Below are 261395 nucleotides of genomic sequence, written 5' to 3' on the forward strand. Positions count from 1 at the left end.
GGTAACTCGCCTTCAACTGTCTCAGTCAGAGAGCGCGGCTCACAGCTTGGTGCTAGCCGTGCTCAGGCCTCAGTGATCTATGCTCACCTCAGGTCAGCGCTCACTCAGGCTCTGTGCTGAGTAGCAACATTCTGACTGTCGATCGCTCGGTGGCAGAGCGCCCCGTTACGTCCACACCAGAGCCCGTTGTTCGAGCCCAGTCCGGGTGCCTCGGGCTCGTTTGTGGTTCCGGTGCGGTGCCTCGGCTCGGGAACGTGAGAGCCGTGCTCCGGTACCCACAGAGCTGACGGAAACGGACCGGTGTTCTCAACGACTGAATCTTAGCAAATGAGTCAAAACTCTTGATGACAAACGTTTATCTCCGTAATGCTCTTGTGTACTTTCCCTGATGGGTGTTAATTGTTTGATACGAGTTCATATCATAAAATTTGTCCTGTCTGACTGATAGTCTTTATTTATTTGAAAATAATCACGGCAGAAGCTTTCGTAGGGGAAGTTGGGGCAATGCCGGGGTTGGGGCAAAGCCGAAATTCGAGATATTTCGAAAACCGTACGACATGGATGCCACCTGTCAGTGATGCTCTGAAGCTTAAGTGACTACCAATTATCGCATGTTTGTTACCAGTCGTCATTCGGAATACTTCGGCTGTGAGGGCGCCAAGAGCGTTTTCAAGGTACGTTTCCTTTGTACTACATGCGTCTTCGAAGCTGCATTTCCTACTCATTATGCTACCGTTTGTCTGGCCAATTCGGTCAAGTAATCTTCAACTTCAGCACGTCTTTGCTTAAGTGTGCTGCCTATTTGAAATTTATACAGCACGTTGAAAAGTTATGGGCCTGCAAATGAAAGTATGGCTGGCTGGGGTAATGCCGAAAACGTGAAATTACGCGCGTTAAAGCATGCTACGTGAACTTTACCGCTGTAGAATAGCAACGCGTATTTTTAGTCACACAAATTACACTTTCAACCGACACAACGGCCTGTTACCTATAAGGAATTATTTACCTGGCATTTTCTTATTATATCACACAATTATAACTTCCAGTGTGCACCAAGCGTCCTCAAGCTCTTAAAACGCGTGTCAGCTTTGACGAGTTCTGGATAAAATTTGAGATAAAATAGCGAAACATCAATTTCGGCATTCCCGTAGATCATTTCTCCCATTTTCGGCTTTCCCCGCAGTCCGGGGCAACGCCGAAAAAGTCACTTCTTTGATATTTTTAGTTTGTGCGCTTAACGGTATGCGAATTCATCAAATGCGCCTGGTATGTTTGAAAGGCAAAAGACTGGCCTCTCGAATGACGCCAACAAGAATAGCTTATGTTGTCTACCTTGCGTGCTACGGGCGTCAGAAAAAAAAGTATTCGGCGTTCCCCCAACTTCCCCTACCTTTCGAGTCCTCGGTATTATTTGTTGCTACAACGTATCATATATTCGTGACGCAGCCCCGGCAGTTGCATCCAGAACAAAGCCGACCACCAATTATACTTGACCATCTGTCCTCGCTGGGGGCAAACAACTGCAGCAGTTGGAGCAGATGGCGCCGCGCATTGGCCACGTGAGGTGACAGCTGATCGCCACAGTGCACGCTACCCACCCGTGCTCTGTGCACAGTGCCCCTCGGAGACCGCCCGTGGGCCAAGGTCACGGTCAGCCCGGGGCAGACAGAAGCCCGCCTCTCAGTACCGACCGCAGACGCCCTGTGATGAGGGGCGGGATGGTAACGCCCACTTCCGGGCCTCCCAGGCGGGGACTTTGACGTCAATCGACCTGCACACCCAGGAGCGGCGGCCCACAACTGCGCACTGCATGCTCGGTGTGGTTTTGTCCTAGCGTGTGGTGTTTGCAGCTTTGCATCAGGACGGCGCTTTTCCATTTCGTCAATGTCTATGAAACATAATCGTTGGAAATGTTCCACCTGGCGGACGCAAGTCACGGCAAGTCGTCTTGTTACCAACCGAGAGGCAGAGCTACGAGTAAAGGCCGAAATTGTCTCAGAACGGATCGCATTGGCGGAAGCTTTGATCGCCGCGTGCTGCCTGGCTCATCTGTAGTGCTAGTGTGTCACGTGACGTGGGCGTCACTCGTCACATGACGTCACCGGGCAGCGTGCACGGGCTGACGGCGCGGCCCGTGTCCGTGTTTGACTGTTTATATGTCGCGGGCGCTGGACACCCCTTCCCCGCCCCCACACGGCCCCTACCCCGCTCAGCGCTGCTCCACCCTCCGTGTTTGGGCATATGTCGCGGCCAGCAGAGCCGAACCGGTCACATGACCAACCGGCCAGAATACGAACTACGTCACGTGACCGGCGTGCCTGGAGACCACGTGACCGGCCTGTGGAATGGTTTTTGCTGGCGGCGTGTGGGAGGGGGCCGGTGTGCTGCTTTGGAAGGCTATCTCCGCTCGCTGGTCGACCGATGGGCCTTATGAGATATCGAATCGTAGCCGCTGCCGACGTATAAGGTGATACCTCAGGGTCAGGTCGGCCCGGGGCGGGGGTACGACGGGCCGACCGGCGCCGCTCGAAAGTGACGCGTTTCACTGGCGGCGTGACGCTGCTTACGTCACGGCCGGTGGTCGGAGCTATCGCTGCGATCGGCGGCACGGGCCTGTCGCTGCCGAGCCGGCTCCGTCGCCGCGTGGTGCTCGTACCGGTGCGTCCGTGCTTCTCCGAGGAGTTAGTGAGAGCGCCCGTCCCTCCGTTGCCGCCGGTGGTCGCTGAGAGACTGGGAGAGGCCAGCGCGCGAGGCGCGTGCCCGCGGCAGCCGGGTCGGCGGCCTTGAGCGGCTCGAGCGCGCCTTTTTCTCGCCAGGTGAGGCAGCCGCCGGCACTGGACGGCGCGGCGGGTCGGCCGAGCGACGGGAGAACTGGTTGTGGTCGAGCAGTCGTGCCACCGAGCGGCCGATCGCGAGCGCGCGCTCAACACGCGTGGAGGAGCCACCGGCGGCAGCGGGCGACCAACAGCTGACTCAGTGCTCGCGCAACGGGCCGGCGATCGGTGTCGGGTGCCGGAACAGCTGGATCAGCGCGGATTACTGAGGGGATCTGAGCAGCAGCGGCTGGCGAGACGGCGGCAGGTCAGCCGAGGTCGTGATCGAGCGAAGTGCCTGTCTGCGAGGACACCTCGCGCTGTGCGGTGCGGTGCGGCGTGAGAGTGACCGTGTGAGTTCGAATCCCATCAACACCACCATGAGGATCTGCCAGTGCAGCCAGTGCCGGCGGGCGGGGATGGTGCACCTGTGCACACAGCAGGGTCAATCGGCGCCGCGCCGCCACTGACCGCGACCCGGCACCATGACCTGGCCCGCGCACCAGTGTCATGACAGTGGACAGGGCGGTGCGCGTGGCCGGCGAGACGCTGCTGCTCTGCGCCATTTGTGCGGTGTTTGCGCTGCGAGACGCCGCTCGATGGACCAGCCAGGTAAGTGTCAAGGCTGTCTGGTTCGGCCCCAGCCTCCGCCAAACCTCACTGGGTCATATCGACCGAGCGAGCGCCTCCGGCAGCGGCGGCGTTTGCATACTGATGGAAAGTGTTGATCCCTTTCGCTAGGTGCCGATATAGCGCATCGACTAGCTCGTTATCCTCTCGTAGTGGCGTCTAGGTGGTCGTTTCGATCATCCGTGTTATATAATTTGATTTATCGTCAGACACCAACAAGTTGCCGATGCGATGAGATAACAGGATTCCGAGAACTTGAGAACGTAGATAGGAACCCTCAAAGTTCACGGCTATCTTACATGGTTACGCCGTATTTGGCGTGAGAGCTAACAGGTGGTCGCCACTGGACAAGCTCTCTGTCCTGTGCCAGCTCAGCGAGCTGCGTCAGCTCGGCAACCAGCGGGGGCGGGGTGGCTGATGTCACCGGCCGGTCTACTCCACCCGTGCCGCCGGCGTCGCGGCCTCTCCCTCTGCCGACCCGCCCAGGTCGGCCTTGGTCCCCATCCGCGTGGGTCAGGTGCCGGCTCGTGGCTGTATCCCCCTTCCATTGGTGCCCGCGGGTCTCACGAGTCCACGACTGGGCGGCCGTCCAGCCAGACCTCTCCACCATCCTCCATGATACCCCACTCCACCACCCTGGCGCCACGTTAGAAAGTGGTGGTCGTCCGGTCTGGCGACGTTGCGTGGGCGACGTCGTGATACCGGGTTTCCCGGCGGACGTCGTAGCCCGTGTCCTCATGGGTCCGGCGGGGTGGGCGGTTTCGACTGAAAATGGGTATCTACTACGCCGGTGCCGCGACGGCATCGTGCGGTGATGTCCATGTTACTTACACGGAAGACTTGGCAAGATCTTGTATTGTGGTAAATTATGGGCGACGTGTGCTGCACAAATCTGATGTTGGCACTTTCATTCACTTGATTATCATTTGAATCGCTAGTCAACAACAATACTGAAACATCGGCATCCATTCACTGGGTATCCCCTTCTCTTGTTCTTAAGCTCCTTGCTGCATGCGCCCCACGGTTTGAACAGTCAGTTATGTCATTCTTTTGCTTCACTCTCCACGCCCTCTGTCTTACTGGAAAGTTTTGGACTTCAACACTCAGCTTTTTCTTCTCTAATCCGTCTGAGCCTTTCCACTCCCGCCGGTAATGTGACGCCGTTCCGTGACGACACGCCGTTATGCGGCCCAGCGTCACGCTGCCGTCCCGTTCTCCGTCACGGCGCGTCACCAAGCGTCCGTGGATCCCGTGCCGGCTGCGGTGGGCGATGAGCACGGTTTCACCGTGTCTTGACCGCAGAATCTGTATATTCCGCCGAGAAGCTCATGGTTCTGAGCGCGCCGCCTGGCTGGGGAGAGTTCTAATGAGCTTTGGGGATCCCTGATGAGGTTCTGGAGCTTCTTAATGAAATTGAAAGAGTCCAGCTAAGCTCTGGCGAGCTCTGAGGGATGTTAGCTGTCCTGCATGGTGAGCTTCGACCGGAATCTCCGTTTTGATCGGAGCCAGCTCGCGAGGTGTTTGTTTTGGGTGTTTCCTCCTGATAATCCCTTTCATGTTGTTCATGCATGAAATGCTGAAATGGACAATAGGATTTCGACACGAAAGCTGGCAAGACCCTTCTTCCGCCGCTTCTGTTCGCGGAAACCCTGTCTACCACAACTCACAGGAGCTAAGTGTATTGTTAGTTGCAAGCAGTAGGTAGCTTCAAACATACCGCTCACATGGCGTGCTTCCCTCGATTCTTAATGCATGGGCCAACTTTTAGCAATATCCGAAAGGGATCAGACTTCTTTTGCGGTGGCTGATAGACATTTTTTTTTTTCACTGGTTCAGCGATGGCGCTCACCGACACTGCTAGCACGCACTTGTGTCCTCTGAGTCAGCGGTCAGTGAATGAGAGGAGCTCGGCATTTTATATGCCTACAATCACGGTAACTACTCCAGGGGTTGGGCGTCCGATCTCTGCCCTGATGATCACACTGAGTGCTGTGAGGGTGAACGACTTGGCAGCATCTGCTTTTACTTTTAACGCTTTATACAAGTGCAAAATCAACGGTCGCTAGCTGTTGACAACAGGCCGAGCTTCACCGAAGTATAGCTATGTATCGTGTTGTAAAAATCAAGAGAAACGACGTTCTGCGTCGTCTTAGCTCCAGTACTTTCTGAGGACATCGACCCCCGTAATCCTTTCCCGGTCCCCTTGACGTGTCCCTGACTGATGCGCCACAGACTGGCGGCGGTTTTACCTCGAACGGTCCGCTGTGGTCGTCCCCTCCCCACTCACTGAGTATCGACTGGCTTTCTCTCTCTATCGACCCCTCCGTCATCTGTCTGCTATGTTGGGTTATCGTGGGAGCTGTTTGCTTGGTGTTGCTAACTGGCTTCAACTAAAACGGGGCCGTTCTTTTCACCTCCAGGCATTCAACTGACGGTACGGCTATGACTGCGTGCCATTACAGCCATGTTCTTTGACAAATCTTGTTAGATCTCCTCTAGTCTCAGGATCGCTAGGGTACCTGAAGTTTGACATTAGACAACGACTTAGTTTATTTACTGGTCGATGTGCATATCAGTGTTATCTGGCTGTCATTGGTCGTCATTTGTTAGGTGCTAGAACTCCTAGCAACTGATAGGAATTTGACCCTGAAACGATGGACTACACTGAAAACAATTTAACCCAAGGCCCGCGAGTAAACCGGTGTTTTGCAGGTACCCCTATCCGCAACCATTTTTAACCACCCTCCCAGGAGTACAGTAAGGTCCCATTGCAGTGTAGTCGTCCCTGCTCTCAGCGGACTTGTTCGCTGACAGCGGTTATATCCGCTCAGATCAAGTACGACTACACCGCAATGGGACCTAGCACTACTCCTGGGAGGGTGGTTAAAAATGGTTGCGGATAGGGGTACCCGTAAAACACCGGTTTACTCGCCAGCCTTGGGTTAAATTGTTTTCAGTGTACGATTTCGATTTTTTTACGGGTGGAAACGTAACTCGTAGGATATCTTTCGCCATCTTGTCTGCTGTTCCATTTACTTCAATGAACGACGTCAGGTTCTCGTGTTCCAAGCCTTGCATGTTTGTCTGCTGATCTTCCTGTAGGCGGCTGCCGACAATGGTTTAGGCGAAGGGAGGGGCCCAGGAAGGGAAGTGCTCGAAGCGGTGCGCAGCTGCAGCTCCCCTGGCACCCAAACGGGGAAGGGGGTAGGTGGGCCGCTCTGGAGGGGGCAGGGCAACTGCGGACGACGTGGTCGGACCGGCGGAAGCGTCCAGTTCCGTCCGGAAGCCGCTGTCGGCGGCGGGCTGCGACTGGCGCTGGGTACGTACGCTGAGCTGGGACTGGTCGGTCAGAGCGTCCACAGCGGGGCCCAGTGCAGCGGTATAGGGCCCGCCGGGGCCCGGTCCGGCGCTGCGGGTAGGCGGCGTCACCGCCCGGCTCAGGACGCCGCGGGGACGCGCCAATGCAGATTGTTCTCAGAATGCTGTCCGGCCGAGTGCAATCTGCATGCTTCCATGCCGTTATGTGAGCTCCCTGCTCCAATGGATTGCGGTGGTCAGCCCGTGGCGTTAGACTGGCGTTGGTATTTATCAACATGAAATGTGGCCGCAAATGCCTGGCAATCAACAGGTCCCCAGAAAACGGCGGGACGTCGGAAGACCGTCCCTGCTAAGAACCGTGCTGCTTATGCACTATGCAGGCACCTGATCGGTCAGGTGATCTGGTATCTGTTTTATATGCAACTATCCTGTTGAATACGAGTATAAGCGTTGCATCCATTGGCACGTTGTCCTCTTATGGACACTTTGCGCCTTGACAGATCGGGTTGGGTAGCGTTGCGAACTCATCGGTGCCATACCTTTAACGGGATTCTGTTCCACGTGGTTCCGGCAGACGAGTTCCCTTCACGATGATTGAGTGGGGAGGCGACAGACCGTAGATAGCATGGAAATTCATACCGTTTTAGGCGACAAGACAATTTCAAATACAAGACAAGGAAACCTTTCATCGTTGCGCTGCGCGCGCTAGCTAGGAGTTTAAGACTTGCGATCGTTACAAGTTCAAAACTTCGAGGTCTTTTGCGTGCTGCTTACTTTTATGGTTATCAGATTAGCACAATGTCATGCTGAACTTCCGAGGGTTTCGCCTGATTTCTGGCAGTCGGTAGAATGGACGGCTAGTTTTCCAAGTACCGAGTGGTGATTTGGGCTGTATTTTTGTGCTCACTGATGTAATTACATCATCTGCGAAGACTGTCGAGACATGCTATGGAGTATATGACACTTGCACGAGTGTCAATCAGTCACGGCTAAATGCTCATATGTGTGGGTTTGGCAAACATTTAACGCCGACGCAACCAATGAAACAAGAAGGTGGAACGAATAAAGGTTCATCGCCCCCGCCGCTGTTCCGTCTGTGCTCTAGGCGGAGGTTTGCCGGTGCAAATGGGATGTTTACCTTACCATTTGAGCCGGCGCGCCGCTGCACCGATACAACGGACGCCGCACGCAGCGAGTCTGTTTGTGGAGCCCGGCGGGCCTCGCTCCCTCCCTCCTCCGAGCACACCTCGCCGCCCGGCCGGTCTGTGTGCCGACGGTGGGTCCGTCACGGCTCCGGCGGCCCGTGACGACGTCACGTGCGTGACGGAGCGTCACCCGCCCCGGGGCACTCGCGCCGTAAGTCTGCTCACACCCGCACCTCGGCCGTTGCCCGCTGCTACTGCCCTGCTTTTGGGGTTAGTGATACGCGGTCGAACGCTAAGTGGACATATAGGGTGCATGACGTCTACTTGGCTCGAGTCGGTCTCTGGGTGGCGCGGGTGACCGAACTCCAGTGACACATTAAAACCGCTGATCGCCACGCGCACGCACGGGGTTCACGCCCTCAGGGACGGCGCTCGATGCAGGTCGTCGTCCGGGGTCTGCTCCATCGGTCAAACGACGCTTGAAATGCGTCACGTTCGTCACTCCGAGCCGCCAGACTGGTACGTCGTGACACGCTGACGATAGGAGGTCGCTCCGTGCCATTTGCTGGGTGAAGTGTACGGAAAGGTGCAGGATTGCATAGGTGCATGTCTGAATGAAGAATGGAGATACGGCAGCGAACTGGGATGCATGGCGGTGTGATATTGCAACAAAGGCTGCATGGAACTATTCGAACATGCACGATTCTTTGTGAGAGCCCAAGGCTGGATTGTTTCACAAGTCATTGGTTTGCAGACTGCACCAGTAGGCTCTGTAGAAAGAACGTGGACGTCTGAGGGTGCATTGAAGTGCACAAGATCGCACGCAGAACGTTAGAATATGTGGCTACGCCGGTGCATTATATCGTGGTGAGGTGCGTGAGCATTAAATAGAACGTGACTGAGAGTGACACATTACGTTACTCAGATATATGCATCTGGGTGATTTTATTCCGCTTCCTTGGTTACCGGGACAAATATGCCACCTAAAGTTAGGTCTCCACTATCTACCATGCTTCCCCGGTGACAGTATTCCCAAACAACGTCATCCGTTGCATGCATGCTGACCATGTTATGATGGCCGACACGCAAGTCGTAATCGTTCGCAAATTGGATTGTGTCCAGGGCTTCTCCCCGTATCTTGCCATCAAACGGCGGTGCGGGTTATCGGGTTTCGATTTCATTTCCGTGCCGTGCAGTTTGCTCCGGTCGCGGGGCAGTTCACCACGTGCACGGCGCGTGGCTGGCCCTGGGGTGCGTTTTACCGCTGCACGACGGCGGCCAACCGTCTGGTGGCTCCCGCGACTGAGCGCCGCCGCCGCCACGTGTCGCCGTCGACGGTCATCGTCGCGCGCAATGGTGTGACGTAATCGTCGACATCGACGCCAACTTTGAGAGCGGGAGTGACGAACACGGTTGCTCAATTGAGCACCGTTACCTTTTTCATTCCTGTAATGGCCCCAGTCATCAATCCTCGGATCCAGCCAGTCTCAGTTCTCCTCCAGGATTGCCCGAAGATTCCAAATGTCTGCTTGAACCCACCTCTAGGAATTCCGAATCCCCCGGTGACTCCCGGGGGTCCAGTTCACCGGAATTGTCCGGGACTCCGCGTTCGGCCGGGGCCCGCTCATGAGAACCGCTGATCGTCGGCTCGCATGCGCCTCCGTGGGGTCGATTTCGACGGTCGATGCGGCCCGGTTTATAGTCGCCGTCGACATCAGCGGCGGCGGCGGGGCAGTCTACCGTGGCCCCCGGCGGGGACAGGGTGCTGTGCTGGGGGAGTGGTGTGGTCAGCCTTTGAGGTTGGTGGTGTGGTAGTTATGTAGAGAAAAGCACGGAGAAAAGGATGGGGGGGGGGGGGGGTTAGGATTCGAACGCTCAGTGGGTGTTAACAGAGCTCTTTCTTGCTGCGGTTTTTATTGGTGGTGGTTTTATTTAAAGTTCTTCATGTCATTCGTGGCTTATTTGAGCTGTGCTCTTTTGGTAAACATTTGGTTTTTGTCGTTGACGTCCGGTCCCTGACAATCCTCACCGTCGATTGTGTTTAGTCAGCATTATGCGACGACCTTTTTCATTTGTCTCGCCCGACTACGCTGTTTATCAGCACTTTGCCCCTTCCTGTCGCCACTTCTCAGTCAACACCCTCTGAGCGTTCGTTTCCCTCCCACTTTTACCACTTTTGTTTTTGTAACTCACTTCATTATACCCTAGAGGCTCCCACATTTGCATTGGAGCGCAGTTTACTCCTGCTCCACCACTCATGTCGAAGTGGCGACGTTACCGTTGCCTAGCAACGTCAGCCAGCGTTCGTTGGCCCTCCGTTGGGGAGACTGGATTCTGTACCACCGAGTGACATCGTGCGACACTTCTGGCGCCTTAGAGACGCTCTGTCCGCAATGCGACCGTTCGGCCATGACAATCGGTGGGGCAAGACTATATGCGTCGCCGAAAGGGTCCGGATGGGACCTTTGATGCCACTAATGAACGAACGTATGTAGTCGATGTGTTCATTGACGGCGGGCGAAACAGTGACAGTCGTGAGTGTCGTGACACCACTCAGGTGGCTGCTCAGGTCACGGCTCAGGTCACGGCTCAGGTCGCTGCTCAGGTCACGGCTTAGGTCACCGCCCAGGTCACGGCTCGCGTATCAGCTGAGATCACGACGCAACTCACTGAGACGACCTCCAGATGGCACCCTGTCCTCGTCGCCGCACGGAGGTGAGAATGGATTTGGGACGGTGGGATGTTGCGTCTTTAAGTATTGCTTGAAACCCTGACGACTTGAAGTCCTGTTGCTATGTGGGACCCAAATGCAATGACATTCTCTGGTGATGGATTTGTCAGTTGGAAACTCGAAAGCCATTTAAATGACGGGTAATTTCCTACGCGACCGTCGGCTAGCCCGCAGGGAGCCAGTGCAATTACAAAACATGACTCCTGTTAGCATTCAATTCCGGCGCAAATTGCCTCTGTGCCAGTCTGGACCCGGCCCGTTAAAAGCGTAGGTAGCACCATCAGTTGCTGCCAACGCCGCCGATTCGGTCTGTCAGGGGCACTGACGGATCTTCCTACTCTGCTGACGGATCCTCTTGCTCCTCTGACAGATCCCTTGTCCATGTGACTCAGTGTTCTAAAATTGGATATTGGTTGGGTGTGCCGATGAAGAAAAAAAATCCTAGGATGAAAAAAGAAAGTAAATAACTGCAGTATTTTTGCAAAATGGTGTAATGCCAATTTTTATGCTAACTGATAAACCAGGATTTCATGTCAGGATCTTGACAGGGTGTGGAACAAAAGGATATGGGTGCATCAACTGTCAAGTGACAAGTGAACTGGCTGTTGGGAATACATGAAACTCTTTTCAGAGATGAAGTTAAGTCGGTCATTCATATTTTAGGGATGAAAATATTTTCCCCATTACTGTTAACGCCAGACCCCTTGAGACCCTAATTTTTCGCGATTACTTTTAAATGCGTGAAGGAATTTCAACCAAGCTCAGGACATGGCCGTTTCAAGACAGGCCGAAACTTTTACAATTTAGATATTTTATCGCCATTTCAATATTTCAGGCACTTGTCATTGACTCGTAATGTTAAATTTCGAGCAAGATTTTCATCCGGTGTGTAGAGGCTATCACCAGTCAGTCTGTGATACGTTATGACGTCACAGCTAAGCCCCGCCTCTGTGGTCTTGGCCTGCGGCGGTTTCGGGCCGGCGCGCGGTCACTCTCGCTGTGGCGGGGAGCGGGGACGGGCGACGGTCGAGCGGTGCCGAAAGCCGGCGGAGTTGTGCGTAGCGTCTTGGCTGACAGTGCCCAGAGAGCGACATGATGACTAAGGAGTCATAAATGCTCAATGCGCATTGCTTCTACAATGCTGATATGTTCGCTGATATTTTTTTTTTATATAAGCTGCATATGACGGGCAGATGGCATATAACTGACATAAGGTTAGGAAATATTCACCTGTATTTAAAGCCTATGGCGTTGCAGATAATGCGATAATGGGATGTCGGATGTCACCAAGTAGCTGCCGATTTGTACATCGCTATGCAACCATCGAACAACGCAATAATAAGTTAATTGCCTGAGCTTCACATCATACGGCTCGCTCGTATTTCAAACAGATACCCTACATCGAAAATCGTATTTGTTAGGAATCGTTAACGTTTGTTCGAAACACGACTGAGTAGTAGGTTGAGGAGTGATGGTCCTCTTGGTCCTATATATACAAGAGTCAACAAGAGCCTAACATTTACTTGACCGTCTGCTGCAATTGACTCATAGCACGTGAAGCGTCAGCGAAATTCATAGTCCTTCACAGATGGCAGGGGTGTCGTTTGTACAGAGGTCGCTGATGGGCACGGGTCAATGCCGCAGTCGTGGGCGGAGCCTAATGTCATATGACGTAGAAAGCCTCTATCCAGGATGGAAAAACAGTTAACATTACGAGTCAATGACAAGTGCCTGAAATATTGAAATGGCGATAAAATATCTAAATTGTAAAAGTTTCGGCCTGTCTTGAAACGGCCATGTCCTGAGCTTGGTTGAAATTCCTTCACGCATTTAAAAGTAACCGCGAAAAATTAGGGTCTCAAGGGGTCTGGCGTTAACAGTAGGTGTGATTTGCCACCAAAAGGCTGAAAAATGAAACACTGATGTGACTGATGTGGGTCCTGAGCGCCTCTTCGTCTGTCTGTCTGAACAGCACCAGTCCCAAGGGTCCCTCCACCACCGCTTTCCTCGGGTCATGTAACCAATGCCAGTCTATTTCCCCGCCGGGTCATGTCAGTCACGTGATCACTGCCGTGACCTGGTGCCACACCGGGGGCGTCCGGAATCGTTCCGGAATCGCTTGGAATCCGGAAACGCCAGCTCCGGGGTGGGCCAGGGGTGGCGCGGAATGCACCGGTAGTCCGCTATCGTCACACATGTCTCTAGTATCTTGGATTAATGACTCCAGCGTGGGAAATGGGAGCACGCGACGGACTGGTGGCGCGTTTAGGTAGATTTATGAGCGCCCAGGTGGAAATAGCGTCTTTCACACCTCGTTTGGCTTCCTGAGATGCACCCCGTGCCGAGGGGTGTTTGTGTAACTGGGTCTCGTTCCGGTGACGGACTCTAGCGAGACACGACTCTGGCGAGACACCCTTCCTGCGGTGGCACGCTGTCAATGTGACAAGCTGTCGTGGTGGCGCACCGTCCGTCACGCTGACTGGTACTGCCATCTGTCGGTGAATGTTGGAATGACGAGTAGAGGTGGTCGTATACCGTTCTACCCTTCTCTGCCTTTGGCTTGGATGCTAAGAAAAAACTATTTCTATGGCAGGTCTCACTAGGCTGATTTAAGCTTTGAAGGAGAGATGGGAGCACTTTTTATAGAAAATCTCGCCAGACCGGCTTTTTTATGTGAGTCAACTTTGGAAGAACACGAGTTTCACGTCCATCGAAATTCGATATGGTGGCGTCCCTTTTGCAGGCATTTGCTCCCCCGTACGCATTTCTGCGCCCTGCACTTTCCCTCCGATAATGAACACCATGCTGGCGATCCCCCTCCCGTAAGATTTACGACCGCGTAATATGCAATATGGATCCCCGTTACAGTGCACGCAACTGTGATTTATGACTGCTAATTTAAAGTAATATGCTGTGCACGCATATCTATATCAATGATGCAGTAATGCTCAACTGCCTGCAAAAGCTGTCATGAAATATTGTTTCAGAATTTTGTTCAGTAACGGATTTATGAACGGGACAAATGTACTTGTTCACCGATCCGTTATACAGATCCGTTGACGGTGCCCCTACCGTGGCGGATCTCAATCTCAGGCATCCTGTGCAGTGTGCACTGTATGTACTGGCTCCGTGGTGTGTGATCGTGCACCCATTGAGAGAACCGAAAGGTGTGCTACCGCGCTGTTCCGGGTCAATTGAAGCCGTCTCCATTCACCGCCGGCGACAGGCCGTGACCCTGAGGTATCCCTCGCACATCCGTGCTGTTCTATAGTGAGTGCTGTCATGGTCTATGTCAGGGTGTCAGGTGCGTCAGGTGCTTCAGACAGCCACAGCTGCGGACTAACGCGGTAGGTGTGATGATCAGAGACGATCTGGGTGGAAGCGTCGCAGGAACTCTGTTGCCAAGGAGTGCCATGGACTCTGTGGCACTTCAATCAGTGTTTAGTGTCATTCCACGGGATATCGATTCCCTGCATTGGATTCGGCTCGCCAATGCGAAATCGAACTGCCCTGTTGTGATGGTTTCTAATTCCGTTACTGGATTGATTCTTGATTCTCAATATAAGACTGACTAGTCCCCTGGAAAGCCGAGTATCTGGAAGTATCTGGAAGTATAGTTATCGGAAGTATAGTTAGAAGTATAGTTATATAGTTATAGTATCTCCTTTCCAAGTATCTGGAAAGGAGATACTTGCTTATCCAGTAGTCTCACGACCGTTCTATCTCGGTCCGTCCTCAGAGACTCCCCGTGACCCTGTGACCTTCCCTGTGCCGACGCCCTGTGATTGCTCTGACCTTCCATCTGGAGGCCTCAGTACTCAGTGACCTCGCCCGGCCACCTCTCCCAATCACAGTCACTGGCCCCTGGTAATGGCGCCCTGCGGTCGGCGGGTGGTGCCTCTGATGACGTCAGCCGAGAGCATCTGATGACGTGAGCGGCTCTGCCTGAGGCTGGACTGGCAGGCTCCTCTGCTCTGCTCTGTTCTCCTCCAATCGCCTTTGCTCTGCTCTGCTCTACTCTGTTCTGTTCTGCTCTGCTTTGCTCTCCTCTCCTCTGTTCTCCTATGCTCTCCTCTCTTCTCCTCTCCTCTCCTCTCCTCTGCTCTCCTGTGCTCTCCTCTGCTCTGCTCTGCTCTGCTCTGCTCTGCTCTGCTCTGCTCTGCTCTGCTCTGCTCTGCTCTGTTCTGCTCTGCTCTGCTCTGCTCTGCTCTGTTCTGCTCTCGTCTCGTCTCGTCTCGTCTCGTCTCGTCTCGTCTCGTCTCGTCTCGTCTCGTCTCGTCTCGTCTCGTCTCTCTCTCCTCTCCTCACCGGTCGCCTGGTGCGGTCTCTCGACACAGCACGTGCCCACAGCTGGCTACCGGCAGGCCCGGTGGTCGGGACGGCTCCCCACTGCCTGCTGATGGATAGCCCGACCCTGCCCCGCTGGTAGCGCCAAGGTCACCACGCCGCTGTCCCCCGTCCATTGTGCGTCCCGGGAATGACTGGCCACGGCTGACTTAGTGACTACAGCACTGGATGTTCTCTTTCTTTGCTACCATTCGTCCTGGTTTCTATGCTTTACCTGGCTCAGCACATGGGGGCACCCATACCTCCGTAAATACATTTTGCCTTATTTATCTTTGTCTAATTGCTCCATCCCCTTCTTCGCGTCCTGCGTTACATCTCGCCTCTCGGGATGTTTTCTATCCCACCACCTCACACATATCACTCCCATCGCCCCCTGTGTACTCTTCGTCTGCTATTTCGGCGTCCGTGCGCGCGGCGCGGTCGTCGGGGCTCGCGCGGTCCGTCCTCGGTGCGTTCAGTCGGTGCCGACTGCCGACCCGACGAGGGTGCTGCCGGGACGGGCTGCAGGGACGCCGAGATGTGGGCAAGTCGCTATGACGCGGTGGTGAAGTGAAGGGAGGTGCAGACTCTGAGGATCACGCTGGCGGGCTTCCCGGTGCGGCGTCGAGGGGTGCGCTGGCGGACCACGGTGAGTCCCTGCGATGTTCTTTTCGCACAGACTTATTGATAGGCCAGACCATACCAGTCTGTTGGAATGATGCTGTGGATAAAATAATCCTTCTTTGATGATACTACTTCGTTGTGAATTTATTCCTTGGGTCCTAACTCCTGACGTTGACACTTGTTATGTGTCAGTCCTTGTTCACCTCACGGCGTCTTCACTCGTCCATTCCACGCTGCCTCAGTGCGTTTCTTCTCTCGGTTCCGGCCTATTGGCGACTACCGGCCACGGGCCGGCGAGCAAATCGGCTCACGGAAGCGCCACCTCGCCGCGGTGGTGGGCCGAGCGTGAAGAAAAAACAGGCTGGCACGGCGCACGGTGTCGGTAAAAACGGCCACCACCTGGGCAAGTCTACGCGGAAACAGGCGGCGGGCAACTGAAAGGTAGCACAAACGGGCTCCTAAAACTTCCTGATGATGAGTTGTATCTTGAATTAAGTCGAAAAGTGGCGATGAATGGAGTTTTCATTTAGATTTTTACTCTAGCTTCGGAGCAATATTTATGGTTCGATTTAATAAGTTCAACTGTGAAGGAGTTTGTGGGAACGCATCGCCGGCCGTGAGGACCGTGAATCGATTGTCATTGTCGTCGTCGTCGACCGACAAGTGTTCGATGGGGGGGGGGGGGGGAGAGGGGAGAGGTGTACGCCGGCATGACGGGCTGTGGGTCACTGGCACTTCTCGAACACAGCCTAGGTGACCTTGCTGGGTTCAGCGTCGTGGATGAAGGTTTAAAATAATTTGCTCGTCTGTTGTTTCATTGTAAGAAAACAATCATGTATTCTCGACTTGACTAAAGCGTCTGATTAAATTGACACATCAAATTGCATGACCTGTTTCCGACTCGCACATGAACCTCGGAAAGTCAGGAACGGAAATACCCCTTTCGCTGCACTACCATACTGAGCGTCAAACGTTCCCGTAGCACGCGGCTGATTGGGGCCATGTCGTGGCTTATTACTGGACTTGGGTCGGCGGTTCAGGAGGGGGAGTGGGGTGGGGGGGGGGTCTCGTTTCCGCAGTCAGTGTGTCGCCACTGACGTGGTCAGCGACCGATCGACCCGCCGATTTGACCTGCCGACGACCGCGCGACTGCCTCGTCCAGCGTCCCGCGGTGGACGCGGGGTGTGAATGACGGCCGGGTGTCACGGAATCGGACGATCGGATGGCCAAGTTTGTTAATTTCCTTCATTCACGCAATACTGAAGGACTGGCGCTGGAAATTGGCCCCATCAGGGTTTCATGATTTAGCTGAATGGCATGAGCCATGAAATTGAATATCGCACTTATGTCACATGATATGCGTGAGCTGTCATTGGTTTTGTTGCATGCGTCGCATTATCATGTGCGTTCATAACAGGGTTCAATGCCTGTGAATTGGGTCAGTCAAGAGGCAAACATATCATGCTCTCATAATTTTTCCTCCTTCCGTTTAAGCCAGAAGTCTCTCTTTTCCTTTGATGAATGTGACGAATCCTACTCGACATTTTATTATTTGTATCGCATTGTTCAAGCTACCATTCTCAATTTCTGAACCGGTTTTGTCAGCGCAGTAGGCACCTATTATTAGGTCGCTTCTCAACAACAGCCGGACACAGGGACGTAGGAGTTGCATGTAACGATGCGATGGACCGGAGTAATTACTGCGAACCGGTGGGATAGGCCGGAAGCCGCGCCCGCCGTTCGAGGGCTGCCCCTTACGGCCCATCCTCCGATGTGAGATAGTGAGACCAAGTCTAGGAAGGTCATGCGAGAGCCTGGTCCATCATTTGCGCCCCAGACAGACCCGTGATTCGTGAGTCCGTGACTCACCGGGTCGTGACCGTGGATCGTGACGGGAAGCGGTGTAACAAACCACACAAAGGTGATTCACGGTAGGGTGAAATCGATTTTGGAGACGCTAATCCGTGAAGTGCAGAGGTACGGCTTATGTGCCGATGAATTAGTGATGCGCTGAGCAGACGACCAATGTTAAATTCAGCATTGATTTTAGGTTGAATGTTAATTGGGTGTCGTGTCTGCCGTTGTAAAGTCAGCATTTGTTTCTCGTGAATTTTAATTGCCTGACGATAAGTACTGGTGTGAAGGTCCGACATTTTTTAATTGTTCAGAGCACAGAAAATAGTACATAGTTCTTTTTGAAGTAGAACTAAACTTACTTTTTTCGGGTTTTCACCATCCAGTTTTATGTGGATTGTATAGTGAGCTACGTTCTCCTATCTGAAGCAGGCTCTGAAATGTTTACAAGTACTTTCAGATGCTGTCTAAGCCGGGCGAAATTACGATGCCGCACTTGTTATCTTCTCTCGCCATTACGACTCAACACATTCACCCTGATCACGTGACACGGCTGATTGCTACTGCTCCCAGTCACGTGACGCCATTGATTGTCCGCGGATGATTGGCGCTGTGCGGTTTGGTCCAGTGACGTCAACACGGCACTGTCAAGGTCACGGCGTGTTTCGGGGATCGTTAGTTGGGCCCTCGACGTGGCACGACACGCGGGCCCGGACACGACCGCTGGATGGCGGTCGACCGCCGTCATATTTTGATTATGGGTCGGTAAATAATCCACGGGGTGTCCCCTGGGACGCCGGCACGGATCGTATCGATGACGTACTGTCATGGCGGCCGGGGTCGGTAGTCTGCTGCATCTATCGGCGCTCTGAATAATCCAAACTAGACCATGGCGATGAGGATGGTCCCTGGAATCGGGTGTGTTTTGGGAGCCGGTCAGTGGAATGGCCTGACGGATTGTCTCGAATGTGTCGACTGTCAGCCGAACATTGTTACATGAAACAGGATAAACAGAACTTCAAATATCGCTAGTCTTTGTTACGTAAAGACTATGACCCATGCTTTTTTGTGGAGCGATAGCAAAAGAGGTTGTTTAAAAAGGCCTTCGGTATTAGTTTATTCCTCAGATAAGATGAAAGAAGAAACTCGGTACTGTGTAAGCCATGCTGGATAAAACAATCGGCCCACAGTTCTGTGACCTCACAATTAGCGCAATATGTTTGACAGTCTGTGCAGTGTGCAGCTGTATACATGGGCGCGGGAACCGGGGGCAGGGGGGGGGGCAGCTTGCCCCCCTAACTTTAGGGCCGTGGGGGCGGTGCCCCCACAACTTTAAGACGGAATACCGCACTTTTTTGCACAGCAAATGTTTTCTTTTTTGTTGAAAAAGCCAAGAGATGAAAAATAAGTGGCCTAAAACCGGTGAGAAAACTAGATTTGGGGGTACCCTAGGTTGATCTCTATCATGGTGTGCCCCCCAGTCTGAAAGTAGTTCCCGCGCCCCTGGCTGTATAAACCATCACAGTGAACAATTTGCTGTGCCTCCTGAGCTCCGCATTCATCTCCCTTCTTATGGACATGGTGGACACACCGCTCTAGCTCGTGGCCGTATCTAACCCTTCCTGCTGAGGTTAACGCCCCCGCCGTGGCAGCCGTACTACGGTTTGGGTTGTAGGTACGGCTTCGGCCCCATGGTGTGCTACAAAACCTACTGTCCACGTTGAGAATTGATGGATGAATGTTGTATCCGGCGCTGTTTTGGACCAATGAAGTAATACTAGTGTTTACCTACTCAGTTTGAGTAAGCGTCATGTGTAATGTCCATTGTGCCCTTTGTAGTTTGCCGTCTGAGGTCTTTATCTTTCTATAGTTATGTGTTATTGTGAGTGACCCTGACACGACATGACACGTCGATCCCACCCACCTTTGCTTTCCCTTTCACTATGCGCGCTGTCCAGCCTGACAATACTGTAGCCAGGCCTGCCTGTTTGGGGTGCGTAGTGCGAGCTCTGGTGCGCATGCGTATGCAGACGTCAGGTCGGCCTCGGCAGGCTGTCGGTCACATCTGTTGTCAAAGCACGGCCACGCAGAGTTCAAACGACCCGTTGAGACCCGTCCTGTAGGCAGGGCTGAATGCAGAATGCGGTTGGAGGGATTGGGACAGGGAGGCAGAGGCTTGGAATGGAAGCTCTCCTTAGGCAATGGTAGGTGTCGGATGGCGTTCGTCTGTGGGGCACCGTAAGTGACATTTATTAGGTTAGGATGATTGCGTCAATTTGATTAGATCACGTGTTTTGCTGACCCTTTTGTTTTTGTGGGACCCTTTGAAACGGTTTCATTCTTGGCATGCCAAACATATCAGGAGAAAGTCGTGACTGGGGTCAACAATCGATGTGGTTTTGCGGATGACAAAAAGCCAAATGACGAAAGATTACAGATTCTGCGTACTCGCAAATTGCTGTAATTTTGCGTTTGCGTTGTTACCTACGGCTGACCACCGCCTTTAGTGAGTGAAAAATGATTCTGATATATCGATGCTGAATGATGCCGTCTATGTAATCATGCCGCTGGTACAGAGAGGGTTGGTGAGCTGGTTTGTGGGCCCGTATCGTTACCGGTCCCTCCCTCGCTCCAGGGTGGGGTCAGGTGACGATCGGTAGGGGTACAGAGGGGCTGGAGAGGGAGGGAGGGGAGGGACAGCTGCAGAGGTGAGCGAACACACCGTGAAGGTCGCTACAGGGGCGCCAGGTCATTGTCACGGCCAACCCGTCCCCTGTCCTGCCTGCCTCGACCCGGCTCTGGCTCCTGTGCCGACCCGTATCCTACTGAGACATGCCTGTGTTGCCAGTGCATAGCATAGACCTATGCTATGCACTATGTGATACCTGTATCACCAGTCCCGCATGTTACAAGTAAGGTCAAGTGATGTCGGTGGTTGCATCAGGACGACCTTTTCCAACAATTGCAGCGGGGTGACACGTTGTTGCCTGCGAATGAAATTTTTGATTTGTCATAGTTGGACAACAATTTATTTCACTTGCATGTCAAATGCATTTCAGCTAACTGTGAGGCTATTATTGCGAGCGAGCTCGTAATTACTTTATTTTTCACGCCTTCCTATTGCCGTTGGTCACGGTGCGACCCTCTCGTGACGTAGCCGCCGGGTTTCCGGCTGGTTAGCTTTGATGAACGCGCTCCACGTGCCACCTCTGGCCCCTGACCCGAGCATCGCCCATCGGTGCCCGAGGGGCCGGCGCCGCGTCCCAGACGACGCTTAAAGCGGCCGTTACATCATTACCCCGAAAATTAACGGCCGGCTAACGGCTGATCACCGTCACCCTTTGGCCCGGCGCCGGCCCCGGCTCCTGTTCCGCAACAAACAACTTTCTCACAGCGGTGGGTCTCGCGTTACACCTTGTTATCCACTGATCCTCGGTTTGATAGTGACTTATATTGAGGCGATTCTAAAGGAGAATGACTGCGGTCGGCGCATCTGCCCTGCGGGTAGACGCACGATGGCGGGGGTGACGGGTGAGCGGGGAGGCTGATTGTGATAACTGTCTGAAAGGATGGCAAGATGCGTGCGTGGATCATTACAACTGACAGGGATCACCTCCAATGGCCGCTCGCCAGCTGCGGAGAAAGTGACGCCCCTCGCAGCGCGGCCTAATGGCCACCCTTGTTGGACATGGCGTCTGTGGATCCTCTCGCACTCTGAAGTGCTCGCTCGTCTATGAGAGGACGGGCAGACGCGTGGTCAGCTATGGAGATTCGCTCTTGTGAGGTGTCCCTTCCTGCCACTCAGGTGTATGAGCTGCCCGGCTGTGGCGTTCGAAACATGTTTGTCGATCTCCCGCGTGCGTTTGTGGGTGGCGCGCCTGTGAGCTGAAGACCATCTCCATTACCGCGCGGCGTCGGTCGAAATGACTCCCAATAGATTATCATTCTCGGTATTCTCTTTTTGGCCCTCATCGTTGTGAATTTCTGCTGAATTCTGGCGGCGGCGGTGCTGCGCCGCGCTCGGTCCGCGTCGGTTTAGTGTCGGCCATTTTCCCACCTGGAAAATCGTGATTTGAACAAACCGGTAAGGTTCTCTGTTCTCTCCTTACTGTTACGTCTCTGTTTTGTTAATTTGCTTCTTTCTCCATCAAAAGTTTCCTTCATACTCGTTTCTTGGGTGTGCCTCCTGTGAGATCTCGTTTTTTCAACCCTCTTCGTGCGTTTGGCACGCTTTTTTCGGCGCATTTCCAACCATCTACATTCTCTAAACATGGCCCCTCCCCTGTCCCGCCCCCGCCCTCCCCTGACCCGCCCCCTCCTCGAAGATTCCTCTCCGGGCTCGCCTGGTCGAGGCTGGGAGCCGCTAGATGACGTGCCTGACGGGCAGTCGTTTATCATCCTGACTAGTCCTGATCGGTCCCTCCAGGGTCTGTCACCGTTTCGAATCAAACGAGAACTCGACACCTTAATCGGCCCGGTTGTCACCGCAAAGGTAGTCCGATCGGGATCTCTTCTAATCCGGGTTAAAAACAAGGCTCAGGCCTCGCTGGCCCTTTCGATCCAGACTTTCCTCGGCAACGAAGTCGCCGCCAGCCCTGCCACCAAACTGAACTCGGTGGCCGGCACTGTATTTGCCCCATCACTGAAAAACATGGACGAGACGGAGCTCCTACACGAACTGCGGCCGCAGGGGGTCACCCTCGTCACTCGACTCCGCTCGCGTGGCCCCACCCCAAACCCGAGGATCAAAATCCACTTTCTGGGCCTTACCTGCCCACCGGCTATATACGCGGGATATGAAATCTTGGAGGTCAGGGAATGGGAGCCCAGCCCCCGCCTCTGTCGACAGTGCGGCAGCTTCGGCCACAACCAGACGACCTGCAGGTCAAAGCGACTGAACTGCCTGAAGTGTGGCACATCCGGCCACAAGGTCGATGAGTGCGACCGGGACCTCTACAGGTGCGGCCACTGTGGTGGCCCGCACCCAGCCTGGGATCGGATGTGCCCCGCATGGGAGTACCAAAAAAATAAGCTCAAAGCCAAGCTGGCGCCACCACCCCCGCCCCCACCGTTCCCGCCGAGTTCCTACTCGGAGTCAGGTGCCTCTGAATATCCGGCGCTCTCGTCCTCTCCACGCAGGGCCTCACTCACGGACACCGTACCGAGTCGCGAAAACCCGCCGGTCCAGAGTCGCACCCCGAAAGCCCCTGTCCGTCGACAGCTGAGCGCGCCCGAGGCTGTGGAGACCCCCGCGTCTGAGCCGGAGCGGGTGACTGAATCGCCCCTCAGCCCGGACGGAAAGCAGACGGAGACGTCGGCCGGTCCTCCGGCTGTCACCCCGGGACAGGCGCAGTGCGACCGCGGCGACGACGAATCGGTTCCAAACAGCACCGGCAACATGGTGATGGAGTCATGGGTCGACAGTATCGTGGACACAGGGGCGGACTTAGACGTTTCTGACACAGAGACCGTCTCTACAATCGTGGGTCCGGTGGCCTCTCCGCCCGCCGACTTAGAGACGGATGAGGCCGCCCCAGCGGCGAGCCAGCATGTAAACGCAGACACTCAGCATCCGCGAGCCACGACACGCGCCCCGTCCCCAACCCCGTCAGAGGGGATGAAGACCAGAGCCGCAGCGGCGGCTGCTCGTGAAAAATCTGTTTAACACTCAACACACATAAAACATGCATCGATCTGATGAATTCGTCCTCCAGTGGAACACTTCCTCTCTAGTGAGCCACTGGGGCGAATTCAAGAACTATATATTAAATAAAAAACCGTTGATAGCCGCCATTCAGGAGACCCATTTTCTGGACTCAGATTCCTCTAATTACAACTTTAACATACGTGGATATACTTTATATACAAATAACGTAAATGAAAAACCCCGCCGAGGCGGCTCGGCCCTTTATATTGCTAATAACCTCTTGCACCACGAAATTCAGCTCCGCACCACGCTTAACGCGGTCGCAGCTCAAGTCAAAATAGCGCAACATGACCTTGCCATCCTTTCCCTGTACCTTTCCCCAAGCCACCGCTTTTCCTCCTCTGAACTCCGCCAATTGTTTGTCCAGCTTCCCCACCCCTGCCTAATACTAGGAGATTTTAATGCCCACCACAGATCCTGGGGCTCAACAACGAACAACGCGCGCGGAACACTAATTGATAAGATAATGGATTCACTTGATCTCATTTGCATTAACAACCGCACACCCACTTTCACCAGACGCAACCAAGGTCAAGTCATACACTCCGTCATCGACTTGGCCTTCACAGACACTAACACCGCGACACTTTTCACTCAACACGTCGGAGATGATACATTGTTTAGCGACCATTATCCCATTCACTATCAACTTAATGTCCCTTCAGGACAAGCCAATTTTACATTTCTTCCTCGTTGGAACTTTAAGAAAGCTGATTGGGCCTCCTTTCAAAAACATATAGATGAACACACTCCCACCCCTCCCCCTGACATCAACACCTTTTTAAACGTGATTCTCGCTGCTGCTCACCAAAATATTCCCCATACCCACCCCCCACGTGAAAACAAAGCTGCCCCTTGGTGGAACGCTGACTGCAATCGAGCTGTAGCTCTGCGGAAGCGTGCCTTACGAGTCTTTGACAAATGTATTTGCGATTACCATGAAAATGCCCTCCGGAAGGCCCGATATGATGCTTCACAAATAATACTTAAAGCAAAACAAGAAGGATGGCACTCCTTCTCTAACAGCTTTAATAGATTTACTCCCCTTTCTAAAATCTGGTCGCTAATTAGAGTTTTTTCGACAAGGCGCAGCACAACTTACAAAATTCCTCATCTCTACATTAACAACACCCACTACACCACTCCCCTTCAAGTTGCGACACAATTCGCCCAACATTACGCACGAATATCTTCTGCTCAACAATACACACAAGTACAACATGACAGCTTTGACACAACACTCGACACCCTCTCCTTCGACTCAGCAAATACTGAAAATTATAACAAGCACTTTGACTTGTTCGAACTTAGACACGCCATATCTCGATGTGGTGAAACGTCGGTAGGGCCGGATCAGATAGCCTATCCTTTCTTCAAAAACCTTTCTGAATCCGGCCTTGAAAACCTTTTGATAGTAATCAATAATCTATGGGAAAACAATTTGTACCCCGAGAGCTGGAGAAACAGTACCATCGTCCCCATCCTCAAACCCTCCAAACCACCCTCCTCCCCCTCTAGTTATAGACCTATATCCCTAACCAGTTGCGCTGCTAAATTGACAGAACATATGGTCAATGGACGGATTAGGGCATATCTAGAAGGTAACTACCTCCTCTCTCCACATCAAACAGGATTTAGGTCCGGCCGCTCCACGGCAGACAATATAGTCCACCTCATTGATGACATCCAGAAGGGCTTCCAAAATGACATGTATACATTTGCAGTTTTCATTGATTTTCAAAACGCCTTTGATAAAGTAAATAAACAAGCCCTTCTGATCAAACTTCATAAGACAGGTATTCGCGGCCACATGGCCCATTATATCTCTAATTTCCTCAAAGATAGAACATTTAACGTACGATGCGGTAACACATTTTCTCCCAATCTTAATCAGGATCACGGCCTCCCTCAGGGCAGTGTCCTCTCCCCAACCCTCTTCCTTATTATGATTAACGACCTTTTTCAAAACCCACCTAGTAGCCTTAAGCATTCTATTTTTGCCGATGATGTGGCCATTTGGGTAACGCGAAGAAACATTGACTCGGCTTTTGCCTCCGTTCAAAACGCAATGGAGGATATTCATAGCTGGTGCGATAAATGGGGCCTAGTCTTGTCGCCCAGCAAAACAGTAGCACTTATATTCTCCCATAAGTCCCGTTTTAAATTTGATACCGAACTTAAAGTAAAGAACCAAACTATCAAATACGTTAAAACGTTCAAATACCTCGGCATCACACTAGATAGTAGACTCTCCTTTAAACATCACTTTGAAGACGTTAAAATGCGTTGCACTAGGCGCCTCAACATACTTAAGTGTATAGCAGGAAAGGATTGGGGTGCTGATCGCAGCACCCTCCTTAACCTATACACTTCCCTAATCCGTCCTATCCTGGATTACAACAGTTTTCTATTTGATGATATAGCTTCTAATCAGATCGAATCACTTCAAGTTATACAAAATAAGGCCCTGCGTATAGTTACAGGAGCCCAATGCACCACAAATATCAAGGCTCTCCACGCAGAATGTAATATTCCTCTTCTCTCTCACCGCCGTAAACTCCAACTCCTTCGCTTCTATGCGCGCACTTTCTTGTCCCCTTATTCGCCTTCGCACCGCATTGTCTCCAATCGATATACGGACGACCCTCCCACAACGGCCCAACTCAAATACCCGATAATCGCCTATCGCATAGAAAGGACACTCAGTGATTTCCAGTTGGATTTTCCATCTATTTTTCATCGGCCACCCATCTCTTCTTTCTTTCTGCCAGCCATAGAGAATATTGCATTCCTGTACGCAGAGGCAAAATCAAAAGTCACAAAAGAAGAAAGCATTCAACTTTTCTATGAGCATAAAGAAGAACATAAAGACTATGCATACATATATACAGATGGTTCAGTTTGTGACGGGAGGACGGCAGCCGCTGTCACATCTGACCATCATAACAAAACAAGTAGGCTACACGACGACCATAGCATATTTAGTGCTGAGTTGATAGCCATTCACTCAGCACTCAAATATGTCTCATCGAAAAACATAGAAAAGGCTGTGATCTGCACAGACTCAGCTTCATCGGTAAAGGCAATAGCTCACAGAAAAATGGAAAAAAAACGAAATCGTTTATAAAATAAAAAAGATGATTATTGGCTTTACCGATGAAAACAAACACGTCATTCTCCTGTGGATTCCGTCCCACGTTGGAATACAGGGGAATGAAAAAGCAGACAAGCTAGCCAAAGAAGGTCTTCATCTCCCATCTCGAAATCATCTCGCTCTCCCCCTTCCGGATTTTCTGTCTTCGCTCTTCCGTGCCTTCCAGAGATACCGCCAAAAATGCTGGATAGATGATCATACACCACATCTCTTCTCCATTAAACCGAAACTTTGCCATTTCTACTCTTCCCATCAAAACACAAGGATCAAAGAGAGAGTCCTAGCCAGGCTCCGGCTCGGCCACACACAACTCACCCACAACTACATCCTGGATAGAGCACCTCCACCCATATGTCACCACTGCCGCGACCACCCACGCTACACCATCTCACACTTCCTCCTCCACTGCCCACACCTACACCAACACCGCAGACATATAGTACAATACATTAACACACATGGACTCTCTCTCGACCTTCCGACTCTCCTGGGCGACACTCATCCGGATATCCACGACCTTCTGTTCGTCTTTCTCGCCGACGCTCGGATCATCAAGAGCCTTTAGCGTGTTAGGGCCGCGGCTGCCGCCCCTAAAACGCTAATCAGAGCCCTCGTCTCCCGGCTCACCCCCAAACTCACACATTAATTAATCGCGGTTACAGGGCTTTTTCCCTCGCGCCGTTTTGGCTTAGGTGCGAGGTTTTTGCCCTTTGCGTTAGGCGTCGGGTTTTTTATTATTTAGGACTTTTTCTCCCGACCATTACACCCCACAACAAGGCCCCGCCGGGGGGCTGGAGCCTAGAAGGTCTTATACCTTGTCAGTGCGATGAAAGCTTCCCGGCTCCATTACACTGACACCAGCTCACAAGTGTTCATGTCTATTATGTATTGTTAATAAAAGTCATTCCCACTGTTGTGTTTGCGACTCCAGACATCTCGGCTCTTTGGCTATACACGTAAGTACCTCCCTTAGCTTTGATTCCACATTAAGGTAGGATCCCACGTTGTTTTTGCTACCGGGTTCACATAAACCGGTTTAACGTAAGACTTGCTGCCCGGCGAAAATTGCCGGAGTAACTGCCCCCTGCTCGGGTATGGCACTAGGCCGACCGAGCAAAAAAAAAAAAAAAAAAAAAACCAATAGGCTGGCTGTCAATGGCCCGGTGTCATTGACTCCGAGTCCTGAGTCAAGTGGCGGACCTCGGGGACCGCTAGATGGCGGGAGCTAACACTAGGTCGTCTGACCCTATGTAAGTCTATTTTCGCTGCCCTTACTTGACGTAACGATTGTGTGGGCTGCTGCGGTGGTTTCGGACAAAGGCAACAGTGCTGGAACTGGAGTGTTTCTGCGGAGTTATGGCAATCTGTCGTAGTTGAGTAAAGTTTGCTTGCTTTTAATAAATTGCACCAGTGGTGTTTCAATAATTTATCGTACAACCGTACGAAGGAAATTCTCATAATTTTTGTTCCTGCTTTTAACCCGGAACTTCCGGTGCGGCACGCGACTTTGTGTGCTTCTCCAAGGCCCCGGTGAATTTTAAAACAACGCCGTCACGCTAATCCCGGTGGGAGCGTATCGTTTGGAGCCGGATCCCTTAGCAACTGAGAACCGACTAACGAAGGGGTCGAGATGAGACCACATCAAAGCAGACTTCTCGTCTTATCGTGAGAGGCATACTAGCTCCACCGGACTTGGAGATTTTTAGACTTGTTATGATTGGATCCAGGCTGTCTAATCGGGGTCGGATTTGTTTTGGTTTGCAGCGTAATTGAAGCTTGCAAAGTTCAAAGCTTTCATGTGATAACAAAGCTACCGTTCATTACTAATGCTGCATGCGAGTCATATGGGTGGCAATGAACAATTTTCTTGCACATTTCTTGTCATTTCATATTGAACTAATTATATTTTAAAATATAGGTATTAATCACAGCTACCCGGGTGACCTGGCCCATCTAAACGGCTAAGTTTATTCTTGCCGTACTACTTCACATGTTCTACCCTAGATGACCTGGCCAGAATGTTCCATTTATTCTGGCTGTTACTCTACTAACCACAGAGGGCCGCAGAGGCTAGGTCGTGTTCATTGTTGCCACATTCATTGTAGACTAGACCGCTGGCTTTTACTGCGTACTACGTCCTTTTCGACTACTTACAAACCGGTCCTTGGGGTATTCATTGTGTAACACAATAACAGCCGAATTAGCGACAAATTCTCTGGGTCGCAGCTGGTTTGTCTCAAGCCTGCAGGGTATTGTAGAATTTTAAGAGCAGTGTTGCCCGTGCTAAAAGCTAATGAAATTGCCTTTTCATCGCGAATTATTGTGAACCAATGGGAAAGAAATGGGCAGAAGATGCTGATTACTTGCCATTAGCACCACCCGTTGCAGTATACGACCTTGGATGCTGTATTTAGAATATAGCGTGACAGTTGGCGAAACCCCGCCTCTTTCCGTGACCAAGTAACAAGACTGATGTGAAGTCACGCCGTGTGCCGGGGCCGGACGCGTGACCTTTGTTTAGATGACCGTTTGAATTTGATTGGCGGGCCGCGGCTGCCGTTACGGGAGGGCGTACTGTGGCTCCGATCGGGTCGTGGTGGAGGGGATGTGGTCTGTGGTGCTGGTTTACGAGAGGGACTTGCTCTCGGGTTCCCAGTGCATGCGAATTTTGGCTTGAACACGGTGTGTGGTGTACCTACGTGCTGGACGGTGATCGCTGTTCTCAGTGGTCTGTGAGTGGTGAACTTTGGACGTTGGACGACGGTCCGCTGACGGTGGATAGTGGACGGCGGCCCAGAAGACGGTAGACGGTGGACGTTGAACGCCGATTAGTCGGTGGTCGTGGATTTGTGTCTGGTACGTTCTGTGGATTCAATTGGTGACCGTTCTGAATTCAGCGTCTTGAGTTCGTGGTCGGTGGCTTGGATGCCTCTCGACCTTGTATGTACATCGACACTACGTACGGTCCGCTTGCCAAGGCTGGCTGAAAGGTGAGAAACAATGTAGCCGTGGTGACAACTGGCGAGCATTCATAGTCTGGTGTTTCCTCCCTGCCAATAATTATGTCTATTTTTACAGCACTCTGCTGTGTTCGTAAAGCCCAGGTGAAAAGTCAGATTTATTCTGTTAGCTGTATGCCATGCTTGTGAACGTGAACAGGAACTTTTGGCACAGTCTTATCGCAAGAACCCAGTAAAGGAATTGTAATGCAGGGTGCTGCTTTTCCGAAAAGATGTCTTCGCTTTCCTATAAATCCTAAGACCACGCAATTGCAAATGTGCCGGGTATTTGTTTCCGGTATCGCTACAACTAGACTCATTCCATTGGAATGCACGTCCGCTCCGCTCGGCACCACTCTCCTTTCAGCTCCGACCCTGTTCTACCCGCTCCATCGTTCACCGTCAGCTGCTGACAATGCTCGCGGTATGACGCGCGTCATTGGTGGGCGCGCCCGTCTATTGGCTATTCATCAGTCCCATTGCGAGCGGACGGAGCGGGGTCGAATACGCCCTGAGCTCGTGCACGTGCTGTGTGTGCTACCTGTGAGCGAGCGAGTACGCAGTGCGCACATTGGGCAGTGTAATTACACATCAGTCCCCAATGAGTGATGGGCACAAGTGTGAGACTGTGTCGCTCGACGATAGACAGACGGTTGTCACCGGGGACTGGTGACGGTGGTGACGATGGTGGAGGCTGTGTGTGGTGACTGGTGACCTTGCCCTGAGTCGAGGACGCATGGAACGCTCCCACGGTATGAGCGATTGACTGAGTAGATGGATGGCTCTAATGGGTATTGGGTAATGAATGGGCGCTGTGCTTCGGAACGCCGTCTGTCATTTGGATAGTGGAACTTGGGAGGAGGGTGTCCCAGTGGACTGCTTGGCTTCGTCCCTATCCTGATAGCACGATAAACTTTTAGGTTATCATTCCTTTCTTAGATAGGTCCTTGACCGGCGATGCTACAGCCAATCCAGATTTTCGTGGTGACTGTCAAACTAAGGACACTTAACGGGGACACAAACAAGGAACACTGATTTACTACGTTTTCTTCAATATGATGTTTTAGATTAGAGTGATAGCTCCCATGTCAGTGCCGCTCCATTTCGGGACCTGAGTGTCCACTGTCCATCCACTGTGCAACTCGCGGTCAGGCTTCTATCCACTATCCTGCCTGACTCATATAGTCCTGTCATGAGCGCCAACCATGCGCTATTCACCCAGGGGCGGATCCAGCCGATCCGTTTGGGGAGGGCAAAAGTTTAGCCGACCATCGGCGACCCCGACCCACCACCGCGCCAGTGACCAAGTTAGGTACTTCTTAACGCCAGTTACACCATCTTACCGTAAGATGGTGTAAAATGTCTTATGTTAACCCGTGCCCAGCCGCGCTAGGGCTCCTGGATTTTCACGCCCCTGGGGGATGTTTGAACACCCAATATCCCTTCTAACTCGGCTCCTGGACCACGTAGCAACACGCAGTAGGCGGCGTTTGAAAGAGTGTCAAACATAATGACCAAATTACCCCAGTCACTTTTAAGGTCAGGTCAGATGTCAGATCACCAGAGCCCATCAAAGGCCAAATCCCGATAATGTTTAGGTCCAGTTTCGACAATTTTTGAAGAACTGGCGCATAACTCGGAAACGAATAGAGCTAGAGCGCCCCAGAAAAGCTAATTTGATAGCACTGTTACTGCTCTTTCTGGATAATTCGCTCAGATTGGACCTAAGATCAACGGTTTAGCCTCCAGGGGAAACTGTCATAATATAGGTATACTATTTTTACGGGAACGGATTTTCTGCGATTACTTTTGAATCAAACCTTGTGCGATCTTACTTTTACCGGCATCGTGTTCCTCTCGCGAAGACGCGTCGAATGAGTTATAATTTGATCTTAAAAAGTGAACTTACAACTTTGACATTTGGTCAAGTCATGACCATGGAAAAGGTCGTGTTGCATATCAGTCGATCCGTATCGTAAAGCTGAACACATTTAAGGTGTTTCTATTGCTCTAGAATGCCTCCAGCAGAAGTTATTAGCGAATTACTGCAAACTATTGCATATCTTTCGTGACCTGAGATGATCTCAGGGACATAAGCTAGGAGGGGTCACGGGTGCCATTTTCCGGTTCACTGTGTGCTGTTTAGGTTGTAACTCGGTATTGTTAAGAGTGACGTTTCTTGTAAATTTAGCACGAATGTTTGAAAGGGCGGATTGACGGGAGCCGGAGCCTACGCTAAGCAGAGCTTGTTGCGAAGAGCCCGACCCCTACCGTCCGATCGCGTAATTCCGGGTGGCAGGAGAATTCAGTTGAACGTTTAACAATGCCAATGTTTAACGTGCCCTTCAAAGCCGGACACAGCCTGTCCCACTCCTGACTTTGACTGGCTGCGGCTGCTCCCACCAACCTCAGACCATCCCCGTCAGGAGTCTCAAATATCGAGCGCCGGAGCGACTCAAACCCGGGCTCTCACTACCGGGAGTCCATTGCTTTACCAACTGAGCTACCGGACAGGAGGTTTGCCCCAAAAAAGGTGCCTTTCAATTTTCTCTTATTGACTTATAGTGGAGAGGTCGCAAAAATGACCTAGCCCTAGGTCATCGATATGAAAATCATGTGACTAACATTTTGTACATAGGTACTGTCACCCTTATTAACTGCTGAAAGTTTCAAAGCGATCCGTCACTCGGTTTAGCTATGGCAAGCATTGGAAATGTTTTTAGGTTATGTCACTTGACGTGCAGCTATAGTGACTTCGTGACCTTGAGAGACCTTGGTCTGACATTTTCAGAACATATGCAAAAAAATAGGTATAAAATGGCGGCTAGGCACGTCGCCGTTTTTTACGCGGAACGCTCCACAGCAATGAGGCTCCCAACAAATGACAAAACTGTGGATTGCTTAGGTAATTTCGAATATAGGGTGGTGGGCGTCTTACCCGACGGCCGACTGGGCATCTTGCCCCGTGTTACCCCACACCATAGCCATTGGCCACACTGCATATGCTTATGCTGGCATTCAGTTCAGGGGGTTCAATCTAATATCAGCATATCGACCCAAAATATCAGCAGCAAGTGGTCAGCTCCTTCCTTCGGAATGGCCGTCACGGACAGAAGCCCTGCTTTTCGTCCATATAGGCACCGACGCCGTATTAGATTTGCTCATCGCTACATGCTTTGGGAGGGGCAAAAAGATAGTCTTGCCCACACGATTTGGCTTTGGGGAGGGCAAATGCCCATTTTGCCCTCCCCTGGATCCGCCACTGTATTCACCCAGCCCGGTTTACGGTGTTCCGGTATGTGTGCACGACCTTGGCCCGGTCAGGTGCGCTGATGGTGCTCGGTGCGGGTTTCCTAGTGCCCACTATGGTGACGGCTGAGGCTAGCGAGCGTCACAGGTAGCTGCGTTTTGTCGCGCCTAGCAACGTCATCCATCACCAAGACACATCACCTGAGACACCTGTGTGACTCCACATGGTGTGTCACTCCGTGTGTGGAGATACGCCATAGTGTCAGTGTCAGCAGCAGTGCTGTCAGTTGGAACAACCTGACACCGAGTCTGCTACCGCTGCCACTGTTTGTCTGTCACCCTGCCAGTCACTGCTGGCTGTGTGCGTCTGTTTTCAGTCCATATATGGCACCCATCCATCCTTGCATGGCACCCATCCATCCTAGTATGGCACCCATGCATTCTAGTACGACACCAATCCCTCGACTCGTATATCCAAACCAGTATGTGCTGTCTTCCATGTGCGCCATATCCCTCCACTTACGGACACCTACCTGCGACTGTGTCGTGCCTCTATGTGCCAGCGAGCTGCGCTCAGCACCTCACATCATCTCCTTTGTCTTTGTTGCCGCCCAAGCGCGCAGTAGGGGGTCACCTGTTTATGGGATGGTGAGGTGTGCTCTCCGGGCGAACGACCCCAGTAAAGTTATTACGGGGCCGCAACAAATGGGTGAGGATTCTTGCATATTAATGACGCAATATAAGCGTAATTACAGTGTTGCATGTGGTAATATAGCAGGCCATTGTGGAGGTCACAATGCTCACGCGAGTTTTTGTTGTTATGTTTGTATTGCGACATTGTAGCCGTGGGTAAAACATTGCCTTTTCTTCTCCAAAATGTGGCGCCATAGGTTACAGAATAATAGACCAATTCATTAAGCCAATTAGACGAATTAATTAGTCGTTTTTATTGACGTTTGCTCCTGTTTTCCGTCACGCTTTCCTTTACCACCGTGCGGGTTCTGTTTTGAGTGGAATTCAACCACTGTATCTACCTTGTTTAAGAGGTCCTATAACAACACGCAAATCGTTTTCGAAATGGCATTCGACTGGCTTTCATTTGGATTTTCGCTTGGTGGGCACATATTGATTCATGATTAATTACTATTAGTTGATTTAAGTTTTTAATTGATGCACTGAGTGGCGTCGGCAGTAGTTCCTCCAGCTCTGTTGCGAAATTTTACCGATTTTCCATCCCGCTTGACGCACATTTTGCGTGAGTTTCTGCACAGCCCGACTCCTGTGACTCATTGGCTGCGCTGTCCACCTGACGGGCTGTGGGCTCGTTATGAGGGCGTGGTCGAGCCGCCGTCACCCCTCGGTCCCTCCCCAGCGCATCTGCACTCTGTGTCTGTGCGTGGCGCGCCGGCTCCGACACCATGGTCAGACGGGATCGATGGTCCCCCTCGCCACCTGTCTCCGACACCCCCCGCCCCGGTGGGGCCCGGTCGGGGGAGTAGTGGGAGTAATCCGATTATGGCCCGGCGGCCATCGAAGTGGGGGAGAGGACACTGTCCGACTGCATAGTGGTCTTGACGTGTTCATGCCTTTAGCTAAACTGATGGGCAGAATGTCAGGGAGCTACTAAATTTGACAAGCTGCTTGAATTTTAATCTGGAAGATAAACATGATATTATTTTAACTTGATTCAGCTGTTGTCGATATTATTTGAATGTTTGGCAAATTCTAACTTTCATTTTTCAATCACCTCATGATGCAGCGAAAAGTAAAGAGACCTTTCCTAACCGCCGTCTGCCCCCAAGCTGTTTTTTTTTTTTTGCACACCCACCATTACTGTCTGTCCCCGCGGGTCATTGTCATTCTGGCACAGTGGTTTTACGTCTGGGTACCGCCACAGCTGTGCGCTTTATTCACTGTCATATGGCACCATTGAGCTCGTCGTTATCGTTAGCATCGAGTCTGGGGCGTTGGCCCAGTCTGCGGATTGGACAGCTGGCCTGGGGACAGCGCTCGCTCCCCCGACAGGTCGTAATGGTCGGCACGGGGCCACGGTCGTATATTGGTCCCGTATGTACGGAATTGGTGTCGTTGACTGGGCGAGGGTAATAGCGCAGGGACAGCACGCAAGGCTGGTGTGCTTGCGGAGGAGGATTTATGGGGGTACTTTCGCGGAATACGCGGATTACTGGAATATGCTCATAGGCTCGACTCTCTTCCATCCAAAGACATTGTGTATGTTTAGCGTCCGATGGTCACTCGCTAATGGTAACTGATAATCGGTTTCCTGATATGTACGCAAGGATTGAAGGAAATGGAAATACGCCAGCATTACCGACTCGGAATCAGTGACTAGGCTTCACAGGTTGAGGCCTTCGGTCGCAGCAATTATTATTACGGGGACCATTCCTCATTCGTATCGTTGGGCCTAGATGACAGTTCTTCCAGCTCCCGGCTGCCTGTTCCACCGACAATATTTCATAGTCTCTGCTGTTTGTTCTGTGGATGCCGACTCCCAGCTATGTTTGCTCGTCGGATGATGCCACCGCGGTGTCTGATGAAGGGGTTGGAGATGATTACCTCTCCGTTCTCGCTCTGAGCGAGTTATAATGGCAGCGCCGCGGGGACCCTCCGGTGGGCCCCGGGTCCCCGGTGGTACACGTCCCGGCCCCGGGGTCACCCGCGGGCGGCAGACTGCCAACTGATAGCGGGTTCAAGGAGACCATTTAAACCAGACGCGGCCAACCGGAACGTGATTTAAATGTGCAAACACTTGAGGAATATATGAGTTTAATGAGCTTCATGAAGTCATCTGCTGATTGTTACTCGGCTTGTTTTCAGGCTGAGTAGGTGCTTTGTTAGGACTGATGTCGAAATGCGTAAATGCAGGAGTGTTGAAGCATGCCATTCTATCTGGTCGCTCCTGTCACGCCTCTGGTTTGTATCGAGAGGATCGCTGATTGCCGTAGAGTGGTCATCTCGGTGCTGTGACGGCAAAGCTCTGTCAGCTGCCAATGGGTCGCGCGTCGACACTGACTGGGTGTGGTCATGTGTGGTCAACACCCCAAATCATTACAGTCAGTTTGACGTAAAATGGTGCAAATTGTCAGCTGGCACTTGTTTCTTGTGCGTAAAATGCTTGACCCAATGGCCCATTGTATTATTGGGGTCAGGGATGGCATCGCATATGATTCGGTAAAATACCATGGAAATGGCAATTCATTGCATTTAGCAACAGCTGCTGACGTGTAATTTTTGAACCATCATCGCTGCCGTGAGATGATGTTTTTCGTACTCCAGCGTAGATGGGCAGCCATACGGCTTCCACGGTTGACAGTGATGACATCCGTCATCTTTTGCAAACTCGTTAAAGATTTTGGGCTGTACGGGGATCTTTAAAATCTTTAACGAGTTTGCAAAAGATGACGGATGTCATCACTGTCAACCGTGGAAGCCGTATGGCTGCCCATCTACGCTGGAGTACGAAAAACATCATCTCACGCTCTCAGTCCCAGCGGATAAAAATTACACCTAACATCATCGCTGCCATTACAACAAGCGGGGTTCAAACCATCCGATACGATGTGAGTGCCCTATACCCAGTAGCCCACCGCTAGCTACCGTGACTGTAGTGTAGTGATCTATTGAAGAAAACAACAACAGCGTGATCTCACAAACGGACACTTGCCGGTCCCCTTCAGGCTTTAGATACCCAATGAGATCTGTTGCAGACGTTCTTCAACTTGACTCAGTGGACTGTATAACTGTGTGTGTGTTGACGTCTCGCATCATTTGGTGTGGCGACCGGGGCCTGACAGGATATAGGTTGATATGGTAATGAGACGAAATTGGGAATTTGTAATATAAGAAGTGGATGCTATATGAATGGATATAATTTTGGATCAAGGTTTAAGAGCACTCTTATCAGAGCGACAAAGTAACCCTCTTTACAGAGAGCATGTTAAGACCTAAAAGGGTATGCAGAGCCCTCTTTTCAGAGAGACAAAGGAACCCTCTTTACAGAGAGCATGTTAAGACATAAATATAGAGCCCTATTTACAGAGAGACAAAGGAACCCTCTTTACAGAGAGCAAGAGGTATTAGGAAAATAAGGAATCAGATAGGAATGATAAGTAGACCCGGTCACCGTGAAATAGAAGACTGTGCGAACTGACTGTGTGCCACTCTCCCGTGCTCTTATCCGCCGCTGCACTCCACTCTTCACCATTCACAAACACAAGATTCTTCCGAACTGGTGAGTATTGCAGATGGCGAATAGGCGATGACAACACAGTATCACTGACAAGAAGAGTTGGCCAGAGAGAGCGAGGCAGTGCTCTCTCGGCGCCGAAAAGTAAAGAAGTGAGAGCGAGGGTTGCTCCCGCCCCGTTTATGTACTGGGTCGGGAGGACACAGATGGTGACGGAAGTGATGAAATAACAAAGAAGCTACACACTACACAGCGTCCTGGTAACCCTACCACGCGGTCGGCACATGTCGGCCTAACGGCTCCGACTCGCCGGGGACACAGTTCCACGTGCGACGCCACGCCAGCCCACCCCCTCCCCCCGGGTCAGTCCCTCCGGTAACAGCGCATCCTTTCATACAACTGCAGCTGTAGAACACGGTCGCAGGGAGAGAGGAGCGTCCCGTCACCCGATCACTGCCATAAACTCTCTCGAGGACGGCCCATCTGCCGGCGGCATGGCAGGGGGATGGGGGCGGCGGCGGCGTGGAGCGGCGCCGGCCGGGATCACGAGTCGGCCCGGCCCGGCAGCTACGATCAGAGCCGAAATGAGCCGCAACACCAACTACCTAGTGCAGTTTGTCGGCAACATCACTCCCCCCTGTGTTTAGATATGCATTCTAAACACACACACTAAGGAGACGACAAACGTTCCGGCACATCCACTAACTGCATCTCATCACACCGCCGTCACTGCTCTACGGCGACAGCGGCAGTAGTCCGCTCCTTGAAGACGTTCCGGCTAGTCGCCGCCCTTCATTACGCTGGCCAGGATGTTTGACTTCACCTCCTCCATGTCGTCCGTCAGCGGTGGCGGTGGCGCTTGCGCCGGCCAGTTCTCTTCGTCGTCGCTCAGGAACGCTGGGCCGCTCAGCCACCGGCTCTCGGAGGTGATTTCGGATGCAGCCAGTCCCCTCGAGCAGTCATCGGCCGGGTTCATCTTTTCTGGGACGTGCCGCCTGGTGCCGCTGAAGGTTCTCTTTCCAGACGACTCCTGAGGTTTCCTCCGTTGCAGCCGTCGGCGCACCCAGGCGGAGGCCAGATCGCTGGTCGAAGTGCCTTCCAGAACTTCGTGCCGGCTGCTCCTCCATTTAGTCAGTTTGAACCCCTCATCAGAGAGGGCTCGGATGGCTCCTTGCTTCATATGCTTGGCGGTGTCCACATCCGTGTCATACAGCAAGAAGTCATCCATGCAGAAGCTTTGCTGGATCTGCTCGGGTTCTCTCGGAGGCGCTGTCCATCCTTCATTCCAGTGCTCTTGGGGCGTTTCTTTGAGGACATAGTTGGCGATGCCTGGTGACGATCGAGCCCCCAGCAAACCGGTTTTATATCGTCCTTGACTTCTGATTGTGCTCTCTTCCAACGGTTTGACCACTCTTTCTCCCTCCTTTGACCTGGATTTAGTCTGGCAGCGCACAGTCCCGAAAGGCTCGGTAGACTGCCCTTGACTGACAGCAGCAGACCGCTCGTCCTCCTGTTCCGTCAGCAGCAGCTTCGTAGACATGACTTGGCGCAAGCTACTGGGAACGGTGGCCGAGACCGATCCTGTCAGTGCCCATCCGAGGTCGGTCTTCACTGCTACTGGTTGATTCGGGCGCCCGACACGCGTCTCTCTTTGCAGGACTGCTTCTAGGACGTTCGCTCCGATAAGTAGTTCCACTTGCCCACCGTCGTACTGTGGGAACTCAAGTCCGTGAAGGTGTTCACATCCCTCGAGCTGGCTTCCTTTTACCACAGGGGCTGTCAAGTTGAGAGCTGGAACGGACCACACTTCAGGGATTTGGATGTCACTCTTCCTTCCATCAGGATCCAGTGTGCTTATGGTCAGTGAGACGCGCTGCGAGGGCTTCCGGACGCCACTTCCTTCCACATTCTGAATTTGGAGTTGGCGACAGTGTCCGGTGATCCCAAGGTCGCGCAGAACGTCTTCACGGCAGAGGGATGTTTGCGTCCCGGTATCGAGCAGCGCCAGAACCTCTTTCGAGCCTCTGGTGCCATGGACTTGGACCCGAACTACCTGAAGCAGGGTGTCCGTCTCCTCGTTCAGTGAAGCCGCCACGAACGGCGCGCTGTTACTGCCTTCTTCCTCGCGAGGTTTGTCGGGTACCGCTTGTCCTTTGTTGCCATGAAGCAGGGGATGATGCTTGAACTTGCAGCCTTCGATACCGCACCTTCTGGCCACCCTGCACCTTCGGCTCCAGTGCCCTTTGCCGAGACACGAAAAGCACAGTGTCTCAGCGCTTACGATATTCATTCTTGCTTCGGTAGTTTTGGCCTTGAACGTCGGGCAGTCTGGGAGCTTGTGCGTGTCCTCACACACCACACATGCCCGTCGGGATTCTGGATCTGCCGAAGAAGTGACGCCTGTCGCGAATGCCGACTTTCTTGCCGTCCCACCGTCCCTGGACTTGGCTGCTTCTGTCCTGTCGTGTGTCACAAGCTGGCTGCCGGAGTAGCTAAGGACATCGACTTCTATCTTCAACCATGAGCTAAACGCCTCCAGGGTGGGTCGCACTGGTCGGAGCCTATGCACTTCTCGGCCCCACTCTCGACCAAGCTCGACTGGTAGCTTCTCCACCACTCTTCTCAAGTTTTCGCTGCTCGCTAGGTCGCTTGAGTAGCCCAGATTGCGAAGAACTGTCACCGCGTTGTGGACGACTGAGTAGAATTGCTCCATGGCTGGGAGGTCCATGAGAGATGGCGGGGTGCAGGTGAAGACCTTCCGCAGGTGGGCTTGTATGATGTCTTCGTCTCTGCCGAAGCGTTCCTGCAAGGTCTTGAGAGCCTCCTGGTAGAGTTCCCCGTCGAAGAGCATGCCGTTGATTGCTTGTGCAGCTGGTCCTTCTACCGCGTTCTGAAGGTGTGCCATACGCTCGGAGTCTGACAACGACGGCTGATTGTGCACCAAAGCTTTAAACAGTCCAATCCAGCGTGGCCACTCTTGAGCGCTTCCTCGGAACGTCGGCAGGGTCAGACGTGGGATGCTCTTCACAAACGCCGATTGTTGATGAAACAAAGGCTGTTGCTCAGAGCGTACCTCTGTCACCCAGTTAGCGGGATGCTGTTCGTTCTTGCTGCTCGGCAGCTTGGCGCTGTTTGCGGCTGTCTGCTGCTCAGGTTGCAGTGCTCTGCGTTCTTCAAGGGGTGGCGCTCTACGCTGAGGCGGGTCGACCATTGCTGGACCCTCTTCCACCTCGCACTCCCTCAGGGCCAGAGCGACATTCTCGCCATCGAAATCGTGCCGTCTCTCCCACTCAAGGTCGCTCTCAGCCGCCTTGCAGAGACGTGCCTTCACAAGTGCTCGTTCAACCTCTTCCTCCATAGCCTTCTCCTCCAGCATGTCCTCTTGCTCCTTCAGCATGTCCTCTTGCTTCCTCAGCATGTCCTCTTGCTCTTTCTTCTGCCTTTCTCGTTCCTTTCTTGCCCTGAGATGCTTCAGCTCGAGGGCCTTCATCTCTGCAGTTATTTCAGCCTCCCTTGCCACTGTTGAGGCCTTTGAGCATTTTGAAGCCCGGGACCCACTGACCTTACTTCCGTCTCGCCGTGGAGCGAGCGACATCGGCTTCCCCTCTGTCACGGACGCCGAGCAGCCTGAGGACTTCAACTTGATGGCATCTTCGATAGCCTTGACTGTTGAGGCGTGCCTGGCAGTCATCCGGGTGGCATACTCTTCTGATTCTTCTATCTCACTCACTTCCTGCACTTTCTCCGCATAATCATCATTTATCTTCAGGACGCCGTCCAGCGCCGTGTTCAGGGCCTCAAGCCGCTTCCTTAGTTCCTCTTCGTTCGCACGGCAAGTGATTTGTGTCTCAGCCGCGTTACAGGCACGGGTGAACTGGGCGGCCTTGCGGCCACGCTGCAGCTTCAGGACCTTCAGCTCACTGGTGGCTGTTCCTTCCTTCACTCCGTCATCGACCCTGTTCTGCGGCATCGCCTTCCCGTTGCTTTCTTCTGTTGAGTCTTGAGGCGTCAGGGCTCCCAACTCTCCAGCAGCACGTCCATTCTCTGCTCCAGCGCCGTCGCCGCTCCGTAGCATCATCTCTCTGTCTTCTCCCTCCTTTGAATCTTCCATTAGTCTTCACTTAGATCCTGCAGGGGGCGAGTTGATACCACTTGACGAACACTGGCGAGGGTTGCTACTGCGGGCTGTGCCTCTGGGCCTCTTCCTCTGACTTCTCACCTCTGGCCGGGATCATCCGGCCCGGAGGACCAGAAAATGTTGCAGACGTTCTTCAACTTGACTCAGTGGACTGTATAACTGTGTGTGTGTTGACGTCTCGCATCATTTGGTGTGGCGACCGGGGCCTGACAGGATATAGGTTGATATGGTAATGAGACGAAATTGGGAATTTGTAATATAAGAAGTGGATGCTATATGAATGGATATAATTTTGGATCAAGGTTTAAGAGCACTCTTATCAGAGCGACAAAGTAACCCTCTTTACAGAGAGCATGTTAAGACCTAAAAGGGTATGCAGAGCCCTCTTTTCAGAGAGACAAAGGAACCCTCTTTACAGAGAGCATGTTAAGACATAAATATAGAGCCCTATTTACAGAGAGACAAAGGAACCCTCTTTACAGAGAGCAAGAGGTATTAGGAAAATAAGGAATCAGATAGGAATGATAAGTAGACCCGGTCACCGTGAAATAGAAGACTGTGCGAACTGACTGTGTGCCACTCTCCCGTGCTCTTATCCGCCGCTGCACTCCACTCTTCACCATTCACAAACACAAGATTCTTCCGAACTGGTGAGTATTGCAGATGGCGAATAGGCGATGACAACACAGTATCACTGACAAGAAGAGTTGGCCAGAGAGAGCGAGGCAGTGCTCTCTCGGCGCCGAAAAGTAAAGAAGTGAGAGCGAGGGTTGCTCCCGCCCCGTTTATGTACTGGGTCGGGAGGACACAGATGGTGACGGAAGTGATGAAATAACAAAGAAGCTACACACTACACAGCGTCCTGGTAACCCTACCACGCGGTCGGCACATGTCGGCCTAACGGCTCCGACTCGCCGGGGACACAGTTCCACGTGCGACGCCACGCCAGCCCACCCCCTCCCCCCGGGTCAGTCCCTCCGGTAACAGCGCATCCTTTCATACAACTGCAGCTGTAGAACACGGTCGCAGGGAGAGAGGAGCGTCCCGTCACCCGATCACTGCCATAAACTCTCTCGAGGACGGCCCATCTGCCGGCGGCATGGCAGGGGGATGGGGGCGGCGGCGGCGTGGAGCGGCGCCGGCCGGGATCACGAGTCGGCCCGGCCCGGCAGCTACGATCAGAGCCGAAATGAGCCGCAACACCAACTACCTAGTGCAGTTTGTCGGCAACAAGATCTATTGAGATTTACGCTCACCGCTGCGTACTGCGTAGTGAACGGGACACATCCGGGACCTCTGAGATTCCCGGCCTTCCGAGCGGTTTTGTTCGTGGGTCTCTTCGGGCCGCACTAATGGCGGTCATTTGGGTCCCAAACGCGGTCCGCCACCGGCCAAATTCCTCACGTACTGTGGGCTTTGGGATGGAGCTGACCGTCCTCTACTGCCGCGCCATCTGTCGTCAGCGCCGTAACATGAAGTGTCTAGCTGGATGGGAGATGGCTCTGAGGTCGACTCTTGAACACGGCTCAGCCAGGGCTCGACCACCTGGCCTGACCGCAACGAGTAGGCCTCAGCCTTTTTGCGACTGGTCGAATGCGTGCTTACTGCCTGCTTATCGATACATTGTTGGTCATTGGCATGCATGGCCCGTTGCGCTATAAACATCAAGCCGTTTTCAACGAAGACGGTTGCTGATCTTTCAAACCATCGACCTTTGGTTGGCACGACATGGGTATTTAGTATTCTTCTGCGAAGGACCATATAAATAAATGTCTCACTAAGAACGTTAGTGTTATGGTATGCTAAGTGGTATTTCTTCGTGAACGATGCATTTTATTGCTCTGAAGTCGAATGAGCACCTTTAGGTTACTAATGGTTCGTCTGTGCTAATTAAATATTTCACAACTTCGTGGTCATTCATAATACGGTTCTTGTACGCTCGGTATATGTGGAGTTTTAGCTTACGTTTGAGGCGATTTCTCGCTGTTAAAGTCACGTGCCAGGACTGGTGCATTCTGCACGGCCTCGCTTTTCCAATGAATGGGATGTCCAGTCCAGGTACCATCGGTCGATATCGACTGTCAAACACAATCCCATTTGCTGTGGCACTTCCATGGTTTCCGCTCGTTTTATGGCCTCTTCAGGTGCCGGTGAGGCACGAGTGGTCACGTTTTACGGGGTGTGCCTCTCGTGCCACTCCGATCCACAATCCTCCCGGTCACGTTCTCTCAGTACCAGCCCGTCTCCGAGCTATTCCACCTTCCCGTAAAGCTACTCAATCATCGATAAATACGCATAATGAATGTATGCAGTGCGTCTCCTCCCTTCCAGAGCGCCGTCGATAGAAGATGGATGAGACGGTCAAATCCCTTCTGGCGGGCCACTCGACGATTACCCGTGCCGGGCCGGCCATCAGGCTGATTATGAAGTCAAATTATGCCGGCTGTGGTATGTTTTGACGGGCAGCTGGCGGCTTCTCCGTGCCTCTCCGGGCTCTAGGAGGACCGCTCTGTTTTGTTCCGGGATGAGCCAGACGGGAGATCGATACGGATTTATCGCTGGTAGCATTCTTTAGTGGAACTGGAATCACGGTTTAGCATTTTTTTTCTTTGACGAATTTTGGATTCAATGTGAAAAATCTTAAGCGGCCACAGGATAAAATGTGTTGCGGTGAGGAGAACTGACCTCCCATCTTACGGATGCCTTTGACCTGGCATTTACCTGACCAGCCAGTGAGGACCCGGTATTTAAAAGTCTCTCCTGTTTGTGCCCTACCACCGGCGAGTGTTTACCCTGTCGAGTCGGGGCGGAACGAAGCCGTAATGTGCGGTGTGGCGACTCGGAGGCATCTTCCCCCTGTGGGGGATCACCGTGACGAATCTGGTAACCCGTGACCCTCTCCTCTTCTCTCCTCTCCTCCCGACTGCTCCTTGTGGGTCTGCGACCTTATCCGGCTAGAGGACCCGACCCGGGACGGTCCCGCATGTGGAGTTCTTCGTTAATCGGTGACGGAGTGGAGGGTCGGGCTAGTCTGGACTCTGAAGGGCGTTTTCCGTGTTCGGTGAGGCCCCGGTCCGCCTCCTGTCAGTCAGACGAGACCAATGTCTCCTGAGGCAAATTCTTCTGTGTGGTTCCCGAGAAGAGGTTCTGTTTCTAGATGGACGGTTAATCTTTTTAAGTGACGGTGTGTGGTCTTTTTAACTTCCGCACAGTTCTTTTGGCCTTTTCATAAGCTGAAATTATTGAATCACCAACCTGTAATTTCCAGACGCAGCTTGTGGATGCCAAGAAATTAGGAATCAGGTAGCTTTGTTTCTGCATTTATGTGGATAGAATTCAGAGACAACACGGACAATCGCTCATGTTTAGATCATTGCATGACTAGAATTACCCCCCCCCCCCTACGCATTTAAGTACCTCAGTTGTGCGCGGGCTGAGTATCAAAAACAGGCCACATAAAACATGGGTTTGATTTAATGAAAATATGAAACATCAAAATAAAATTCGTAACGTGACAATCTCTCGCAGCCTTTTGGTGTTACTTTATCGTCTTTATTGCTTCATGGCATGACTTCTGTCAAATTTACAGCGCCATGCAACATCCGCCATGACTTCTCCACAGTTAAACCCTGGCTTTCAACCCGCGATGTTACTCTCATAGTCACTCTTATGTCACTCCCCGTGTCACAGGTCACCCACCGACACTCGCACACCCCACCCAGCCGCACGCCACGAGCTCAGATTGCCTCATGAGAAAGTGCCAGCTCAACAGCGAAAGTCCCTAGATCAGCCAGAGCCGCTTCGATCATGATGAGCCCGTGGTGATGCGACCTTTAATATCCCAGGCGTGGGCTTTCAATTTCGGTTTGCTCCCGGTGATAACGGTTATGAATTGCTGGCTCCATGCTTTCGTCGATTCGATCGAATGGAAGTGTTTTACGTGAAACGTTCTGAGTAATGTGGTCATGTTCTGTCATGACCCCCATTATTTCGAGCTTATAACCTGCGTAATAGCTTAAATTTCATCCACGTGTGTGGTGAGGTAGGATCGATCAACGTTTGATCATTCCCCTCGTGCCTGAGGTATCGATGAAAAAATGCAGGTAACAACTTTTCTAACGATCTATCAACTCGTTTCTCGCTTCTCTCGTAGTTACCCAGTGCTCGTGCCCTGCCTCAGGGCACGAGTTAAAGTGTTCGATCGTCATTTCTGATTTCACACTCGATCCACCTTTGTCTGTGGTTAGCCTGGGGCGGTTGAAAACCGGAACAGCGATCCACCGGGTGACCGATATTGATGCCACTTTCCAGTCCCCCAGCGTGACCTGGGCCCTCGTCATAAGTCCTGAAACGTGATCTTATGTGCAACACACGCATACTTACACTCCTGCACGGATTGTGGACTTTACGTTTTTGTGGCGCTATTTCTGTCGCCGTGTGCGGTTGATAAATGCAGTGTGACATTGACTTGGACAGGTGCAATATTGCAGCATGACAAAAAACTACATACGCTGTAGCAGTGACTAGTGAGTTTTTCTGTCCATTGCTGTTTCTCAAGTGGTTGATCCTTTCTGCTGTTTGATGTCAATGGTGTGTAACGTTCCCAGTAGTAGCTCGTCTCTCACTGCGGTCAGGTGACCTCCGATGCAGCTCACAGGCTCAATGACCAACTTTGTGGTCACTCCAGGGCGCCCCTTTCCCCTGCGCACCCCAGGGCACCTCTGCGGGCCGGTGGGTCACTCATGACCATCGTGAATGAAGGCTGACCCCCCGAGCCCCGCCCGGCCGACCCGGGTCGCCGCGGGTCAGGTCGGGACTGGTCTGGTCGTTAGTCGTGGTCAGTACCGTGTGAAATATTCATCTCCAGCCGCGCCGTGACGGCTGCGCAGCTGGGCGTGGGCGTGAGACGGCGCGCGTGGCGCATACTTTCCTGACTGCCACGAGCGGGGCGGGGGGAGTTCGCACCTGGCCCGGTCCCCGCCCGCTCAGAGGGGTGCGCTCCGGGCCGGGCACATTGGGTGGTCCTGTCTGAGGGTACGAGGTGAAAACAACGGGGTCTGGGCGCGGTACGACGAAAGGGTTTGCTCTGTTTTGGTGGATGTTGACATTCGCAGAGCGGATGCCTGAGATTGCGGTAGGCGTGGCCCCTGGAAACCCCGACACCCAAACAGCCCTGCTGCCTGTCTCCTGGACCTAATTTGGCCTCTCAGGGTCTCTCAGGGTCTCCTTATCCTCCCGTCTCCCCTCCTTTGGCTATCAGACGACGCCCTTCGGCGCGCGCACGACGGCCCGGCGGCCAGCTGATTTCGCCTCCCTCCCTCCCTCCCTCTCCTCCCTATCCCCCACTACCGCCGACGCCGCCGCCGCCGTCACCCGTCAGTAGCGTCCTGGTGTGCGTGCTGGGAGGGCGACGGCCGGACCGCGCAGCGTACGACGAGCGGTGTGGACCGGAGGAGCGGTGACGAGTCGCTCTGGAGCTTTCGGAGGGAGTGGTGACCCCACAGTGCCTGTGTGGTAGTGTTGTGGGAATGCCACTTTCGGGACGAGCTCGATCAGAGTGAACGGAATAGTTGAGACAGACGCGAAGTGGAGAGTTAGCGCGATATTTGGGGACACGGATACGGGAGCACACTCGGAAAAGAGAGGGGCCCCTCCGAAGACGCTCACTGAGCTGGAGTGATAGTGAGGACAAAAGGTCGCCCTAACAGCGCAGGACCCGCCGGAACTCGATTACTTCCGGTGACGTTCACTGATCAAAGCTGCGCTTTAAATTGTGATCCGCGTGTTTCAACCGTGAGGACGATTCTAACGGAATCTGTGACGCTGACGGCGCGATGGTGCGAGGCTCCTACGGTGGTCGGTGGGACCTCCGTGCCTGACTTCCTACCGTTCTAGTCGCGTTTTTGTCGCCACTCGGCAGCTGCTGACTCGGCAGAATCATGGAGGCCAAACTGATGACGGTGAGTGAGTCAGAGCCGCGACTCGCAGAGTCAATGAACGGTGGCCGTGCTGGGGATGGCCGTTCTCAGCGGGAAGCCTTTCAGAAGGGTGGGTCGCGGTGAAGCGGTCTCGGTCGTCTCAGAACTACATCGGGAGGAATGCCATTTTGTGAAGCTCGCCTTCTCATTCATTGAAACGGGTAGTCGTGACAGGGTCTGTAAAAAGAGAGGACTAGCGAACCTTTTGCTATGGTGGTGACCAAATCGATTGCATTCAGCGTCATTAGGCGAGTGGGCGAGCTTTGGTGTTATAGAGCTCCACTTTTACCACCACGTTCTATTGCAATATTTATTTTCAGCGACAATTGGTTGCCATGGTGGCATTTTAAAGTTCCACAGTGCACTGTTTTGGAGGTGATTCGGTGGCTTGTCTTTATCGACAGCCATGTAGGTATTTCTTTCATACTTTGCGCCAGACGCTATTGGGGTGGTGACCCTGGCCGGTGACAGCGACACTGTGCCGACTAATGCCTGCCTTTCGCTAGACGGCACGCCTCGCAGGGCTACTAGGTGACACATTAGGGTATTTTTAGCACCTCAGCCATCGATATCCTCCCCCATGTCATCATTTTCATCGTTACACATTGTTGTGAAAAAACTGGTCGATTCAGCGGTATGCCAGCGCACGCAAACCGCATTAGCACAAAGCCACGGTCCCTCGGTTTGCACGTGAAATACGAGTTATCAGCTCCTCCCCTACTGGACAAAAAGTGCCCTCTAATGAAACGGCGCACCTCAGGTGGCAGGGGGCGAGTTATGACGTGCGGTGCGGTTTGAGCTCGGTAATACCACCTCGCCCCCGACTGCGAGCCTGAACGTAGCTCCCAGCCGAGAGAATATCGGACCAAAGGGTTCCGACTCCTTGCGCTCGTGGAATTTGTGCCTAAAGAGGCATTTCACCGGCTCTTTGTTGATGCGAGTGTCTATTATTGAATATGGGGTTTTGTCTGCGCTTTTACTGTCCTTTCTCTTGTTCCCATAATTAATCCATCATGGGGCGCTCTGAGCTGCCTGCGGTTTCCAACGAAAACGTCTGCCGTAACAAAGTCTGCATGCCTTCAGTGCGTTTTGATTGTTCCGCTCATATTTTCCGTGAGAACAGAATCGTTTCGTCAGCCTCATCTAAAGACAGAGAGCCTCAAATTGAGTGGCAGACACAGTCTACTACATATGAAGCAGCTGCTGAGACATTTCGCACTTTGTTCTCATAGAGCTGTCCTATCTTATCGTAGCTGAAGAAGAATGCATCTTATCAATATTCAGTATTTAGTGATAGCTGTGCTGCAGCCTGCATGCGTGTCGAATGATTAAACCAGTTGGTGTTTGGCACACGGTTTTGCCTAATCTAAGACTGGATTACATCAAAACCCCCACTCCTCTGATCCTGAACAAAGATAACATGACACATGTTCGCCAATGGAAATCGACAGGCCAGTGGATTGTCTAGTGTCTACGCTATCTTGAACGATGAAACCGGATGTGAACCTCTGTTGCACTTGAAACCCCGCAGTGAAACTGCTGTCAGTGTAACAAGCACATGAAGTCAGCGAGTATGCTCACGTTGAAACTGCAGATACGATCGGCGGTTACACTTGAAGCTCGCCATTAGTCCGGTAGCACGTCCTGAACAGTTTCTCTATTGAAAGTGGCGCTGCCGACCTGAATGCTCAACGAGAAAACATGAAGTACATGCTTGACGAGGGAACGATTTTCAAGTGTAGTTGTGAGGATACGCTCATATTTACTACATGCATTGCTAGCGTCACACATTAATGCAACAGTGGTTTGACTGTTTTCAAAGTGTGGCAAGCCACGAACGGATGCGACGTACTTTGTAGAGAGCCGGGTTTAATCGCATTTTTGGGATCTCTTTTACTAAACACAGTAGTTTTAAGCGTTTCCGATCATCACTTTAAATCAAGTCGTCAAGCTGTTGAGTTACTCATTCTTTCTTGTCAATTCGCTTGATTGCTCACCTCCCACGCTGTCACCCGCTCCGGTAGCGGTGGCGGTCGGTCTGACGTCACACCACTCAGGTCCTATCGCCAACATCCGATAGTTAACGGGTGAATACCTCCTTTATCATAGCGCATTCCTTTTCACCCTCCCCGTCCACCCTTCACCTCCCTCTCCCACACCCGCCTCTCTTCCATCACCTTGTTCTCTTTCACCTCCCTCTTCCATCTTCCCCAATCTCTTGCTCTGAATACCTCCTGGCCTCCCGCTTGTCTCGGCGGCGCCCCGCACACTGTCGGCGCTCCATTACGGGTGTTCTGGTCGGCGGGCGGCGGTGGCCGGGTCAGGTCAGGTCAGGTCACACGGCCGCTAATCGTCGCTGGCGTCGGAGCACCATCGATCATGGTGGAGCGGCCGGAACGACGGAGAGGCGACGGTGCTCCGGCGGGCGGTATGCCGACAAACCTGTGCTGGATGAGATGTTTTGGGGACGGCGAAGATCTTGCTCTGGTAGCCACTGATTGGAACGTCTGAATTAGTGGTTCCGCTTAAGGATTTATGTGTGGGGAATAAACGCTGAACTTCTGTGCTTAGCTCTCATATGATGAAAGGAAGTTCATTTCAAGCGACAACATATCATCTTTTAACTTAGAAAGCTATTAGTTGTGATACATGGTTACCGTTTGTTCCTGATGGTGCTAGCTGTTTTGTCATCTTTCGTTTTGGTGGACTCTTGTACCCACTCAGTCCGACCCCATTCTCGCTGTGGCGTTTCTCACCACATCTCATACTCACCTCCTTATGTCCCGTGACCAAATGGCGCACCACATTTGTGCCCCCGAAACGGGCCACTGCCCCACAGAACACGTGTCTTAATTGGTGTGAGATGACAGCGCTGCCAATTGCTGCCAAATGGACAAGACATGGACGGTAACGAGGTTGGCGGCCCATTTTTAGCACGTTTGCTCTGTGTGCTGGGTGCTAATGGATCTCAGTTCGCCGGTGCTGCTCTGGCACTGGGCAGAAAGACGGTCTGGGGAAGTGGAGCACCTTTTGGCCGAGCGGCGATTGATGACAGAACTGGCGCACGCTGTTATTGTGGCGCAGATCCGCCGCACTGCGACGTGCTCCCAATGTCCGCGCGTGGCCTGTCATAACTTACATAGTTGCGCCGATGTATAATTTTCCTGTCGTACTTTCCTCGGTGGCGGAATTTATTGGTGATCTACTGATCATTAGGGACAGCATGACGTGTGCTGGTGCGTCTTCCGCCGAAATACGACCACCTGACCGTTCTGGTCACCTAGGATATGTGACCATCTGACCTGTTCATTGCTCACGGACCCGTGACCTGACCTTCTGACGACCTGATGACTAGACTGGGCTCTCTGAACAGGTTTGCGATCCGACCATCTGGCTCACTTCAACTGCAGTACCTGTCTGAAATCATTTTGGCGCACTAAACCTTTCGACCTTTCCACCTAATGCACTGCATTTCCATCTGCCTTAATCCCCTCCCCACAGGCCGCTACTGCCGCTGAGGGTTCGCTGTATGATGGTCCCCGTCCCAATAATGACGTCCCAGCTAATGGCGCTCATCAGACAGATGTCGGTACAGGTGAACAACAGACCAGTCACTCAGTAAGGAGGCGCACTGTGATGGACCCTGACAGAGAGACAATACAGCGGGCGTCAGGGGGTTTGTCCACTGCGGTAGCAGAGAGCCGAGGTAAATACCGGGTGCGATAACTGCATTAGCGGTAGTCAATCGCCAGATTGTAAGGGTTTGCTCCGGATCTAATGATGATACCGAATGGATTAAGAGCGCCGCCGTTGTACTTGTCTACATGAAACAAAAACTGAGCCCATATTAAAATCAATTGGTAAATTACCTTAGGTACCACAGGAAAATAAATCTTACCTCAGATACTCGAACACCATATACTTGGTCCCGGCGTTGCTTTTTCACATGCCAAGGGAATATTGCTGTCGCTTCCATTGCCGACAGTTGACACGACCCCGGCTGGGCCGTCCCACCCACCCTGACCTGCCCGGCCCGTTTAACCGCGGCGCCCCGTCGCCAGAACACCGTTCTGTCGCCGACACATTGATTGTTTATCGCCTCGTCCTCGCGGCGACAGTGCCGAAAATCGCCACCATTATAACTGTTTCGGCTGTTTATCGTTTTCGAACGAGCTGGCGCTGGGAAAAACTCGAGCGCTCGTCTGCGGGTAACGAAGGTGCATTGAGCGAACGCCGCGGTTCTATGGAACGGGGCGAGAAACGGGTGGTAAACAGAGATATAAACATGAAGTGAATGTAACTGGGTCGGTTGAACGGTGAACGACGGTGGGTCGACGACGCGACGAGCCATTCATCGGTGTAACGTGTGCGACGAACTGATGTCAGCGTGTTCACTCAGCTGGAGGAAGGCTTTCGTCGCTCGTTCTAGGAGTGTGAGCGACCGATGGGTGTGAGTTGACCCCAATGAGGGGGACATTAGTTGCCGATCCGCCGCCGGGTGTCGTCGCTGCTGCCGTGGGACTCTGACCTTTCCCGACCCGGTGGGAACGCGGAGGATTGTTGTCATCACCTCAAACTCTCGGATTCTGGAGCACGATTGACGATGCAGTTTCGAGCTTCTGTTTTCTGACTCCTGAACAGTGGCTGCAAGATACACATGGTGATTTATGCGCCCTTTCATAATTGTTTCCAGCACGATGTTACTCACTCATACCTTCCTAATTTTTTTCCCAGCGCTAGCATTTCTTTCCTCACCTATTCAAGCATGTTACTTATTTCAAGACAAGTAAGCCTCGTGAGTCTGACGCCACGGCTATAGGCTGGCTTTGAGACTGCCCGCTGTCTGTGACCACGCTGACCTTCGCGGCTGTTTTGTATTCCAGCCAACCCGAACCCGCCTCCTGCCATCGCCCGTCATCTCCCGGTCCCTGGGAGGGTCGGGGGCGGGACGATCTTCCCTTCCATCTCTGGGCATCCGTCGGGGACACTGTTCCACCCACTACCGTGACCCGTCGCCCACGCGGCACCCCAATCTGGCAGGGTCAGCGCAGCCCGCCGCTCCGCCGCCTTTGGCAGCATCTCGTTACGTCCCGTACGTCACGCATCCGCTCTTCTCTAAAGCGGGCTTAATTAGCTCACTGGGTGCCGCCTGGTGGTGATGAATCAGCGAGAGACGACCTCCGGGCCACACATTGTCCTCTCGCCTCGACCTCCCAGTAATATGACCCGGTGTGCACATATTGTCCCTGGTATGACCTCCGATAGTGGGGCCACGGACGCACGCAGCGGGCTTACATAGCGCGCACTATGTGGCTAAATTGGCCGACGCACCGCGCAGATAACGATAACGGTGATGGGCTAGTTGCATTCACCGCAGGAGGGAAGTATGGCGGAGATGACCCGGTCAGGCATATGAATGGAATTCTGATGAATTAAAAACCAGCCTTAAAGCTGGTTTTGACTCGTATCTTTAGAGGAATTTTCGTTTTTTTTTTCGTCTGTTATAGGTTGAACCGTTTTCCTGGTTGTCAGTCCTTCATTTCTACCGTATTTCCGTATCCACACAAGGGTTTCTACCTGACGATACCTATCTCATCGTTTGTGGTTCCAGCATGATATTTTCGTTACCGCCATGATGGGATTATCATCCCTCGCGTGGAAGGATATCACTAGCGTGAGTACAAATCTCCAAACGTATGCCAGTCTGGTATTAGTTCTACTTTGTACGAACGTGCCTACCGCTGCCGGTTTAATTTATGATCCGAACTCATGACTGGTTGAATTTACAACGCGCACCCGAGCCGTGGCCGGGCTACCGCTTCATCATCCAGGCTCGGACTCGACAGACACCCAGGGGTGCTGTTGCTTCTCTGCGGCGAGAATAACCTCGTTACGGGACGACTACAATAGTCCTGAGAAGCTACTTCATTTATATCCAAATTCACCGCTCGGCACTTAATGATATCTGCTTCCAGAACAAGCCAATGCGCACTCGTGGTTTGCTGCCTATCCGGTAAGCTATGCATTTCAGCTTCTTATGCTCTAAGGCTAAGCCTTTCAGACGCTACTGCGTAGAAACGCCGAAGGTCGCTGCTTCCGAGCGCCCTGATAACCATGCTATCATCCCCATTGCACATAATTAGCGAATGTTTCGTCCTTGCTTGGTTCCACTCCTTCCGTGCGTCCATGAGCGACAGCGGACGCCAGTCGAAGGGTCAAACTGTGAGCTGGCAGCTCCGTCCCACCCAGTCTTTTGGGCAGTCCGAGACCAACGCGATCCGTCTCGGCCTTTGTGGTGGTCGTGACCGGGGCTCACGTCTCCCCGATGGCTGTAAGGTGCGACCCGGCTGCTGCTTGATCAACTCAATCACCGACAGTTGCTCAAAGAGGCGGGCTCACACGGTCGGTACCGCACGTTTTCCTTTAGGCTGCCCAACCTGACCTGACAGTGTGAACAACCGTGCTCTGTGCCATCGAGACAATGTCGAAATGTCACGAAGTGGTCGAAGATACGGAACTGTTCTCAATCGCCAGATCACTTCTTCACCCATCCAGGTCAGTAGGAAGACGTGGGCATCGGTACCGGATTCAACCGATACTGGAGCATTTGGGTCCCACGGTGCCGCACGAGGCTCACAAAAATACCAAGCTGAGGCTGACATGTTTATTTTTGTTTGTACTTTGTACGGGAGCGTACCGTTCCCAGTATCAGTCGGACACTGAAATTGTCATCAGTTTATCTGTCTTTCTGTGTGATATGTTACTGTTAGAGATAAGGTAATATGGTGGAATATTTCTGATCAAAGTATCGATTGAAAATGTGTATCCTGATCGAGTCATGATATAGTTGTCAGAAGTTGCAGGTTCTTACATCCATGTGTGACACCAAAACCATCCATACTCAACAATGAATGGCGACCTTTTCGCGATCACGATCTAGAGCACAGAGCTTTCACCACACCTAATTATAAGATCATGCGGTTGAATCAGTGATCCTGTTTACCAAACCTGGATTGGCTGGTAAAAGAAAAGGCAGAGCTATTTTGTTCTTCACTTTGCACGGTGGATGCCTCGATTTGAATGAAATCCACGTGAAAGTGAGAGTTCCTTTGTGAAATTCCGTGCACCGGACCGTATTGAAGGCCGCGTGGAGGACCCTCTTTGGGTGCTAATCCTACCTGTGTCCTCTGGCTGGACATCTTCTGCATGCACTTTGCTTCGTCCCTGCACCTCCGTATACGGCTAGAAGCTATTATCTCTCAGTTCCGGCACCATATTTGACGCCGCCTGGCCCGGTCATCCGATAGGAGAACACGGCTTTGCAGACCCGCTGCCTCACTGCGCTGAGCTGCGTATGTCTGTGTTGTAACTACGGTTGGTGGGTAGCCTGATGTACCATCAGTACAGCCTTCTTGGTGGTGGATAGGAAACAGATTCATTATCTTGTCAGTGAAGGGGAGTGGAAGGGTGCCCCGCTGTGAACGCTAGATCCGCTGAGTTTCGACCGGTTCCCATCCCCTGAACATGATTCCGACATGCTGCGAGCGGCCACAAACAGATTGTCAGTCGGACAAACATGTTCGTCATTGCAGGAGGCAGCGCTCGTAAACGACGGTCCATTCACGCCCCGAGTTTCTCCCTATGAAAGGCGTTTGATCAACATATGCGTGTGCCTCGTGGCCTGTCCGAGAAATGGAAATGAGTGAATGGTGAATGTCAAGTGGACGTTAATTCTCGACGTTTGTCACGTGCGCCTGTCCAACTGGCGCCACTTCCTTGAGTTACGTGATTTCCAAGAGCGGCTTGACTCGACCCGGGTCAGCGTTTCTTGCTTAATTCGAACGATGACTTGAAGCCACGCTGTGGCCGCTGCGCGGGGCGCCTGGGAGCCTGCACGCATGACACACATTGGCCGCGCTGTCCGTGGGCGAGGTGACCCCTGACCTGTGCGGAGCGCCGCTGACCGTCTCCAGTGGGACCTCGGCTCCCAGCGCGCCGGTGGTCCGGTCGCCACCGCCGCAGTGCCATTACCAGAGGTAATTGATTGCTGCCACCCGGCCCGGCAGTCGTGGGCGGAACTGTGCGACGCCTCACCGTTAGTGGGTGACCGGGGCGGGTCGCCAGGTCGGGTCTCACACACACCGCTCGAGACAGTTGCGACGGCAGGTGGCGGAGGGCGCGGTCGCCCGAAGTCTCACTAGGTGATTTGTGAGGACGATTTGCGTAAGTGGGATGAGCACAAAACGGTGCGGACATTCAGATGAAGCGGTGCTGTGCGATGCGGTGCGGTGGGCTGTGTTTTACCGTGACCTCTGCGGGCAGTGGGTGCGCTAACCTCGTCTGTGGGTCACCGCAGGTCGATTGCGGTCGCCAGCCAAGTGACAGGGCATGGTTGGGACATGGGTCGGGGTGTCTCGCTGTTCTGACTCCCCGCTGTTTTGCATTCACCGTGCGGTGACCACCTGTTGGCTCGATTCGATCGCGACAGCGACACGACTTATTCAGCGTCGTGGCTGCACATCCCAGAACAGTAAAGCTCAACTGAATCCATTCAGAAGCTGTCCCCTCTCCGTCCTACACCTGTTCCTCCGAACCTACGTCGGGCCTGTCTGATTACCTCACTGTTCCCTTCCCCGAGTTCATCTTAAGTGCCTCTCTCACCGCTGTCGGGATCCTCAAACGCTTCGGCACGTCGGTGGCGTTTTAACTCCGCAGTTCAGGGCCGCGTGAGACACCTTTTGTCTGACACCGCTCAGGGACAGAGCGGTGATGTCGGACGCCTGGCTGCTGACCCGTGACACGGTGTGGTTTGCTGCTAGGTGGTTCTCTGTCCGTGAACTCGACTGTGGGCGATCGTGATGAGGCTAGAGCTGTTTGTTTTTGGCTCCACTGAGCTGTCAAGCGCGGCAGTCGACTACTTTTGGTGTTAATGAAGGTGTTAAGCGAGGGTAGAATCAAGTGCGTGACACGCCGTTAATCCTTCCGCAGCTACCTTGACATTCTTGTGAGCTTCGTCACGACTTTCACGACCCGTTGCATCATTGTACTGTCGGCTGCATCCCTTACAATGTGAGTTCAGTGCGAATGGATGGCAGGGCTGTAAAACTTCACACCCAGTTCTGGAGACCGCTTCTGGTCTATTCTGGTGATATATGCGTCCGTCTCGCCCTCGCCAATCTGGAAGATCTGAATCTTCACCGTCGAGATTCCTGTCAAAGATTCGCCCGGCGCCGCTGTCAGTCGTCTGCGTTTCGGTCGACAGTATCGTTGATCTCAGTAGAAAGTTTGGTTTTGTGCCTTTGCATGTGTGTGATAACTGAAGTAGAGAGTCGTAGTCTGACCTGCATCTCCGATAATGCAAGATACGTTTGACCATGCCGCCGACCTTGCTGATCCTGATAACCTAGGTGACCTGAATAGTACGTTGCCTCGACGCTGCCTGAGAGACAGCCAACATGGTGTCAGTGTTGCTTCTGCAGTGACCTGCGATTTCCTCCGTAACTGTTCATTTTCTTCTCTAACCACCCTCTCTTTCTGTGTGTTACAGGAGCTGGACCGGGCGCTGCGCCGGTGGCAGCGGGCCGCGCCGGCCGACTCTGAGGGCGCCGCGGTGGCCCCGGCGCGGCGGCGCGCGCGCTGTCGGCCCCGGCCGCGTCACCAGCGTCTAGCGTGGCACCTCTGGCGCCAGCTGCACCGGCGACTGTGTCGACGCCAGGCGGCCAGGCAGCAGCGACGCCAGGCGCAGGCGCACCAGCAGACTCGGTGAGTGTTCCGGGGGTCCACTGGGTCGGGCAGACAAGACTAAGTGGAGACTTGAGAGGCGATGACTAGAAGTGAGCCTGAGGAACAGATGACTGGATGGAGGGGTGAAGGTGACAACGAGGTACGGTACGAATTCGAGACGGATGGAACAAGATTGAGAACGCTGCTTCCCCTTATCTGGGATGGCGGCGCTTGGGAACAGCTGAAGCTAGATGATGAAGCTATCAGTGCTTACTACTAAGGATAGGCATGACGCCCGTGTAACGGCCATGTAATGTGGTATTTATGCGTAATACCCTACTTTGCATAATTTGTGGCTGTAGCGCTCGGCTTTTGTGCGTGACCGAACACCTAAATTAGGGCCGATTTCGGTAGGCCCTGCTTACAAAGCCGCAGGACGGTGGCTTTCCAGAAAAGTACCTGATGACTGATCGTGATAAATCTGCGGGGTCGCTACCAAATACGGCGCAGCAGAAAGACGATAAGATGTGCCTGGCTCGCATCCAAATTCGCCTATTCGATGTTTGGCTGGCGAGTGGCGAAGCTATCCGATGCATCATTCACTTCGACGGAACGCTACTTTATGGTTCTTGCGACCAACAATGTCACTCCTGTACCGAACCGGTAAGTCAGCTCTTGCGCAATGCGACTTCCGTCGGCGATGACTCATTGTTGACTGCGCGGTGATTCGCGCATTCCTTGCTTTCTCTGAAGTCGCTCTTTCGCTGTCCTCCGACCTCGCGGTTCCGGGTTACGTTTGAACGATATTGCACTCCGACCAAGCCGAAACAATGCCGGCGACGCCGCGCTGATAGCTGTCCGTAATCAACTCCAGGCGGACTTGAGTTGCTGTGTAATGACAATGCCATGCATATTAGCAGCTGTGCATTGTTCGACGCTGTGACAGTCATCTGTGACTGTCTGGCTCCATGTCTGCAGCAGCTGCAAACGACTGGGCCTGGAAAGTCATTTACTCGGGGACTTTGACGCCCGACTGTGAGGTAACACCAAGCAGACGCTGGATACTGCAATTCGTCAGGTGGCGCTAACCCGCCGACGTCTCCGGCCGGCAGACACGTGACTTGTGACGTCAGATTTACATGGCTGCTGACGGGCTGAGGAGGTGATTTATTCCCCTGTTGAGATTGTTGAGAGGGAGTGGAGATGGACAGTGGCTTTGCATGTTTTATTTCAAAGAAATGCTGCTTTTGTTGGCATTGCTAAGTTCTTATTTGTATCCTAACCTTGGCGGTGGTAAGCCAAATCTCATTGGCAGCAGCCAATCCGCCTCATTTAACGCTTGTGCAATTTCTTAAGTGGCTACACGGCTCTTCACTCTCATGGCTTTGTAATCGGCACTCCTAAATCCCAGAGCCTCTATGCCGAAACGACTGAACCCCATACCCTCCGCGCTGGGTCCCTTGCTGATCCCTCCCCTGTCCTCCCCTCCCCACCGCACCAGTCATCTCAATTGAACAAACACCGCTCGCTCAGCCCCGTGTCATCGGCCCGTTTCCGCCGCGATATTGATTCCTGTGCGGCTGGCCCGGGCCGTAGGACCCCATGGAACGCTCTCCAATGAACTCATCAGTCGGGTTGTCAGCCCTAACCCGATGAAACCCGGCCGATCAGCTCCCCACAGGCGGCGCAGGTGACCCATCTGCACCCACCAGGCATCCCACCACCAGAGTCCAGAGACAATGACCCATTGCCCGGCGTGACGGTACGAATCACGGCCGTTTGATTCTCCGGTAGACGATACCGGAAACGAACGCTCGGAGTGAGACGGCTGGTTGGCGCGAGACTTCGTTTTCCACGACATTGATATGTCAGTTTGAACGCATTCGAACCAGTGAAGTAAAGACGCGAAAAGCGTAAGCGAATACCGTTAACACGAATAACTGAAAGTGCGGTGGCGGTCAGGTGTCTGCACGTGACAAGTCACGTTTTTCGACCACGTGCGCTTGCAGTCGTCCACATTCTCACATTATAGCGTCACGTCAGATCGCCCTCAGGGTCATCACAGGTCACGTATTTGTGCACCATGCCAACGTTCACTGGCCATGCCAACACGTCACACGTCACGTGACTCTGTGACGTCACCCCCGTCACCGGTCGACCAGACAGGTCGTTGGGCTGGGGCGTAGGGCGGGGCGCCCGACGTGGAATGCACCTAGTCAAGGACGCCCTGGCGTCGCTCGACTATCTACGGCGGCTCGCTGCCAAACTTGGGGCCGGGTGAGGTGATCTGGACTGATAGACCGCCGCCCTGGGTCGATAGACCAATGGTCTGGACCGATAGACCGTCAGCCCGGGTCGGTGGACCGGCGGGAGGTGTATATGTGAGGTGACGCCTTTGCGTGATATGGTCTCGGGACCGGCGATATGGTCTTACGGCACAGTGGGCTGATACTGAGGTGGACGACCTGATGTTGGTGATGAAGGTGATAATGGGTGCGTGTGGGGCGCCCGACACTTCAAGATGGGGGGCTCTAAGGATAATGGTTGTGATTCTGAGGTAGCTATTGTTGAATCGGTGCGGCTGCTTTCCAGTTGAAGTTCATTTTGTTCCAGAATTCCTTTATCCTACTTCATGTGATATTCGTCCTTTTAGAATGCCAATATTTCAGGTTTAAAGCATGATAAACTCTGCCCTTTTCGCGAAACATTCTTGTAATTCATTTTGCATCTCCTCTGCTATAATAATTTCAACTATCCTATCAACTTTCCAATTTCCAATAAGCATAATTCCTCCTTCACATAAACGATGACGAACACTTTCGATGATGTTGATTCTATCTCCCTGCATTACTCTTCAATAACCGCCGTCCTTCGTCCCGACTTTCCCATCTCCTTCATCCCTGGAATGAATCGTCTCTGGACCGCTTTCCGCCCACCTGCATTAGCGTCCGACGATTAAACCGAGACCCGCGCCCTCCCGCTGCGCGTGCTCACCGGAATGTCGTTAGCATCCTGACGATCCACCCGCTGACGATGATGCATGAAAAACAATTACCAGGTCTCCTCGGGCCTGTATCGGCACACTGGGACTCCTGGAGAGCCTCGGGTCATCCCTTGGCCTGGTGGGGTTGATACCCGCGGCACGGTCGACTGGCGACAGTGGAGTGACTCCGGCTCGGTTGCGCGTGGTGCCCGATCGGCCTGCAATTCAGCGCTGAAGGCTGCGGTGGTTTCAGGCGCTGCGGTGCAGCTGTTCTCACACCCTGCTGGGCCCGACGGTGGCGGTGCTGAGGGATTTCTGGGTCAGTGGGCGGTGGCTGTCGCTGTCGAGCTGTCGTACAGCCGGCGGTGGGTGCTGGGGAGACAGGAGTGTGTTGCGATGGTGATGGATCGGCTGTAAGTGCGGCTGATGTCGCCAGTAACTGCTGCTGACTGCTGGTGTTGTGGGATCGTCGATATTTCTGGTTATAGACATGTTGGAAACAATATGTCAGCAATCTCTTTGTGCACACGGCTTTACAGATTACATTCACTGCACTGGCTTTACACAAGGCTTAACAGTTCACAGTCACTGCACTGGTCAGTGGCCACTGGTCAATGATGCCGCACGGTTAGCTTGTGTGCTTTGACTGAGTCCCTATGCGCTTACGCTGCCTTCAATAGAGCCGTTGAGAGGGCGTCGTGGGTCCGCCCGAGACAGTCGCACCGCTCACAAACGGTTCTCTGTTTGGGCGCGCACTCGCGGCCTCACTGTCCACTGCTGAGCAAGCGGTCCATTCAGTTGAAGGACGACTTCACTGTTTCAGTGCGGCACACAGCGTCAGTTGAGATGAGCGCCACAGGGGTGTCTAGAAGGGACGGCAGACCCCCGTGGTGTCTCTCTCAGCACAGAGGGAGGGTGCTCGAGACCCTGCAGGCGTCGGCACGCGCCCCATGGTCCGGGTGACCCTCTCAGTGGGCGGAGGGACGGAACAATGGGTGGGTGGTACAGACTCAGACTGTCTCCACCCGTTCACTAATGAACAGAATGGGTGCGGACGTGGACACACCCGTTCCCGTCCGGTATCACGCTGAGAACTGTCTACTTCTGTCTTCTTTTGTCTGTGTCTATATTTATCGCTGTCAGCACCACTTTCGTTTGCTCAGTGAATCGCTCAAACGGAGACAGGTCTGACGTTTATTAAATCCGTGACGTGATGCTATGCCGTTTTTATCCTGTAGAGAATTGGAACTGCAAGCTGGTCATTTTGCCTTATCAGGACTTCATGTCTTTCGTCTTTTAGTGGAACTTTGAGGTGGGGAGATTTAATTGTGTTTCGGTTGAATCGTCTCCTCATGGAGCTTTCTGATTTTGATTAAAAGGGGGCTAGCTTGCCTGCAAATTTAACCTTAATGGAAGTGACATGAGGCGTCTTAACCCTCGCACGACCAGGCCATTTCTCATAACACGAACGACCAGGGGGGGGGGGTTGTTACGACCCCCCGGCGTTTCGAAACGGAAGGTCGTAGAGCTTAGCGGAAAAAACCAACGGATTGCTCTCAACGAGATCTCGCGATTGGTGGTATATTTTTTGGTCCCAGGTCAACATTTGACCTACTTTTGACCGGTCAAAGGTCAAATTTTCGGAAAAATAGACTTTTTTCAACTTTCGGCGGCGATTGCGGCAAAACGGTGGGAGATATCGACTTGAAACCTTCACTATCGTGTTCCTTGATCAATTCTCTATCGTTTGGTATGTATTTCGTTTCCCTAGCTCTAAAAATGGCGCGTTGGGAGCGCCGGAAGTCGGCAAGGTCACAGTCGGCGGCAGAAATTCGAAAAATAAAAATGTAAATTTTTGAAATCTGATTGTATTTTTGGATTTGGGAGGTCCATTTGCTCCCTATAGAAGCTAATATTGCTGCATATTCCCATTGAGGTGACAAGAATTAGCAAAATAGTGGTTCGGGCGCTTTTCAAAAATAGTACCGGACGCTGTTCCTCTTGTGACGTCATAGCTCCGTGACCTGACCTGACCCGGTCAAATTACTTATACCATATGATAGCCAATACTTGCCCCAACATGCATGGGAAGTTTCATCACGATCCATCAACCGATGTCCGTACCACCGGCAGGAAACCTCGGGCGTCGGCACTCAGTTTGTGAAAATCCGGCCGGAGGCTGTACCTCTTATGACGTCATAACTCCGTGACCTGACATGACCCGATCAATTTTTTTTCGGCAAAAGATGCGCAAAGGTTGCCCCAGAGGGTATTGAAAATTTCAGCCCGCTACGACAAGCCGTTTAGCGTGCACTTCGAAAAAACCTCATGGGGGGGGGGTTGATACAACCCCCCTAGGCGTTCTAGGGTTAATCCAGCTAGGCTAAACGATCTCAGTACTGGCGACCACCCATCTCTTGTGTCGGTTCGTACCGTCTGAGTACCGTATCGTCACTCACTGGAGGTTTTACCACTGCCCTCCAAGGGACATGACGCTGTTTTGTGGCCGGTCTTACACCCCTGCGTCGTCACTGCCCTCGTAGAGTGGCTTGTCGGTGTGATTAACTCTTGAGACTGTCAATGGCCCTTCGTGATCAGCGTGGTGTTGAGTAGTCCGGGTTGGTCCCCTGTCGGTCTGTGTGGTCTTATTTGGTCCGATCCGCCCTGACGTATGCCTTGCGCCTGTTTTGTTTTTCAACGGACTCGACGTTGAAAAGCCCAACAACATACCTATCACGTGACTGGCCACCATCGTCGCCTCGGTGGCCAACGCGGTGTCACGTGACCGACCGCCACCGCCGCGTCCGGTGTTCGGTGTCCAGTCACGTGACCGTCTATATTGGTTGCACGTGACGGCGGCCCCCAGCTGGTGTCACGGCGTCACGCGCAGCTGCGTAACGGACACGCGCGGTGACGGTGGTCGGTCTCCGGGACGTTGGTTGACGAGTTGAACGTGAGAAACCGATGACCCTGTTCGGGATAGCTGCTCAGAAAGGTCACGGTTATGTCGGTACACAGGAATCTTCAACTTGTGTAGTTACCATTGAAGTAACTAAATGCCCACCAGCTTCACTGCATTTGATGCATTTGATGATGCATCTATTTCATTCCCTAGTCTGATCACTAAGGTATCCTTCCAGCATGTTAGATATCTCGCCTTTCAGACGCACTTCGTTGCCGACCCTGGGGCAATGTCCGGCTCAGCGGGAGCTTGGCTTAGCTGATGTCCGCCTACCTTTACGTCGACCCTGGTCGTCAATCATAGGACTAATTAGCGATTCAGTTGGTCTGAGAGGTGAGTGGCAGTCGACACTGTTTTCAGCTGCTCTGTCGGATGTCGACATGTCAGTTTGTTTCGCTTAGGCTGGTGATTAGCATGGACATCAAGTCGGTCCCTGTGACATCAGGTGATGGTCGCTGAGGTTCGCTCTACATACAATATGGACCGTTTCTATATATGATAACAATTTTGAGTGGCATGCTTCGAGGCGAAGAGCCACTGGAAGGAGAAATCGGCTAACCCTTTTATGGCCTCTGTTAGCTCTTTGAAGTGTCCGATCTTTTATGCTAAGTGTAATCACTCCTTTCGTTCACTGCCCTGCTAATGTGTGAGGGTTGTAATCGTTCCCACTGCAGGTGTAAAAGCGTCGCTAAGTACCTTTCCTTCCGTTGTTCCCACTCCAAAGTGACATCTTAGTGCTTCTCTCTCACTGTTCGCCCGGTCAGGTGTGAAGCCCAGCGAGGCCATGGAATGTCTCTCCGGTGTCGAGCCCGCCAATAAACCCTTTTTTGGCCCGTCTGTGGCTGTGACCCTCTCTCCTCTAGCCGCCCTCGCCGTGTCCCCGTTGTTCCACCTCCGCGGGTGCCGCTGCTCTCCCGGTGGTTTTTGTTCCATGTTGTGCTCCACCTTGGACGCGACGGGTCGGCTGGTGCGTAGGTTTGAAATATGAGGCGACGACATATGATCCGCCTACACAGTGGAGACATGACACATGATCCAGGACTCCTCCGTGCTAGATCGCTGACCCTCGACTCTCGATGTTTGGACCTCGTCACTCGTCGGGTATTCCTCCAAACCCCTCGAAAGCTCCGGCCTCCGAGCTCCTCGGCACAGCTCAGTGGCAGCCAGAGATCAGTCATCTGCTACTTCTGTCATGTTTAATCCGCTCCATTCCTCTCAGCCTAAGCGGGGTGTCAGGAGTTCGTTCGGAATACCACTCAATTGTCAGCTTACCCGTAGTGGACGCAGTGACATTGACAGGCTTTCTCGTCAGATGTGCGTTACGTCGGGGCTTCCTTTTGGATCCGCTGCGCGACTGACATGCGCCAAGTGGGATGTTCAGCGGTAATTGGATAGTCTCTACCGTCGCACTGAGCCTTCTTCAGGGACACGGGCACCCGGGCCCGGCTTTCGCCACTTGAAATACGGTCCTCCTCCGCCTCCTTTTTGTCGCTTCTCGTCGCATCGTATGGCTCATACAAACGAGTTCTTGCGACCGGTATTGTCTGCCTGTTACGTCAGTCATGGCTGCCACCGTTGGTACTGACAACGGGTTGGGCGTCATACCGCACCCTCGCCGCCAGCCGGCGAGCCCCACCGGCTACCGCGGCTCGTCCGCCGGCCCGCCAGCCGGACCGCTTTCGTTTTTACGGCGACCGCTGACCGGCGCGGCCGCCCTTGAAAGCGGCCATTGAAACTGGCGCTGCTACGTCCAATGTAGCGCACTGTCCGCCGCCGGCTCGTTGGCTGGGTGGGCGCCTCCGAACGCAATCAACTCTCCTCAGCCGCAGACTGATGCCCCGAGGCATTGCCAAGTGTCGAACGATTGCTGCATAGCAATGCGCGAGGCATTGCCAAGGTTCGTGCGGTGCATGGTGCCGGTTGGTGCCGGCTGGAGCGGGAGGTCATGTGTAGGGATGTGTGCGCTCTAGACACTAGAGTCTACGGTGGGGAGTGCGGAAGAGAGTGGGCGAAGGATGGGACGCCTTGAGAGGGATGCAAGGTCAGTGTCTTGTCTATGTCATGCAGCAGAGATGTGTGGACGATTAGGCTCTCAGTGTCGTGAGCAGCGGTAAGCGTCTTGTTACAGAGCGATAGGTCTTCATGAAATGTCAGGGCCATGGACCTGTTAACTTTTTGAATTAGCGGCAGATAACCAATCTTGAAATGTTCTGACTAAACTGCAGCACCTTTTCTTCAGAGCAGGCAGAGCATCATTTTCTATTTCATGTTCACCTTCCTGATCTGAACCTGACGTCTGAAATAAGAATGAACGTTTCTCCTGCGTTGCGTAGACTCATGACGCAGCAGCGGTTTGACAAACGAAGTCCCTGGATGGTCGTGACCCGCTCGGAGACCTTATCAGCCCGGGTCTCGCGGAGCTGACCCCTGGGTCACTCCACCGAGCCGGGTCATCACCGTCTGTAACAGCGAAACTTCTGAGCCACCTGAGGAGCCCGCTGTTTCTCTACCCCCCCGTTCTGTTACCTTCTCTACGAAGCTGAACTCCACCCACCCCATCCCAACGGGACTCCCAGCGACAAACACCCCGCATTGTGCTCCCGTCATGTCCGGAGACACTGGCTGTCGTTTGCGTCAAAGGGTCGCCTGAACTCGCCGCTACAGAAGACGCCCCCGACACTCGGCAGGATGCCGGCACCAATGACCCGCTCTGTGGACCTGTGCCATTGAAGATCGCCATTGACTATTGCGGGCCATTGGCCATTGCGCACCATTGGCCGTTCGTTCGATACCATTGACCGGTCCTGCCATTGTTGTCCACCGTGTGACACGGGCGCTGATCCCCGGAAGGGAGCGGCGCTCAGACATGTTTACCTGCCGTTTATATGGGATTTACGTTGTGCCCGAGCCGTAGGCAGGCTCAGTAGCAGCGGAGTTGGCGGTAGCGGAGCTGGTGGCGGGAACGGGGCGGCCTGGAGGCGGATTACGTCTGACCCCGTGGTAATGGGATGACGGCCTCGGGAAGGGGACGAGCTGTTGGACACGAGCTAATGGAGCGGCCACCCGGTCACGGCAGTCACTCCTTCGAAGGCGCTAATGGACGCTGATTGGACGGTCGGTTGTCGTAGATCACGGACTAACCCCACGGATTGACTTATTAGGATTAATCTTACATCATGATTTGTTCTGTGCGATGTCATGTAGAGCTACAAATGCTGCTGACACTGCTTTTTGTTGTTTTAACCAGGGATGCGGAGCCGTGGAAATTTCAGACGGCTCCGGCTCCGGCTCCGGCTCCGGAGAAAAAATCGGCTCCGGCTCCGGCTCCGGCTCCGGGTGAAATGTTATGGCGGCTCCGGCTCCGGCTCCGGCTCCGAGTAAAATGGTCCGGCTCCGGCGGCTCCGGCTCCGGCGGCTCCGGCTCCGACTCAGTACATCCCCTATGCAATCAATTAAATACGGGTGGAATAAAAATTGGATGGGTTATACGCGTTACTCTTTGCCATGACCGGCTCATCGCGTCCCCGCGCAAACGCACCTCGGAGAGAACTGGCAGAACAAAGGACTAGGAAGCGATGGCATTGGAAACGCAGTCGCCGCGAATCGGAGTTCACTGAACCATCGTAAGCTGACACCCGTCTCGGCTGCATTGGGGGGGGGGGAGGGGGGAAGAGACGGTGCTGGGAGTCGCAATCCACTGCACTGGCTTCAAAACAATGGCCGTCGCCTGATGACCGGTCCTCATGTTCTGGGGATGCAGTAGGCGTGGGGGGGGGGAGGGGGAGGAGCAGACAGGAAGTTGATTGCGTACTGTGGGATACTGGGGATATTCGGCTTTTTCATTCACTTGATGGCCCATGACGTACCTACTTACCATATGTTGTACTGTCTTGTACTGTCAAACCGAGCTAGGTCAATTATTTTTTTCCTCTTCAAAAAATAAAAAGGAGCCGGAGTCGCCCTCTTTTTTGGCGGCTCCGGCTCCGGCTCCGGCTCCGGGCTATATTGTTTCACGGCTCCGGCTCCGGCTCCGGCTCCGGGCAAAATATGCCGGCTCCGGCGGCTCCGGCTCCGACTCCGGCTCCGGCTCCGCATCCCTGGTTTTAACTCTTTGCTATCAAACATTTCGTAGGACGTCACTTAGTAACAGCCTGTCACTTTTATGCTCGGTCGGTTGTGTTAAATCTATTCGTGATTAAACGATTCGTGTTTGATATCGCCCTACCGCTCGAGTCCTTATGACTCGCCACCAGGGGCCCTTCAGTCACGTCGTCACGACCCATCACGACACGCTGGTCGGCAGCCGACCTGACCCTCGTGACCGCGTGAGCCGGAAGCGAGGTCGCCGCCTCCCTCGGTGCTAAACGTCCGCCCCCGCCTTCGCCGCCCCCACTTCCACCCCCGCCTCCTTCGCCTCCGCCTGTTGTGATGGAGCGCCACTGAGTACCCCGGACAGTTGTGGGTCAGAGGGGTCACTCAGCGAGTTACCGAAGGGATGGATTGTGTCGGCTGCTGTTTGGCAGCTCAGCCGGTCAGTGGGAGGGGTGTGTCTGCTCCGCATGCCTGCATAAACGGCGGCGCGCACGAGAGAATTCCCTTCGGGAGGGCTGACGGGTGCCCACCAGCGCAGTGTCGCCTGCAGCGGCACGACGCGACGGACGCCCACAAGCTACCGGAATGGAAGCCCGCGGGCGACACTATTGACGCCCACTGGCGGTCATTCTAGGGCACCCATAAGCCTCATAGCTCTCTGAGCGATAGGCTAGTGAGTAGCCGGCTGGAATGCTCGTCTGCATCCCTCGTCTGTGCTCCATTCGAGCCGCATGCCGTCTGCCGCCCCTGAGGGCGAGTGATGAACTATGACGGATAGGCTGGGAGGACCGCCACTGCACATATATACGGGGCCCCCGGCTGCCAGTGGCTGGCCCGTCCTGCTGCCAGAAGGAGGGCTCTGGGACAAAACAGCAGTTGGTATCTGGCGAAGGTCAGCAAAAAGACGGCTAATTACGGCATTTAAGGAGAGATGTGGAGCGTTCTGGACTAAAATGTGGAGCGGCTAATGTGCTGTGGACCAATCCTCAGCGCCTGGTGGCCACGTTGTGCAACTGTTGTCCAGTTGGAGGGAGTGCCTACTCCTTATGACTGCGAGAAGCTGTTGATATGGTTATTGCCCATGTAACTTCGGGGAAAGACTGACGACTAGGCAGCGGCTATGCTCGTTCCAAGGACATGGGTCGTTTGATAGTAGCATCGTTTTTTCTACTTTTTTTTGTTTCCTCGCTAGGATGAAGTTCAAGGTAACCAGCTCCTCATATCGTACTGATTAATCAGTGATCCTACCACAAAAAGAGCTAGTTGTCTGGCATGTTTTGCTCCAGGAAAACTTTCGATCTCCGGCTCGCTGGTCCAGCAGAAGTATCGTACCATGAATCACTAGCAAACTGCGATCGCATTCATCACTAGTGGAGACGAGAGGGCATGAACCCATGGCAGTGGCACCGCGGAATAACTTAATCCCTGTGGGACTCGAGCAAATCACTCCATAACTAATCCCCTCAGGTGTTGACGCTCCACTGCACACGCACACGAATTAAAGCGCCCGTGGCATCATGCGTACTCTGTGCGTAATTCAGATCCTACATCCGCGTCATTCACCTCACAAATCCGCCGATCGTTCTCTTGTTATGCTCCGCGCCCCTGGCGTTCCGGTCCATGCCTCCCCCCATGTGAGTTTCGTCCTCTGCTGCTCGAGGCTGCAGGCTCCTACCCATGACACGACTGTAAAGCCGGCATGCACTCAGGGCGCTGCCATGCGTGACTCTCCGACGCTGCTGTCGCTCGCGCGCCTCGGTCGGCTGCCGATCAGTGGCTCGAGGTCCGACCATGGGGCCCGTCAGGTCCGGCCCTGACCGTCAGGGGCACAGCGGCCAGGGCCGGCCCCCGCACTGTCCAACCGTCCGGCCGGCGGCGGCGCGCGGGCATTCCTGGCAGCGTGGCGGCGTTCCGGCGCCGCCGGCAGGGTCGTGAGAGCCGGGAACAGGTTCTGACGCCGCGTGCAGCGCTGCACCGCACCGCGCCGGAGCCGGCCAGTCGTACCGGCCGCCGCGTCCGGCCCGGCGGGTGGTGAGCGCTGTGTGGGGAGCGCAGAGACGGGTGGAGCGAGATGTGCGTGAAATGGAGCTGTGGGGACGGAGTGGGGACGTGCGTGATGTGCTGAGGTGTGCTCGATGAGAGGAGCTGAGAGATGCGTTGGGGATGGTGACAGGTAAGCTGTGAAAGACCGCCTGAAGGTCTCGACTTCCAACATCCCTTTCTCAGTAGAATGTCATCACCTCTTTCATGCAGAAGTGATGATGCTAGAAGCACTGCTCTGCCGGTCAACTCCACGCCGGTCAACTCCACTGCAGTGCTGACTGTTCGCCGTCACCTCACCGATGAGTCACCTATCGCGGCGCCCACTGAGCGTGCTCACGTGCTCTCGCCACTGCACACCCACGGCCCGGCCCGGGTCACGAGGTCACCTCTCGTCGGTCGGCGTGGCTCGTAAATGACCTCCTGGGTCTGATCGGGCGTCATATCGCCACCCCAGCCGTCAGTTTCTCCATTGTACGTTGTTCGATCGTAGCTCAGTGGCACGGTCAGATCGGGTCCGGGTAGTCACGCCCGGTGTGTTTCTCCGGCCGGACGGTACCCTGCGGCGTTTTTCCACGTGGGATGTCTTCTGTGCTGACCCCGGATTGCGATAAGTCGACCACGATGGGCTTTGTTTGAGCCGATCAACGTGCCGGCTCCTGGCAGGAGGTGGACCTGGACTTTCGTTTCTCATACTGGGCTTTTCTCATACGGCGGCGGCGGCTGCGCGAAGGGAGCGCCATGATTGTATCACCGCGATGGCTGGTTAGCGTCGGGTCACGTCACGCGGCGGCCGTCACGCTTTTTGTGCGCCGTGATGGACGATGGAGCGTGACTCGTGACGTGAGAACCGCAGACGGCTCTCTGCGCGCGTATAATGATCACCGGTCCGCCCCGATCGCCGTCCCTGTTCATTAGAGGTGCGGGCACGACGGCGGTGTGAGCGCTGCGCGTGAGGGCGCGCGGTTGGCCGTGGGACGTTCACCTGTGGTCAGTACGGCCAATGGGACAGGTGTGCGAAGTTCACGGCAGGTAGACAAAGTACTTTGGAAGCTTTGTGTTGTGTTGGTTTTGTACCAAAGACGTTTATAGCGGGATTGATATTGTGAGACTGTGATATGGTCTTGGACAAGGAACAGTGCACTTTCTGCAGGTAGGCATTGTTTCTTATTGGATTAGTCGGCAACCACTATGAACGTCAAACCCCTTGAGACCCCACTTTTTTGCGATAATTTTTAAATGCGTCAACTTTCGTTGACAATATTCTGGCAATGTATGTTTCAGAACCTGCCGAAACTTTTATTACTAAGGTATTTTGACGCCAAACGATTATGGAAGGTACTTCTCATTCACTCGTAATGTTAAGGTCAATTCAGGCCCGGGCAGAGGCTTGCGCTCGGCCACACTCGAGCCCCGCCACCAGCGCCATCTGCTCTAAATGCCATCTACCAGCGCCCGCTACCGCTACCAGCTACCGCCCACCATCAAGCCTGAATGGAGCGAGAGACGCGAGTGACCGGTCGCCGGGTAAGGAGCGCCGGAGGGGTAGGGCGGAGCTTAGCGCTGACGTCATTACGTGGCTCCGCCCCATGAACGCGTAGCCTCTACCCAAACAGCAGATTCGTTCCGTGAAATTTAACATTACGAGTGAATGAGAAGTACCTTTAATAATCGTTTGGCGTCAAAATACCTTAGTAATAAAAGTTTCGGCAGGTTCTGAAACACACATTGCCAGAATATTGTTAACGAGAGTTGACGCATTTAAAAATTATCGCAAAAAAGTGGGGTCTCAAGGGGTTTGACGTCCATAGTAGTGAAAGTGCAGTGCTGAACACGCCTTTGTTTTTCCGTTCCCGTGCTGCCAATCTCACCACAATGTCGCAGGCATTGGTCATTCCGCAATCGGAGCTGCATGGGCGGCATGTATGAACTGTGCAGTGCGCAGCCCTTGTCCTGACGCACTGCACAAACAGTCGACGACGGACTGAGCCGTATCGCCCTATCGCCCTGCGCTGTCTGTAGATAAGTTCATCCGGGCCTGGCGATGATCTCATTGTTATTAATATTCGTCATTGAAACAAACACGAACGTCCAATGCGCTTATCTCTGGTCTAAGCTCACCTATTTTTTTAACTCATTTGGACTTAATCTTACCGATAAGAAGTTTTAGGCTTTCAGAACAAAAGCAGGGAAGAAGAAGGTTATCTTGGAAATTATATGAATGCGATAACCGTTCCCCCGATTCAATTCCTCACAAGTTTCCGGCATGTCTAAGCATCAGAGTGGATGGCAGTCATCATAATTCTTACCTTATCCTGATATAAAAATGGTTCTTATCTGACAAAATGCGCTATTGAAGGACCATAACATGTTTACGCCATATCTTTATTAGCTGCTTCAAACATTCAAACCACGTTTTCCGAGTGAAATCAAATCGTTCGGCTGTTTTGCCACGATTTTATTGCCTTTACCTGCCCCATTCGAAGCAGCGGTTTCAGGGTTGAGGTTCCTTGGTTGGACGTGAACCCTCGGTCCGACATCCGACTGCTGACTCGCCGCAGCGCTGATAACGTGTCTGCCCCAGTCTCGGTGCCATTACCACTATCTTATCGGGGTGGAGTGGCCGAGTGACGACATGCGGTGACGAATGCGGCGCTGTGGCGACGGCGGCGCGGCGCGGCGTGGCCTGACTTGGCTTGGCGTGGCGTGGCTTGGTGTCCTGACGACTGCGATGGCTTGTCTTTGCCTTTTCTCTTGAATTTCAAATTGGCAAGGGTCGTGTTTCCACTTTCATAAGGTTTATCAGCTACAGTGAATTTCTCCAGAACTCTAGGCGACGATTGAATGAGAGACCTTATTTTTAATCCATCAGACTTTGGTCAGACTCAGCTGCCAGACTTTGGTCCGGCTCAGACTTTGATCCTGTCATTCAAAACACTGCCTCGTGAGCACATCGCTGCGTTTGGTTTGGATGTGATTGTATTCCCTCAGTGTGTCAGCCGATTATTACGTTCGTGGAGATGAGATGATGTGAGGGCTTAGAATAGGAGATGGGTTACCTCCTCGGGCAATCCATCCTCCGCACTTTCTTCGCGGAGAAAACCAACCCCACCTCACGCACACCATCGCTATAATCATATCCACGACGTTTTGTCAACCATCTCGGCCAATTTTGTCTGGCTAGCCGCCGGACCTCTATTCGCGTGTGATGACCCCTGGACTAAAGTCGGTATCGCGTCTCGCGATGGCCTGGCGCCCTCTGACAACGTGCTGATGATGTCACCTCGTGGGTGAGGCGCTATCGCATCCGTCCCACCTGATAATTGTTCCACGCCGTGACAACAACAATTTGGGGAGTGCCTGAGGCGACACAGGGACCCGGGTCATTTTCACCGACACTTAGCCGGTCAGGAGTCTAATGAAGCTGATGATTGGTGTGTGGTGACACAGGAAGCTCGCGCGGGAGGTTGTACGCGGACAGAGTGCGTGCGGCTGTGGAGTGAGGCGTTTTTGTGGGTGACTCGTGACTTCTGAAATCACTCGCTGAAGACTGTCTGTGGCGACGTGGCGTGCCAGTGGTTGTGCTAATGCATGCAGATTACTGCCACTGTCATTAACTGAAAATCATTCCCTTCCGAGAGCCGTTCAATTAAGGGCTGCTTTTACCATTCAAAGTAGCCAGTTTCGTGTGTGTCTTCATACTATTTAACTTAGAAGAGAGATTTGAAGACCTTAAAGGGACCCTCCCACCTTCAAAAAAGTTAATGAATTGGCATAAAAGTGATGTCCCTTGGTTCAGAAAGAGCGGAAACGAATATCTACCAAATTTCACCGAAAAATATTCACTGGTTTTCAAGATATTAGGCTTTTACTTTTGTTTACTTTTTGGGATCTCCCCTGTTACTAGCGACTTTATTTGGAAGCAATAGTTTGGCAGCCTTAAAATGCGGCAGACGTTGCGCGCAAAGCAGCGTATACCACCACGTGTTAACGATGGTTTTAGTCTAAGATTTAAAAATAGTTAGATCTCCGCTGACGTCACAAATTCTAAGGGGGCATTCCAATGCATTAGCCCCTTAGAATCCGAAAACTGCAAGTTTGAAATTCCATATCTTCGAATTAAAGCATTTTTCGATGTTGTGAGTGCCCAAACCGGTATTTGCAGGCCATGGCCACCAATTTGGCTATCTCAACTCAAAACTAATGTTAAGGTGGGAGGGTCCCTTTAAGTACCCAAACTGAAGTGTCATTCACTTACCTAATGTTTTTCAGTAATTGGCATTTCCAAATTCCTGGCGCATACAAATGCCTAAATTTCCATCGGATATCTGGATAAGTTTTCTTTTGTATCACTGCTGTATAATGTCAAGATAGGTGGCTCTCACACCGACACCCCTGACCTCCACTGACACGTTTATGTCCCTCTTTTCGGCAGGTGCGTCTGGGGCAACTGCAGTCCTCCCCCGTGGCCCCTGAGCCTCACCTCCGACTACCACAGTGACGGCCGCGAGACACCGGCCACCGGCCGCTCCGCCACCCTCCCTCCTCCGGCCGACGCCAGCCTCAGTTCCGCCTACTCGTGGGACGTCCAGCCGAGCCCGCGCTCCCTGCCCTCCTCGCCACCGCAGGAGAGGGACCAGGAGAGTCCCGCGGCGCGCTCCGACGGCTCTTCCTCCTCGTCTGCCTGGAGCAGTGTTCACGAGAGTGACTGCGAGTGCTCGCTGCAGCTGAGTGCGCTCGCAGTGGGAAGTGTCGGTCAGGGTGCGAGGCGCAGGTCGGTGCCGGAGCGCGTCTGCCGCCGGCGCAGGACACACGCGCGGCGCGAGACGCGGTGGCCACGGTGCGATACGAGTAGATACGACGGGTACCGATCCTCCGACGAAGATATGGACGCCGAACGAGGTGAGTTGGGATGGTGGGATGAGGTGCGGGCTGGACGGAGGAGGAAGTGTCAAAAGCAATGTTGGAGGGTTGAGCGATGGCTGGCTGGACTACCGAACAGCAACTTAGAGCGTGTTTATCCCATTAAGGCACTAATTGCCCGTCGGATCCAGCTGCCTTATGCTAGCCATATCGGAATTTCGTCACCCTCATATGCATGCGTGCTGTAAGAGTGTGTACGTACGCCCCTGCCCTGCCATCGATTCATCACCCTACAGCTCCCCACTGCCGGCTGTCGGCGGACATCCCCGCACGCTGGTCAGAATTAGCACCCATTTGTCGGTGATGCGTCATCGTGCGTCATCCGACGGACGGATGACGCCAGGAGGGGTTGGTGAGGGAGAACAGTGGCGTGGTCCGACACACCCGCGGGTTGACAGCAAAGGTCAGCCAGCACGGATAGTGATTAGAACAGGCCACGGAATTCACTGCTGTTTTGGTGGCACAAAGAATCGTGATGCATGGGTGACGTGTAAGCATGATAAGATTCATGGCTATATAAAGCCAATCAAACGACTTTTGACTATCTACTTCGTTTTTTATGTCTATTAAACGTTGTCACCTACTCTTTTCACCCATGCTCTATTTTAATCCGTTCACGGACCTGGGACCCTCGGCCTTTCTTATCAACACACCCCGGGGTCGTTGCTCGCTACTGCAGATGGCCTCGATAACTCTCCGGGGTGTGAAGACGGGCTGGGCGCGGTGGAAGGAGAGGGAGAGGTGTGCAAGGGGCATGCTGGTTGTTGATCTTGGTCGCTGGAGCGGAATATAATAAGATAGTGGAAGGCTGAGCGGAGAGACGTATGTTGGATGGTTCTTTTTGCCACCAATTGAGGTTTTCAAGGAATTTCAGACGACTGTAGGAAGTCCGAACTTTCTCCATGTAAGACAACCCACGCTGCTGCTTTGTGTCTGAATTTATCAACCCTTCAACTGTCATAAACTCTTCACGACTTTCATCCTGTGTTGTCGCACAAGCCCGAGGTGTCATTCACCGCGGCTTGTTCATGAATAATTCAGCCCTCCTTTATGAACTGGTCCCAGCCGTTACCCTCCCCTCGGCTGAGTCTGATTGCCGGATAGTCGCCGTGCTGTGTCGCGATGGTCCGCCGACTGTTGAAGGGCGATGTCCGTGGACATTCGGCTCGACGGACGTCGCTTGTCGCCCCGAATCTGTCCGGGTCGTTCCAGATCTGTCAGTCCGTCTGTCCACCGGCACAACGCGGCGGGGGCCCTGGATAGGTGACCCATTCACCGGTGTCAACACCCCGGCACCTCGCGGGTGTGAATGGGTTCATCCGGTGTTGCGTTAGTTGGGGTTTGTTGTGTGACATAAGTGGGACACGGAGCGAGAATAGTGTGGTGCATTCATGGCACTCATGACGTAAATGATGCCACTTTAGTATTCAGACGGCTCTCATTGTAAATTTGCACCTGTGCTGCGGGTGTGTTGCTCCAAACGAGCGTTCATGTCTGAGTTATTTTCTCTTTATGGGGTCAGTTCTATCCCATGTGTACTGAATATTATAATATCCAGGCCCGATATCATGTCGGAACAGTCTATTAAGGTTGTCGCAACAGACTCTCACATTCCTACCACTGGAATTTGTTCCCTCTCGCCTGTCTGCGCGTTCCTGATTAGTTTATCGGTCTGTCCGAGCGGGCAGTGCCGCCGTGTCTTCTCGATACGCCTGCGATCGTATCATCCTCTGACAAGGTCCCGCCTCTTCGTGCCGTTTATCTCACTCGTGTTCGGTAATGTGGCTCTGACGCCTGAGCTGGCTCCTCGACCTATGGCTACGCACGAGAGCGAGATATCAGAGGTTTCCCATGGGCGCTTCTGTCCGTCCGTCCGATGGCGGTCTAAAAAGGGCCACTGCGGGTGATGTAGAATGGTTCGGGGAAGGAAGCATCGCCGGGTATCTGTGGTTTTGGGCCCTGTCGGATCGCGGCTCTTTTCGTTGAGTGAAAAGTTAATTTGACATGCTAATGACTGGTCGATCTAGCGGGGATGAGGAGAGAATCTTCGTCTTTTGACCTATATCTATGGGTAAAATGGAGAGGGGCGGTCGGGCCTGAATGCGAACGACGACCGCACTGACGTCGTGAGGGTCGAAGGTTTCTTCAAAAGTCCGCAAAACCGAACGAGACCGTCTTTCGTCAAAAAGCGGAGGGCACCCTCATCAGTAGGCATACCGGTTGTTTTGAAAGCGTCACTGAGTGGGCCCTGCGACTCTGAGGCCGCAATTATATGTCGACAGACCGAGCGGTGAACTAAGCGGCGGTCTTCTGTGAGCAGCGTTCTCATGGATCCACGTTGAAAAGCTATTTGGCCGCTTCTTCGGCGACGATAAAAGGTGATAGTGCGTGGAAATTATTCGGCAGCGCAGGCAGCAAACTTTGTGCCAAGTCCGTACTTGTCACCAGCCAGGAAGCATAGCTGGCTTTGTAAAGCGCTTTGGCAATATTTTGGCCGCGTTTGGCAGCATTTCAAGCCCTCAATCTGTTGCGTTATCAGCGCAGTGACGGTGGTGATGTCGATGTCGATTGTCGATGGTGCTTTTGATTTGATTTGTCACAGTCAGCTACTGTGGACCGCACGCACAAATGAAAACGTCCGGGCCGGAGTTTGTTCCACTTTCCTGCTCAAAAGCGGCGGTGTTCGGCGCCCGCTCTCCGCTACTGCGTGCGGAGTTTGGTAGCGACAGAGGCGGAAATGCGTGCCTGCCATGAGTTTGCAAGTTTGTCGGCCTGCTGGCAATTGTGGAGGGTGCTACTTTATTTGCCAGTTGGTCTAGTTTGGATTCAGTTTGTATCTCCTCGCTCCGGTTTTCAGATTGTGCTGGTCGGTACGATCATAGCGATTTATAGGCTAGTTTTATTGATATTAAACAATTTCAATATGGTAACAGGTGGAAAATTGGGCGAAAATTCAATGCTGCTTGCAGCTTGATGCTTTTTTATTCGCTCTTTAATGCTACGACTCACTGGGTAAATTTCGTGCGTGACATTCCATGAACACCCAGGACCAACGACGATTGGGTCTCCGTCGTCATCCCTGCTGGATCGGATCTCTGGTCCGGGAGAGCGCCCCACATGTAACGGACCGGCCGATCGCCACCTGCGGGAGGTGGCGGCTCGCATCAAACCGCGTCCGAGCCTCAGGAAGCCGGCAGCTGGCAGGTGTCGACCGCCGCCGCCGACGCCGACAACGACGTTATGTTCGGTGGATGTGCGTGGGTCATGGTGGCTACGGGCTGGATGTACTCGTAGTATCCATCATCAGATTTTCCCGGTAGGGGCCAGGCAGATGACCGACGTTTGTTCACATTTGTCCTACTCCACCCATGCTGCTGTCCCATCATCGTCGGCTCTATCCGTCGGGTTCCCCTGTCCTCACTATCCCACTTTGTCTAGTTCGGCTGTCCGACTGTCCAGTTCTGCTATCCGGCTGTCTCGCTGTCCATTCCTGCTGTCCGGCCGTGCCGCCGTCCGCCCATGCTGCGGCCGCCCGCGCCAGAGGTGTGAATGGTGGGTGGACGTGCACGGCCTCGGCTGCCAGGGCCGACACCGGGACCATTGTCCACCGTGGACAGACAGTGGTCCGCTGCGGACAGACCGGCGGTCTGCGGTGACGGGGACCGCACGCTGGCGGGGACCGTTGTCGGTCCTGGATGATGGCTCGTGCTGTCACTGACGCTAAGTGACAAAACGCGCTAAGTGTCAGGGGAGTGAAAAGGGAGGCAGCTTTTGGAAATGTTATGGAGCTTGACTGGTAGGCGTTGTTTTTTTTTGCCCGTATTTCTAAAGGGTTCATGTTCCTGCGATTTCGGAAGATGAGGGGTTGTTGTATTCTGTGCCACTGCGGTATCTCTTGTCCGTATGAACAATGCTTATCTTAAAACATTGTTTTGTCTTTAAGGTTAGCTTTGTAGGCATGTCCGCCAAGACCACCGAGATGTCAGGATAAATAGAAGCCATGCGCTGTTTTCATTTGAGGGTACACTGAGCCGTTCCGATACCAATCCAGACAGGATCTCATCCACTGTGCCGTTAGATCTTATTGTTTCCTGTGTGGCGGCGCCTCTTACGAGCGTTCCGGCTGGATTCCTCCTGAAGCTTTGTCTGGTCAACAGATGGTGTGATGACCAGCTTAACGCAGTTTCGGACGAAGTTGTTCGATAGCTCTCCAGACTGGATCGTGTCGTATCGAGTACGGATACGTCAGCCATTTAACGGTGTAGTCAAACGTAAACCACTATGGGACGTCAGCTACTCGTGGGAAGCTCTAATTGCAGTTGCGTTTGTGTATAAATTGCTAGCTTTGATCTAGGAGGAGCTTGAGCAGGCCTTTATTACATAAATGGCCATATATTTTCATTATTTGTCAGCATCGCTCCGGTGCAAACTTACAGCTACCAAGTCTGAGCTCCACACGGCATAACGGACCCATCACTTCTAAACTTTGCCCTAGTTTTCCTCAGCCTACGAAGTTTGCATCTGCTGGCTGAATTCATATAGCCTGACTGACCTTTCAAGCTCAGCATTCCATTACCTGGAGGTCGGGCTGCGTCACGCTATTTCCAGAAGCTGTGCACTGAAAGACACAGCGTTAGCAATGGCGGCAGTAGCAACGGCTGCAGTGGTGGCCGGCCGCAGCTGCACGCGACGGGCCGCAGCGGATCTGATTCAGCGGCGCTGCATATTTAGTGGCTCTGTCGTAGGAGCGGGACGCTGCCGGTATCAGTGAAGGGATGTCGTCACCACTGGGCCGTCGTGACCAGTCGCCTGACCAGTGAATGTATCCGCAGCTCTCTGGAACCGAGAGCGGGAGAATGTGAAGAGGCTTGTGTCCTCGTTTTGACTCCTACAGTTTAATACTGTTACATTGACAGAGTTTGAGTGAGAGGGAGCCGTTAGTAGCGTTACCAAGTGCACTCGCTTAGAGTAAGATGTTTGATATAGGGGTCTTTCTCTAGACCCGAAGCGGAAGTACCGTGCAATTGGAATCTTCCTGAGGGAGGTGACGAAGCTGAGGTCGGTGTGAAGTGTGACTCACGGTCGCGGAAGGTGTCTCATCCCGTACCTATTCAGTTGCTGAATCGCAGCAGCAGGTGAAAAGCCTGTTGCACAAAGCGCAAAGGGATGACGACCGGGCTCTCTGGTGGTTTGATTCACTGCGAAAGCCTGTTCAAGCGTTAACTGCACACCGTAACACGAACAATGTGCTAAATCCACACGAAGCGATCTATGCTGACACCTGCTCTAACCCGCTAACCGCGGGTGTGAGAACCCGAACAGGATGTGCTGGGGACGTGCCTCGATTGTTGCGAGTCAATTGGGTGCTCCGTGCGGACGGAACCCGTACCACCGACTGCTGACGTGACCCGGACGCTGCACAGGTCGTGGTTGTTGTGCCGGCCAGGATGGGGTTGTTGTGTGAAAGGGTTTGTTTGTTGTGCTGCATAGCGATGCTTGCTGACTGTCCGGTGGTTGAGGTACTGTAGGCTTGCAGTGTGATATGGAAGTGTTCAGATAGGCACGTCATGCTACGTGATGGGTATTGTTCACTTGCCCGAAAGGTCGGTCGATGCTAGGCGTTGCCGATCCACGTTACTAAGCCGTCACATGACGAGTGGATATTTAAACTTCTATCGCTCGTACGATGCACGGCTGACCTGGCAGCTGGCTCCGATCAGTTCAGTTCATCTGACAACTAGTTAAGCTCAGTTTAGATTACCTTATGACTGTCTCAAAACTCAGTCCAGCATACCTGTCACCCGCCAGACCTCCCTGAACCGCCCAAAGCCAAGCTTCCACATAGCGGGTCTCTCGCGCTGGCGCTGGCCTCTGGCCAGTATCCCAGTTCCGGTCGACACGTTTTCGCACGTTACCCTCGCCTGGCATCCAGCTGCCACCGACCGCACCTCGCTCGGCTGGCCACGCCAGTTCCAGGTGCGGTTTCTCGGGCGGAGACTTTCGTACAGACCTGGAGACCGGTGGGCGGTGGCCGTGTCTGACCGGTCTGGCTAGCTATCCTGTTGGGAGCACCAGAAGTTGGGCATGTATTTGTTGGACTACCATCGCGCTGCTATAAAGACTTCCCTCTCCTGGTATGTACGTGTCTATCTTTACTGTCCCTCTCGTGGGGCGAACTTTGCTGGTGATGCTCCTCCCCTCCTCGTCGACCGGGCCTGGCTGGATCGCTTCCTTACTCTCGAGGCGGGATCTGCTGTTTATCCTCCCCTCTTCACGGTTCAGGCTTAGCTGATGAGTCCACCAGTCCTTAGAGCTGAGCGGTAGACAGGAGGAGAGATTTCCTGTGTGCTCTCGGCCGCAGAGTGAGGCGTCTCGCAGGGGTGATGTTCTGGCCCACCTCTGTTTCCAGAGGGCGTGGCGTCGCTCGTCCTCGGATTGCCAAAGCATGCCGTCCATCCCCAGGCGGGTGAGGTCTTTGTGCGTAGGTACTCCGCCCACGATGTTTATGACCTGGATAGTGCAGAGCGAGCTGCGGAGTCGGACCGTGGTGTTTTGTGCAGCTGTTTGTCGCCGCGTGCCTGCTTGTCGTTTGTCGTCAGTCTTGAGACGAGTGGGAAGAGTTTTTGTGCTTACCTGACGAATTGATTGTTATTCCGGTCACTGATTGGTGTGCCTTTCTGTAATTGAATTGTAGGGCGTCTTACGGGTGGGAACTGTATGAGAATGTCATGCTACTCGCGGTATTTCTAGACTAATGCTGTTTGGAATTGGCATCACCTGTTCGATACGAATGTAAATGACATATTCAGTACAATGAAACTTGTTTTCCACGGCACTAGAGTTTTCTGCTGAGGATGATCAATCACATTTTCCGTCGATTTCCCTTATCGGACACATTATCGGCGAGTTATTATTCATTTCTCTGTTGGTTTTGGTAGCCATGAGGTGACTCGCGCTCAATTGTGGGAGTTTACGGCGTATATCTAGCACGTGCTCCATCATTGGGCGTCTACCACGGACCACGATACACGCTGGTTTTCGACTTTGAACTATGTTTGGTACTCGCGGGTAGATCGAAGTTATCGATTAGGCGATCTTTACTCTTGGAACTGAAACTGATAATCTCTTCCTGTGGCGAGTCATCAGGGTCAGTTGAAAACAAAATGGAGCCGTCTTATCGATTGCCGAAACGCAAGTACCCTGACATTTGCCTTTTTTAAAACAGCAACACGTGTCGATTTCGTAAAAGCCAAGAGAAACACATTTATAAATTGTTTTACTGCCTACAATTGTTTTACTGCCTATGCTTAAACTCAATTTGTGTACGAGTGAGTGAGTCATTTTCTTTGCAGCCTTGCATCATACGGTTGGCTCGAACCCTGCGACGGAGAGTGCAGAATGCAGATCAAATCTGCGCTCAACCGGACGCGTTCAATTGCTATCACTTATACCATGAGTCCCACTTGAAACCGGAGCTCATGCCCCGGTAGACCAGATCCGTCCAACGTACCCCATCCGCCTACCCTTTCCGATCTCATCATGGTGTCTACGCTTGTCAACTCAATCTTGAAGCGTTGTTGTCAGCAGGGCTGCGGAGTCGATGGATTTTCGGCGACTCCGACTCCGACTCCGACTCCGGCTTTCAAAAACCAGCTCCGACTCCGACTCCGACTCCGGGCAGAATTGTCGACTCCGGCCGACTCCAACTCCCGACTCCGACTCCGCAGACCTAGCAGGGCTGCGGAGTCGATAGATTTTCGGTGACTCCGACTCCGACTCCGGCTCGGGTTTCTAAAATCGACTCCGACTCCGACTCCGACTCCGGTCACAACTGTCGACTCCGACCGACTCCGACTCCGACTCCGACTCCGACTCCGACTCCGCAGCCCTGGTTGTCAGTCCCTTATCAGAGCTACCGCTATGTCAAGCCATTGCACAGTGGGGATTTTTCCGATCTAGCGCCTATTAATTCAAAAAATATTTTTTGGATTTTTGTTTATTTTTTGTGTCAGTAGGGCTAAGAAATGTCTGAATTTTTCATATATGGCATTGTTTTATCTGTATGTCCACAGCAAAACTAGGAAAAATGCGCCCAAAGTTCACACTCATGCGTGATTACTCAATGGGCTCAGCAAGGCCCGAAAGTATAGCTCAATTTCATTGTCCTGTCCTGTTGGTTTTAATCTTGCGAGGTCTTAAAGTTGCATATCGTCTGAAAGGCACCTTTATTAGGAATGGAATGGCAAACAGAAAGTATGCCACAACCTTACTAAGGTCACAAAAATGCCCTTTACAAAAAAACCTTACAGACACCATATTGAAGGAATGGTATTCTAAATAAATGTAGGAAATCAACAATGTTCTCCACACTTTTCCACTCCGAAATATATCCTATCGAATTCGCCACTTTCTTCTGCACAAGACAACGCCTAGTTTGGCTGCCGAAACTTGCCTGAACACGGAATATTCACATTAGAGTATCTTAACACCCCACTCGAGGAGCGCTAGGGCAAACAGCACGATATAGGTATGTTCCGGACATAGGCGAATAATTTTACTTCGTGATTTATATGATGCATATTTTCTGAGACACATTCATTAGGAATAGGATGACAAGCGTAAATTATACATACCGTAACCTTATTAACCATCGCACTTGTGGGGAGGGGGAGGGGGAAGGGGTCGGATAAAACCCCATGGTTTTCCGCAAATTACTCGCGCAAAAAGCGGCCGATCGCGCCGAAACTTTCGGTACCCTCGAGATCATCAATTTTACATCTAACCTAAAAATTTCATGACTCTGACCCAACTGACCTTTGACCTGTGGCATATTTCTCGAGACCATGTTTGGCCGGAATCGCGATTCGGCGTATGCCAGCTCACATTATCCGCGGTTTCCAGTCTTTTTGTGGTTTTAAACGCTCAAATATGTGAAATGATGTTGGTGCCATGCATAATGGTGGGAGTCAAGGTCACGTGAAGGTCAAGTCAAGGTCATTGACCTTTTGATGACCTTGGTTCACGTTTTCGAGTTTTACTTGTTTCTAGGGTAGTTTTTGGTGCTGATTTCGATTTTAGCAGCCATTTGAATATTTACAAAGTAGTTCTAGTGCCTTCGTTCCATGTTACGAAGCTATCAGTAGTAGGTGACACTTCTATGGATGGCCGGCAGGACGCCTACTAATTGATCTAACCTGACCTGACCCGACATGGCCTAAATGCATAAATACATCGTCTGTGATCAAAACTAACATGAAATTCGTGATCAGCACCCCAAAATACCCCATAACACCCTAACTTTGCGAAGTTTCAAGAGGTCTCGATTTCCCAACTTTAGTTGGGTCATTAAACTGACTTGGAAAGTCAGCTTATGACCTTGGACTTTGAAATTGGATATATTCGGCCTAATTTCGTCATAGGCAGCACGCTTGACTTTTCCGCGAAGCTCTAGCTTGATCAGGGGCCAAACGGCTGAGCGGGGGTCCAATTGAACCCCCTATACTTTGGTGATTATGCACATTTACAGGTAAAATTCTCACCAGGACACACCAGCCAACATCTGTGCACAATCTGGCTACAATTCTACCTATGGTTTGCCCTCTACGAATAAATACGTGCTAGATCGGAAAAATCCCCACTGTGCATTGCACCAAGTATCGCCGCCTTGCACCTTTTACTGTATTCGCACTAACTTCCTCCGCCACTTCACTCCACTCCACCACCGCCGTCCCACATCGCTACTCCTGCCATCACCGTCCGTATCTCACGGGTCCGTTTACCTGCCCCAGAAGCAGTGTTTGCTCGCTGGCTGCGCCCCCGTGGGTCGTTTTGTCGCTCGGCGGCACTGGGCGGGGGCGGGCCGCAGTCGAGCGGGGCGGGGACGGGCCCGTTTGTTGCGGCGTCCCAATTCGACTTTCGCCTGGCGCGCAGCGCTGATGGAGCGTGTGCAAACAATGCGCCTCGACCGCGTTCGGTCTTCTTTGAACGGTGCTCGGTCGCTTCGGTAGAGCCGTGAGTGCCGTGGTAATGTGCCGCCCAGCGGGGGACGTGCTGAGACGGGGCGAGGTGGAGGACAGGATAGGTAGGGCGGATCGAGACTCGGCTGTGAAGGGACCTGATGGAACTTCATCAGCATAGAATTGGTGCTGTCGCTAGGCTGTATTGGTTGGTCACTGATGTGGCGTAGCTTCGGTAGTGAAGTAACATGTCACGATCTGACTCGGAAGTCCCTATAGTCCATTCTGGGCACTGATTTGCCACTTTCATCGCCCACCGCCCAGAGGTCGCCTATTCACTGTCACGTGCAGTTCTCAGTTCAGCATAGATCACAGCTCCCAGGCTGTGCCTGATTACTTCCCACTTGATTTCCCAGCCGGTGAAGCAATCATCCCACCAGCTTCCAATCACCTTCCTTCCTCCAGACTCGGTTGGACAAGGTGTGAATGTGCTGGACACGATCCACATTGAGCTGAGCTTCATTGTAGTACCGGTAACGGCCCCATAGCGGGGCGGTGGCCGCCCTCCGGCGCTGACCCCGTGAGAGAGGTCACTCGAGCGGTGTGATAGTGACACAGTTGACGGATAGCCACGGCGCGGGTCGGGGATTTCGGTGTTTTTCTGGTCAATCTGCTGTTGCGATAGTGAGATTGCAACTCATGAGATCCGCCTTTTCACTTACAAAAATCGTGCAGCGATTCTTGCTGGCGTCTGTTGGTTTGTTGGCTGCATTTTTGTGTGGTCAAGTGAGCGTACTACTGTCCTCGAATGTGTGAGGATTACACGCCTCTCTCACGCTGCTGCGTGAGCCTCTCATTAGTACTACCAGTGGTAGTCGTGTCACAATTAAGCCAAACACCGCTATCCCCTGATGGATCATGTAGACATAACTGCCTCATTCCATTCCGTCGCTGGCAAATTGTGTCACAGACAGACAAATTTCGCCGGCGCCGGTACTAGCGGAATAATTTTGACGTCAGTCACCAGCGCTATAATTTTGCCGCCTGATACGACTGATATGCCGGTTTTGTGTGCTCATTTTAGAGAAAAGTGGTATAAGCACTCGGTAAACCATCCACGCAGACTGTAAAGCTTCTTATCAGTCGGCTGGTGCCTGTGGTTATTCTAGCGCAGTGACGCCAGTGTTGCCTCACTGGTTATGGTTGAACTTTCATGAACGGGCGAATGCAGTTAGTCCGAGCTGGGTTTGTTCCGCGTCTGTGAAAAGCCGTCCGGCCTGACAGCGTGCTTTGCGATGCGTGTCTTATTTCTGAGAGAATTCGCAAAACGTGCGAACTCGGCTGCTTCTGGTAGCGATTACAAGCTACTGTGCGAGTTTCTGCGTCATAATTTTTCGTGTGGAAATGTTGAACGCGATAAGGATAATTAAAAAGTGATCCTTAGATTGCTGCATGACTCGAAGGGTTTTGGACGAAGTGAAACTCTGATTTGAGACCTAGGTAACAAAGCTCCGTGTGCTACTTTTGCATTACGCACACATTTCTTATCTGTAGATTATCTGCAGTGCCGATAGTGGCTCTCCTGATCCTTTTCTCATTGATAATTTTTTAGCGCTACAGCTGAAGAAGCCCTTCGTTTCTGTACTTTCCCTCGTATTTCACTGTCCGGAAATGATCCTATTAATTGACATTTCCCTGCCTCTGAATCCTTCAGGCTTCTTTTAATGAGGTGAATGATCTTTTTATGACCTCTCCATGGGTGATTATTTGACCTAAAGACGTGCTGACATCTGAGTAGTCAGGACGCCATAGGGACTATAGGAAACCGGTGCTGGTGAAAGCATGTGAGGCGTCCGCGTGATTCTGGACTGGATATTCGTGACTTCTGCCTTAGACCGACCATGGCCGTGATCATGCGATTTATGAAATGGGCTTCACTGAAAGCGTTGAAGTTCTTGATTTGGCTTCGACGATTTGTTTTGCAGCTGTTGCTATTTTCGGAGATCTTCACATTGTTTTGACAATGTTGTGACTCACCGTGTTCGGTGAACATTCAAACAAATTATTCAACAAACAAATTATTCATTCATATGTTTTTATCTGATAGGAATGCCTGTACAGCCCTCAACTCCACAAATTTATCTCCTCCAGTCACAGTGCGTGCCTTTCACAAAATGGCTAAGCATTGAGATGTAGTCTTTGCTGTTTACGAGTTGCGAAGGAAGGCATTGCCGATTTTGCTTACGCTCGTCACAGTTACACAGGAATTACGAACGTATGCACTTTTTGCCAACATCCAATACAATGTGTCGACTGAGGACTAAGTTCCCATGGGACCACCCTGAAAACAATCACTGCTCGTTTGTCGGTGTGCCCCGTGATGAAGCAATCGGGGCTGTTTTGTCTGCCGGGCCGGGCCTGTACGTGGGATTACCGCATGCATCATACGGTGTAGTAATTACTGTCTCTGTCCGGCCCGACCCGTGGGGGGAGGGCTGCGATTCATTTGACAACGCGCTATTGCGTGCCTCGCAGCCTTTGTTGGGCGTTGAGTACATGGGAAAACGCACAGCGAGGCATGCGTCTACGTGTGTAGTCTTGGATTATGAGGTCGGCGGTGCGCCGGCGGCCGTACTCGATAATTTGTTAGAGAGATTCGTGATAAAAGTACAATGCCTTCGGTCACAGATTATTGATTGTAGGTGGCCTCAATTGTGATGTGATTATGGCAATCATTGGTACAAATAGTTTACATTGATTCTTCAGAATATTTCATGAAAAGTTCAGCTTTATGATTTCAAGTGATTCTCATTCATGTCATTCTTGAGAATTGTTCGTTTGTATCGGAATTCAGCAGCGTTGTTATGTCAGCCACCTTGGTGGCCGCTCTACTCAGTTCAGGCCCATTTCCACAGTAACTCTGGTACTGAATTTGGTGTCCGGGCGGCGGTGGCTTCAAGCGTGGTAGTTCTATTGACCCATTCATGGGTGCAGCAGTCGCCGCCGCGGTCTGCACCCATTTCCGGTCAACACCGGAAGCGGCTACAACCAAGGCCCGCTCCAACTGATGGTCAGTCAGCTGATTCCATGACGGAGTTGGGTAGGTTAGGTTAGCGCTAGGTGAGACAGTACAGCACATGTTGAGGACTTGAGGGTAGACTTTTTTTAGATTTCCTTGATCTTTTTTCCGATGGGTGTTCCGATGGAACGATGTCATCGACCTCGTCGTCTTCGCTTAGGCGAAGATGTGCTTTTCTCAATCACTCTCGCCTTTCTATTCTGTAATCAATTCGAGCAGCAAGTTTCAATGACTACGCTGTACCGGCCAGTTGCCATGATGTCCGAGTGTTCACCATCTGCCGTGTGTTTCCTTTCGTCTGAACTACATAATATCTCCACTGGGTGGAGACACTGATCCACACAGGTGAGAGTGACCTGGTCACGTGTCACCCGTATCCAGTCCGTGCTGTGGGTCATGTGACCGGACCGGTACGTGATCGGTGCCGCCGCCGACCCGCGGCCGTCGGACGTGATGACGTGTGGCCGCTCTCGATGACGCCGGCAGCATGATGACGGCGCAGAGCGTGCCGAGACACGGCGCCAGGGTCTGATGACGACGGCGGGAAAGGGGTTGGCGACGGGGCTAGCTGACCTCAGCAATCAGTTTAGCTAGCAGGATGCCAGAAATTGTAGACCAAAGGCTTGCTTTGATCAATCGGCGGACTTGCTAGCTGAGTGGACTGGAAAGGCGCTAAGGCGCCTTTCAAGTGGTACTTTGAAGCAGAATGGCATCATCGCAGAAAGATTGAAATATCTGCCGCATTTAGCAGCTATTATGTGGTATGGCTTTCTTCCTTCCATGTCCACTCAGCTAGCGACTGCTATCCTACTCTCAGGCACAGCGCACACCTCTCTCGTCTATGCCCGTCCTCCAGACGTCTCGTGCGACACCCGACACCTGTCTGCTCCCCCTCCACCCCCCCCCCCCCCCACCGAGGAGGCAGCTCTCAGCCAGTGTTTGTTTGGTGTCTGTTCGGTTTGGCAGCGGGAAGGTGTCCGGTGAGTGGCCCGCTGGGACAGCCACACGACTCTGTGAGGGCTGTTGGCGCACTCCCATGGTGGTTGTGGAAACTAAGGGACAGACCTCAGCCGCTTGGGCAGTGGCTCATCTCCAGAGTTCTGGCTGGCCTGCCCTGTGCGCTGCACGTTACGCTCAACTTTCGCTGGCAAGAGAGGCCTGGGGAAGTTGCGATTGGTTACAATCGAACGAGATATCTGCATCTGGCGCAATTGTCTTAGTAGCAGAGAAAATGTTTGATCCAGCTTGTAGTGTCCTCTTATAACGGTCTGCGGTGTGTACTCGTGTTGACACCACATCGTACGCGCCTGGATCACTTTCACTACGAAACGTAAGACGCCTTATTGCATTCCTGGTATGTGTTTTAGAGGCTCACGGCCTTCGAGTGCAGGCGCCCAATTATTTGTGGCATTGCATGGTAGCGGATCCATGGTATAGCGGTCTTAGCAGCGCTAAATCTTCGTGTGTGGTTTTGTTGGACTGGTTTACCTACAAATGGCCAAGGATTTGTAAATAAGTTTCTTTGCTGTAAGCGGTGATTGCTTGATGTATGCCAAATACCCTGGAATGTCGATTTGTTTTGTATTGAGCAATGAATATAAAGCCGACTGCATTATTCTTCAATAAATATTTTCTAGCTTACCTGTTTCCCGTGTTACGTTACCTGTGAGTATTCGCCAATCTATTCGGCACGAAAAGAATGATCTAGGTCAGATATCATCAAACCCTAAGTGACCGCGTCATCGATCCGCGCGAAGCGCGGTTTCCCTACCACGTGCTATCACGCACATTTCGCTTCTCTCCTCTTCCCCGCAGTCCAACGCCCTTCCACTGAATACCTTCCAAAGATGGGCGCTTTGTCGGGTCTCCCAATGACATCAACAACCCACCTGTGCCAGTGAAACTGAGCGCTGCCTCAGGACGCTGATGCTGCATCTCGGTGACCGTCCCTGCTGGCCACTTTCGCAGTCCGGTGTCACCGTCTGTCGGTTCATAGACGTCGCACGGTTCTCTGTTTAGATCAGTCACGGTGGAGCTCGATTATCGGTCAATAAACGGCACGTGTCGGCGGGCGGGCCAGGTGTTCGTGTGACGTCTGGGAGGGATGCCGCTGCTGTATCAGCGTAGGGTATGTCGGTAGCGATGCCTATGCATACTCACCGTCTCGCCTACTCAGAAAGGAGCATGGAGCGGTAGGATGGGCCGGTGCTGCTGAAGATTGTTTCATTGCTATCAATATTCACAATCGTCGGTGAAGGAGGGTCTGAACGGTCAATGTTGTTAGTGAATAAACACAGGTAAAGACATGGGTGCTAAAGGTTTGCTTGGCAATATGAAGTTCTACATGAGGTGTAGTTTAGGCGCCGATACCCCATCGTGGGTCCCCTCGGCCACTGCGGGTCCCCACCGCGGGCCCACGACGCGTGCGGGACCCCTAACCAACCATTACGCAGGCGGTGTCACGTAGCACGTAGTGCGTGGCGTCTGGTTTCAGGCACAGCCCGTCCGTCGGACGTCTGTTCCGCCGATAAACGGATGCAGATTGTCCGTGAAAGTGACCACCGTCCGCCGGCGGGCGTCGGCCAGCAGACCCGGCGGGCGTGGTGGATCCAACCGCCGCCACCTGCGCTAAATCGCAGACTTTCGGCGGCGGCGGCGGTCTCTTCTAATTTGGGTGACGGCGGCAGTTGAGATGCCGCGGAAAGATCGATCGGGAGATGACCAGGTGTACTCCGGCGGAGCGGCCACCGAGCTACCCCGGGCTCACTTTCATGGGACGCTCATTATCCCCCGCTGGGGAGACTCGATCGGGGTGCAGACTGGCCCGCTTTCCATCGGCTCGACTGATCGACGGGATCGGGTCGATTGCATATCGCCCGCCCGCTGCGCGAAGGTCGATTGCCGGCGAGTTTCGATTATCTTGTCTGATTGTCTGCCAGATAGGAGGCTCAAGTGGAAAGCTCCTAGTTTTTGTTCATGGCTCATTGATACGTTTTAGGTCTTCCCCCTCTCACTTTTTTACTTGTTATGTCGACAAGACTTTCTTCCTTACAAAGATAGAAATGTCATTACTTTTTATGCACGTAAACGTTTCACCCTACATGCTGCCATGCACTGCCCCGTTTTATTTATTGTTCTTAATTGCGCTGACAGAGCCACCATTTAACGACTGACATGACATCTCATCTGTTCCAGGACCGCTCCCGGCGAGTTTTCGCCACCTGAAAACGCCGGTGAGCTTCTCGATGTCATCCCTGCAGCCTGCCGGGTTCCACACTCCGGAGACGGCGGCCGTGCGGCTGCGAGCCGACCGACCCTACAACAGCCTCTGCAGGAAACGGTAAACACCCCGGGGTTCAGGTCAACTTCTGAGGTCGCTTCCTTGAGGTGGCTTTTTGGAAGATAGTTTTGACGTTTCTGTCGACGTTTCTGGGTGTCTGTTTAGGTGTGCTTTTTGTTTTGTGAAATTGTTGTTCTACCATTCTCTGATTTTAAGAACGTCTCTTCCTCTTCTATTTCTATTGTCCGTTTCCTTTGTTCCCTCGCTGCCGAGTATTTTCATTCTGTCGATAATCCATCTCCCGTGTGTGGGTTGCGGTGTTTACCCCCGGCCGTATGCCGCAGCGCGCGCGGTAACCTGACCGGCCGGCCGTGCGCTGGAGGATGTCAACATCCGCTCTCCCCCACCGCCGGGTCTGCTTTGTCCGGCTGCCGCGCTCAACCTCAGCCTTTGTCGCGGCTCCAGCTGCTTGCCCTCAACTCCAGCCTGAATCTAGGCTCGGTTGAGTTACATTTTTAGTCAAACCCAATCATGTCCAGTTCCTTATAGTCGAAATTGATGTGAAAATGATCCAGATTAAAATCCCGATCCAGAACGATTAAAAATGTCCAGTTCCATGTCATTTGTCTAACCATCTTCTGTTTCAGCAATTGCTTTCACATTTTTTATTGAATTGCAGGCTCAAGTCCACTGCTAAGGGCATGCTAAGCCATAACCATAGCAGTAGGCTACTCTTCATCCGTAATACAGTAGTCTATGCCATAGCCTAGACAGCCAATCTCAGCTCCTCCCACTCCCCTGTCCCCTGTCTCACTGTCACCGTGCCTCTGTCGTCGCGTGATGCTTCTTCCGGCGGTGGGCGTCATTCGTTTGCTTGTGTTGGCCGTCTGTTGGTCTCTGGCGCGTGCAGCCTGTCGCGTCTGCCATCACCACTCCGCCGGCTGCGGGGGCGTGTCACCCCCGCTGTAAAACAGACGCGTGTCGGCGCTTATGTCAGTCGGTCTGACGCCACCTGAGAACCTGTTCGACGATGTCGCGCACAGGTGCCGACGTCCAAATGTCAGACCAATTAGGGGCGTGTTCTGTGTATGTAAGTGGCGGAGCGACTGGTATGTGCTTTGGGTGAACAGTTAGTCGATGGGTGCCCGGAATTCTGGCTGGGAATGTGAAGGTATTCGATGGCCAACGGACTGACTTAGGAGACGGAGACTCCTCATTCCAGATGGTTGAAAAGTCAGGAGGCATGGCGAGGATGTCAAATGGTCGTCAAAGACTCATGTCTAGTCCAATGAGCTTGTTTGGCTGTGATTGATAGGAAGATCTTTATCAAAGCCTGGAATCCACTGCCCAATGCATGCAGCTCATGTTACAGCCAATTAAAGACGAGAGATTATTGTTGATAGGCAGATGTAATATGATGCCTGGATGCATATTTTTAGATAAATCACTGTGTCACGAATTGCATCTTAGTTTTGTCCAACTAACATTATCGATGTACAAAAATCGTTTCACCACGCCGAGATGTCAACTCTACCCCGCTCCCCTGCGCAGCACCCAGTGCATGACCTGACCTGCCGTGTGACCTATGTGACCGGCAGGAAGGAGCGCAGCACGGCTGACCCGTCCCACCGACAGTCGTGGGGCAGTGAGGTCAGCAAAGACTCCTTCTGGGAGGCACTCGAGCCCAGCTACGCCTTCCTCATGGCCGACCAGCTTATCGAGTCCTGCAAGGTGGGAATATGAGAGTCCTGAGGATCATAACTCCTCGTAGGGACTTGGAAACCCGTGGGGCTAGGCTTGGATGTGTTTGTGAGAGATTCATGAAATGATATTTAGAATTTAAACGAGGAGGGAGTGGGACATTGGATGCATTTGGGACGGGCCGGCACATTATGTTTCTTAGGTGGGCGACGCCCATGTGTAAGAATGCTGCGCGGTTTTTTTGACGGTCCTGCGACTGATATGCTAAATGAGACAGAACCAAGGTATCCAATGAGCCATCAGCCGGTGACCGGGACCGGTCGCTCCTTTGAATAGAGGGCTACCAGATGCTAGCTGTCAGTCGCTGATGCTAACATACGAGTCTGCCATTATGCAAAGACTTCGTGTCAATTATGTATTAACTGGGCCCTTTGCAATTCAATAAGTCTTCGATAGTCTATTAACGTGTCTGCGATGCTGGCATCAGCCAGTAAATCATCGAACTACCTTCAAGAGCACTCCCTAACGGCGCTTCATTTGCATTCGTCAGATGCTCCCTCAATGGCCTGCAGAGGCTGCAACATTCAACCCTCTCCCATCATGCATCTGAGCTCTGCACCTTACGCGCAATCCTCGCTGCTCCTTGGTTCTGTCCTATTCACTGTCGTCCTTTCATTTATCTCCCGTCACTGCACTCCTATTCATTGCAGTGAGATACTGCAGGAGTGAGCATTTAGCAGCGCTGCAGTCTGTAAAGGAATGAAGGGATGGGAGGGACGCAACTGGGGGGGGGGGGGGGGAGGATCTACCTGATGTTCAGGTGGCGCTGCTGTCAGGCCTGGAAGCCGTCAGTTTACTGAAACACAACCCTTCTGGGATGTCTCATGTCTCTAACATCATGCCTTACATTTCATCGTCAGCATGAGCTCGTGTGTCTTATTAGTCTGTCCACGTGCTCACCGAAGTGAGAATGTCCCGGCGATGTGACCCTGGGCCCTGGGGTGATAAATGAACACCAGGTCAGAGGGCGGAGGGGTGCGCCGTCTCCGGGGGCAGTCTGCCGTCTAGACGCGGCCTGCGGTTGCCTAGCAACGGGTGACGTCACGGCGGACTCGGGCTGTGACTCATGGTTCGACAGGGAAGATCTTGGGGAAGATCAGGGAGGGGCTCTGTTGATTGTTGATGTGACCAGTGGATGTATCAGTATGTACCGTATAGCTTCCTTGTTTGGGCTTGATATCGCTGTGCTGTATGTATGTACTATCTTTGTGAAGACTCACCTGGATTTAAGAGGTACTCATGGGTAGTTTTGTGATGTCAAAAAGATATCAAATGGTCAGATGGCTGCAACTGACTTCCGCCTGGTACATGCCGTTAGTCCGTATGTATTAGGAATGCAAAACATATTGCATATGCACATTACACCTTCAGGCAATATGCAGCTGTTATTCACTGTCCAGAGTGTTCGCACTACTGTTTGCTACTGTCTAGATTAGGAGAATAAACATCCAACCAAGTAGTTCTGTAAAGCTACAAGGCACAGTGAAGCGACCAATCCCCGGTGGTCTTTTCGCAACAGGTACCTGGAAGCTCAGTAGTATAGTTTTATGTTGGTAGTACAAGTCAGTGCAATGAAAGGAAAATTGTCGTTTGTGGGTGGCTGCTTTCAATCAAGCTTTGATTGTTGTGCAGTATTTTTGTGTGTCCCAAACTTCCTCAGTGAGGGATTAATGTCTTTTGTTCATGACGTTGCGCAATTTTCAGGGCTGTGCGCTGTGCTATGCAGTGTGACGGCGAGTAGTAGCCACATGCTTCGATTAGTTATGTTGACTACTTCCCGCTGAAGCTCACGATACATCTCATTCGCTGATGCCAACGTAGTTCAGCCTAGTCTCTCGTTTTGTGCCGTCCATTGTTTCCCAACTCTAACGACACCTTTCGGCTTTTCCTGCATCAGTTGTTGACCTTAGGACCCTGTGAAGTGCTGCAGGGCGTGTAACAACCATTTAGCCGCTGTTTGACTCCTGTTCAGTCACTTCCTTCCTGTCAACTGTGTGTAACGGGCGGTGCTCTCTCTCGCTCAGTGTTTGCGGCTGTCGGAGTGTGAGGAATTCTCCCGTCGGTCGATCGGTCACCCTGACCGTTCTGCCCCCGTCCTCCCTGCCCTCTGCTCTGCCCCTCGGCTACCGTCAGCTGTATTTGCGTTTCGGTCCGTAATTGCCATCCATTCCTCACACCCAAATGCCGGTCGAATGTTTTGTTCGCTCCCCATTGCGGGCCAATGGCCTCGTGAGCAGACTGGTGTTTTGGGACTACAAGCGCGCCACCCAGCAGAGATGTGGATAGCTGGGAGTGTTCAGGCTGGTGGATAGGTGGCGCCCTAAGCCAGCTTCAATGGAGCCTAGCACCGAGGACGCTGTCCTACACTCTAGCGTTGGTGTGACCCCCGCCTCACCCACTATGTTATCAGTTGGCCAGTGCCGACCTAACCTGACCTACCCCTCCCTTTCCCCTTTCATGAGGCCAGCGGCGACCTGACCTGACCTCCCCTCTCCCCGTTTCAGGAGGCCAGCGGCGACCTGACCTGGGACGCCACCGACGTACCGGGCATGGACTCGACGTGGTCATACGGCGAGTTCATGGATCAGTACAACGAGCTCTACCAGTGGCTGAACGAGATCCAGGTGGTCATCTACAGCTCGCCCAAGAACATCACCGATCGCAGACTTCGCGAGGTACGAGACGGCGGGCTCAGAAACACCCTAGAACGCCGTATTTGAGTCTGTGGATATAAAAACATGTCCGTAAAAACGGGTTATATGTAAGCCACGGCATATATGCAATATGCATGACCTTTAGGCATATCCATACTAATAATGCTAGGGCAAGACTGGTTATACCGGTTATTGATGTTAAACTTCCAAATTTGTTTGTTTTTATTTCAACTTTGTTTTGCATTGGCCATTGCTTATTCCCAGTGCGTTGTGTTTTTACTGTCTGATCCCGCGCGATTGGAGCAAGCCATCCGCGCCGCCATGTTTGTCCAAATCTCACGTAGCGCTGGGATAGCACATGACTAACGACTTGGTGTCACTCCTGTTATTGATGAGCCCCGTCAGACTGAGACCTTGAGCTGTCAGGGGTGGTTTAAATGCCTGTCTCTTTTATTAAGACTCCACTCACTTGGTTTTTCACGTCTAGCATTCAACTCGTGAGAGGCTTGAATGGTGGAATTCGTGCAGTGCAACTTAATAACGAGTTGGCTTTTTCAAAGTGACTGTTAATTTTTGAAATTCTAGCAGATGTTTGAGAACTTGTATTGTTCTAAAGAAGCTTGGACCGTTTGTCGAAAGACCACACAACAGTGCCTCATTTAGAAAAAAAAAACATGCGAAGGGAGATCAAGGCTTCGAGAGGATTACAGTTATAGTTGCACGGTTTGACAACAGAATGGAATGATGTATTGGAATATGGCTCGGTTGTCGAGCACACTGGTATCGGTGTAAGCTAGGAGTTCCCGAGTAATTTCTTTTGGCAATATAAGAGGATTGTGCTTGATCATGTCGTGACTCAAGTTGATCACTATCTTGACGTTCCACACAAAAAAAAAAAATATTTGTTTGCTGGTATCTTACCCAATTTGTTCCTGTTGACCCGTCGGGAAGGAAACAAGCGACGCTGAATCACTTTCTGAGAAGATATCCTTGACATTTGACAATGATTGGAAGCCACTTTTCTGTTGCCGTTAAGGCTCATCCAGCGAATACCACCGCCCCTGAGAGACTTGAAGAAGGCATGCGGTTCTACAAATACTTATGGTACTTAAATGTGGTTTCAGCGATACTTGTTTAGCCTGGCTTATATCCAGAAGGTTAGCTATATCGGTATGATGCGATGAATCACCCTCTTTCCTTCCATCTCACTGGTAAAACTTGACCTATTCTCTTCTTTATTTCCCATAATCTCGGTCATATGAGGTGAAGAGGCAGCGACCCACCGCTGTGAGACTATCACTGAGATGACCTGCAGGCTGCAACATCCCCATTCGTCACTGATTTGTCGCTTTTCTCAGATCCATCGCCACTTCTCTGACCTTTCACTCTCCACTTTGACCGACCTCTGCTGGTTCTTCGCGCTAGCAACCCGCGTCTTTATTTTTTTTTCATCATGCTCCCCGAATTGTCCAATTTGCACCTATTGTCTCTCCCTCAGAGGCCTTTGATACAGGACAGATGACCCTGAGAGGCTCAGAAAGGGGAGGGGAAGGCTGGTCCTGGGAATGGAGCTTTCCTACCTTTACTCTGACATGACGGATGTCGGATATTCTGTGACCTCTGCTACAGACTCAGCCTGTGTCTGTGCCCGCCGCTATACCCGCCTATCACTTTCGAGTATCTCTAACTTTTCTCTCTCGCCCACAGTCTCACATGGAGGAGATTCAGCGCAAGTCGTACCGTCGCACTCTGTCCCTCCTCCCTATCGACCCCTCTCTGACCTCTCTCTTCCTCTTACAGTCTCACATGGAGGAGATTCAGCGCAAGTCGTACCGTCGCACCCTGCTGGCGGAGCAGAGCTGCCGACTCCAGAGGCGGCAGCCGGAGCTCCGAGAGGAGGTCCAGTGGAGGCTGGCTCACCTGACGGCCAAGTGGGACACCCTGCTGCAGTGTGTGCGGCCGCCGTCCCCGCCCCCCGCGGGGCACACCGCAGACCCGGACATCGCCGATATTGGGCCAGGTGAGAAACACCCCGCTCCCGCTCCCTCCTCTCCGCCGTCACCGCCGCCAGCGGGGCACACGGCAGACCCAGACATCGCCGATATAGGGCCAGGTGAGATACACCCCGCTCCCCCCCTCACCGCCGTCCCCACCCCCAGCGGGGCACACCGCAGACCCGGACATCGCCGATATTGGGCCAGGTAAGATACCCCCCCCCCCCCCCTCCCCTCCCAGTGGTTCATACGGCCGACCCGACATCGCATATATTGGGCCAGGTGGGATGAAGTAACGATGCATCTGTCAACTAAATGATGAACCGGACGTCGAGCTTGTTGCTAATCCAACTGTAACGCAGATGCGTTGCATTTTTTTCATCTTTCATGCTGAACTGCAAGCTGTGCCACAAGCTGAAACACGGCCATCTGCGAGCGCCGCACAGACACGGTCAGCCGGCTAAATCGGCTGTGATACCCTCTCTCCATCCCAGCTGGCGTCCACACAGACGGCGCAGTAGGCTCTGACAAACAGGAGTCCTCTATAGATGACCACATGACCCCACTTCATGAGAACCCGGATCTGAAGCCAACAAATAGCATACCGAAACGCGCCATTCTGCCAGCCTCGAGCCATTAATCAGTTTAGCCTTTGGAAAACAAGACTCTGTCCCACGCTCGGCACCCCGCCAGAGAACAAGGAGAGGGGAGTGCAGACCGGCCCTGATTTGAACCAAAACAAGAAAGGGGAGCGGAGACCGACCCGGGTTGTACGAAAACAGGATGAAATGGAACTCGGTCGCCAACGACAAAATATAGGACATCTGGCCGGACCTGACTTCAAAACAAGGGGAGCAGAGGGCCAGGCCCGCCACCTGGCGCCTCAGGCGCCGTGAGCGCCGGCGGCGAATTCCACCCGGTCGCTGCGTGAAAGGGTGCGACTGCCATGGCCGGAGGGGAACCGAACTTTGTCAGCAAATCACGAACTTTCGAGGGCGGAGCCGAGTGCAGCTTCTGAGAATGGAGGACGGAGATTGGACAAGGTGATGCTGCCCGGCCCTCTGAAGTATGACGTCATCATAAGTATAAGTTGATGAAACGGAACTGAAAAGCTCTCTCGGACGACGCATTCCGCGCTCTCTGGTCCTCGCTCTCTCGGACGACGCATCCCGCGCCGGTGGCACTCTCGGCCCACGTCTCTCGTCTGACATCGCGGACAGCCCACGAGACACCAGCGGCTGGCATCACGGCGCCGGCGGCGGCTCTGGCCGCCGGGCCGGGCGCTGGACGGACACGACCATCATGTCAGCGACTCCATCTCAAGTAAGGTCACGCGGTGAACACGGGTGCGCACCTAGTCCCTAAAATCCTTCAAGTAACCCCCCCCCCTCGTTACTGCTATGTGAGCCACATTATATTCCCCTTTTTAGGTGTCGTCTGCAATGTTTTAGGCCATTCAGTTTAGGTAGTTAAATTTATTCTTGGGACTTTCAGTCTAGGTAGCTTAAGTTCACAATTCGATTTCGGTAAACTATGTAACTGTGCGCGTGGCGCGAGACGCGTGCCGACGTGGACCCTCGTCCGGCGCCCCGTGGTGATTAAGGCGGACGGAGGGGATTATACACCGTGGGGAGTCTGGAAAGGGACGGGCGACTGTGTACCGCACCGCGCGGCTTGTGGGGCTCAGTTGATGGGCGGCCTGGGCCCAGAATGTTTCTTTTAAATTTGACGTGTAAGGGAATTTAAGGTGTTGCGTCGGAGTATGTAAATAAATGGGACTTGTAAATATTGAAATACGAGTGTGAGTATAGTGCTGAAGGGCAGGGATCGGAGGATGGAGCATAAAAGGCCATATGCCAACCCACAGTCGGGAAAGAGGTCATTTCCAAGGTGTCTGGCCAGAGCAATTTACAACGATCAGTTTTCTTTATCTGTTTGATTTTACACAGTGCACACAGGGATTATACGGGGAGCACAGAACACACACAGGACCTCCCTAGCCTAGCCGATACTGGAGCTTCTCCGGTTGACTCCTAAGTGCCCTTGCCAGTGGATTTCCTGGCACTCCATCCTCCCCAAATTATCCCACGGTCCAAACAATAGCGATTACACACAACATACACAGGACCTCCCTAGCCTAACCGATACTGGAGCTTCTCCGGTTGACTCCTAAGTGCCCTTGCCAGTGGATTTCCTGGCACTCCATCCTCCCCAAATTATCCCACAGTCCAAACAATAGCGATTACACACAATACACACAGGACCTCCCTGACCTAACCGATACTGGAGCTTCTCCGGTTGACTCCTAAGTGCCCTTGCCAGTGGATTTCCTGGCACTCCATCCTCCCCAAATTATCCCACGGTCCAAACAATAGCGATTACACACAACACACACACGACCTCCCTAGCCTAACCGATACTGGAGCTTCTCCGGTTGACTCCTAAGTGCCCTTGCCAGTGGATTTCCTGGCACTCCATCCTCCCCAAATTATCCCACGGTCCAAACAATAGCGATTACACACAACATACACAGGACCTCCCTAGCCTAACCGATACTGGAGCTTCTCCGGTTGACTCCTAAGTGCCCTTGCCAGTGGATTTCCTGGCACTCCATCCTCCCCAAATTATCCCACGGTCCAACAATAGCGATTACACACAACACACACCGGACCTCCCTAGCCTAGCCGATACTGGAGCTTCTCCGGTTGACTCCTAAGTGCCCTTGCCAGTGGATTTCCTGGCACTCCATCCTCCCCAAATTATCCCACGGTCCAAATAATAGCGATTACACACAATACACACAGGACCTCCCTGACCTAACCGATACTGGAGCTTCTCCGGTTGACTCCTAAGTGCCCTTGCCAGTGGATTTCCTGGCACTCCATCCTCCCCGAATTATCCCACGGTCCAAACGATAGCGATTATACACAACACATACAGGACCTCCCTAGCCCAACCGATACTGGAGCTCCTCCGGTTGACTCCCAAATGCCCTCGCCAGCGGATTTCCTGGCACTCCACTAATCAATTTACCAACGGTCCGCACACAAGCAACACACTAGACCTTGTTGCACACGAAATATATGTAATTTTATTCTACATGGACACTGCAAGGGATGGAACCGGGGAGATAGATGATGCACGTCACGCCCCTGTGCGTGGAGAATCCACCGACGCGGCCATGGGTTAGGAGGGAGATGAGACGCGAGTAGAGACGCGGACTGTACAAATAGAAAAATCGGGTTTCCCGAATGGCGCTAAACTCGGACAGACCCCACTAGATATAAGGCCTCGATTGAGTAAGCCCTGGATGCGTGCAATAAGTCGCGAAATTAAACGTGAGGATGAAGGCGAGTCGGGCACAGACCGCCGAGGAGGGTTTCAAGAAATGTTACCCGGTCAGCCTCGTGTCCTGGCTCGGAGGGGACGACGGGCTGTAGTCTGTCTAACCTCTGGCTAGCGGGACACGGGACCAGTGGCCCGATTGTTCCGGCCCAGGGTAGGCCTGGGTGATAATTAAGGTCACGTGGGCCGTCGCCTGGGATGTGTATCGGCGGGTGGGCCGCCGCGAGATGACGGTGTTCCGTCTCGGATTAACAGCCTCGGAGGCTGGGCAGATTTTAGGCTGCCGGGCTGGCCCGGAAGCCCTGAACTATGACTGGAGCGAGATGCGGTCATCAGTATCACGGATGGACCTTAGTTACCCAGCCCGGTTTCAAAAAGATAGGTAGGCCCGCTATCGGTCCCTCAAGTGGTCGGCGCGGGACGTCATTTGAAGAGCGACATAGATAGTTTCGGAGGTGGTTAGGACCCCGGGCGTCTTAGCGAGGGAATCGTATGCCGCCGGAAGAGTAATGCCCCGCGAAGGAACGTATAATGCCGCAAGACGGGGGTGAACATTAGATACCGAGCATTCGAGTCGGGTGATCGCAGTCAGACGGTGCTGGCCACCCGCAGTCAGTCGAGTAGCTCCGGCCATGCTCTGGTCCTTTCGAATAGGTCTGTGACGACAGCTTAACTACCAGCCACGGATAGATAGGGCTTTGGACGCCTATGTGCTGGTAGTCGACGATGTGTGTTGAGTGCAGGATATCCCCGAGTGGACCTGCGTGCGTGGAAGACGCGTGTCGTCTTTGTAGTTAGCCGACGAGAGCTAACCTTTTTTTAGGTCGCCGGGTTGGCCCGGAAACCCTGAACTATGGCTGGTGCGAGATGCGGTCATTAGTATCACGGGACTGTACACGGAGAGGAATCGGAATTCCTAAATGAAGCTCAGCTCGGATAGACCCCACTTAAATAGTAGGCCTCGCTTGGGTAAGCCCTGGATACGTGCAATAAGTCGCGAAGTGAAGAGAAAGGATGAGAGCGAGTTGAGGATCGATTATTGAGGATGAGTGCATAGCCGACGAAGGCTAATCCGTTCGGTTGCCGGCGCGGGCCCCATAAAGCCGTGGCTATACGGAGACGATGCAGGCAGCCCGGAGGGACCTAGTGACCCCGCCCGGTTTTAAAAGATAGGTTAGGTCCGCTATCGGTCCATTGAGTGATCAGCGCAGGATGACATTCGATAAGTGACGTAGGTAGTTTCGGAGATGGTTAGGACCCCAGGCGTCTTAGCGAGGAGACGTATGCCGCCGGTTAAGTAATGTCCCGCGAAGAAACGTGTGATGCTGCAGGACGGGGGTGAACATTAAATACCAAAGCATGCGAGTCGGGTGATCGCGGTAAGTCGGTACTGGCCACCCCGCTGTCAGTCGATTTACTCCGGCCGTGCAGCGGTCATTTCGGTTAGGTCTGTGACGACAGCTTAACTACCAGCAACGGATAGATAGGGCTTCGGGCACCTATAACGCTGGTAGTCGTGGATTGTGTGAAGCCAACGGAGGCTTACCCGTTCGGTCGCCGGTGCTGTTCCAAAAGCCGTGGCTATACGGAGACGATGCAGGCAGCCCGGACGGACCTAGTTACCCAGCCCGGTTTCAAATTTTAGATAAGCCCATTGCGGGCCGTGGTACGCTTAGTTTTCGTTTTATTATAGGCAATTTGGCATAAACTGGTAGTCATGGATTCGTGTAAAGCCGACGAACGACTAACCCCTTTCGGTCGCCGGGGGCTGGCCCGAAAACCGCGGCTATACGGAGACGACGCAGGCAGCCCGGACGGACCTTAGTTACCCAGCCCCGGTCTCAAATTTCAAATAAGTCCCCCGCGGAAACCGGACTACACAGTGCCCTGCGAGCCGTAGTCTCGGAACCGCTGGCCGAAGACATTTTTTTTTGTGTAGGTAGTTCGACATGGTGATGGGACGGACCGCAATAAGTCACGTAACGCGAAGGTCGAGTGCCGAAATATGTGGTGGGTCGTATCTCTAATTGTGTAGCGTGAGCATTATGAAGCGTTTGTCTGATGTACGGAACATTGTGGTTATGAAGGGATAACGGTTAAATGACATTTAAGGCCAATGACTCGATAACGACTTTGCGCGCGCCCTAGCACCACCGGGGGAAGTTAGGAAAAAGGGGAGGGACCGGAGATGGTCAACTCTGGTAAATTACGAGGTATAAGTGGACGAATGACATGGTTGTAAGGGGATGGATAAATGGACGAATGATTGATACATATATCTGGTGGGAGATGACCCTCAAGCTAGGAAGGGCGCTGTTGTTTGAGAGTGGGACTTTTTGTTAAATAGAGTTGATTTTCTCTACCAATATGATCGAGGGTAATTGATTAACATTTATCATTATCTCCCATTCCCTAACCCTGGCCTATGTGTTTCCGATGATTGATCGCCCCGAGGTAGAGTCTGAGTCGGAACGGGTTCGCGAGGGGCTGGACACAGAGGAGGGCTTCTAGGAGCGCGCCGACGGAGCTCTCAATAACGAAAGACACTGTCCGGTTAGCTTGCTCTCATCTCACTCCCGAAAGACACTGCCCGGTTAGCCCCGCAACGCCGCGAAAACCCGCTACAGATTTGGCGTTCCCAACGTGGGGCAGGATCAATCAAAGGAAACACGAAGTCGGTGGAGGAACGTGCATTGCCGAACCCAAAGCGAAAATTTCAGAGGAAATGCGAGCGTGAGTGAGAAAACTTATCAATGCATGTCTTAGCTAGATGCAGTGGGAGCTGGTCACTCAGTGAAGCGTTACTCGGGTTAAATTGATTTGACTGAAATCAGAAAGCGTGGATTGCTGGAGGGTGTATATATCTGAATGGAGTGTTATAGGTAACTCGAGAATCAATTTTAAGTGACGGGCGAGCGGGCTTAGTATATTTTTTTTTTTCGGCTACAGGTTTACTAACTAAATTTATGTGGCTCACATCTAGCGAACCCTAACCTTGAGTGAAATCCCGTGATCCAAAGTTAGAGTAATCACACCGAGGATGCCATTTTAACCCAATTTTTAAGAGATTGTACCCATCCTATACCAAAAAGGTGCAGTGACCTATGTGTGACCCGTTGGACTGACCCGCCTCTGGAGAGAACTGACAGGAGACCGGCAACCGTCCACGAGCCGTTCTCCGCGACGGAAAACCCCGTTACAAAGCAGGCAGTCATGTGTGTTGCCGAATCCGATGTATATAATGAAGATACGACTGAGCGCGACGCTATGAAGGTATCGAATGTTGTCGAATGAAATCAGGGCTGAAGAAGGCAAGAATGATAAATAAGACGCGTCATATTGAAAAAAGGTGACGGCAGAGATTGAAGATGATCGAGGTTGTTATTGAAGTAATATGAAGAACAGTAAAGTGAAAGGAAGGAAGGCACACAGCGGAGATTGACGGCGGAAGAAAACAAAATGAAGGAGACCGATGAACACGATGCCACTAATACTGAATTACAATGCAGACCTGAAACCACAGAAGGGAAACAACAACTGAGAAGAAAAAGATGAAATGTTTTGAAAATAATGACATCTCGCGCATTCTCTCCTCAAAATACGAAAGTGGGGAGAGCAAGCGCGCAACAAGGAGTGACGAGAGACGCCGGCACAAAATGCTAGTCATCAACAGCAGACTGGCTGATGCTGACAACCAGTACCAAAGGAGACTCAAAATGAAGACAACGCCTGAAATAAATAACAACAGAAGACCGGAAGAAGGAGGAGACACGAATAGGACCAAAACTACAATGTTGTTAGCAGCTACCATCGCACGTCTATGACGACAAAATCAGACGGCAACCGGAGTAATGGTGACGACAACTACAACCATGGAACATCATTGGCACAACCGTTTGGACAGATCTGAATGTCGCCAGATTCGACCACGGACCACAATGAACAGCCGTAATGGACCGGACCAGCCTAAGAGCCGATTTCTGGCCGCCCGCTGCACTGGAAGGTGGTAATCTGCCCTTCCATCAAATGCAGGCGGCTCCCACTTCCCAGGCTTGGAGACCGACTCATGAGATGTGCTGCAAGTCGGAACGAAGGGCTCATCATCACAGCCAAATAACCGTAGAGCAGACAGCAAGGACAACAGGCCTGGACAACAACACCGACTACATCCGTTCCAGCATCGGCAGTCAAGGTGGGCTACCTCTCCCGTGACTACCAGACCAACTGGGATGCCGGCGGCGACCAGAGCTGTGGCCCATCTACAACAACAGCCGCAAATCATCGGAAAGGCTGCAGTGTAGCCAGTAGCCGCGTCTGCCGCTGGATGTGGCAACCAAACCATCATCGGCAGTCTACACCAGAGCGCAGCCTCTGCGTCCACCAGACCAACAGAAACAGCTCGGAGGTGCGCTAGAGCCACGTTCAACCCAGGCTCAGCCACAGACGACGAGTTCTGGGCCGATCATAGCCAGCCCTGACAGCTCACCAGGGCAGCTGCGTTCGACATCGATGGTCGGCGAGGACTACGACTACAACTACGAGACTGGGGAAATCCGGAACTGGGACACGACTACAGCAGCAGCCGGCCGGTTCGAGACCAAATCGCGGACGACCGCCAGTCCGTCATCGCGGCCATCCCGGACCGGAGCTGTCGTGGCTCATGGAGCCACCATCAGGTGCCGTGCTCACTTCTTTGGCATACCACAATCTGCACCGGTATGTTATCGCTAATTTGATCTGAATTATAGTAACCAAATGTAGCAATGTTATTTTTGTAATGTCATGTGTCGATTATTTCAATGGTTTAATTCAATTTCCATAGTTTGGCGCGCTAATTATTTGATGTGTAGTTGGTGGTGTTTTACGGGATAGTACGTGAGTGTTTTAGTTCTGGAAATGTAAGGATGGCCTGAAATACTGTGCAATGACACAAAAACCCGCACTCCTTATGTCCCAATCATCCAAGCTCGTATTATGCCATCCTCCCCAACCGAACACTCCTGTTGAAATAGCTACCAATCCTTTAGAAGACGGCCACCCGCTCTCGTCACAGAAGTCACCAAGAAACACGACGAAACGGCACCAAATAGCACGGCAGAAGCGGGCTCTCAAACGTTTAGTCGCGGGGCGCGACTATAAAAAGAGGTCTGAAAATGTAACGCAGATGCGTTGCATTTTTTTCATCTTTCATGCTGAACTGCAAGCTGTGCCACAAGCTGAAACACGGCCATCTGCGAGCGCCGCACAGACACGGTCAGCCGGCTAAATCGGCTGTGATACCCTCTCTCCATCCCAGCTGGCGTCCACACAGACGGCGCAGTAGGCTCTGACAAACAGGAGTCCTCTATAGATGACCACCTGACCCCACTTCATGAGAACCCGGATCTGAAGCCAACAAATAGCATACCGAAACGCGCCATTCTGCCAGCCTCGAGCCATTAATCAGTTTAGCCTTTGGAAAACAAGACTCTGTCCCACGCTCGGCACCCCGCCAGAGAACAAGGAGAGGGGAGTGCAGACCGGCCCTGATTTGAACCAAAACAAGAAAGGGGAGCGGAGACCGACCCGGGTTGTACGAAAACAGGATGAAATGGAACTCGGTCGCCAACGACAAAATATAGGACATCTGGCCGGACCTGACTTCAAAACAAGGGGAGCAGAGGGCCAGGCCCGCCACCTGGCGCCTCAGGCGCCGTGAGCGCCGGCGGCGAATTCCACCCGGTCGCTGCGTGAAAGGGTGCGACTGCCATGGCCGGAGGGGAACCGAACTTTGTCAGCAAATCACGAACTTTCGAGGGCGGAGCCGAGTGCAGCTTCTGAGAATGGAGGACGGAGATTGGACAAGGTGATGCTGCCCGGCCCTCTGAAGTATGACGTCATCATAAGTATAAGTTGATGAAACGGAACTGAAAAGCTCTCTCGGACGACGCATTCCGCGCTCTCTGGTCCTCGCTCTCTCGGACGACGCATCCCGCGCCGGTGGCACTCTCGGCCCACGTCTCTCGTCTGACATCGCGGACAGCCCACGAGACACCAGCGGCTGGCATCACGGCGCCGGCGGCGGCTCTGGCCGCCGGGCCGGGCGCTGGACGGACACGACCATCATGTCAGCGACTCCATCTCAAGTAAGGTCACGCGGTGAACACGGGTGCGCACCTAGTCCCTAAAATCCTTCAAGTAACCCCCCCCCCCTCGTTACTGCTATGTGAGCCACATTATATTCCCCTTTTTAGGTGTCGTCTGCAATGTTTTAGGCCATTCAGTTTAGGTAGTTAAATTTATTCTTGGGACTTTCAGTCTAGGTAGCTTAAGTTCACAATTCGATTTCGGTAAACTATGTAACTGTGCGCGTGGCGCGAGACGCGTGCCGACGTGGACCCTCGTCCGGCGCCCCGTGGTGATTAAGGCGGACGGAGGGGATTATACACCGTGGGGAGTCTGGAAAGGGACGGGCGACTGTGTACCGCACCGCGCGGCTTGTGGGGCTCAGTTGATGGGCGGCCTGGGCCCAGAATGTTTCTTTTAAATTTGACGTGTAAGGGAATTTAAGGTGTTGCGTGGGAGTATGTAAATAAATGGGACTTGTAAATATTGAAATACGAGTGTGAGTATAGTGCTGAAGGGCAGGGATCGGAGGATGGAGCATAAAAGGCCATATGCCAACCCACAGTCGGGAAAGAGGTCATTTCCAAGGTGTCTGGCCAGAGCAATTTACAACGATCAGTTTTCTTTATCTGTTTGATTTTACACAGTGCACACAGGGATTATACGTGGAGCACAGAACACACACAGGACCTCCCTAGCCTAGCCGATACTGGAGCTTCTCCGGTTGACTCCTAAGTGCCCTTGCCAGTGGATTTCCTGGCACTCCATCCTCCCCAAATTATCCCACGGTCCAAACAATAGCGATTACACACAACATACACAGGACCTCCCTAGCCTAACCGATACTGGAGCTTCTCCGGTTGACTCCTAAGTGCCCTTGCCAGTGGATTTCCTGGCACTCCATCCTCCCCAAATTATCCCACAGTCCAAACAATAGCGATTACACACAATACACACAGGACCTCCCTGACCTAACCGATACTGGAGCTTCTCCGGTTGACTCCTAAGTGCCCTTGCCAGTGGATTTCCTGGCACTCCATCCTCCCCAAATTATCCCACGGTCCAAACAATAGCGATTACACACAACACACACACGACCTCCCTAGCCTAACCGATACTGGAGCTTCTCCGGTTGACTCCTAAGTGCCCTTGCCAGTGGATTTCCTGGCACTCCATCCTCCCCAAATTATCCCACGGTCCAAACAATAGCGATTACACACAACATACACAGGACCTCCCTAGCCTAACCGATACTGGAGCTTCTCCGGTTGACTCCTAAGTGCCCTTGCCAGTGGATTTCCTGGCACTCCATCCTCCCCAAATTATCCCACGGTCCAACAATAGCGATTACACACAACACACACCGGACCTCCCTAGCCTAGCCGATACTGGAGCTTCTCCGGTTGACTCCTAAGTGCCCTTGCCAGTGGATTTCCTGGCACTCCATCCTCCCCAAATTATCCCACGGTCCAAATAATAGCGATTACACACAATACACACAGGACCTCCCTGACCTAACCGATACTGGAGCTTCTCCGGTTGACTCCTAAGTGCCCTTGCCAGTGGATTTCCTGGCACTCCATCCTCCCCGAATTATCCCACGGTCCAAACGATAGCGATTATACACAACACATACAGGACCTCCCTAGCCCAACCGATACTGGAGCTCCTCCGGTTGACTCCCAAATGCCCTCGCCAGCGGATTTCCTGGCACTCCACTAATCAATTTACCAACGGTCCGCACACAAGCAACACACTAGACCATAGGCGTAGGAACAGGGGGGGCCGGGGGGGCCATGGCCCCCCCACTTTCGGAGGTGGGGGGGCCAGCAATGTTAACTGGCCCCCCCACTTTTTGCTGACTTAAGTGTCTGTCTGTACCTAGGTACCAGTGCTACCACCCGGTAACTTGACAACAATTTAGCTTGCCCTTTAATGAAGATTCCCTTTTGTTTCTACAGCGTTATTGACAGCAATTTCCTTCACTCAATGAAGGACACCATATCAGAGACAAGACTGTGGGTCCTGGTGACAGCATTTTGTTGAATACCAGGCACGGGACAGCGAGCACTGAGAAGGTATAAGACAATACTAGCACGGTGCAGGAGAATGCGTATACCAACGACCAACGCTTGACCGGATCTGCTTGGGGTCGGCATAGTTCGTCAAAGGCGCACTAGCTGGGGGCCAGGGTGACCATGCCCCCGCCTCGGCTCAAACAGGCTGGGGGCCAGCAATGTCTGTATCTGCCCCTTCCCTTCCACTTTCAGTGCAGTGGCGGTCGCAGAGGGGGAATCAGGGCCATGCCCTTCCCCCCTCCAAAGGCTAATCAGGGGGCCATCATATCATTTGCCCCCCCCCCCCAAACAACCAATGGGCCCCCATGGGCGTATGGGGCTCTGGCCCTTATTCGATTGTCACGAGGCTCAAGAATCCCACGCTAGCTATTAACAGCTCCCAAGCCAGTCTTTGAGGGTCCTACACTGATCTTGGAGGGCACTTCAGTGGCGGTCAAGCGCCGACATCGACCGCTGAGAACCCACATTGACCTCATTTGAGGGCCCCTAAACCGGCCTCAAGGGCCCAGTCGGCGTCTGAGGGCCTCACACCGGCCTCTGGTGGCCTCATTTCTGTCTCTGGGGTCCCAAGACTAACCTTTAGGTGCCTCTGAGGGTCCTGCACTGAATTCTGATTTCTGAAGACCCGATGCCGGCCTCTAAGGTCCGCATCGGCCTCTGAGGGTCCATCTTGGCCTTAGAGGTCCAACGCCGGCCCATGCCGGTCTTTTAGGGCCCCACACTGACCTCTAAGGGCCCATGCTGGCCTGTAAGGACCCGTCATTAGCCTATGAGGGCATAGTACGGGATTCTGAAGACCTGATGCCGGCCTCTGAGGCCCATCTTTGTTTTTGAGGGTCTTCTGCTGGTCTCTGGGGTCCAAACCGGCCCATGCTGGTATTTTAGGGTCCCACATTGACCTCTAAGGGCCCCGCACTGGATTCTGAAGATCCTATGCCGGTCTCTAAGGGTCCGCATCGGCCTCTGAGGGCCCACCTTGGCCTATGAGGGCCTTCCGCTGGTCTCTAGGTTCCAGGTCCCGCCCATGCCGGTCTGTTACGGCCCCACACTGACCTCTAAGGGCCCATGCTGGCCTGTAAGGACCCGCATTAGCCTCTGAGGGCCTTGCACTGGATTCTGAAGACCCGATGCTGGCCTCTGAGGCCCATCTTGGTTTTTGAGGGCCTTCTGCTGGCCTCTGGGGTCCAACACCGGCCCATGCCGGCATTTTAGGGTCCCACACTGACCTCTGAGGGCCCATGCTGGCCTGTAAGGGCCCACATTAGCCTCTGGCCCAATTCGGCATCTAAATGTCTCATCCTGCCCTTTGCAGGCCCTGTACTGGTCTCTGAGGGCCTCAACCCTCACCGGCCGATGGGGGGGGGGAGGATGCCGCCCCTCCATAGTTTTTTTTTTCGCGATAGCTCCGAACACGCCGGTGATAGAGAGCTGAAGCTTGGCATACCTGACCTTTGAATCAAGCCGAATCTTTTGACACCAACCGCATTTTCGGGTCAGATCAGGTCACTGACCCATGAGGTCATAAGTGAACCTCTGCACGGTCTTCAGATGTCGCAACTTCGCAACGCCCTCACTGCCAGAGGAGATTTCACAGGGAAATGAACCTTGGAGGACCTAGTATCCATTAGGAGTCTCACAACTTGTACATCTCGGATTTTTCCTAAGGTCATTTTCGTGACCTCACCATTAGGTATAAGTCAATGGGGATAAACTGAAAAAACTTTTTTTCAGTTTATGGGGATAAACCAGAAAACTTTTTCTGGCGCCGTAAACGATCTTCAACTATCTCAAGTACACTGAATCTTTCATGCACTCCTTGCAAGGTTCGATGCGTCACTTTTGCAATGTTGACCTTGCGCGACGTCATTTATGAAGTTATAAGGGTCATATAAGTTTGTCGTCAATAACTACCGATCAAATTGAGCTAGCGAGTCGGGGAAGCCATCAATAGACTCAGGAAGACCTGCCGAATCGAATGATATGCGACATGACCTCCTTCGACCAATTTCGTGACCTGGGGGCGCTGACCTGACCGTGACCCGTGGTCAACACCCTCAGTTTACCTCACCCAAACAAAAAGTACATCATTCGACGCGCCTGAGAGAGGCAAACACGATGCTGGCAAAATCGCGGCTCTGCGGCCGTTTTTTTTTTGCGAAGTTATTCACCAAAAACGGAACCGTGCCTTGAGGCACTTGACCTGACCTCAGAGGTCACCGGTTGACCTAGAACCTTAAAATCGGGTATCGATCTCTGCGTCTTGTAACGGCGCACACGCTCGTTTTTCCGCGACGCGCTAGCTCAACCTGGGGCGCAACGGCGAGGGGGGTCGTACCCGCCTCCCGCCCCCTCGGCTGGCGCGTATGTAGAAAACCTATAGGTCCGGTCCGGCGAGGGTTAAACTGGCCTCTGATGGCCCAGACCGACCTCTAAAAGTCCCACACCGGCCTCTGATAGTCAATCAGCCCAGTTGCAGTGGTCGCTGATATAAAACCTCTTAAAAACGTTATAGGTCTGGCTGAGCCTAGCTGGGCCGTTCATGCTGATTTTTATAGGTATATTGAAAAGACTCGCTTTGCACGTTTCACGCTTACTCGTAATGAAAAAGTTGCTGGATGCCTCTGGAATTTGCATGGGTGCCAACGGCTGCGGAGGACAGGGGAACGCGTCCATCAATTTGAGTTTATGGACGGGAGTCTCCCTGAAATTTTAACCCATTTTGTTTTTGTTTTTGTCTCGATTTTTTTATCTCTGATCATGTTTGCGAAAACAAAGTGGCCGAAATCCGAGGAGAAATCGGATTTTGGGGGTAGGTTAGGTTTTGGACCTCTGGGACCTTGGCCCCCCCACTTTCGAAAACGTTCCTACGCCTATGCACTAGACCTTGTTGCACACGAAATATATGTAATTTTATTCTACATGGACACTGCAAGGGATGGAACCGGGGAGATAGATGATGCACGTCACGCCCCTGTGCGTGGAGAATCCACCGACGCGGCCATGGGTTAGGAGGGAGATGAGACGCGAGTAGAGACGCGGACTGTACAAATAGAAAAATCGGGTTTCCCGAATGGCGCTAAACTCGGACAGACCCCACTAGATATAAGGCCTCGATTGAGTAAGCCCTGGATGCGTGCAATAAGTCGCGAAATTAAACGTGAGGATGAAGGCGAGTCGGGCACAGACCGCCGAGGAGGGTTTCAAGAAATGTTACCCGGTCAGCCTCGTGTCCTGGCTCGGAGGGGACGACGGGCTGTAGTCTGTCTAACCTCTGGCTAGCGGGACACGGGACCAGTGGCCCGATTGTTCCGGCCCAGGGTAGGCCTGGGTGATAATTAAGGTCACGTGGGCCGTCGCCTGGGATGTGTATCGGCGGGTGGGCCGCCGCGAGATGACGGTGTTCCGTCTCGGATTAACAGCCTCGGAGGCTGGGCAGATTTTAGGCTGCCGGGCTGGCCCGGAAGCCCTGAACTATGACTGGAGCGAGATGCGGTCATCAGTATCACGGATGGACCTTAGTTACCCAGCCCGGTTTCAAAAAGATAGGTAGGCCCGCTATCGGTCCCTCAAGTGGTCGGCGCGGGACGTCATTTGAAGAGCGACATAGATAGTTTCGGAGGTGGTTAGGACCCCGGGCGTCTTAGCGAGGGAATCGTATGCCGCCGGAAGAGTAATGCCCCGCGAAGGAACGTATAATGCCGCAAGACGGGGGTGAACATTAGATACCGAGCATTCGAGTCGGGTGATCGCAGTCAGACGGTGCTGGCCACCCGCAGTCAGTCGAGTAGCTCCGGCCATGCTCTGGTCCTTTCGAATAGGTCTGTGACGACAGCTTAACTACCAGCCACGGATAGATAGGGCTTTGGACGCCTATGTGCTGGTAGTCGACGATGTGTGTTGAGTGCAGGATATCCCCGAGTGGACCTGCGTGCGTGGAAGACGCGTGTCGTCTTTGTAGTTAGCCGACGAGAGCTAACCTTTTTTTAGGTCGCCGGGTTGGCCCGGAAACCCTGAACTATGGCTGGTGCGAGATGCGGTCATTAGTATCACGGACGGACTTTAGTTACCCAACCCGGCTTTCAAATTTTAGATACGTCCGCCGCGGAAAGCCCGGGCTACTGAGTGCCCTGCGAGCTCTAGCTCCGGAACCGTGGGCTGGAGTGTGTTAGAGATGCTGACTGACCACTGGCAGCAGAAGGTAGGTCCACGCGTGAGTGGCAGTAAGACAAGGGCTGCGTACGTTGTTGCAAAGGTTTACCGGCCCATGCTGTAAGTCCATTGTTCGCTCAACAACCTGCGTGCGTGTGTGTTTATTATTTGTGTGTAGGTAGTTCGGCATGGTCTTGGACCCGCTATAAGTCGCGTAATTCAAGGGCGGAGTGCCGAAATCTGTGGTGGTTCGTATATTCTATTCGTGTAGCGTGAGCATTATGAAGCGTTTGTCTGATGTACGGAGCATTGTGGTTATGAAGGGATAACGGTTAATGAAATTTAAGGCCAATGACTCAATAATGACTTGCGCACGCCTTAGCACCACCGGGGGAAGTTAGGCAAAGAGGGAGGGATCGGAGACGGCTAACTCTGATAATTATGAGGTATAACTGGACGTATGACAGAAGTGAGAAGGGATGCACGAGTGGAAGTATGATTGTTGTGTATATCCGGTGGGAGATAGCCCTCAGCTAGGAAAGGCGCTGTTGTTTGAGAGTGGGACTTTTTGTTAAATAGAGTTGATTTTCTATACCAATATGATCGAGGGTAATTGATTATCATTTATCATTATCTCCCATTCCCTAACCCTGGCCTATGTGTTTCCGATGATTGATCGCCCCGGAGAATGCAAAGACAGAGTCGGGACGAGTTCGCGAGGGGCTGAACCGAGAAGGGCTTTTACGAGTAGAAGCGCACCCACTAGGCCGATTTTAACACCCCCCACTCGAGCCAGCCCACCTGCTGAGAAGCGACCGCCCGGTTAGCCCCGCAACGCCGCGAAATCCCGCTACACAACAATCATCCATTTCACAATTTAATCGCGTTCGTGTAACACTTTTCGTTTCGGGTTATTGTAGAATTCCATATTTTAACATCATTAAGGACCGTTTTCTCGTGCGATTGGTATGCCCCATTTGCTGTCATAAGGCAGCTGACCTTGTGATGTCCATGAGATATTCGCATCCATGACCCACTTCAGTAAGATTCGCTAAAAATGTTACAATTCGATGCATCTTACCAGATATCTGAGTGTAGTGTTCAATGCATTTCTTCCGCTGTATTTGATGAGTCATGTGACTGACAATCTCGAAAATCCTTGGACACTTTCGATATATTTGTGAAAAGCGACAACAAAAAAGATAAAAGTATTTCCGGAAAAATAGTTTGATGATTAAGGCACATCTGTATTCGTGGTTATTGTCATGTTCTATGACAGTTCATGATAATTGACATGATGGTTTCATCGTTTCGGTACTTATCCCAGATGGCATTCGAAGATTCCGGGATGTGGTTAAGCAGAATCTATCGATCACATCAGCTGAAAAGATCGACCCAATTTCTGACTGTTGAGTTATTTGTCGTATCCCTAGCTGGCTGATTGGATTTCAGTTTATGTTGCCTTCATTATCAATTTCGGTAAACCGATTTTAGTCGTGCCATGCGGCTTTTGCTGATGATCGGCTTACTCCGCTCATATTTCAAGCATGCTTTTGGAAGACTCCACCGCCTCAAAAACAGAATGTTAATGCTCTTTGTGACATTTGTGCGGACCCATTCTAAAGTGAATCTGCGGTGAAGAAGTGGCTTGGACAGGAAGACTGATTTTCGTTTTTTGTGTGCTAGGTATTACACCAATCCAAACTTGGATTTCCTTCCCTCCACTACGTTCATCCTGGATCTCGTCAGCAACGCATTTTGACCGCTATCAATCTACGATCCGACGTGGCTTAAACCTCCCCGACTGAAAAAAATGTCGGAGTCTTGACTCCCGGCGCTGATGGGGACGGTTCGCCGAGCGGGGGCGGGGGCGGTTCACCGGGCGGGGGCGGGGCGGCTGCTCGACTGGTTATAAATCCCGTCTCTGTCCGGTCGGCTGTTGTCTGGTCGGATCAGCCACCGCTCTCTGATCAGCTCCACCATGAGATCGTGTATGGTTCGGAGTGCTGCGCTGCTGCTGTGTGCGGCCGGCTCTCTGGCCGCGGTGGCATCCGGGGCAGATCAGCCCAGAAGAGAGGTGGCGAAGACAGCAGGAGGGCTTCGAAAGGAAGTGAAAGAGACCGTGGTCAAGGATGCTGTAGCTGAGGATGAAGAATCTTCTGAAGCGTCGTTATGTGACCAACGCAGCTGTCCCGGTAACCGCGAGTGCCGCGTGGTGCGCGGACGGGCGCACTGTCTCACGAAGCGCACCTGCGCCCGCCTGCGGTGCCGATACGACCAGGAGTGTGTCACCGGTGAGGGCCTGGTGCGGTGCGTCAAACGCCGCTCGTGTGACAGCGTCTCCTGCCGCGGCGCTGACCGCGAGTGTCGTGTTCTGGGCGGCCTGGCGCGCTGCGTCAAACGTCTCACCTGTGCCGATTTGACGTGCGGCTTTGGGGAGACCTGTGCTACGACCAACGGTACGGCGGCATGCGTCCCGAGCGTCGCCTGCCACGACCTGACCTGCCCTGACGACCAGGAGTGTCGTATTGTCGGCGGGGAGGGAGCGGCGCCGAGCTGCGTCAAACGACAAGACTGTGAACACGTGCGGTGCGCGCCCGGGCACACGTGCCATCTCTTCGCCGGTGCGGCCAAGTGCGTCACCACGACCACGTGTGCTGACACCACGTGCCGATACGATCACGTGTGCCGCGTGAGGAACGACCTAGCCGGATGTATCCCTCGTGCCGGCGCAAAGTGCGGAGGTACTGTCTGCAAGCCGGGCTATGAGTGTATCCAAGAGCCCAACGGCGAGTCTCACTGTTCCTCGGAACTGAGTTGTGTCGGTGTGCAGTGCCTGTCCGGTCAGCAGTGTGTCAAGGAGCACGGTGTGCCGCGCTGCAGGGCGTCCTGTGAGGGCCTCCAGTGCGGGCCGCGGGCACACTGTGAGGTTAAACTGGACCAGGGTGTGTGTGTGGAGTGTGACCTGCCCTGTCCGCGGGGTCAGGTGTGTCGGCTGATCGACCCCAATGTTATCTCGGATCTGTTTGTGGCGGCGCCACCGGAGCCCACTTGTGTACCCATTGGCGACTGAGGGGGATGAGGAGTAGAAGTTGTGAGGACGATTACTTGAATACAAATATAGTTAACTGTGGGCCACTGTAAATAAATATATTTTGAAGATCTATGCATTATGAAGCCTGTAAATATGCAATAAATAAATATCTTATGTACAAGGAAGATCGGAACTATTATTTTTAGCTGATGGACACCTGAGCTAAAATAATCAATGCAACCATCGTTCCGCCCATCTGACCCCATAGGAGCACACATTCCCTGCTTCGAGAACGCCGCTTGCTAAATAGCCATAGTCTATAGTTATACATACATACGTTCGGACAGACCATCGTCACATGCTTTGCTGTTTGATTCATCATATAGGTATGCAGACGATCAATGTGCCCTTTATTCATTTTCTATATTCCAACTTTATAAGTTTATATCACAACGTTTTTTATTTGATAACCTACGCAAATCGTGTAAAAGCATCGATCATATTGCTGAACTAGCGCTATGCTATCTGCTGTTCATTTCTGCTGGTGCGCCATTGCGCGAAGACTCGACTGCCGTCAGCTCGCAGTAGCTACTTTCCAGCAGCTTAGACCAATCGCCCTGTTCTCTGCAGCGCGGGGAACATATCCTGTTGACGGATATCAGCAAATTTCACATTTATTATACACCGCAATGGGTGTATTTCTCTTCAAACTCCGCACCATTAATGAAGATTAGCGTGACAGTTTAAGGTGTGCCGCCCTGGGGCGCGTCTTCACCGCAGCAGCTGCAGGGTCCCTCAGACCGCGGAACCCGCTTCCTGAATATCTTTCACTGGCCTCTCCTCCAGACACGGATATTTGTGTGAAAACCGCTGCCAAACGACTGTGCAGATTGAGCCGGTATTAAAGCAATGGGCTGTCCGAGCTGCTGATAGCCTTCTGACACGGTAGCTGAGGAAAATAAATGACTGTTATTATCGTTAATATGGATGTGATGGTGTTTAATGTTCCTAGTTCCTACATGTCTCATGTCTTGCATTTTTAAAGGATTTTCAAAGAGGTGTAAGGTGACCTTGAGGTTAGATTGGAACAGGGGGATTTACGGATTTTTCGGTTATCACCGCATGCGCCAGTCGATTTAGGAGCGCCTTTGGTGTGTGCCGCTCATCTCCTGTACAATTGGGTACTTACATGTTGAATGCCATTCACCTTCCGTGCTGCGTATGCCTCCCTCTCTGACCGCCCTCTCCCTCTTTCCCCGCTCTCTCCCCGGCAGACATCGCTCACGAGGTGCGGTGTCTGGAGCAGTGGTTCCACCACATGGACGGTCAGCTGGGGCCCATCAGCTTCAGACTCGACCTCAGGTCAACGCAGGAGGCCACCGACAAACTCAAACAGTATCAGGTACGGTGTGAGGTGGAATGGTGGCTAACTTAGGGTTGGTTGGGTGCACATATGTATTACATAACGTCACATATTATATAACGCCACATATTATATAACGTTTACGGTCAGCCCTACTGACTACTGAGGGTGGCGGGTGGCAACCTCTACTGAGTTGGTTGGTTTGGGCTGGTTGGAGATGCGAAGGAGATAGACATCGCAACAAGAGGGAACTTACCTTTCAGGTTTGGATAGTGTGTTGAGTTAGCTGTCTGTTGTGCAGTGCGGTTATCTTTGACAGTGCCCCTGGAGCCGAGGTGGTGTACGACCGCGATGGTGGCGCCACTAGTCGGTGCATTGTGTAGGGTCCATGCTGGCTGCTAGCGACACCTCTCGGTATCAGAGGCTACCCTGAACTGGAGCCTAGGTCTTTGATCACCAGGTGGTAGGTGTATTGATAATGGCGTGGTCCAACGGGCTCACTCGCTAGCCTTTTATTAGTTGGGTCGTGATTGCTTTGCAAGTCTCCTAATTTGCGTTCGAGTATCTCACAACAAAATGTGGCTAAGATGTAATCGATCGTGATGAATGCGATACTACTTAGAAAGAAGTAGGTAGAGAGGGGCCAACGTTCGATGATACGTTTCGCTTGTACCGACGACCATCACTCTCACTTGTTGTTTTTTTCACCATCACTTTTTTATCTGTGTGTGTGCGTTTTATTAGTAACTACCTAAGTTATTCATATAATTCCGGTAAAAACCGCTACATGGAAGGAAATGGTGCGGGGTGAAATCCACTGTACGCACCCAATCATTTGATTCCACAGTAATCGTTGCTTTGATTATACCGAACCCACTACAAAACTCCTCAAAGCGAATCGGAATCGACCGTAGAACACCGTCTTTGGGCTCCCTCTACCATAAAACATCGATTACAAACTAATACACGCTTTTTGTTTCACCCACCCGGGCTATTACGCGCCGGTATGGCGGTACGCTTTTTCTACTTCCGCGTTCTGTTGTCGGCTGAAAGCAGCCACGTAGCGCGAACCACCGCGCGATGCCATCAAATATGCATCATAATGGGATTCGTGATGGACGTTTGTAATTCTACGGCAAAACAACGGAGCCCACGGCGGGCGGTGGTTCGAACTTCGAACATGTCCGGCCAGAGGGCTGTGTGTTTTGATCGGACCCAAACACGAATAACAAACTCGGGGCTGATGTTGGGTGGTTTATAACGGCTACTGGTCGTCGTTGGTAGTCGCTGGTCAGTATCGAGCTGCCACTTGGTTGTAACGGGTACCTTGTTGCAGCATGTGCTAGCCAGCTATGCAGATGGATAGTCTTTTGTTGAATTTGATTCGGGCTGCTCGCAAGTTATTACTTGGGATATTTCACGATGAGATGACACGAGAGTTCCTCCTTTGCTGCTTGCTCATTTTTATTGTAATTGTTACGGGACTCTTCAGGAATGACATAAACCCTCTGCATTCCGGATCTTTCGTATTACACTTTTCCCAGTTTCACTTTTTCATCTTTCACCGCTGATCCTTCTTCTCCCATGGCCTCCTCAAAATTCACCACCTAAACCAACATCTCACCCAGCTGGAGAGCCGCCCCAGTTCCATGTTTGCCTAACCCCCACCTGCGCACACAGCTAATCAGGCTCATCATACCTCCCATACCTCTCCTGAGTACCCTAATACCCGCCGCGTCCCGCCTCTATCAGTGCTGAGTAGCGTGTCGGCGCTAACCTGCCGGCGTCAGGTCACTTTCGCCGTCTGTCAGTGCCCCGGTAGTGGCCGAGCTGGGGTTGTTATGGTTGTCACTGGGTCTGGTTGGCGGTCGGTGGGGAGCGACCACCCGGGTGATGTGGGGTGGGGTGGGTTGGGGGGGGGGGGGTCACCAGGTCGCCTGAGCTACATCATGCTGGTGTGCTGTGTTGGCTTGGCTGATATAATATGGGGCAATGAGAAGCCAAGAAGCATTGAACAAACTGGAGCTTTATGCGTCATGGATCTGGATGGATATATCTCCGCCTCTATCCCCTCTCTCCCTCCCTCCCTCTCTCGCTCTCTCTCTCCTCCCCTCTCTCTCTTTTCTCTCACTCCTCCCCTCTCTCTTCTCTCTGCCCTCTCTCCCTCCTCACTCCCTCTTTTTCATTTTCCGCTCTCTTTCTTCGCTATCCCAGTTTTTGCGTGCTATTTGCTCGTCTCAAGATTTAATCAGTTTGACAGTTCTGATCCCCACCAAGTGCCCGACTCGTCCGGCTGAGACGGGTTTGAGTAACGACTGGTAATGTCTCGGTGTTACTTCCTCGTACTAAGTAGCTTGTAATGACGCACTGAAATGGAGTAGACAGAAGTCACTAAGAATAGAGCATAATTGACACGGGGAGCTGTCTTGTTATGAGCTTTCTCGTGATTTTAGAAAGTGGCCGTCAATGACCCGAGGAGTCGTATTGTGGTCGTCAGAACAATCCTTTGATTCACTTACGTAACTCCTAATCGTCGGGAAACAATCACGCGCGTGGAGGGATACTACGATAGCAGCGCACACATTGCGATCCTTGAGAGAAAGTATGGTTGCGCTGTAGGGCACTCTTTGGCCCATGAGATCCTCGATGCCCGATGGCATCTGTTATTTTCCGCTCTGTCTATGCACTTAAAATTGGACGGGTTTTGATGCTCCGATAAACCAGGCTCATGCCCTCAGATGTCAATCATACTCACCATCGTCCGTGGGGTGGCTTTGTGAACCGTCACTGGTTCCACTTCGCTCCAGATTTAGAAGAGCTCAGCCTGACAGCCAAGGTTACGTCGCTTCCCGCGGCCTTGTCAAGCGGGCTGGACAAAACAACATCGGCGAAAATATCCCGAAAACACCGCTCGGGTGGCGCCGCGAGCAAAATTAGCGCCGAGAGCGTCACGGCGTGACCAGCAGGCGTCACGGTGTGACGGTGGGCGTCACGCCACTGGCCCGTTACCGACGCGCTCCGTGCTAGGGGCGTCGGCACTGAAGAGGGCACGTTCTAATCACCGCGACAAATCTAAATCATGATAAGGAATACGGCTAGATTGCGCTGATTGTGACGTATTGTGGCGTCACGCCTAATTAGAGATAATCCAATTACTTGGGAGCTTGGAGCTGTTCAATGAGTTTAAAAACGGCACTGGAACAGGATGTTCAGCCGTAAAACTAATGCAACGGACGGCCTGGTCACGCTTAAATACCTCGTGGAATAATGACTTCCTGCTCTCCCTTCCGTGTTGCATGTAGGTATCGTGCACGATGCGGGACAATCATAGCTGTTTTGTGGCCGGTGGTGGGCTGCGTTTCACGCCGCTGGGGGGGGGGGGGGATGGGGACAGAGGTCGGACGCCGTGAGTCAGGGGCGGGGCCACGAGGGGAGAGGGGGGCGCGCGTCCCGCGATGCACGCTGCATGCTGGAAGCGGTGGATGCACCGATGGGGGTCGGACGCACCGCCCGGCCGCCTCCCGTAATAGCAGCGTGCCCACGGACTGTTTGTTTGTATAAATCACATGGCTGTCGTGTGGCTGAGCCCGCTCTGTAATTTTCGCATTAAATTTCCATGCGAGGCGGGCAGGGACGGCGGCCGACAGGCCACGCCGCCATGTCACTGCCGCTCGTACTCGATGACACAGTGCTCGAAAAACGCCCCCGACCAACCCAAATTAATCAAATATGATCCGCACCCCCGCAAAAAGCGGACCACGGTGTTTCATGAATTTATCATTGCGGCTTGGGACCGTAGAGGCATGGCCCGTGGCCCCGGCGGACGCTCCATCGCCCCGGCTCCGAACTTGGCGCATTGTGTGTGATTGTGACGCACGGTATAAAATTACAGCGTGGGTGCCGGTGACCGGTGCCACGTGTCGGGACTTGCGCATTCGGCGGTGTTGTGTTTCGAGTTGCCTGGCAGGTGGTAATTGAGCCCAAACTAATCCAGCCGGGCAAACTTTGCAATTTGTGAAGGTATTGGTTTGGGTAAATTGAAACAAACACGCGATACTAGGGTGATTAGACAGACAAATAGTTTGATGGAATATTGTGCATCTGTTAGGACATTTGGGAGAATTTGAGCTGCTATTTCTGGCATTTAGGTAAAGTGCAGACAGCGTCGTGCTGAGTTGTGTGGCGAAGTTATCCTTTTGTCTTTTCTTTCCAATTATGCTCCTGGACTTCGGTAGTGTTGAGCTCTTTCTTGCTTCAAATGTCATGGTCATCGCATGCAGATTGCAGCCCTATTGTTCCTTGTGCTCGTAGATTGAATAGTTAGTTATGCGTCAGCTGCTTGCAATGTTTCCTAATTTTCTTGTTTTCTACAGAGAATAGAGCTGTCTCTGCCAATTCCCGGCGAAGGTGCATGTTTTCATCGTTGCTTGAAAACATGCTTGGATTATTCACTAATCCCCACACGGTTTAACGAGCCTGCCTCCACGGGTCGTCCGGGGTTTTCGGATGTTCTTGTGGCCGACAAGCACAAAGCCAACCTTTCTTGGACTATCGGCTTACCTCCTGTAACAATACTGGGTCGGCCTTGACTGATCTAAAGTCCGATAACTATGTTATGTGGACCGTGGAGCTCTGGAGAACTTGAGCTAGCACCAATTAATCTGGTGTCGAAGGTTATCTTTTGAATCTCACAAACAAGCTGGTGCAGGTTTGCGTGAAGCTACCTCGCTGCCGTCAGTCAGGCTTACTGAAACTCAATTGCAGAGTTGCAAACACTTTATGAAGAGCAATGCAAAGCTGAGGAAGTTGAACATCAAAATTCCTCACTATATAATTTTACAGGTTCAGCATCGCATGATTTTGAGGTACTTAAACTATTTTTTTTTTACCTCTTCATGACTAGAAAGGCCCACACATCTTCTCGACGTCTAAACTTTGTCGAGCTCTGCCACGTCTCCAAACGTCCCCCAGTCATGCCGTGATTTTGAAGCCGACTCCCTCACATTTCACATCACCAAACTTTCAGCCCTGGCTCCCGCGACGGTCGGTGCCCTCTACCGCGTCACGTGGTATATTATGGGCGCGTTTCACGGACGCCTGATGTGCACGGGGCACGTTCCACCGTCACGCTGATGTCACTGCCGCACGTCACGCCGTGTGACGCTCTCATCGCTACAGCAGTGCTCGGCTGTGGTGTGTCGCCGTTATTATCTTGTCGAGCGGGTTTCGCCGGCTAAGCTGAAAACCTGGAATAGTTTTGGGGGAGATGTATAACCGGTGCAGTGCACATTAGAGTCGTATTTTCACCGTGACTGTCAGTTATAGCTTCAGACATGCTCCACTGCACCAGGCAGTGCGCTCAGTTCTACAGCCGCCACTTTCTCGGTGGTTCATTCCTTCAGCGGCCGTTTCGACCGTGTCCTTGTGGTTTGTTCCACATCCCTGTGTGATGTATTGCTCTGTCGATGTCGAATACCACACTTGCACAACTGATAAAAACTGTCCCCGTTTTCCAGGTGAGTCCCGGGCTGTTGCGAATGGCTGTTCTGTGCTGACGTATCAGGTAAGTCGCACGCTGCGCTGGCTTCTGTGTAATCCTCCGACCAACCCACCGTGCCGGGTGCGGGGGTGTCTAGTTTCACCTCTGCAGTCCACCGCTCCGGTAGTGGGCGTATTTCTCGAACACTCGAGCGTGTAAACTGACCGGACCCGGTCAGTGCGGGTCGTCAGAGCTGCTTATAGTACAGCCGGCAGAGCGGGTAACAGCAAACACAGCCGGCCAATTTCTCCAATGTGCGCCGGTCCGTCCGGCCTGTCGCCGTGCTTCCGACATGTTCTGTCGTCTTCAGTCTTATTTTCGGTTGTCGCCTGTCATCAACTGTCACTAGCTGTCAGTTGTCTCTTATTAGCTGCGCTTGAGACCAGCTTTCCTTCATGCAGACAGCCTCGGCACCATTTGATTACCTCACAGCGACAGTTGCTGTGATTTTGCTGAACCCTTCCACTCCTTCCACTTCTTCGTTCCCGCCCCAAACAGACCATCAATGCAGCCACTGTATGTCGCTTCTACCGGGGGGGGGGGGGGGACGCTTAGAGGTCCACGGCAGGGAAGGGACACAATACTTTTCCCCCTCCCGAAGTCCCGACCCCCCTGGAGGGGTGCGTTCGAACATTTGCCGCGCGTCACCGGACAGACGCCCGACTAGCTGACCAACAGCCCCGACTAATTGAAATCGCACACACCATCAGCGCTGCCTTTCCGGCACCGCGGAGGGGCGGGCGCGTCGATTTCGACAGGGGTGTCGCCACCGATGGTGGAGGGGGCTGCTGAATCGACTGATGTTGGCGTCAGCGCCGCGGCAGCGATGGCGGAGGCGTCATCAGCGGTCAGGCCTGACGGCAGGAGGTTAATGATGTCGCAGTAATGACGATAGGTCGGTGATTGAACGGGAGGGCTCGGCGAAGGGTGGTGGGCGTGTGCTCAGTTATGGATAGCAGGTGGGACAGGGCGGGCGGGGCGGGTGGGGTAGGGTGGGAACGGGTGCGATAGATGGGGTAAGGTGGGAACAAGTTCAGGTGGAAGGATGGGCTCGATAATAAAGAAGAAACGGGACCGGCTTTATCAGGAGGTAAGCCTGAAATTTTTCGGATGAGAAGCTAGGTGAAATTTGCTGTCAATTGTTGACAGGACTTGCAGCTTTTAAATAATCACATAAATTAGTATCGAAGGAGACGTCCGGGACTGCATCACAGGTTTCTGACTGCACTGCTGTTTTGGCAGGCCGTATATTACATTCTTGCATTCGTGCATTGTCGTAGCTGACCGAATCGTGGAGGCGTTATTTTTGGGTGACGTCATGAGGTGAGGTCACCCAGGCGGTAATCCGGTAGTTTGGCGGCGGTGACGTCATGCTGAGGCGGTCGTAGCCTTTGTTCCTTGGCCAGGAAAGCTGTACCGTACCGAAACTCTCTCTGAATTCCTATCATTGACCCAGCTTTTTATCGTTTTGTCCGTGTGGGTCATTCGCATAGCGCACTGGATTTCGCTAAAACAATGTTGCTATTGTCGTGCATGCACTGAGTGCAAAGACGAATACTTTTGTAGATGTTCTCATTGGATTACGATCTCTTAGACGATGTGGTCTGCTAAAAACTGTCGCATTGTTGCTGGAACACCGTAGATTTCACGCTTTTGTAAGATCGCCCTTTGATAAGACTGACCACATCCGACGATGCTATAAAGATGGTAAGAAGCAGAGTGAGTATCCGGTTCCCTACAACACACGTGTGGCCGGTTTTATCTCCTGAAGAGCGCAGGTGTGCTCGTGTGAGACGTTGATGTCTTTCTTGGCGTGCTGTTAGTCTCTTGTGCGTCGCTGAAATCTCTGAGGACCTCATCTTCAGATCCGTCTTGTGGCGGCGCCTCTCAGCAAGTCATCACGCGGGACACAACTGCGATAGGTAGATGACGTCATGAGCCGTGCGTCAGCAGCTATCGAGCGTTTTATCGAGTCAGGTTTTGGTGATTGTAGGTGTTTTGTTTGGATGGTTTTCATGAGTTTGTACAGGTGGTGGTATGGCGGTAGTGTGCGAACACCTGCCTAAAAAGCGTTTGTGTGGTGTGTGGTCGGCTAGCTCAAGGCTACGGTTTATTGTTCGAAGGAACGTGAATGGGTCCAGCGGCATGCCTGGTGTGAAAACATTCGAGAACATTCTTGACCTTCGCACCCTGTCTGTGATAAGGGCCATCGGGTACCCAATTGTGCTTGACGTGTTAAATGGATAAGTGTATTCTTTGGTGTTTCGATGATACTTAACGAACGGCTCCCATTCCGACATTTTAACGTCGCGTCATGAGATGAGTCTGCATATTGACAACTCTCGGTTCTCAGACTCAGTTACCTGAGGTACCGAATATTCTGTCGAGACCACCTATCGAGGTATTCCTACTCGTAGCTCCTGCCATGCGCCGCAGCGCGGTGGCCTTCATTCCCATCTCCCGCAGTGAGTTGCCCCCAGCGCTGCCTGGGGCTATATCGCCATACGGTGACCGCTGGTGCTCTGATAGTTCCCGTCACCCTGAGATCGTTTGTCACAGCCACGCGGGCATTCACGGCCCGGGCACCCCGCTGTCCGAATCCCTGCCCCCGTCCCTCGCCTCCCTCCCCTCCCTCCCTATACCCAGCCATGCCAGCGCTCCGGTCGCACACATGGCTGTTTGAACTCCTATGCCGCGCCTCTGTGGGCTCTGCGGTGGCACCTGCACTGGTGCAACACTGCAGGTCATGCTTCGGTGGGTGACGAGAGCATCTGTGGGTCTCTGTGGCGGGCGAGAGGGGGAGGGTGACTGCGCCGGTGAAGGTTTGCACTTTCAGTTCCTGGTTGTGGCTCGGGGATAGTTTGCGTGTGTTCACGTGCGGGGGTTGTAGTGTAACCACCGAGTCACGATGCATTAGCCGAAAGGAGTGCGGTGGTGAGTCAATAGAGAGGTCTTTGTGTGGGTCGGTACAGTTTGCACCAGTTGCGAAGTGAGCCGAATTCTGCAGCCCGTTATTGTCATGGGCTGTTGGGCCATTTCTACCGCTGCACTGCTGGTAGTCCATTATGATATTGGTGGAACGGTTCAAGAACTCATGGTGAAGGTGTGATAGAGCTTCAAAGGTCGTTTACATGACATAAACTGGCTCATTTTTGGACTTCGAAATAATACCTCTGTTGGATATTGTGCAGAGCTTGCTGCAAAGCTAACGTTTCCTCTTGTATTGCCATAAGTTCTGCTGTTCCGCTGCAGCTGTACAAATGTCGGTTGTCATACCTCGGCTGGCTTATGGTGAAGGACATCTGATTGTCACGCCTCAACCGACAACTTCTCGTAAAAGGTGTGTGCAGGTCGGATTAAGATGAAACTTTTCCTTTCGTCGTGTTCCGCAGTATATCCTGTTTTGAACCTGCTGCTTAACACCTCGCTGATCATGACGTGTGTCGGTTAGACTCTGATTCTTCCGCTGTGTTTCCGTCGTAACCACATGTCGGAAATATATCTTTGGCACCATACCGGGTATCATCTCTTTGCTTATTTTCTCGTATGTTACCGCGGTAGTCGGCCCCCGCTGCGCTAGCCTGCCTGTCCTGTCCGAGCCTGTCGATTCGGACGACCGTTGAGCCGGTTTCAAAATCTGCTGACGTGTGCGAGGCGCAGCCCCCAGCAACTGTCACCGTTTTCCCGGCGTGCTTCCTGTTCAAACCAACCGCCGAGCTTAACTCACGTATCTGAGCGAGCTGTAAAGATAGGAAATTAAGCGTGAAACTGTCGGCTGTTTTGGACGGGGTCGATTTAAATCGGTCGTCCTGTGTCCGGATGTGTTTTGGAGTGATTTGCAGGGAGGTAGATAGGGTGGTAGAATAGCGCAGAGCCCGCTATCGCCGGCTGACCTATCATTACTGCACTTCACGGACTGTTACTGAGGGTACTTACTGTTAACGCCAGACGCCTTGAGACCCTAATTTTTCGCGATTATTTTAAAATGCGTGGAATGATTTCAACCATATTTAGGAAATAGCTGTTTCAAGACCAGCCGAAACTTTTTCTTCAAATACACTTTGTTGTCACTTAAATATTTGTGGCACTTGTCATTGACTCGTAATGTTAACTGTTTTTCCATCCTGGATAGAGGCTTTCATACGTCATATGACATTAGGCTCCGCCCACGACTGCGGCATTGACCTGTGTCCATCAGCGACCTCTGTACAAACGACACACCTGCCATCTGTAAAGGACTATGAATTTCGCTGACGTTTCACGTGCTATGAATCAATTGCAGCAGACCGTCAAGTAGGTAAATGTAAGGCTCTTGTTGACTCTTGTAGGTATATGGGACCAAGAGGACCATTACTCCTTAATCTACTACTCACACATGCTTCGAAAAAACGTTAACGATTCCTAACATACGATTTTCGATGTAGGATATCTGTTTGGTGAAATACGAGCGAGCCTTATGATGTGAAGCGAAGGCAATTAGCTAATTATTGCGCTGGTCGATGGGTGCATAGCGATGTACAAATCAGGAGCTGCTTGATGACATCCGACATCCCATTATCGCATTATCTGCAGCGCCATAGGCAGGTGAATATTTCCTAACCTTATGTCAGTTATATGCCATCTGTCCGTCAGTTGCAGCTTATAAAAAATAAAACAAATATCAGCGAACATATCAGCATTGTAGAAGCAATGCGAATTGAGCATTTATGGCTCCTCAGTCATCATGTCGCTCTTTGGGCACCGTCAGACAAGACGTTACGCACAACTCCGCCGGCTTTCGGCACCGCTCGACCGTCCCCGCTCCCCGCCACAGCGCGAGTGACCGCGCGCCGGCCCGAAACCGCCGCAGGCCAAGACCACAGAGGCGGGGCTTAGCTGTGACGTCAAAACGTATCGCAGACTGACTGGTGATAGCCTCTACACGGCGGGTGAAAATCCTGCTCGAAATTTAACATTACGAGTCAATGAGAAGTGCCTGAAATATTGAAATGGCGACAAAATATCTAAATTGTAAAAGTTTCGGCAGGTCTTGAAACGGCCATGTCCTGAGCTTGGTTGAAATTCGACCATGCATTTAAAAATAATCGCGAAAAATTAGGGTCTCAAGAGTTCTGGCGTTAACAGTAGACGAACCCCACAGGGGCTGAACAGACGTACCCCAGGGGCTGGACTCGGAGTGATGATTGCTGATGGCGCGGTAGTGTGGCGACTTACCCTGTTCGCACACACGCCAGTTATGATTGGGGCACGGGATGATATGCGATTCTTCATTTGTCAGCAATTCTTCCTAAGGCATTCGTATTGCTCCCCTATCTTGACTCCGTGCGTTGGCCTACGTTATGGTCTGCTGCCTTCCTCTACCCCTCTTTCTGTCCTGAAGCATTAAGGTAAGTTCGGACAATGCCCCTGACGCTGCGCCCCTGACCCTCCCATGCCTGTAATCAGCTCAGCCACGCCCTTTCACTCTGTCACGCCCCCTCCCCCTGTGTGACACCGCAGCATGATGTCATACAGGCGTGGTCGGCGGAGCCCGGTTTAACCACATGTCCGCTGTCCGTACAAACGGACGTAGGGTGTATTTTACCGAGGTGACTCGTTATTTTATGGCCCACTCAGCGCTGTTTGTCATTTCATGGAGTGTGTGGATTTTAGACGGTCTAAAGTACGAGGCCAATGACCGTGCGGGGGTTCGTGACCAAATAGGATGCACGTTTTTACCGAGCGCGGTTTTTGTGTTGTTTTATGCTTGCACGTGCGTGCCATTTTGTTGTTACGGTTGGTTTCTCTGGTCGGCGTCTGTTTGTCAGGGCCATACGCTCATGATATTAAATATTCGAGTGTCTGTCGTGTGACTGACAAACATTTCACATTGCTCAGGAAGGGCAAATTGTCTAGGAGTGCTGTATAATTCACGCTGATGTGCCATTACCGAGATCCATATGTTTCCTCCGTGCCATCAACTACTGATGTTGAGTGCTTTATTATTCGCCGGAGTGGCCGACGCCGTCCGCTGAAGGGTTCACTGCCCCGGCTGTCCATGAGCCGGGCGCGTGCGGTCAAAGTTGGCTGTCGTTTGTTTCAGCCCCCGCGGCGTCCCCGAGGGGAGCTAATTAATGCAATGCAGATGATCGATAGTTGTGGCCGCTGCGGCGGGGCAGGGCAGGGCTGGCCCGGCCCCCATGGCGTCTCTCGTCGGGCGAATGATCCCCATGTGGTGTCCATTGCTGTCGGACTGTGCGGGACGGAGACTGGGCGAACGGAGCGGTCAGGTCAGATGAGGTCAGGTAGACAGACCTCAGTGGCAGGTCAGGTGAGGTCAAATGAACACACCGGCCGCAGCGGTAACGAAGCGAGCGACCGAACCTCGTTTCGTGGTGGTTTCGGAACGGGTGTGGTAGGTGAAGATCGTGAACTGCTGAATGGAAATAGGTAGCGCAACGCTGGGTCCCAGGAACGCAAACCTCCTTCGGTGAGGTCATGAACTCCTCGTGCGCGCAGTGTACCGAAGGCTGACTTATTTAAACATCCAGGCCATCACGAAACCGGCGGCCATGTTTCCAAATCGCTGAAGGCAGCCGCCTGTGTGTGTGTTGCACAATGCCAGGAAATTAGTGTCTGATTGGTATCTAACCACCGGGTCTGGCAACCTCCTTCGTGGCAGTGCGTGATTGTTTTGCTGCAACGTCTTTGTTCTGGCCCGTTCCAGTAGTTTTTGTTAACGCAGGTTTGTGCCCGCTGTTTGCTGCTGTGATTAGTTCGTGGGTGTGGGACGTCGCGCAATGTCCCGGAGTTGCTTTTAGGGCTGCGTATCCAATCTTGTCCTGTCTTGTTTTGTTGGCCCGTTTGTATGGCACCAAAGTAAATATAAAATGAATGAAGGTCACGCACCATCACAGGTTCTCGGCCTGGTTTTGTTGAAGTACCGTCATCACACTTACTGCCCATCTGTAAACATGCCTGCCTACCATCGTCTCACTACACGCCGTACACAGGCCTGTAAACCTCTCATTCGACGTTCATCACCTTATTTCACGACCATTGCCTCCGTGTGGACCGTTGTCTCGTGCGCATGCGCACTGACCCGTGACGCACAAACACGTCGTGACCGTGTCACGCCCAACGCCAACGGTGGATGGAGGTCACTGGAGACCGTAACGCTTGTTTCGGACCGTGCCGAGTCAGCAGTTGAAACTCCCAGCCGCCGCGCCGTCTCGTTGTTTCTCCTGGCCGCGAGCCGACGGTTTTTGCCTTCTCCAACTTCCAGAGGTCATGTATGTGCGCGTGGTCCGCGCTGCGTTGGAGCCCCGTGGCCATGAATATTCCATTCGTCGATGAGCGGAGGAACATGGCTTAGTACGCCGTCCCCGACAGTCCGTACCTGCCGGTGCCTTGGCCGACCTTGTAAAGCGCTGTTTCCTGGACTGTTTCCTGTATATTATTCCACTAGTTCTGGCAAGACTGTATCGGTAATCGGCTCGACTATTCTGCTGCTGGGGAGGTATCTGCTCGTGAGAGCGAGGCAGGCAGACTGACAGACTAACATCAGTCGGCAGTCTCTGTGACAGACGCAGGAAGCGGCTCCCCGCTGTCGGACAGACGTGGACACGCTCCCCCGCTGGTGAGCGAACCAGGGGCAGTGTCAGCCGAGACGGATGAAGCCGTATGTCAGGAGCTCGACAGAGCTGTCGGTGGAAGGCTCGGCTGGGCTGGCCTGCGAGGTTTGCCGCAGTTGTGCTGGTTGGTATTTCCCTGTTGCTTTCTTTAGCCTCGTGGCCCGCCACGTGCTGGAGACTGCCACTGGATAGCCGCTGGGAAAATTCCGAAATTGGTGGGGAGATCGGGTGCCTCTCAGAGCCTGAATGTCTCTCCGAGCCTCTCGTGGCAGCCCTCCGAACCGTCTCGCTCGTGCGCGCCCGCTCCTCACGGCCTCGTTCCGCGGTCTGTCACTGAATGGCCGTCTTCATGCCTTGTGGGAACTGCGGTCTTCTATTAACGAGGAGACAGACGCCAGGAAAGTTTTGTCAATGGACCGCGCTACCTTTGTTCCATGTGGAACAAATTAGTGGCTTCGAACTCCGGAAATTATTCTCAGCCGCTCGTGCGTCCCACAGGGTCAACTAGATGTTTGGAGAGTTGTGGTTTCCGGTTTTCGGATTGCTGCTCTCTTCCGGTAATTTATGATGGGCACTGACTCAAATCGGTTGACGCCAACAGGGGGAAAGTATCGACGGGGTTGTGAGGTCATATGGCTTCATATACGACTGTTTTGTCACTGTAAAGTGCAGTGGTTTTTTGCAACTAAACTTGTCACCGCTGGACGGATAATAACTTGCCGTATAATCCCCTTGTCTTTGATTTTTTTAAGGCGATATTTCACTGTATTGTAGTAACGTGATAAGTTATTAGCTGTCCCGATTGGCCCTTTTCAAGAGATTGACGAATCGTGAGGTTGTAGCGGCGTTGGAGTTCAATAAGTGGCTTTCACTGATGCCTGCCGTCGATAACAAGCGTGGCATCGGTCATATCATTATCGGCTTGTCTTTCTGTATCTTTGCTTCTGATTGTTATCATTATCTGATCTAATTCCTTTCATTATGATTTAATCAGTGTGATATTTAATTACGCTGGATAGCTGAGGTGTTTCCAATTTTTTAGCACTTCCCGGCTCGCCTGCGTATTCAGTTCCGTCTGAAGAATTCTTCAAAGTCTTCCTAAACCTGTTTGTATGATGTCGAAACGACTGCTTTTAATCGAAGTACTTATCGCAGCCTTTCCTTGTCTGCCATTTCCTTTCCTGTATGCCATAGGTATCTCTGTTTTGAGCATTTGCCTTTTGACGTCAGTGTATCCTTGTCCTTGAAAGGAAATAAGTCTCAGTTTGTCACCTCACCTTATTTGTAATGTGATCTAGGAATTAAACACCTAAGCCTGGCATATAACCAATCCGTGTTATGTTACTACTTCATAGTTCCCTGTTTGTTCATCACTATAAGTCGTTTGAATTTGCAGTTTAAATAGCCCGTCACTGATTCGTGCTGCCGATTTGTATTTAACGGTATTCTAACGACATTTTCGCCACAGTCCAGCCACCGTGTCTCCGGGGTAATTTGCCCGCTGGATTATGAATCAGCCTTCCGTTCACGCCCCTCCCTTTAACCGCCGCTCAGTTACCAGCGTTACCGGTGTGGTGGGTAACGGTACCGCCCCGTTCGTGGACCGCACTATGGTCAAAACGCGTGCACCGTATATCACCACATCCGGAACGCAGTGCGGATGTCACAGGTCGCGGAACATCCATCTGTTCCCGTGTCTGCCGTCCACCTCTGCTCAAACCAGTCTTTGTCCTCGCGTCACTTCGTCTAATTGTGTCAATTAACCGGAGTAGGGTGCCGTACCGGGGCGTATGTCGTCTCATACGTGGTTTGACCTCTTTTCGTCCCGTTCTACCCACTCGTGTGGCTACGTCCGGTCCCTGTGGGGCTTCGCGTGGGGTCAGTGTGGCCTCGTGTGGGCCGTTGTGGGGGATGTTGTGGGGCAGTGTGGTCGGTTTCGGTCAATGTAAGGTGACCCTTGGTCGTCAGCTCTGTGTCAGGGTATCACAGGACTGGCCTCAGTGTCAGGTCGATGTCTGGCCTGTGTCAGGGCTTTGTCAGGTCGGGGTCACACAGGGGTCAAACCCGTGAGCTGCAGTTCGCCTGACCGCTCCTCTCATCATCGTCCACACGCACGTTCCTTCACTTCCGCTAACTGACCCGTGCGCTTGCAGCTCGTTACTTACATGTGTGCACTGTGCGTGCTACGTATGCCCAGCCCGGAGGTCCTTCATCAACTGCTCAGGGCGTTGACGAGCGGCCGGGCAGGGCGGCAAGTTGCAGCTCCAGTGCAGAGCTATAGCTCACTGGATGGAGATGAAGCTAAGCTTCGAGCTGCAGCCGGAATGACAATTTGTCAAGCTGTTCTGCTGCTGCGTGCGTCTTGGTTAGAGTTCTGTTTAGCCAGGCGTGGCTGACTCAGATACGCTGTGCAGAACCTCCAGCAGGACAACTGGAACAAATTGGTATTTGGACGACCTGTTAGCTCTGCAAGATGGAACAATGGGTGGAGCGTGATGCTGTTTAATTCAGTGAATGACTCATTGTATACTGTCTGCATCGAATTGGGTGCTAGCTTCATATAGTTACATTGACCGGGAACTCTGTGTGGCGTTTCTCAGTATGTGTAATATAATATTAGTTTCATTCCTGACCACGCCATAAAATCGCCTTTGTGGTACCGAGCTGTCCTGTTTCAAAGCTAATTATCTTGCGTCTTACTATGTTGTGGGGGATTATGCATGTCTGGATTACGGCACAAGTGTTCGTCGAATTATTTATTCATTCCGAAATTCCATTTCGGTCGTAACTCATGCAGTGCAGCATTCACGCTCAAGGCTCACGTTCAAGCTGCCAGGTCACCTGGGGAATGCATGTTGACTAGTTGATAGCGCAGAAACATTTTTGCTTGCGTACAAAGCTCGGGGCTCTCCCAGGTGAATCGTCAGAATCGTTCCACCAAGGGTCGAGTCACCGAGTATCATGGCCACCGGGTACCGCGGTCACGTACAGTCCACCGGATGTCGTCAGTCGCAGAGTGCTGGCTCAGGTGTTCCGAGCCCTGCAATATGCCACCGTCATCATGACTATGCTGACGCCGCTGATGTGCTGACGATGATGTGGCGACGCCGATGCGGCAGCGCTGTGCTGACGCCTGCTGATGTGAGGCGCTCAGCAACGTTACTTCCTCCAAGGCTCTGACACAGCTTGGCTGTGTTCTGGAGAGCCTGCTTGGCAGTGTCAGCGGTATTCGATGGCCTGTCAGTAGCGGCGTTGGTCGAGGATCAGATAACCTTGTCGTTCAGCTCCCTGGCCCGTCGTCGCTGCCCTTCCTGGCCCTCCGTCGGTCCCTCTCCGCCTCTCCGTCCGTCCGTCCCTCCGTCCGTCGGTCCGTTGTCACTCTTTATTGGCCGCCTCTGAGGTCACATCTGCTCACCAGCTGCCCAGAGTGTGTGGCCCAGAGAGGACCTCTGAGAGGGGTGATTGTGAACCCTGTCTTCCCTCGCAGCTGCTCCGGTGTTCTGTTCGTATATCGCACGCCGCCCGGCACCATTGATTACGCTGGCCTCAGCGCCTCTGGCGGCGGGGGAGGGAACTACCTCCGCCGGCCGCGGTGGACGGCCGGCCGAGCGGTGCCGCTGCCAGCGAGCGGGCAGTTTGGTGCCAGGTGTGCTCGCGGCTGGGCCGTGAGGTGGCCCGCGGTGCGGCGGAGCGTGACAGCGTGCTGTGGCGGCCAGTACAGTGGCGAGACGGACTGGCCAGTGCGAGAACTCGCGTGGCTGCGGACGCCGCCGGCTGGCATCCCGCCGAGTCTGCGGAGATGACAGGCATGGCGAGACGGCAGTGAGACGAACCGGGGCCGGAGCCCACTCGGACCCGCCCTCCGTGCAGTGTGTGGCTACTGTGTGGCACAAACCCACGCGCAGTATACCCACCGAACCCGACCTGACCCGACCCGACACGACGCAACGCTGTGCACGACGTTGACCATCCGGCCGGCTGGAGCATAACCTCAGGTAGGTGAGCCGTTCGCGGTGACCTTGGCGCTGGCAGCGGTCGCCCGACCGGCTGTGCGTCACCTCCATACCGTCTTGTCCGGTTCAACCCACCGTGGCCGAGGTGGTGGGCTGGGTGTCAGGGGGGGGGGGGAGGGTGAGGTAAGCAAGCAGGTAACTCGCCGTCCGCCGCGCCGGCTCGGCTAGATTAGACCTCGCTATCTCGCGAGGTAAAAATACGCCGGCGACCAGCCGACTGGCGATTTACCGGAGGTGTCCGCTGTCGCCGGGTCCATATTACCTGAATTGTCGGCGGTGACGGTTGGAATTGTTCTGGGAACGGACATGGGAGCGGCTGGTGCGCCGGTGTTGAACGGTATCGGCCGGCTAATCTGAGTCACGGAGGGCGGCACGGAGCGCGACACGGGATACAGGCAGAGGACGGGGACATTGTGCAGGACTCCGCGCACCGTCGAGCTACCTGTCCGTGTCCAAACTCGGACGTGCTCGAAGCCGGTACGTGCTGGAGACTGGACGTGACCGAAGTCGAGACGTGCTCAGAATAAAAGCGGCTGTCGAGCATCAGAATATATTCGAACACGCGCTGAGAATGAAGTCTTGCGAGTTATCAGAGACCATTCGCACTTGACTTTCATTGTCGACTCACCGAGGTCTGAAACATTCGGTGAAAAGGTGACTAAAGGTCGCTGAGGCGCGATATTACCTTCGTAAAGAACAGACACAGTAGGCGGTTATTTCCATCTCGGTTATTTTTATCCTTGGCAGTCCGGCGAGCCGGCTGGCCATTGATCGAGTGAGGCTGTTACTCGGTGGATCTTTGCTATTTCAACCAGACAAATGGCGACAAGTTTTAACATCATAGTTATTTCTACGCTGCTCTAAAAATAGCATGCCATGTATCTTAGGCATGGATACCGTTGGCTGAACTGCCAACCACCAACGGTGACCCGAGGTGTGGTGGGACCACCGTAGCCGAAATGCCACCCGACAGTGACCGCATCTCAAATCATCCAGTCAACAGCGACCGCCCTGGTGACCCCTGCTGACCTCCGGAGACCACCACGGGCCGTGACCGGGCCGGCAACCGGTGTCGGTCACCTATCGGTCAACGGTCGGTCAGACTGCGGGCGTGACCGTTTCAATAGCCCGTGCCGCTCCCCACCACCACCGCTGTCGGTTTCAGACCGTTACCGTGCACTGGTGCCGTGTGTGAGCGACGTGCCCCGATCGCTGAGGTGGGGACGGAGGCTGTTCGGCTGTTCACGGCCTCGGGTCACGCTCAGAGTCCCCGGTGGACGGGTGTGTGTCGATGTTTGATGATTGTCGAAGCTTGTTGTTTGTTGGAGGGGTCCAGCTAGCTGCCTTTTGTCATGAAACTCGCGAAGGGTGTAAATGTCTTTATTTGTTACTCCTGCCGGTCGGCTGTGGCTCAAAGTTCGGTGGCCGCGCTATGTTAACTGCTCGCTCTGCGTATTGTTTTCACGGCCGATTACTCGCTCGTCCCTGCGTAAGTGGCACCTGTGTTGGTCTTTAGGGGAGTCCCACGTGGCCTGCCGCACTTACCACCCCCAAATGGGCGGAAACAATGGACTGAACCACTGCTGGGCCCTGTCTGACTGGACCAGACCCCGAATTGGGTAATGTGTGGGCGGGGTGAACTCTTGATTTAGAGCCCATTTGGCTGGGATTACACACCACTTTTCCCAGCACTTAGATGTCAGGCGAAATCTTATATCCACCAGCGAAAGTTGAAAGAAGTAGTGAACTTGTATCGGGGCTTCGACGGTTATGTGCCCTCGCCCCACAACGTGTTTTTAATCATCAATGAGCACCGCTAAAATCGCCCGTATGGCTTTACCAGTGCAGCGGCCGGTGTCTGATGTGTGCTTATTCCGCTCTCTGATGTGTCTGCCACGGAACTGGCGGGCGGCCCAGACACTCCAATAACATTGCCGAGCTGCCACCGCACCCTGTATCCTCCTTCCGCCGACCGCCCGCGCCGGCCGGCCTCTGATGCTAGTGCGTGGTGCGTCTTACGACATCACTGCGTAGGCCGATGTTTTGATTTTCTCCACTTTGGCCGTGGTGGAGTGGCCCTGGGCTCCCCAGGGACGAGCCCCGCTGTCGAAATACGGGTCGATTCAGTCATAAATGGGGTCCGTAATCAGGGCGATCCTCCGTGGCCCCGTTAGGGCTTTGGGACGGCCGCGGCGTCTTTCTCACTCCGACCCGCCTCGCCTCGTCCGTCCGTCTGTCCGTCCGTCCTTGCTGACTCATTTCGTCCACCCTGGACCCTCCTGTCTCTTCGCTCCCGTCCCTTCCCATTATTCACTTTTACCAGATCTTGTTCTCCTCACCACTTCACATTTCCTGCTCCACTTGAAAGACACTCGTGACACTTGCGAGTTGCGTGCTCTGAGCCCAAGCCTACCACCCCGTTCCCTGCACGTCGGAAGTTCGGACTCTACTGCTTCACCTGTACCAGGTCGTGTCAACCTCTGAACTTCTCCAGTGTCTCCTCCGTCGTCCTGTTTGTGCCACCACCCGGGCGTCACCCGACACTGGAGTGGTCCGTGACATTTGAGAGCGCTAACTCTCTCCGACTGCTCCTAATGGACTTGTGAATTTAGCGACTGTGTGTGTTCACAGCGGGGATGCTTTTGGGTGAGACCATATCCGGATGCGACGCTGGGCCCTGGGGTGATCTCATTGGGCAATTTATCAGTCATTTTGTCAGTTAACATTGGCGAGCGTGTCATTGCAATGGCACGATCATTTCCCACGAAGAGTTATTGCATGATGCGTCATCATTTCGTTATTATTGTCATGCGCTTGCAGTGATTGTAGTGCGATTTGCTATGATAATCACCATCCATGTTCCGCGTTTGCAGAATTTTTGCAATTATGCGATTCCCGACCTCAGTTCTCGCTTTCCCACCTTACCGGGAGGGTTGGTGACGACACGGTACTCCACTGCGCTCTGTCGACACGCCGAACGCACCCCGTCGACACCCGCGCACCGAACGCACCCCGTCCACTGATACCGCTACATTATACATGCGTGTCTGTCGACGCGCGGTAAATGAAGGTGACAGGGAACACGGGGAGCCGGACAGCGACCATCTGGCCTCGCGGACACGACCAACGGACACGCGGACACGACCGGCGGACACGCGTGGAGGGGCGGCGGACACGGGGACGGGGACACGATGTTGGACACGCGGACGGGATGGGGTGGTCTGGTGGCTGTCCCCGGACACGTGTCAATATAATTATTACAGTGGTACGGTAGGATTCCTGCCGCTCCGATCGTGCCAGTGGCCTGTGCTGGGGAAGGCATGCGGGATGGGTGGGAAGGGTGGAATTAGGGTGGAGTGGTTGGCGGTGGTGAGTCGGTCCGTGACTGACGTGCGGTCACAGTTGGGTGACTACGTCTACGCCGAATTTCAGTGATTATCTCTACACCTGACTGTTATTTATAGTGACCGGAACATTGCTGTGTTATGTGTCGTTGTAAACTCAACACCTTTACGGGCACCAAGCTACTACCACCACCGTCCTGTCGCCTCTTATAAGCCCTTGCCGACGCTACCCCCACTTTGCTTCCTCCTCCCAGCTCATCGTCCCAGCCCCAACCCATGCTGCCTAAGTCGTGATGGATGATACCCGGGCGTTGCAGGGCGTCATTGTGTGGGGGTGTCGGTGGATCCCTCTCCACCAGACCAGTCCATCATCGTCTGTCGTCACTGATGGTGGTCCCTCGCTGGTCTCCAGTGGTCCCCAGTGGTCCTCGCTGGTCCTACGGTGGTCCCCAGTCCCCACAGGCCGGGGCGTTAATTACAGACAGCTCGCTAATCCAATCGCAGCTGATTGAAATCGCTTACAAGTCCCGTGGTCGGAGGGTCGATGTCCATTGGTGACACGCATGGTGAGAGGATGTCTGTCCGGCGCTGATAAATGGGGAAGGGGAATGGTCGGTCGAGTTAAACAGGATTTCCGGTTCTTGTGCAGGCGTGGGCTCACTTTGAACTGAATTGAAGTGGACGTATGCTGTCTGGTGACATGGGAAAGATAATGACATTAAACCGATCAGGAACGCTTTGACACTTAGCTCGTCTCGATCATGACTCTCAGTCTAGTTCGGCAATCGTGGGCTGCGCTCCGATTTCCTAGGTCAGGGTCGCCGACATTTGGCATGACCGACCAAACAACAACACACCGGGCGAGTGAATGACTGGGCTGTCGGTATCTGACCCAGCTGGCCCATGAGCTGACAGCTGTCACGATCTATCACCTGTCATGGACTGTCACGATTTGTCACCCCTCCCACTCACGTGGAACTGCCGTCGAACCGGTCAAGGCTGGCACGGAGCCCGCTGGCTCGCTGGCAAACTGTTGTCTTTATGTCTCCGCCATCGTTCCTGGTATCTGACAAACGATATGGAAGGAGACGTCTCCGCTGATTGGAGCCGATAACCGGTTATCACAATCCACAGAGGCAGTCACGTGGTCCGGTATTTGATTGACGTGCCAATGCGACGCCGCGGAGCAGCTAATGACGGGAAGTGGCCGCCTCTTCCCGTCGCCGACAGTTCGCCACCGGCTCAAATTGTCCCCTCCGGCGACTGGCGAGGGCCCCGCCCAGCTCCTCTGTGTGTTTCGGTGTCTCTGGCGGCTCCTGTGTACTGGATTCCTGCCTTCCGCCCGGGTTTGAGTCGTGACCCCGTCAGGGCAGCCAATTTATAGCGGCTCTGAAGTGGAAGGAATTCATGACGGTCGTCCGCTCTTTGTCTTAGAGATAACAATGGCAGCGCGGCTTGATAATGAATTGTGCTGCTCGCTTTTGTGACCCGGCTCGTGAGCCCTGGATTTTTTGTCTTCCGGCTCGGGTTTGACCGGTGTCGTCAGGGTTAGGTACTTACGCTGTGCGAGGTACGAGGATGGATGGTCAGAGATAGGATCTGTTGCCGTTGCGTGTCTCGTGTTTCGGCGCCTCTCTGGGCGGGCTGGCGTTGGTGCCCACCCCTCTCGTTAGCGTCCTCCCCTGCCGGCTCCGCCCGGCCAGTCTCTCGATAATTACCATTATCTAACGACAGCCGGTGACGCCACACAGCTTTCCTCTTCCCGCGCGTCGTTTGGCCATCCCGCAGTCAGGCGCACTTCCGGCTCCGGAGAGTGGCTTTCATCCCCCGCCCCCGCCCCTGCCACAGTTGTGTGCACCTCGCAACCCCTTCCAGCGGGGCGTACAATGGTCGGAGTGGGTATGTCAATTCCAGCGGCACGCGGCAGTACGCCGCTGGTCAGTCCGCTTCCCTCTCATCCCGTCCACCCCAACTACGATCCGGAAAAGGGGAATATACCATACACACAGTGCGCCCATCGACGCGTTCGCAACCGGCAATCGCCGACCGCTGGCCCACCGCCGGTGGGCTGCTGACTTTGACAGACTGAGAGAGAAACTCATTGACGCGGAGAGGAACTCAGTGACGTGGGAGGAAGCGGCATCATTGGGCGGTAACGTCCTCACATCCGGCCGTTCCGGCTGCCTGAGGCGGGGCCGACGGCCTCAAACTGCCCGAGTCTGAGGTGACAGCGGCGGTGGAGGCGAAGACGGCAGCAGATGGGTGGTTCGTTATCCCATCTCTGGTGCTGTGCCCGAATTATCTTGTTTTGAGATGCCCCGTGTGCGTCTGGAGAGTAATTGCAATCGCTAACTACGCCCGAGGTTCAGGTACACGTTTGAAGCGTTTCTTGGACAGCTGAAGAGGGAATTGTGACAAAGCGGAGACAGGGCGGAGACGGAGCGGGAAAAAGGCGGGGACTGGGTGGAGCGGAAGACAGGCCGACAGCTGGTGTTTTGGGAGGACCGGCGACTGCCAGGTGGTACAGTCTAGTCATCAACCCGGACCACTGGGTAAGATTGGGGCCGACCAGTTTCGGCGAGCCGGTACGAGACAAGCTAAAGGAGCTAAAAGAATTATTCTACGGTTTGGAAGGCAGGAAGCTGCCAAATGTTAGATGATTATCCGTTTCTCGCACATGAATCCTGAGTAGTATTTAGGATAACATACCACACGGAAGTATATCCAACTACTTAGCCTGTCGTGACCCTACCGTTACGTTCGTGACCTCGCCGGGGTCAGTCGTCACGCATGGCGTTAAGACCGCGTCACGCATCGCTCACGCAGCTTGTCATGCGTGGCGTTACATGCGTGCTATACACGGCGCATCCAGCCGTGCTCTGTCATTGTGGGACGGTCCCGCACCGCTCCTGGTAGACACCGTGTCATTACAGCAGCTGGAGGGCGCGTGTGACCTGGCATCCGATGCGGGATGCCAGGTCACAGCGCGAGGCGACCTGCATCCGATGTGGGATGGATCAGCCTCTAGGATACATGGAGAATGACGAATGTTGGTTCGAAGTTCACGACTCTTCATGACTAGAGTCGACGATACGAGTCAGACCCCGTGCTGGTGCAAGTTGGAGCGAATTTAGGCGAGTCAGCGACTCGGACCTGACTCGACCGGTTTGACCAGAGGAGCGGTCCAGAAGGAGTCAACCCACAGTACCAAAGTGAGTTGGAGAGAGTCGGCGACTCAGGACAGCATAGTGGTGAGTCAGAATGACTCTCAGCACTGTCGAGTCGGCTAACTAACGGTGAATGCTTTGTGGCCGGTCTTGCCGCGCCTATGTGTCCAACCTACCAGCTGCATCATACCTGTACGCTTGTTTGAACGTCATGAGGTGCGGCCGACGCCGGAAAATCCTGGCCCGGCCCGGGCCGACCGGCTGGTCAAGGCCTGGTCGGCCGCTCGCCTTGCTGCGTTCCCTGGTTCGCCTCGCTGCGTCTAGGCCGAGTCATGACAGCCGAGTGTGATAAAATGCACAACTGGTTCTGGCGTGACGAAAGTTGACGCTCGCCCAAGGAGGAGCGAACTGAAAGGGACGTGTGCAAGGTCTGCAGCCTGGCGTGTTGTGATATTTTGGGTCGAGTAAGTTCTTTGTTGTGACCAGTGACGCCTGTGCTGGCGATGACTCATCATGTCACCTGGTAGGTTTGATTTTGGTGCACGGGACAAGGCTGCCCGCCCTGACTCATGCTCCCAGACTGCTATCGTATCAGATAGCTGGCCAGGACGAGGGTGTCTAACGATAGGACACGGCGTGCCTACCTGCCGCCGCCCCTCCGTTGTATGTAGGTGTGAGTTCTGTTTGACCTGACTGGGAGTTGGGACTCTCACCTTCGGCACCGGATCTCTCACCTTACCCCGCCTCACGCCAGGTCGATTGGTAACCTGATCTGGTGAGGTCAGCTCGACCCCAAATAGCCGCCACCAGCACCGTTTTGATTGAAGGCTATCGGCGAAATTTGACGTAATAGACGCCCGCCTACAGACCCGCCATCGGCGAATTAAAAAGATATCGAGAGGTCAGCGACCCACCTCTGTAGAAGGCTGTCAATTCGTGAGGTCACGGAACCTGTGTCGGGATTTTGATGACTGAGAAATTGAGACCGTTTGAAAATATGACTGTTTGCAAGGTTCGTGTATTTGAAGTTTCTACCGTGAGATGATATGAAATGATACAAACTTATGTCAACCTAAAAATTTAGGAGTCTGTTCAAATCACATCGGGGCGATACACATCCTGGCAGCTCAGTTTTCGCTGCTTAAACTCACGACGGCATGCAGCACATGCCATTATGTCTCGACCCCACCCAGGTCCGCCGAGGTGCCGCCGCGGCCCGGATGTGGCCCCGCTACGGTCACGCCGCAGTCCCACCCAGCACCGCGATTCCTGCGGTCGGCGCGCCGCCATCAAAGACGCGGCCTTCTCATGGCTGCGGGGCTCTTGACTCCTGGTTTTCTCACAGGTGGAGGAACTGACGATGGTCGGTACTTGGTCGCGCTTGGCTTCACTTCCGCGACTGGTGTGAGCTGGGGCGGAGAACGGTACTGGGTAGCCGCTCACAGGAGAGGGTCGGAGGCGTGGAGGGAGGAGTAGAGGGGAGAGACGCTAGATGCTAGACCATGCATATGCTGGTAGAGAGATCAAAATGCTGGAGTGATTCATAACTTACCGCGTCATGGGTAGCAATTACAACTAGCAACTTGGTATCCCGGGCCGATGGTGAAGATAGCGTCGCGGAATTCTATGCAATATGACGCTGCTAACTGTACACTGTACATCAAGACATACGCTGTGCTGTTTGATGGACTGAGAATGTCTTTGGCTGTTATAGTACCGAGTCTGACTCTGAACATAACAGATGGCATGTGTCATTCGTTGCCGGCTTTTATCGCAACCATACTCCGACGTGCCTACATGACATCAAGCACATGATGCGCAGAAAATTTTACTGCACATCGAGCCACGTCGACAATGCCTATCTCCTGACGTACGCGTTGAGTGATGCCGTATTCTTGCGGTACGATCAACCAGCCGTGGGGCTTATCCATCAAATTCCGACGGCATGCCGAGTCGACCGTGGTCGTCGTGATGGGGGCTTGTCACGGTCACCGCACCCAGTCCCAGCCGAGTTTCTCCCGGCGTCGTTCGGGTTTACCTCCTGCGGTCTGTGCGCCAGAGCAGAGCAGAGAGTTCGGAAAATATCGACACTGGATGGCGCCTTCTCGCCCGGGTGAAACGCTCCGGTTTTGTCACCGGCTTTAGGTCGGTTTTGCGTTGGATTAGACCCGGCGGGGCCGTCGTCATGCTGTGATCGACACGGGGAGTTCGGTTTTTCGGTGTCATTGAGAGATTGGACGCGTCGATGCCTCGTTAGGGCGTTTGTCAGCGGCCAACAGAACGATCCGAAGCGGGCGCTGCTGCGATCCCCTCCCCAGGATGTCGTAATCTGTGCGGGCTGATAACGACCCCAATGTGGCGAGCGAGAGGCGGTATCTGTCCGCCTATCGTACTATCTCCTCGTCATTACATTAGCCATGGAGGAGGCTCCTCTGGACACAACCGCCACCCCGAGGCAGTAGTGACCTCACCGCACTGACCATTCACCACTGACCGGAAGAATTAGTCCCGTGGACGGCTGTTTCGTGATCGGCTCGGCGACGTGCTCGTGATGCTGTGTGGGCGGGGTGTGTGGACTCACAGCGACGCTGCAGCGTCACCTAAGGTCACAGAGGCGGCGTGATGATGGAACTGTTTTGAGGTCGTCTTCATATGCCGCGCCCGTCCACGGATGGTTGATGCTTGCGTCGTGACATGCGGTCTACTCGAGGATGATGTTTTCGATTTGAGTTCAGAGTGGAGGAGCTTCAACCGTGGGGTAAATTCTCCGTCCGACACGTCCCTGATTGACTATTCGAGACATTAGCATCGGGAGCGCGTACTGCTGATGTTATTCCGTAAACATACGAGGCCGCTGCTCCATATGTGCCCGAAATATTTCTGTTAATTAGTCGGACACGACGTGAAACGTTCACTATCGCCGATAGCGGTTATCGGGGCAAGACCGGGAGAACAAGGTCCATACCTGGCGTCCATCGATAGGGCTCTTATCGACAGCATACTCTGTTTGGACAGCCACCCGCGATACGTCGATAGCGTGCTTCTGTCGGCGTCGATAGCGTCTGACCCGTGTCTCGGTTATTGGCGTCATGCCCGCCGATGGGGAGAAAGGTCACGTCGATGTCACGATGCCCCCGGCGGAACGGTCGGTATTTGAGGCTCGCGAGGTGACACTCGCGCCGTGACTGTCTGATGACAGGCGGGTGACAGGTCGGTCGGATGACACCGGTCGATGAAAGCTCAGGTCGTCGGTGAATGGCTCGCGCCCCCGGACGTCGGTAGGACGTGACGGTGTGGATTTTACTGACGCCCGTGATGTCATAGATTAGCTACTGTCTGGGCCGGATAGAATGATGTGTCGATTAGGACAAGCCCCGCTTTGGATGAGATGAGATAAAACGGCGCCTGATTTGGACATGCGTGGTGCCTCACTTCCACATCGTTCGCGTTCGTTCAGGTTCCTCTGGTCGGCTCATTTCTGTACGGCTAGATAAGGTAATCAGGAGCCGATCCTGTACACGAGTCGCGCGCAGCTGGCCGTCACCTGCCGCGCGTTTGGATGGCGGCGAACAAAAGTGAGTCTGTCTCGCCCGGGGGCCATATGGCGCCGGTACGTGGGACCGTGTTCACGGGACGTGTGATACTGTGATGGTGACTGATGGTAGATGACATCTACCGCTACGTGCTGCTCGTTCTTCCTACCTGCTGCTGTCGCTCTCAACTTTCAGCTATTTGATCGTATCTTCATACGAGTATATTTCGTGGTACTGTTGCCACCTTTAAAGTGACATCGCGTTTTATTTCTGGGAACTTTTCATGTCACCTTTCATGTCAGCCATGGCCAGCAAGCCTGAAGTCACCTCAAGCATCTACACTCTCCAGCCATCCTTAGTATCCACTCCAGCTTCCATTCAATCCACTCTTCCCTCGCCCACTTTCCGTCACGTCCCCCTCCCGTCCCCGTCTCGTTCCCGTCTCCAGTTCCGATGGGAACCTGTCCCACGGCGGCCGCTCACACCCGTGTGCCACTGCGGCCCTCTCTCACGCACCACTCGATAAACAGGCGACACAAAAAGCGGCGATAGCGGCCGTTTGTCCCGGCCGCGACTGTGTGCGGCACTCGACACGCTCTCTGCCGCGGTTGGTGTGTTTCCAGAGCCGGGTTGGACTGCCGCGCTCTCGTGAGTTCTGTCTGCACCTGGGCGTGCGCCGGTGACCACAGAGAGCCGGTAATGGTCGGTTTTCTCTCCGATTACCGCCGTGTTGTTTATCGGGCGATGAAAGAGGCCAGGCTCGTTGGTGCTCGCTCGACTGTCGGCGTTTGGTTTCATTAATTCCCGTCTGATTGGGGTCTGTGCGCACCCGGTTACCGTCGGTAAGTCACGGCACCGTTACCAACTGGGTGCGGACGCGGAATAAGGCTCGTTACCCCATGAGCGAGCCGTTACCCACGGTTGTTAGGGTTTCCAGGCACACAAGCAGTGCTGGTCCAAACTCAACCCAACCTTTGTCGGATATTGTTTCTTGCAGCCTGACTGCCCCAGTGTGAATAACAGACCTTCACCTCAACCTACCCTACCCTCAACGAGACTGGACTGAGTCGCTCTTTCCCTCCCTGTTTATTTCGTTGAGCCTCCAGATGCGGCTCAGGGCTGTTTAGGCAGCTGCCGGGAAGTGTTGTGACCAGCCTGTGAGTCGATCAATAGGGGACGATTGCTGGCTTCATCTGCTGTGACACGAAGCAGGCTTCAAGCCGGCGCTCCCCGGCGCACAGGAAACTGTTGGTCTGGTTATTGAAGACGGCCGGTGAGATGGTGCGTCAACGACGACCTATGTTGACCCGGCGTGTGGGCTTACAAACGAGTGCCCTCCTGTGCCTGTCTGGGACCAAATCAGCCCAGCTTTCCAGCGTCTGAGGTCAGGTGAAGAGGAGAGCCTGAGCTGGCCTGCCGTCACCTAAGTGGCTTTCAATCGCCGACCAGCCATAACCCCCGTGTGGTGAAAGCATAATAATCGGTGAACCGTGGCTTTTCGGCCTTGCGTGAGGACACGCCTGGCGGTCCATCATTAAACTTTTCCCGACGGTCGTTCGGGAATCAATTCCGATGGTGCTGTGTGTGCGCTTCTAGCTGGTGAGGTCACGCAGGGCAGAGAGGTCACGCGAGGTCACAGTGCGTCGAGTCACACCGCGGAAGGTAGCGAGACCTCTGGCCCGCTGTGATTGGTCACATTACCGCTGTCGTCATCACACCGCAGCCAATCGGAGCCTGAAGCGAGGTCAGCAGGTGCGACGACGACGGTTCAGAAGCCCGCTGTCCGTGACTAGCAGTTGCCAAGCGCATTTGCATCCTGGACCACCCCGAAATGCTCAGTCATCGCCATGATCACCTCCCCATCTCCATCCTCTCCGGTCGCCGCCCCAGGGTCCGCTCTGGGCGGGGCGGGCCGCACACACTGATCCCGGTAATGACCTGACCAATACGGGCGGCCCCGCCCGACCGCGCTGTGACCATTCAGGTGTGATGTTTGTGTCCGGCCTGTGATGGCGATGTGTGGGTGTTTGTCATTGGACCCGTCCGTCGCCTGGTCACTAAATCCGGGCGGTGTCCCGTGAAGTTAGTGAGTCCCGCCCGAGCGGGGCGACGATAGAGATGCTGTGGGGGTGGGTGTGACAGTTTTCTGAGGAAGTAAGTGATGTGCGCCCGCCTTGAGACTGGCTACTGTCCTATGGAAGCTTTAGGTGGCTGACCTCACATCTCGGGCACCGCCCATTGCGTATTGATTGGATATATCTGTTATTGGGGCACGTCTGTGATTGTTTTGGTACTGCGGTAATGACAAAAGCGTGTCGCCCTTCGCTTAGCCGGCACGATGCGGTTTTGGGAGGGATTGGGAGGCTTTTCCGCTGTGCGGGGAGATGATCAGCCAGCTGTTCGGGGATCATGGTGATTTAATTTTCCCTCAGCTTGGCGCCGTCCTCCCGCAGTCTGAAAATTAAAACACCATCGCCGGCGGCGCTTGCGTGTCGCTGGAAATTAATTAGCAGGATGGAAAGCGGAATCGTTCGTTTCATATGCCAGCAACGCAGCGCACTGACATGTCAATGACCTCCTGATTAAGCCATTGAAATGTGATCTACTGCTCGTTTTCTGTCCCTCTTTCTCTTTTTCTTATCGACCTCTTTTTCGTTCACTCGATCAAATATCTATCGCTATCTGATCTATGGATGTGTCTCGATGGCTTTCAATAGTGTCAGTTTCCTTTACCCGACACATCTCACTTCTGCCCGCCTGTGGAGTTGCGCGCCGTCTTGGCCGCTCTGCATTTCCCGCACTCACCTCTCCTTCCCCGCTGAGACGCTGATGTTGCCGTCCGGAGACGCCAGACGCTGAATCAGACTAATGAACCACCGTCAGCCGGTGTTGGACAATGGACCGGGCCGGCCACTGCCGCTGGTATCCCCTCCGGCTGCTAAAGACCGCCGCCATACGGGTCGAGTCTGCGGGCTGAGTGTGGCAGCCTACCGCCCTCATGGGGCGAAACGAGGGCCACTTCTCTGGATCGTTCCCTGGGTCCGATCCGGAGGAGGTCTTCTGTGGGGGAGGGTCTCGAGTGTTTGCGCTAGGCAGACGACTGCCGGGCTCGTCTGAAAGGGCTGCGACTGAACAAACAATCGAAGAGTCCCCAGGCCCTCGGAGAGTGGTGCTCTCGTGTTTCGGGAGAGCCCGTATTCCCTACTTCGGTTCTTGTCTCCGTGGGGATGTGGGTAGCAATGGATGTTCGTAAAGCGTTCGGCGGTCATTGCCTGGTGAACGAAGCGACGGTCTAAGTTTCGGTGAGCGCAGTGGACGGAGAAGTATGATGGATTGCGAGAGATTATCAGTGACAGAGAACAGAGAGCTTATGAAGACAGTGGCTCGGGAAGGATTCGGCCTTTCGTGTCCAGTTTGTGGACGATTGCGGGATGCTGGATGAACTACACGAAACCGGCGTTGGTATGGCAGAAAAGACTGAGTAGGTGGTATATTCTTCGATGCCCGGTCGGTGGGGTGAGTGTCTGGATCAGGTCAGGCCCACATTGACGCGCTAGTCACGTACCCGTTTGATGGTCAAACGCCCGAGAGAACATCCCGATAAGCCTTCTGAACTATATTCCTCGACCTTGTGGTGGGTGAGATAGCTGTTTATGGATAACCCTGATTTCCACATTTGGTTTGCCTCGTGGTGAGATACACGTAGGACGCATGGCTCCCTGTCTTAACGTCTGTATTGTTAAACAAGCTCTCCTCCTGTCCTACTTCATACACTCATTAACCGTCCCCTCGGGGACCTGGACTCCAACCAAGGCCGACTCTTGCCCCCGAGCAGTGTGCCGTGAGAGCGGGTGGTCGCGGCCCGCCCATACTGCGGTCACTGGTTCTATGCCCGGGGCGCCTCCGTACCGCCCTTAGTCCGCCGGTCTGTCCGCTGGCACCTGTGTGCGCGTGCGCGTGTGCGTTGTCCGTCTGTCTGTCTGTCTGTCTGTCGTCCCTGTCCTGTGCATGTGTGGCACAGCTGGCCCACTTCACCGCGCCGGCAGCGCGTAGCTGATGTCCCTCCTAGCCCCACTCTGCTCCCTGCGCCGCTCAGAGAGACACTTCATTACCCCATGTCACGGCGCGGGCCCGACCCGACACGGAGAAAGTAAACCGGTAATCAGATGGACGGCGACCGACGCGCGCGCCATGCATCCCACAGCGCGACACGCATAAACCGACAGCGCCGGATGTCGGACCGGCGGCGGACGAGTGCCAGACGACGACAGACAAGTGTCCGTAACGTAATGACGGACTGACAGAGGAAGTGGCAGGGACGATGGAGCGGGAGAGAGTGGAGATGTCTGGTCACCGGGGAGGGAAGAGGAAGGATGACAGAGGAGGGCGCCGGAAGCGGGCGTCACGGTTCGGAGCGCTGGAGGAGGGGGAGAGAGGATGGTGCAGTGTTTATTCAGCTTCCTGGGTGGTGGTCAGTGGTGGAGGAAGAGGAAACGGGACGAGGGTGGGCGGAGAAATCGGTAATAATGAGGCCTGTTTAGACTTCGAGGGCGTCAGTGCGTTTCTGAATGTGCGTGAGAGTGCGATATGATGAGGCAGGATGACGATTCGGTGACAGGCATGACTGCTATCTCATCAGCGGCCTTCTGAATTCCGCATCCACACTTTCATCCTCGCTATCTGTGCTGGCGACTGTGAGGGCTCTCGCACACACCTAGCGAAAGTTGAACTTGCACGCATCTACCTTGACTTCATCGGTATAGTGACAATTACCCCATACACAGAGACCAACGTACATACGCCTCCCTGTGTCGCACTGTCGTTTTCTCCTGTAGCCCTGATTGTGAGTTACGCTGCGCTCTGTTACCCTGTGTTCGTTGCCGGGTCGTGTCGTCCCTGATTGCCATCTCCCAGCTCGTGCCTTTCACATTACCTCCACCACTCACAAACACACCCCACCTGTGTGTCTTCTGTCCCATCGCAGTGGCACAGCGTCGCGCGCGCCCCTTTGTGCGCTGGCTGCCCGTGGCCGACTGTGCACTCCATTGTTGTTGGGTAATTGGTGGCGCTTTGTTCTGACGTCCGTTGTTTCGTTCTGTTTCAGGTGAGGCGCTGCGAATGGTGGCAGGGTACGCCGGTGACAGTTGCTGAGCGGTAACGTACCATTGAAGGGGAGGCCGGGTTCAGGAAAGACAGGGTTTAACGTAGACATCCACGATGGATGCTTTACAACGGATAAAAATAAAAAACAACGCCATGGGATTAGATGGAAATTCTAAGGAAAGAATATACTGACTGTGGTCGGATGTCTCTTGATATCAAACTGTGGGGTTTCATGGGACAAGTAACATAATTACTCTCACACACTGTGTCTTCCTATTATTACACATTAATTACCAGCACCGGTGTCGTCTGCCAGGTGCTAGGCTATAAATAGAATAATTACACCGTATTAGTACGCCTCCGACGTTGCCAACCGTGCAAATTGGGGAGTTTTCGGGTCAAGGAAGCGCATGCAATCATGACCCGGGTGTGCCATGCAAGGTCGTGGATCAGAGGTCGATGATTGCGCAATGCATCATCACCAGGCTCAGCCGAGACCGGCTGGGTCACCGCTGGGTCACCGGTCAGGTCACCAGTCACCGCCGCTGCCCAGGGCCGCGTCACGCCGGTCGGCAGCCTTCCCGTCACGCGCGTCATTCGCCGTGCATTGTGTCTGAGCGCGTGACGATAATGACGGGGACCACCGGGGAGGGCGGGAGTGCCGACCGGCTGCCTCTCGGACCTCCCGCGAATCACCGCCGCCAGCTGAGACGGAGTTGTGCAACACCGAGAGGCCTCCCTCCTGTGTGCGCACCACGTGCGTGCTCGCCCGCGGGCGTCGGTAGTGGCCGGTGGAAGCGCTGGAGGTCGGTGGAAGTCGGTAGTTTCCTGAGGCAAATCGCTCACGTGCAACGAAGCGCAGCGGCGTGACGAAAGGTCCGGAGAGTTTTTGTCGATCACCGATCGAACCACGGCCAGCTGGCGGTGAATGGGATTTAATTGGCCGAGTGTTTCTGCGTGTGTCGGTGTCTCTCGGTAGTGGCCGGCACGGCTGCTGTTTTTGGTCGAGGGTTGTTTTTGTGGCCGCTCCAGCTGGCCGGACACGTTTAGGGGGGATGGAGAAGGGTGACCAGCTGCCGCCTCCGGCGTGTGGGGAGCTGGGTCCGACATGGACACACCACCTCCACGCCCAGGGGAGTTCACCCCGATGTTCCCTTGTGGTTTACATAACCCTTTTAGTCGGACTACCGGCTACTGCTTAGGCTGATTATGAGCTACACCGAACGTACTTAATAGATATTACCCGTATCGATTCCTTGTCAACGCGAGTCTGGTAGAGCCACTAAAGGGTTTTCGGCTTCGAACGATACGCTTGACTCTAGAGTCAGACACCAATGTAAGGTGTCCCTAAGTGTGTCAATCGGGGCTGAATATCACACGCCCTTTGGAAGCTGTATGCCCGCGGCGTGTGTGTTGGAGTGCTCCGGCACGACCTGGCTTCACCCGGCAACTCGGCCCGTCCTGTCCGCTCCGTGCGGCGTCGGCCGGGCTAACGAATGGCACCTGAGCGCGGGCACGTTTTTCCTGGCCTTGACGCCTGTGGTGGAGCGCCACCTCAGCCCTAAATGCCCGCGGGCGAACTTACTTTGCCCTTGAACTGTACCCTGGGTAACATGGCGCTGGTCAGACCATGCATTTGCCCTGTGCTGTTATAGCCTGGTGCGGTTGACAGTGAGGCTCACTCAGCCACGCGCTGAGAGCTACCAGGGATCACCGGCCCCCATTTGGACGTCGGTCTCTCTGTGTGCGCCCCAGTGCCGCTCGACTCTGTCGACTTTTTGCCGCCCCTGCGCGGCTGCCGCGGAAGATAATGAGTTGCGGGGTGCTGCGGCCGCCGCCCGCGGCACTCTATCGATGTTTGTAGCGGCCGCGGCGCCGGCGGCGCCGGCTGATCCGTCCCTGTCCCAGCTCGGATAACGCCATGCGGTCGGGATCCCCGCCGCGCGCCGAAGGGGTGGGAGGCAGACGGAGGATTACTGTGGGCGCACGCTAAAGGGTTAGGCTGTGCTGTGCCGTCCTATCCCATGCCACGAACGTCCGTCCCTTCCCTACCCCTCTCATGGCATCACATCCCATGCCTCGTCTCGTTGTCGCGTGAAATAATCAATCGCCATCAGCCCGCCAGCTGCAAAGTGTAGCGTCGAGTTCCGAGCTTGCTGACGCAGAGAGCAGCGTCGCCCGTTAGATGGCACGCAGGTCCAACCCAACCGGCGTGCATAATGGCCATCGTGATCGCCCGCTGCGCCTTTGTTTACGGTCCTGTGTGTGCACGTCGAAGAGGGTAAACACGCGAATAAAGTCGGTACCCGGATACGGTCAGATGACTGGCTCCGGAGGTGCGCTCGGACCTCCAACTGCGCGCGGTCGTTAGAGCTCGGTGGAGCTGGTGGAGCCTCGGTGAGCGCCCTTAACCTCTCCGCCAGGTGTAAATCCTAGCCTGGGAACTGAAGTCATTTGGTTGATGCTTGACAGTTGCCTTGGGAATGGAGAGCCATTTTGACTGTGATGGTTCTGCGAAGAAATGATGCCAATACGCCATCGAAGCGTCAGTCATTCACCGAAAATGGTGCGCTAGGCTGAACCTAAGTGGGGTAATGTCTGTAATGATATACGACGTTCTTGTGTGGTCGTTTTTTCTACGTCGCCTTCGGTAATAACTGTACCACTGCTGCGGGGGTCTGACTGAAGTTTTTGTCGTTGACCGCGGCCACTGTTTAACAAACACCCGTCGTCCCCAAACTACCGACATTGATGAGTCAACCACTGGGCGGAGGCAGTCATGGCGTGTTTTATGATGGCTCTGTGGTGTTTATAGACGCACTAGGAGCTACTGAGATACAGAATGAGGAGAGCAGAGCTTTCGTATATCAGCCGTGCAGTGATCGAGCTAGAGCGCAGGGAAGTCGGCTGCTTCTGCCGATCTCTTATGACTGAGTTACCACCCCGGAGGAGTGGGGTCCATCTGTCCTGTGGGCTACGTCTGGCGTCGTTTGTCTCTTCAAGTGTCTGTGTGCGTCTGACGGTGACCGAAACTGTCCGGGGGGGCCGGGAGTGTCGGTTCTGGCGTCTGGTGCGCTGTGCCGGCTCGTTTGAACTACGCTGTGGTTTGTAGGGTGATAAGAAACAGACCCCGGATTTGGTGATGGTGGACGGTTGGAAGTTCAATGACGCGACGAAAATTTAGATTATGTGTCATTGGCTTATGAATGGGCAGCACACTTGAGCTAGAAGTGAAAGCTGAAGGATGTATTTCGATCGCTTAGAGTAAGGGTATGAATCTGAATCATTCTCTATTCTACCTGCCTTCTTGGTCGCACAGTTTGACCTTCCGTGCTGTGGTCTGACCTTCAGTACCTGGGAGTGGAGACGTTCAGCGCTGGGACAATTAGCTGGGAATAGGTCATGTCGTGACTATGTCTCGGGGGTCAGGAATTGACGTGTGTTCTCACCGCTGTTCGTGAAAGGGTCACTTTGAACTGGCATACAATGTGGGAACAAGACGGGGACACCGAAGTAAGTCGGTACATAAAACAGGAAACGAAATAAATAAGAAACTTTGTTCTTGGAAACCATTGTACTCTGGCTGGTGCCAGGTTTGTTGAGATTCCTCGGAGTGAACCATACTTGGCGAGAGTCGTGAATCGGTAAGGGAGGGGTGCACACCGATTTGTTTCTCGCCGGAAGTAATGCCAGCGTCTGGAACCATAGCTGGCTCTCCGGGAAAAGCATCTGTCTAACTAGGTGTTTTAATGTTGCGCCGCTTACTCGCATTGGCTATCTGAAGCTGAATCTGCATGGCGTATTCATGGTGAGTGCTGCATGGTGAGTTCAGCCGACCTCAGGCGAGCTAGTGTGCTAAGCTGCAAGAGATCGATCCCAAAGAGCCCTCCTGGCAGGGTAGAAATCGGACGTCATACATGTGGCGGTGCGATTTCGGTTTTTGGTTAGCTTGTCTTGACGCCTATTGTGTTTAACACTAGTGTTTGGTGAGAAATGTTGGCGAGGTCCTCCGGGCATTGCGTCTAACGTCAAGCCGACAAAAGAGCGTGAGTCGTTACCCTGTTCTAGGTTAGCACCTCTGTGCTAATTTGATACTGGCAAGGTCACGCCCTGTAAAAATACCCGTACAAAACAGCTCACCTGTGCGTGCTGAAATGTGCGTATCGTTGTGTCACGCTGAAACGCATTAACGCGCAGTCACTCAGCTAATTAGCACGTCAAAAAGTCCGACCTGACAGGCCTTCAGCCCGAGCCTACAGGCCTTCTTACTCGCCTTGCTACGTGCCTGGTCATTGTGCGTTCCGCAGCTCGTTTTTCGTCTCGGTATATGGCGCATATGAAAAGGTATCGGCATCGTTGAGAGTTCAATGTCGACATAGTGGTTCCACTTGATGAAGCCGTGCCAATTTCTTTGCTTCGCTCATTCGCTCGTGAAATTATAGAGTTTACTTTCACCGTGACATTAAGAGCTTCCGCAGATGCTTCACATTGCAGCCTGAGACGTGCGAACTACGCACGGTGTAGCGAAAGTGAATGTCCTTTCTTTTTGTTCAGCAATGCATTGCGGATGACTTTCCAATCGAAATGTGACGCGTCAGCTTTTGGCTCGAATGTTGTGCGGAGCTGTCACAGCAACCGTCACAACAGTTGGCGGGGACTTGCTTGCGACGTCAATCCGCCCGTTCAGCTTTTGTTCTTGTCATAGCAACCGCCACACCTGCCCGTCTAAAACTGGCAGTGAGTCGGAAAACATGTTATTATCTGCACGGAGTTGGACGCATATCGACCGTGGGTGTGTCGCCCAGGTAGCACAGCCCGGTTCCCGACTTCAAAGGCTGCCGCCAAGCCGCTCCCGGCGTGACCTCAATGCAGACCTGACGCTAACCCGATACCGCGACGTCGTTCGACGCGCCCGTCGCCCGACGCTGCCGATGCTTCCGTTACGTCTGTCAGCCTCGACGCGCCTTCAGAGGCAGACGTGACCGACTTTGTTTCACGCAACTCAGGCGTGCCACATGCGACAGTTTTCGAAAGCTTGAGTGTGTTTCGGAATTGCGTTTTATGATCGTCGTGACAGTTTGTTGAGTTCCATTCCTTTTTGCGTGATGATGTGCAGGTAATTGCCTACGCCTGTGAAGTGATTGAAATTTGTAGGACGTGAAATAAGGTTGAAGTCTGAAGAAGTAGGATATTGTGCCTGTTTAAACTGCGGTTGGCACTTATTCCATTTGCGACTGACTGACGGACAGCAACAACGCCTGATAGCGAACCGTCGTCTTACCCTCACCGTAGTCCGTAGCCCTTGTGATTCTTCATCCTGCTCGGTTCTAACCTTTCGTGACACTGACTGCTGACTGACTCCTGACAAGGAGCCATCACGAGGCGCCGCCGAACCCGTCGATTGTGACCCACACCGGTGCAGCGCGCCCGTCCAACGGTTCGGCGGCCGTCGCTCTCACGACCATTACCCGATAATGGGTCTCCGGTGGGCGGCCGGCGGTGGTGGGCCCTGTGACGGCCCCAGCCCACCGCGACCGCAGCGCCTCGGGGGATTTAGGTCGGAACTGACGGGATGGGGACGATCGCGGACGAACGAGGGGTGCCCAATCGTGATATTGGGTCGAGTGGTGGGTTCGAACTCTGAGCTGTGCCTCTAGCGTTTGTCAAGATGAGCTCGGGGTGGAAGTCAAATGCTGCTGTCTCGCTCTGAGGCATTCACTTATGCAGCAAAGTTGAGGTTCGTCTTGGTGTCAGCTTATGCTGACGACTGCAAGCGACCATCCAGCTACCGGAAGTTTCTCGCCGACCGTACAGACAACCAGTGACGTGTCAGGTGATACTGCAACGCCGCAGAGGGACGCTGTCTTCCGTCCGACAGCACCATTCCTCCGTCCCCCGCGATCTGCTGTCTCGCTGTGCTCCGCCTGTCATTCTTCACTGACTAGACCGCGACTGGTGCTGCACGGAGACTGCTGATCGAATTCAGACCAGCCACACCAAAAACGGATAACCAAGGCCGCGCTCGCCTCTGAGAGACACTCAACCGGTCGCGATCAGCAGCTTGGGGACGCAAGTGAATGCTGGTCAATGGCAAGAATGCGCCATCATCATCGTCGAGAGAAGAAGCGGCATGCCCGTCGCCATAGGGAACCTGGAGTCGCAGATGTTGCTGATTGCTCTCTTCTGCCACACCAAGCCCAGTAACGGTTCGTCTTTTTCTGGGCGGCGACGGAGCGCGTAGATCACGACACGCATCTGTCTAGCTTGGTCACACGGACGGCGGCGCTTATCGATTGCTGGTATCATCGGACCGTTACCCGCAGTGGCTTGCTTGTCATCTCCCCTGTTTCTTAGGTCAGCGCAACTTAACTAGTCTTGTGTACTGATGGTCGTCTTAGAAACAATATGCTTTGATGTAGAGGCGCTCGTCTGACAAGAATATAGCCTCCAGAACCGGGTGCTTGGGGATAGCCTGAGGGCTCAATCACACCCCAAATTGTTCCGTTGAATCACACCCTAAACCTAAACCAGTCTCCTCCACTCTCGATGCTCGGAATTTGATCGCCACTTGAGCCGGCGATTGGCCATGTTGTTGGCGTGAGATGGGAGCCCATCGTGCGGGAATACCGCTTAATGACAGGTGTCGGCGTGATGGTAATGGACGGGATCGGCGTGAAAGTTGACCCGTCTTCAGTCATCTCTCGGAACTCCCGAGTGGATAATGGCAGAGGCGTGATCTGCTCGAGCTGTACATGTGTCTCAGCTCCTCCGTTTGTCTGTGTGGGCGTTTGTTAGTTCTACTTCGCTGTCTTTTTTTCGTCTCACGCATGGCCGTGACTTAGCGAACAGTGGTAATCTGTTACCTCCCATAGCGTTCTAGATCCCATTTCCTTGTCATACCCAACACTTCTCCAACTAGTCCGATAACCCCAGCGTCAAGATTCGACGATGAATGGAACCTCCTGCTCCACAATGATCGGACAGACAGTCGATCGGTCAGCTGGTCACGGAGGAGCCCCATCCCCGCGGCTGGAGCGGGCCGGCGATGGTATCGGGTGCACCCTCCTCGCCCGGGCGCCAGTGGGTGACCGATGAGGTGCCCACGGGGATTGCTGGGGTGATGGGATTGCGGAAGGGTGCGTGGACACCCTGGGCGAGAGTTAACCGCTCCATGGAATCGACGGAGCCCCTGCTGTGAGCGGATAGGAGGCGGCGGTGTATTAACATTCCGCCGCTTTGGAAGGAGAGGAGCGCACTGGGTCATACGTGGGTCGGGAGGCAGAAAGGTCATACGTGGGTCAGGAGGGAGTGGGTCACCGAGGCTGTGAGAATTGTCTGGGCTTATTGGTGAGCTCGGCCGGATCGAGACTGCAGTTTATTGAGAGTTTCAGACATAGCGTCACTGGGGTGGCCGACAGCGAGAAAAAAAAACTCGCTACCTCGGCTACTTTGTTCAGTAGCGCCGCCGACGGTCCATCTTGTCTCGCCTCCAGATATCCTGTCAGGTGCTCCCGATCATACCTGGGTAATCTCAGCGTTTCGATTCAGCTGAGCCGGTCCGCACAGTCGGTCTCGCCCGGGCGTCACCCCATATTTGGTTTGGACCGCATTTGGCGTCGGGAATCTGACTGCATTACCGACCACCTTGTGACGACCAGTCCGCGAGGCCTGTCACGATACCGTTATATCCCATTCGTTCAGAAGCCGAGGTCGAGCCGTGTGAACTCCCGAGAGCGACCCGTGCGAGGCCTTCGGTCCAGTCACGACTATCTCGGGTGGCCTGAAGGTTTCCCTTTCTTTCACCGAGTGGCTGTACTGTCCCTGACGTGGGCTGTCATTGAGCTCGAAAGTATTGTGGACACAGAGGCATGAAGGCTGGTTGGTCTCATAGCGGGTGTCGTTTTAGAGAGCCAATCTCCGTTGAAATGTCGTGTCATGCATGTGTTTTTGGTGGACACGCGTGCCTTCACGGTTAGCGTGTCCGCCAGATAGTGGTGTCAATCGGAACTTGAATCTTCGGAATTCCGATTTTGTCCAATGTCCAATTCGGAATTCGGTTGGACAATGGCCGCAAGCTTTGGACAACTTTGGACAATCGCTTGCTACACCTCAACATTTTTAAAAAGTAGTCGTGTTTAACATTGATTGGCTGTTAGAAAGCTCAGCTTTCGATATGATTAACACTTTTGAGCTTGTAACGGTACATGAAAAGCAAATTAAATAACAGTGTTGAGTGTAAACTATTGCGTAGCTGTCGGACATCTTTGGACAAATGGCTGGCTTGGACATTTTTGGACGGACAATCGACGTAAGCATTGGACATTGGACGGACTTTGGACATACGTTTTCTGAAATTGACACCACTACCGCCAGAGTCTTTGTTGGTATGTGAGGCTGTTTTTGCTTTTGCGCTAGACTGCGGAACATGCGATTGGAGTGTTTCGCTCTAGTGGTTGGAATGTTAGGTGCCACGTTGTTTTCTAATTATTCTCTAGCAACCATATCTGTTCAACATATTCTTCTGAAGGTTAATTAGATCTGTCATTTAGTATTTTGTATGATTTCACGTGAAATTAATGCACGTTCTCATCACTTGCGAACGGCTTTGCCGTCCTAATCCCTGAAGCCGAAGTCGGACTGCGGTGGGAGTAACTCTTCAAACGGATTCCATGTGCTTCTGTTTGGGTTAAGCCTGATTCTTATTGGGCTGTGCTGCCAGAGATGTCGGACAGACTTCTGCAGCCAGCATAGCACGCTCTGCTCTTGCATGTAAATAAACACGCCGAGCGATGACAACCAAGCATAAGTACCGTACCGACGTTGGAACTGCGCGCACCGACTGATGTGGCTGTTCCGCGTACCGTATCGTACTCCGGTTGAGATCCGCCAAAGCATTTGTAGGCTGTTAGCGTTGCACGCTGTCTCTAAGAGTCGTGACCATGCTGGGATTACACTGGTGATTAAGAGAACACTCAATCACAAAAGCAAACAAATCACGTGCTGGTGTCACTAAGAGCCATCAGTCATCACCCCGTGAATCCGCAAGCCATTAGCCCACCCATGCCGTCACCGTGTCCCCATTGACCCCCCTCTAACTGTGCCCCTCTCCGTGCCCTCAGGCGCTCCACGACGAGGTCAAGTCGCACCAGCGGATCGTGTCGGGTGTGTGTCGCCTCTGCGTCCAACTGGCAGAGGAGGGTGGCCGCAGGCGACTGGTGCGCGTGGCAGAGCGACTCGACACCTCCTGGCAGCAGATCTACCTGCGCGCCTACGAGTGGACCTGCCACCTCGAGGGGCTGCTCGAACAGTTCAAACAGGTCAGTTCGCGACACCGGGACTCGACGAAATGGGCAACTTCGGAACGAGTAACGACTCGTTTGCATTCGTAATCGCGAAGCAGGCGGCAGGTGATGATCTTTTCCAAATGATTAGGCTTTCTGAGTTTCTGGAATAAAAGCTACCTGCGATTTACGTAATTCTCTTTTCTGCATGCATGGCCTCTTCTCAGATTTGCAATATAGTGCGCAGTATGCTGGGAGCTTGGCTGCAAGCAGTTTCCTTAGCATTCTTAAGTCGGCTAGTGTTTCTGTATCGGTAACAATGCTCGATCCATTGTCTGAGGTGGTGAGAACCGCAGATAGGATTGAGGACTGGTCCCGGAAGTCGGTATCCAGACGTCTGAGAACTGAGCGGATAGGATTGAGCGCGGCTCTGAAACTAGGCCGAAGGCGTGTCCCTCCCCGGCCGGTCGACATGTGTCTGTCTCGGTATGATGATGGTGGTGGCGGGCGGACGGTCCTAATTGGTTTCTGTGTGAACTGGACTGTGAGAGTGACGGACGCGAACGACAGACAGGACTCGGATAACGCACAGATCCGATCCAGATTCAATGTGTAGAGAGCGGATCAATCAGGTCGGTAGACACATCTGTGTGTGAACGGACAGCGTCGTCTGTTTGGTCTACTTTGTTGATCTCTCTTGATGATGCACTTGTAGGTATTCTCGTCAAGCTCACAAGGTCATGATGTAGCTAGGACTCATCATCTAGCTTCTAGTCGACATCATAAGTCGTGAATTTTCCGTCCGTATCCATCGCTTTACCAACCACTTGGCGTCGGTTTTCAATCAAACGCGAAACGCTTAGCTTACAGTGTAGTTATAATCACCCTATCTATATCTGTCTGTTAGAAATATCTATCTTTATGTGCAGCAGATGACATATGGGTGAAGAAATCCGTTTCACCTTATTGGGCTCGTGGAACCTTCTCCACCTGCCTCTCCTTCTCTCCGAAGTGCATTTCCATCGCTCGATCGCTTGCAGACTGGCATCTGGATCGATCTGGAAGTCAAATCATCAGCGCTGTCGTCCTGTTCGCTACCTTGACCTCGTCGAGCTGCCTCTGAAATTAAACGAAGTCGCTCTCTTTCGGCCGCACGGCCGTCCGTGCCACTCTGAGGACCAAGTCGACTGCGTGACGGGGCCACCGCGGTCAAGTCCCGGACGTGATTTGGCATTCAGCAAGACGCCGAGTTATTTCGCGAGGGTGTGACACGCCGCTAGCGATGACGCTTAACCTCTGAACCCTGGAGGAGTTGGGAGTGTCCGCTGTGTGATGAATCGACAGTGGATAAAGGACGATAAACTTGGTGCGTGTTGGTAATCTTTACAGTCGTAGAGTGTGACAAACAGCCTTGCGGTACCGGAAAACATCTGTCCCATCGGTTGACGCGTATTTAGTTCAGCATCAGTCACCATTCCATGAGCAGCAGCCGTGACACCATACCGCTGCCGGTTTTTGTTGGTCGTCTGTGAACAGCGCCGCTGTGCGTCGCCGATTCACATAATTCATGTGGGAACGCTCGGGACTGGCAGCTCGGAGAGCGGGTCGCCGGTACGGCCGGCGGGGCCGGGTCGGGTCATTAGACCCCGGGCCCGGGTCCGTGACACGTGCCGCGCCGGCTGGCACCTGGGTCGTGTTCCGGCCGGCGCTGATCCGCGCGCGCTGATTACGCCCGTGCCGCTTTGTCCAACCTTCTGTCGTGATATGGCGCGGGCCTTTGATCGAGCTCATTGTACGCCATTGACGGCCAGCCACCGTAAAGTTCCCATTAGCTGTGCCCGCGGTGGTGCATAAATCTGCTGCCTCATGCGACACACCAGTTACGGACAATCTCCGGCGCGGTGGACGGACTAACCCGCCGGCTAAATTTGGGGGTTTTGCAAGGGAGTGTATTGTGGCCGCCCCTAAACATGGTGCACGCTTCGCGGGGTAGCTATAAATCCGGGGCTTACATCGCCTTTATTGAAATCTAGTGAGCAGTGGTGCCCCCACCTGTTTCCCGGGGTCAGATTGATGGCCAAACGCAACCAGTGCACTGCGTAGACAAACAGAGGGAGAGGGGAGGCCCCGGCGCTGTTCCCCGCGTGTTTCCCTTGAACCACCGGCTGCCAGCGCGCACAGATGGGGTAAATTGTGACGGATTGTAACCGGATGAAGACAGATGGATCGTGGAGGGACGGGCGCCCTCACCGCCCCTCGGTGGCCCGTCTCAAGTGGCCAGCGATGAGGGTTGCCTCAATTGTGCCCACGTCATCGTCGGGGGGTGCGTACCAAGTGGCCTCGACCCTCTGCATTGTACGTTGACCACCCCTCTCTGCTTTAAACGGCCACTTTTTACTATTTTTCTATAGAAATATGGCGCGCTCATTGATTTTTCAGTACCTTCTATTTTTCGTTGATTCTTCCGATCTTTGGTACCGATTATCGTGTTGTTTCCGTGGCCGTCGCTGTACCCTGCCACAGAGTGTAACTATGCACGATCGCGGGTTAGACTCCATCCCTGAGCGGCACCGGCCGCCCGAGGCCCACTCCACAGCCCGTGGTCGTCTCGCGGCCCTGTTACAATCAGGTCAGAGCACTCTGCTGCGTCCAGTAATGAAGGCCCCGACTCCCGGCGGGCGGCGCGGAATGGGTTGCGTGCTGCGACCACTGCGGAGCTGCCGCCAGCGTTGGCGGGTCCGCAGGTGGTGCTGACGCAGGCTATCATGCTGGCGGAGGCTGGCGGCGTTGGCAGCTCCAAAAGCTGTCATCAGCGGCCTTTGCGAGCGGCGCGTTAGCCGGGCTGTCGTGTTGGGCGGGCCGGTGAGGTCACGCACCTTTCCGTGCCCCATCATAGTCCGCTCGGAGTCCGCCGGGGCAGTGGGTCAGCACGGTGCCTCGTGAGTGCGCCGTACGTGCTGATGGCGTCACGGTCTTCCTGGTCTTCCTGACGCGGTCTTCCTGGTCTTCCTGGTCTTCCTGGTCGCAGGATCGATCGGCACGCCGTGGGCATGAGCTCGGCGATAGAGAGCTGCGTTTGATGATATCCGAGAGCGAGAAGATGAAAGCCAGATTGATTTGTGCCTGGCCGCGACTCCGTCATTGTGTCAATGTGTCCCACTTTGCGGCCTCGCCTCGGGCATACGCGTAATACGTATGCATTTTGTGGCCGTGATTAGTTGGTTATAGCGGTACTGAGATCATTTCTCTCGTGGTTTATTCAAATGAGTGAATACCGGGCTTTCGTTGGCTGTTTTACGTCTCTCTCACAGTTCTCTGATATCCGTACGTAGCCTGTTTGTTGTGTTATGTAGGCTGTTCTGCTACTTCGCGCTTTAAGCCTGCGTGCTCGTTTTACCAGTTTGTCATGGTTTTAAAGCCGTTTTGTCCTTGTGCTTTGCGTTTAAGTCCCTTACTTTCTCAGATTTCACGGATGTGGTAGAAGTTGGCCTCGTTCGACGCTTTCCTGATGTGCTGACTTGGCATTGAATCTACGAAAGCATTGAGCCCTTGCTGTAACACTCTTCCTTTTGTCCAGTTGGCGAAAAATAAATGCAAATGAATAATTCCTCTTTCGTTTATGTATCACTTTTTTGCTTAAACGAGCCATTACTTGCACATAATGTATGGGTGAAGCCTTATTTATTTGGCAATAGATGTGAAAAATTGTCACGGCTCTGTCGGCCCATCAGCGCTAAAATAGTAGTCATGACTTGCGCCCTTCAGGCGGTTCATATTCAGGGACCTCCCTCACTGGTGACCTCGTGGCTCCACCGACACTACTGGCTCCTCCTGGGAAAGGTCACCGCTGCCCTCTGGCCAGAGCTGCGGTCGATCAGCTCCATGACCTCTACGCTCTGCAACATTGTCATGACCTCCGTCCTTAACCCTACTGATGCATGCTTCCGCTGTGTTTGGGCGTTTCCATTCCATAATTTCCTGTTCACACCATCGGTCAGGCGCCAGTGAAGGCGCGACTCGACTGGCTGTGCGTTATGCGTGCTCCACACGCACTCTCTGACCACTAACGATCGAAAAACGAGTCCGTAACGAGCTACCTTCGGCGCATTCGAGTACGTGAGCTAACCACGTGAGCTTACCTATGGTGACTGACTGGCTGCACGGGCATGGTTACGTTTGGATATTGTGTTTAGAGCACAGTGGAGGCTGGATTTGAAGGATAAAAAGTTGATCCTCATTGAATCTTTTGGGATTATCCTGGAGGAGTGCACTGTGAGTCAGTGGATGCACGTCTTGAACATGACTGGGAACTGCTCGGACCTCAGAATTGCTGTCTGGTCCGTAGTTGTTAACGAATAGTTGTCCGTAGTCTGGTCCGTAGTTGTTAACGAATAGCCGCACCCGCGAGGGCTGTTCGCCTGTTGCGGGCGGGTGGGAAGGTCAAGGAGGCCCGCCGTGCGCGTCTCGTTACTCCAAGGTCAAACGGTGGAGCCGGTCGTAAACCCAGCCTCGATGTAACGCCTGTCACCCGTAGCCCGCGGACGAACTCGTTTTCTGACGCTCCTGGGGTGTTTGACGGATGTCAATCGAGATTCAAAGCAGTTGGGGCTGAAATGGATGTTGAGAATTTGCATGTAAATAGGGCAGAGATGACCTTGTGTTGGGTAGGATCAGGGTTTATAGGAAATCTATGGAGATGTTTCTGGTACGCCTGACAGTCCAAGCGATCTGCTTTTCAAAAAAGTATCTACGCAGTATTCTTTCCTTTGAGGTTTTCAGTATTCTTACCTCAATGAGTGCGTTAATTATCCCATTTAAAGGTGCAGCTTTTATAGCTTTTCTATCCCGCTTAACGATAACACAGTATCCCCGCGTACCACGGGAACAAAAGGTTCGAAACTCTGTGTGCCTTTTGACGGGTGACGGGGCTTCAAAGCGGGACGATCTAATCAGGAGTCGTTAATGCGCCTCCTTTGATACTGGCACCGTGTGTTGTCCATACGACCGCAGGAAAGCGCCAATGAGGTCAAACGGTGACCTCAGAGATATCGCTTTGTAATGGACGGGAGGTCACGGCACGCATGGTTTCGCCAGGGGACGCAGTTTCGCTAGAAATTTACGCACGATGTCGCAACGTTGGTTTTCGTTCGCGGAGCGAACTTTCTGCGTTCACTCACCGCGCGGTTTCTAGAGCACGCACAGTTTCGTCAGGGGGTCCTTGGAAGTTGGAGGTTTTGAGGTCACTTCCGCCAGCTGGCATGCGGAGACTAGAGCACCTTTCTCACTTATTAAATCGTCAGCGCCGTTAATGGATGACACCCTCATCGGATGGGCTTTGTTTTATTAATCGTAACACTGGTGAAAGAAATAAGAGAAATGGATTGGCGCTTACAATTTTATCATCCTCGTGTTTTCCACATAACCAAAAGCATCCCCAGCTCCCTCGCCTTATACCATTCCGCGATGCCATGTCGCGACTCAGTCTGATGCCTGACACGCTCGTGCTCCCGTCTATACCCGTCCCGTTCCTCTGGCGCCGGATGTTCGCTGCGGGCCGGTCCGGCACAGCCCACCACCCGTGTGAGACCACTCACTCATGTGAGACTGCTCACCTGGCTCACCTGGCCATTCGATTGGCTGCCGCCGGTCACGTGGTATCGATCCAGTGTGGCGTCATGTATCGGGCGAGTCATGCGGAGTGGGATGGGGTCCGCACGCCCCCTCGGCCTCCCGTGCTAAACCCGCCCCCGCGTGCCGCCCGGCTTTTAATAGCCACCTTAACGGCGGAGACGGTAAGGTATGTTGACGGATCGGATAGGGACGCACGGCGAAGTGAGGGGAGAGAGGGGGAACAACGGGAGGGGGAGGGACGGCGGGAGGCGCATGGCCGCGGGGAGGCAGGGGCGAGAGGGAAGCGGAGAGGGACATGCCAGGCGCCAGTCGACAGAGGGCAGCGAGCGCGGCAAGACGTGCAGCAGTGATTTTTTTTTTCGCTCGTGGGTGTGACGCGCAGGCAAGGGAGCTATGGCGAGACGTTCAGTGTTGATCAGTGAAAGAGATGGGAGTCGGCGAGATCGACAGCGGGGGATTCGCACTCGGCGAAGGAGGTTGGAGGCTAGAGGACCGGCAGCAGGTGACCCAAGGGGAAGGGAGTCAAGAACAACAGGTAAGGGGCCATGAACGGCTTGTTTTTTCTGTCTTCCGTTGCCCGCCACGAGGGACCGGGATCATAAATGGCGTCTGAACCGAGTGAAGGAGCGCAAGGAAATGCCTCAGGCGCTGACCGGGCTGACGTTAGGTGGTATCTGTTGAGGTGTCGTTTTTCTGCTGTGTTCAGTCAGGACGGGAGCTGACCTAAGTTTGGACCTCATTAATGTTCGAGGACCGATTGTGGTACTTACCTACTAATGTGGCGCCTGCAGGGGCGGTCAGTGGCGAGGTACATACGTATGTAAGTACCTCGCAAACGCACAAGTCAGGCGCGTATCGCGGCTAGCGCGCCCTGTAGCACGGACGCAGCCTGTTTGCCTACAGTGAATAGACGCGGGTCTATGGGCCAGCGGCGTCGCCGGCGGCTAGCCCCTTCGGCGGAGACGAGGGGTGGAGGTCCGACAAACAGCCCGTCTTTTGGGTCAGCAGTGTCCGATGGCGGCGGTCGGGACGGCCGGTTCACAGCCGAGACCGGAGATGATGTTTAGTTAGGACGGCGGCGCAAGGCCGGGACAAACGGGCAGAGGGGCAGGGACAGGGAGCGAAGGAGCGGGATACCGTCTGGAGGGGAGGTGGGGGGGGGAGGGCAGGCAGTGACTCACCCGGAGGAGAGGGGGAATCACTGGGTTTGTGTTCTACTGACGTTTCACCGAGTGGGTGTCACACCGCAGGGTCGGGAGTGTCGGCGGTGTGGCCGGGAATGATCGGGCCGGAATGGACGGGTGGTCGGCCGATGTGGCCGGGTGGTCGGCTGATGCAGCCGGGTGGTCGGCTGATGCAGCCGGGTGGTCGGCTGATAGAGCCGGGTGGTCGGCTGATGGAGCCGGGTGGTCGGCTGACGCAGCCGGGTGGTCGGCTGATGGAGCCGGGTGGTCGGCTGATGCAGCCGGGTGGTCGGCTGATAGAGCCGGGTGGTCGGCTGATGGAGCCGGGTGGTCGGCTGATAGAGCCGGGTGGTCGGCTGATGCAGCCGGGTGGTCGGCTGATAGAGCCGGGTGGTCGGCTAATGCAGCCGTGTGGTCGGCTGATAGAGCCGGGTGGTCGGCTGATGGAGCCGGGTGGTCGGCTGACGCAGCCGGGTGGTCGGCTGATGGAGCCGGGTGGTCGGCTGATGCAGCCGGGTGGTCGGCTGATAGAGCCGGGTGGTCGGCTGATGGAGCCGGGTGGTCGGCTGATGGAGCCGGGTGGTCGGCTGATGCAGCCGGGTGGTCGGCTGATAGAGCCGGGTGGTCGGCTAATGCAGCCGGGTGGTCGGCTGATAGAGCCGGGTGGTCGGCTGATGGAGCCGGGTGGTCGGCTGACGCAGCCGGGTGGTCGGCTGATGGAGCCGGGTGGTCGGCTGATGCAGCCGGGTGGTCGGCTGATAGAGCCGGGTGGTCGGCTGATGGAGCCGGGTGGTCGGCCGATGTGGCCGGTTGGTAGGAACGGATGATGGTATGACGGTTGGTATGGCGGGGGGCGAGGGGTAAGCGCCTAGCGGTACCGGCCGGCCGTGTCAGTGTAACAGCCCATCACCGATACATCAACCTGTCAGTCAGTGGGATCCGCCCACACGGGGACTGCGCGACCAGGAGAGAGAGGGGTCTTATTCATGACAGACAGCGGGGCACCGCAGACGAGGCGACGGCCATCATCGTGGGTGGCGCGGCCTGCTGGACGCACCGCACACACCGCACGCAGCAGTGTGCGGTGCCCGTGAACACCCCTGTTCACAGACGAGAGAAGAGGAAGGACATGGGAGGTGAGTGAGCATGACTGGGGGTAGAGTGTGGTTGGGTGATTCGGCCGGTACGGCCGCTGGTGAGCCGGGAGCGGTCGGCTGGTGAGCCGGGAGCGGTCGGCTGGTAAGCCGGGAGTGGTCGGCTGGTAAGCCGGGAGTGGTCGGCTGGTGAGCCGGGAGTGGTCGGCTGGTGAGCCGGGAGTGGTCGGCTGGTAAGCCGGGAGTGGTCGGCTGGTAAGCCGGGAGTGGTCGGCTGGTAAGCCGGGAGTGGTCGGCTGGTGAGCCGGGAGTGGTCGGCTGGTAAGCCGGGAGTGGTCGGCTGGTAAGCCGGGAGTGGTCGGCTGGTGAGCCGGGAGTGGTCGGCTGGTAAGCCGGGAGTGGTCGGCTGGTGAGCCGGGAGCGGTCGGCTGGTAAGCCGGGAGTGGTCGGCTGGTAAGCCGGGAGTGGTCGGCTGGTGAGCCGGGAGTGGTCGGCTGGTGAGCCGGGAGTGGTCGGCTGGTAAGCCGGGAGTGGTCGGCTGGTGAGCCGGGAGTGGTCGGCTGGTAAGCCGGGAGTGGTCGGCTGGTAAGTCGGGAGTGGGCGGCTGGGGAGCCGGGAGTGGTCGGCTGGTGAGCCGGGAGTGGTCGGCTGGTGAGCCGGGAGTGGTTGGCTGGTGAGCCGGGAGCGGTCGGCTGGTGAGCCGGGAGTGGTCGGCTGGTGAGCCGGGAGCGGTCGGCTGGTTAGCCGGGAACTTTTCCGGTCGGGTCATGACCTTGACCAGCAGTCAAATTTTCAAGTTAACATTTAGGAGTTAACTTATGGTCTGTCGACTCGTCTCGACGAGAGGAGTACGATGCTTGCAAAGTAATGTCGTGGCTCTACTGAGTCAAGCTGGTTGGAAAAAAAAAACATTTTCTGTAAACCAGTTATTTCGTTGTTTTTTTTTTGCCCTCTAGAGGCCTGACCGTGGGCATGGGGGTCAAATCTGAGGACGCAATCCGGAAGGAGGGTTAAAAGTGCTATCGAATGCGCTCTTCCGCGGCGCTGTGGCTTTGTTGGTTCTCGAGTTATGTGCCGCTGTTACCATTTTTTTCCAAGTGTTGAACAACACGGAGGTTACAGCGCGCTCCTGAAAAACCGCGACGTCACCGCGAATAGGTGCGCACGGAGGAGGAACGTGCGTTTCTCGTTCCGGGTAGTTAGCGGGACGCGACCGGCTGGACGCGGCGCGACCGTGGTGGCGGCGCGAGTCGCACGAGAGGGCGAGCAGCGCGGTGGGCAGCTGCCGCCGCCTGGCAGAACCCGCGGCGCGGTCCAGCAGAATGGCCCTCAGCGGGGCGGCTCGGTTGCCCCCCCCCCCCCCAGCGTTTCCACCCGCGCCGCTACGTGACAGGACAATGGACAGTGACCGCGGCCGAGACACGCCCCGGCGAGGCGGTCACTCGGGTAGGGAACTGACGGTCGTCGCGCAGGTGTCTCGGGGTCACACTCCCTCCCCCCGACCCCCTGGGGAGCCGATTTGGGAGGAGGCGGGGGAGACTGGCCGATACGTCGGCGCACCCTCTTCCGAAGAGGAAAGGAAGGGATGGGACAAGGGGCGCTGATCGCCGGGATAAGGCAAGAGGGGCAGAATAAGCTACAGCGGGGAGGGATTGGGGACTGCAGGGGCCGTGCGACGCTTGCAGGGAGTATGTGAGCAAACGGCAGGAAAGCGGCCGTAGTCGTTTCGGGGCTTGCGAGTTGTTGTCTCGCGGCCGATTTCATATCTTGGTAATATCTCACATCACGTGGTATTTTACGCCCCAAGTAACAACACTCTCGATGCCTAATATGCCCCAACTGTATGTCTGCGTGCTTGGGTTGCAGTTCACTTTATCACTATGGAAATCATAGCTAGTAACAGAATACGATAATACCATTCAGCTTTCAAAAGAGAATAGGCGGAAAACGGTCAGATATTTTTTTTTTAGCCACCTTTATGGAATCGACCGCTGATGGTAGCTTACTGCGAAGGCGAAATGTATTCCGTGCAAACGCGTTCCGGGCATCTTCGGTCTGCACAGGAATGTAGCTTCGGAAGTACGACGTCACGGTAAAATATTTTGCCGCAGAACGGCATGAGAGCAGTAATCGCCACGAAACTCGAATGCGCAGATCGCTCACGAGGGCGCAATACAACACATACAATATAGTGCATACAATGCATGCATGACAACCTAACCGGCCCGGGAGGACTGCTAGAGCTGTGCGAGGCTTCTAAGGAGCCCGTCAGGAGCGGGCAGCTGTGGCCTGACCGGGACCGGTGAGGGTCTGTCGGGGGTTATGTGGTCTGACCGGGATCATGACGGCTGGACAGGAGCCGTGGGAGACTGCTGGAGCCGTGCGGGGCTTATAAGGAGCCCGCCAGCGGTGGCCTTATCGGGGTATGTGAGGATCTGTCGGGGTTTAGGTGGTCCGTCTGAGACCAGAACGGCTTGACCAGTGCCGTGGGAAACTGCTGGGGCTGCGAGGGGCTTGTAAGGAGCCTGTCAGCGGGCAGCGGTGGCCTGATCGGGGCCTGTGATGGTCTGTCGGGGGCTAGGTGGCCTGACTGAGACCAGGACGGCATGACCGGTGCCGTGGGAAATGCTGGGGCTGCGCGGGGCTTGTAAAGAGCCTTTGAGCAGCGGGCAGATGTGGCATGACCGGTGCCGGTGAGGGTCTGTCGGGGGTTATGTGGCCTGACTGAGACCTTGCTGGCATGACCGGTGCCGTGGGAAATGCTGGGGCTGCGCGGGGCTTGTAAAGAGCCTGTGAGCAGCGGGCAGCTGTGGCCTGATCGGGGCCGGTGAGGGTCTGTCGGGGGTTATGTGGTCTGACTGGGACTAGAACGGCTGGCCTGGCGCCGTGGGAAACTGCTGAGGCTGTGCGGGGCTTGTAAAGAGCCTGCCAGCGGTGGCCTGATCGGGGCATGTGAGGGTCTGTCGGGGTTTAGGTGGTCCGACTGAGACCAGAACGGCTTGACCGGTGCCGTGGAAAACTGCTGGGGCTGCGCGGGGCTTGTAAGGAGCCTGTCAGCGGGCAGCGGTGGCCTGATCGGGGCCTGTGATGGTCTGTCGGGGGTTATGTGGTCTGACCGGGAACACGACGGCTTGACCGGAGCCGTGGAAGACTGCTAGAGCTGTGCGGGGCTTGTAAGGAGCCTGTCAGGAGCGGGCAGCTGTGGCCTGACCGGGGCCTGTGAGGGTCTGTCGGGGGTTATGTGGTCTGACCGGGACCACGACGGCTTGACCGGAGCCGTGGAAGACTGCTGAGGCTGCGCGGAGCTTGTAAGGAGCCTGCCAGGAGCGGGCAGCTGTGGCCTGACTGGGGCCTGTGAGGGTCTGTCGGGGGTTATGTGGCCTGACTGAGACCATGCTGGCATGACCGGTGCCGTGGGAAAGGCTGGGGCTGGGCTTGTAAGGAGCCTGTCAGGAGCGGGCAGCTGTGGCCTGACCGGGGCCTGTGAGGGTCTGTCGGGGGTTAGGTGGTCTGACTGAGACCAGGACGACTTGACCGGAGCCGTGGGAGAACGCTGGAGCGTGCTGGGCTTGTAAGGAGCCTGTCAGTAGCTGGCAGGAGGGCGCCAGTGGCCCTTTCCGGGGACTACGAGTCGTTTGTCCTAATGGCTGCATCACTGCGAATATGTATGCATTTCCATGCGCACGCGCACCGAGCTTCTCGGGCCAGAGCAGAGATGGAGCTTCGTAAGTACACGTCTCGGCAGAATATTTGATGCAGGTTGCCATGGCCGCTTTTTTTCCCTCGTGACCCTGATCACTTGATAGGTAATTGTCGCGTACAAAGGGGGGCGAATGCTCGCGTCTCTCTCTCTCTCACTCTCTCTCTTTCTCCATATCTCTACTTCGGCAGGGACGTAAGAGAAGGAAACGGCCGGTGACCTCAGACGTATGTGGGGCCGAGGGTCATGTGTGTACGGGGACCGTGGCATTAGTGCGGCTGGCGGGTGCCGCGGCCGGTGGCCACGAATGGTGACACCAGACGAGTTGTCCGTCGGGGGTCACGATCGGTGTCATCAGGTATGTTGCGCAACTGAAGGTCACGCCCGGTGACGCCAGGTATGTGGTGCATCTCAAGGTCACGACCGGTGAATTAAGGTATGTGGGGCAACTGGAGGTCTGACCGGTGACTCTAGGCTGCGGGGCAGTCGGAGGTCGTGACCGGGCGACCTGGGAAGGTCAGCTGGAGGTCAATAATAGTGACCCCAGACGAACGGACGGCGCGCGGCCGGAGGTCATGACCTGTGACCTCGGGAGAGTAGCCGGCCGGTCATGGCACGGCAGGCGGTCACAAGGGGCGACCGCGGGCGCGTGAAATGGCGGAAGGTCATGACTCATGACGGTGACCTTAGGCAGGAGGTCGGCGGGCATGAAGCGGCGCCCCGGGTCATTAGTCGGACCGCAGGTGTGCGGAGCAGATAACCTCTGGTGACCTCAGGTGAGTAGGCAGCCGAGGTCATAAGTGGGATCTCAGGCGGGTGGCGCGGCAAAAGAGGCATTGGGTCGTTCCTCCGGTTTGGCGGGTTTGGCGGTGTGGTTCTCTCGAGAGAACTCGTCAGCGGGGGATCGACCTTACATCAGCCAACTATGTGAACGTGATTACCGTGCAGACCGGACCGAGGACGTCAATAGCCACCTTAACGGCGGAGACGGTAAGGTATGTTGACGGATCGGATAGGGACGCACGGCGAAGTGAGGGGAGAGAGGGGGAACAACGGGAGGGGGAGGGACGGCGGGAGGCGCATGGCCGCGGGGAGGCAGGGGCGAGAGGGAAGCGGAGAGGGACATGCCAGGCGCCAGTCGACAGAGGGCAGCGAGCGCGGCAAGACGTGCAGCAGTGATTTTTTTTTTTACCTTCTTCCATGGAGTTCCTAGAACGCTATTTCGTTTTTCTCGTTAAAGGGGAGGGGCCGTTGTGAACCCGCAGGCGGTGTGGTTCTCTCGAGAGAACTCGTCAGCGGGGGATCGACCTTACATCAGCCTCAAAGCGCCGCTCGCCCCCCAAATAATGAGCGAGGTGATTGAACCGGCGGCTGTTTGAGACCGGAGGGGAGGGTGCGAGGGTGGGATGTGCCGATCGTAACGGCCCGGCTGTTTTTAAACGCGCTGACAGGAGGCCGAGGATGAGATCGATTACCGGTCGATGCGCATCACGCCCCGTCACGCCGCGTCACGTTCGGTGGGTAACGGTAACGGCAGGAACTGGGGCATGGTGGCGGAGCCGTGACGCATGACACCTGGTGCCTCCGTGATGCCTCGGTCTGGTTGCAGTAAGCTTGTGTCCCTTTCAACAAAGGCAGGTCCTATATCATTTGTGATTGAGAGAGCGTTGTGCGAAAGATAAGCGAATTTCTGTTCCGCGAGGGTCGCTCGAACTTTGGGTCTGCAGTAACTAATGAGGTTTTCGGTCAAACAAAGACCAGTCTCCCTCTGCTGGAAGCGTTGCCCGTGGTTAGTCACGAGGCCTTCGGACGCCCCCTCACCGCTCCGCTCCCCTCAGTTATTCCCTGATGACCTGTCAGTCTGTGAATCCCTGCCGGTGTCAGTCATCAGCTCCGACCAGCCCCGGCTGTTCTGTCCAGTCGCTGTTCTGTCCGTGTCTGTCAGCGGCTCCTGTACAGTCCCAGCTGCTCCCGTTCGCTCCCAGCTGCTCCTGACGGCTCCGTTCTCGCCAGTTGTCCGGTGGATCCGGGTCGGCTCCCACGGTTGGACGGGTTTCTGATGTGTGGTGGACTGAGCGGAGTGACGAAAGGCAGAGGGCGGGAGGGTTACCCCTCTACTCTGTCCACGACAGGCCAGTCGGTTCCTGAGGGGCTTCTGACCGGCATCGGTGGCAGGGTGATATTCGATCGGATCGCCTCGTTTGTCGCACTGCGGTTGACCGCACGAGGGATTAAACGACGAGGGGTAGGTCGGGAGGATTTAGTAGGTAAGTGCATAGTAGGTAAGGAAGAGTCACTAGCTCAATTTTCACTAGCTGTTTTGACGTGGACCCTTGGGGAGGAAGGTTAACCAGACATGGCTGGATGTTCAATGTTCATGCTTGGACTTTTGTGGATCTATATTGTAAGAGCAGCGTCTATCATGGACCTATGACGTCTTCATATCGTCACAAAGGGAGGTCGTGACTCCGGGTGACTCTGGTCCCAGCCGACTTCCGCAGTTTCTCCGACCCGGGCTATACGTTCCCGATCTGGGTCGTGCAGTGCAGTGAGACGGCTGCAGAAAGCCAATGGGACTCACTGGCAGCTGAGGAATGGTTTGCGTACTGCGCTATGCAACAAAGCCCTGGTTGATTCGATTTTTGAGTGTGTGCAGCGTTAAGAAAATGTCTTACAGTGGTTAGATTTTTTACCGACTTTGTTTGGAGTTTTCTCTCTCACGAGTAGCGTTGGTCCATTTTCCGCTGCGTTGCATGCACTTCGTAATGCGATCTTTATGGACGCATTGCATGTCTGACAATGCACTGTGCCTTACTAGCTACAAATGAAAGTGGGACAGAAATGTGTGTTATGCGAGACAGGTCGGGTTATGGACAACTACCTCCCCTTTATGCCTCGCTGGGAAGAGCCACCGAATTCACATGGTGGGAACCGTACTTACCTGCTGTAGCATTAGACTACCATGCGGAGACAGCTCTGGTTATTCCTGTTCGTCTGGTCACTCCCGGGGCTGGAGCAAAGGATCAAGGCCGGATGGGGATGATCCAGTGAAACTCCGTTCCTCCTGACCTGACCCGCACCGCCGCCGTCAGTCGCGTAGTGGCGAGGCATCGGTGTGGTGAAACTTCCAACCTCCGCCCGGGAGCGAGACAACACAACGGTAATATTGCGCAGTCCTCCAGCTCCTTCCACACACAGCACGCGCCCTTCCTGTCCCCCAGTCCAGAGTCATTCCAGCCCTCCAGTCATTCCAGCCCTTTCCAGAGTCGTCCGGTTTTTGTGCTGTGTCGTGTGAATGGAGCGCTCTTCTGCAGATGTGGTTGGAAGGGAGTTGCGACGGTTTTTATCCGGTGATGGGTGGCGCGTGTCACTTCATAACCCCCTCTCTCCCCTCCCTCCTACCCCCTCCTCCTCGTGAGGTCCTTGTCTCGACTTTGTGGTAGGCGTCTACGGAGGAACACAAGGCGAGTCAATAATGCGCACGGAGCCAGTGGACACGGACAGTGGACACTGGACACGGTGCAGGTCGCTTCTCGTCTGTCAAGTGTCAGAAGTCCCTGAGGGAATGTGTAGCCACTGTCTGACTTCCATTTTGTTTCACGATTTCTTTGCTTCCCCTCTGCAGATTGGATGGTCACCTTCCTGTAGTTTGGCAATGGAGTCTTGAAATCTGATTTACGAACTGCAAAACTTTCCAGAACAAAAGCAGCAAATGAGGTGATCTCTCTCTCTCTCTCTCTCTCTCTCTCTCTCTCTCTCTCTCTCTCTCTCTCTCTCTCTCTCTCTCTCTCTCTCTCTCTCTCTCTCTCTCTCTCTCTCTCTCTCTCTCTCTCTCTCTCTCTCTCTCTCTCTCTCTCTCTCTCTCTCTGTCTCTCTCTCTCTCTCCCTCTCCCTCTCCCTCCCTCCCTCCCTCCCAGCACTACCATCGTGGGAACCCGACTGCACCCTGGCCCGTCCTGTGATCGCTCGGTGTGCCCTCCGGCACTGCCCTCTGGCGACAGGGGGCGGCACCGCTCGGTCAGTGACTGAGCGATGGCTGGTCCCCGGGATGATCTATTGGGTGTGATGTGTGTAAGGCGATGAGCAGAGATGGTAAGGGAGGAGGGATGCCCTGTATTATTTGCATGTAACAGTTGTGTTGGTGTAAATGGCTGTAGCTTGGGATGCATTTATTGCAGTTGTGTTACGCTGCAAGGTAATGTAGTTCTCGGAAACGTTAGATGAGGCAATCGGGGCAGTTCAGTTGTCTCCGTGTTAAACAATGTAATTGTTAACAAAGAGGAAATTTGGGGGAGGGCAGCGTCGGTTCGATGCTGGAAAATTCAGGGCTGACGGCGAAACTGCTCGCGGGTACCTACATAAAACAATTACGGTCCTGCGCCGGTGTCGGGTACCGACCTGCGTTAGTGTGCGTGCCAGGGCCCGATCGGCTCGTTTGTACACGGGGTGGGCGGGACCACGACGTGTTAGTAATAAGCAGGCGGAATTTAAATTCGTGACCGATTATCCCTTGTTTACGTCGACACCAGCGCCACCAGTGGCAGAAACGTGAACTACCGTCCCAAACAGGTGGACTTTGGGAGGGCGTGATTGTGGAAGGACCGACCGTGACAACTGCACGTGTCGGGCATTTTCTGCGTGTTTCTTTGGCGTCATCTCCGTCCCATCTGAAAGCCGCTCCGAAGGCCATGGTGTGAGCCCGGTACAATGGAATCCTCAATGGACCACGTCTCTACCAATAGACGCTGTTCTCGCGCCCTGGGCCGGGGCCGGGGGCCTGCTTTGGTGTATGTGGGAATAATTCCTCGGCCGTCCCGTCGCCGCTGAATGCCTCAGAGATCTCGTTCAGACTCTCCGGACACCAGTGGCCAACCAGACGAGCTAATAGACCGCGAGATGAGTGTTTATGGCCCCCGGCCACACGCGGCACGCCCCCTAATGACGTGGACTAATGACGTCATCGATCTGGATCAGCTCCAGGAATGTTGTGGCCATTCAGGTGTGCCGACAAATGGTCTGACGGTCCGCCCCTTTCCTTTTCACCGGTTTCCTCACTCCTCCTCGCCTTCCATCGACTACCGTTCTCTTTCAATCGATTACCATTTTCTCTCAATCGACCGCCACTCTCTTATCGACTTGTCGGGTCGGCTGAACCATTCCAGTGGTGATTTGTATCGCTGTTCTGGCATCCCGCGGTATTTGGTGTGCCGTGGATGCGATTGAAAAGAAAGACTCGAGGGAAGAGGCTTTTGGGGCTGTAGTCCGCAGTATAGTTGAACCAGATATGGTATGGTATGGGCATGGATTGGGCGACTGAAATGCATTCGGTCATTGTGTTTTATGCCGTTAAAGGGACCCTCCCCTTCAAAAAAGTTTATGAATTGGCATGAAAGTAATGTCGCTCGGTTCAGAAAGAGCGAAAACGAATATCTACCAAATTTCACCGAAAAATATTCACCGGTTTTTAAGATATTAGACTTTTACTTTTGTTTACTTTTTTGGGATCTCCGCTGTTTCTAGCGACTTTATTTTAGAAGTGCGGCGTTTGCGGCAGATGTTGCGCGCAAATAGCATACCACCGCGTGCTACAAAACGTTTTAGTCAAACATTTAAAATCGTTAGATATTTGTGCTGACGTCACACATTCAGAGGGGTATCCCTAAGCATTAGCCCCTCTGAATCAAAATGCTGCAATTTTGAAATTCAATAATTCCGATTTAAGGCATTTCTCGATGTTGTGAGTGCCGAAACCGATAATTGTGAGCCAGACCCATTTTGGCTATCTCAACTCAAATCTAATGTTAATGGTGGGAGGGTCCCTTTAAAACCAAGGTTTATAACGCTTGCCTACCAACTGCCGAATAAATGTGCACACAGATCGACGGTGTCCTAAAACCACTAATGTGACTTAAAAATACCTTCGGGCGCTGATGTAACTTCAAAGAAATCCGCGCTAGCTATGGATTCACTTCAAAGAAGGACCAAATGAGGATGACATTTTATCCGAGTTTCCAGGTAGCCGTAATGTTGGTTAATTATGTTTCACTCTTTCTTGCGCGGTCTGCGCTCCGTGGAAATTGGCCATAAAAGATGACGTAATCGCTACCTTTATGGAGTCTAGTCTTGTACAGGAATCCAAAGAATTCAAGCTCATTCTTTTGTTCATATTAGCATAGGACTTTCTTTTCACCTGATTTTACCACACCCTTCTGCGGGAGTCCACTTGTCAGCGTCTGGTGACCTGTGACGACACTGTCCGTGACGTCACCGGTCACCTGACGGACGTGCTACCGGCACGACACGCTGTAATTATCCTTCCGTCACAGTATGTGACGGAGCGTCACGCCGCGTGACGGCTCCATTCCGGCAGGGCTGCCGGCTGTGACGCCGGTGACGATGTCACGTCAGCCGCTCCGTTTCTGATGGCGTTTAAGGTCTCAGGAGACTGAGAAAACCAACTCTACCTTACATAACCAACTTTGTTCGCATTTTTGTTAAGCCTTTCCAGCTGCCAACGGCTGAACCCAATTTATGGCGTTTAAGTGCTGGATGTGCTGCTGTGCTGTGCTTTGGATCTGAGAATGGAACAATGAATGTCCTTCTTTCGGCAAAGGCCGTTTATTCCAGTTACACACATAAGTGTCAGCACAAGTTACGATGCCAGATGAAAATTGGACCAAACCAAGCCGTCCCATCTCACAATGCCCAAGCCAACCGTCCATCCAGTTCCACGCCAGCGCCGATGCCCTTTTGTGTCAGCCCTCTCAGGGGCGTGTGTTGTCATCACTGGGCCGGGGACGGTGGCACGGCACCGGTGACAAATCGGTGCCTCCCGCTGCGGCAATCATGGTCCCCAGGGGACAGAGCCCGTGGCTGCGGCTGCCGAGGATGGCGGATGGAGAGCGCTGCCTGAGTGGCTTCCGGTCGTCGTGTCTCTCCGCGGGGGGTGTATGGGGGACGCTCCAGTCCGGGGCTGTCTCCTCTCCTCTCGGTATGCCGTTTGGGTCGTTTGGTGTGTAATGTGTTTGGAGAGAACGCCGCTCGAGGGCATTTATTGGATCTATTGATGTGGTAGGGCCCGAACTGACTGGACGTTGTCAATGCAGTGAAGGGGAACGTGAGGGGACAATAGATGATGCTGGCCTTTTCTCTCGACTCCTTTGTCAAAGCTGAATGTAAAGAAGGGCTCCATGGGTAACTTCAAAGACTAACGAGGATCAATATTCCAGCTAAGTATGGTTAGCTCCTGTTCTATCTTGGACCTGTATCTGCCCTCCCGGGTATGGTGTTCCTTATACTGACCTATGACCTCTCTGTGCCCTCAGGGTACCCTGCCGAAGGTCGAGGACGGCTACTCCGCGGACGAAGACGAACGGGAGCCACTCAGCAAGGTCCGACGACTGGGAAACTGTGACGAGGCGCAGAGCGTGCACTCCGACACCGGGTCCTTCTTCGAGGTGAGTTCAACAAAGAGTGAGAGTTTTCATGTTGGCTTTTGAGTTGTCAATTCGGCTGTTTGTTTAAGGGTGCATCTGTTCTTCTAGTTCTCATTTGGTCAAGTTTTATGTGACATGTTCCCTATTGTGTTGTCAACTCGGCTGTTTGGTTAGCGATACATCTGGTCTCCTCGTTTTCACTTTGTGAGGAGAGTTTGACGAGAGTGACACAGATGATGCGGGGCGTGCGGTAACCCACCGAGCGCTGAATTGCAAGAAACGCTTTCATGAGCTCGCATATGAGTTCATTGTGAACCATACAATGTGAACGTGCATGTGTACTTTCTGTGAGATCTTTATCACAGTCGCTGGCGTGGACGGCCCGTGAAAGCCGCATAAATGGGCCTTTCGACATCGAAATGGCTGTCAGCTTCACTCTCCCATATCATGGGTTCGCTGCATACGACACTCACTATCACTCTTCCACTCACTATCACTCCTTTCCACTCCGTCCACCTCAGGCTGTCCACTCCATCCACCTTGTCCACTCTTGTCCACTGTTGTGTCCACCTCAACCCGTCCTGTCCACCCCTTCCCGTCAACCCCAGCCCGCCCTGCCGTGACAGCTGCCCACCCAGCTGTCCCCACCCCTGTGTTGACGCCGACAGCCGGGCCACCTCCATTCTCTGTGTACTCTGTCGTGTTGATTGGCCAACACTAATGGGTGCAGCGTCATCTTTTGTCGTGATGGGCGGCGGCCAGTCGGTTGGGAGATGTGGGGAAACTCGGCGCCACTCTGCGTCTCCTGACGGTCGTGTTGCGCCACTTATGTCTCTCGCTCGTCACCGCGGAGTGTCGATCATGGCGTTACTCAAACGCCGCGCGGCGTGTTGCGGCGCACTGTGACGGCATTGCGGCGAAACTGGCGCGAGATGTGATGGAATCGGTGTTTTTAATGTCTCAGTGGGATACCTATATGTTGCGCTGACCGAGATGTCGTTCTATTGCGATGGAATGTCGTGTTGTGATGGGTGTGGTCCACAATGAACAAAGCCTCTCTCGGCGACCTCAGTATCGGTCGCGTGGGGACTCACGATCGGAATGCGCCGCGTTTGCCTCTCTCGCCGCCCGCTCTGCAGCTGGTGATTGAGCGGGATGTTGCGAAACGCCGGCTATTTCCCTCTGGTGCCGATAATACGGCGCAGGCCCGCCTCTGCAGGTGTGTTTATATTCTGCGGCGGAACCCGGGCTCGGTGCAGGTCACAGACGCCCAGATAAGGCGGTCCTGTGGCGAGGGGAGAGATGTTAGGCATTAGCAGCGTGGGAGGGTTCTGATGTCACCAATATTTACAGTCTGCAACGGGATGGGAGCGGTACCATGTTGTGCTGCTGAGGGAGCAGTGGAGAAGAATCGGGGTGGTGCTGGTTTTCAGATGTTTTCGGTCCGGTCTGCATCGCCTTGCTTCTCGAGAGTGTCTTTCTCTGACGACTGACAGGCATTTTTACGTCATGTCACTTTTTGCGATTTTTTGTGAATTGTGAAAGATTAATCTCGTTCTAGAATAAAGGGTATTTTTGTATCACTATTGAAGCTTTCAAATTGTCGTGCGATGCTATTGCTGCATTGTGCCATCGGTCGTGCGGCTTCGTTTCGTGCAGTGCGTGTGTCGTGTGCTGTGTCGTGTCGGACTGTGCTGTCGTGTGTCGTGCCGTGCTGCCACAGGTACGTACGCTCCTGCAGCCCCGTCCCATGAGGCGTGTCGCCGTGCACGTGCAGTGTGAAAGCCGGCTCTGTTCCTCACGCACAAGGCACAGTCGACTCTCAGGCGTCTGGCGGAGCGCAAGGAGCAGATCGTATAGTTACAGTTAGAAGCGAATTTGAGCGTGGTTTACATTCGTAGAAACATAGGAAAGGAAGTAAGCGAAGCATCAGAATGCTTCCCAGTTCAATGGGACACAGTGACACATTACCTCTGTGACCGAACATATGGCAAAGATAGCGCGTGTTTCGCCATGATAGTGCCTTTGTTTATCACGACGACGCTAAACAAATGCTAAATCGAAAGCGGGTCAAACAGCGAAAGTGGCGATTGGTGTGAATTATGGTAGTCTCGTATAAGACCGCTACAGCAGCTGGTAGTACTTTGACCGGCTCCTGACATGTTATCTTCAACCTCTAGGAATGTCCCATCATTCATCATTCACCTCATTTATGTCAGGCGTATCACAAGGTAGCTATTTAGGTCCATTACTAAATACCGACCGATTTATTGTCGAGGCATCGTTTTAGCATCACGGCGTCGCAGGTCGTTGCCTCTGTGACTCCCAAGACACGTCTATGATGTGGTTGTCTAGTCCGATACTGATCCGTTATTGATCGCAGAAGGCCGTTACGTCTGAAAATGCTTTGTTTGTGATCCGTTGCCCGACAGCAAAGCTCGGTCGCATACCTTTGCTGAGTTATTCAGTGCAGGGCTCAACGGGAATGGCTGCTGTGACCTGCACTGAACTCGGTTTGTTTATGACTGACATAATTTACCCAACTCAATAAGTAGCTGGAAAGTGTTGTGTTGTGCTACGGTAAGTGTGTTTTGTGTTCTAAAATTGCTCTACCAGGAGGTTTGTATGGCATGTCGTAGCTCAGTACCTACGATTTTCCCTGAGGGCCTGCTTGGCTTTTGTGACCACAGCTTGACTTCTATGCCTTACTTTCTGACGTTTATAGCAGCTATGCACATAGACATAACCGTCCTGCGTCGTTCCACCACTGAGTCATCCTCTGCTCATCCTGCGTCTCACCCGTCATATCCGCACTATCATCACGGGAGACGGGCGTTTATTTGGGCGTGTCGCCGACGGCCGGCTGGAACCCGCCTGCTGTCACCGGCGGGACTCAAGTGTCGAGAGGACGGGGATCTGTGTGTGGCTGACTGTGCGCGCGCTGATGTCAGTGCCGGAGGCTGGATATGGTGTGATACAGGCTACCCGATGTTAGTGCCGTGTCAGCATCAGATTCAGCTTGTTTGTACCCTCCTGCCTGCCCCGGGGCATACTTAGGCGGGTGGCTGGGCAGTGCTTTTAGATGCTACCTGAACATTTGCATTTATATATACCTATTCTTGCCTTTTACCACACATCGCCTCTATCTGTCTTTTTCGTTTGCCGTCTACATCATGTTGTCCCCCCACTTACCACAGCCTTTTTCTGCACCCTGCCTGTCTACGCCTACCCGCCTTTCCCCCCTCTCCCGCTTCTCCCGTCTACCCGCCTTTCCCCGCCTGTCTCCGCCTGTGCCCATGCTCCGGATGGCCCATCACCGAGTGTCAGACGGCAGTAGCCCGTCTGACGCAGCTTTTTGTCTCAATTTGACGCCAATTAGGATGTGTCTGTTTTTGCGGAGTGTTTAAGCCGGCCTGAGCACCAGGGAGCTGACAGCCTGTCCGTGCTGGGATGGATACCCTGGTGTGACTGATGAGCGAGATATATCGCGCCGCTGTTACATTCAGAAGGCTGGCTTCTGCCAGTTCTGTCGACTTATTCAACGAAATTGCTGTATTTCAGCATTGGTACACTTAAGCTCTTTGTGTATGCCTTTTTGTGATCATGTATGATATGTGTATTGTTTGCAATGTTCAAGCACGAGGTTGTTTGGAGATTAATGAGTCATCTGTTGCATATTTGCGAGCTGGAGGTCACATTGCGAAGAGCATACAGATCTGTGTTCAGGGTCCACATGGCCATTCGTTATCAATGGTGCATCTGTGCAGTGTGTACCGAGCAGGATCTATGGCCGAATGTTTATGATATCGCTGCATCTGAAGTTATGGCGATCCCGCCGCCATGCCTCCACTGTTTGCCGGTTGTCAACAGTGGTTCGGTGGGCGGCGCCGGTGGGTCGGGCTGTCCCCGATCACGGGTGCACCTGTCCCGCCACGTGTCCTGTCCCCTCCTCCCTCTCTCTGTCTCTCTCACACTCTGCCGCTCACACTTGCGGCAGGGGCGCGCTCAGCAGGAGACAAACCCGAGCGCCGAGGTGGGGTGATCCGGTTAGCCACGCGCTCAATGGGGTTTGATTCGGAGAGTAAAAACAGCGGCGCGCAGCTGTCGTGTTCTAAACAGCAGATGATGACATGAGAGATTGTGGTGCGTGGGGTTGTGGTGGCTGTCAGAGGCGGCGATTTTGTCATGTTTTGTGGTGGTAAATGCTGTCCGTCTGTGTCAGTGTCTTGTGGTGATTGTATGTTGGTAAACTACTGGCTGTGTTGTTGAAAAGTGTGATGCTGACGGGGTTATTGCCTCCGTTCCAGGACGACTACCTGCCGAGTGTGTCCGGTATGAGGGTGCTGGAGCAGGCGGCGCCCGCCAGTGGGCCCGCGTCACCGGCCAAAAGCATGGAGCGAGAGGTGCTCGACCGCGGCTACTCCTCCGAAAACTCCGGCCAGTCGAGCGACTCGAGCGAGGGCGCCGGCGGCGTGCCGCTCTCGTGCGGCGTCCGCCGCGCCGCCGTCAACACCTCCAACGTCCGACTCGAGATCGTCACCGCCGACGGCGCCGTCTCGGACGACGCCGACGACGGTTGCCGTGGCGACGAGTCGGCGTCGCGACCGCCAGGCGGCAGCAGCGTCGCCGGCGGCGGTTCCGACGCCGACGGCGATCAGTTCAGCTCGCCGCAGCGTCCGGCCGACAACTGCGCCACGTTCTACTTCCGACACAGCGACACTGAGTCGGAGCGGGCGCCGCGCGCGCGCCGGCCCGACCCGCTCAGTTCGGACCTCGAGTACGCCAGTCCGGCCTGGCCCGAGAGCGACTCAGACTGGCTCAACAACTCGGGACTGGACGACAGTGACCTGGAGCAGATCGGATTCGCCACGGCAGTGGAGATCCTCTCGGAGCTGGGCGAGCGGGACGCTGCCGTGGCTACGGACGTGGAGCCGGGGTCGGGCGCGGCGGCGGCCGCGGGCCAGGCCGGCCGGCCGCCGCCCCCGCCGCCCTGTGACAGCGAGATCCACCGCCTGGTGGAGCGGGCCGAGAGTCTGGTGCGCGCTGACCTGCGCCGCAGCCTGCCGCCGCTCGAGCTCGACCGCCAGGTGAAGGCCAAGGGACGGCGTGTGCGCGAGTGGCTGAGACGGCAGCACGGACGGCGAGCCTGTGAACCGGCCGGAGCGGCGGCGGGAGCAGCAGCGGCCGCCGTGGACGTCAGTGGACAGGTACGTTACCTCCTCTCACGCTATATGTGACTCCCTTCACCACCCGCGCATGCTAACTTCTAAGTTCTATCACGCCATTAGCGTATCTTAGGTGAATCACGATCTTTACCGAAGAATGTGAACCGAACCGAGGAATGCGAGTCCAAAGCCGCCGTCCTTCGGTCACACCCCACCCTTTCCTCACTGCCACCTTCGGCTCTGTTCTCCCGGTCCCTGCCCCTCCCTCTGTCTCTTTTAATCGTGCACAGCTGCACCGACTCGCCCGCGGCTCCTATCCGCTGCACGCCCCGCCCCGCCCCGCCCGGCCCGGCGGCGCTATCCGGTCTGATAGAGGTTTTTGTCGCTCCGGCTCCGTCGTTGTTTGGTGTGCTCCCCGCTCGCCGGCTGGCTATGTTTGTGTGTTCAGCGGGGTGGGGGGGGGGGGGGGGGGAGCCGGGGCGGTGTTTGTCGCGGGGACGGACGCGTTATTGCACGGATGGTGTTTACGGGAAGGTCAGCGGTGCTGACTGACTCTCGTGTGCCGTGGAGTCAGTCAGAACTGTGAACGACGAGCGGTGATGGGAAGGGGGACAGAAGCAGCATTGAGGCGTTTCTAGGGATGTTGCATCATGACGAGAGCTCAGCAGGGGCCGCAGACGGATGGAATTACTTCCCTGAGTCATGACACGAATCACGGCCGAATCACGGGCGGCAGGTCTGACTCACGACTCGCTCTGTCTGGCCGTCTCGGCCGCTGTTCCGAGCCGACTACCTCCAAGGTCCCTCCGCGCCCTCCCGAGGACCTGGCCAGCCGAGCGTCACGTTCAGTCACCTGTGACCCGTGACGGGACGTTACGCGGTCGTGACGCCGCTCTCGGAACAGGGCGGGACCAGAGAGGCACACCAGTGTCATTCCGCGCCGTGCTGGAGGCGGAAGACAGCGGTTCCGCCCTGGTTCCGCACGGGTTCCGCCGGCAGCCGCCGCGCGACCGTTGGACATTCCACCGGAAAAGTCACCGTCCGTCGCCGCTCGAACAGACCGGAGGCGTGACTGGGGGCTATTGGTCTGGGTAGTGTCGCGTGGTCGGCGTCCGTCCGACAGGGACACGGCAGCCCGACGGGAGCGACGCGCCCGCCCGGCGCCCCTCGTCGACACCGACACCAGGGAGGGGGAGGGCGTCGGGGTGTCTGGAGGCGCTCTGGTTTCTTTGTCGAGCCTGTAAGGGAGCAGGAGGGAGCAGCAAAGATAACCAGATGTGCTCAGTTTGTTGTGGTTTGTGGGCCAAGATAAATCAACACAGGCTCGGCCGAACTGGACTGCACAGGGCTGCCTGCTCGACTTCGCTCAGGTTACGAGCATCCGAACTCGCCATTTCCAGATGGTCCGGATTTAGCTCCTCTGGAGCGCCGTTTGATGTCTCGATGTGCTCGGGTCTTGGAATTCCAGATGAACTTTAACCAGTATTTTCGCTCTTCATGGGTTCTGTCAGTGCCTGGAGCACTGGTGGTGCTCCTTCCATATGTGACCTTTGACGCCACTGGAGTGTCCCAGCATGCCCGAGTGTGGCCAGAAATAGCGGGCGCTATCGAACGCCGCCGAGCTACCGCCGTGGTGGTCCGATTCGTACCCCCCACCAGCTGTGTGTGTGTCAGGGCGACACATATGGCGCAGGTGTCGCGCCGCCGTCTGCCGCGCTCGTCAACATGTGACGTGCAATCAGCAATTAGTGGCTGTGACTCACCGGTAACATGATAAGGACCCGGCACCGGGGTGGTCCCGGACGAACGGGGGCGACCTGGCGCGCGCTGATTTGTCTCTGCTGACGAATTTATGTTGGTTTGAAGTGAGATTGTCATTGATATCAGTCTCTGTTGTTTTCTTTTCCTGGGTGTGATGGCGCTGTCTCTCTATCTCTCGCAAGGTTATCACTCTTGCTTTGTTCCCGTTTCATCACTTGACATCTTTGTCCCAGTGCCAACTTTTCTTTCTTCGTTTCTACGACAATCACTCCCCGAATTCATGTGGAATGCAGAGGGCCTGCTCTAAGGTGCGTGCTCCTCCGCCGCTGCCCCTCCCCCTACCCCACTGCGCGCGCCACGTCATACGCCAGTGGTCGGGTAAATATTTTGTCAGCTGCCACGGCCTCTAAATGACGGATGACGGACCGTCACCTGAGCCCGGTGACCCTGGCAACTCACACGGCCGGTGTTAAATATCAAGTATCGCCAGACTGGTAGTGTGTAGCCAGGTAACTATGGTGTCAGATTTGGCATCAGCAATGCTAACTTTTGCTGCCGAGCTACTGACACACAATAACAAAAAAGAAAGAAATTGAAGCTGATTGAAACACAAGCTATAAGGAACTATCATTACTTTTAGTCGAACTACTTCTGTTTTCTTTCCGCGTCGAGCCAGCCCGCAGTAAAACTGTAGACTTCGTGGCGGCTAAGAAAATAGAGTCATGAATCAAGTGGGAGGGGCGACGTCGTATACCTCACTCCCCACCGCGGCCGGAATTCGTGTCCAGTTTTTGTCCGACTTTACGTTCGTCGGACCGTCTCCTCGGCCCAGACTCCCTCCGTTGTTCGATGGCCGTGGGGAGGGGAGGCTTCCCCGCCTCCCGGCCCGTCAGGAGTTATGTGGGCCACCGCAGGCCTGCTAGCCCGCCTACCGCTAATGGAAAAACCACGAAAACCTGCGGTAAGTCGCCGTATGGTGTGAGTTTTGAGTGAGTGAGTGAAAATGAGGTTTTAAGGCGTCCCTGTCCATTGGACATTCGGCCGCCTGTAAAGAATCTGTTTGCTAGAAAAATATCGAATTGCTTGAATTTTGATATTGCAAGTGCTCATTTACTTCAATTAAGTGTGTGAGTTCTAAAATTTTGACCTTTAAAGTGCTCGGTAACGCGTTGTGGGTTTCTTGGGAGGTGAGTGGGATCCTGGGACTTACTTTACCTACTGTTAGAATTAGTTTTACGTTATAGTTACTTTAAAGGGTTGTTAAGATACCATTTTGTCCTCCATCAAGACAATAAATTCGATTTGGGATTAATTTTGCCATGGTGCCGGCACATGGCCTACTCTTCACGAACTACACCATGGGATCTTTATCGTGCGGGTTAGGAGGCAATCCCCACACCCCCTCTCACGCCGGGTGTCGCGTTCACCCTACAATGCCGGGTGGTGCATGGGCCTAAATAATTATTGTCTGAAGGACAAGACTGCATGGCCATTTAACAACTTTGAAGAGGTGAAGACCAGTTGGCCTCTCTTAATTTTGAATCTCTCCTGTCTGCGCGCGACTGGCACCAAGCTTGGACCAGCGCACGGCTGAGTGGTGTGGTGAATGTCGGCCGGCGTAACTGGCACCAAGCTTGGACTAGCGCCCGGCTGAGTGGTGTAGTGAGTATCAGCCGGCGTATCTAGCACCAAGCTTGGACCAGCGCACGGTTGAGTGGTGTACTGGGTGTCAGCCGGCGTAACTGGCACCAAGCTTGGACCAGCGCCCAGCGGAGCCAGGAGAATTCTCGAGTGTGATTACCGCTAAGTCTACTGTTGAGATGTTGGGCACGGCACTTAACTGTTCGTTTATGTGTGCTTTAGAGTGCTCCTGTTAGCTTAGTGTCTTGTAAATATCTGAAGAGAAGTGCTAATAGCTCTGGGTGTCTGTCACCTAAAAGCTGATCTAAGCTCAACGTTACGTTCTCCTGCCGACAGAAGGCAATGATGTGTTGTCGGTGGAGGTTGAAGTGAGAGCACTCTAGCAGGATGTGTTGAACTGTAGGCACTGTGTTGACATTGCAGAAGGCACAAATGTTATATTGTTGTGGTTCTAGCCATGGTGCGTTGAGTCTGGTGCGTCCGGTTCTAAGTCTGGTGAGCATTACTTCCTTTTGCCTTGTGTTTTGTTTTGAGGTCGCCCAGAAGCCTAATCGGGGTTTGATTGAGTGCATGTGTGCTGGTCCTATCTCGTCCCATGTCGTTTGTCGTAGTTGTTGTATGTGAAGTTCGAGGATGGCCTTGCAGTCGTCTGCCGGGTACTGTATTGCAAGTGGTTCTGCTAGATGCAATGCTTGCTTTGCTAGTTTGTCTGCCTTTTCGTTTCCAGAGATAGAAGCATGTCCAGGAATCCAAAGAAATTTAATATTTCGTTTTTCAGGGACAGAATTTTGAATGCTAGAAATGATGAAATGTGTTGGGCTTGTGGTGTTACTCAGGGCTTGTAAGACTGATTTTGAGTCTGTGCAGATTACTACGTTACTAAGCTTTTCATGGGTACATAATTTGACGGCGAATAAGAGGGCCATGGCCTCAGCTGTGAAAATGGAGAAGTTATCCGGTAAACGTCTGCTTAATTCAAAGTGTGGAGTCGTCAGTGCAAAAGCTACTTTGTGTTCCTGTTTTGAGCCGTCAGTGTACATGAATGTTTTGTTTGGGCGCTGTGCTTTGTATTCGTTAAATTTCGACTGCATTTCTGTTGGTGTGATGTCTGATTTGTTTCCAGAGAAAAGATATTCGATTTTGGGTGGTGCCTTTAGCCAGAAGGGTTTTGCTCGAGGCCTGGGTGCCAGATCCGGTAAAGTAAATTGCAGTTTAGATAAGCAGGTGCTCAACTGTTCATTTAGTGATGGGTGTCGTAATCGGGAATGTCTATGACATCCGAGTCTGCTTATCGGCCGGAAGCAGTGTTGCACTGGGTGGTTCGGAGTTGTTTTAACGTTAATGGCATATCGGCAAAGTTGTTGCATACGTCTTTCCTGGCAATTCAACATGTTGACGTCGGCCAGAAGTGTTGCGTTTCGTGTACTGGGTATGGCCCCGGTTGCAATGCGCAGACATGTGTTCTGGATGGCTTCTATTTGTTTTATCTGGTGATCTGTTAGGCTTCCGTGATAAGCTATACTGCAGTACTCTAAAATGGGTCTGATGATGGCCTTGTATAGTTGCAAAATGGTTTTTCGGTCGTCGCCCCAGTCTGTGCCTGTGAGCGCACGGAGGAGGTTCATGCGTTTTGCGCACTTGTTTTTGATGTCTTTGATGTGCTTAGAAAATGTTAAATTTCGATCTATGCGGACTCCTAAGAATTTGAAATCTTTGGCTTCCTTAACTGCTTTGCCGTTAAGGTTTAACCTAGTGTTAGTGGTTTTCCGGTTTCTAGTGAAGGTTACAGAGGCGGACTTCTCGGTTGATATGGTGAAGCCCCATTCTTTGCACCATAATGCAATTTTGTTCAGGCCAAGTTGGACGTCTTTTTCGACCTTGAAGAGGTCGTGGTGTGTAGCCCAAATGGCCACGTCGTCCGCAAAAAGTGAGTATTTTACATAGTACTTTGCTGTGGTGAACATGTCGTTGATCATAATAAGGAAGAGCGTTGGTGACAGAACACTACCTTGAGGGAGACCTTGATCCTGAGATGTTGCTGGTGAGAGTGTTGTGCCGCACCTAGCTTGGAAGGTTCGGTCCGCAAGAAAGTTGATGATGAAGTGAGCGAGGTGTCCGCGCAGTCCTAGTTGGTGAAGCTTGTAAATAATTGCCGGTTTTTGTACTCGATCGAAAGCTGCTGTGATATCTAGAAATACTGCTACTGTTGTCCGTTTGCGATAAAATCCTGTGCTAATGTCTGAGATGAGTCTAATGATGTTGTCTGTTGTTGACTTCCCGCGCCTGAAGCCGCATTGGTGTTCGTCGAGCAGGTCATTTGTTTCCAGGTGGTGTATGAGGCGTGTGTTGACCATGCGCTCGACTACCTTACTGGCGCAGCTAGTGAGTGAGATGGGGCGATAGCCACTGGGATGTTGCTTGTCTTTGTTTGGTTTTGAAATTGGTATGATAGTGCTTTCCCGCCAAGTGGTCGGGTAGGAGTGGTTTATGAAGAGGTTATTAATGGCCGCTAAGAGGTACGTTAATGATTGTTTACTGAGGCGTCGGAAAAATTCGTAATGTATGTCGTCCGGCCCAACCGACGTGTTTCCGCACTTGCTGATGGCATGTGATAACTCGTGTAGTGTAAATGGTTTGTTATAAATTTCGTAGTTGTTGGAGGTGAAGTCGCAGCTATTGGCAAGATTTCCTAGTCGTGACCTGAGTTGTGGTGGGTATGAGCTGTTAGCTGACACTGAATGGTAATGTTTCGCAAATTCCATCATGACTTGCTCTGGGTCAGTAATTTCCTGCCCTCTTACTTTAAGCGAAGGGAATGGCCCTGGGGGTGCGCGTTTGAGGTGGAAAGCTTTAAGAAGCTTCCAGATTTTTGCTGTTGGTGTGAAGCGATTGAATTTGGATGCAAATGATTGCCAAGAGTTAGTGCGCTCTGTTTTAAAGATAGTTTTGCAAGATGCAGCAGCTTGTTTGTACGCTAGGCGGTGCGCCTCGCATATGCAACGTTTAAATTGTTTTAGTGCTCTTTTCCTGATTGCTACTGCTTGGCTGCAGGCTGGAGTCCACCATGGCGCTGATGCCTTTTTGGGTGGTTGCTTACTTTTGGGCACACTGGCTTGTGCTGCGGAGCCGATGGCTCTTAGAATTACTGAAATGTCTGGATGATCTGTGTCACCCAGTGAGAGGTTCACCATTTCCTCAAATTTCGACCAGTCAGCCCTTTTTAAATTCCAGCCTGGAGTAAAGGTTTTAACGTGGCGAATTGACCTCGGACTAAGTGTAAGTTTAATTTGGTAGTGGTCACTGGGCCCTGGGTCTGACGATATTGCCCAATCAAATAGGTGATGGATTGAACTTGTGCAGCACGTTAGGTCTATGGCTCGGTCGATGCCCCTTAGGTTAAGCCTGGTGCCTTCGCCTGTGTTGAGTACAGTAAGGTTGTGTTTGTTTATGGCTGCTTCGATGGTGTTACCGCGGGAGTCGCTGCATGGGCTTCCCCATGCTGGGTGTTGTGCATTGACGTCGCCCATGAGAAGTAAGGGTGCTGGGAGCTGGCTGATTAAGTCATCCAGCTCCTGTGGTGTTGGGTTTGCATGGCAAGGTGGTATGTATATTGACAGTGTGGTGACTTGTGTGTAGCCTATCCTTAAACGTATAGCAACGCAATTGAGTGGTGTGTTGATAGCTACTCTATTGTGCGGGACGCTGTTGGCTATGAGGATGGCCGCTCCTCCTCGTCTGTTTTGTTCGTTAACGTTATGTGTATGCCAAGTGTACCCTGGGATTTTAAACCATTGGTCTGAATCTCGAAAATGGGTCTCTTGGAGTGCAGCCAGGACCGGGTTCGTTCGGAGAATTTCACCTTTGAACTCCGGCCACTTGGTAAGTAGCCCGCGTGTGTTCCATTGTAGCAAGTGCGTCATTTAGAGGGAACTGCGCTGTTGATATGAGTAGTCTCTGACACATAGTGCGAGACTGGAGTAGGGTTGGATTGGTCAGCCAGATCCCTCGCCTTTCGTTTGCGGGAGGCGCGTGTCATGAGAGGGGAGGGAAGAGGTTGGTGGAGGGATTCGATGTTTCGCTGAACGGGAGATAAAGAGCGTGAGCGGACGTGTTTTGGAGGCGAGATGGGACGAGGGATCCGTGTGTTTGAGGCTGGGCCTGAACTTGGGTTCGAAGCGGATGATCGGGTTGAGGGGTTGGAGGGAGTGATGTATAGGCTGGAGCTGCTCTGAGAGCATGGATGGGGATCAGGGTCAGTCTGCGTGTAAACAGACCGCAGAGTGGGTGGAGGAGGAGGGTCTGTGGAAGTGGAGACGGTCTGGGTGATTGGTGGGGGGCCGGTGGAGGTTGCAGTGGTGCGGGTTGGAGGCTTGGGTCGGGTGGGCGGAGGCTGGTTAGGGTGGGTGGGAGGTATACAGTGTGGAGGTGGAGGTAGGAGCGGGAAGTCCCGCCTCAAGAACGGGGGTCCCGGCAGCGGACCGGGCACTCTCCATCCCTGTGGCGGTCTGGGGTGAGGCGGATAGGGCGGTGTAGGAAGGAGGGCCTCCCTGGTGGGGATCCAGCGAGGTGGGTGAGGAGGTGTTGGGATGAGGGCAGGTCGGCGACAGCTCGGTGGGTGCTGTGCTAGTGGCTGGAGTTTTGCGGTGGTGCGTGAAGCGACTGAGGCGTAGGTGCTTCCTGTTACGTTTGCGTGTTTAAATGTTTCGGCTAGATGTACTGGTGGTGCCTTGGAGACCAGGGTGCGTGAAAGGGCTGGTGGTACATGCATGCTCGCCGCGTACCTGGTCACTTCCCGCTCAAATAGCCACTTAGGGCATTTGGAGTCAGTGACCGGGTGCGATCCGTCACAGGCAGCGCATCGAAAGGGACGAGTGCACCCCTCTGACGGATGCCCCTCGCCACAACGTGCACAGCGTGCAGTACGGGAGGTGCAAGCACGTTCTCCGTGACCGTAGCGCTGACACTTCTTGCAGCGAAGGGGCAGTGGCGCGTGAAGACGTGTGCTGTATCGGCAGTGTTGTAGTGTAACGTGAGGAGGTAGGATCGTGGTGTTAAAGGTGAGTTGCAGGATGGTGTAGTGGTGGGTGGAAGCCAGTCGACGAATTGAGCTGACGCCCTGGGACGCCAACTCGTCTCCGATGACTGCTAGTGGTGTGTCTAGTGGGTTCGTGCGGATAGTGGCTCGGGTCGTGTTGAGGGTGCGGTGTAGTGTGAAGGATGCGTCGTGATTGGCGAAGGTGGTGGTGGACAGAAGTGCTTTTGTCTGTGTCTCGTTGGATGTCTTGATGAGGATGCATTTGTGCTGGGGTGTGATGCGTAGCGTAGTGCTTTTTGTGATGTCTGTGAGTGTGCGATTTATTTTGAATGCGGACTCTGTTTTGACTGAGTTTTGAGTGGCGCCCTGGACACTCCCTGTGGTGAATCATGGCAATCACGATATTAAAGCGTGCGCAAACCGGTCCCAAGGAAGACGGACTTGGAGACTAGATGGTCGTTCGTTCGTTGGACGTGACGTCATTCTGGTCCAAAGCTGACCAGCATGGCGTCTGAGGTCTGGCGGCTGCGTACCCGTGTGAGTTCGTGAGCGGGGTGTTGGAGCTCAGACACGGTCGTGGCTCGTGAGTCGTGAGTTCTGAGTCGTGACTGTCGGACTGCTATAACGACAGGGGCTGGTGGAACTGTTAGCCTCGCGGACAGAAAACCGTTGCTGCCGCTACTGTCGTTGCGCGCGAGTAACGGCTTATGTAGCCGTCGATACTGTCAGCAGCTACACGCGAGACGAGCTCAGAAGTCGTACACAGACTAAAAGCCGAAACGTGGACGACCTCTCTCTCACCGCTGCGTGACGCTATGTCGGTGACCTGACGTGATTTTTTCTTGACGTGACATCCATCGTCAATGCAACGCTTCATGTCCAGCGTTTGAAATGCAGTGCCATTGCCCAGCCGCTGCGCGCTTAGTCATCCCAAAGCACATGTGGTGTCAGTTTGCCTCCGCCCGACTGCCGCTGGCGGCGCGGCGGGACGCCTGATGGTTAGTTTGGTTTACACAGCCCGTCAGGCAGTGGTTTGGTTTGTATGGCCTTGGCGCGGGCTCACGAGGCGTGGTGTGATGTCAGAAATGTTGGCTGCTGCTGTAATCATAGAGGGCAAGTTGTTACGGGAAGTTGGTAGTGTGGGGTGTGGTTAGGTCGGGAAACTTGCCGGCTGATTTTTCCTTCTGTCAGACAAGTCGGTCGGCGAATTTGATGACTATTTCTAACCATGACTGGCAGGCAGCACCATATGGAATAGACTTTTCACCAGCATATGGGGTGTTGCTGGGACTTTCTTGTTGCGCATCTGTCCGACTAAAATTAGAAATGATTAATGAATAATGATCCTATCTAAGCTAGACGTAAGCTCGCAATATGCTGAAATGACTTCAATCTAAAAGAATTGCGCACTCTTGCCGGATGAGCGTCAGGATTAAAATGTCGGCTAATTATCGCTTTGTTCTTCAAGTGCACCAAGTGAACCATGATCCCTCATCTTCAAATGCAAGTCTTGCCGAGCTTTTCTCTCTTTAACCTTCTGGCTAGGCTTGTCCACGAGCTCTGCTCCAATATCACTGTCGGACCCTGGCGCCAGTCGAACCCGCGCGATCGGCGTCGGTCGCCTGGCCACCTGTTGTGGGTGACTCATTGCTGGCGGACCGTCGACCGGTCACCGGCGCCGTCCCGACGTCCGTCGGCAGGCGCTTCGTCTCAGCGACGGCGGTTCGTGTCATCACGGAGCTGGTCGGGAAAGGGTGGGGGTTGGCTGGCTAGGGAGACCCCCGCCCCTCGACCCCTGCCCCCCGCCGGCCGCGCCGAGCGCGGGGCGGTTGATTGACGGACGGCTGGCCGGCGCGCCGGCGCGTCCGCCGCGGCGGACCGCGACTGGCCGGCCGGCCGGCGCGACTGGACTCTGGAAACCAAGGCCGGCCGGTCGACGTAGTATGGGCAGCTGCTGCCGTATAGGCTGTTTGGGCCTGGAACAGAGCCGTGAACGCCGTCCAGCCGGCTCCAGCGGACCCGCTGACCCCATCCCCCTCTCATGCCCGGTTACTGGGCTGAGTGGGTGTTGCACGGCGGCCGAGGTGGACGCTGGACCCCGTGCACCTGGATTATTATAGCATAATCAGCCGAACTACTCCGATGCATGGCTGCATGCTGCAGATTGCAGGTGGTTATTATTTATCATTCACTTTTTAAAAATATTTCGACTAGCTTCAGCCGTGGGTAATTTGCATGTTAATTTTTCATCCTCGCCTGGCAGTTCGCCGTCATGGATGATGTTCAGCTGAATTCGTGGCTTCAGCCGTGGCAGGACTTCTTTGGACATGGCAGAATCGATGCAGCACCTCCAGAAAGCCTCCAGAAAATATGCGCTTGTTTGTTTTGAGCGTATTTCATAATTAATCCGTGCCCAATTTAATGATTTTTGCAGGGATCATTTTTCGCTATATTGTGTTTGTGGCCCGTCTTCGATCACTACTTGGCAGTCATCTGTGCGTTAAACGGCGTCGCTGGCCAGCGATTTTTGGCTGCTGGCCACACGCAGATGGTCACCAGACCTGCACATTCCTTTCCACCGCACCCGCCACCGTCTATCATGGGATGAACGTCAGCTCCATTCACGTGGAGAAGAGCACGCACGCCGTGGCGGTTCTTTGACAAAATTGCTAACATTTATTGTCCCCTGAAACAAAAACGGGACGTTTCACGCCCTGTGTGGTAGTTATTCACCCAGCATATAGCCTTCATGCTGGGTGACCCAGTGAATTTTTCAGCATTTCGCACCAGGCCCTGTGCGCAGTGGTTAGCCGTATCAGACGGCGCGGTGGCTCTGTGGGCGTTTGTCGGATGTGACGCCGCTTCCGCCGTCACTATCTACCGCCGGAACACAGCTGCGCCGGTGAATCGGTGACGCAAATCTGGGCCAGTCGCTTCCTGAATGTTTCCGGAGTGGGCCGAGGGCTTAGTCTGCATCCCTTGAAGTTTCTGTGCCATGTGTTCATTTATTGCTTAATATTTAGCTCTCCTTCCAGTCGGTTCCCTTGAAGCGTCTCCAACCATCACAAACCCCCATCCGGGCTCCGCTGGACGGTCCTGGGTTCGCTGACCGGGCAGTTAAATGCGATCGAACCAGCCCATCGATCAGGGCTTCCAGGCAGCTGGACAGGCCGCCAACACGGTCTGAAATATGGGCCGGCCGCGAGGGAAAACAATCCGCCGGCTGTGCGGCTCTTCCACTGGTCTGACTTTCGTTCTTTCTCACCAGTTTATCTTTTGCCTTAATTTGTTGTGACTTTTAATCTCTTTTCACTTGCCAAAGACAGCGAAGAAGTGGTTTATGACTCTGATATATGGGAGCATACACTGGTTACCAATTCGTTTAGTGGGAAACTTGTCGTTTGTGCACTGGCTCGTTTGCTAGCTACAACTACTGACTGCTTCATTTGCTGGTTCATTGGTTGCCTGTGTTTTCTGACTCGCCTATCTGACGCTCCGCTCTCCCTCTCACCCCCAGGTGACGGACAGCAGCTGCGATGCCAGCGGCGAGTACACCACCGGCGAGTCGGACGGAGACGAGGGAGCCTCCTCGGCCTCTGAGGACCTCACCTGCAGCATGATCACGTGCCACGAGCTGGCCACGCCCACCGCCGGCGCCAGTCCGCCGGCAGCCGGCCCCGCACTCCTGGATATGACGACCACGCCCAAGGCAAGGAGGAGGTTGGGGTGGGGGTGGGGACATTGCGTGTATGGCTAGGATTTTATAGGTGCTTTGGGTTTATTCGTAATGAGCTGAGAAATGAAAAAGAGGGTGTGGTGAGTGCTGTTTTATCGCTGACATGTGTGTGACATCTATGTGCAGGGACGGTGACATTTATGAGTTCTTTTCGTCTGATTAATTAAGCTTCTCTGTCGTCGCTTTTCGGTGTTGATGTTGGAACGGAACGTAGTTTCATCAGGTGGTCGGGAGGTTTTTGAGTGATTTGTAAGATGGAGTTATACATTTTGATGACTTTATTTTAGCAGCTCCGTGTCATCGTGACTAAAAATTCATAGACAAAAAAAGATATATCCACAATTCACATTGCTTCTGATCTCATTGTGTCATTGCTGTTCACCAGCCATTGTATCACCAGCCCCAGTTTGACCTGACCTGACCTGACTTCCCTTCCTTCAGGTCGTTCTCCGGAGTAAGAAGCGCCGCTCCAACGAGCGTCCGTGGAGTCTGCACGGCCTGACGTCGGCCGGCCGGCTGCGTCCGGCGGCTCTGTCCGTGTCCGAGACGGCCCTCAATGAGATGCTGACACCCACCAACGAGAAGGGAGTCACTTCGAGGTGAGGCTAGAGGGGTGGGAATTACTGCCTAGGGGAGCGAGTGTTATATGTGGATTTGTGTTCTTGTAGTCATGTTGTAAATATTTGGTGATCTCTTCGTGACGTTATTCGTAACATGACATTTCTTTGTATAACCTTTTAGTGATCTCGTAATAATAATCTGCTTATTTCGTCATCCACAATATCCCTAACATTTACCAACATTTATGTTCTTAATTCTTTCTTGCTGCAATAGCTTACATTGTTATCCAGCTTTGATCGTATGATAGAACACCTGTTAAATCACACTTATTTGACGTGTAACACCTGTCTTACCATGGCGTTGTTAGGTCATGTCAGGCCGCGTCTGACACATCAACGATGCATTTGATGGGTGTGATTTTGTGTTCGTGTACTGGCTAACAAAGAAACTCGAGGTGCTACTTCAGCAGCGTATCAAGTGCCGATTGTTTCACGGGTAACATCTTGTTTTATCCGCTCGTTCCTGGCTCATCATATTCGTCGAAGTATGATGACTCATTTTATTTTCCCCTGTTTTGGAGTCGGCTTTGGGACCGTTATGACACTTTTTTACAATGTTGTATGATGCCGGGAACACCCTAGTCTTTCGATGACTACTGTTAGTTTTCCTCTTTCTGTGTGCCCTCCATCCCTTTCTCTGTCCTCCCTTTCTCCACCTGTCCCCACTAACCCCCCCCCCTCGCCCCCCTCCAGTTCCAGCAACACCACCGTGTCAGCCGGCGCCGTGCCCAAGATGCTGCCCAACTCTGCCTCGTTCGACTCGCCGTTCTGGGGCGCCCGGCGCCGCTCCCGTCCGCACCGTCACTCGGCCACTCGCAGCTCGGGCAGCGAGGGCTCCGGGTCATCCCCGACCCACCGGCGCCGCCGCAGTCTCCGCTCCTCGGGCAGCGAGGGCGAGCGAGGCAGGGTTCCTGGAATGTCCGCCGCTGGTGAGAAAGGGAGAGAAGAGGAGGGTAACAAAGGGTTAGATGGGAAAGTTATGAGAGGAAAGTGCATGATCTTGTTTGCTGAATGTAAGAGAGGCTGGTGACTGTTTGATTTGACAGGCGAAGATAAACGATAAGATAAGCCAGGCGCCATAGTGTTCCAGTCCCCTGTATAATATTCCACGTGGTTTTTGTTGCCTAAAGCACACAGTCTTGCACACAATGGTCCGTATTGCGGCCCCTGCTCTAATGTCAACACTGCACTGTTGACTCCCTATCAGTGTTTGAACCGCACAGTATATGGCGCCGTTGTAGGGGAGAGCGAGAGAGAAGGGATAGGTCCCGATAGCGGGTAATCAAGCAACGCCAGATTGCGCTGTTTGCTCTTGCCACGTGAGGGCTAGGTATACACATTGATCGGGAAAGGTGGAACAGATGGGGTCGGAAAGGGGCCCGTCGACAGATTCTAAGGTAGGTAGCGTATGAGATCAGTTTGAGATTATCAGTACCATAAAGAAAAAAGCAATGAAACCTCGATTGTCGTGTGCTTGAGGCATAGCGGTCTCGCAGAAGTCACTGTTTCCTTCTACTGAATTGTAAACTGCTCGGTAACTGTTACGCATTACGTGTATATCGCGATCCACTCGCTCATGTATTCTCTCCCCTTCCCCAGAATCTCACCGGAGTTCGATGCTGTCCTGTACGACGGAGGCCACCCTGGTCGAGGTGGAGGTCTCCCCTCGCACGGTGTCGGACGCCTCGCCCCGCGACCCACCGGAGGAGGTCAGCTCCGTGTCGGAGCAGGCCTGGGACACGTACCAGGTAGGTGGCGACACCGCACGGGGCGACGACGGCGCGCGGAGGGGAGTTGGGTGATGGTCAGGTGGTGGAGTTTGAGTTGAGGGATAGATTTTTGAAAGTTCATCGAAAGGTTTTTGAGAGGAAAGATCATGTCAGTCAGCTTTTACTAAGCATCAGCCATCTTATATCTTCTGGAGTAACAATACGCACGAAAGCATGTTCTGCTTTTTACAGCCTTGAGACATGTGGTGTTGTATTTCAAACAAACAAAACCACATTCCTGACTCTCACCACAATACGCATAACAATGGTGTCGATACATGCGTTGAACAAAGTTATTACGCTCCACATCAGTCCCCATCGTCCCACTGAACCTGTGGTATGTCGGTGGCCGAGCTGTGTATTGACTATTGTTTGACGCGTGCGTCTCTGCTGGAGCGAACCGAGCTTCAATAGGCTGTTGCGGTTCGAGGTTGATTTGTTTTTGACTGATGCTCCAATTATGGTATTGTCAGATTGTAGTGGTGTAGTTTCACCTTGCGTTAGAGGTGTTTGAACAAATAAGAGCTCATGACAAAGGCGTGTTAGGCGGTGAATGAAGTCACATGAATGCGGTTTGTGGCTTTGAAATGAGTCCAGGTCATTTGACTGGAGAAACTCTGAAGACATTATCGTTTGCCTACTTATGCTGCAGCTCAGCACCATGAGAGCTCTTCTCGTTTGCTTTTTACGATAAAGGACTATTATAACATAGTGCATAACGACCCGTCGTTATAACGTAATCAATTCGAGCAGCACATTTACGTCAATAAATGCATAGGACGTGCGACACGCATCATGAACTATCAAAACGCGTCATTCCCTTTGACACCACTCAATATTCCTCGAGTTTTGTTCGTTGAGAACATCTCTATCACATGATCCACGACGAGGTCAAGCCTGAGCCAGCCGTCGTCCTGTGGTATCAAATCGAGTTTCTGCGGCGAGATATCCTGTGTCAGATAGCTCGACATCCGGTCTGTCTAAATACAGCCGTCCCGTCCCCGCCTTCTGACCTCCGCCCAAGGAGAAAAAACGGAGACCACGTGTGTGTCTGTAGCCACGTGGTCTTTTAACCACAACACCTCCTCGAATGAAGCATTTAAATTAATCTGCAACACTTTGAGTCAGGGCTCATTAAAGGAAAAGTGCCACCTTCGTGAAATATGAAGATATCGTTGTTTTTCATTTTGACATTATTATTTTTCATGTTCTTTTTAAATCTGGTGTTAGAAGTGCATAATTCGCAAAAAAGTATGTCAAACTATTTAACATATTGGTACTATGTTTGTACTCTACCGCACCTTCTGTATGATGTCATAGCGATGACATCACACTCAAGCCAATCAGCCTTCAGAACACAGTCTCGTCGGCTTGTGTCAGATTAGCTGATTGGTTAAAGCTGAGCTGATTGGAGCTGATTGGTTAAAAACCAAAGCCTCGCCGCGGGTGGCTGTATTACAGGATAAGAACGCATTCCTGGGATAAGGACGCATTCCTGGCATATTTTCTTTTAAAATTGCCGATACCTACAAATGGAGGCCGAAATCGGCCGTAAGGTGGGATACTCTCGGGGTTTTCGGACACGGGCTACAAGATGGCCATCTCAGTTTCAAACCCCATGTTAAAGGTGACCCTTTTCCTTTAATCTCTCGTCTATTTTCCACGAGCTAATGGAGCCCTGATGGGCTTCCAGCACCGGTAACTAGTTTCCAGTGAATCGGCAGGGGCGGTCTCAGTGGGCAGTTTTGGGGAGTTCCAGGGAAGCAGATCACCCCCGTTCCACATCGCTGACTGCATCCGGTGTGGCTCATTAGTTCCACTACGGTGGGGGGGGGGGGGAGTGAGGACTGCCGGTGGTGATTGCTGTTATAAGCGAGGCTCAACTCAGACCGCGGTAAATTCCGCTTTTTGCTATTATGACGGTAGCATACTTTTAAGTGTGGCCGCGTGTTTCATTCTCAATGGCTTAGACTTGTTTTTATATTAAATTTCCGTTCTCGTTCCATTGCGACCGGCACTTCCCCCCCCCCCCCCAATTAGCACCCGCTGGCGTCGCCCGTGCCTCGACAGTAATCGATGCGCGTGTCGCACAGTCGTCGCGCAGTGCGTCGCGCGGTCCGTTGCCAGCACAGACAGACGCCGGCTGGCCGGCCGCGTGGGAGGGAGGGACGGCGCGGGCAGTGGTGTGGCAGAGCTGGTGTGGTGTGGCAGGAGGTGTGTGGAGAGATGACTGCGCTCGTACTGGTGCTAGTTAGTCTGTATCGGGTGAGTGCCGAGTGGAGTGTGTGGAGTACGTGGAGGGATTGGAGAGGGAGTAGTTAGCGGAGGTTGAGTTTGATTTGATGCCGGGTAGGTGCAGTCAGTGTTCATGTGCTATTAATTTACTCTGCTGCATTCTTTCACCGATCCTAACGTGACATTCAATTGCCATTATGAACTTTCATCCCTTGATTTCATCAAGTCAGCTCCTCTAACCTGTCGTGACGCTCGTAACATTTGCTATCCTTCCTGACTACCTCTACCTTCTCTTAGCTCCCAGCTCTGACATATCCTCCTACTTTACTTCTGCCCTTCCTCTGACATCTGACCCCTGACTGGCCCTTGACCTGGCCTGACCTTCGACCTGACCTGACCTGACCTCTAACCCCCCACAGGAGCTGAAGGAGGTGACGGAGCTGGGTTCGGAGGGCTCGGTGGACCCGGACGCGGTCCGTCGCCTGCTCGATTGTGACGACTACCGCCGCTTCATCGACTCGCACTCAGACTGTGCCTCGTCACAAGTCAGCAGCGTGCGGGGTCACACACGGTCACCGGCCAAACGCAGCCGCAGAAAGGTGGGTACTACTGGAGAGGTGGAAAAAGGAGGGAAGGGAAGAGCTGGGGAAGGCGTTGGGGTTTCAAAATAGATTGAGGAGTATGCGGGATAGATGATGAAGAGCTTTGAATGCGACGTGTTTAACGCCTTTGTGCTGATTGTCTAGTCAGTGTTTGACTCACAGCGATCAGAAAATATCATGAATTTCTGACAGTAGTGATGATGAATCGTTAATTTATCGACCTAACATTTATTCACCGTGACCCCAGCCGTTGACTCCGACTCTCTCCATCCCCAGCCGCGGGCGCCAACCGACTCTCTGGACTCTGACTCCGACTGCGATGAGCTGCAGTCGATCCTGGCCGAGTCGCGCGACAACCTGACGGTGGTTCAGGCAGAACTGGAGCGACGTGCCGCCGATCCGGACGCCACCTATGTGAGTACTGAACGGGGCGGAGCGGGACGGGGCTAGTGGTAGTGTAGCTGTGGTGTTTATTGTTGAAATGTAGTGATGGTTGAGGCTCTGTGCGCTAGTTGTGAGGTCTGAACCCCACATACCCTACCGACTTGGATGAGCACATCTGAGTGCAAAGCTGAGAGCTGAAACTGCTTGGAGAAAGTGCTGTATAATGACTGGCTTGTCTGAGTACGATGCTCCGGGGAAGTGGTAATTTTCATTGGCAATCCGTCATTGAACCTCTGAAGAAGTCCCGAGAGTAAATACCTAACGGAGTTAAGGCGACCCAAGAGTAGGCGAACTAAGAGCGACGACGTTCAATATAGTGTTGAACAATGGACATGGTTTCGCTGGTGAATGTAGTATTTCCAGTCTCCCCATACTTTTTATGTTTCAAAATTGCTTACCTCATTAGTTGGATGCAGGGCATCCTATCCACATTCGGGAGATTCTTTGTTCTGTTGGGAGTGGGCTCTTTGGTCCTGAAAAGTCCATTGCAGGGCTATGAAAGGTTAGGGAAGAGTGTAGACTGTGCGTACCACCGACTGTGCGTCCCGGCGGGACAGAGATGTCCCAAGTGGTCAGTCCGCCCTACCTCTTAGACGGTCACCCCTGGAGATTTTGTGGTCCAAAGAGGACTTGCCTGCACCGCCGGTTGTCTGGTGGGGGTGACAGCCAGGCTGGAAAGGGAAGCGTGAGGGGATGCGGATCTGTTGGTCCTGGAGACGGCAATGACGAATGTTGAAACGATGATTTTTCAGCTTGGTTGAAAGAATGGACGCTTCTATCAGCAGGTTTGATTTAGAATTGAAGTTAAGAGCATTGGAAAGCGAAGTTACGGAATCATGAACATCATTCGGTGGCTGAGCGTTTGTCATAGCGCAGGTCCTGCTCTCGCCACTAGCGCAGATCGCGCGAAGCTGCACCTCTCCCTCCTCTCACTAGATGGCATTAGCCCGCTGTCGCCGGGGGCGGCCGGACTGGCCTCGCGTGGGCCGGCCGGTCGGTGGAGCGGGCGGCGCCGGCGGATGGTCGCCGTTTGAAGGTCACGGCTCCGGCCGGCCCGCCCGACTTCCAACTACCTGCAGCCGGCCGATCGGCGGCGGCGAATGTGGTCAGTCAGTGGTGGTACTGCGGTCCGGCGGTCGGGAGAGTGAGAGTGCTGCGAGATCCGCCGCGTTATAGAGAGCAGGGTGGACGGTGTGTGAGGTCGTGACTGTCTGTTTCCGAGAGGCCTTGTTGCTGCTGAGGCCGGCAGATTCGGCTGACTGGGAGTGCACTGCAGGCGACGGTGGAGCTCGTGTGAGGTACGGTGGAGTGACGTGATTTTAGAGGTTTTACCTCAGAATTTTGTTTTATTGTCGGAACGACATTGAGATATATCTATTTCAGTGTCCTTTGCGTCCTGTCATGTGTCAATGACCTCCATACTGTTGATCCTACCACCCGACCCAGAACCGCCCATTTAACCCTCCCTTCCCTCCCCATCCCCTCCCTCTCCCACCGACCCCTCTGCCCTCGCCGGCTCCCAGCTCCCTCATGAATACCCACCCCTCACCTCTCCCGTGGCCGCCCGGCTCTGGCTGTGTTTGTATGCGTTTGTGAAGCTACCGGGTCGCCTGGCTACCGTCCATCGTCACGCTCATCACCGTCGTCTCGCTCTGCGTTTGCCTCGTGATGAGTCGTCGTGTTTGGTGTTGGCCGGCTGGAGGGTTAGTTAGGTCACCGTGTGGTGAAGGGAGACGTCGGCACCCGGTTGAGACACGCGCCGTATGATGAGTGACGGGTGGACGCATCTGGCGGGGTGGAGATGTTTTCACCGTGCTCCTCGGCCCGTGTTGTCCGGTTCTGGATAGTGAGCATTGACCAAGACCATGCCGTGCGCTGTGCAGGTCAACAGTTGAAATTTGATGTGTTTAGGGTCGGGGAATTTTAGGGTAGGGAAATACTAAATAAGTTTTTTTTATGATGGATGGGTGATAATGTTCTTGTTTATTGTTTCGTCGGAGCACAGTTTCCGTCTGCAGCGATGGCCCACGGCGGAGTTTTTGCTGATCGAACACGGGTATGACGCCAGCTGAGCGCGGCTCCGGCGGGGGCGGGGGCGGGGGAGCGTCATCTGATGACGGCACCGGACCCGGGGTGGCGGCGGCGGCGGCGGCGGAATGCCGTCCCCGCCCCCGCCCCCGCCCCCGCCCGGCCGCCGGCAGCCGGAGCCAGGGCTGTAAACAAATGCCCCGGGCGGCGGAGCGGAGAGAGATCCTGTGTGCCGGGCTCAGCTGGGACCATGGGGCGCGGTGTTTGGGGAAATATGTGCGCATGGAAGAAGAGGGAATGTTGCTCCCCCGCAATTCATACCCTTGGAAGCATACAGGAAGGAAATACGCGCTGGCTTAAAGTTGTTCGTTCAAGAGGTAGAAGTTAATTGACATTTTCTTGTTACCGACTGAGCGATTGCGAAAAGCAGATGCCAGTAACAACGGAGAGCGTTACCATGGCTGCAATCTGATTCTGGACCCAGCAGGACTTCCCTGCGGAATGCACTGTGTCCCCCGTTCGTTATCACAATCTTCATTTCCTCGTCGGTACCGTGCTGCGGGGACGGACACAGCCGTGGCAGTTTCGCTGTTTAGCCGGCTAACCAACAACTTCCTGTGACAGTCGTCCGTCACGCGACAGGAAAACGGCGCTCGGATCTGTCACATTGGACGGCGGCAGTGCGTGCACCACTCGTCCGGGGTCACAGGTCACGTTCCCGGTCCGAGGGAAAATGGCGGACCATCTGACTTGCAAAGTTTGTTTGTGAGGACTTTCTCCGGCTGTGCCCCCTGGCGCGATAATAGATAGGGTTGGACCTCCAGCTGACCAAAACTATTTAGCCGTGGGGTATGATTTATAGGTCAGATCGTTTGGTGATTTATGGGTATTGGTTTGGTTTGGAGGTGTTGAGTTACTCAGTAGCCCCACTGTAGACTGTAGAGTACCTATTTCTATTTGATAGCTGGTTCCGTTTCTGTGAATGAAATTAAAACGGCTATCGGTTGACTGTGTGGAAGGTCGCAAATAGAAGGGCTGTAACCTGCCCTACCGTCTTATGTAATCTTCCCATATTTACCAGTTTAAAGTTTCTGTTTTTCTAGCTCGAGTTTCTGTGGTTGCGTGACTCGCTTCTCAGTTGGAAGGTGAACGGGTCTTTGGTGAACGTCTGTGGTGTCATTTCGCCTCAGTGCGTCCTTTGTGTGTGCTATCACTTTTTTGACGCCCGGAGTCTACCAGCACTTTCATCGGGCCAAAAACGTCTTCTACTACCCCTATCAACACTTGGTCAAAGTCTGAAGTGTTGTTAGCGGGAGCGCGAAACGGGGTGGTGGTTTATCACGACGCATAAACACTGTTTTTGCTAAATAGCTAACCACAGTCCCCTTGTGATTCCGACCCTGTTTTCATTTTGAGACATTGCTCTCCCTCAAACCACATTGGTCTTTGAATTCGCTACGTGCTGTCACGGCGCCTTTAACCCACGATTATCACTATCTTTCTGTTCGTTTTTCAGTCGAGTATCCTGGCCACGTGTCGCTCCGAGCTGAGTCGTCTGGAGCAGGTCCGGATTCTGGTGAACCCCCTCGGTCTCAGTCACGACCCCGCGTCGGCCTGCTACCGCACAGAGGTCGCCGAGGTCACAGGTAGGTCAGGAGGTCATCTCGAGAGGGACAGACGGGGGGGGGGGTCGAACCGTGGATGTTTGTAATCTTGTGTTTGTGTGTGTTTGGTGGTGATGTTTGTTTTGTTTTTAGTTCGGTGAAAAATCGGTTACGTAGTGTTTCGATTTGGTCCGGCTGTTTTTGTCTCAGTAGTTCCATCTTCTCTCGCGTTCCCCGAGGTGAATTTCATCTATTCCGTCCATTTCTCACTTTTCTTCAGTCACGGGCCTCAACTTCCGGCTATGTACCCAGCTCCCACCATGCCATGCCTACTTCCGAATCCGATCAGGAGACGTCCTGGGTGTCCAAGTTGTCTTGACCTTCCTCTGACCATGCTCCCATCTCTCAGTCCGACAGAGGACATCCTTGCATATTTCCACCCAGTTTTACCGGCCTGTTTTTCGCTCGCGTCCTTCCACCATGTTTCGCTCGTTGATTTTCTGCCATTTATCACCAAACACCTCAAAACACTGTCAGACGGACCGCGGGCTTTGAAGACGAATGCTGCTCTTACTGTGCGAAGCGAGTTTACTAGGCTGAAACGCGTGTGCTGCTCTAGTGGCGAGGGATGTTGCCGGGAATGACCGCTGTTAGTTGTCTGAGGAGAAGTTTTGTAGCATTCGCTTTGCTCGCTGCTGACGTTTAGTCATTTTCGCTTCTTTTCGTACATTTCCTGTTTTATTATCTAAAAGTGCGATGCCAAGTGGTCGGCTTATTTTTAGGTTTGTGGCAGTGTTAGTTGGGTCAGCACTAGTTTTTACCGCTGCTTCCGCATAATTATGAATTCAGTCCGCTCTCAGTAAACGCTCGTATCTGTTTCTCGGGTCCTACCCCATTCTCCCGGACCTACTCTCTTCCGGTCCTGCCCCACGGTCGGTCCGTGACCGCCCATCGCCCGCGTCCCTGCCGAGCCGCCGGGTCGTGTCACGTTCTGTGTAGTACACCGGACCTGTCGCCGCCCTGTCGTCACCGAACGGCTGAGGTTACACCGCGATTGGCTCCTTCCTGTCCCGGCCGTTACGGGAGGACTTATGCCGCGTCACGCAGGGTAACACTGTCGACCCCTCCCCCGCCGGTTCTTGTTCCTGTCCCCACTGGCACGCGCCAAGGGGAGCGGTGAAAGCCATGACACACACAGAACACAGGAAAAGAACGAAGTGGCGAGCACCGTTCCATTTCCGCACTGAGAACAGCGGCTAATGGTGTAAAGGGCTGTGACGTCACACACTGCAGAGGGAGGAGTGACAAACCGCTGAGAGAAACCGATGGTAAATTGGCAATTTTTCTCCCCCGACGCCGCCTGGCCTTGAACTGGCGGGGCGCAGACAGTAGCTGTCAGCTCGAGCATCCAATCTGGACGGCGGGTGGTCTGTAGATGAGCTGCTGATTCTCGGGTCGATTCGACTTTTCGCAGCGGGAAAACAGCCGTGGCTGGCCCTCAGGCTACAAAGGAGCTTGCTGGTGAAAGCGGACTTTCGTGTAAAAATAGTGCTGCTAATAATGTTTGCAATCCGGGGTACAATTAACAAATTGCCAAAATTACCCGTCATCATTCAAACGAGTCGTGTTCTTTTCTCATTTTCTGGCTCTTTTCATGTTCATTAATCATCATTCCATTGATTGCGGCTGCATTCGGTCTTTGATTTCGTCAATCGATCCCGATTCCGCCGTTGGTGATATCCCTCCCGTATCGATTTCTGGCCCACCTGACGCTGTTGTTCCCGCTGGAGGACAATGCGTCGGTAGTCCGCCGCCCCTCCCTCCGGCCACGGGCGGCGGCTCGGCGGCGGCGGGGGCGGGGGCGGCCGCCGTCAGTCGTCGGCAGGCGCGGCTGGGCGGCGGTGGCGCGCGCTCGGGCGGCGGCGGCTCGGCGGCTCACGTGTTGGCTGCTCGTGCCGCTGCACCCGTCTCCAGTGACCCAGGTCGTGTCAGAGTGACGGCCGAGGTCAGTCGACGGCACCGCGAGCCGTCCCCCGGGGCCGGGGTCGTATCGATCGGCGTGGCTCTCCGGCCGGCGGCAGAGCGGTGCCAGCGGCCGAGCTGAGAGGGTGTGCGTAGGAGGGTGCCGAGCCATGCCGCCGGGAGCGAGCGGCAGGCTGGGAGCCGCCGAGCTGACGCGCACGCAGTCCAGGGATCCGGCGGTGGATACAGTGATGGAAACTGTGCTGGATACGTCGCTGGAGTCTGCGATGGATACATCGGGATCGATAGAGACGTCGCCGATTGTCCGACGGGCCTCAGCGCCGCCTTCGCAGCTATCTTTTGCAACCTTAGCGGCTTGTGCTGGTGGTGAGAGACCTGGAGTGGGACGAGAAGACCCAAGGGCCAGGATAGACAAACGGCACGTAAATTTGGAGTCTCCAAAGGCCAGTGGTGGTGTAAAATCACCTTCAGTCAGTGACACAAAGACCCGGCGCAGTGACCAGGGTGGCAGTGTTGGTGAACAGAAGGAACAGAGGAGAACAGTGCCCAGTATCGTGATTTTGGAGGATTGGGAGGAAAGATGTGTGACTACGGAGGTGCGGACTGGAGCCGCTAAGGCACCTCCTGGTCAGAAGAGGACACGACCTCAGCCGTCGGCTGGGTCCGATGGCAGGTCACAGGGCAGGACACGAAAGGGCGCCACGTCCACCCGACCTAAAGTAGATACCGGGAGTAAGAAAGAGCGCAGTGCGTGTGATTCCGGGACTCCACCGGGGTCAGGAGGTCATGACCGGGTCATCATCAAGGTCAGCGATGTGGTCGAGGTGTATGAAGACTCGAGGAAGGTGGAACACTCGGAGCGGGTCCTCACCAATACGGTGGACTTTGACTCCGAGCTGGGACCGAGTCTGACGCAGAGTAAGTGGGAACACATCGCTTGGATTTAAAGAGATGTGTGTATTTTCACATTGAAATTGCTGCTGTAGGAAGTGGAGGCCTTTCTTCGGGCTAGGCTTGCTCACCTTTGCTCAACGCTTCAAAAAACATCAGTTTTCATGAATTTTCTTGTTGCTTGTTGTCTTCTTCCTCCGAAGTTTAGTCCCACTCGCCCACTTGTCATATTCAGCGAGCTTTCCCCATTTGTCTCTGTCTGAGGGGCCTGTGATTGCGACTGACACTCTCAGCGGCGGCGGTTTTCTGCCAGTGATGGAGTGTGACGTATCTCATTCATGTCCCTGCGCTCTCGAGCTCTGCCCTTCAGGACTGTCCTCTTCTCCCTGCTCTCCCCGCCCTTTCCGACGTGATGGTCCCTCTGTGACGCTTCGCCCTTAGTTCTGGCTCAGCACTGAGCTTATCTGAAGAGGTCGTCCACTCGGCAGTTATAGATAAAACAGAGACTAGGGAGGGATGGCTGAATATGTATCATGGACAAGATGAAAATTAAAACTGAGTGCCCTGTCGCGAATGCGCGTTGTCACCTCCTTGTCGCGTTGTCGCGTTGGGGCGTGGTACCCATGGCTTCCGAAACGCTCTCGTCTCTTTGGGCGTGGTCCTCTCGTCTTCCGCTCCCCACATCCACGTGTCTACACCTGTCCTTTGTTTATTGCCGCGCCGCCAGCGCTGACGGATGTCTGTTGGAGCTGTCCTTTTGGTGCCGCCGGCTGTTGTGGCTCTCGCATGAGACCGCGGTCGTCACTCTGTGATGTCACATCCGTAGCGATGACGTCACACCCGTGACTGTGGTCTATCTGCGAGAGGCGCCGCCGTCTGTCCCGTCGCCAGGGGAAAGAGATCGATGAGCGAGCCCCTGTGGCTGCCCCTCTCCCCCCATCCCCTCCCCTCCCCTTCCTGTGCCCTCCCTCCGCTCCCTAACCACGCACCCCGGGCAGCCGACGCATGGGGATGGTCTGCTCATTGTCCCGCCCACTGTCTGTTCAATGTCGATGGTGATGTAGCAATATTGTAACATCCAGAACAGGGTGATATTCGGTATCGCGCTCCCTCTGTGGCTAGTTCAGCGTCCGGCCGCCAGGGGCGCTGTGTGTTCCCCAGCTCGGCTGCGATGTAGTGGAACGATAGTTCGCTGTGCGAGCCGAATGGATGGATGGTTCCGTTGTCATGTCCCGTTAACTGGCAAATACGCCGGTTATGCAGGACCGCGAGTAATGGTGCCGTCACTGCCCGAGCGGAGGGATTTCACTCATCGGCGCTGTGAGTTGGGAGGTGTGCCAGGGCGGCGGTCGGAGGGCGGGCCCGAGACATACCGGTGAATCGGCCACGGGTCAGCCGGTCACGGTGCGGCTAGGGCTGATGGGCCTGTCACTGACCTGACTTTCGGCTGTCACTGACTGACCGGACTGTCGGCTGTCACTGACCTGGCTGTTAGCTGTCATCTGGCCGTCCGTTAGTGTGTTGATAAGTCTTGTTCGGTTTGTGTGAGGTTGGCCTAGCTTCCGATTATCTGATAGGGAGATGATTTCAGGAGAGATCACAGAACGATGCGTCAAACGCTTCGAAATATTTGACCTCAATCAGACTTTAACACGCGAATATATGTCAAACTCGTTGGCATTTTACATTGTCTTGGCCATCCCCCAACTCATCACGCCGCATTCAAACTCCCTCGATTACCATCCGTCCATCTCTGCCGGGTTATTTTTTAGTGTAGCCTTGTATCGCTCTGTCTGTCAGCCATGTTACTATCGGACCGTCTGTGTTGAGGCCTGAGTGGGCGGACGGTCTAATTTTACCTCTCGCACGCCCAGCTGTTTGGTGCGCCGCCGGCGCCGCGCCGCGGCGGTTCCGGCGCAGGATGTTTAGTCGGCGACTGATGCGCCGCGCGCCGCTGATGGCACGGCCGCGCCGAGTCTGTCGCACTCTGAGAGGCTGTTTGTCACATGGGGCGGGGAGGGAGAGTGAGAGTGAAGTGGACTTCAGTGGAGTGGAGTGGATTTTGAAGTGAGTGATTTGTTTGAGAATCGCCGCTAGTTTAGAGCGGCAGGGGAACGGGGCTGAGGTTTTGTGTGACTGGTATGAATAACTCGTGGATATTTAAGAGCAGATTCCTACCAAATCTGTCACAGATCTTAGCTCTGGGTTGAGTCGAATTCGTCACCCGCCCGTCTGACCCCGAGTTCCCGTCATTGCCGCGATGAGAGATGGCCCCGATCAGTCACCGCGCGGACAGGTGTACCGGTCCGGTGTCGACGGATACAGGCCGGGCGGCTGTGGGGGACACATCCGGTACAGAGCGGGCGACGAGTGGTGTCCGATGGCTCGGCGTATGGGGAGATTCTGGTGCGTGAAAGGGCTCAGTTTGGTATCTATCGCAGACTGGGATGGCTCCTATGAATGCGCTTCTGATCGTTCCCTGTTCCTTTCTGAATGTATTAGGGCCGTAAATATGCCAGACAGGTGAACTTTTACTATATGTGCGATGCATTGCCCGGGCCGGTGCCTCCATCACCTCTCCAAGCGTGAGAGCTGCTCAGCTGACCTCATTCACACTTATTTCTTCGGTATTTCCATAATCTGTTGCCTGTTTACCATCCCGCCCTGAGGTCCCTCTCATCCCAATTATCTCTTCAGCCCGAGCGGCATCCATTGTGCAAATGTGTTTGTATATTTCTCTCTGGGCTGTTTGCCGGTTACCGAGTAACGAGATGTGAGCTGTCGCTTTCCGCGCTCTATGTCTGTAAGTTCTGTCTTGTGCTTTGAGTGAGAGGTGTGGTGTGGGTAACCAAAGTCTTGCTTTGTTCTAGCCTGCATCTGTTGAAGAATATGTACTATTCCATTACATTGCGTATGTTCTTGTCTTTTTAGAGTAATTGCGGTGCAAAGTGCATCACCACCGCTCCCTCTACCTCCGTATACCGACCTAAAGCCCGTTGTGCCCCGTGGTCTGACGTTCTCCTCTCTGCCCCTCAGACGTGATCCAGCGGTGGGAGGCGCTGCGCTCAGCGGCCATGGAGCGCCAGCAGAGCGCCGACAACCTGATCGCCCTCCAGGAGAGAACCCGATCCTTCCGACACGCCCTGCGGAGCCTGGACGAACGCGTCACGCGCGCCTCCACAAAGGTCGAGAGCGTCGACGAGCTGCAGGCCCACATCAGCGCCCTCCAGGTGAGCCGACGGGAAGCTGTGGTGTGTGGTATAGTTCATAGGTGGCGCTAGGGGTTCTAAGGGATGGAAGGTGGAACATTGGACACTGCTGGAGCTGGACGCTGGGCGCTGACTCTTTTGTAAGAGTTGGGCAGTGGTTGAGCACAGGGGTGGAGAAATATGCCGAGTTGGGGTTGCACGGGCGCAGCAAATCCGCCGCCGCCCTGGCGGTGACCTTGACCTCCGCTGTCTGGTGCGGCTCCAAAGCCAAGCCGGCGCAGCCGGCGTGGAATTGGGAAGACTCGTGCTACCCCAACTCGGCACATTTGTCCACCCCTGGTTGAGCACCGACCAAACTTAATTCATTAGTCAAGCTTTAGTTATGTAGTTATAGCTTAGCTTGTTAGCTTAGCGATGCAAGTTTGGTGCCCCTTCCATCTGTCATCCACGCCGCCTTCGTCGTTTGGGGTCATCTTGGTTTCCGAGTTCTTGATTAGTCACTAAATTCTTCGGATGTCTGCCTTCAGGGATCGGATGATAAGAGCAAGGCAAGATTATTAATAGATGTCTGCACCACCAGTGTATTCAGAAGGAATGTGGGGGGCCTCGTTAGTCAGTTTATTGATCGTAGGTACCAAACGGAATCACTCATAGTCAAAAATGTAAATTCAAAAGCAGTGAATCATGTAGGTCGGGTGTGTACATCTTGAGTAACCTCAGTCATAACCGGTCATCGACTCATCACTATTATGTTCGAACACAATTTGAACCTTTTACATTGCTTTCCGAAAATGAAAGGGCACTAAGCGATGTGCAATTAGGCGCCTTCGACTAAGTGTCGTCAAGCTAAGCTTTCTTTGGATTACAAAACCTTTTCTTCAAGCCATTATCTGCTGTAACTGATCGTTACTAGGCACTAGCCGGTCTCTTTTGTGCGCTGCTGGCTCCCAGACCTCCAGTAACCTCTCCGTTCCGTAGTAGCTGGCACGTGCCGGGCGCGGCATCTCCCCGGCGTGTTTGTGGACCCCGGCCGTGTACCGAGAGAGTCGCGTGGTGGTCGTCTCACCATTCAGCCTAAACTGCTCGTACCGCCGCGCTAGTCCGTCCCGTCCTCACCGCATCTCAATGAGCGGAACCGAACGGTTAGCGGTCTGAGACACCCCCGAGACGACCCGCATGTTCCGCACGTAAATTGACCGGCGACCGGCGTCAAGGTCACGGCTCATTTGAACCCTCTCGACGCCACGGGACGTGACGGCATCCCCGCCGGCGCCACCGTGACGTCACGGGTACGGTAGGATAGTTCCCGTTGTCCACGCTACGTGACGCTCCGGACGTGACGCGCATCGCGACGGCGACCGTGCTGCCTCTGGTGGCGGGTACAGGAGCTAGGGGTTTGTGAGCAGGTGGATAGATGGCGGCACGAGTGCCGTCACTGGCTGGGCCTTTGTGAATTGGGTATTCAGAAGATCAAAGGGTCGCGCTGCCTTTCTCTCCGCGCTCAAGAATAAAAATGGCATTATTTAGCAGTTTATTCATATGCAAAGTGACTCGAGTGTATGCCGCAATTTACTGGCGCCCGGAGGATTGGCGCAGGGGGAGCCAAGAGACAGGTGGAATGGGACGATTTTTACGCATTTCTCAGTTTTTGCAGAAACGCCGCGCGCTCGGTGCGAAAATATTTGTTGGTCTATTTTTGAAATATCGGACGGGATTAGTGCGCATTGTTTGCTCTCAGATTCCCAGGCGCCCGGGGCCGCCAGATGGGGTGATACCTGTTTACCATCAAAAATCCCTCTGTTTTTGCTCAGGGTGCGCTGGTAACCAATTGTGCCTGGCGCTGATCCCTTGGACGCAGGCGCTGCCGGCAGCCAGGAATAATGCGAAATCTGAGCACGGTAATTAATTTTGTCCGGGAGTCGTGTCGTTTCCACGTTTTTCGGGGACGCGGGGCACCTGTGCGGCTGGCAGTGGCGGCCTGGAGAGGGCGTTCGGGGTTTTTCTGCGGCGCTCTCCACCGGGAAGGAATGCTGACCAGGTGTACAGCATCGACACCTGGATCTGGGCCCTGAGGAGAGACGCTCATGTCAGCTGACGAGGTGTCGATCGTGTTTCTTTATTTACTCTGCTGCGTCGAGTTTCGAAACTCTCCACAACCGTCAGACTTCAGCGTGCTCCTCGTTCTTGCACCAACCCCTGTCGGCGCGTGCGGGGCGCCGGCGCCGCGGCCGCGCCCTCCGACCCCCGCCGAGTGATGTCGATCGGCGACTCGTTACCGAAGAATCAGATCGAGCCCGGTCACGGCGCGACCAAACACGGCTCAGCCCTCAGACGGAGGCGTCTTAATCAACGGCGCGCGGCGATCGGTCAGCGGACGCGGCGGGACACCGTGATTTGCTGGCGCGCCGTGTTGCCTGCCTGGTTAGCCGTTGTATATGGGTCGTCAAACATTGTCGATGGTGGTCGGTGGCTAGCTCTGTGTTCTTTATCTGGCCACCGTGCCGACTGCCCACCGTGTTGATAGGTGGGCTGATAAGATCTCCTTGATCAAATACGGACGTCGTATTTTATGTTTGACAATGCTTAAATTAAGTAAAATATAATGATTGAATTGAATCGATCGGGCCGTAAGTCGGTACTTGTGTCGGTTTTGTGCTTACCTTTTTTGGCACTTTATATGAAAAGAGGCTGGAGCCGCCGCCAAGTCTCTATCGCCCTCTCAGCGTGCCGTTTTCTGGCAGTTTGTGGAGCTGCCAGTGGCGGCGGCAGTCGTCTCTGCTATTTCTCAGGAGCGGTAGCGCAGGAGACGTGTTTTTTCTATGTGCGGCCGGCCGGCCGGGCGGCGCGGGCCGGTTGTTTTTCGGCGGGCATTGTGCGAAATTAGGATTCCGTACGGGCGTGGCCAGCAGCGGCGGAGTTCGTAGACGCGTGCCGCCGCCGGCATACTGATCGGGCCGCCCTCATCCGGCCGTATTACCGCCCCCGCCCCCGCCCAGAGGCGGAAAACAGCCGCCGGCGACACAACGACGACGACGATCGGCCGACGCGGCGGCGCCGTTAGACTGTCGTTTGCAACTGCGCGAGCGGACGGGCGCGGCGGCCGTCCCGTGGTGCGCGGCGCTCGGAGTCGCCACGTAATGGCCGTTTGCGTTCGTACACCCCATGGTGGTTGTGTAAGTCATGTCTGATTGTTTTTGCTGCGGTCGACGACGAACTAATGCCAACTAATGCCGTTTAACTAAGCTGGGCTCTTGAAGCGGCTGCGCGGGTCGTCATAGCTGGGAGTTTATTATGCTGCAACTATACCCTGTGTATTATCACTCATCCGCAACGACCAGCGGCCGGCGTGCAAAGTAATTGTGGCCAATGTAAACGTCGTGGAATTATTGCACGTTGCATTAGTCTAACAACCCTAATTGAGTCTCATTAGCAAGTTGAGGATCCGACCGGACGGTACTGGAGACTGAGAAGATGTTCTCTGGGCCTTTGTTTGTAATGCTGGGTCGAAGCCGCAGTCAGTCAGATAGCCATGTTGGGAGAGCGCTCATAGCGGGAGGTCCTCTTCAGTTCCTCGCCTGTCTCTCTCCACCCATATCATGCACGGCTTTCTGTGCCACCCGATGTGATAACGGCCTCTGGCGACGCGCGGGACACCGCCGCTCACACTGCTCGCCGCCGTTTGCCGCCGCCGCGCCGCCGTTTGCCGCTCGTGCGCGGCCGGTTTGTATTCTCTGCGGCCGCTAACCGTGTCATTTCTCAGCCGTGCGCCGCGAACGGCCGGCGCGGCGGGAGGGGTCAGACGGACCGCCGCTCGCCGCCGACAGCCGGACACTAATGACGCCTCTCCGACCGGTGACGTCATCGTGCAGCGGCCCGTTATGAGCTGTACGTTTGCCTCAATAGCCGGGCGGCAGTTTGTTCCGTCCCGTGTCGGCGCGGCGGTGAAGGCTGGCGCCGGCCGGGGGTCGCGGCTGTACGGACGCGGCGCGTGCATCACACCAGGGGGCCGCTGCCTCCCGCCGCTGCTGACCGCTCTGTAGTACCGCCAGTCGAGGCCGTGCAACCCGGCTGGAGTCCATGCTGCAATAGCCATCCGTCTCGGAGCCACGTGCAGCGGCGGTCGTTTGACGGCGTCACGTACCGTGTGGGACCCGGCCGGCCCGTCTCGTCTTGTCTTGTCTCGTAATGTCCCGGTCGTCCGGCGGCGGCTCGGGTGGTGTCTGGTGGTTCCACTAATGGGACCGAGATTCGATTGGCGTCGGACGCGACGGGTCGAGGCTCGATTTGAGTGACAATATCGCGGCCATTGAGATGGATGTGCTGTGCGGGTACTGCCTCAGCCCTGCCACACGTGCGGGAGGGACGGCAGGGGTTTGGATCGCCCCAACCCCACCCCTCGGGGTGCCATCCTCCCACGGGCTCCCCACCCCCCCCCCCCATCCCTCTCCTCCCCTGGCGCAACAAAGGGCGGCACGGGGCGTGCCACGCGCGGCTCACAAAAACGTCCGTCCCGACCCCACCGGGAGGCGTCCCCACGGTCCCGGGAAGGGTTACAGACCGGCTCAATGGGGCCGCTCCATTAGTGGGCTGATAGCGGGTCAATTTGTCCGGGAGACGCGCCCGACAGGTGAGCTACCGGACTGAGAAACTGCCGCGGCGGCTGGGAGGACGATTTAGGACGGAGGGTATGTTGGGAGTGGCTCGCGGAAGGGCCGGGCAGATCAGGGGCGGGGCGGGGTCGGCTGAGAATGGGGTGAGATGGACCTGGAATGGGAGGGTATGGGCGGTCGCAAGGTGGAATGTCAGCCAAGAAAGGGTTGTCGTGCCAGCTGTCGAATCGTTTCCCTCGGCTCGTGCGTCTTGTCGGGAATTTCTCCGCATCCGAGAATCCTTTCTTCATAGTCATCTATCCGCATTTTATCTGATCAATTATCCTTCATTTATCATATTTCATCCGGGATACTGTCTGCAGCTCCATCGGAACCCTATGCACGAACACGGTTTCCAACTTCTCGTACCGTCCAAAAACCGCGGTCTCCCCTCTCCCGTCCACCCGGCGCCCGCTGCGACACCAGCTTCTGTGTGTCGCCGGCCGCTAGTTTTTGCCGCGCCGATCTCCGACACTATGAATTTATGACGTTCGTTCTGAGATCGAGCTTTTGTGCGCGGATTAGGACGCCGGCCGCGGCGACACCTCGCCGTGCGAACCACACAACATCGATCCGCGCGGCTGGCGTCGTATTTTACGGATTAGCCGGTGCCGGGCGGGCCGGGGCTGGTGGCAGGCCGACTCTGTGAACAAGCTGGCCTAATGGGCGCCGCCCTGATTGGGTATTAGACGGACCCGGGGCGCTGATCGGACGGCCGGGGGCGACGCCGACGGTGCTCGCTCCCCCGGGAGATGCTACGAGTGACGACGCGCGCGACGAGCGACGGAAAACGACGCAGCGTTGGAAACGGATGGGTGATTAGTCGGACAAATTCACGGATGGTTAGATGAATAAGCTTACCACCGGGTGATGGACTCGCTTTGAATAAATAAGGAGAGGGGTGTAATGAGCCGTAAGATATGTCATGCCGATGAATTGGTGAGGCATTGACGGGGCGATCATTGCCAGTGACGGCCGCGCGACATTGGCATTTGGTCAAGATCAGAGGCGGCAACCGCTGCGGCAGATTGCTGGTCAGGTGGCCATCCGTTGATCAGAGAAGAGAATGAATGAATAAATTGGGGATGGAGTAGTGGTAACCATTGAAACAGGGCCTAAAATCAATAACTTTTCATCATAATGACTGATTTAATGCCTTTCAATGCCTTTCATAATGAATCACAATTATGAAGCACACGAAATGGCGAGTCACAAACGAGTAGAGGACTAGAAGAGACCATATAGGACGGACCAATAGCAGACCACGAGCACGGGCCCAAACCACGTGGACCGCGGACCACTGACCACCGAGGACAGCCCAGGACCGCGGCGTCCGTCTTATGCTGTCCATCCCCGCCGATGATTTACGAACGACCCGAGAGATCACGCAGAAGAAATTATTACGGCCGCCGACAAAAACCAGCCGTCGGAGTCGGCGACGGCCGGCCGGCCGGTGCGTCCGGCATGGGACGCGCCCGGGCCGGGCCACTTTTTGGCCCACCTATCGGACGATATCGACCGTCTCTGGCGACTTTTTATCGGCGCTGATTGATCCCGATTGGGTTTCTGTGTTTTTGCCGCGCGCCGGCGGGCTGGATATGCGGTGCGCGCCGGTGGCTTATGTCTGCCGGCTGACTTTGATGGCACCGGCTGATGGACGGCCGGCCGACGCCGGACGCTTTATGACATAAAAGGTTTTTGGCGAGCCGTCCGCGGTGCGCGCACGGCTGGATTCTGGTCCCTGCCGGCGGTGGAGGATGCTGGAGGAGCTTCTTATCCTCCTCCCTCCCACTGTTGGAGGAGTTTGAAGGAGCTTGGTGCCCCCCCACCCCCACCCTCCCCCCGAATCTTGAAGGTTTTCAGAGGAGCACGGTGCCCCCGCCGCCCCCCGCCGGCCGTGCTCGCCTCGTGCAGAGCCATTACCATATGCAAATGTCTGCTCTCCGTTTACAAACTGGCCTCGCCGACACTGTCTTGTTCCATCTGTAAAAATGCGCGGTGTCTGCCGGGCGGCGTGAGTGGCGCAGCCGCGGCGCGCCAATAAATCGCCGCTGCCGCGCCGCGTCGGCCGCCTCTGTATCGGCGGATTAGCGGCACTGCTTTGTCTCAGGTGCGCCGTGTCTGTGCGCCGCGTCGCAGACGACCGTCCGCCTGAATGCGCCGCTCCCACAGATTATGATATCGAGTGGGTCCCGATTTCCATACCTGCCGGCCAAGGCGCGTGAGACGCGACATTGCACCCCGGCACCCCCGGAGGCTCGCAGGGGGCCAAATATAAAAATATGGAATTGTTCTGTTTGTTTCGTTTGAACGGGACGGTTTTTGTGTACAACGGTCCCCGTTCCGATAGGTGAGAACGCGTTGTTCATGCTGGTCCGATCGGAACCAACAGAGTTAGGTACTGACTTTCTGTGGTATTGACGCTATTCTTTAGCCACGGATTCCGACCTCCGAGATAGGTGATGGAAGCGGGATTGTATGGGCTTGCGTCCATTGCGTCAAGCATGTTGGGCTGAGCCCAAGTGGTTGAGCTCACATGTCCAACACTCGACTAAAGCCGATATTATCCTCTCCACTCTTTCCCGTTCAATCCGAGATATTACTCCTCAGGCGGGGCTGACCTCCCTGACCTAAGGTCATGACCTGGCGCCAGCACCCTACCCTTCTCCATGAGTCTCCGGTCGCGGCGGTCGGCCACAAAAGGAAAGTTTAAGTGCGCCCGGTCGGCGGTCACTGAAAGGATAAGCCGAGCGACGACAGCCCTTACGAGGGAGACAAATAACGATTATAGCGCTCTCCGGCTAAGGTCCGTCGGCACATCCTCTTTATGGGGAAATCTTCACCTGCTAGGTTAACGGGAGTTACGGTCTGTGATGCGAGTGATTAGATAAGAAGCTCTTAATTTGAAAGCCGTTAAAACCTGTTTGTCCCTGGTTATCCAATACTGGATGGAGTATAGGTCGTAACTGTGGCTAGCCAGCGTTATTGATCTTTACGACAGTGCTCCAGTATCTCACCTTGACCTGGACAGATGTGGTACGAATCTTTACTATGATCTGACATCCTTCTCGTGGGTCGACGGGGATGAAAGTTATCCAATCTGCGCTCTGAATTTGAAACCTTGGTATAGGTTGATCCGACGAATCGCAAACTCCGAGTGTTTACCTGTCGTGTGTCCTTTGGTGAGTCCGATTACCTGACTGGCCTGACCTGACGTTTTTGCCCTCAGGCGCTGCAGGCCGAGCTGGCCGACCGGCGAAGGGAGCTGGTGGCCGTCAATACCGACGTACACGGCTTCGTGACCTCTGGCGGCTCTCCCTCCCTCAAAGAGGACATCGCCACTCTGTACCGACTCTGGGACGAGATCAACCACAGGTCAGTGGGGTCACTGAGGTCACCTGAGTCACCGGGGTCACCGGGGGTGTCCAGAGGTCAACCCAACCCCTGATCCGCCCGAAATCGACACTGACCGCTCTTGCTCGACTGGGACATAATTTGTCGGATAAATCCGCCGATCACACGCTGGGATAAAGCGGCGCCATACGACGGAGCTAAAGCCGCGGTGCTGCGTCGCTCTTTGGTCGCATCGCGGTGCGATTGTGTCTGGCGCCTCGTAGTGATCCATCTGATTCCCATTGTGCTCTGGCTCGCGCCGGCTCTGAGTCGTCGCCGTAATCTGCAGCTTGTGTTTCGGTGCGGCGCGGGCTCAGCGGTACCGATCTGCCCCGTGCGGTGTCGCGGCGCCCCCGACAATCCTCCATCTGTCGCAGTGAGGGGCCGCGGAGGGTGCGGCGGTGGTCGAGACGCGGCCGACGGTACCGGCTGCGTCGCCCGTAACCCGCTCGCCCCTCCATGTCGGGGCGTGCGGGACCTGTCGCCGTCGAGGGCTGTAACTTTTCATCAGTTGGTGTCGATTAATATGACAAAGTGTCGGCGGTTAGCGCGGCCGGCGGCGGTGACGCGCCCGTTTCGATTTGACGCGACCCCCTCGCGCCGGCCGCCACTCGTCGCCGTTAAATCCAATATCGGCGCTGACTGATGTTTGTTTTCGGCCGAAGCGATCCGTTCCCCGGCCGAGGCGCCGCCGCCGATTGGTGAAATATGGCGCCAAATCTCATATTTTGGCGCGCGCCGCCGACTTATTTGCCGTCAGAGGGCAGCGCGTGCCCGGGGTCGTAATGACACAGACCGAGGTATTAATGCCGGCAAATGATTGGCACTCGGATTTATTTCGCCTCGGGGAGTTCGCCTCAGCGTCGGCCGACAAAAATTGGATTTATTCAAAAGCTGGCGGCGATCGGCGGCGCGGCCGGAGGCGATTGCGGCGCGCGGCGGCCATCTGGCGGCGGAGGCGGCGAGCCGCGCCTTTCATCGCCACATATCGGCCATTGATCGGCGGCCAGTAATTGGCCATCGGCCCTGACAAAGCTCCCCCGCCGCCGCCCGCGGCCGCGCCGCGCCGGCCACCATTTGTTTATTTAGTTTGACCGCTTGCACAAGTGGTTAATTTTTCTGGCTGCTAGCGGATGATTGCCGTGCAATGACTATGCACCGGCGAGCGGCCGGCCGGCTGCGGCAAAAATGTGCTATGTAACTTTTGGGAAAATGATAAGGCGCCGGCCGAGTCGGTAGCGGGAGCGGGTGGCGGTTCGGGTGAACGGGCGCCGCGCGGCGGCGGCTCAGAGCGTGCCGGGCACCCGCTCTAACCGGCACTATCCGCGCCGACCGCCTATCAATTTGGCGCGGCGCCGTATCATCGCCCGGCGTGACTGTGCTGGCGCGAAACAATGCGCCGAGTTAATTACGGCGGTAATGAGGAGCGCGGCGCGAGGCCGGCTCCCGTGCCGACGCGCCACACCGCTACCGGGCCGGCCGACCAGACTCGGAGACTCGGACGCCGCCGGACCAGCGCCGGTGAATGGTTTTTGCACCGCTCGACGCGCGTCGTTTTTGCCGCGTCGCGTCGTGCTCGGTGGCGCGCCGGCGGCGATGTCGGCGCGTTATTTACGGCGCGTCGCGCGACAGATGCGGCCGTTGGCGGGCGAACGCGGCGCACAACTAACCTATATAGCGCTGCGCCGACCCTCCGGGCGGCAGATTTAGCGCCTTTGTGACGCGCCCGGCGCGGCCGGCGGCCCTCTCGGGGCGCCTTGTTTAGAGGGGTGTCCGTTGGTGCCGGCGACAACAGACCCCCTGTCTTTCGTCTATTTTCTGGGCCGGTCGGGCCCGGTCCTCGGCCGCCTCCTGTGAGATCTGGGAGGGCGCGGGGCGCGACCTTCCGACACCCAAATAAAAACGACGCCGGCTCAATGCACCGGGATAATTAATGTAAAAGCTGGCCTCTGCCAAACCGGGCCGACGCAAGGGGATAATGGCGTATAACGGCTATTAGGGCCGGTTGTCATTAGGTGTTATCACGCCAGAGTGTCCGTTTCCCGAGTGCTCGAGTGCCCGAGTGTGGCGACCCTCCAGTGCTCGGCGCGGGCGGCGGACCGGGCCGCGGTGAGAGCCGTTCGGCGGCGACTGTAAATCTGACCGCGCCGTCCCCCTCCCCCTCCTCTCGACCTGTCACTCCTCCTGAGACACCTTTACGGCGCCCTTTTTCCGGCCGGCGCGGTGACGACAAAAACTGCGCGGTGCTGTGTCGACCGAGCCGGCCCGCCACTGGTCGGTCTGAACACCCCTTCTTGTCCTCCGCTCGCCGGTACTGTCCTCCGCATCCCGCCCGGCGGCTCATGGATAATGCAGACCGTGGTCACCGCCTGGCCAGCGCGACCCCTCTCCGGACAGAGATAGGCAGAGGCGGATCGGTGAGGTCTGTGACAGACAGGGACGCCCCCAGTCCACTCCTCTGACGCAGGCTCGGGACGATGGTGACGCCGAGTTCTCGGAACCCAGACTGAACGGGATGCTGGGGCGCGGCCACAGGGAGTGTTTTCCGTAAAATCTGCTGTTTCTGTGTTGTGGAAACTGCATAATGTGCCGGATGCAGACGTGACCCGAAAGAAAATGTCCTTTGCCAAAACGGTCGGCGTTGTCGGTTGTTTTGGTTCACGGTCTATTTCACGCTCTGTCGCTTTTACTAAAAACTGCCTTGGCTAGTGTTTTGCTACACTTATATCTCTGATGTCCTTTTGAACTGAACCCAGACTTCCTTTTCCCTCAGCTTTCTTAGTGGGTAAGATGTTTTCTTTCCTCTCCTAGTTGAAGAATGCTCCCTCTGTCAAGCTTTCCCAGTGAGAAGTGTCGCCTATCGTGTAACTCCGCTCCCCGGTATGTGTTGCTCTGCTCCAATCTAACTCCCTCTCCCCTCTCGCTGTGTTCGCAGGGCCCGTTCTCAGCTGGAGCAGCTCAGCGCGCTCCAGTGCACGTGGCGTCAGTTCCAGGCGGCGCGGGCCGAGCTCACAGCCGTGCTCGAGGGAGACCGGCTGAAGCTGGGTCTGCTGCGAGAGGCGCTGCTGACAGGAGGCGATGTCGGCAGTCGGGTCCAGGATGTGGCGCGGGTGCTGACTGAGAGGTCGGCACGACTGCCCACAGAGACGGCAGAGTCCGCCGCCGCGGCTGCTCCCGGCAGTGCGGAGGAGGATAAGGTATGTGCCGGGGTGAGGAGCTCTGGTACTGTGCTGATACTGAGACGACTGTTTGCTATGAAAATCAGATTTAAACTTTGTCAGGCTGCGATGTTTTACCTAACTCCTTTTTGGCCTTCCATGATTATCATGACCGTTGATCCGCATGACCCTGAGCAATGCTGTCGACACTGTCGTACCAAGCCTCTTGTTGAGGTCTAGCGTTGCCTAAAGCCGAGGGATGGGCTGTGCTGTCGGGCAGAGATGACCGGTCTGTGAGGGGACAGACCGAGTATGGGCGGTGGGGAGCGGCTGTGATGATATACTGGCCTGCGCGGAGTGACGTGGCTAAGTTAAGCCCTTGTTACACTGCCGAATTTTGGATACACGAATGTGCACGAATATGCAAGTCATCCTATGTCGCGGACCGATTCGGGATCTTTCTTCCACGGTCTTGGCATTTCGCAGACCAGTCGTTGTCCACCGCGCGACTTTTACGGTTCGTCACGACCGCCACGAATATTTCATGAAAAATGAAAATTTCGTGGCCGTTCGCCGGACTTATAATAAACGAACATGGTCGCCAAACAGTCGCCGAGTCGCCGCCGACATGTCGCTGCGTGCGCCGACTTGTTGCCAAGGTATCGCCGACTATTCGCAACAGATTCGCCATTCATTCGCGATATTCGCCGAAGCATGGATCAGCTTCAACCCGAGCACGATTAGGGGGGCCCCCACCCGTTTTCTTCAAATCGGGCTCTGTCGGCGAACTGTTCACCTCTGTCGGTGAACTGTTCGCCGATTTCCTACACGACGTGATTCGGCGACAGGGTCGTGGCCAAAATTCGGCAGTGTAACACGGCCTTTAGTGGACGTCGCTCTCTGACGAACAGAGTGGGAGGCCATTCAGCGCAACCGTAAGCGCCATCATACGACAGATGCACCGCGGCGCTGCGACAGCCGCGCGACAATCCTGCGACAGTGCCGCGACGGGACACGACAGCAGACACGGCGGCAGCGCTCTGGGAGGCGCCGTGCCGTCCTGCGCGGCCACCGGCCGACCCGGCGCCCTCCCGCCGCCGCCCGTTACCACCCATTGTGTCCGCGGCGGTGTGCCGGGCCGGCGGACAGTGTGAGGTGTCCGCCTGTCCGTGTCCCTGTCCGTGTCCGAGTGTCGGGGCTCCTCAGAGCAGCCCGCCGCTCCGTCCGTCCGTCCGGCAGAGCTGCGGGGCCGATAACTCGCGCGGTGGCGGCGGCTGACGCGGCGGCGGCGGCCCGGTGTCGGTAGTAAACTCCGCTCCCGACACCTCCGTCCGACGCGCGTGTCGCCGCCGTCACACCGGCTGCTGTCCCGCCGGTGCCGGCGCCGATTTGCGAGGCAGCGCCGTGTGTAAGGACGGCTCTGTGACACCGGCCTCGGCCGGGGGTGCCTTCTCTCCGCCTCCGTGGGTGACCTCCGTTACTGCGCCTCCCGCGTGCCGCCGACGGGGTGGTATTTGTTTGCCCGCGCACCCCCGCGCGGCCCATAAATCGAGCTCGTCCGGGTCCACGCCGACGGTGGATGCGATGATTTAGCACCGCTCTGAGACTGTTCATAAGTTCCATAGCACCGCAGGACGGTAGTGGAGGTGGCCGGCTGCCGAACCGGCCCTAAATCAGACCGAATAAATCAGCGTGTCGCTCGGCGCCGCCCCCTTTCAGTGGCCGCCCGGCCGGTGGCACTCGGAGCATTCGCCGCTGTCCGACTGTGAGCTATGGCGCATTGCTGCCGGTTTTTGGGAGCGCGGCCGGCATGCAGCGCCCGGTCGCCGGTCCGGAGCCCAATTAATTCCCTGATGCGTGAGTTATGGCTATTCGAGCTCGATTCGCTGCCGACCGGCCGGCCGTGAGCCGGTAAGAAATTGTTTGCGGCAGCGGTTGATCGGCCTCCGCGCCGCGATTCGTCCCTCGGTGGTCGCTGGCTGCACCTGCCCAGCGGTCACACCCGCGCCGGCCGAGGTGTTTTCGGACGGCAAAAATTATGGTAATCCGTCTTTGCAAACAAGCGCGGCTGGACATACGTCAAAATAGGCGCATTGTCCGGTTTGGCTGCGGGCGCGTTATTGATAGCTGACGCGACAAGAAGTCGGTGTCGCGTGGTGTTGCCGGTGTCGGATCAGACGCGCGGTGGAGGGGGAGGGGGTGTCGCGCGCGGCTCGGCGGCGTCACCTGGTATTACCGGGTGTCCTCTGCACTTGCAGCAGCAGACGGAGGTGGGTGTTTACGGAGCTGCTACGGAGTGGATGGTTGTGAGATGGCCGCCGCGGTGTTATTCTACTTTGGCTCTCAGTCCATTTGTCGCTCTTGGAGACGAGCCATCCTCTTGGGAACGGCGCTGTCCAGTGTCCCCTAGCCGACCCTCCACGGTATGCAGCGGCCCGACCCCTGGACAGACCTCTCCCCTCGCGGCTCCCACCTCTGGCCAGAAGGAAACGGGCACGCACTGGCCGCCCATCTGAATTGGTAATTGAACAGCGCCGGCTGTAAAAAGCCGCCGTTGATTGTGTGCGAATGGTGGTGATAGCGCCGTGGCCCGGTCCGGAACGCTAGGTGGGGCTCTGCCGGGGTGACTGTCGCTGCTTCTGTACGAGCGCTCTCCGCGTGGAGCCGGGGGCTATGGCGGCGGGTGAACGGACGTTTAGCGAGCCCCTGCTCCGTCCATGCATTGGTGCGCAGATCTAACACACGCCCGCTGACAGTAACGCCCCCCGGTGCTCGATACCTGTGTCGTACTGACTTAAAAGTCACCGTCCAGCACAAGAAGAAGATCTATTCTGCTCTCCTCTACACCTTCCAGCCAACTAAACTCACAATCCCCCTCCTGGCACATCCACAGCTCGCAGACACACATCTCACATCATCACCAACCAATCGCGCTGTCATACGTCATATATCTCACATCATAACCAGCCAATCATGCTCCCATACGTCATGCCCGGCCCAGCTACTTGCAGGGTGTAACTCGGCCCTGCCGGCATCAGATGCCGGCGGCTATGACCAACGCTGGGTCACCGGTTCACAGCTCGACGCTGAAGCTGACTCACACTTATACGGCTCACATTCATCCTTGCGTCACGCTACATCACCCCCTGGTTCTGAAGAACCACATTACTCTACATGTTACATGTCATTCAATCAACGCATCAACTACATCCTCTGGCACACCATCGCCATATCTTTCCGGCTCTCTTCGAACACGCGTACCACGCCGCAGCGTCGCAGGCACGAACGTTTCACTCTCGTCTGCGGACACATCGGACCCGGTCGGTGGATCGGAGTCCGGGGACTGAGCGACGCTGGGCGGCCGCGTGTCCGACTCCGTCACATCACTCGGAGCTGGCGACACACACACGCCATCACACTCGCTGTCATCAGACCACTCCACCGTTGGCGCTCGCAGAGCCCCTGGCCTCGGACATTCAGGGACGGTCAACCGATGTCGGAGGTTTCGCACATGTCGTGGGACATTATCGACTTCGATTGTCTGGGCCGAAACGACGCCTGTCACAATACCCTCGTCTGACTTTACAAAACATCGGTCGCCCCGCCGCCGAACCCACACCATGTCCCCTACCTGGTATACACCGGGTTTCTTCAGCGGCAGGGCGTCACCAGGCTCGTCTGAGGTTCTGCGGGGCGTCACGTCAACGTCTCGGCCAGGGTGTCGAAGCACCCCGTTGATTGGAGCTGTGGCCGGGTCACTGCCATCCTTCGGTGCTACGTTGTATCGATGGACTGCTTCAGCAACGGAGCAGGACTGCCGGGCCACCATCACTTTGATGGTACGATGATGGCGCTCGACGATGCCGTTCCCGCCGGGCTCGTAGGCAGCGCGGAACCGGATGGATACGTCCCAGCGAGCCGCGAACGCTAACATGACCCGGCCACGGAACTCTGTCGCATTGTCCGTGAGTATTTCCGCCGGGGCTCCACGCTCTAGAAACACGTTCTCCAGCTCACTCACAATCTCCAGAGCTCCTGCCCGGCGAAGCCGTCGCCATATGGCGTACCTCGACGGCCCGCAGTCCACCAGCGTCAGGTATGGGTGGCCGTGCACGTGGGTGACATCCATGGCCAGGCGATCCCACGTGCGTTCTGTTCCGAGTGACCCACCGGGCCAGCGCTCCGGCGCCGGGTCAATCGAGGCACACGTCTGGCATCGTCTGACCACGTCTCGCACAGCTGGTTTTGACACCCGCCTCACCCCCAGCTCACGTCGGGCGTACCACAACGTTCTCCTCACTCCTTGGTGACCGATGTTTTCGTGGATGGTGCGGATGTCACTCGCTGAGGCACTTGTGATGGCAGCGACAGCCACCGGTTGTGCTTTGGACGAATCAGTGGTTGGCTGGTCGGCAGTCTGCAGCCAGGCGTTGGGCACCCGCGTCACCTCATCAGCACGGTTGACCGCTGACGCGACCAGCTCGATAGTGACCTCCAGTTCGTACTCGATGACGAGCTGACGGAAAACAGCCACGCGCCGTCGGATAAGCATTTCGGACTGCGCCTTGGTTCGCAGCCTTGCCTTACCCGACAGCGCGTCACTCAGCCAGCGGTGCACCGTCACCGAGTCTGTCCGGAGCGTCAGGCGACGGAAGCCCCATGCTACCGCCAGGTTGACACCGTTGAGAGCGGCATCCAGTTCTGAGATATTGATGTGCACGTCCCTCTCCGATTCGGCACGCAGCCAGGACGCGTCCTCGATGATGGCGCCCGTGTCAGGGTCAGTGAGCACGACACCGCGGGCGATGGAGCTGGCGTCGGTCCACACCACGACGCTCGTCCCTGTCACACACCACTGGCCGCGTGCCGGGTCACATGCTCGAAACCGCCGTGACACCTCATCCACCTCACGTTGTAGTTCCTCGCTGACGATCGGAGTGTCCCAGTCCGGGCTGAGGCGGTTGGCAGTCCGCTTCATCCATGCAGCGGCCGGCCGCAGCCAGCCTGCGACCGGCACATGAGATGTCAGCTGGCCGGCCCACGCGAAGACAGATCGCCGCGTTAGCACGGGTGGAGCCTGCGTTGGTGACTCCCCGTCCCTACTCCACTGGAGTGCCGGCCCGTCGCTCTCGGCGACACGAAGGCCCAGCATACGTGCACCGGTCGCGACCCGCTCCGGCGGCTTGCATGTGAGCCCGAATCGAGCGAAGTGCTCGGCAACCTCATCAGCCGAGACCACCGCTTCGTTGACCAGCAGATCATCGGCGTAAGGCAGCACTGCCTCTGCCAACCCGGGGCTCTGTGCGAGCACCTTCCTGACCACAGCCTTCATGATCAGAGGCGCGATACTGAGCCCAAAGCCGACCCTGGTCAGGCAGTACCGCCGCCCTTGCACGATGACTGTCTGGTACGGCCACAGGGCCGGGTCCACACGAAGCTGAAGAAAAGCTTTCTTCAGATCCAGGACAGCGACCCGGCGTCCGTGACGTCGCCACCTTCGCAGCTCTTCCACGCAGACGTCAGCGTCGGCTGTGTGACGTGTCAGGTGTTGATTGAGTTCCCGATAATCTAACACCGGCCGCACCTTGTCCTTCGCTGCCTGAGTAACCACCATCAACGGGATCAATCCCTGTGCGGGACCGTACATCGTCTCATCGTATTCGCGCAGCCAGCCCTCACTAATCCACAGCGCCAGCTCTGCATCGAATTTTTCACGCGCACAACTCGGCACACCGTACTGAGCTATCGAGTTTCCAAGCGGGGGCGGAGCCACGCCACCGGCCCATTTCCAACGGACTGTCCACACATCATCGAACACAGCCGTGAAGTCAGTCTCGTCAATCCTTAGCTCCGGCTCCGTGTCGACCGCTCGACACACCTCCCGCTCCGGCGGGACCTCACGCTGCACCACAGCAGCCGTGTCGACCGCACGACACACCTCCCGCTCCGGCGGGGCCTCACGCTGCACCACAGTAGCCGTGTCGACCGCTCGACACACCTCCCGCTCCGGCGGGACCTCACGCTGCACCACAGCAGCCGTGTCAACCGCTCGACACACCTCCCGCTCCGGCGGGGCCTCACGCTGCACCACAGCAGCCGTGTCGACCGCTCGACACACCTCCCGCTCCGGCGGGGCCTCACGCTGCACCACAGCAGCCGTGTCGACGCTCGCAACTGGGTTGTCGCTCCCGAAGCGAACGGATCCTCCACTTACACTCACGCCCTGCAGGGCGTCAATGCCGGTCATGCCCAGCAACACGTCTACACCCAGCAACCGGGCCGGTACGACGACCGCCCGCACACTCACTGTCGCCCCGCGCACTCCAAGGCTGACCACAGCCCGCCCACAGCACAGCACCGGGCTGTCGTTGACAGCGACCAAGCTGGCGTCACTCCGCTCCCAGCAGGACACCATGCCCTTCCACACCACTGTCTCGCTGCACCCTGTGTCGACGAGTGCTCGGCACTTGCGCCCATTTACATTGATGTCGATGATGGGGGCTCTTGGGTCACTGCGGCAGCTGGCGACGGCGGAGCCCGTGGCGCTGATGTAGCGCCGTCGCCGTGCCCGTTTGGGCAGAGCCGGGCGATGTGGCCTACCTGGTTACAGGTCCAACACCGCAGTGGTGGACGGCGACCCGTCCCTCTGGCTCCCCGCTGCTGCTGTACATATGATGGCGGCGGCTGGACGACAGCCACCGATGCAGTCGCTCTCTCCCTGGCCGCCATCGCCAACGTTGACCTAGCGACGGCGACGGCTCGCTCCAAGGAGAGAGTTTCATCTCCAGCACTGTTACGTACTGTTAGCCGCACCTCCGGCGGCAGACCTTGCAGGAAGTGCGTCGTCATCACTTCGTTGGACACTGAACCTATGAGGGATATCAGCCGCTTGACTGATCCCAGGTAGGCATCCACAGACTCGCCCGGTTGTAGACGTCGGTGATACAGCTCATACATAGCCGCGTCGGGTCCCAATGCAAATGCACGATGCAGTTTTTGGCGGACGATTGCAGCATCCCGCTGCTCGGTGGAGGAGAGGGTGGCCCACACCTCGTACGCCTGGTCCCTCAGGCGTGTGGGTATGACAGCGGCCAGTGACACACGACGCAGGGCACACAGCTGTGTCGCCTGCTCCAGCCATCTGACGACGTCACCGCTGCCGTCGAACTCCGGTATTGCCCGCAGATCGAATGCAGGCGCAGGAAACTCTGGTTCCATGGTATTGGTACCAGCTACCGGTGCACCACTGCCCTCTTCTACGTCAGACATAATCACAACACTTAGTCGAGAAGGCCGAAATAGCTTGTCGTACTGACTTAAAAGTCACCGTCCAGCACAAGAAGAAGATCTATTCTGCTCTCCTCTACACCTTCCAGCCAACTAAACTCACAATCCCCCTCCTGGCACATCCACAGCTCGCAGACACACATCTCACATCATCACCAACCAATCGCGCTGTCATACGTCATATATCTCACATCATAACCAGCCAATCATGCTCCCATACGTCATGCCCGGCCCAGCTACTTGCAGGGTGTAACTCGGCCCTGCCGGCATCAGATGCCGGCGGCTATGACCAACGCTGGGTCACCGGTTCACAGCTCGACGCTGAAGCTGACTCACACTTATACGGCTCACATTCATCCTTGCGTCACGCTACAACCTGAATGGGCTAATAAAACAGACGCGCCGGTGTGATCTGTTCTGCCGCACCTGTGCCCCCGCGCGGCCGACCGCAGCCTCCCGTGTCCGCGTGGGGCGCTTTACAATGACGAGCCGATGTTAACGGCAGTCTGCGGTGCGCTGCGGCCAGTTACGATCGCCTATGTTTGCCCACTGCAAATTGCCATCGGCTGGGGGTCGGCCTTTTGTGCTCGCCGCTCGGCCAGCGCTGGGCGGATCGCTCCCGCTCACGGCTGACCCGCCGCTGACCTCGGGTGACCCAGGGTGACCTGTGCTGACCTGGTGACGTCAGCCTGGCCCGCGGTCGGCCATCGGTGCCGGCGATGGCCAGTAAACACGCTGACTGCCGACCGTAAACGCCCCGATCGCGGCGGCCGTTAACGTAAACGGGCTAACCTCGGCCGAGGTGATAAATGGGGCCGCTCCTCAGCGCCAACTCCTCCCCCGGTCTTTCTCCTTTGCACTTCTCCCCTCGTTTCACAGCTCATATCCCTGCATCTCCCAGACTGGTCTGGATTATGTAAGGTGTTTCGAAGTCATGAGCGATGAGTTGAGAGATTCTAGCGTGGTAGGATGTCCGCTCAATGCTGGTTTGTCAGCCCCTGTCTCTGAATGGCGAAATACATGAGCAAGTAAATGCGTAATAAAGAAGGCATTTTCCTACTCGTACAGCATTGTAATCCGTTTGTAATACACATTTACTCTGCTCATGTATCTCCGGTGAATGTCCCACCGGCTATAGTGTATGTGATGTGTGTTTTGCGATGTTCCCTGTAAGTTATGGCCCCTCACCATGCATGTTTTTCTCCCCACAGTCTGCGTCGCTGCCGGACCCGCTGTCGACCCCGTCGCTGGACGAGCTCTCCGAGGGCACCTCCGGCTACGACAGCGCCTGCTCGGACGACCTCAGTGAGCGCGAGCGGCGGCTGGGGCGGCTGAGGAGGATGGCACGGGACCTGGAGGCGCTGGTCAGCCCGGCCAGTCCCGCCTGGAACGACATCGAAACGGTGAGTGAGGAGAGAAGGGGTAGAAAGCAGGAGGAGAGAGGGGGCGAAGAGGGTGTGGAATGTGTTAGACCGGTACTGTGGAGGCGAGGAGAGATGCTAAGCGATCATTGATAGTCGAAGAAAAAGGTGACGAAGTAGCGGTGTCTGCCGGCAATGACCGTGATCCTGGGTGAAGGGTTTTAGTGTCGAATCGAGTGCCTAGTTTCGATGGCCAGATTCGGTGGCCCCAACCCACTTTCAGCCACGTTACGGCGTTTGTGCCCTTGTCCTAGCGAGCAGCTTCAATCAGCTCCGCTCACTGTAACCGACCGGGGAGTAGGTGACGATCATTATCACTTGACACAGATCGCGCCGCTCGTCTCTGTGTCGTCGCTGGGTCGCCGCTGCCGGCCTCCAGTGGCCGCCGACACGGTTTGTTGGCCGGAATTGGCGTTGACAGGCCATTGTCGCCCGGCTGAGTCATCTCAGAGTCTCGAGTCATCGAGTCGTCTCGCTCGACAGCGCGGCCCTGGGCACCGCTTTGTCCGGACGGCTCCGGCCTCTGAGCCGGCCGACTGCGCTGAGGGGCCGCCTCCGCGGCGCGAAGCACCATTCCCGGCTCGGAAAACCCGGCTGTATATCACCTGGTTGTGTATATTATTGGGAGCGTGCCGTTCAATCCTGGCGATTGACTTTTAGTGGTGTATGCAGCGGCGAGTCCTCACGTGGTGCGCCGGCCGGCGGAATACGTGCGAATCGGCCGTCAATGCAGGCGCGCATGCCGGGGAAATTGTGAGCCGGGACACTCCCTCGCCGCGGCTGTGAAAGCCGGTGATCTGAGGGTGAGGGGCTCGGCCCGCCGCCGGCCAGCCATGTGATTTGTCCGCTGAATTGTTGGCCAGTGAGGTGTCGGCACGGCGGTGATGAGAGCCCCCTCCCGTGGCTTGTGTGACAGCGACTCGGCGAGTGGTTTGTGGTCACTTTCACTGGTTTGATTGTTAATAACTAATGTTTACTACCTCTCTGTCCACTGACCAGTGTCCACTAACCATTTGTAGTAGCTTCGCTTGTTACCAGCGAACGGTCGTGAATGCCAATTCTGACCGGCTGGGCGAGCCGCCGTGATTTGATTACTGAAACGCCTGCTGAGTCAGCCCCTCAGCGCTGATTGACTGCCGACTGATTGGTGACTGCTGACTGACCCCCCCCCCCCCCCCTCTCCACACCCCCAGACGCTGTCCTCGGCGACCAGCGAACTGCGCGACCTGCAGCAGTCGTGTCGGGACCTGGTCATCAAGACCACGTGCCAGTACCAGCCCGGAGATGAGGGCGACTGCTCCGCCGCCGACAGCACCGCGCTCAGGTATGTTTGACAGAGTTAGGGCGACCAACAGACGCCTCCGTGCGATCGCATGCACCGCATTCCCACAATATCATTCTCATAATCGCAATCACGCAATACAGTTCCAACATCTCTATCGATGTTTGCGCTGAATCTAATTAAGAACATGTTTATACTGCCGCTCTCTAATAGTACGCTCCGCAATTTGTCTCCACTCCGACCGGCGTTGATATCCCAGTCGCTGGCCGTCCGCCGCGCGCCCCATGGGTAGGTGGTCGCGGGCCGCCACACGCCCCATGGGTAGGTGGTCGCGAGCCGCCGCGCGCCCCATGGGTAGCTGGTCGCGTGCGGCCCGTGTCGGCGCGGCCCCCCGTGGTCTGTCCACTGGTCGGCGGCCTTTGTCCGGCCTTCCGTCGCCGCTCACAGCGCCGCGACGATCGGTACTCATTGGCATTCCTCTGTGGACGGCGTGGCCGACGGCCGGCCGGCTGGCGCGGAGGCTGGGAGCTGGCGGCTGAGGGCTGGCTGCTGGCTTCTGGTTGCTGGAGGCTGAGGGCTGATGGGTGGCTGGGAGATGGTAGCTGGGAACTGAAGCTGACTGAGCCCTGACAAGTGTTGTTTCGGTGAAAGGATGGTTATCTTTAAGCATACTGGTGTTCCAAAATTTGTCGGAAATGTGAAGAAAAACTCAAGTCAATCCCCTGCCAATCACTGGTTTTGTTTTACTGAAGCCCGACGCTATTTCCAAATTGGATAACACCTGAAACTACTCTGCGGTCATCTTTTGATAGCCTTCAATCCTGACAGACCAACTTCCGCACAAGGATCCGTTTTTGCTGGCTCACAGGAAATGGCTAGGTCGTTTGAGCGGCTTAAGTAAACATCTCTCCAGCTCTCTCGGAGGATTACCTGTGAGCCGATCGGACGGCTACCCCGTACCCTCGGACTGTTTCCGACTTCTTACAACGCCCTCAAAGTGCGAATGCTATTGCGTCTCGGCGGCTACCCCGGGTGCTTTTGTGGTTTATGACCTGCAGTGGCGCCTGGTTGACGGAATCCGGATCGGTCAAGCTGGGTCGTGCGGGGACGTGGGTTTGATCTCTACCGCGACTGACGCTCGATGAGTGACTGGTCAGTCGGGTCGGTCATGTGCACTCGCGCGCGGCGCGCGGTGCGCCAGTGCCGGCGCGCGCCACGAATGCCGCCGGATGGCGACCGACTCGTGACGGAAGCCGGGACGGGTGACGCGCCTTCACGGAGCTCTGACCGACCGCGGGGTCACGGGGACCGGTCACTGAGTGACCCGACCGGTCCGGTCTGACCTGACTGGCACCACCCCACCGCTGCCATCCCAGGGGCGGCGTGGCGCGTGCCCCGACCCTCCCACCTCTGCCGGGAGCGCGTCCGCGCGCCGCGGCCCGCCGGAATCAGCCGCCGCTCGAATAGAGACGGGTGACGCCGGCCGAATAGAGATGGTGCCATTAGCGGCCGGTCGATGGCTACCGGCAGCCGCCGCCGCCGCCGACACCGCCGCCGCATGAATTGTTAAATGCCACCGGGCTGGGTGAGAGGTGTCGGCCAGAGCGGCGGCCCGAGTTACGGGCCGGGGAGGCGTCCGGAGTTACGGTGGTCCGGGGTGGGGCCGGAGTTACGGGCCGGAGAGGCACCTTTAGTCACTGTGGTTGGGACTGGGGTCCCGAGTGGCACGCGTTATATTACTCGCCATTCCAAGAACAAATGTAGTGATAATTCCTTACCTGCCCCACTTGCTCAACTTTGTTTTGTTTACCTCCGTTTTTCGCTGATATTCTTCGCATTCCTGTTAAGTTCCGCCTCCTATTGCTCTGAACTCCATTCTCCTCCGAATCGCCTCTAGTGCTCGGTATTTACGGTTCGCGCTGTCAGCAGCCTCCCCTGTCGACCGTTCGGTCGTCACTACAAGTGCTGAACCGCTTCAGCAGCGCTTTAACTGCCGTAAAACAACAGCGCTCGCCAAACGAGCGTCCCGTTTAATTCTGTTTGTAATTAGACGGGTGTTTAATCTTGTCTCAGTTAATTGGGCCGCCGTAATTGTGCGGATGATTGTCGTTAAATTTTAATTTCTGCCGCCGCTCGGTAACGGATGAGCGGCGATATTCCGTCGACGACATTCCTCGCCGGCCATTATGTCTCCGAGGCAGCAGGCCGACGATTTACAGAGTGTTCGGCGGTCGCGGCGCGGCGCCGGCGGTCGCGGCGCGTGCTGCGGCTCAACCCTTCGCCGCCGGGCCGCCGGGGCCGGCCGCCACACTCCCGTCCCGACACAAATGTCGTTTTAATGACTGCCGCCCTCGGGCGCCGCCGCCCGCCGCTACTGTTTCGTGGCCGAGCGTCGTTTGCCCGTCCTCGCTGTGAGCGAGCCTCGGCGGCGGAGCAGGAGGCAGAGCGGCCGCGCCGATCTCGCGGAGGGCCAGAGCAGAGCCGCCCGTGGGCAGGGAGTGTCCGGCCATAAATCGTTTAAAAAACGGATGCTCGACGCGGGCTGCGATAAAAAGTCGCCGAATGGATAAGCCGGCGTCGCCGGGACGTAAATTTCCGAGCTGCGACAGCGCTCCGCGGGTGGCCGATTGCAATGCATAATTTTCAGCCCAAAGGAACGCTAAACCGGGATAATTTATGCGTTATTTACTAGTTTTTATTTACTTCATGAGCGTGTGTGCGCGTAAATCATGTTGCCCGATGAGCTATGTGCCGTGGCCGGCCCCCGGCCGGTCCACACAGGCGGGTCCCGCGCGCACACCGCCGTGCCGTCAGCAAATAATTGTCTCCGATTATTTTTGTGTCTTTTCATCTTGGTAATTAGGTTTTTTTGCGCATGGTTAATGGCGCGGTTTATCTCGGCTGCTCTCGCCTATCGAGGAGTGTAACCGAGGCGGCTAACCGGACAGTGACCGAGTTGTTTTGGTCGGGCCCCGGGGGCGTGTCGGTGTCGGCTCCTCCTCTGACCGGTCCCCTCTCTCCCTGTTGCAGGAGGAAGAGCTACTCGGCGTCCCGCCGGGAGCTGTCGGCCGCCGGTACGGCCCGCTCGGGCGGCGGCCGGCGCGGCTGGCTGTGGCGGGTGTTACGCGCCGCGCTGCCCTTCCAGCTGGCGCTGATGCTCTGCTTCTGCGTGGCCTGCCTGCTGGAGCCGCACTGCTGTGATAACCTCAACAACCTGAGCATGTCGCTGACGCCCCAGCTGCGCTATATGCGCGGCCCGCCGCCCATCTGAGCCGCCCCCGAGGGGTGGCCCCGGCGCGGGCGGCCGACAGGCCGAGTTTTGGTGCTAGTCAGAGACTGTGGCCCGCAGCGGCCGGAGGGTTTTGGGTGGTCGACCGGCGACCTGGACCTGAAGATACCGACAGAACAGAGGTGTACGTACAATGTACGTCCGTCGCTCGGCCCCGGGGATGGACCAGCGCAGTGAAATGACCAGTGTCAAATCCAAGGGGAAAGGGTCGGGGTGTGTCAATTTGTGGGTGTTTTTAGCGGGTTGTGAAACGAAATGTTGATAATGATGGTTGACGAGATCATGGATGATGTGATGACGAGATATGGATGCGCTTTTCGGTCCTTTTCCATGTTTGTCATGCCTCTGTTGATTGGATCTGTGCTTTTAGTGAATCACTTTTGTTGCATGGTGTGTAAGTGTTCTGGAATGCGTACTTGTGAGCGGAATGTATCGTTTAGAAAGCCTTTTGCCTACGGAAGGCGACCAAGTGCCACAGCAGATTGACCTGACCCGAACGTGACCTGTGTGCCCCTCGGGGGCTACACCAGCCTCCGCCAGCAGTGGCGGACCCTCACCGATCGACGTACCATCGTCCCGAGACCCGCGGTCCTGGAGGCCGGCCGCTGGGCCGCGGCCACCGCCGTCCGCGCGCCGGCCGCCCAGACCGCTGTATAGACTAACTGTAAGGCGTAGCCGATAATGAGCGATAGGTTAAGACGAGTCTCGGCCGCGGCCGGTCCTTGAAGAGGAGGGAGACCCACGGCTCGGCCCGTCCACCGCTGGCCGCGCGCCGATAGAATAAGGGAGCTCGGCCGCGCGCTGCACCAACCGTCCACGCCCCGTCTGTCTGTCTGTCTGCCGTGTGTGCCGCCGTCAGTGACTACTCGCGAGTGTGCCTTACGGGAGCGGCGTGCCGCCGTGGGCGCCGCCGCGCCGCTTGTAAGTACTTCGCAGCGCTTGGTTTGGTGTCGGGGACGCGGGCGCGGCGCCGGCTTCTGTCTAACGCTTCGAGGGCGGCGCCCCACGGCAGCGACGGCCTGCGTGTAGTGCAGAGAGACCCCCGCTTCGAGAGAGAGACAGCAGTCCCGTCCGAAAACTACTGCCATGACCGACGGGTCGCACGCGGCACGCGCAATCAATTCGTAGTCTCATCGACGAAACCGATCGCTGAAATTCGTACAAAGCATATCCCGGCTATTTGTTGGTGTGTGGAGCGATTTCGACTGGTCGGCGCACCTTGGGCAGGCGCGAATCAGGAAGGTTCAACGAAGTGGGCGCCATCATTGTATACGGGAATCGTATGAATATTAATTATGTTGGGTCAGCGACGGATTGCTTCTGTTGCCGGCCGCGGGATGAAACTGTGTAATATGTCTTTATATGTTTATAGACGACGTAAGCCGGTGTGCGGCCTCTGCCGCAGTGTAGGTTCTTGGTAACTTTAAATACACACCGCTGAAAATCGGACGATCTTTTTTAGATGTGGAGGGTGGGTGGAGATCGGAAGGATGGAAGGAATGAAGGAGGGATGCTGCTCTATTTACGTTCTTACGTGCGGTGGCCGGTGTTAGTAACAAACCAGAGAAAATGAATAAACACGGGTAGCCGCAACCTCCAGAACTGGAGAATATTCACCGCAGATGACCCGAATATCGACCGAATTTTAAATTAGTTAGCTGGGCGGTGAAATTGCCGAACTTGCCGAACATCGGTTAGGCATGCTATCACGTTACACTCTTACACGTTACATTACACTGCACTGTTCCCGGCTGGGCATCGCGGGAAATCGGGACGGAAACACAACCATCACGCCCGACGGGCTCATACCTAACCGCTGAGTACATACGGCATGCCTACATATGTATAAGTACATTGTATGATAGCCGGTCTTGCGCGAGTTACCCTCACTGGCGACCACAGGGGTAAGAGGAGCAACCATGCCTTTGGCCAATCCAGACCCGATTTTTCACCTACGTGTATCTTTTTCGGAAAATTCATACACATGTTTAACCTTGGAAGACGATTGTTAGGCTACAATCATAGTTCATCAAAAAAGAAAAAAAACGTGAAATTTCCCTTTATCGCCAAAATTGGAAGCAGCATGGCAGCATTGTTGATTAACAAGTCGGTCGATTTAGCGTGACCTGAGCCTGACCTGAAAGGCGTTAGGCCGCTGCGATGCGTAGATACTACACGTAGTTTTTTACGGTCTTGAGTGCGTAATCTCGTCGGCGCTTCGAGGTCACCGCAGCTCAGCGACAGGTCAGTGGTCACTACCGGCTGTTGGAGGTGGAGACCTTGTTGGAGACCTTGGAGACAGGTGAGTTAACCCGCGACCGCCTGGGGGGGGGGGTCGGATCCGACCCCCCCCCCTCCGTTTTTCTTGAATAACTCATGAACCACTTTCGCTAGCTACTTGAAACTTGGCATACCTTCTCCCCTATCAATTTGACGTCTCCTGTGCAATTTTTAAGAAAAAATTCCAAAAAATTTTGAGATATATCGATTTTAGTGATGTAACTACATGGCGTTTTTAGTCAAAAAGTGGTAAATGTTTAAAAAATCGCCAAAAATCAGGGTTTAAAGCAAATTGCAAATTAAGGACATGAAAAGACGCAGCTCAACGAGTTCTTTAAAATGGCTATCTCGGATTTTCCATAAAATGCGTTTTTCACCCCTAAAAATTCAAAAAACTATATTTTTTGGAAAACAGCTAATTAAATCCAAAATTTTAGGGATTTCCAAAAAAACGGAGTATATGTTGTAGAGCTCTATTAGAACATTAGATGCCCCAAATTTCAACTTTCTATCTTGATTTTTGACCCCCAAATTGTAAAAAAATAGCTCCAACATGCATAGGGCATGGTGACGTCATAAGCATTTTCGTGAATTAGAGGCACTTCTGAACATCGCATGTGAAAACAAATGGCACCACTAGATTCCTTGGACAAAGCTCGTCTAGAAAAGTGCATTTTTATGTCAAAAATAAAAAGTTGAAAAATTGACCTTTTTTCTCAGCCCTCGTATAGTAGGTATAAACGATTTTTTATGCTTTCAATGCACACTTATCACCAGCACAGTGACTTGGGGTCACATATAATCATTACCATCGGATTCGGCGTGAAAAATAAGCCATAAAACATGTGTCGCACGCCCATGTAGCAGAAATTGAAAACCGTGACCTTTCGTGACCTGACCTGACCTTGACCCGTACTTAGTATGACCCCTATACGCACATGGTACCTTCACTAGGCCTTTGAGGTCATTTTTGGTGAGTTTCGAGCAGCAGCTATCGATTCCGCTGTCCGTAAGCCTAATCATGCAAAACCCCTGAATTTGACCTTTGACCTGACCTTGACCCGAAAGTTGACCTCAATCTTAAAATCTTAAGAGTGCTTTGGGAAGGTCTCGTAGAGACCTTTCGAACGCCGCCTCGCGGGGCTCGATACGACCATTGGTTCTCGAGATAACAGGGGGGGTCGGATCCGACCCCCCCCCCCCCCAGGCTGTCGTGGGTACGGAAATAGCCCAGGCGGTGCCGGGTTAAGGTCACTCACGGCGGCACCGCGTGCAAGTCAGTTATAGGTCACTCAGTGTTGGTCACTGTCGGCAGTCAGAGGTCAGTGCCGGCTGGAGGTCAGAATGGTCATCCACGGTCACTGCCGGCGGCCACAGGACACAGTCAATGACTGGAGGTCATGAAAGGTCAGTGGTGGTCACTGCCGGCGGCCACAAGTCAGTCAATGGCTGGAGGTCACGACAGGTCGGTGGTCAGTTGTCAGTACGGCGCCGTGTCGATCAGTGGTCAGTTCCGCTGTTGTCCGGGGCGTTTTTACCCACCCCACCGACTGACCACGGAGTGACAATGGTCAGCGGAACGTATTGTGCGCGGCCAGTATCGTTTGTTTCGGAGCCTGACCGGTCACCATTGTGAACGCCTATCACCGGACGACGCCGCAGGCAAAAAATGGTCAGTTGGGACCGGCGCGGTCGGTCAGGAGGGGGGGGGGGGTGACAGTCCGTCAGTCTGTCACTCGGGCGGTGTATCGGCCCCCTCAGGGAGGAGCGAGATGCGCTGTGCCAGCCGACAGGTCTGCAGATCCAGATGGTTGGGCTCTCCCCTGTTTCGATCGTCCGCATATGCCCTGCGGAGTAGTGCCCCCATGGGTCCAAACAACTACGATGACAACGAAACTTCAATGTCATATATGTGGCGTGTATTTCGTTTTACCTAAAAATTGTGCGTAAATTTCGATTAAATACCTATTATAATGCTTTGGCTCGGAACAGGTGTAGGTATAAGGTATTTACCAAGGTACTTTCAGTGCTTACTTGCTGGTGCCGTACCGATCTTTCATGTCGGAACTTTTTGCATTTCTCTTGCACCATCATCTCTTTCAAACACCAACACATAGTCAGCTTTGCCGCCGCACCCCGTCCGTCACGTTGACGTATTTTATCCTTCCTCGCGCAGCGCCAAATTACGGCTTTGTACGCCAGAAGACAGCAATCTGGTCATTTTTACCTAACCTCCCGGACGTGATAGCACACTTCCTTCAGCGTTCACATTTCAAACGTGCCTCCCCGACGCCGCCATCGCTGCTGTCATTTTGCCCGTGCAAAGAAAATTGCCAGTCTCTGACGGCGCGGAGGCTCTCTGGCCCGCCGACCGAGGTTCTGTGTATGAAATGTGCGGCAATTGCGAACGATTTCGCCGCGCCTAACGAGCTACATTGCGCGTAGCGCCGCGCCCGAGGCTGGGTTTCACTGGGAGACAGGCGGCAGTTAGCGGGAGGAATGCGAGGGGCGCCGCTGTCATCTACGCTGCCGCGGCTCTGAGTTATCTACTTAGGAGTGGCTAACGCGAGGAGGTGATGCAGACATGGCCACCGCTACTCGCGTGGAAAAATATGACAGATTGAACGGAAGACGAACGGTGCGTGGAATACATTTGTCCAGTGATAGTTAACAAATCGGACGTTCTGCCGCCCGTTCTGTTCTGATGCCATGATGGTTTCTTCAAAAGCGTGGACCAATACCTTGCCAGCCCAAAACTCCTATCGCTCAGCGGCTCCTCTATGCATATCTGACCGCCCGCTCTATTAGCTGTGTCTCCCTGGCAACGCGGTTCGCTGTACCGCTCGATTCAGTCGTACCTCAGCAGAATGTGGTGATTCCCGGTTGGGCTCTGATCCGGTCCGTACCGCGCCGTGTCCCGGGTCAACTGGACCCGTCGTGTCGAGCGGCGTCGGTCCCGTCGCTCTCCGCTCGCCCCTCACATATCTCAGCCCGTATAGCGGCGCGGTCGGCCCCTCTCGCCCGCTAACGGCCCGCGTCCCCGTCTGCGGATAATACTAACTGGCTGGCCAGCGGTGACCTATGACTGTTTGCCGACCTGCAATTAACGATGGCGCGGATAATTCGCCGGCCGACCATCACACGACCGAGATGGTGGCATGATTAAAAAGCCGCCGCGCTCGGCCACGCCGATGAGAGAAGATTCCGGTGCAGTACGACCATCAACGTGATTGCATCTCACGATCTCGGCTAAACGGCCGGCCCAAGCGCCGTCGGAGAATGTTGGAGAGGCTCGAAAACGGCGAGCCGAGAGCTGGTGAAAGGCGCGCGGGCCGGCCGAACGGCGTCCGACGCGCCCCGAAACAAGGCTCGTCCATCAGAACACACAGGTGGGCCGCTGTAGGAACAAGGCCTGACGAGCGACCGATGGGGGAGGGTGGTGCATGGACGGGTCGCGTCAGACCCGCCCGTACCGCTGTCTGTGGTTTTCACAATACTGGGCACCACCGCTGCCTGAGGTGGCGAACCACTGGAGAAGACACGCAGGAGGGGAGAAATCGATGTTTTTTTTTTTAAATCTTCGCTATTTTGTGTCCCAATAAAGGATAATATTATTTTCGGGCTTCTTCATTCTCTTTGTAATTCTTCGATTTCAGTTTTTGGGGCTCCGGCTTAAATATTGTTAGACACGGGAAACCATACCTATTTTCGTTTTCCACGACCTTTACAGCCAGTGGAAGGAAGTATATAACAACATCAGCTTGACTGATGTGTAAATTATATCATCACCGTTTCGAGCTTCTACCTATATCAATGCACACATTATCTTTTGTAAACGGGATGCGGCTCATCGGGCCGGTAGTATCCCGGCAGAGCACACTGCTGGCCGACTCTGCGCTCTCTTCGGCAGTCCCAGGTGCATTCTACCGTTCCGCGTGCTCGGCCGAGCAGCTCCCGAACGGTGACCGTATCTGGTGGGACGTGCCCCCCCCCCCCCCAACTCTGAGGAGAGCAGCGCGCCGTCGCCGTATATATAAGTGCAGCCGTTCGTGTCGGCAGTCGTTAGTGTTGGTCATCATTTCGGCATTTTATGGCTCGACTGTCATCGCCGCCGGCCAGCGAATTATATTAATCAGCCGTAATGGCCGGACACGATGTGTGCCCGCGCGGCGTTTAGCCGACCTAACCGGCCTGCTAGCACTGTTTTACACATCGTTGACACGCCCCGTGCTGGCGTGCATTAATTGCATTAGTTTTGCAGCGGAGTTAGAGAGCTTGGTGCGCGTGGTTTGGCTGCGATGGCCCCACTGCGCTTACCTTAGCGGAAAAAATGTCAAGAACTGCGCGCTTGACTTCGAAAAGGCGAGTTTTCTACAAAATCTGATATCTGAAATGTATGCCTACGCTTCTCACTCAGCAGTCCACTTTTGATGAGTCTCTTAGATGAATTTTGGTATTCGTTTTAGCACGCATCGATGAGCGCGACGATATCAAACAAGCTGTGCTGTCAGTTGCTGCCACTTTTTTCTCAGCACCTTTGTCCTGCCTAAAGGCTCGAACAAGAGGAAATGGCTCGCTCCATTATCGGACAGAACGGTCCGTTTGGACTGTGCTGATGTTCCATAAACCAGCGGCTGGGTATATCGAGCTCCAGTTAATTTGGCCCGTGCGGTTTGGCGGGCAAATGATACCTGTTTATGTCCTCTCGTGCTGCCCGGTGTAGTGGCGAGGCTCACGGAATGGGGGCAGCGCCGGGCGGCTGCAGTGGCTGACGGGACCTGCTCCAACAGATCTGTCAGGTAGAGGGCCTCGATTCATATTTACGTCAAGTTAGTAGAAAAGGGGATAATGTACCCATTAGGCTTAAATCTTAGACTTGTATTTTACTTGTATTTGTACTTAGGAAATCAGACCCAAATTGACCAGCGGCCGAGATTGGCTCGCCAATTTCTATACAACGAGCAGAGTCTTTCCTTCTTTCAACCAAATACCTAAGCCATTTCGCCCTGACTTTCCGTCTTTCCTTTTTCGGTCATCAATCGATTCTCTCCTCTCCCCACTCAATCAATCGATTCTCTCATCTCCCCACTCGATTCTCTCCTTCAGTCCTCATCGTCGTCCCTTCTGCAGTTTTCCGTCCTACACAGTCCTCAGTCCTCGGACCCCGGTCCTCGAGTCTGTTGTTCAATTGATCAGTCCTCGTTCCTCAATTACCCAATCCTCCCTGCAGTCCTCAGTCCTCAGTCCTCAGTCCTCAGTCTTCCAGTCCTCAGTCCTCGAAGCCCCAGTCGGTCAGCCGTGTCTGCCCGTCTCCCCGACCTCTGCGCGGCTATGTGAAAGTGTAATTCCTCTCGACTCGTGGACAATTCATCATCGACAGGCGGACGGACAGAACTGTAACAGCGCTCACACCAGCCTACAAATGAATTCCCCACTCGTACATCTCTTATTTATGTTTGACCGGAGCTATTCTAAAAATTCCCGACCGATCGCCGGTCATCTAAGGCAGCCACCACCGCCTGGCAGTCTGACGCTCCCGATTGGTGTTTCAGCTGTGAAACATGTGCTCCAGTTGTGCTCCGGTTGGTGATTTGTGCTCCTGGGAGTGTGTTCATGGTAATGAGGTGTGGGTAGGAAGGTAGCTCCGAGCTGACTGCGACCTAGATTAGTGCATCCTGTGCCGAAAAGAGTGGGGTTAAATATAGACAGAGCACCGTTTATGAAAGATATGTATCACTTATGCATATTCGGGTTGCATTACTTAGACATCCTCTGCGTTCCCAAGCTGTCGACTGATTCTTTATTTTCTCATACGGATTAGGTTTCCTTGCTGATAGAGCGGGAGCACCTACATTAGGGAGCATTAGGTATTGACCGCTCATGTAACAATATCGAATGTGTCTCTAAGTAGGTTGAATGCATATCTTTCCAGTCCCCCTTAAAAACTGTATCCGCATATGTTGCGGCAAATGCTATAAGAGCCCCATAAATTGCCTCCAAAGAGAGTGGAGACGCCGGACCCGGCATCCCAGATTGATTGGTTACAATTATTATATTATGGTAATATGTAGCTTATTACCATACTAGTAATCATGTTTGCCGGCCTATTTGACTTGTCATCGTTAATGGCATCCTTCGCAGGCTCTGTAGCAGTTGACTCTCGGCTAATTTTAGCTTGACCCTCATCTCCAATGGCAGTTTCGAAGTCACATAACGATTGCCGTGCCGACTGGCAATCGGTCGCTGTTTGCAGCCGTCTTAAATGAGCCTGCAACCGGGCTGCGGACGAGCCGGGTCCGCGGGCCGGTCGGACTCGCAGTGCAGTGCTATTGCTTGTCTCTCTGAGTCGCAGCTCACTACTCTACCAAACGGACCGTCTGCGCCCATGTGTCGCCGCTGTGCCGTCTGGGAGGTGTGCTGGTTTGTCACGGTGCGCCAGTGTTGGTCCCCCCTGCTCCGTTGCTCTTCGACAATCGTCGTTTCGCCGCAACGGCCCGCGCCGGCCGGCGGGGGTCGGCCTTTAGGCCGTCTTCTCCAGCCAACCCAGCGGGATCCGCAATCGCGACAATCTCAGAATTCGATTATTGGCCCCTGAATGATTACACCGGGGGTCTATATCTGTAGCGGCGGCCGGGAATTTGTATGCAGAATACACATGTTTTATCTCGGGTCAGCAGGGTGCATTAATCTCGTGTGCGCGCTACTGACAGAGGGCCGTCGGCCGGCCGCCGCCGGGCCTTTCAGACGAGGATGTGTGCCAGCGCAGAGGTGTGCGTCGGGCCGCTCGAGGGACCCGGGCAGCGTTTAACGACGTGCGCTCACAGGTGACTGCAGAGATGCGATCGTGATGATCTGTTAGGGACGCTGGTGGGCCGCTGAAGACGTCGCTGAGAAGGGACAGAGAGCGATGTCATATCGTTCCCCTGTCGTCGCCAGACAGAGCTCCACAAACAGCTCATTATGTGCAGAGGTGCGCTATCGTGTGGCACTAGTGGGCAAGAGCAGCGCCGGTAAATGGTTATGGCTTATGACCCTATAGCTGCACCCTTAGCACCTGTATAAATTTTGGTGGGAAAGTGAGAAGTGTGGAGATTCGATATGCATAAAGATATACCTATGCTCTAACTCCAAGAAAATGACGCAATCCGTAGGTATATAAGACGATAGGTACCTAGGCAAAAGTCTTTTTTTTTTTTGCAATCACAGATTATGAATGTGTCACCACATTTGCAACTTTCACCTTTTTCACATGTTTTCAGACAGGTGCAATGCTGGTCATCTAGGAAAATAATTCAACCATGTTTGAATAAGATAAGCACATGTGTATGTAAAAGGTATAGCATTTGGCCTTCCTACGTACCAAATTTTGATGATGAAAACTGTGCCCTATTGACCCGCGCACCGACGGGGGGGGGCGGATATCCGCCCCCCCTGAGGTTTTTCGCGAATAGCGGGAAAACCGCGGCGCGTAGCGCCGCGAAATTTGGTATGACTATAACCTCATCAATTTTACACATGGTGTGCAAGTTTGAACCTCCTACCTTTTAAGGTCAGGTCACCAGGTCACTTTGAATGACCCAACCTCAAGTCACTTTTTTGCAACTTTGTCACCGTGCCAGAGCTACAGTAGATGTCGGAGGCCTTTGAAAGTCGCAGGATATTATTAGGTCATTAGTAGCTACAATTTGTTTATCTCGGAATTTTGATATCGGTGACCTAAGGTTAGGTCAATTTCGCGACCTCCCCATTATAAGTCAATGGGGGAAAAATCAACTCCCTGTTTTTACCACTAAAACGGGTCGGAATGGCCCCATATACCATACATGACTTCATATACGATCAACCTTCACTACCTTGAGGTCTGTTTTGCTGTTGGGAAGCTGTGAGGTCATGTGACGTCATCAAAGGTCACCAAAGGTTTTTGGCCAATAACTGCGTATAGGAACAAGATACAGACGCGTGGATGGTCTCATTGTGTTCAGCTCGTCAAGACGCATCGAATGATATACATGATGACCTCGAGGTCACGTGACCTGAGGTCAACCTTTGACCTTGACCTTTCGAGGTCAACATATATATCATTCGATGCGGATTGACGAGAGGATCACGATGATGCCCTTAGTTTGTTCCTATCTTGACTAATTCGAAAGTTATTCGAGAAAAACTCTCTCCATATCTAGCGCCGCCATTTTGACTTTTTCGACCCCTGTGACGTCATCTTTGACCTGACCTGAAAATGACCTTAGTAAAAATTGTAGATCTTGGCCGTGCGTATCTGATGCCGTTTACCGCTTGTCGCTATCTTGCTTCGTTCTCGAGATCTCAGGGGGGGGGGGCGGTCATCCGCCCCCCCCCCCCGTCGGTGCGAAGTTGGCGCAGACCCCCGTCGGTGCGCGGGTTAACAAATTCAAGCCTCTCGATTTAATTAACCTGAAGCATTTAAAAGGAAAATGAGTGATTGTAGGTAATACCTACCTACTTATCAACAGAATCTGCAAGATGACCAATGTCTCTCGCCAATGGAGTGACTCTCAATTGCTTTGCTGCATTAGAGTCAAATCGTTTTAGGTTTCTCCCTTTGTTCAATGTCTATTGGCGAATGAATGAGACTGGAAGACGTACGCCTATAATTGAGACTGATGTAGCTACGTGCTCGCTGTTCTAACGTTTTGGAGCGGTCAAGCTTTGAAAGAGCTCGATACGAACACTTTTAGCTTCGAATCTCATTGTAATGCCAAAGAGATCGGGCCTTAAAGTGGAAAATGGAGCTAAGGTGTGCACAGTATATGGTCGGGTTTCTCCTCAGCTCATTTTCTTCGCTGCGATTTAGTTATCATGGCATGTAAACTTCTCAAAGATTAAATATTTCTTATCTATACCTACATATGTTAGGTGATTCGGCTCGTGAAAACGACTCTGAAAAGCGCCTTGCCCTTCATCGATTCGTATTCAAAGTCTAATAAAAGTTAAAGTCGTCAACAATAGCCCGACATTTTGAAACGTATGGTGGTGCCGAGGTGTCTGTGTGCAGATTTTCCTTTGAATGCACTCACCACCTGTCCAAAACTGCTAGAATTTCCAATGATGTCAGCTCTCCTCTAAACCGCACACTGTCACGCCCAGTGTGACACCCACCGCTATGCAGCCTCTAAGCGACCCTGTCATCCAGCTCTGACCTTGTGTCACCTACCGTCACACCAAAATGGAGGGGGCCTACCCCCACCCCTTTCAAAGCAGACTGACATCAGCCCCCCGGCCCCCTTCCGATGGCGGTCGGCCATATCCGGTGTTTTGTGCGGCTGTCCGCCGGCCTGGCGGCGGTCGACAGCGGTGCTATTTGCCGCCCGCCGGCTGCGGTCACGTTCCACCAAATCACAGGTCGTGTCAGTCGCGATCGCCGCCCACCGGTGCCGCGTTTGTGCAAACATGGCCGAATTTTTCTTTGTCGCGCTCCGGCGCGCCGAACTGTGACGGCTGGGTCGGTATCCGTGAGCGCTGTGGGGGTTTCACTGTTGGATGGTGCAAAAATTCAGACATTTCGTTGCTGGCATTCGGTACATTCACAATGCACATGCGGATGCATGAATGTCGTTCTGTTTTCGTGTATTTATGCATTGAAACGCGAATTGATCCCTGTGCCCACCTCTGCCGTGCCAAAACTCTTTCAACGCACTCTTGCCTGCACAACTAAAAAAAAGAAACAAAAAAGGTACATAGGAAAGACATGGTATTGCGGAACATGATTGGAACTCAGAACATGTGTGCAGCAAGTGTCCAAAGCGCGTGGTTTTCTGCAAAAGAACAACCAATAATCACATTTACAACATAACCAAGGATCAAATGCGGACATTGATGCGGACAGTTCACACATTGTACGAAATGCGGACACAAAATGCACATTTGCCAGATGCACATAAATTCCAATCAGCAGAAATGACAAGTTACAACTGGCATTTGTTCTGTTACAAATAAAGATCGCAATTACTGACCAGATGTGTTTTTGGCGCAGCGGTGGGACAAGTGGCCAGTCGGCTCACACTCGACTGGTTCCCGTCTGGTACATCAGCTGGATCATGCTCAGCTTTCACCTTTCATTTCACGCAAATAGATCAGTGCCGGCTCATTCTCGGCAACTCCCTCGTGGCAAAATGTCGCTGATACAAACAACGCATCGAGGTTCGCCGCAAACGCCTATTTTTGCGAGGTTCTCGTCCGATCGCCGCAACTAAATCAAAACAAGTCGCAACATCCTCCCCCCAGTTTCGGAGGAAACTCCCTGAGCCGCATGAGCCATACACAGCGTCAGTTCACTGCCACAACGAACTACCTTCAGTACACAACACAGAAGGCCTGGTAGCCGCCAGCTCGAACACAAAACCCATCTTCTACGACACCCGAGTCGTTTATACTTCAGAGAGTTCATGGCCGAGGCGTCCGGAGCGCACGGCACACAACACAAACACTGTCTCACTGACGCCTAGCGCCACACCACAAGACGCGATACGAGCCGACGCGCGGCCCGCTCCGAATCACTCAGAGCCGCCGCTCGCCCCTCGATAACACAACACGCCATCCGATGCCCTCCGTCAGCTTCCGGCATCAGCGACGCGGCGAGCCGACCCCAGACGGCACGCAGCGCCAGCTCGAGCAGGCCGAAGCCACGGCCCGCAGAGGTGAGTCCCCACGAACAGCATCCCGACCGCGCCGACCGCCGGTCACCAGCCAGCTCGGCGACGCGAGGATGCCGCCCGCGCGTCTGCTGTCCAGCCGGGCCCGTGAGTCGCTCACCGGCGACCCGCCAGAATGCTACAGACGTCCTCCTGCCCTCCGCCGTCGTCCACCAGTGTGTCCAGCCACCGCTGGCCAGCCTGGACGAGGAAAAGGACACTTAGGATGGAACACAGGTATATCATTATTGAATGCGGGCGGGAGAAGAAACAGAAAAACAAAATAAACTTCAATGGTTAAAAGTAGAGCAGTGCTGTTAACGATCAGCAATGGGCAAACAGCTCATGTCAGCCCAGAGAATGGCATTCTGACTCAGTCATCTCCACTCTCCTCATACTCTCTGCCCCTCAAGTAGGCAGAGCTTTGTGCACGGACGCTTGTAGGTACCCGTCGCGGTCCGGACCAATGCCGAACGTACGACCCCATCTCCACTTGTATACACTTCCTGTACAACTCCTAGGGGCCAGTAGCCCCGGGGAGCATCTTCTGTCATCAGCAGAACTACGTCATCGACGACGAGATTGCGCGTGTCCCTGGTCCACTTCTTCCGAGCGATCAGTGTCGGTAGATATTCTTTAAGCCACCTGAGCCAGACTCGGTTTGCAAGAGCCTGGCTCTGCCTCCACCGTTTTCGAGACATCTCATCGTTTTCTCCGAAGACTCCGGGGGGCAGAACGCCTCCGTTGGGCCTCGCACCGAGTAGAAAGTGGTTCGGACTTATTGACTCAGGATCGTTTCCATGACCAGACACGTAGGTCAGTGGTCTCGAGTTCACCTGGTACTCAACTTCGAGCACCACGGTGTGAAGGACATCATCGGGTACAATCTGGTTTCCCAGAACTGCTCGGAGAGCTCTCTTTACAGAGGCGACAAGTCTCTCCCAGATGCCTCCCATATGGCTGGCTGCTGGGGGGTTGAATTTCCACTGAATATTGCGTTGTGACAGAGCGTCGCATATCTGCTCTTGGTTCCACGCTTCAATGTTCTCTCGCAGTTCCCTCTCTCCGCCGACGAAGTTTGTTCCATTGTCGGACCATATGAGCTGTGGCCGACCGCGCCGCGCAATAAACCGGCGTAGCGCCATCAAGAACGAGCTCGTGTCAAGAGCTTCGACAACCTCAAGATGAATCGCCCTGGTGGCTAAGCAGGTCGCTAGCATGATGTACCGTTTTTCTGTTTTCCGGAACTTCTTGACTCGGACCGGACCAAGGAAGTCGAGACCCACAGATGAAAATGGTCGGGACATGTCAAACCGCTCACCTGGTAGATCTGCCATCCTCGGGTTGACAGGCATGGCTCGTCTGTTCCGGCACACTGCGCATCGCCAGATAATTTTCTTCACAGTAGCCCGGGCTTTGGGCGTCCAGTATTTTTCCCTGAAGAGGTTGAGCGTGTGGTTGAGACCAGCATGAAGACACTGCTCATGTAGTTCAGTCACAATCAGGCGTGTGACGTGACTGTCTTGATGGAGAACGATCGGCTGGTGACAAACTTCAGCTGGAGCGTGTGTCAGACGACCTTCCACCCGTCTAAGTCCCTCGCTGTCTGTGACCAGCGACAGACCTGGTTGTGGCGTCACCCTCTCCAGCTTCTGGTCTTCCTTGATGATGAACCTTTCTGCTTCCAGCAGTTCTTCGACTGTCAGCTGTCCGCGTTTCTTGATCTTGGAGCGCGCGTTCGAGACGAACCTGTGGATCCAAGCAACCACGCGTCGATACTTGTTCCACGAGGAAAACGGCGCAGCGTCAACCAGAGGAGCTTCGGCCGCAGCTGCCGTACCGACAAAAGTGGTGGCCTCCTTCGCCGCCTTCTTCTTCAGCTCTGGTTCATCTGGCAGGAGAGCGGGCGTCTGAAGACTGGGCGGCCAGTCATCACGGTCTCTTCTGAGGAAGTCAGGCCCCTTCCACCATAGGTCGGAAGACTTGAGCAGAGCGACTGAGAGCCCACGAGAGCCTGCATCCGCCGGATTCTGCTTGCCAGGGACGTGCTTCCATTGAGACGGGTCGGTCGAGTCACGAATCTCCGACACTCGGTTCGCTACAAAGGTTTGAAATAGTCTGCTTTCGTTCGCTATGAACTGAAGGACTACTTGACTGTCAGTCCAGAATATGACGTCCTCAAACTCGTAGGTGAGCTCGTCTTGAATGGTCCTCGCTAATCTCACAGCGAGCACAGCGGCTTGGAGCTCCAAACGCACTATGGAAAGTTGTTTGAGCGGAGCGACCCTGGTCCTGGACATCACAAGGCTGACCGTATGCTGATCATTCACATCAGTCATCCGTGTGTACGCCACCGCAGCGAATGCGTCTTCAGATGCATCTGAAAACATGTGAAGCTGAACGCTTGTGACACCGCCGGTTGCGGACGCCTTCAGACAGCGTGGGACCCTGATGCGTTCGACTTCTGACAGCTCGTTCAGCCAAATCTTCCATTGGGACAACTCGGCGCCTGTAATCTCTTCATCCCAGTCAATCTTCAGAGTCCACAGTCTCTGGATCAAGATTTTCACCTTCAATAGGAATGGCGAAAGCAGTCCCAGAGGGTCGAACACAGTGGCTGCCGTCCTGACAACTCCTCTCTTCGTGGGTGGTCCGGTTGAACTCCTCACTCGGATGCTCAAGGTGTCTTCTTTCGGCGACCACACACAACCGAGTGCCTTTCCTGCTTCGCTTTCACATGAAGTCACCGTTTTCTGTGTTTCGTCGCGGTCGTCTTCGGGTACATGTTGAAGGATCTCCGGGTGACTTGACCTCCATTTCGTTAGTCGAAAGCCTGCCTTTGCCAGCAGCGAGGTAACCTTTTCCATGACTGCCAGGGCTTCCTCAGGTGACCTTTCTGAACGAAGAAAATCGTCCACATAGAAGCTCGAGAACAGGGGTGGGTCACCTTCGGTGTCCTCTGCCTCGGTATCCACCGACAGAGCTCGGCGTAGGACGTAGTTTGCAATACAGGGACTGCATCTGGCACCAAATATTACAACAAGCATCTGGTAGAGGTCAGGTTTCCTCGTGGCATCCAGGTCACGCCAGAGGAAGGACAAAGCTGGTTGATCCTCGGGTCGTACCTGAATCTGATGGAACATCTGGTAGATATCGGCTACCAGTGCGTACTGCTGTTCCCTGAATCGTAGAAGCACACCTTGTAGGTTCTGCATTAGATCCGGCCCTTTCAGCAGCTCACCGTTCAGCGACGTTCCTCTGCTCTGTGCAGCTGCATCAAAAACCACTCTCGGTTTTGGTTTGTCTGGACGGATAACAGCATGATGCGGAAGAATCCATCGCTTCCTCTTTGTCTCTTCACTTTCCGCACTTGACAACTTCCGCGCATATCCCTGTTGCACGTAGCTCTCCAGTACTGCCTGATAGGCCTCTGCGCGCTCTGGATTCTTCTTCAGACTTCTTTCCAGAGATTCCAGCCGACCATGCGCCGACCCATAGTTGTCTGGCATTCTCACTTGCTCATCTCGCCAGAGGAGCCCAACTTCGTACTTGCCGTCTTCACACCGCGTCGTCCTTTCTAGGATTCCCAGCGCCCTCTTGTCCTCCGGCGTCAGAGCCTGCTTATCTGTGCATGTCGTGCCGAAGGATTCCGTACTCCACCAGTCATTCATCATGCTCGACAGATCTTCATCTGACCGCTGGTGGGACGACTTGCTGATGAACATCACTTCGCGGTGGTGTCCTGGCACCATGCCAGCAAGCGATCCAGTCAGCGACCATCCGAAAGCTGTCCGGATGGCCACCGGTTCTCCAGGTCTGCCCACTCGTACTTCTCGCTGAAGCACAGCCTCCAACACATTAGCGCCCAAGAGAAGTTCAACTTGTCCACCCGAGAGGTCAGGAATCGTGAGTCCTTCAAGATGTTTGAGACCGCGCAGCTGCCGGCGATTCACGCTGGGTGCACGCACGTTTACTTTCTCGACTGAGAACGCTTCTGGCACGCATATCCTCTTCGAGCGATCCTGTGGTTCTCCCAGAGGAGAGAGCTCCAACTGGACTCGTCTTGACATTTTCTGTTCGCCGGCTGCTTCAACACTGTTAAGCCGGAGTGACTGAACCTCTCCAGCCACCTGTAGTTCATCGAGCAATGAGACGTTGCACAGCGAGGTCTGGGCACCTGGGTCCAGAAGCGCAAGGGTGTCCTTGAACTTCCCATCCGATCCATGTACACGCACTGGAACAACTTGGAGAAGAACAGAAGAGTGCTCTCCAGTAGCTTCTTGTCTCACGGACGCGATGGTTGCTTCGTTGGCCGACTTTCTGACTCCTCCAGCACCGTTCACCGGCAACGTGGTCGGCCTTCGCACTCTCTTGCTTCCGTGTAGTAGTCGGTTGTGGCGAAACGTGCATCCTTCGATGCCACATGTCCGTGCAGTCCTGCAGCCTCGACTTCGGTGACCAGCTCGAAGGCAGCTGAAACAAAGGCCACTTCGAGCAACAACTTCAGCCCTCTCATCTGGTGTCAGTGCCTGAAACTGCTCACATAACCAGAGCCCGTGAGTTCCTCCACAGATTACACAGACCCTCTCACCTGATTTGGAGCTGGCGGTGGTTGTTGTTACAAACAACCCGACATTCTTCTGCTGCCTGGTCGTTGATGCAGATGGAGCTGATGCTTCACATCGAAGTAGCACTCCCACCTGCGTGCGCAGCCACTCATCAAATTCAGTCAGAGTGGGCCGCTCCAACCCAAGAGTGTGCTCTGCCCATGATTTCCTGAGATCAAGGGGAAGCTTGCTGACCATCCGCCTCAGATTTTCGCACGACTGCAGGTCACCCTCAAACTTCATTGTCTTCAGAGTGGTGCATGCCCCATGAACTGCACCATGGTACTTCTCCAGCGACTTTGCATCAAAAGCCTTAGGAGGTGCGCAGGTGAAGACAGCTTTCAGAGTCGCATGCACAATGTCCACCTCTTGTCCATATCTCTCCTTGAGAGCCTTCAGCGCATCAGAGTAAGAGCTCCCGTCACATATCATGCCTCCGATGAGTGCCCTTGCTGATCCAGAGACAGAATTTTGGAGATGTGCCATCTTCTCATCATTGGTCAAGTCCTGCCTATCAACCATGGCCGAGAAGAGGGAGTGCCACCTCGGCCAATCCTCCACTGACCCACTGAAGGTCGGCAGCTTCAGCCGGGGCAAGCTGTGATAGAAGAGTTGATTTTCTGTTGCCATTTTATCTGCAGTGATTCTTCTCTTGCCCGCTTTCTGCTTGGCCTCCTGACCATTCTCCTGCTGTTCCTGCTGTTCAGCTCCAACAAAATCATCCCTTCTATCCCAAGCCAGCTCATTCTCCGCTGCTCTCGTCAATTCTGTCTTCAACTTCGCAGCATTCAAGGCATCCTGCTTTTCCTGAAGCTGTCGCTCTCGACGAAGACTCTGCTCTTCTTCTTCTCTCTGCAGGCGGATCTGCAACTGCTTGAGCTCCATTTCTCGAACCTTGTTCTCTACTTCAGCCATCCTGGTGGCATGCTGAGCTGCAGCTTTCGACGATGCAGACGAATGCGCCACTGCCGACACAGAGGGGGTTTCATCCGCTCGGCCCTTGAGATGAGCCTCAACTCTCTCAACCGCAAGTCGGTGCTCCTCTGTTGCTTCCTCTCCATACACCTCACACTTGCGTCTCTCATCTTCATCTTCCAGTGACAACCCATACTTCTCATTGACCTCCAGGAGCGCTTGAAGAGCAACGTCCAGGTCTTTGAGTACCGAGCAGAGCTCCCTCTTACTTCCCGCAGTGTCAACAAGTACAAAAGCCCTCCTCCTGGTCCTGGTTAGATTTCCCTTCCTGAGGGCACGCTCGCTCTTGAGTGACATCTTCTCCTTGAGCAGTTCACCCACAGCAAATGTCCATCAAATTTGTACTTTCAAAGCACTTCACAGCACATCAATGAATCTTTGAAACTTCAAACACATCTGAAAACTGTGCCCACCTCTGCCGTGCCAAAACTCTTTCAACGCACTCTTGCCTGCACAACTAAAAAAAAGAAACAAAAAAGGTACATAGGAAAGACATGGTATTGCGGAACATGATTGGAACTCAGAACATGTGTGCAGCAAGTGTCCAAAGCGCGTGGTTTTCTGCAAAAGAACAACCAATAATCACATTTACAACATAACCAAGGATCAAATGCGGACATTGATGCGGACAGTTCACACATTGTACGAAATGCGGACACAAAATGCACATTTGCCAGATGCACATAAATTCCAATCAGCAGAAATGACAAGTTACAACTGGCATTTGTTCTGTTACAAATAAAGATCGCAATTACTGACCAGATGTGTTTTTGGCGCAGCGGTGGGACAAGTGGCCAGTCGGCTCACACTCGACTGGTTCCCGTCTGGTACATCAGCTGGATCATGCTCAGCTTTCACCTTTCATTTCACGCAAATAGATCAGTGCCGGCTCATTCTCGGCAACTCCCTCGTGGCAAAATGTCGCTGATACAAACAACGCATCGAGGTTCGCCGCAAACGCCTATTTTTGCGAGGTTCTCGTCCGATCGCCGCAACTAAATCAAAACAAGTCGCAACAATCCCTTCGTGACTCATTTCTCTACCACGTGAGTAAACCTATATCATCTTCTGCATTCTGATAAAAATTAAAAACTACAACAGCTCCGACCGACCTCAAGTGACAGAGATGGAACCCAATCCAAGATGGAGCCTACGCAGTCCTTGTCCGCCACAGTCGCTGACCGACTCTCAGCCATCAGGACAAGATGGAGCTTCCTTGTGCCACCGTCACAGTCGCTGCGTCACCACGGCGCGGCGCGCTTTCTGTCGGGTCATCAATCTCCGCAACTGGGCACGTTCACGGTCTCCATCATTATCTAATTTTTATTGTCACTTCCCCGGTGCCAATCTCGAGCGGCGCCGTGCACTGCACGTGAAGGAATGTTCTGTGCGAGAGGGGTGCAGCACGGGGGTCGGCCCACCCGCAACAGGGGAGTCCTGCAGGGGCACTGGGAGCGGTATCGTGTCATGTCATGACACACGTCTGGTATGACGGAAGGTGCCACTAGGTTTTCCTGTTGAATATTGTTGGGGCGATTGACAGATGACTGTGTGAGCGAGGACAAGATGTCGAAAATGCAATTGCAATGGCGGATGTCCACTGCCCAGCGGCGAAGATTATTGAAGTCGGTATATTTTTACAACCAGTAATTGATGCTTTGAAAATGAAAATGAAAGAAATGAGGAAGGAATGAAAGGGATAAGAGAGAGAGAGAGAGAGAGAGAGAGAGAGAGAGAGAGAGAGAGAGAGAGAGAGAGAGAGAGAGAGAGAGAGAGAGAGAGCGTCTGCCGTATAACCTCTCTTCTCGCGGCTATGCATGGAGAGCCAGAGGAGTCGCTCTGCTTGTTAGTCCGGCACCGATCATTACACCTACTTAGTAAAGACATGCTCTGTTTATCTGTCCGAGTATCTCGGCAGGCCCGAAGTCGGCACCCAGTTGAGACGTCTACCCGGCCGAGCACTAGCAGATATGTCCGATGGCGAGAGCCATCGCCGTGATACTAAGACTCACAAGATAAATGTACCCAATTGATGGCCGCCGCAACGCGGGCAATTTGCGCAGAAACGTGCAGATTGTCTCACGTGCAAGAATGAATCAAACGAATACATAAATGTGATTGATTATGGCCGCATAATGAGCTATACGAGTCATAGATTGGACGGCAACAGTCACAATAACAATGAAATGAACAGCGCGGCGTTTGCAACATTGTCTCGGCTATCGGGGGATCGGTGTGAGATGACAGAGCTGGGTGAGTAATGGACCCATCTGGGGCGACCCACGGGCGCCTACAGTCCAGATCGGGTCTGGTGGGGCATCCCGGGTCGATCAGGACCGAACTCGGTCTTGACCCGAAAGGGGAGCGTACTGCTTTCGAGCAGCTCAGCTTCTATGTATCGTGGCCGCCTTTGCGGATGAGAGACGATCGATGACAAGCAAAGAGTAGACGGAAGAAGAGCAGTTTCTATGTACATGTACATAGTTTCTATGTATGTAGTTGACGAAAAATTGATGGTCCTTTATCAGCCTGGCTATCCGAGACCGGCTGCTAATGCGAATTTTCCATTGTTGGATACCAAGTAGCTAGTTTCCACCCAACCATCAAAAGCCAGCTTTGCACTTACTAATTCACTTCTGTTTAGTGGCTATCATTTTAAGTATGCCATGCTGAGCTACGTAATCATGTAGTGGTTTTATTGGTCAATGGTTATTTCGAATTTCCATGCGGATGCGATCCTTAAACGGCGAAGGTAGCTTTGCTGCGGTCCAGCGTTTGACAAAGCCTACTGAATTGCCGATAGGACCTTCGAGAGGAAAAGATTGAAACAAAACGAGGAATGAAAGATACACTGTTTGTGGTTTTTTCTTCAATCCTTGCTCTTAGTGTTTGAATCGCTAGTTTATGAATGTCAAAACACATGAACGATTTATTTCTCATCCCAGTCTCGCAAGGAAGTTAGTGGAGCCACGACCATGAGCTATAACCTCCTAATGATGATAAATGTCTTGACAAAAAACGCGGCTACCTTTCGACTCTGGTTCAGACTGTTTGGGTTCAAAGGACGGACCGGAAGATGTGTTAGCTAGGTGCCATGATATATCGCGGGACTCAGCATGCGTTTGTTCTTTTGATCAGTGGTGACGGGATTCTGTGTGACTGCCTTGGGTCTATAATTGGTACAGTCTGACATTGAATCAGCATCGGATTGTTATTTCCTTTTTGTTAATAAGAAGTTAATGTTATGGGCAACATTGTGGCCATGATATGAACTGGTTACTGAAAGATAGCTGATTTGCATGTTGTTAATTTAATTTTACTGCTGTGATGAAATCTTGATAAGATATCTGATGATCAAATGGTGTCGTTTGCATCGTGTTAATTTGCGGCTTCTGGATGGAGTGGTTTTCTCATTTGACTGCAAAGTCAAAGAGCGCTGCACTTACAAGTATGCACAATGCAATAGGCAAGAAATTCGCATCAGGCTGTTGTCGCATTCATCAATTATCCTCAGTATGTCGAGCGTCTGGGCACTGCTTGGATACCTCCTAATGGCACTGGGAAGCTACCGAACGGCGCGAGCGATGCATTCTAATCGGACCGATCGGCGGCTCAATTAGGTGGAAGGCGGTAGCGGCGCCGCCTCCGCGGGTCATCGGGGTCAATCGGACCGCGATGAGGTCTTCAAACAGAGCGATTGGCTCGCTCAGTCAATAGACAGGCATTACTAGCGCCCAGTGATGATTTTTACAGAAGTGAAGCAGGCACTCATCACACGGGATTAAAGACATCTATTTGGTCAGCATGAATGATTGGCTGTTGTGGCGCAAGTGTAAGTGCATTCCTGAAGACCATTAAGGAATTGTTTGGTCTTTCCGTTGCTAGAAGCCATTACAAATTATTATAGAATTACAAAACACTTAACTCAATGATACTTTCGTCTGTCCAATGATAGAAGGTATGTAAAATAATCATCGACGACCTCAACTAAAGTCACTTGTCACAAGTCACCGCAAAATGTAGACATAAACGGGTACTCCATAGAGCAATAAATAACGCTATTCATTACACTATAGTACTACGCTACTTCGTAATTGCGTATTTAATCCACATACGAATGAACCAGCGCGGCTGCTGATGTCCATGGGCCACCTTCGGGTCCCGTTAGCCGGCGCCAGTCCTCCGTTATCGTTATTATTAACGGGTTAGCGACAGGAGGCGCTGCCCCGTGCTACCCCTCCCTCCGTGCCGGGAGTTTCTGTAATTATAGTCGCCCACCGAGTGACGGATCGCGAGTAATGGCCAGATTATCACCAGGTTCGCGCCGTACACCACTATACATCATGCACTGCATTACGGACCGGCGTTCGACTACCCTCTGACTAATGCCCCGTATTATTGTGTCTAATCTTGTTTTATATTTCATTATGTCACGTTCAATTTCGGTTGCATGCCATGATTTAGTCAATTATTTTTGGCGAAAGTGTTCTATCCCTGGCTTTTGTATCTCTGGGGATTTATTTTAAAACTGACACTTGAAATTATATGTTTGCAAATAATGACCGACTTCAATTAATGTTATTCAAATTAAGATTAACTCCAGTACTTTCCCTCGTGCCGATATTCCGCGAGCAGCTGGCGCGATGAGTGGGGTCCTTCAGGCGTGACCCGTGGGGAAAGGGTCAGCCCCACAGCTGACCCATGACCGTGATTCGAACCTATCGCGTCCGCAGCGCCCCATTACCGCCACCACTGCGCATTGTTCGCCGCGCGCTGTCAGAACCACCGCCGCCGCGCCAAAAACGCCGCCGAAAAATCGGTCGGCAGCGGGGGGTAATTTTGCGGTGGCTGCGGGTGTTTTTTGCGCGCGCCAGCGGTGGTGGCGCGGTTTTTGCGGCCGGCTCGCGGTCGGCACACACACGGAGCCGGAGAGCGGCCCCGGCGGTGGTCGGCGGCTCGTTAGACGCCCCCGACGGGCCTGAGAACGGTCCGGCAGACAGGCCGGGGAGCCGACCGCAGGGGCGAGCGCAGGTGGATTCAGGACGGTCAGGGAGCCTGGCTGGACCAACAGGGGATGAGTGTGAATGAGAAAGTAGTCAAAATTTTTACTTGACAGATGCATCAATAAAGGTTAATATGCGAGCACTGGGCCCACGTTATGCAATTGCAGCATTTGGTCAATGACTAAATGATGACCAAATATATATTCTATTTGCAGTGCTCGAGAGCTGCCATGCTAACTTACATAGGTTTTCGCCAAGGTGGGTCAAAAGACGCTTGTATCACCGTAGTAGCGACTCGCTTGCCTTCCATCATGTTTCCATGTTACGAGGAATAGCAATCTCCACTTCCAGGTCAGTGTAGCGAGACGGTCGTTTTCACGGCCGTATAAGTTAAAACGAGCTGGATAAGCGGCACATTTATACACACCGCACGTGTCGACTGGCAGGCATTCATGGCTGGCCGGGGACCGGTGGCCACGAGTTTTCAGAAGCCAGCGACAGCGTAGCGCCGTCTCCTGGGCGTCGTCTTAGCCCCTCTCTGGGTCGTGTGGACCCGGCCTCCGGCCTATTCCAGCCTCTGTTAGCGGTTCTCTCGGCGAAGACCGGGCCTGCATGGCGCCTGAGTGGGCTCTGTGGGGCGCTTTTATGGCGCATTGTGGGGGAAAGTAGCGTTTTGCACTCCGTTGCGGTGCATGATATGGGGGTTGAGATAGGCCCCTTGGTGCTCACACAATGCAGGGCCTGGGTGATAGCGGCTGGAGGTAAGACGTGACTGCGCTCGCCTAACGCCTTCGAGCGCGTCGGTTTGAACGAATGTAGCAGGCTTGAAGAAACACTGTCTGCGATGGGTTTACTTATGGAGTTGTAAGCTCGTAGTCAGAAAGCACAGCTATTTTTTTCTAATGCGACACGACATTATACATATACAACCTGGCATCGTTCAAACTGATATTGCTTATCGTTCTAATACAAAATAGAAAACCTGAACACCACTTGGAAGTTGGATTACAACAATAGTCGACCACAACTCGCCTAGACTGGCGCCGGAAGTGCGCCATCGATTGTATCACACGCCGTTGTCTCTAGGGCCCCTCCCTCCCGGGATGGTCCGATATAAGAACTCCTCTCGGGTGGCACCTGTCGGCCGGCCGATATGCAATACACACATCTCAGGGACAGCTGAATGAACCCCCACCGTGGTCTCAGCGCGTGAACGTGCTGGCAACCACGCTCCCCGGACGCAGGCATCGGCGACATGCTTGTTTGTGGCGGGTTTGTCCGTCTGGGGTTGTCTGCTCGGGCTCCAGCAGAATTTGTATGAATTTGACGACGGTCTGGTTTGACAGCAGCTGACCGATTAGTGAGGCGTCCGCTCTTTTTGTCCTGGAACCTTCAACTGAGAGAGCTGCGATGTATTGTGTCGCTTCGGGGCAGTTTTTTCGGCCTTGGCGTCGTCAACCCGTCTTTCGTCAAGCACATCCAAAACGCAAGAAAAGAACGATGCCGATCACTACAAAAATATAATGTAAAATATAAAGTCGATCACGCAGCACGTTCTTCATTTCTTTGTTTAGTTTGTAACATTTCGCTCAGTTCCTCCACTTGTCTGGCTCATTTTGAACATTTAACTCATTTTGATTTCCTCCATTTGTTTAGCTTATTTTGAGCATTTTGCTCACTAACTATACAGACCTGCAGTTTAACCACCATTCCTCATCGCTCACCAACTGTTCCGCTCATCACCCAAACAGCCCGTCAACCCATCGACATCTCGCCCTCGTGCTACATGACTTTCCCAGGACTCCCTCCACGGACTTCACGTCCATCAAGAGCACCTCCGCCGTCCGCAGCGGCGGGGGCTGCACCTGACCGGCATCTCGAACCACCACGGCGGCGACGGCGGCGGCGGCGGCACGTCGGCGGCCGGTGCGCGTGCGGCGAGCGGGGGGCACGTCGGCGGAGGTGGCAGCGGCGGCCGGTGCGCCGCCGGCCGTCCCAGATGACGTGATTCGAGTGGCGATTAGCGCCGCCGGGCCCTCTGAACGCCGCTGTACGCGGACAAGGTCGTCCCGCCTCCACCGCGCCGCCACGCTCGGCCGTCTGCCCTGCGCTGGGTTGTACGGTGCGCCGCTCTCGGCGTGGGGCGTTGTTTATAGCCAGCCATGAGAGGAGTTAGGGGTCACGTCCGCGCAGCCCATTAGGACGTACACGCGACCCTACACGAGCTGGAGTGGTGTAGGACCGGCCGCGTACGCATGGTCACGTGGGATGCTGTGGCGCACGAGTTGATACGGATAGTTTGGTCACGTGGTATGAGGATGTGCGCAAGGTTGATTGGGCGATACTGGAGTCTGAGAGAATTTCGGGTCACGTGGTGGCTGAAAATGATGTCTTTTTTAATACCCTACTGCGAGCTGGAAGATGGTTTGACATTAAACTGTGACTCATTTGAGATTAACTGAAATCGGTGCTGTCATTCAGTGAACAGTGCAGATGCAAGATTCATTGCTGACTGCTGACTCAGCATCGAACTATGAAAACAAACCCGGTTATTCGAAACGGTTGTGAGTTTTCCCGGAAAATATTAGGTGTTTCTGGTGCCATGTATCCTCACACCCTCACTGCAGGAGATGTGGGATGGGCAGCTCAGTGCAGTACTCGAGAGAAAGTGACCTCACCCGGCCCGGTGACTCAGCAGTGGTTCGTCTGCAGAGAAAACAGCGCTGTGTGACCCCTGACCCCTGACGGTGGCCTCACCTACCCGGCTGGTCACCTGGGTGACCCCTGCTCCCGCGCCCAGCCTCTCCTCCCTCACTCTTCACACTGCAACCCGTCTCGCTCCCTAGGGGATGTGACACCAGCTCGCCTTGGCTACCAGCACAGCTTCTATTGCCTGGAGACCACCCTATTCCCCAGTTCTACCGTCTCACTGCAGCCTCCTTTACCACCCATCGCTTCCACTACCTAAACCATGCCTTCATCCCAGGGATGCGGAGCCGTGGAAATTTCAAACGGCTCCGGCTCCGGCTCCGGCTCCGGAGAAAAAAATCGGCTCCGGCTCCGGCTCCGGCTCCGGGTGAAATGTTATGGCGGCTCCGGCTCCGGCTCCGGCTCCGAGTAAAATGGTCCGGCTCCGGCGGCTCCGGCTCCGACTTAGTACATCCCCTATGCAATCAATTAAATACGGGTGGAAGAAAAATTGGATTGGTTATACGCGTTACCTACTCTTGCCATGACCGGCTCACCGCACTCCCCGCGCAAACGCACCTCGGAGAGCACTGGCAGAACAAAGGACTAGGAAGCGATGGCATTGGAAACGCAGTCGCCGCGAATCGGAGTTCACTGAACCATCGTAAGCTGACACCCATCTCGGCTGCATTGGGGGGGTGGGGGTGAGGGGTGGGGGTGGGGGTGGGGGTGGGGGGTGGGTGGGAAGAGACGGCGCTGGGAGTCGCAGTCCACTGCACTGGCTTCAAAACAATGGCCGTCACCTGATGACCGGTCCTCATGTTCTGGGGATGCAGTAGACGTGAGGGGGGAGGAGCAGACAGGAAGCTGAATGCGTACTGTGGGATACTGGGGATATTCGGCTTTTCATTCAATTGATGGCCCATGACGTACTATTGGTC

The 261395-nt window shown here is 54.2% G+C and overlaps 1 protein-coding gene across 3 annotated transcripts; it reads left to right on the forward strand.

Annotated features, from left to right (window-relative positions):
* The first annotated feature begins 3008 nt into the window (after positions 1–3008).
* LOC122386575 lies at positions 3009–235683 on the forward strand. Of its 3 annotated transcripts, none has more exons than XM_043375873.1 (24): positions 3009–3425; positions 56421–56635; positions 73109–73575; positions 89827–89971; positions 91510–91642; positions 94177–94347; positions 96127–96346; positions 116306–116433; positions 157826–158023; positions 176922–177053; positions 181340–182239; positions 194152–194343; positions 194812–194969; positions 195684–195919; positions 196590–196738; positions 199414–199593; positions 199873–200010; positions 203585–203714; positions 209583–209776; positions 217634–217779; positions 220733–220994; positions 229454–229645; positions 230857–230987; positions 233976–235683. In XM_043375873.1, the coding sequence occupies exons 1-24, from the start codon at positions 3324–3326 to the stop codon at positions 234214–234216; spliced, it is 5160 nt and encodes a 1719-aa protein (XP_043231808.1). In that variant the 5' UTR covers positions 3009–3323; the 3' UTR covers positions 234217–235683. The 3 variants fall into 3 exon arrangements, with proteins under 3 accessions (XP_043231808.1, XP_043231809.1, XP_043231810.1); XM_043375874.1 differs by lacking the exon at positions 3009–3425 and adding an exon at positions 46274–46855; XM_043375875.1 differs by lacking the exons at positions 3009–3425; positions 56421–56635 and adding an exon at positions 68699–68806.
* Positions 235684–261395: the final 25712 nt, after the last annotated feature.

Source organism: Amphibalanus amphitrite, unplaced genomic scaffold, assembly GCF_019059575.1.
Source record: "Amphibalanus amphitrite isolate SeventyFive unplaced genomic scaffold, NRLGWU_Aamphi_draft 000256F_arrow, whole genome shotgun sequence".
NCBI lineage: Eukaryota > Metazoa > Arthropoda > Thecostraca > Balanomorpha > Balanidae > Amphibalanus > Amphibalanus amphitrite.

Excerpts from the sequence above, each read along its gene's own strand:
- LOC122386575 (XM_043375873.1), top strand. The coding sequence starts at position 3,324 with ATGACAGTGGACAGGGCGGTGCGCGTGGCCGGCGAGACGCTGCTGCTC. Across the intron at positions 194,344-194,811 it reads ATATGACGACCACGCCCAAG|GTCGTTCTCCGGAGTAAGAA; the intron begins GCAAGGAGGAGG and ends CCCTTCCTTCAG. Across the intron at positions 217,780-220,732 it reads TGGGACGAGATCAACCACAG|GGCCCGTTCTCAGCTGGAGC; the intron begins GTCAGTGGGGTC and ends CTGTGTTCGCAG.